This window comes from Uloborus diversus, chromosome 5, assembly GCF_026930045.1.
Source record: "Uloborus diversus isolate 005 chromosome 5, Udiv.v.3.1, whole genome shotgun sequence".
Taxonomy (NCBI): Eukaryota; Metazoa; Arthropoda; class Arachnida; order Araneae; family Uloboridae; genus Uloborus; species Uloborus diversus.
The window spans coordinates 108347998-108636355 of record NC_072735.1 but is presented as its reverse complement, the minus strand read 5'-3'; the positions used below and the strand labels follow the sequence as shown (position 1 = coordinate 108636355).

At 33.3% G+C, this 288358-nt stretch overlaps 3 protein-coding genes and 1 long non-coding RNA gene across 4 annotated transcripts in view; 2 read left to right on the top strand and 2 right to left on the bottom strand.

Annotated features, from left to right (window-relative positions):
• The first annotated feature begins 78483 nt into the window (after positions 1-78483).
• LOC129222750 (hypoxanthine-guanine phosphoribosyltransferase-like) lies at positions 78484-96042 on the top strand. Its single transcript, XM_054857280.1, has 8 exons — positions 78484-78803; positions 79577-79683; positions 83973-84159; positions 85719-85784; positions 89544-89644; positions 92449-92492; positions 92578-92654; positions 95904-96042. The coding sequence occupies exons 1-8, from the start codon at positions 78777-78779 to the stop codon at positions 95976-95978; spliced, it is 684 nt and encodes a 227-aa protein (XP_054713255.1). The 5' UTR covers positions 78484-78776; the 3' UTR covers positions 95979-96042.
• A 540-nt stretch (positions 96043-96582) lies between these two features.
• LOC129222748 (band 4.1-like protein 5) lies at positions 96583-210084 on the bottom strand. Its single transcript, XM_054857279.1, has 15 exons — positions 209840-210084; positions 141653-141757; positions 126725-126767; positions 124705-124783; positions 122706-122803; positions 120966-121086; positions 117730-117817; positions 112162-112320; positions 110129-110298; positions 108053-108187; positions 104089-104330; positions 102390-102617; positions 100520-100619; positions 100369-100432; positions 96583-96715 (listed from the first exon to the last, which is right to left on the bottom strand). Exons 1-15 carry the CDS (start codon positions 209984-209986, stop codon positions 96596-96598), a joined length of 1899 nt encoding a protein of 632 aa, XP_054713254.1. The 5' UTR covers positions 209987-210084; the 3' UTR covers positions 96583-96595.
• A 35920-nt stretch (positions 210085-246004) lies between these two features.
• Positions 246005-248964, top strand: LOC129221907 (atypical protein kinase C-like). The gene is given in 2 exon segments (XM_054856283.1): positions 246005-247197; positions 247199-248964. Coding segments are annotated over 2 exon segments (1833 nt in total). The 5' UTR covers positions 246005-246267; the 3' UTR covers positions 248102-248964.
• A 35382-nt stretch (positions 248965-284346) lies between these two features.
• Positions 284347-288358, bottom strand: part of LOC129222229 (uncharacterized) — a 7811-nt gene continuing 3799 nt past the window's right edge. Inside the window, exons 2-3 of the long non-coding RNA XR_008580573.1 lie at positions 285949-286002; positions 284347-284418 (exon numbers count right to left, since the gene is read on the bottom strand). This is a non-coding gene — a long non-coding RNA (uncharacterized LOC129222229). The remainder of the gene's footprint in view (positions 284419-285948; positions 286003-288358) is intronic.

Sequence of the window (288358 nt, the reverse complement as noted above, 5' to 3'; positions counted from 1 at the left end):
TAATTTACGCTGTTTTTATTTCTGCGGCATCTCCGTGGAACGCGTGAAACGGGGGGTCTACTGTTTTTTCTTCATTTATTTCAAACTCAAAACCGGTGAAAAGTAAAGCTGTCCTCTTTTACTTCGAGGTCTTCAACTCTATTTACACATAAGAAAGTTTGAAGCGTAAATTGGCAACACCTATTACATAAGGTTAATTATTTTTCCTTGAAGCAAGTTTTTTGGTGTGTTTTGAAAATTCACTTATAAGTACGTGGATAAGATATTGATACACACAAATGTATTTAATTAGTGTAACAAGGACGAACGCGTGACAGGAAAAACTTGAAAATGTGAAAACATAGAATTATGGACTTGAATTCAAACGAGTTTTTCATCTCAGTTGTGCTTCAATGAAAAGTATTTCTCGGCATAAATTTTCTCCGCATGCGTTAAAAGAGTTTTCTGTAGTTGCAACGACTTTATCGCATTCTTAAAAAATTGGTCTGCTAATAACTTTAAAATGCAGTTACTAAAATATGATTTATATGTACATATATATTTTTGGCAAACGCAACTGAATTATTTCATTTTTTATTCATATACGTTCAGTGTTATCTTTTTGTGCTGCGTTATAGCACTTGTTAAAATTTTTTAAATTCATTGTTTGATTTGGCTACTGATAAATCATGGCTTCGGAGAAGAAAGGAAAATCACAGAATACGACTCTTGAATTTTTCAACTCTTCGACTCCTGAAAGTCTTCTTACCTCTTTACCCCAAAATTAGCCAAATTCCGAGTCCACGACTCCGATTCCGCAGTCCTGGTTAAAACGCTTAGGAAATACATTTGTTTAGAAAAAGCACAAATTTGCCAATTACAGCAGACACGTGTTTCGGCGTTACAGGAAACGCCTTTTTCAATGCAAAAAATAATGAGCTTATGGATGAAAAGACATCCGACTCCTTTTTCAATGCAAAAAATAATGAGCTTATGGATGAAAAGACATCCGACTGTCGGATGTCTTTTCATCCATAAGCTCATTACTTTTTGCATTAAAAAGGCGTTACCTGTAACGCCGAAACACGTGTCTGCTGTAATTGGCAAATTTGTGTTTTTCTGACTTGTTTGTCTTACTTTACTGTTCAGCACAAAGGTATTTATTTATCACATTTGTTTATTTTTTATTTATTTATTTTGTATACGCATAATATGTTTGTTATCTTATACTAAAAGCTATTGATGACATCTTGAAAAATTATTTAAATTGATTGAAACTATTGAATATGTAGTCAAACATTTATTGTCGGAAATAACGTTATAGGCGCACTGAACAACACAGTTAAATACTTAAAATAAAATAAAAAGTGTTTGAGAGTTTAAAGAATTAATACCTGAATTCAAGTTCATCACTTTAGGGATCAGGAATTTAATATAAATACATATTTGCGTATGTATTTTGTTGTAGATAGTTAAAAGAAAAGAATATCCCGGTACGTTTTAAAAAATGTATATTTCATAAACTATTGCACTTAGCACAATAAATGATACATAAAAATAAAGATAAACTGTGAAAGTTTTTTTTACTCACAAATGTTCGATGTGTACGCCTTCGTGACACGACACACATTTATAACGTACAATTTGGAATGTTTCACTGTTAATTTTTCGTAATGCTACACATATGCGATCTTTCAGTTCTTGCAATGTTGGTTGGTTTGATTAGGTTTTTTTGGCGATAGGTTAGGTTTTGGGCTTGCAATGTTGAAAGCAATGGTGGTGTAAAAATACTGTCTTTGGCGACACCTCGTAAAAAATCACATGGGGTTAAGTTTAGGGATATGGCTGGCCAACGCATAAAGGGTAAAACATCATCATCTGTACGGCCAGTCCAGTGTTGTGGAACGTCAGTGGCTCAGCGAAGTGGGAGGGGGGACCTTCCCTAGAGGTCTTAACACCTTTAACATTGTTGCCAATCCTAATACAGTAGTTACACACGGACAGTTGTGATTTAAAAAAAAAAAAACAGAAGGAATTTCCGGCTGCGCTCACGTTTAAGTAGTTACGTACTTTAAAAAAAACTTCCACGGTTTATCTTTATTTTTATGTATCATTTATTGTGCTAAATGCAATAGTTTATGAAATATAAATTTTTAAAACCAGGATATTCGTTTTTGCTAACCCTGTATTTTTTCCTGCAATATGTATTGAGCAAGTACCTTTTTACTCCCCCCTCCCCGGAATACTTTGAAAGGACGGGCTTGACTGAATCGACAATAAAAATGAATTGCGCGTAGTGACTGAAAAAAAAGACCAAAACTCCTTCAAATCTAATCGGTAACTTTTTAAAATGAGCAGCAAGTTAAATACTTATGAAGGGAATCAACAAACTTTCAATTACCATAAGCTAAAACACTGATCAAAAGTCAGATAATATAAAATAAAGAATAATTATAAAATAAAGCAACTAAGAAAATACATAAAGCTACCCATTTGATTTTTCTTTTTCTTCGCCAAACGATATTTCTCACACTCCACGTTTCGCGCCAAGATACTATTAAACTATCATTCTATCTACGTACTATCAGTTGCAAAAGATTGACTTCTGCAGCATAACCAGTTATATTTCATAACTTTTGATGTGAATATTCTCTGAAAAATAAATGTGTATTTTATCCTGCCAAAACACATTCGTTTTCAGTGTCTGAAAATCTTTTAAATCAAAAATAGTAAAAAAGAAAATGTTACCTTAGTTTAGCGACATATAAGCTGAATATATTGTTCTATAGTACGTATTGGGGGGGGGGAGTTATGTAATTTTTACTTTTCATTAAAATATAAGACACTCAACGTATTTCTAGAATTGGTTCCTTACTTCTTCTTTTTTTCTCTCCTCTGCGAACTACCGTCAGCTTAATGATGCATTCTTCAAAAGAGATTTATTTCGTTCTGCGTTACGGAAATGCTGAATGCAAGGAAGCGTAATTTTAATAAAATACGAATTCTAGACAATTCACTTGTGAAATCTTGGAATAAGAATTCTTCAACCGCTAGAATAAGTGATGAGGATTCTTTTCTTTTTACCCCGGAAGACATTTAAGTGAAACGTGAAGTTATTTACGATGCTTTGTCCGAACATTTGTTTATATATCTAAACAATATATAGATGTTATATATAAATATATCTCTTGCTTACACATTTACACAAACACAAACATACATATCGCACCCCTGCAAGGAAAGTGCCACAACTAAAAAATTTGGGTTAAACGTACAAATTATTGATTTGAAATGTAAATTTAATGCTCTTTCTTGCCACAAAATTCGCACAAAGAAAGCAAGCATAACTGGTGCGTGGTGGTGTAAAAACAATATATTCAAGAGTGACATATCATTCAAATTTCATAATTAAGAACAAAATTTTTCTAACTTTAAGCATGCATTACTAATTTAGGCAACGAAAACTAAAAACTAAACATCACTTCAAAAGCATTTTTACGCGTATTGTAACATTTGAGTCTAAATGAACTGAAACTTTTATTTCGTAAAATATTGATTTTCTCCAATGCTGTCATTAACAATGATTTCCCCCCACAAAGGGGCAAAAGTCCCCCTTAGGAACATCTGAATGCAACCAAAAGAGAAGGTGCACAACTAGACCACACTAGGAGTCTACGTACCAAATTTCAACTTTCTAGGATATACCGTTCTTGAGTTATGCGACATACATACGCACATACATACATACGTACATACAGACGTCACGAGAAAACTCGTTGTTATTAACTCGGGAATCATCAAAATGGATATTTCGCGTGTCTATACGTTCATGGGCACTTATCCACGTGTGGTCAAGTCGGAAAAAAAACTCAACATTCATTCGGGGGTGAGTAGAATGGAAATTAAGGTCGATTTTTGAGTGAAATTTTTTTCTTGAATACAATACTTCCTTTTTTGTAAAGGGAAGTAAAAAATACGAAATTTAACTTTTTATGCACCCCTTACGTTCTTATAATTATATTTAGGGAAATAATCTGGGTTGAAACACTATCAACACAAAAAATTTCACATTTAGTACGACCAATATTTAACAAGATATGAAACGCAGCGTTTTGTGACTACCACTGTATACTCGTAGTCAATTAAATGTTTTGAGGGAAAATATAGCGGCTAATAAGGGTTTAATATTATATGTGCACGGGGCCGTAGCCAGACTTTTGTTTTGGGAAAAGTTTTATTTATCAACACAATTCACGTGAAATTTATATGATCAATTAAATTGAAAAAATAAATAAATAAAATAAAATAAAAGTATAACATTAATAAGTTTTTCGGGAAAAAAGGATATTAAAAAACATATTTTGGAATAATTCTGAAAAATTTCGGAGGGTCTTTAAGCCTTAAAAACACACCCCTTAAATACGGTCATGTTTGTGCATTTATATGTTTTTTTTTTTGGGGGGGGGGGAGCAAATTGTGTCTAACAAGGGTTTAAATTATATGTGTTCACAAAGTGTGATCTTTCAAATATTGCGAGCAATTGTAATGTGTTACGTATCATAGCATAACATTTAAATTTATTTTTCAATAGCAGTGGGAAAAATGTGCAAATGTTTGGATAGTCCTTAAGGAGCGGATATAGATAAATATTTTGTGTTTTTACTTCGACAAGTCATTTTTCTGAAAGGGCGCTGTATTGTGTGTTCCAATCTCATCTTCTGCGCGGTCCCTATTCAGTGGGCTAGAATTTTGAACTGGAATATCTCCTTAGGTTTGGGTCTCAAATGTTTCAAACTCTTCTGAATAATTCTTGTTCTGAGAGAACTAATCGCCAAAGTAATTTTTTAGTCACCCTGGTACACATATAAACATCGGGAGCATACAGCATGGTGTTGTTAGATTGGTAATTTTAAAACTTCTTCTGCAGTGTCCTTATATTAAGTAATTTGTTGTAACTAAAAATTTGATGAATATTTTTTGGGGTATGAGCAGTCTAAGGAGCAAGTGAAACATTGTTCAAACGTAAACATCTACTAATTCAATTTTCTCAATTAAAACTTTTTTGTCTTTAGCAGTTTTTTTTCTGCTTCTTTTTATTTTTAAAATGTTTCGTTTTGGATTACTGTAAAAATAAGTGTTTTATGTCAAAATAATTTAACGAAAAGTGTCCATTATGTCTAAAATTAGTATGGTAACATTAATTCCAACAATACCGCCATTAAAGGCTCGGTAGGAGGAGGGTGGCGTAAAATGTATCGATTAAGTACCACTTTTGAAAATGACAGGCTTGAATCCCAAGTTGCTAAACATGTTTTCTTTTACGTTAATGAGATTTTATTAAAGAATATGAAAAGTTATTCGAAAATAAAAAATGTTTTGTAAAGTTTGCCATGACCTAAATTTATCCTAATTAAAATCATCCAAAAGCACAAGGACAAAATTCCAAATTTGAAGCAATTTCCTTTTTTAAAGGTAGTTCTGATTAGTCAAGGATAAGTTCTGAACTCTTAATCACTTGAGAAGATTCCGACATCTGTTGACTATTTTGATAAATAATCCACCTTTCTCTTACATTTATGTTCAGGGTTAGGTGGGACAAAAATTAAAAGGCTTTTAAATTTTAAATTGTTTTTAAGTAACTGACGCGTTGAAATTCATTTTCTCTTGTTCGCATAACTTAAAATTTTCATGGTTTTAAAGAAATACGTGTCTCTTTATCACGAACTTTTATAATACAGCTCAATTTTTACGATTTTGTATTTTTCCATTAATGCACAGAACCATTTGAGTAAAACGGGAAAAAGGTGTATAGTCATTCGTGGTAACTTTAATTCAAAATTTCTGCATTTTCAACTCCTTCAATCATTATAAATAGGGGATATCCATAAATGATGCCACTTTTTTTTCAGACGCCCTCTGCCACAAAGTGTCTCGCTTCATCTTACTCCCCCCCCCTTCTCCCTTGACAAAAACTGTCAAAATTTCATGCGCCCTCCCCGAATATCCCTCAAAGCGTGACATCATTTATGAACACCCCTAAATGATTTTGTTTCTAGTAGAATAAAACTATAAAAGTGATTAAAAACTCCTTAGGGGCTATCCAATGTTCATAAATGAAGACATATACTCTTTTCAGCCTACTTTCCCAGTAAAAGTCAGAGAAAGAAGAAAAAAGCATGAAAGAAGGCTTAATGCATCTTAAAAATATCCCGAAAAACAAAAAAAAAGGTCAAAAATAAATAAAATAGTTAGATAAATATTGAAAAATTAAAAATTGGAAAGTAGGGTATTGAGATGGGGAAAAGTGTCTGGCGGTCTGTCTGTCTGTCCCCCCTAATAACTTTTGAGTGAATAATCCGATTCGAACAAACTTTTTTTTGTTCGAAAGATCTCGGCGAGGACACCTCATTCCCATATTTCACTTTTTGATTTAAACTATTTTTTGTTTAATTTTGAACAGTTCAAAAAAACTTAACATTAGCGCCTACGGGGAAATTCAAGGCAATTCCGAACTGTGAGGCGAATTTGCTTCAAACAAACTTTGTAGGAAAAAACTTTTGATGAAAAACTTGTATATAAATATCTTTTTGATTTGAACAATTTTCCGTTCAATTTTGAACAGTTCAAATCCTTTAACATTAGCGCCTACGGGGAAACTGAAAGTCAATGTAGATTCTGTACTTGAAGGCGGATTTACTTCAAACAAATTTTTTTGGAAATAGCTCTTGACGCCAGACTCCGATTCCGAGAATTTAGGGGCACCTGACTCCGACTCCTGTGCCCGATAATTAATCGGACTCCGACTCCCCGACTTCGACTCTGACTTCTTAGCTTTGGCAAAAATTTATATACGGAGGACTGATGACTGACTCCGATTCTTGGATATTCGACTCCGACTCCTTTATCCCAAAATGAGATTGACTCCGGCTCCGCAGATATGGTTTTAACTATGAAATAATTATTGTTGATATGACTTGTTTTTATTTTCACGCTAAGGTTTTAATTTAGGCATTCAATTTTCGGCGAATAAACTTTAAGTCATTCATGTTTCTACATAAAGATATGCGCGGACGATTTTTTTTTTTTTGACAATGAAAATTATTTCTTTAAGTTGACATTTTATTGTTTTTATTTATTTTGGTAATTGCATTAATTCATTAAAAAAATATTTTTGGCAACAGGGGAAAAAGAAACGATTTTTTTTTTCGATATGATGTATTTATTTTAATAAACTTGTTAATTTTAATTATTATTTTTTCGTTTTGAAAGCTGTTAAAGAATTTTTATTGGGAAAAAAGTGTATAAGCTGCTTTGTTTTTTTTAAGATGAGTGAGGAATATTTTATTTCTAGAAATCAGCTTAAAATATTTAAAAAATATTTTTGAAACAATTTGCGATTTTAGCTATTTTTGAGAATATTGATCAGGTACTAGAAAGTAGTATGGGTATATGGGAAAGTAGGCTCGTTTAGTTCTAGACGGAACTTCTTGTTAAGCATTTCTGAGAACCACGTCACATTTTTTTTCTAAGTCACGTAAGTTTTCATATGCATTATTTCACACTTGTTACTCCTTCATTACATTCTTGTGGTCCCTGGTTTTACTCCCCCTTGTTTCTTGTTACTATATGCCACAATTTCACAAATCTCCTCTCCCCTCAAAGAGTGAAATAATTTGTGGACAGCCCCTTATGAGTTGTATAGTTATGAAAAACTACTAAATATTAATTATGAAAACCTTTTAAGATGAATTATTGACTTGGTTCAAAGTAATCCAGCCTCTAAACGTATAAAAATTACTGATTTTTCTTTCATGGCATCTCAAGATGTCTATAGTTTATCATAATGCACAACATATTATAATATAGGTTACGAGATATGTCAATAACATGATATCAGCATTCATGAGTAACTCGCAAACAGAAACTTCAGAATCTGTTACACATAGAGACACACCAATGGGAGGTCCCAGGAGTTCATTGTGACCTCCCAAAAAATCCTTATTCGGCAAAATTCGTTGACGATTTGGCAAATTTGAAGACAATATTGCAACATTGAGATCATTTTTTATTTTTGAAAATTTTTGAAACTCTTTCTCATCAGATGTTATGTAAGTATGAGACGTGTGCATGCTCGTATTTTATCATTCCATAAAATTCGGATTTCGCTCTGTAAATTGAAAATTTTCCACCTTCCAAAAACTTTAGCTTGGGACGTGATAGGTTACATAAGTAACTGCAAACAATGTCATCAGTTCATTCTATAAAATAAAAAGTAGAAATATAATAAGTGCAGCAATGGTCTTCCACTTATTTTCACTAAAAAAATATGAAGTGGTTCAACGCTAACTTGCACGAAAATCAGTGGCGGCGCGAGAGCAAAAGTAGACGTCGGCGATACAGTTTTTCGAGGCCCTTTTAATCATAAAATATTCTCAGACAAATAATTGAATTCATGGAATTTAATTTTTGCACTAACTATTGGCACTTAGGGTTCTCAATTCACTTAACTGCTAGGACAAAAACATTTCGTGGGTAGTAGCGCAGTAAAGAAGTTTTTTTGGTGGTGGGGAGGAGGAGGCGGCATATTGACGGGGGAGGGGGGGGAATTACCTGATAGAAAGGGGGGTCCGGGGGTTCTCCCCCGAAAAAATTTGAAATTTATAGTTTAAAAACGCCATTTTACGCTTTCTTTGCTGATATTAAGGGAAAAAAGGTACGGGGGGTCTCGGTGGAAATTTCTAGAAATTGAAGCTTTAAAAACGCAATTATAGGCCATATTTATTGACTTTAGGGTCAGAGACTGTCCCAGATCGATTCTTAAAGAAAAAAAAAGTCAAAATCAATCTTCTGCAAATTCTCGAAATTAAAGTTTCAAAAAAGGAATTTTAGACAATTTTTGAAGATTTTACGGGAAGGAAAGGAACTCTTCCCTCGAAAAATTTTGAAAATTATATATATTTTCTGAAATATTTCCCGAATATTTTCTGAAATTCAAGCCTTAAAAATGCGATTGTAGGGCCATTTTTTGTAATATGTAATTGTAATTTTTGAAATTCAAAGCTAAAGAAACGCAATTTTAAGCGATTTTCGATGTTGTTGAGTATTCGGGGGCTTTAAGCTGGAAATATCGCGAAATGTTAGATCTGGAAACAAAATTTCAGTTGCTCCATAATGCTTTCGGTTTCGGTGTGTGTGTGTGGAGGGAGGGGGAGTTTGGAGGAGCAGCATTTTGAACATTTTCTTGCTTTTAGATGAACTTAGGAAACAAGAGAAAAAAGAAAAGAACTGAAAAGAAGAGCAAAAAGAAGGGGGGGGGGGAGAATAGAGTTAGCTGATCAATAAGCTGTTGCCATTGAATATTTTTAACTCAGGCCCCGACAGAATTGGGCCAAACATTTGCTGAGGCTGGGCTCTGTGCAGTCTCCCCTGCACACACTATTTTGATTACTTTTGCGTCTGTTGTATTTAATAAGAGCTTCAATCAAAGACATGGAATTATCTTAAAACTTCTGAGAATTTACTTCTGAGAATTTTGCGAGGCCCCTACCTGCGCGAGGCCGGCGGCATTTGCCGACGTCGCCGACGCCTAGCGCCGCCACTGTCGAAAATCCATTACTCCAAAGTACTTTAAAAACTGCAGTGAAGGAATTAAACCTGTTCCGAAGATTTGTAAGATGTTTTGTTAAACGGTACATTTTATTAACCAACAAATAACAATCCCAAGGTCGCAAACGAAAAACAAGATCAAAACCGACTTATTTTTCTGCGTTAACAAACATGTTTTCGAGTCTGTTGACCTAACCTGAGTGGCAAAAAACAAGATCCGAATTGTGTTTACCTGGAGTGTTTTTCACATGAGATATCGGAATGAATCATTCCATTCACTACAGTTTTCTAGTTTTTACGTCACGGAAAAGAGAACTGAAGTGAAATACTAAAAGACTGATTCAACAAGAGGTGTGTGTCAGCATTAACGACGCGGAATCGGCGATAACAATGCGTCGTGTTTTCTAAAAGCTCCGATTTTTCTGAATCTGCGCAACATGGTTTAACATTTTTTTCAAGAAAGTGTCCTTAATCTGAACCCCTAAAAATAATGATAGTGATAAAAAACACTTCATGAAGCTGACATCTCTAAATAAATCAAATATTCAAATCATTATCAATCTACTAAAAGCATTTAGAAGGAGTTTATGAGTTTTACTTTCTTCTTGAAAATAAATAACTCCTTTTAGGTAATTTTATAAGATTGGTCATTCTTTAAATACTTGTTTTATTTAAAGACTAGCAAATCGCCCGTCAAGGTATGAAGGGTGAAAATTGCTTCTACGTTTGAACGAAGCAATTGCCAGTTTGGTTATATTTTGATAGTTGAAATTTTAACCCTTACGCCAGTGGATTAAACCTAAACTTCAGTAGATAGCATTCATTGTTGACCACTTTTTCATTTCTTCATTCTCCTAAAATTACAAACTTACTAGTAAAACAGTTAAGTTACCGAATCCAGTTCAGCCTTGTCAGGATAAAACATTTCCCTGTATGTCAAACACTGCCAGAAAATATTATCTAATCATCATGCTATGGTGCTAAGGCCCCTACATATACGAGCCGACACATCAGCTTAAGATTAGCCATTTTGGATCGGAGCGCGTGTTTGAGTGGTTGTCTTTTTTGATGAGTTTTCGCGTTCGGTGATTATTCACTGTGAGCAATTATTAGCGGCACGTGGATTGTTAATTGAATAAAATATTATTTTTGAAAAATTTGGCGAAATCCAAAACTTTGCTGTGATAACCCTAGCAGTGCAACAATGAAAAATTTGATTAGAAATGGCTAAACTTAAGCTGATGCGTCGGCCTATCTATATAGCCATTTCTTTTCCTCAAAGACTTATTTAGTTATGTATAACTAAAAAATTGCCTGTCAAAGTATGACGGGTGAAAATTGCTTCTCCATTTGAACGAAGTCATTGCCTGTTTGGTGTTATTTTGATAGTTGAAATTTTAACCCCAACTCCAGTGGATTAACTTTAAATTCCAGTAGAAAGCGTTCATTGTTGACCGCTTTTTCGTTTCTTCATTCTCCTAAAATGAGTCTTACCAGTAAAATAGTTAAGTGACCAGATCCTGTTCAGCCCTGTCAAAATAAAGCATTTCCTTGCATGTCAAACATTACCAAAAAATATTATCAAATTGTCATGCCGTGGTGCGAGTTTCATTGTTGATGACGTCAGGAGCATTACTCGATCATTGGCTATATAGGAGGATGTCAGGTATAGGAACAGTTTTTTGAGGCTTTAGGGCACTCTACCTTAGTGTATGCAGAATACAAAAATAAAGATAAAATACCTCGAACAGCTTCTGTATTATGAGTAGATCATTGTTCATTTTAAATTTTCCTAAAAACGATTGTTGAAATTACAAAAAAAGAAAAATACAGTAATTGTTGCTGTCTCGTGTTTTCAGATGAATTAATATAATTTTTGAAAATAGTTGCCGAAGAAACTTATGGTTTCACTAAGTGTTTGTATTTGTTCAGTAAATTTAAATGTGTTTCAAAATATACATTAAAACTGCAAAAATAGATTGATCAGAGCTCAGATTCTTCAATCCGTATTTGAAATGTTTAGATTCAATTCATTCTTTAAAAAAAATTCCGAAGAAACAAAAAAACCTTTCACGTTCTGCTCATTTAATTTTTTCAGACTTTATTTTCGTCTGATCTATCTTCAGATTATGATTTAATTTATATTTTATTTTTTAAATAACAAGTATTGCACAACTGTATTTACAGATAACAATAATTTAGTTTTAACTGGTGTGGAAAAACTCAGCTCAATGGTTTCGATTTTTCTTTCAAATTCTAATAAAGTAATATCTCAATTTTATTCTACGTATCCCTAGAGTGTTATGCCTGTACAACCGGAAATATGAGGTTATTAAGCAGTTAGCTATTCTAATGTTGCTGCTATTATCGTTGGTTTTTACAGTATACAGGAGGGAAGGGGTTAATTGCCCCCCACCCCCACCCCCGTCTTTGAAAAATCAATGTATTTACATGTAAGTAAGTTTTTTTTTTTTTTTTTTTTTGTATTAGTTTGTAAAAAATAGAGTATATTCCCCTTGCCACCTCCACAGGAAAATTCAAAATGGCGGGTACTCAAGTTATTAAGTATTTCTACTGTTTCGTATTTGTATCAAAGTGAGACAAACGTTAATGTTTTTAAGTAAACCGAACGTAAAAGTTGCTAAACTCTTTTATTAAATGCAGCATTTTCTATAGGGTAACGAAACCAAAGCTACCATTGTTAATAGTTTCATTCGATAATAACAAATGACATTAATCCCCGAAAACGATGCAACTAACTTATGATCGACCAACAATCAATATAACGGTATTCATTTTTTAACAACTTGTCATATTGTTTTGTACGCAGCGGAACGAGAAAATAGCGTAGAAGAAATCTCTATGACATTAATTACAACTTCGATCTATGACATCATTTTATCTGTCATAAAATGTATGGAAAAAATAGAAAGCTATTTTGGTGAGATAAATGTTAGGTCTATTTGTAGAATACTTCTATTTATTTTTAGAAAGCAATTTTATTTCTTTCCCTTTTTACCTGCATATCTGTTAATCTTGAATAAGATGGAATGAATGAATTTTTTGATTGCAAGGTTTTTTTTTCTTTTTAAATGTTACAGTTTTTTTTAATGTAGAAAAAAAACCCTTTTACCATGAAGTACAATACTGTTTTACATAAAAAATTATGTTCAAACTAAAATGTTAAACATAGCGCTATCCATTTATCGATAGTTGGACTGGTGAATTTTATTGGTAGTTATTTTTACTATTGTTGATTACTATTTTGTATTTGAAACATAACAGTTTGAAACTTTCAAATTCTTAGAATCTTCCTCTTTATTTTATGAGTTATTTGTTTATTTTTGCACTTATAGCCAAAAATATCCGGACACTTTCAAAAATTGACCTTTATCGAAAATATTCTAACAAATTTTGTAAGTAGTAATTACTTTGATTTTTATGTATGCTTAATTTGTTGTTATCTGGTAAAATTTGGGGTTTATTCCATTAATTTTCGCTCAAAATTACCTTAGGTCTTGAAACTTTGACTTTGCCTGCTATGCAGCATTTTACATTATGCTTATGGGGTTGGTGAGAAATTTAAGAGCTACTGCCAACTTAACATTATTTTTGGTAACTTAATTTTGGCGTCCGTTTTGACGAGAAATCACGAAATGTCGCCAAGCTTGGCGACATTTCGAACATTAACATAAAAATAGTATTTCAATGCTAATAATAGATGGATAAACTTAAGCAACCTTTAGAAAATAATAGAGTATTCTTGAACAGAAAATATTAGTATGTTTCGGAATGGAAAATGCTAGAAGTTCATTAAACGCAAGATGAAGAAAAGCTGCTTTGTCAATGCGAAGCCATATACGCTGTGATTTTGACTGAGTGTTTTTCGCATTTGGATGTAAATACGTGTTACCGTTGAGTTTACGGTGTTTAATGATATTTGCCTAACTGCTATGGACATTTTAGCAATTGTTACCAAGTTTCTTGTACATATTTGTTAATAAATTTCCTGTGTTTTCACAAGAACTATGACATCGTTTCAAGAATTTCTTGTGTGCCGGCAGCCGGACTCGTAACAAAAAAAAAAAAAAAAGAGAAATACACGATGAATTGTCCTTTAACTTCTGTAAAATAAGGGTATGTTAGACTTCACACTTTCCAGTAAAAATTCAATCACCCATGTATTTAGGAGATTAAGAAGAAATTGAAAAAAAAAAAGAAGCATAAAAGTAATTTTCATCATCCACACTTACAAAAAAAAAAAAAAAAAAAAGAGGGGAGGGGGGGGGGACCCCAGAAAAAATCAGGAACGTTCCTAGAAAATAACGGGCAGCTAGTGCGTCTAATTCCCACCAGTAATATATATTGCAAAAAACGGGAAGCTTCCCCTTTAAAAGTCAGTAACTTTCCTGAAATTAGTCTGTAAGCTTTGTAAAAAATTCGGAAACTTTCCCAAGAAAAGTCAGTCATGTTTCTAGAACAAAGCAGCAACCTGCTTATAAAACTTTATAGTAATAGCTTGATACCTTTCTGGTTTATAAGGAAAGTTCCTAAAATAAATATTGCTGAAGCTCAGTCAGAATGGCAAGCAAGCACCGAAGAGTTCCTGCTGCAATGCCAAAGCTACAATCTTCACATACTGTATTTTACTCTCGCGAAGAGCTCAGTCGGTCTGAAAGGGTCATAACTGAGATCTGGCGTCAATATGGGGAGGTTTGCAGGACTGAAGTAGTCCTTTTGCCATGCTCTTTCGGGGAGAACTGAGTGAGGAGACCAACTGACTCTTCAGCGCGGATCCCTTGCGGAACACCATTATGAAGAACTTAAGTATATTTCTATACTGGTAGCTAAAAATATTTTTCATAATGATGAGATGCCTGCATTCGCGAAACTTGTAGCGATTCAGGAAAATGTTCGCACATATACTTGTTTTTCACAGGAAACCAGTGGAAATCCGTGAAATACTAGAAAGTTGTCCGGAAATAATCTGAATTTTCGGACTTTTCTTATAATATCCTGACCCCTGGTTTAGACGAAAATATTGAGATCTTTTTAGATGCATCCAATCTCTTTCAATTCGATTACAAGACCTCGTTCAAACTTTGGCATGTATCAGCATCACTTTAATAGTTGTTTGCTGAACTACAGTTCCCAAAATATTGGGTTTAGTCTTTAAAGAGAAATTAAATTTGAAGCGATTTTCATCGCAAAATTTCCTTTCCGTCAGCCTCTTGCTGTGACGTCACGGAACCGATTTGAAGGATTTCCTGTACGAGGTACTGCATGTACTCATATTGAGATAATTTATTTATCTGACTCCGAATCTCATTCATTTGCATATGCTCCGCTTATTTCAATACAAAATTTCATTACAATAACCTATCTTTTTTTTTAGATTGTTTTATTATAGTACAACAGAACCTTGTTTGTCCGACCTCCATTTTTTTTGAATCTCCGGTTAATCCGAATCAAATCTGTAGAGCTTCAATAAAGTTTTATGTTCAAAAAAATAATAATTTTGGATATGATAGTTGAACTATTATAAGGACGACAAACATGTGTTTTTTTTTTTTAAATCTTCGTTTGAAGTACAACTTCTACATAGATCGTGAAATAACAACCATCATGTTGCTCTTGGAGCGTCAGTCCGAGACCACTGCATCTGAATTGATTAAATAATCCTCACATAAATAATAGTCGATGATCGAGTAACCCGTGTGTTTCAACAATGAAACGCACGCCATGACATGATAATTTGATAATATGTGTCGTAATGTTTAACATGCAGGGAAAGGCTTTATCGTGACAAGGCTGAACTCGATCCGGTAACTTAACTGTTTTACTGGTAAGACTTTCATTTTAGGGAAACGAAAAAACCAAAACAATTAACACTAAGGCCCCTATATATATATAGCGGTCTATATAGCGGCTCTAATTAACACTATCTACTCATCACTGTACTAGAGTCAATGCCTGTTAACTGGCAACGATACCTTTGATGACGTAAGCGCAGATTTGCCAGTTTACCTTTAAAATTTCTCTTTAGTCCAGCCATGGCCCCACTGAATGCGCTGGCGCTTACCAGGCCTTGACAGTTTTTGACCTTCCTGTGTTAAACCGAGGCAACTATTTCTGCACTTAAAACTTCAAAACTTCATATTTGCCCATTCTGACCGCAAGGAGGCGCCACATGCCACGGTTGCATCAACCAATCAACGACAAGTTTCAAAGCTTGTTTATTTTAATTAATAAAAGAAACAGAAAACAAACATCAATATTTCGCAAGATGCTCAGAAATATACCGAATCAACCAATTCGGCTTAAGTATTCAGTGGGGCCATGGTCCAACTAAAATCTTTCTGTAACTTCGCAAAGGAAATTACTTTTTCGTTTCCAAAGGAGAGCAAAAATCGTCATTTTTGCCCTGGATCTATACGAAGTGATCCATTGGATGCTAGATTTGGGAAATATTGCTAATTAGTTGAATCATAATAACATAAGACACCTTTGAATCCGATTCACAAATGTGGTTGCAGCAGACTGTGAGTCTTATGGCTCCATATGAGTTTTGTAGCATTGTGAATGATTATTTTTATGATGAATTGCCGAGTGAGATGCACATAAGTAATATCTGTCTCATCTTATTAATGTTTTATCTCAAGTACAAGTACATAATGACATAATGATGACTATTGAAAAAAAAAAAAAAAATGTGATTCTGTGTTACCTGATATATTATAGTTAACTGGACATTGCCTTTTCTACATTAAAGTTTCAAGTGTGATGTCGGCTCAAGAAAAACTGACCGTCGATAGAAAATTATCTTTGAATTCCTCGCATCATTAGATAAAAAAAATCCTGATAGAGAGGGCTAATTTACCTTTATCCCGCATGTAAGAAATGTAGTAGTTTTGTATAGTTACAGCATTAGGTATTCAAAAGTTGCTACCTTATCCACTTGGTTAAGTATTTTTGAAGTGTTCATATAGAAGTAAAAACTTGCCAATCGACAATATTATCACTCAATGAGTATAATCTTCATTTTATTCCCCTAGCCAACAGTCTTTGAACTAATTAAATTCTATAGTTTAGTAAATAAAAAAAGTTTTAGCTAACGAAACTTGTTGTTGTATTTTGAAAAGTTGTTGCTGTTGCTACGTCTAATAAGTCTTAGAAACGAAAGTTTCCGACACTGAAGAAACAGCCTTAAGATTCGTTTAATTTAGTTGGCGATTTATTTCAGAAGAACCATTCACGGTTTTCATTTAGCTTCTTTTGTGTTTGGCGGAGAATTTTCTTTTTATTAGCTTAATTCAATCATTAGGCGAACTACTTTTTATTTTAACGCATTATTTAGTCTTATTTAATGGTTCGTTTTATCATAAGTCCATTAATAAACAAAATAATGCATGATATCGCCAAAAAAAAGTTATTTCATTGTAAGTTTAATCAAGTAAGACAACAGTAAATAAAATGAAAAATAATCGCCAAGATGAAAAATATGCCTTTTGAAACTGTACTTCTGCTACACTAATACCTGCCATACATTTACGATATATATTTTCTGTATAAATATATATGTAATATATTTATAATTTTGAAATTTGAAGATTTTCCGACTTCCTCTTAATAAAAATAAGAAATGTAAGCTTTTGATTTAATTGCTTGTACATTCAACCTTTTTATTTTAAAGAGGTAAATATTTTTACCTTTCTTGAAAAGTTAAGAGTTCATTATACCTTCCTTCAAAAGAAAGGTCATTTTCAGGGCCAAATATTTTATTATATGTTGAAGGTGAAGACGTGAAAAGCAATACTGTGTCAACTGACGCACTATGACAAAAATATACCGCCATATAATTTGCATCATTAATTATTATTAAAAGTATCATAGAAATGTAAAACTCGAAATAGAGGAGCAAACATAAACGATATTTTCTTGTTTTGCCAAGGCAGAAAATAAACAAGTTGCCAAGTAAAGTGACGCACCTATAATAAAAAGTCTTTTTGGCGGATTATTATTGATGGATTTTTTAATATCGGTTTGTTTGTTTTCAGGATTATTTTAGTCAACTTTTTATGTTATTTAATGAATTGGTTTTTACTTGGCGGATTTTAAAAGCTTAATTTAATTGCTTGGTGGATATTTTTTCATTGTAATGGAGAATTTAGTCTCATTTTATTGATTGTTTTGTTAAAAATTAAAAAAAAAAGTGTACATAGATTTGCCAAAGTAGTTTCTATGTAATTTAAGCTAAAAATTGAAGCAAAGAATAACATCAAAAATTCTCGCCAAGTTAAAAATTGCGTCAAAGAAAATCACTCTAAAATTTTCAATAATTTACATTTTTTTTTTTTTTTTTTTTTTGTAATTTTGAAAAATATCGCTTACTACGGATTTTTAATCCAACTTTGATTTTCTGTTTTGAAAAATCAAATACTTGGAGATTAAAAGAAGCGGTGATATGAAAAATTTAACATGTAACAGGATTTCCGTAAAACAATAATATGGCTGACGATCGGCCGATGCATGATGACGTCATTTTTCAGTTCACAGGCATGGACTCTATTGCGCTGATGATCTACTGGAGTTCAGGGGTAATCTACTGCTGGTGTTAGGGTTAAAATTTCAACTATCAAAATATCACCTAACAGGCAATGGCTTCGTTCAAATGTAGAAACAATCTGCAACCGTCATACCATGACGGACGATTTTCTAGTATTGTATAAATGATAAAGGTGCAGATTGTGCGAAACAACCTTATGCAGTTTTGTAACAAAGCTTTTTTTTTTTTCTTAAAAGGTGCGCCTGCTTGTTTAAGGATTTGGTTTGCTCATTTTCGATTCTCCCTAGATTATCTGTAATTTCGTTTTTCCGGATTGTCTGAGGTCCAAGTTATAGTCCGGATAAACGAGACTCTACTACAAATGAAAATGGTTTGTCAAGTTGTTATTTGTTGCTCGGATAAAACAACTATTCAAACTGTGAAATAATTTTTAAAAATCAAAACAATGAACAGCAGACACTTTCTGAACATTTGAACATGAAGTTTCTCATTCCCACTTGTTGCATTAATTTCAACATTTACCATAGAATACAAACGAGACCGTCTTCCGCCTACTTAAAACTTTCCATCAAAGATTTCACTCCACCCTTCCGAACAAAGAGCACATTGTAGAGCCGCTGAAATACCCTGCAGATTGAGAGCTTTCAGAGATGTTGGTTGCTATGGAAACTGATACTATGACGTCACGGCAGGAGCCCAGCTAATGCCTCGAACTATGAATAGAGAATCTTGTATTGAGGAAGCTGTCGCTGAGACATGAGAAGTATGGAGTCAAATCGAATTATGATTCCCCCAGCGGATTATTTCGGGATAAATTTCTAATTCTTTAGGATTTATTTAATGTCATCCTTGTTCTGACTGTGCTCTCTTATTCAAATGAATAAGATGCAATTTGTTTTTTCGAAATAACAGAGCAAACAATTTGGGAAGCATCGAGTTAATGCATCGGTGAATATTATTTATGCATTCGATCGTAAAAGCAATTACTGTGTCAAGCACACTTTTGCTTTAGAAATCTTAATTTTACATATTTTGTACCAACTTTTGGTTAATGTTAATATTGATTTCTGAAGTTTTGTTTCGCTGAAAGCAGCATTTTATTAATGTTGAATAATTTATACATTTAAACGTGCGTTTTATTTTACAGCAGCAATAATTGTTTAGTGAAGACAGCAAAAAAATACTAAAGATTTGTAAAACAAAAATATTCTTCTTTAAAATGTTCAAAAAATGAAATTAAAACAGTGGAAAGTTTTATCAAAAACGATGCTAATTTTTTTTCTATCACTTTAATTCTAAAAAGGTGCTTTCAGGTAACAATCGTTTTCAGCTTCTTTATTTCATGGTTTGAAATGTGTTTACTAGAGCCTGAATTTTGATGCCGTAAAAATTTCAAAAATATGCTCCAAAAATCGGGGAGGGGGGGGGGAGTTATAAAACATTTTAAAAATCACTTTCAAATTTAAAAAAAATGCTCTAATTATTGAACTAGAATGAAGAGAGAAAACTTAATCGCAATTGCAATAAATGTATTTAAAAAATTATATCTCTTTTCATTAAAATTTGAAGTGAATATAAGTATCAAATGCTAACAAAGAAAGAAAAAATATATTAATATTGTGAGACGTGATCTTTTCTTCTTAAACTTTATCGTATAGATTTACGTTTCTTAAATGATAAAAAATCATTTGCGCTGGTTTATTAAATACGTTTTAATATTTTCAATTATGAAATAATATTTCTGGTCTGAAAGAAAATTGTGAGAAGTTTTATTCGACATTTGCAGTTGTGATTGGAGCATTTTTGAAGAAAACTGACTTTTTTACTGTTAATTATTCTTTCATTTCAAATAGATAGATTCTTCTTAGTATTTAGAAGCCTTAATTCTTCTTTAAAACCTTTTTCAACTTAACTTATTCTGCGTTAAATTTTATTAAACATTTTTTTAAAAAGAGTAAAAACATGAATCGTAGAATTACTACGAGAATTTTATGTATTTCCTTGAAAAAAAATGACTGAAGTCCGAAAAAAAAAGTCATAAAATTCAAATAACAGTTCCCCAAATGCCCCAAAAAATGCTATAAAATCGAAAAAAAAAGTCAAAGTACGCAAATGTAGGTATAGATTGATAAACATAGAGATATAGATAAATATAGATGTTAATGGATATAGATAATTACAAAATAAGATAGATAAAAACAAGACTATATATCTTGCAAAAAAAAGTGCAGGAGCCCAATATTCTGCAGAACATATAATGACTCACAAATAGTCTGAAATCTGTCAAAAAAAATCTTCTTTACTAATAATAAAGCTGAAAGTCTCTGTGTCCGGATCTCTCCCTGTCTCTCAAGATCTCTGTGACGCGCATAGCGCCTAGACCGTTCGGTCGATTTTCATGAATTTGGCACAAAGATAGTTTGTAGCATGGAAGTGTGCATTTCGAAGCGATTTTTCGAAAATTCGATGTGGTTCTTTTTCTATTTCAATTTTAATCTCGTAGTCATTTTAAGAACAAAATTATCATAAGATGGACGAGTAAATTACTAAATTATCATAACGTGGAACCGTAACATGGGTACAAGCCAATTGGTGAGAAAATTCATCACACATTATTTGTAAATATACAGGGGAACCAAAAGATCTCATAATTTTTCTATTACTGGCAAAACCGTGCGGGAACCACTAGTAAATGAATAAAAGGTACGGAAAAGGACCCCCCCCCCCAAGAGGCAAACTCATTCCCTTTTCTGTTCTGGGACGCTTCATTTTATGTTACAGTGGACTGCTATATGCAGCTATTCAGTGAAAAAAATCATTAAATGAATAGTATTTGTTGGACACATTTGTACATGGAGGAATTAAAAAACAATGAATGTTTGATGTTAAAATGAAAAGTAGGTCAAAAAAAAAAAAAAAAAGGTTAAACATACTGTTTGTAAGGAAAGTATTTTTGAAGAAAAGCAGTACCGTAACGCCGCCGCCGTTCTGATCTTTCTTTTCTACTGTCCAACCACGGATTGTATGGAATTTTCAAACGTCCAGATAAGATGAATCTTTCTGAATGAGGGGGAAAAGTAAAACTTTGATGCCGGTATTCCCGCTTATTTGAATGAGACTGCTTCTGCAAAAGCTGGCATCGCTAAAAAATAATAGATTCGTCCATTTCCGGCTGTAAAACGGATGTTTGTCTTTCCATACTATCCGTGGTCAGACAGTATTCTGGTACTGCGCGAAAAATGGACATAGCTGGCGCAACTCAACACTAGCTGAACACTGTCTCGGTTGCCTGACTCAGCTGGCTGAACACTATTTGGGCATAGCTGACATAGCTACACAATGGCTGAACACTCTCTGAGAATAGCTGAACCAGTTCAATACTGTTTGAACATAGCTGACACATGTCAACACTAATGAGTTCTAGTGATAGAAAGTTATCAATGGGGTCCTTTCCAAAATTTAAAAAGTATTTTTACTGAAAGAGCATGCTTGAAAACATAGGATCCGACAATTCTTCAAATAATTTGTTTAAGTTTAATATTTTTAAAAAATTACTTTAATCGATGCGGTTTTATTGTTTACACTTCTGTCGATGACATCACAAATGATGAAATGCCATTCACTGTTGCTATTCACAGAGCAAAATATTTAATTTGCATCTTTACTCACGTGTATTAACAACAATATGGTTGATAGCAAGCGTAGAGCGCAATATTTAATTCGCTTCTTGATTATCATAACGTGGAAACGCGGTAGAAAGATGCGCCACAAAGTGCATTATTTGTGACGTCATCGGGACCATTGAAAAATCGGACACTTAAAAAAATTAATTAAAAAATAAGGGTGCATTCGGAAACGCGGATCGGTCGCCTCGGTGCAACCGCTGACGTCACTTAACCGCGTTCGGAAACACTGCGGTTGTTTTCTGGCGGTCGACTTGGTAGCAACCTGTGGCACCGCTGTCTGGAAGCGGTTAGCGAGATCACAAACGTCACAAAGTCTGTGTTGGCCAATCCGGTCGTGTTTCATGTTTTGATCGTAACACACGTGACTTGCCTATTATGAAAGTTACGCGTTGATTGGAGTGTCGTTTGCTGCTGAACTAGAACTACCGCGGTTTAACCACGAGCGTTCGGAAACACAGCTGTTCTACCGGAATTCCTAGAGAAATTCCAAATACGTCATAACCACACCGGACTAACCACGCGGTGTAACCGGTGGATCGTTTCCGAACGCAGCCTAACTGTTGAGATAATGAAAGTATTTTCTGGATCCATTCTATTTTTTTTTTTTTCTTATTCTATTAATTTCAGTGACTAAAAGTAGTAATTTTAACTGAAGTAAACACCCCATTGTGTGCCAAGTTACGCCACATGTGTGAACAGTTCTACAAGTAAAAAACGAGAAATATTATGCGTGAATAAACTGACTATTCAGAGCATTGATGTTCTGGTGGGCTCCAGAAACCCATTACCTACTTTGTAAAGATTCATATCATACAAAGAAATACAGGGGCTGAGCTCTAATACAAATTGAGCCCTGCATATAAATAGATAGATGTATTGAGATATAGGTGATAGACGGTTAAAACAATTTTCATACCGGCACCAAATTTATCTAAGCAGCCGCCAAAAGCGGCAATCTTGCCGTAAAAGGTGATTGGCATAAAAGCGAATTCCGCATCTAGCCGCTTGCGGTTAGTTCAAATATAATTTTATCTTACTTGAATAAATATACTTACCAAATCCTCAAAAATTGTTTGTTGTTTTGTATTTATTCGGCATGATATAAAAGCTACTTTTTATTTCCTGGCTAATACTTTATTATATACTCTTTGCATTAATAAAAGCATTAGTTTGTGATTTTTTTTTTCATTCTCGCTTGTTTGTGGTGTTCTGATTCACTTTACATTTGCCGATTTTTACAACGATTGTTTATAATTTTCATGATTTTTGTGTAAAAAAAAAATACATATACTGATAAACTACGCTTAAAATCTATCAATGGAAACCATTGCAAACTTTTTTTTCGTCAACAAAGAAAGGACTATTTTTTACATGTGTTAGTGTTGTTTATGGACGGATAAACAGTTTAGAAAATTGCAATTCTACAAGAATGAAACTGTTTTGCTTATATCATTGCTATTGGTGAAGAACTAAATAAGTGTACCATAATAATGAATAAATACTTTTGTGCTGAGAATTAAAATAATCAATTATACAAAGTTTTGGAGCACAAAAATTGCAAAATTATTGCAGACACGTGTTTTGGTGTTACAAGGAACATCTTTTTCAATGCAAAGAAGTATGAGCTAGTCATCAACTCCACCAGACCGTCAGAGAGAGACATAGGGATTTTTTAAAAAAATATTATTATTATTATTTTTAGAAGAGGGAAATATATTTTGCAGGAGTCAAAGATACATTTACAGTAAAGACAAAAGAATGATCAATTCTGTAAAAAACTAACTTTCGAAGAATCAAATAGAAAATTCCGAGAAGACAGAAAATGTGTAATTCAGTTTTTTCAACTTCATTTATACAGACGAACTGAGACCAAAGGCAATCCGGATAATTCGGGTAGTATAGTGATTAGTAAAGAAAGTCTTTAAATAAACAATGAAAAAAAGGTGCGGTAAAATTACGTAGAATTGTTTTCAAGACTTTAAAAATGTAAAAATTATTTTTCACACACTTTTTAACCAAAGAATTGGTTCACTCTCTTCCAGTTCAAACACGTGGTCCTTTTTGAATAATGCATGATTAGCTAACCGCTTTAGCTGCAGTGGTGTTTTTTAGATTACCATAATTTATTGTGCAATCTGTGCAGGAACTATACATTTGATCAAAATGAAAAGCGAATGTTAGGAGTACTTATAGTAACATTCTTCACATCATAATTTAAAATTGTCTTTGTGAACATAAAATTTTTTAAAAGGCTACAAAATGGATCCGGATAGTTCAGAGATCTGGATGATAAACGATGGCCTTATAAGATAGGTTCTGCTGTATTTTCGTTGCTTAACATTTCTTCTGCGTGACATTTTGTATAATAACAAAGTATTCAAATGTATTGCGCGAAAAATTCCAATTGTTTTTTCTTTTCAACAATGTTGATTTTTTTTTTTTTTTTTTGAAATATAAAACGCCTGAAAATATGCTTCACTAAATTTTTGAGAATTATTTCCAATTTTCAATGCGTGAAATACGTTTGGGGGGGGGGGACTTGTCTGTTTATTAGGATTATTATATGCCCTGGTAGGAAGTTCCCCGAGACGAATGATGAAAATAAAAATAATAATGAGGAAGTTCTCGTATCTGCCATGAACCGGACATAAATAGATAAAGTTAGCTATTTTTAAAGGACGAACGGGTTTAAAAGATCAATCAACCGGAGCAAATTGGGCAGACTGCTAACTTTCTAAGTTAAAGAACTAATAGTATACAAAGAACTTTTAACTTCTGTCAAACAATTAATTTAGTTCCAACAATCGATATTTTTAAGTTTCACATTACACATTTGTTTCAGTTGAAATTCAAACAGGATGGCGACAGATCAGGGAAATCAGGGAGATCAGGGAAAAGTCAGGGAACTTTATCACTCAGGGAAAAATCAGGGAAATGTCAGGGAATTTTGAAAAAATTAACGAAAAATCAGGGAAAATTGATCAAATGAAGAAAAAAAAATTGTTTCCTTGCAAAATGAAGTACTTTGATTCCCTACGAATTTTCCCCCAATTATTTGTTTTAAAAAAGTAAAATTAGTGAGGTGCGATTATACAGTGCCGAATATTTGTGCATCTTTTCTCCTCAAGGTCAAAGTATTCAATCTTAGGATGAGCTTCCTAAGATTGATTCTATGTCTGTAAAGATGTTTATTTTACCTAGCTTGAATTTCCCTTCATGCATTCTGTGCTATGTAAAATAGGCAACCCTACAGGCAAAGAGGAAGCCGTGATTAATGACTTGGCTCCCATGCTTTTACTCATTGTCTTGAAGTAATTAGCATACTGTTATATCACGATTTCAAGAAACGATCTTTGTTTTTTAAATTAATGCTGAAAAAATCTTTAAAGTTATCACTTGGCATTTTAAATTTAATTGCTAAAATTAATTTTGACTTAAAATCAATTTTTTTTTTTTTTTTGCCATGCTTATTATTCCCTGTTACTTCAGATTACTCGAAGGGTTTTTTCTTTCAGACTTTAAAGCTCCTTTATTTTAAAACCATATACATATACATTTTGAAATTAATATTTGGTTTTGTTTTTCAATGTTGTTTTTTACTAAAGTAATCTAAGATTTTTTTTTTTTGACAACTAATGAAATCATTTGAAATTGAGTTGTGTACATAAGTAAATATTTTTATTATTTTTAATAGTTAAAATACTGTATTCATTCATTAAAACCTAAGTTCTTGATTAGAGAATAGCTCAATATGACTGGTTGTTGGTAGATTTTAATTTGTTTTACATAAATATGTCTATTCTGCCGTGTGCAGGTAAAGGGCAGAAACTGCACAGTTTTTTTTTTTTTTTTTTTTTTTTGCATTTTGTCATCTATGGTACGTTGCCTTTATTGTACAAGCTCGCTTATTTAGTTTTCGCTGAAAAGAGGCGCGAAAAAAAGGTCTAATTCCAACACTTTCCTTTGTTAGTACTGAATCCATCACACATTTCTTCAAATATCTCGAAAACTAATTTCTACAGATACTGCCGTTTACCTGCACACGGTGCAGTATTTTTTACGTAAGTAAAACTACATTACTTCTATACTTTAACTATCACTTGTTACTCTTTCAGTTACAATTATACTGCTTGAAAGTTCAGTTCAAGATTATTTCCATATAAATTTTTTAGTTTTATTATTAGATATGTCTTTAAGAGTGGTTTTAATAGTTTCTTAGAATTCTTATATTAACCGGTTCCTGGAAATAAAATATTTGTTTTAGATTTCCTGTAATATTTCTCGGTCGATAATTTAATAATATTTTTTACCAAAAAAGGAGCATCTTTTCAAAATATGTTTTTAATTAACAGCTTAAACCGTTTTAAACACTGCATCTAATTTAATATGCAATGCTTTTTAGGTAGCGCAAAGAAAGGAAACCATTATCATTGATAACGTAAATCAGGGAAATTTGGTGAACTTAATCAGGGAAATCAGGGAAAAGTCAGGGAACTTTTTTTTCTTGTTCCTGTCGCCACCCTGTCAAATAACCCTTTTGACCATCCTAATTTTCTATTTTTTAAATGTATGTATTGATTTATAGTAAGAATCCAGAATTAAAACTTAATGTGTTCAATTATTGAGCTAATGATTGATGTTGAAAATAAAACTCTATGCACCAAATATATGCAAAAAGGGCTTAATTTGTATGGGATCTCACGGTTACTCATCTCCTTATACTACTTTTCAATTATGTGTCGTTTTTCACATTACTGAAATTTAAGCTATTTTCGTAAGAAAATTATTTTTGAAGACGATCGAGTTCCCATACATGTTTTATTTAAATTTCAGCCCTCCCAAGTTTACATGTATTTTATCGAGAAGTATTGAAACAATAACGAAGAATATCTAGTAGAATGTGATTAGTCGTACAATAAAATCTCGTCCGTGTTTGGTTAGAGGAGGGTCGATTTTGTTTAATACATAGACTCTCCTTCTGTGCAACAGGAAAATTGAGGTAACCAGAAAAAGTGTTCCAGTTACTCCGGTTTATGCAGATAGATGCCTGTAGTGCAATCTAACAAGAACTACCTATAGCCGGACACTTTTAATTACTAATGAAAATACATACATGCCATCGGTTGCACATTATATTCTGGAACAGCGTTTCTCAATAACATTATTAATGTTATTGATGTTATTAATATTATTAGCATTATTAATATTATTAATATTGTTTTTAACCTACGGACCAGCGTTTTATTATTATTATTATTTTTATTTATTTATTTTTTTTTAAATTTACTTTTGACTAAATATTGAAGATGTACGACATAGTTTATAAAAACACTTTTACTCTCCATTACTGATAATAAAACGTAAATGCAAGAATAAGCAATTATTGTAATTATTATATAAATGTACACTTTTGAAAAAAATCAATTAGATATGTAATAAAATAACTACAAAAACTTGTTTAAAAAAAAGAGAGACGATTCGAGTGAATTATTCGAGTGCGTTAGTTATCGAGTGCGAGCTTATTAAATCCGTGGGCCCGAAAGTCCTGTTGTCGGACGCTAGCAATCACTATGGATGCTGAGTTCCTGGAGACTTTCTCTCTACTTGAGAACTAAACCTAAATTGTTCAGGTGATGCTGCCATCTATCATGACCAATGTCGTACTCTTTTTCATACTTGTGTGAGTGGGGGGGGGGCTCCCATTGAAAAGATTCTCTTTTTTGTGCCTCAGTTCGTTCTCGCTAAGTGAAAGGGACTTGTGTCTTTTATAAAGCATCAATATCAAGGTCAACAACACACTCGAGTGTTGCCTACTTTCAAACGGAGAAGTTTGTGCTCTAGATCCTTAAAATTTGGCATTAACGTATAGAAAAAGAAATATCTAAAAAAAAAATTCCGCAGTTCAAATGATGTTCCAGTTCAAAAATTTCGTAGTTCAAGAAAAATATTCTTAACATGGGCAGGTAAAATTCTCTCAGATCTGATCAAGTTTCTCTATGGACAGGTTCCGATCGTCGGACCACCGGCTGAGAATCTTATGTTCTAAAATAACATTACTATTGATGAAAAAGCAACAGAAATTGTGATTTGGAAAACTTAATAATTGTCAATTACTGAAATCATTGCATAAGATAATATCGGCTGAATAAAGTTTAAAAAAAACTTACAATCGAGTTTTATTTCTTTTTTTTAAAGCAACGTGCGATGAAGTTTTGTATTTCTTTAATGAACGCATTCTGATAATTATGCTGTTTATTTTTGCCTTCTGTAAGTTACAAACTTAGTTCAGACACTTAAAAAAGTGCATTCTGAAATTGCGTGCAGGTAGTTACATTTGGATGAAAGGATTTCTCCGTTTACCTTAATGCACCAAAAAACTAGAAACGAGCGATTTGATTTAACGTTGATTCTATTAATAGTCTCATAAGTGGCTGAAACAAAGTGCTATTTAGAAATGGACATGTGCATCGTTTTGACGAAAATAGTACAAAACCTGTCCCGCGCTTTTGAAATTTTTAAATCAGTTACTCATAATTTTTTTATTTCTGATTTTTAAAATAAATTAGCTGTACCCGACGCGCGTTGCTACGCCAACAAAAAAAATACATCATTATACTGATTTTCATGACAATCGGTTGAACGGGGCAGAAGTTGCTACTCTGCAGTGCCACCTGGTGGCGAGTGGCTTCAATGAGTATATTATGCGCCTTCTCCGTGGAAAAATACATATTTATAGCAATTTTCATAATAGTCGGTCCAGGTATCAAGTGAACTCGTGACTATACTCAAATTTTGTACTCACGCAGTTTGCAAGATCAGTCAATCGCTAAAAATATCAAATAGAAAAAATTTAAATCCCACCGTTGCATGAAAAGCCATAAAACAATAAAGAAAGAATTTATTTCTATTCTATTCTATTCAAGAGTCACAACTGACTACAACTGTATTTATGTCGAGGACTGCATACTAAGTGCCTTGCCTCCATTATTTTATATACCGATAGATGGCAGCACCATCACCGGATCGAACAGTTAATGAGAATTTAGAACTAGTCCAAGAGCTAATAGCTACCTGGTGCTAACACCCCCAGAGGTATCGTTTCACTTGGAGGACATTGAGACCACGAGCATATTTAACGTCGCCCAGTCCCCTTTAATGACGACGGTGGGTCTTCGACCAGCGGGGATCGAACCCGAGGCCCTCCGGCCCCGAGTCCAATGCCTTACCGGTCAGGCTACCACGGCCCAAAGAATTTATTTGTTCAAACTCAAGAAAAATGGCAACAGCTAACTTCTTATCAATGAGATCTTTCACGCGAATTAATTTCTGCAGCTGATAATTTTATTCGCATTTATCCAATGGATTGTGACTTAAATTGGAATAAAAAAGGAATTATCGATCGGATTTTTTTCGAACTGGTCTATAAACATTCCCAGTATTAAAAATAACAAACGGTGAAAGTTTCAACCAAATTTGCCGGGTAGTTTTTGAGTTCATAGAAGACATACAGACAAACATTCATTTTTATATATATAGATTATCATTAATTACGCATAAATATTTTATTGCATCACTATTAATTTGTGTATAAACAATTTATCAATGGATTGTACACAAGTAATTTATGAAGGGTTTAAAAATATACTTTGACCACTCAGCCACACGAGTGTAATAGAGTGAACTAATAACAGAGAGGACAACTGAGTAGTTAAAAAGTGTCGTCATTTGCCTGCGGCCACAAGATCCCTACTTTCTAGGTCAGCTGTTTCCAGAAGACTTCATGAGAAAGTGTTGTATTCAATAAGCCCTGTCCCGCTCACTGCTACTCCCATGAGAGCCAGTTTTGAATGATCAGAGAGCATAGAGATCGGAGCATGGACCAATGGCCAAATATTCTCTTCACTGACGAGTCCTGGTGCAGCTTAGCCTCTTGTCGTACGTTCATATGGAGAGAAACGAACTCGCTACCCTGTCTCCATACCAGCGAAATAACACCATTATGGTGGCGGAGGTTTGATGGTCAAGTTAGGCATCAAGTTGGATGGTCTCGGTGGCAGGGATGTTCTCAAAGGGTACTCCTCCATGTCTTTGAAAAAGCCTCCGTGACAGCTGTGAGGTATAGGGATATAGTCTTGGAGCCCTATGTTTGCCTATTCAAGGGTACTGTTGGCCCTGAGTTCATTTTAATGACGATACCGCGAGGTTACATAGAGCGCTTCTGGTCGACAAATTTCTGGAAGGGAAAGGTATTCGCCGAGTGGATTGGCCAAGCAAAGACTTCAACTCGAAAGAGCATCTATGGGACCCTCTGGGATGGTTAATAGCGACTCGCAAACCACCTCCGCGAATCATCCATGACCTGAGAACAGCGTTGTTGAGCGAGTGGAACATTCTGCCCCAGGAACTCTTAAACTGCCTCATTTCAAGTATGGAATAACGCTCTATGGCTCTGTTAAAAGGAACCATACTCTTTAGTAACCCATTTTTCTAATCAATTTGTGCAACCGCTGTTTCATACCATCCGACTCCAACGAGTGTTGCTCATGATCATGCATGTGTATAAAACGGTAGATAGTTCTTTGTTTTATTGCATCGATGTATGTGAATACCAAATTTCATTAAAATCGGTCCAGTAGTTCTGGAGATAATTGACAAAATCTGGAAACCCTCTTAATTTTGCACACTAGTGTAGTAAAATCAATTTTTTCTTCCAAATTTTTTGCAACGACTTCTTTTTAATGTAACGTGAAATGCAAAAACATATAATTGAAATTTTGAAAGATTGAAGAAATTCTTTTATTTTCACTTAAGTTGAAAAAACTGAATATTTTATCCACTTTACTTCATTTGACCTTAAACATACACTGCTTTCTGGTAAATATTCAAGAAGTTGTTTTTTTTTTTTTTTAATTTAGATAAAGCTAAAGATTACTTTTTAGTGTATTATCCCGACTTACTGTATGTCTCTTAATGTCATTCGGTCCACTGGTTCTTTGAGAAGGAATATTTAACTCTACATCGATTTTCCTTGTAATTGTTTTACCGATAATCGAAACTGCATTACGAGATACAGTCGGGTAAAATGTTCAGCAAACAATAAGAGAGAAATTGTCATTGAAATGTATTTTGAATGTCCGATGGAAGTTGCTTCCAAGGACTTGAAACGGGATATTTTAATTAAATTCCGAATGTCCTCAAACAAAACTACCTAAAGTAATGAAAATCATTAATTTTTAGCCGAAACGTCACGTATTTAGGTCGGAAGAAAATGCAAGGAACGTTAGCATAAATGAAAGTATCTTAAGCATGATAAAACCGATAGGGAAAAAAAAGGATTGTTTCAAGGTTTTTCCCTTTGAGTAGTTAACATAAAATTGAAAGCACTTTTACATAAACACATTCCGAAAATAAAGGCAGTTAACTTGTACTAAATCTACCAAAAATACTGCATATGATTAAAAATAAAAATAGCATTAAGATGGTTTGAGTTATCCGTCATAATATTTATTTTAAGTAAGAGAGATAAATGATATAAATTGAAACACACAGCGAAACGTTAATATAAATGGAGGAAACGTTAGTAGTATGAATGGATTATCTTCAAAATCTATTATTGCTATTTTTTTAATATCTTGTACGTTGTTTTCTTAATTATTTTTTCCTAGCTTTAGATTCAAAAAGAAACAAATAGTGCGCCCTTTCCTTAGAGAAAGAATGGGGTCGTTTCCAAAATTTTAAAAGTATTTTTTTCTGAAAGAACATGCTTAAAAACATAGGATCTGGCCATTTTTTAAATAATTTATTTAAGTTTAATATTTTTAAAAAATTACTTCAATCGGTGAGCTTTCATTGTTTACACTTCTGTCGTGTGACATCACAAATGATGAAATACCATTCAATGTTGCCATTCACAGAACAAAATATTTAATTCGCATCTTTACTCACGTGCATTGTCAATGATAGGGTTGATAGCAAGCGTAGAGCGCAATTTTAATTCGCTGCTTGATTATCATAACGTGGAAACGAAATTAGATTAGAGTGTACACTAGAGCTACACTAGTGTGCAATATTAGAAAGATGCGACAAAGTGCATCATTTGTGACGTCATAAAGACCACGCTTTGTTTGAAAAATCGGACATTTTAAAAAATTAATTAAAAAAAACTGTTGGAAAAATGAAATTTTTTTTCTGGGTCCATGTTATTATTATTATTATTATTATTATTATTATTATTATATTTGCTCATTCTATCCATTTCAGTGACTAAAAGTAGTACTTTTGACTGAAGGAAACCATCCCATTGGTAACTGGAGGGTACAAGTTCAGTTATTGGCTAAGGACAAGCTGAGCCAAAGATCTCAAGTCACATGTATGTCATAATATGCGTTTCACGTGAAACTAGTAAAAGAAGTCTAATTTCATCCAATACATTACTTTAACAGATATCATGTGACTTTGAATCTTTGCTTCACGAATTGAAAACTCCACTCTCTCTACCTTTTATCCCTTCTCAATGGCCCTTCCACAGAAGGTCAGACATTTTGTACCGCTCGTAGTGACTCTACATTTTATTTCAAAAGTAATATTTGAAAAATGTTATGAACAAAATGTATCGCCCAAGAAATTTTAGAAAGTTATATCACAGCAGCATTTCTTAGAAGAAAAAAAAAAACTAGTGAAGAAAAAAAAGAAGAATATGGGGAGAAAAAGCAAATATTTATGAGTAAAAACCAGGACTTTGAAGTCGGAGTCGGGAGTCGAAGTCGGTCAATTTCTCTCCCACTCCACAGCTCTGTTTGAAAACGAATGACTGAATTTGAGGTAGGAACTAAAAAAAAAGTTTAGATTCTTGGGGAGAAAATAATGTTTTTAAAATTTCAAATCAGCATAAATAATTTAATAATTTGGATTCCTGTTCAAAAAGAAGTGAATCGATTTCGTCTCTTTTGGTGCTAAAAAATATTTTTGCGCATTTTCGTTATGCCATATAATTATTTGGAATTAAAAGCATAAAATTTATATTTTAACCACGTGCAACTCCAGTTATATGTTGCCAAAAGCTAATCTAATTTTAGAATCAAAAGTACAGAAATAGCTTTTTCCTTTTCGTGATCTACCCGTGAAGGATGCGTTGCCATGGAAATAAAATATGATTGATATGAAAATGGATATAAAAAGAAAATGGGTATAAAGAGGGAATTTCTTTTGGGTAATGTAAGTATGCCATATTTCTGTGCTAAGGATAAAAGATTTAAATTTATATTTCTTACAAGCAGAGATGTTTAAAACATAAAAGTTTGACCCAGATTTCATTTTCTTTCTCAATTTCAAAACATTATTTTTGAAGAGTTTTTTCTATTCTTTATTTTCCTTTTTATCATTATTATTTTTAGAGCTTTTTCTTCTTTTTCTTTCCATCATTGTTATTAAACTTATTGTATTCCAAATTACATATTTTGATAACGAGATATATGAGACAAAAAGACAAATGAAAAATGAATTTAAATAGTAATAATTTAATATACAGGTAATATTTTGTGTTTTTATGTTCTACTAGTGGCACCCGCACGACTTTGCCCGTAATAGAAAATTAAAAGGTCTTTTGGTTCGCCTGTATATTTACAAATAATGTATCGTGAATTTTGTAGCCAATTGGCTTGTGCTCATGTTACGGGTTCTACGTTATGATAGTTTCGTAATTTATTCGTCCATCCTATGATATTTTTGCTCGGGAAAATGTTCTTAAAATTAGAATGGAAAAAGAACCACATCGAATTTTCGAAAAATCGCTTCGAGGTGCACACCCCCATGCTTCAAACTAACTTTGTGATAAATTTCATGAAAATCGGCCGAACGGTCTCGGCGCTATACGCGTCACCGAGATCCTGACAGACAGAGATCCGGACAGAGAGAGATCCTGACAGACACAGAGAAAGAGAGATTCGGACAGAGAGACTTTCAGCTTTATTATTAGTAAAGAAGATAAAGAAAATGTAAATATTTAAGATCTTTTTTAAGCATAAAATGCTAATTTCTTTTGAACCTTTCTGTCTCTTTTTTAAGTGTACTATGATATAGAAAATTTGTTTTATCATTTGCATTAATAATGTTTTTTTTTTTGCCAATAAATTTAGAAATCATGAATTTTCAAAGTACAAATATCACATTTTAAATTCAATTCAGTCAGTCAGTCAATTTTAAGTATACGGCCTTTTTTTTATTCATTCCATTTTTATATTTCTTGACACAAATCTATCACAGAAACAAAACACTTACGGTACATTCAGACTCTTTAATTCAGCTGCTTTTTTTGAGAAAATTTCATTTGTAACGTTATCTGTTTTTTTCGGTTAAAATTTTTGAATCTCGCTTATGGACTTCAAGTATTTTTGAGCTGTTTAAAAAATAACTGCATACGAGGTAAAAAAAAAAAAAAAAGACCTTTTGTACACGAATTCTGCGCCTAAAGGTATTTCAAATAAAATTTATTCGATGTAAGATCCTGTTTAAATAAAATTTATAAAGGATTTCATTTACGTATTTATTAAAAGATTTATTAAGTTGACTTTTATTAAATTTTTTGAACTGTTAAAATAAAAAAAAATTTAGAAACAAAAAAAAAATGTAAGATAGGTATGAGTTGTACTGACTAAGATTTTAAGAGCAGAAAATTTTGATTTAATCGGATAATGCTCCTCAAAATTTATTGAGAAAGAAGTAGAAAGTTTTCAGATTACCAACACACACACACACTTCCCCTACCTCACACGCACAAAAAAATTAAAATTTTAGAAGTTATGTTCTTTTTAATGAATTAATTTATTGCTTACTTTTTTTTGTTTTTATTTTTTACGATGTCCATGAAAAAGGTTTAAAGATAAAAGTAGTTGTAGGGAAGAATGAATTTGAAAGGTTGGTGAAGTAGAATTTTAGAAATCTGTTAAACATTTATACAGAATATTTAGTTTCATTTTTCAGTAGCAGTAGCTTTTCTGACTTAAAATTAATTAATCTCGAAACTGTATATAACGAAAAAAGAAAAAACAAATGCCTGCATTTGTAACGACACATTGACAAAGAAAATAATTAATAGAAATCCAAAACTAATTTATGCGTATCATTCGCAGATTTTGCATGCCGAAAATTTAATTAAATCAAAGAATTTGATCCAAAAAAAGTTTATCTCTTACTGAAAGCAATCCAATTATTAGGTTGCTTTCAATTGCATGAAGAAGACTTCAACGAAAATTGCGAACTCGGTGCCATAGTTGTATTTCTGTTCTTTGCTCTTTTGAATTCGATATTTGAAACCATTTTGACTGAAATTCAACTACAAAAAGGCGAAATGTGATTCTTTCGAATCAGCTCTTGGAATCCAATTACATTGAAATAATTACTTATTGATCCTGAATTCCTAACGAAGGTAGTATTCTTGAAATCTATACAAAATAAGGCAATTATTAACTGAAACATACTGTAACGGATCCGGCGAGACTTCCAACTTTCTTGAAAGGATGACACAGTTCTTGATAAAAACACAGGAGCTTTATTTACACTATGTACAGGAGAAATCGTTAACAACTGCTAAATTAATCATCAGCAATTAAACAAATATCACTCAACACCGTAAACTCAACGGTTACACACGTATTTACTTCCAAATACTAAAACAACACAGCGAAATGCCTCGCAATAAACAGAGCTAATACACTCTCAGTACAAATTCTCAATCGAAACTAACTTTTTATCCAGCGTAACGGCTTATATACACACCGAAAAGAGAGCTCTCAAATATTCCACAACATTCGAAATGCTTCTCGAAATGCGTAGACCGTTATCTTATTCCATTCAAATTTTATCAAAAAAAAAAAAAAAAGAAATAGGGGGATCGTATACTTCAGTCGAATGTATAGGGGCTGTATATTCATTACGGGAAACTATTTACAGGTTACGTTACTAGAATAATTACTATTTACAGAATTTTTAACATTACTGGTTTCAACGTGCTTAAAAATGATATTATTTGTGTTAATGGACATCCGTGCACTTGGACCGTGTAATGTCGGAGGACTCCATGAATTCACAATTTTCTGCATTGAAAAGGGGGTTTCTCGAAATCTAGAAACACGTGTCCGTAATTTGTTAAACAAGGGAATTATAATTGAAACACACTGATCTCCATGTGATTAAAAATATTCTTTGTGTTATTGGACTTCGGTGTAATTGAACCAGTGGCGGTGAGTAAGAATTAAAAATGCGAGGGACCAAAAAAAAAAAAAATTAAATTGAATTTTGACATTTTGAATTCAAATTATGTTTTTCGCAATCACAAGTGTGTGTATGTAGGCGTGTGTGTTTGTGTGTGGGGGTACGTGTGTTTGTGTGTAGGGGTATGTGTATGTGTGTGTAGGCATGTGTGTTTGTCTGTGTGCTGGCATAAGTGTGTGGGTAGTTGTGTATATGAATGTGTGTGTGGGGGGGGTATGTGTATGTGTGTGTAGGCATATGTGTTTGTGTCAGTGTGCAGGCATGAATGTATGGGTAGTTGTGTGTATGTGTGTGTGCTTGCGTGTGTGTGTGTAGTTGTGTATGCATGCGCGTGTGTGTAGGACATGGATGCAACCTGGAGACGGCTTTCGCTATAGGAGCAGCATCGTGAGGAGCCGGTCGACGGTGACAGGGTGCGGAGGGTGGCGGTGGGAAAATAAAAAGATAGGACATCAAAACAGTCAAATGAGAACAATAAGCAATCGTGATTGCTCAAAAAAAGGAAGTTGAAGACTACTTTTGGCTATCCTTGGGTGACTTAAGAAGGAGAGGCTTCGGAAACTCTTCCCCGAAAATTTTTCGAAGCTGATGTATTAAAAGAAACATTAGGGCTGTCTTTTCTGATGTAAAGAAAACTTTCCGGAAAAAATCCCGAAACTCATGTCTTAAAAAGGCAAATTCTGGGCATTTTTAGTAAACTGGGGCAAGGCGTTATGGGGTTCTCTCTCAAACATTTTGCATAGTTGAATCGTTTTAAAAAAGATATTTCAGGATACCTTTGAATTACTTAATATGGAAAGAGTGTTTTGGAACTGATAAAGCCCTGAAGACTCAATTTTAGACCGTCTTTGGCGATTTCAATGGAAAATGTGGAGGACTTTCCGCAAAATCTTAATTGAAGTCTTAAAAACGCATTTTTACATAATTTTTCTGACGTTAGTGTGAAGCGGGTTCTCTTTCTAAAAAACAATTCGAATAAAAAATACGTTTTAATCTTATTTATTAAAATTTAGACCCTTTTTGAAACTACAAAAGGAGAAGCGTGTTTGCAGGTTCTCCCCCGGAAATTTTTTGAAACAGAAGTCTACAAATTGCAATTTTAAGCTATCGTTGGTGATGCTACTGTTCCGGTGATTTCCCCAGAGTTTTTTTTTTTTTTTTTCAAATTAAAATAGTTCAGTCGATCTTTGATGATGAAAAATGTGCGGGGGCTGTCGCCCCTAGTTGCTGTCACTGATTGAACAGTGTAATGTCGGATGACTTTGTATCCATACATTTACTTTTCTGCATCGAAATGGGGGTTCCTTAAAAGCTATAGGAACACGTGTCTCGTCTGTAATTTGTTGCTAATTTGCATTTAAAACTTCGTTTTCCTTATTACATCTAATGGCATATTTCAATAATTTTGAAGTTACTCTTGAATGCTGATTTGAAGTTGTTTTACGCTCGCCCTCTATATTTTGATATTCTACACAATATGATAAATTAAGAAAAACTCCGTATTTTTATTTCATGGCGTTCAGTAATTTCAATTCTCTGGCCCAAAAATTGAACTACTTTTATTAAAATGGTTTATTTAGTATTAATTTCTCACAGTGTTCAAGGTTACTCTGAGTGGCAAGATAACTTTGACCCAGCGTGATAATTCATTTTAAATGATTTTTTACTTAATTTCTTTTAACTTGGATAGCTATGCTATGGGAGATATTTTTTCAGTTTTAAGCCAATAGATACAATAAAATCATTTAAATATGAGTAGTAATTAAAAATAAAGAAAATGGGATTACATGCCTGATTACTTCGCCTCCTCCACCCCCCAAAGTCCTCACGCCTGTCAATACCTTGACTTACGGGTTTTGACGGACCCATTATTGTGTCCAATTGACTTTCGGGAACATTTCAACCTGCAAAATAACATTTTTTCATTCATTCTTTTATTTTTACTAATAACCGTTAAGAAACATAACTTACAATGCATCTCTTACAATGCATCAGCAGCAACATAATTTGCAAATGCAAAACAAAATTTTTAACAGCATAAGTTAAACTTTATATGAACAATCAACAACCAGATTTAAATACAAAACATAATTTTTAGAAGCAAAGTTTTGAGCACAATACAAATTTTTCACTACATACTGATGGAAAATGAATGAATGATTAATGCTCTTTAAACGCACAACTAGAACATTTAGAGAAAAAAATTCTGACTTTTGGAATGTCAAAATATGAAAGTGGTTGAAACAACATACATTCAGTAAGCATTTATAATGATATATTGACACAGTTTTGTAATACATACATTAAAAGATCATGAAGTCATAAAATAACACTTAAATTAAAAATTTTTAATTATTATTATTTTTTTTCAGGACAAACTCCTCGTTCGTCTTGAAGAACACGAACCAGAACAAGCCCAAACGCAAGATGAAGAAGTGAGTAAAAAAGTAATTCATGCACCTTCTACACTTCTCAGTAGCCGTAGACTTTCTATTCTAAATTTCTATGCCACTGCTCTGTCACAAGCTACCTGACATTTTAAAATGCAAAATTCAATCAACGAAGTACTATAATAGAGTGCTGATCCATTGAATTTATCTCGCGCAATAATTGAACTGGAAAAACTTCAGATTTTCATGAAAAATATGGAGCAAGAGTTGTTAAAATTTTGTCTTACGGGTAGTCCATAAATGTCACTTTTTTTCAAAATTTTTGTCTCCTCCCCCCTTTTGTCACAAAGTGTCACATCCCCCTTTGTCATATGTCACGCTACTTTTCATAAACAGAGCACTTAATCGTACTTAAACATGCATATAAGGAAACAGAAGTAACTTTAACTGTAAATTAAAATATGTACGCATTTTTAAAATAACTACTAAAAGTAATATTTTAATTTTATTACTATCAATATAAATAATTAATTTGTTCGATAAATGTCACACCAGTCAGTAAAATCAATGTTAAGTTAATTATACAAAACGTAGTAAAATTAATATTTACTATATTGTTTTTTTTTTTTTTTAATGGCAGCTTATGAACAGTTGCAACAAAAGACAAGTAGAAAAACAAAGAGCACAGAATACAAAAAAAACCCCTGAGTTCATTAATAATAAAGTGTTTGCTGTTTTTCATTACTTTTTGATTTTGTTCTTCAATTATAGCCATGTATACGTAATTAAGATAATTATTAAATGAAAAAACACTTTACTTTTCGTCAAGATGATCAATCTCGGAATAAATAGAATTTAAAAATTAGAATTATTCAATTTAAAAAAAAGAAACTGGTGGATTTGGAAATGAAAGGAGAAAACAAGCGATAGAAATACACAGAAAATTCAGCACCTTTGCGGTTGCTTCTTGTGACCATGAAGTGATTTTTTTTTTACTGACCAAAAATAATATAAAATTCAACGAAACCGTCATCGATTAAATGAGGTTCCGGATAAAAGGGTTTCGAATAATTTAGATTTTATTGTATAAACTTTTTTTTTTTTTTTGAATTCGACCTAACTTATAATGTTATTTTGGGCCCACTTTAAAGAATTCATTCGCACTCTGCACTCTATTAATGATTTCGTTGATTGAAATTTATATGACATGCAGCTGCCAGCATGCTTTGTTTGCTTATTAATGCTATTTTTCTATCAGCTCTCTTCCTCGTTTTTATTGCATACTTAAAAAAAAAACTTACCTATTTTAAAATGATTATTATCCAAGTTTTCAAAATGTCTACTGTCTAAGCACAGAAAAAAGTACAATTCGTTTCTAATGAAATTTTCCCGCGAAAAGCATCATTACAAGTTCAAAGCAAGGATTTTTATTCAATGAAATTAACCTTAAATAAAGCATTTCTACGAAAAGCATCATTAGAAGTTGTCAGAAAGTATTTTCATTAATGTGCAGTTAGTTTCAAATGAAAAGTTTTTACGAAAACCGTAATCAGAAGTTAACAACAAGGATTTTCATCATGGTCAGTTTGTTTCAAATGAAGCCTTCTTGTGAGAAGCATAGCTAGAAGTTGACAATAAGAATTTTCATTATCTGCAGTTAAACCAAAATGAAGCCTTCCTGCAAGAAACGTCTACAAAAGCTACAGTTGTGATTTTCATATAACATAAAGTTAGTCTCAAATAAAACCTTCCTGTAAAAAACATTATTAGAAGTTAACAAAAAGGATTTTCATAATTAACATTGCTAATTTTTCTCATTTGCCATTCAAATTATTAATTTAATCAATTACATTAAATTGTTAAACCTGTAGTTAAACTTACAAAACTGGAAATATAACAAATAATATATCTATATAGCAATAAAAGCAAAGTTGTTCTATAAAATAATATAACTATATAAATAATATAACAAATAATAATAATGGTTTAGGAAAGTATTTAGTTTGATGTCTGAAGGAAAGAATTCCTTCTCACGTGTTGAACAAGATATTTTTTGCGATACGCTTTCATTTTTTCTGAGTATAAATGTAAAGTTTTTTTTTTAAATATAACTTTCCACAAAAATGATTTATTCCCCATGTCACATTCAAGCCGAAAAATTAACTACGATAACCAAAAAAAAAAAAAAAACCTAACTCTAATAATTCACAACTTTTTCTTTCATTTTTTCTTTATCTATAACTATTGGTTGGAAGTTATAATACATTCCGTAACACAAAACTCCTTACAATGCTTTTTATCTTGATTACGAACAGAACGTATTTTATAAAGATAATAAAGATAAGATAAATGTTACGCCAAAGAACTGAAGTATTTACGACATTAACATGATAATGATACATGCTTAAGCAATCTGTAAGACAGAAGTTTAAAAGGAGAGTTTTTCCCATTCTACTTTTAAAATGTCCAATATTTTTTCCTACTAGAATCACTAGCAAAAAAGTCAAAAAAAAGAAAAAAAATCTTTTTTTAATAATTGCTGAACGCATGAAAAGTTATTGCATCGGTGCAAGACCCTTTTAAGTGAGTCTAAAAGTACATAACTATAATTTAAACTTTCTGGGAAAATATTAGGTTTTGAAATGCACCTTTTTACTTTCATCTATATCTAATATATAGAAGAAAGTATTGGATTCGTGCAAATCTTCGAATTTTGAAGTATTCGAACGTTTTGAGGTGTGCTGAGTCAATTTCGACCATTTTTGGAAAATGTCTGTCTGTCTGTGAGTGTGTCCGTGTGAGTGTGTGTGCGTTACGTATGTGTGTGACCAATTTTTTTGTGGCCACTCTACAGCAAAAACTACTGCATGAAATCAAACGAAATTTGGTACACATATGTGCCCCTATGCGAACATGTTCCCGTTGGTTTTTGGCATGAATTCTTCCAAGGGGGTAGAATAATGGGACGTTTCTTGAGTTATGCGTGCCTGCTATTCCCCAGGAAGTAACTGGCGGAACCAAACAAAATTTGGTCCTTATGTTGCCCCTAACAGGTAAAGGTGCTGATTCAATTTTGGTGACAATAGCTCAAACGGGGGTTGTGGTTGTGTCACGTATGTGTGTGACCAGTTTTTTTTTTTTTTTTGTGGTCATTCTACAGCAAAAACTACCGCATGAAATCAAACGAAATTTGGTACACATATATGCCCCTATGTGAACTTGTGCCCATTGGTTTTTAGCGCGAATTCCTCCAAAGGGGTTGAAGCAATGGGACGTTTCTTGAGTTATGCGTGCCTGCTATTTCCCAAGAAATGACTGGCGGAACCAAACAAAATTTGGTCCATGTGTTGCCCCTAACAGGTAAAGGTGCTGATTCAATTTTGGTGTCAATAGTTCCATGGGGGCTAATTTTTTTTGTGTGGATAAAAATAGCTTTATAAATGCAACAATAAGAAAAATAAATCGTAATAGGCTGTCGGCTGCGTATTTCGCGTGATTTTAATTGTTGGAAAATGACCAGAAAATCGCGATGATTTCAACTTTTTAACTGTTGCCATCTTGTGTTTGTAAACGAATAAATGGTTGTAGTAATTTTAAGCAAGGCTTTTAAAATAATTTTCATTCTTTGTTCTGCTTTTGAGATAAATCGGGAATGGGGATCGATGGTCGTCAAGTTTTGTCGTGTGTAATTTTGTTTTTGTTGGGAATATTGCTTCCTCGTCAAGCATGGCGAGGGATCAGAATCATAAGAAAGAGAAAGATATGGAAGAAAGTTTCGTGATGGCCACAACATACTAGTTTTATTCTTCTGCAACACCTCTCTACATATTTATCCATCTATGGCAAGACTCTGGAACACGCCAGTATTTGAGAACCTTTTTTTTTCTTCCCTTTTTTACTTTCTGATTTTCTGCTACATATTCAGGATATTTTTTGCGAGAAGCGTACCTTCTCAACAGGTTTTTTACATGTATAAATGCTTAGCTTTTAATTACTTTTTACAAAAAAAAAAAAATCGAAAATCAGCTGATTGCTACGTAATTGATTTACATTTTTTTCTGAGCATAAAGTAAGATTTATTTATTTATTTATTTATTTATTTATTTTTTTTGAGCGAACACAAATTGCTTATTATCCTCACTTGACCAAAGTTGATGTTGCTCTGTTTTTTTAGATTACCATAACAACGGTTTTTTTTAATATGTATTTAGAGAGAGAATTTTTCGTTGTCATTGTCATGAATTGACTGTGGTTTGATTTTTTTTTTTTTTTTCAGCGCTTAATTCGATTAGACTTTGCATAAAAAAGAAAAGGGGTTTTTTGTATAAAATCGCGTTTTTCAGGAAAAAAACACCAATAGAGATGAACTTAAACCTTAAAACTTCTTCTATAAATACAAAATTCCCAGTTTACTAATTCTTATCATTTAAGATGGATAAGAAATAAAAATATCTTACGTTATACGCTGTAAATAATCTTTATGATAGTGTTCTGATGGAATCGGCCATAAAATCTTCATCTTTATTACCGCATCCTGATCACCATTTCTCTATTCTTTTTGAATATGCCTCGTATTGCCTATTCTATTATAGAAAATCATCAGTCATTATTTAGCGCGTGCAACTTACTTGGCCATTTCTATAACATTTGTAGGAACAAGAAACCCAGCGAGTAGCGTTCTATCGCAATTCGTGATTTCGAGACACATTATTTGAATTTAAGAAGTCAAAATTCAAATAAAAGCTGATTGCTGTTTTTATAATTAAAAGTTTCTGCCAATGAAATTTCTAGAATTTTTTTAACTCGATTCTTTTGTTTTTGGATCCATCGTTAACGAAATTTTTTCTCCAAAATTATGTATGAAAACGCACTTTGTGGAAACTGCTTCGTAATGATTCAGATTGAACGATATTTTCAGAAAAAAATACCGATACTTTCAGAAAGTATTTTCGAATAACCGAAGTTTGTATTTATTTTCTTTGACTTTCTGAGGGAATGACCGACTCAGCGAAAACAATTTTTTTTTCTCCAGACAAATATTTTCTTTATATAAACTGGCTCATTCAACCAAAAAGCGACACCTGACATTATCACCTATTCTTTTACCTTAATAGCCCCATAATATAAAAAAGCTTCACTGACTCATCACAAGCATCAGTCACTGACAACTCGTATAAGCGAAAATGGCGAAAAAATTGCAAGCCATCTTCCAAAAAAAGCATTCCGTTACAGCCGATAACCTGATGAATGTAATTTGTGACTTCTGACCTTTAACAAATATTGAAGAGCGTATGCAGGCAGACGTTAAAACTTTAATCGATTCTGATTGATCGAAGTCGTGCGATATCAAGCGGCTGACGTCATGTAATAAAGACCTGAAAAACAATGATTGGGAAAAAGTGATGATTGAAAATACCTTAATGTATTTAATGAGCTTACATAATGTCAAAGAGTTAGCAATTCGAGTACCGTTCCTGAGGATTTTTTTTAACATTTACGTACTTTGAAGTACCAATGCTAGTTTTTTTTTTCTTTTCTTTTTCTAGGATTACACGAGCTGAAGTTATTTCCGTTTAGCTACGTCATAACTACACAAAAATACAGGACTAGGCGCCAGTGTGACGTTTTCTCCTTTGCCCTTATCCTCTGAGGTTCTGCCAACTTTTTCTGTGAAATAACTAAATTTAATAAATGAATTATGACAATGCAAAAGCTTTTCAATTGAAAAATTGCAAAAAATATTTTATACATGTGCTTCATTTTTTTAAAATAAAAAAAACACCTTTTTCAATACAGAAAAAAAAAAAGAGTTTTCGGCGTAAAGTTCTTTGAATATTGCAGTAAGCTGCAGGAATGCACTGCTGCCGTGGGAAGAGAAATCGCAGTATCTGCAAATTTCTTCATTTTCATTGATTTGCTTTTTTGCCAGCTATTGTACTTAAACTTTATTGTACAAGCTTGCTTATTTCGTTCGTACCGAAAATGAAGCCCGAAATAAATGCCAAATTCCAACATTTCTCAATTGTTATAGAATCCAAATAACAATTTAATCAAAAATTGGATGAACATCCCTATAATTGAATTATCTGTGGTAAAGTACTGCTGGTTAAGCCATTTAACAAACGAAAACAAAAGAAAAGAAAGAAGTAAAAACGAACAATCAGATAAACGAACGTGTGCTAAAATCATCGCGTTCTTTGAAATCGGTGGAAAAGAAAATCTCACAAGGAGAATAGGCGACGTTAGAATTCTAATACAATGATGGCACATAAATCCTCGAGACATTTTGATGTAGCAATTCAAATTTGACTTGTGCATTGTAAGAATCAATTTAGGTCACTGAAAAAGACTTATCTTTATATTTAGTTATGCACAGCGCAACTTGACAAGACTAACTTGATAGGGTGGTTAGCGTGATATGCACTGCAGGAAATAGCTGTAACCGTGATCCAATTATGCTTCTTTGCATTGTCTAGGCATGTCTGAGACTAGATTTTGGGCCCGTCAGCCCGGAAAATACGTCTCTCATACATTACAAGAAAAGATTATATTATAAGAAGATGATCTTCATTGTTCGTATTATGGTGTCTGAATTGAACTGTCGCCCATTCTTTTTAAAATTATCAGCGCTTGAACTATCAGAAATAACGTAATTTACAAATGCATTCATAAAGGGTGGCAATAATTTTGAGAAATGTTTGTATTGTACTGTAAAAGAACAAAATATTAGGAAATTCTAGAAAATACTGCTAGAAAACAAACGGTTCGAAATACGACATCTGCAACTAGGTTCCTATACCGTTTCGCTAATAAGAGTTTATGAGCTCAGCGCTGATACTGATTTTCACGCATGCGCTTTGAATTCTACCTGTTTTCAAAGTAATTTTTACTGCAGGTGGGACGTTACACAAACCATTGTGCAAGGTTCCTCCAACAGTTTGTTTTTTTTAAAAAAAGATACGACTTACCGTACACGCAAGTTACTTTTCTCAGATTTTGGAACTTTTCTTTTTTTTTTTTTTCAAAATTTTTGTAACTTTTCATAATTCCAAGCTAAGGAAACTTATTTTACACATCTAGAGATTTCTTAATTTAATTTTTGAGTAGTGTTCAGTTTATTTCGAAGTCTTTTTACACATTATTATTGTTTTTTATCTGGGCCAATGTTACCCTTGCCTTCGGGGTTACTTTGGCCAAAAGTGGTTTTTTTTATTTGCAATCATTGTAGAACTAAATAGAGCCAAAGAAGGATGTGTGCATATAGAGAAAAATATTTATTTCAAAGAAAAATACATTCTACATGAAGTTCGAGTCACCCGTATTTGTTTTAAGGTAAAATATTTTATTCATTTATTTTTAATGTGTGTGCATAATTAGTTATTGTTTCAGAAATTACCGACGGAAAACAGTCATATTTTCATCAGTTTTGGAGGATGAATAACTTTATTAAGATAACATAATTCGTAAAACAAGGGATCTTAAATTTTCGGTCACTTCCTAGACCTTTTGGTGCGTTCCATGCTCTCATCATTCGCTCCTTCTTCTCTCGTATGAACAGCCATCTTTAGAAACCTGAGCTCACATTCCTTTCTACAATAATAAAATTCCGTAAACTTTCCAACAAATTTAACAATATTTGTAAGAAGTAGATGCATCGGGGTAAACCTTTTTTTAAACCTCCTGCAACTTTTAATTCCTCTTCATCTTTCATAAAGAAAAGCATGTAACTGAGCCCTGATGAATTGAGTCTGCAATCTCTCTCTTTATCCGTTGCTGAGAATTCCAAGGTTTTTCTTGTGTTTTTCCAGTTTAGAGTCTTAATTTTAGCTTTTTTTTACTTTTCCAAATCTCTCTGGAGGAAGTTTTAAAGTTTTTGTGCTGGGCCAAAGTAGGTCGTAATTTTTAGGTTAAGAACTATGTTGTCACTGTTAAATTAAAAAAAAACTAAACAGAAATGAGAAATACAATTTTACTACGACATAGAGTATTAAATAGTGCTCATAAATAGGTACTTAAAAAACTCTTAGCTGATCAAGCAACGAACTTATATTTCCGTGGCAATTTAAAATCGGATTTCGAATACTGTTTAGTTTTCTTGTTGTTTTAATCTGCTTTCTTCATTAAAATATACAAGTTTGCTGTGAATATGCCTTTGTCAGGTGCAGAAAAACCAAGAGCGTGGCGTGAAAGAAAACGTGAGAGTGATGTGACAGTGCACAATGTTAAGAAAAAAAAAAGAAAAGATAAAAGTTTCACTTTTATCATGTGTCTTTACGGCGCACAATTTATTTTCTCCCTTTAGTTAGTAAGGCTCCTTTTTATGATTTTACTGTTGAAATTTTGTATTCTACTTCATTGCATACACATGTTGAAACTGTGTTTTAAAGGTGAAAAATTATTACGAATCATAATAATAGTTTCGGTTCACTGGAAAAAAACCGCTTTGAAAATTGAGTGTAGAAATTTCATATATTTTTTTAGCAACTAATAGTTTTCTTACAACTCATAAAAGTTCTATTTTTCTTTGAACTCATTATTTTGACAGATGAAAATTAGCAAGTGAAATAATATCCACTTGGGAAAACTCATGTGGCGCCGAACGAATTTCGAAGCCCTCGAAGCAATTTGTTTGCATAAATTTGGTTGCAGGTAAAGTATTTTTAACGTACTACAGCACCGAATTCAAACAGAACTGGCTAAAATTAATTTCTTCTACCGTGAATCAGTACCATAGACCCTCTTATGTCATTAACCGAAGTCCACTGTAATATATTATGTGAAAAAAAACTTTTCTTAAACTTTCAACCCAATAATCTTAATGCTCTTTCACACTTTCTCTTTTACGAATGACGAAAATGACACAAATGATATCAACGCTCCATTCTCGTAATAAGATATGGATTAAGGAGTATATTAATTTTGGAGCTGAGGGATCTTTTCTTGGAGAGATAACGCTTTCCATTTGTGTGATGCAAGGGAATTAGGAGAATCTATTAAATCTTCTGCACTCGTGGAAAGTATCTTGATCGAAAAGTTTGCAATAATGTAAGTGCATCATTGTTTAACAAGATTAATAATGTTCCCGATAGTTGAGGCAAACCTAATATAAGTTTACAGTGTCATAATGCTGTGATAAGGGCCTATGTAGCCTTCACGATGCTGCGACGTTAGGCTTGCCTCAAATTTCGTTTGATATAACTTTCAAGCAGTCATTATTTTAATATAATTTGGTTGCTATATTACTTTAATACAATCGACAATTATTCAAAAGTATTGTAAGGTTAAATCGTGCAAATAGCAGAGAACTGTATGCACGTGTTTCTTGATTACAGGGAATTCCTTTTCGAGTGCAAAAGAGTTGAGTTCATGCATGGAAAGAAATCCGACAAAAGCTTAAATGCAGCTCTGTAAATTTGTGCGGTTTGATGTTGTATTTTTTTTATTTTTCTGCACAAAGGTTCTTAAGATAATTCTTTTAAATTATTTTTCTAATACGTTCAACCAATAAGAAATAAAGGTCTTTATTTCTTATTGATTGTATTCTTCAAAAAAAAAAAGTGTTACAGAAGATATCATAACATGGTAATAGGAGCTGGAGGAAGGGGCTGTTTAAGAAATCTTGAAAATCTATATTTACAGGTTCATTTTCTTATATTAGAAATCTAATTTAATATGTCTTCAAATTTTTCACAATTTACTCTGCTATAAGCTCAATCGTAATAGTAAAAGATTTTTTAAGGATAAATATCTATATGTAGCCATCTTGAGCTACACTGCGCCGGATTTAGGGAAGAACAAGCCGGTGTCTGAGCGACAACTTCTACGGGACGTCAAATTAATCCTATTTCTCTCTTTTTTTTTCCTTTGAAAGTAGATATAAAACTTGAAGGAAGATGGGTTAGGGTCGCAGTTTCAAGTTTTTACTCCGATTCGAAAAAACTGTTGATCCGACGCTGGTGCCGCAAACCAAGATTAGCTAGTTAGCTCCAAATCTATTTATAAAGAGAAGCATTTTACCAGGGACACGCAATTCAAAAGCAGAACAACGCACGAAATATTGAAAAAATACAGTACTCTTAGCACACGAAGAATGGGAGATTCCTCATTGCAGCAAAACTCGAGATCAACTGCCGCTTTTCGATGTTTTTTTTTTTTTATTTTTTATTTTTTACTTTTCCCACTAGGTGATGTTCTGTAGAATCTTTTGCATGTGGGGGGGGGGGGGAGTGTGCTCAATATACTAAAATTCCAGGTGCAAAGCATGATTGTGATAAACACTACTTTGTAACTTTGTTACTATTATTGACTACTAAAAAAACATTGCTTCTAGTTTATTGTCTTGCCTTTGTAACTTGATTTTCATCGTAAACTAAACACAAAAATGCAAATATTTTCGGAATTTATGTGCCGTGATCCATACAGGATGTTTCTGACTGTCGTTTCGCATGACACTTCCGTTTCGTAGAATTCAGCAGTTTTAATCTGAAAAAATTGGATGATTCATCAAGACATAAAACAAAAATATGAATTGTCACTAATATCGATAAAGCATATTTCATAAAGCCAACACGAAGCAATTTTATTGCAGGTAAAGTATTTCAATGTAGTACAGCATGGAATTTTATCAGGGTTCTGTAAAACCAACTTCGTTTATAGCGTGCATCGGTACCGTAGAGCCTCTGATGTCATTATAGCCTAAGTTGTCTCACCGGAATAGCTCAAATTGTTTTCAAAGCACAAACAAATTCAAAGGAGAAGTCATAAATTGCTATATGCAATTCTGTAGTCGTTAATTTTCCAGTTTTGAAACGCCAATGAGGGATGATCAAATCCTGAGTCTTTACCAGTTTCACGTGAAAGGGGAATTAATTTTTACCCAGGAAAACAGAACGGAAACGAATTCACCCCTGGCTATATGAGTTTTGATCTTAATCCTCATTTAAAATGGCACCAACATCAAATTTCATTGTGCTGCTTTTGATCCCTTTACCCTTTTTGTTTCCGGGTGGGCATCTGATTAATGCTTTCTGAGTACTGGAACTCATATTTCTAAATTTCTTCGATTTGTTTAAGTTATTTGGATGTTTATGTATTTCTATAATTCCTCTGTTAACGCGAGAAAAGTAATGAAAAATTGTAGAACGTATTTAATTTTTTCTACAAAGAGCTGGTGTCCTGTTACAATAGAACACTCAGCAATAGCTGACTTTTGAGAATGTTTTTCATGGCAATGTCTCATGCTTTGGCATTTACACTTCTCGTTGTGGTACCAATTAATCCTTGACCACAATTTCATGGAATTTTTCACGAGGGTTCCTGGAGTCTTTTTCTGAGCGAAATGCCTTTCCAGTTTCTATGAAGGTGCGTGCGTTTGTCTTTATGTTATACTTATGTAGCAACTTTCCAATACAATTTTATTCTACATAAAATTTTATTTTGAGCTGCAATAACAAATGTTTCGTTTCAATCTGGCTATAAATGATTAGTTATGAAAAAATACTCCAATTTGGATGAGCTTAACCTTTTTGGAGAAGGGCAAAAGATTTTCAGTTGAAATTTATCTGCACTAATTAATTTAACCTATGTAATATTTCAATTGCGTTGCCCGGTTTCGTATAGATGGCAAAGCGCAAGGTCACAAACCGGGTTCGAACCCAGACTAGCGCATCGATGTTATAGGCAGTGATGTTCCCATCTTTTTTTTTTTTTTTTTCTTTGAGGGTATACTCCCAGTAGTCCATTAGGAACAATATGTGCATTATGTCATAATATGAAAATTTTTGAAGCTTGAGGGTACACGCTACATGTCTAAAAAATTGTTTGAGAGTATGCGGCGTATATGGAGCATACCGAATGGGAACACCACTGGTTATAGGTAGGAATTCACTTTTTATCGTGTACTAGTGATTCGGAATCCACTTTAAGCTGTTGCCTCTCCTTGAGCAACAGGTGGAGGCAACCGAACACAACATGATTGGTCTGTCTTGACAAATGCAGGCTCACAATCCGCGAGATGAGCCTTTTCTTGGGTTGCAACCAAAGAAGCTATTTAAATTATTAATATTTTGTGTGTTTATGTTACGTTGATGCATTTTCATAATGTGTTGTTTTCTCTCCTCCTCTAGTGCGCCATTTGTATCAGTGCCAAAGCCACCATGCAGACATTCCCGTGCGGCCATCGGGTGGTGTGCCGCAAGTGCTTCGTCAAGACCATCCAGATGGCCGTGTCTCAACGGCTCTTGCCGCTCCGATGTGTCATCTGCCGTGCCAAGATCCTGCGGCTGAAGCAGCTGACCCCGAGCAGCAAGAGCAACAACAGTCAACAGGATGGTGAGACGAGCACCTCTTCTTCCTCCGCTCAGGTGGGGATCCTTCCTCCACCGTACGCCAAACTTCCAGAGGTTGGCAGCAGCTACAGCAGACGACATTTCAGACGACCGTACTTCGGCGGACAGCCTCCCGCTGCCAACTCGTTCGCGAGATCGAATTACCGGAGGCCGCCGATCCTTCTACCCATTCCGGAAACGGAAGAACTGGATCTGGTGAACAGCATGCAGGAACAGGAACAAGTTTTGTGTCCGGATTTCGGGAACAGCATCGAGAAAGATGACCTGAAAGCGGAACTGAAAGCAAAAGATCCACTCGCCAAAGTTGACCACCATCAGTTGGTAAAGTGGCTGTCGAAATTTCGGCGGTTCCGGCCCCCCTCAATCCTGAAAGGCATTAGGAACAGATGGAAAAAATGAGTGATTTCATTTACCTTTAACTAGACGAAAAATTTGGCTGATCGTGCATTAAGTATTAACTTTTTTCCCTTTTACATTCCGAGGAGACAGTAATTATTCATTACATGAATCTTAATGCCGTAGTAATTTTTTTAAAGTTTAGAGAGCTTAAAAGTCGTGGAAGGCGATGCTACTGAAATTTTTTCACAAGTATTTTCTGAACTAAAGTGGGTTTACAATGAAGTATTTTCTTGAAATTTTACCGTAATATGTCCATTAAACGATGTCCAACTAAGTAACGATAGCAATAAAATATTGTTCTAACTGAACAGTGGAATTTTAATGACACTTTTTGTCACTCATTTTAAAATAGGAAGGAAATTTATGAGGGTAGAATGAAATTTTAAAAATTATGTAAGCAAAAATGCTTATTAACTGTATGCAGCGCTGTAAAATTGAAATCATTGGATTGCCCGAAAAAAAATTGTCGTCTTTATTAAGTTCAAAAAATTTTCTTTACTAAATACCATTCTTTTTCTTAAAACTAATTTCTCTAACATAAGTAATATGGACATTTTTAAAAGCAGCTTTGCATTATTTTCTGGGTTATGTTACAAAAACAAATCTGCGATTTAAATGACTTCTACTTTCTATTTTGTAAAACGATAATACGAAAAAAAGCAATATCAATTTTTCTGGCATCATGCAAAGTTTAATGTAGTCACATTATTTTTTAATTCAGATAATAGCTAGCCTAAGTGGCCTTAATGTTGCGTAGCAAATAAAATGTGATATCAACAAAATGAATGGTTCTAATTAGCTTTGCGACGAAAATTTGTTTTTGGTTAATTTTTTTAATAAAAATATTTTTTTTAAATAATGCTAAATCCTTCTTTGCTTTTAAGGTTATATTTTTTAATTAGAACTTGCATTTACGTTAACGCACACAAAATCATTCTTAGTGCAAGCGATTGAAAATTGGCGAAATACTCTGTTACACTAAAAGTCATTTTTCTTGAAATTACGTATTTTTAGCAAATTAAACTCCGCTTTTCAATTTCTTTAAAATTTTTAAGACTTTCTTTAATCAGCTTTAATTAACATTATCTATTATCCGTCTACAAAAGAAAAAAAATAAAAATAAAATAAAAAATCAGGTTTTTGTTGTTTTAAAATGAAAATAAAACGTTTGGCGATTTAACGTGAAATCTAGAGGTGAACTTAAACGAAATTCCATTTGGAATTCGGTTGGAGCGTTCAAAAAGCATACAGCAATGCAGACAACCGGTAAACACTTCTGTCCTTTTCAATCTTAATAACCTACTTCTGTTTCTACATTTTTTAAAAGATTAGGTAACATGAAACTAAATGGAAAATGAATATTACGCGTTAAGTTAAGAGGAAAATAATTAATGCTTCAATTATCAACAGTAGCACGATTAGCCAATAGAATGATCATTGGAAGCGTCCACAAGCAAAATCTCCGTTTATATACCAATCAACTAAGTAATTTCATCATCAACGAGCATGTCCATATAGTTTATGTTCTGTTACATAGTTGTCCCAAAGATTTCATCCTAAATTCAAATAAATCAGCAGATAGCCATGACTTCCAACCTCGATCATTGCTTTACTGGACTTGTCAATAATGAAGACATCTTTGTTGATACCTTTCTTTTCAAAAATCATTCATTTTCCTGAATTATTTGTTTCCTGAACTTTTAAGTAAATTCAGTAAATTGTTACTGTAGAAACACTCAATTTTCAACAATTGTCATCAAACAATTATTTAAATTTACTTTGGCTTCCTAAGATGCCGGCTTCCTTAAGATGCTTCACTTTTAAGTAAATTCAGTAAATTTTTATTGTAGAAACACTCAATTTTCAACAATTGTCATCAAACAATTATTTAAATTTACTTCGGCTTCCTAAGATGCCGGCTGCTCATATTTCAAATGACCTACCGACTGCTAACCGTTGAACCGTGGATGCTACAGCATAAATTTACGGAATTTATGTTTTATTTATGTACGGATGCTATTTTGTTCACTCCATAAACATGAGTTGTAAGAAATGTTTACTCTATTAAGTTTTTATGACTTTTAATTCAAGTGTTACATAACTATATTTCATATAAATGTTTAAAACTCACCTATGTTTCATTGTACCTGTATGGAATTCACATTTAAATTGAGTGTTTGAAAGATAAAATGATTATTCGTTGAAAAAGGAGATGTATTTGTAATGGACGCTTCTGAATATCACTACAAAACAATGGCGAACAAAATGCATTATGAAGTTGCAAAGCATGAATTTGTGGGACAAAACCATAATAATAGTAATTATGATTATCATTTTAATTATTCTTCGAATGTATTGAAGATAATTAGTTTATTTCATTTTCAGCTGATTTTGAACCTTAAATGCATCGTATTGCCATTTTGCAACATACCCAGCTTAAGTCTTCTAAAATAATATGAGAACGAATCGAAACTCTAAGATGCTGTTCAATTAATTTTAAACTTGTAAATGCACCGATCTAATGAAAACAAAATATTTTTTTTTTTTTCAAAATTCCCAAATATAGGCCTTTTTTTTAGTTTAGTGCGTTTGAAAATGCCTACTTCTTTTAATTCTATGACGTATAAGTTTGACTGCTACTTAAATAGTAAAGCATTTTTACAATTTTTATCAATGTTTTGGAACAATTGACGATAAATTATTTGTTGTTTTTTCAGCTAAAGCACGATATTGCTAATTGCTTCTTTAACCCTAAACCATACCTAAATTATTTAATTGTCATGATTTGAAGAGAAGTTTAAAGTCAAAGAACATATTTTAAAAATTATGCATTTTCAAGGGCATTATTTAATCATGCATTTTAAATCATGCACCCTTAAACAAAAATGATTTCTCAGGAAATCTTTATCCCACTTATCATCTCACGCTTAAGAACCTTATCCTTGTCCTGTATTCTAAACGGAAACTACGTTGAAAATTTGACGTGTCAAACAAAATGAGTAATAACACGGTTCTTCAAAAGTGAGAAAGAAGAAAGAGCTGAAGAGTTTTTTTTTCTACATTAAACCATCTTCGAAAAAGCACCAAAAAAGAAAAATGTTCTCTCCCTCTCTCTCTCTCTCTCTCTCTCTTTAATGCTCTGATTGTGCATTTCAACCGATTAGAAACTGAAATAAACAGTTTTAATTGCATTGTAAAAAAACAATGAATTAAGTGAAAGCATGTTTAGGATTTTATAATGTCCCTTTTTATGCTGTTTTTCCTAAATCTATAAGTTTCTATTCAATGAACAATTTGGTTTCTAAGTTAAATAGTTAAATAAATACTTTGTGCATAAAAAGTAAGAAATAACAAATTCCAATAGCACAAATTGCAGATTACTGCAAACACGTGTTTCGGCATTACAAGGAATGCCTTTTTAATGCAAAAAAATGAGCTTAGGATAAAAATGGATATCTTTCCATCCATAAGCTCATGTCTTTTGCATTTAAAAAGGCGCTCCTTGTAACGCCGAAACACTTACCTTCTGTAATCTGCACTTTGTGCTATTTGACGTTTTATTTCTTACAATTTAGTCCTCATTCACCAACATAACATTCATGTGACAAATTTAACGATACTTGAAAATTTTGAATCTGACTGCATTGTTTTTAGTCGAGTTGTCCCTTTCTTATACATTTGATTGTGTTTGCATATATTTTTTCAAACTTTACAAGAAACGTTTCACTACTATCCTCAACCAATGCATTTATTCAGCAAATGCAAGAAATTTCTTTATTACTTTTCCTAGCAGATTATTGCTCACAAATTCATGTTTCAAGTGCCTTGAATTTGAGGCACTGGTATTTGTTCTAAATCATGTATACTAATAACCGAAAGGATTTATGTCATGTGTCTTCTTCAAAGCCTTTGCAGATGTACGTTGCTGGCAATGTCATTATTGTCATACTGTTTCCTGTCCTCTTGAAGTATTTTGTAGACTTTGTACGAGATTGCTGTTGTTTAACAATGAGTTCGTTGCTTTCCTTACCGGTACAGGAGAAGGCGAAATTTAGAGAAAGGAAGTATTTCATGTTTATAAGAAAATGTTCTTCTAAATTCGATAGTAAATATTTAGAACATAAGAGTTAGCTCTTTACGAAATGTTTGTAAAATTTTGGAACTAGAAGAGTTTCATTGTAAATATTTAAAAAACAAAAACATTTTTTCACTCCATATTTGAAAATAGTTTAAAATGAAATCGTGATCCTCTTCTGGAATAAGCAACAAGGCCAGTCGGATCGAAAAGAAAGGCATTATAACTTTTTAATTAAAAATAAGTTTAAAAATTTTATAAGGAGTGCTCCACAAGAAACTTTTTCTGTATATGAGACCCAATAGGCTTATTTGTGCAACCTTTAGAGCAGGGATTAGTAAATAAAGGGAGCAAGTCCAATCATTCGCTTAGCAAAAGTTGAGACAAAGACGCCAAGTCTTGTGATTCAACAACGACGAATGATTAACATGCTTTTCTTGATTCTAGCATAAGAAACCTGATTTCTTCCAATGCTTTGCTTTGAAATATGTTACGTGACTTGGTATCTTTGCTTCAAAATCTATCATGTGACTTGGTATCTTTGCTTCACGAATGAAAGTCTTCACTCACTCCATTTTATCTCCTCCCAACGGTGCAACCAATCGAACAAAAATTTCAGTTGAATTTATGCGTCCGAGATTATGCTGGTTTTAAACAGCGCAGAGCTCACAGTTGTGGTTGCAGTGAGAAAGTTTCGAAACTTTCGTACGGCAACACCCACTTTTTCCTTGTGATAACTGATGAGCTTTGTGAAAAACCCTAAATGGCGTATGGTTTCGATGGTTAATAACCATAAAACTCACAGACAGCATTCTGCGATAGCAAAGCTCATTAGAATCCGATTAGTGTGCGATGAAAAATAACTTTGAGGTGCATTTTATGTATTCTATAGCAATAACTTTTTACTTGGGTGCGTCACTGTGTGAAAATTTATACACGAATCATGAATCTAGGAAAATGAAACATAAAATCACTTCGCAAAGAATGCTTATTTTATTTCTTTCTTTATAAACGATCTGAAAGGCCTTGTCTTTTACAGTAGAGAGCTAATAGCAAAGCAGGACGTAAAATGAAATTTCGTGAATTTTATTGTGTTTTAATTACTTTAAGTGAAGGGTGTTTAATCTTTTCATTACTACTTTTCTTAGTTTTATGAATTCCATTTAACTTAACAAAAAGAGGTTTTTCTTCTACCCTTCGGTTTCCTATTTTCTTCTTATTAATCCTTCGCCGTCTATTCATAGCCCTCTTCTCTGCTATAATGCGCACACAAAGGGTCAAGGTTGCAGAGTTTTGAATTTGACAGTTTTGAACAATAAATTGCTGATACATTTCGTTTTCGCAATGAAATGCAACGAAAATTCGTCTACCGTTATTGAAGATTTTCAAAAAGGTATTTCACACTCATTTTGCAGTTTTTATTTCCCCTAGAAAAATTCAGCTAAGAGTCAGCGATTCCGAAGAAGAAAATTAAAGTTAATTTACCAATTCTTACATTTATATTGTCCGTTTTTCACTAGAAGGCACTTAGCCCCGCCTCCTCTAACGCAAAGTTCCATTTTACGCGGGGGGTGATGGGTAAACATATCCACGCGCTTCTAAATGAGACAACTAGACAACCTTAACTTAGTAGTGCATCTGCAAAATAGTCTTAGTGTCTTTTACATCACTTGCTTCACTTGTCTATTGCTATTTTTGTTATTCTTACATTTTAAAACTGCTGCTCTTACAACAAAATGCTATGATCCGAATATACCTTCTGCCGAAAACAGCGAAAAAGAATCATCGAATACCGCGTGACGAAGGAGGAGTCAAGTGCCTTCTCGTGAAAAACGGACAATACCAACTAAACGAATACTTGAATTATTATATTAGTTATTTTGTTCCATTTACAACTGAAACATTTTCTTTTTCTGTTAGGTATAGAAGTTTTCTTTTAATGATGCATTATTTATGCTTCCTGGTAGTATGTATAACTAAATAAACATGTACTTTAAACCGCTGTTAATTCAAGAAAGTACGGTTTTTTTCCCTTACCTTTTCAGTTCCTCTGGGTAATGCAAAGAGAAATTTTAAAAGAAAAAGCGAAAAATTATGCAAAAACAAACGACATAGCATCCGTTTTAAGAAATGAATAAATACCTTTGCGCAATAAAGTACAGTCGAGCCCACTTATTAGAATATCGGTTAAAAGAATAATAAGCCCGCTTAATATAATACATTTTCAATGTACCAAACCAATGTAATGTGTTGTTTTGATCGCGGTTAATGGAATGTCCCGCTAATTAGAATATTTTTTCGTGGCAAAATGGCTATTTCATCAAGCGGACTCGTAGCAGTAAAAAAAAAAAAAAAGAACTTGCAATGAATGGGGTCGTTTCCGAAATTTTAAAAGTTCTGGAGTTTTCTGAAAGAGCATGCTTGGAAACATAGGGTCTAATCACTTTTTAAATAATTTGGCAAAGTTTAATATTTTTAACAATTATTTTAAACGTTGCAATTTCATTGTTTACGCTTCTGCACATGACATCACAAATGATGAAATGCCATTCAGTGATGCCATTAGCAGAGCGCAGCTTTAACTCACATGCGTTGGCAACGATATGGTTGATAAGAAGCGCAGAGCGTAATGTTTAATTCGCTTCTTCATTATCAATACGTGGAAACACAGTAGACAGATGCGCCAAAGTACATCATGTGTGACGTCATAAGAACCACGCCTTATTTTCAAAATCGGACATTAAAAAAAAATTTTTTTTTTTAAGCGTTGGGAAAATGAAAGTTTTTTCTCGCTCCATGTTTTTTTTTTTTTTTTGCTTATTCTTTCAGTGACTAAAAGTAGTACTTTTGACTGAAGGAAACAACCCTATTGCAGACATGGGTTTTTTTTGGATTATAAGGAACTCTTTTTGGTTAGTTTTTGTCAGATGATTTTATATTTATGCGTTAAAACTTTTCTGAAATGATAAAGGAACTCTTTGAAAGCCCGAAACAGGCGTCTACAATTTGTTGTGAAAATTGTGCATTTATTGCGTTGCTTTCCTTACTCTGTCATTTATTTTGCTTGCATGATTTTTTTATTTCAGCTGAAAGTAACTCTGGGTATATGATTAGTGCTCAATAATACATATACGTGTGCAAAATATAACAAACGATGAAACAAAATTCAAATATTTTGCTTTCATAAAGAAATTTAACGTCATAATATTATCATAAATCATAATTTGTGATTTATTTATTTTTTGTGCAGCGTGTAAAAAAAATTTTACACGTTACTCAACAAATTCGTAATATAAAAAATATTCCAGTTGAGAAAACAGTAAGAGCAGTTGTTAAGAGTAAAATTAAGACCCCCCCCCCCCCCATTCATTTTAAGCAACAATATTGATAGCAATAAAATTTCTTGTGCATAAATCTTGAAATTAAATCAGTTTCTTCAAGTAATATTCCTAGGGTTTTTCTTTTTTTTTTTTTTTTTCTTTTAGTGAATGGAGAAATTTTTTAAATCTTTATCTCTCAAGGTTGCGACAGGTATTGCTCAAGAGATAGAAGCTCACCTTCCAGAAGCAAAGTTACCTTATCTAAAATAAGGAGGAATTTATCCACCTGTCGTAATGAAGCGATAATCCTCTCTTGCAGATAACCAAACTTGCGATCTTGATACTTTTGAGAGAGTCTAAAGCAGAATTTTCTGAGACCGAAGTACTCCGCTTGTGATAAATGCATTAAAGTCAAGTTCAAAACCAAGATAAAATTTAAATCATTTACTTCGTTTCGTAGGGTGTCTCCGACATTTTTTACTCAAGGAGCACATTGTAAATTTTTGGAGGTGAGGGCGATTCAAAAAATCAAACATTATTTCAGCTCAAATGGTAGCGGTAGTCCCTCATCCACTCTACGATTTAAATAAAGCACTTATTGGTGGTTTTTTGAGGTTTTTCTGGGTTTAGTTTTCTCAGAAAATACTCAAAAGAAAAAATCGTAAAAAATGTATTGAAAATAACCTTTGTGCGACCCGGAAAATATCTGTTTATGGGCGTAAATTGGAATCCTTGGGGTAGTCTGACCAGTGTATCAACAGCTCTTTTTCTTAAAAAACAAAATAATAAATAAAGCTTTAAAATTCTTGTCTTTTAGACGAATCGGCTATTTGGTAGTAGTAACTTCCTTCAGTACTACACATCACCCCTCCCTCCCCCCTCCAAAAAAAAAGACCAAAAAATTCTGCATTTGTCCAGCAGTGGTTGGAGTGCTAATTCACGGGATAAGAGCACTATTTTTTGTTTACCTCCCCCCCCCCCCCAAATGAAAAAATAAATAAACTAAACCTAATGGGGAACCGTAAAAGCTCTTCCAAATTTTCAAACTTATTAAATAGCCATACCAATCAAAATGTTTTAAAGTTGATAAAATGCAAATGCGTCACTACATTTTGCAAAAATGATTTCTTTAATGCATAAATGGGAGGAGCTACCAAAATGATAGTAAACCAATGTTTGGTGCAACCTTTTTGGTGCTTTTTTAAAATTAATAAATGCAAATGCATCAACACAATTTGCAAAAATGATTTCTTTAATGCATAAATGGGAGGAACTGCCAAAATGATAGAAAACCCATGTTTGGTGCATCCGTAAGTATTTTCAACTCTTATAATATTTTTTTTCTTCATAGCCTTCATTTCGCTGACAACAGTACAATTAAAAATATATATGATGTGTTTCAAGTATTGTACGTAAAAAATTCAAAACTCATTAAAAATTCACGATTTTCTTTTTTTTCTCAAATTTCTTGATTTTAGTCTTTTAATTCCGTGTAATAAAACGTATAAGGAACTGGATCGCAAATTTACCAGAGAAAAAATTCCCGACTCATTCTTATTGAGATTATAATCCATTATCATTAGGCTTTTTATTTTAATCAAATCGACCAACTTTTTTTTATTAGTTTTCCTTAAATAGCAACCATTTTTTCGCTTCTAATCCATTATCGAAAAAAGGAAATACATTATTAAAGTTACTATCTCCATACACAGCATGAAAAGTCATAAAATTTGCTTGCTTTACGTTAGCATACTTCCATATCATTTGGGAGAGATTATGCGTTCAAAATGTGATGGAAATAGAAATAATCGAAATAAATGTTAATCGGAATGAAATTTCTGGTGGTGTTTCATCCTGACTTAAGAAATAAATGATTTAGACAGCGTTGAAGCTCCGGTTTTATTACATGCTTTATGACTTAGTAATGAAGTTAAATAAAAAGAAACAGAAAGGCGTGAGTTTATTGTATAAACCAGCGATATTTAAACTGCGGCCTACCGATCTTTTTCCATGTGACTCTCGAAGGGCAGTAAAAAAATAACAAAAACTGGGTCAAAAAAATATTTTTGTGCAGATATTTTATAGACCGGACAGAGAATGAACACTGTACCACAATTTCAATTTTAGAAATTTATAATATTTTTCAAAACTCTTGCATTTGGCACTTAGCAGTAAAAACATTTGAATATGGGATTATTTTTAAAAAGTGACAGAAGTTACCAAACGCAGCATTTTCAAGTTGTTTCCTTTTTGAAATGTTTGCAAGGAAATTAATACTGCCAGTTCATTTTATAAAAATTTTTGCAACCTAATTTTTATTGATTTTAATGTTGCGACCTACGTGAAATAGTTGTTATGTGTATTGGGTCTGAGAAACAAAAAAAAAAGATCAAAATCCGATGGCATAAAAAATGGTTCAACAAATTTTAATCCATGGGTAATAAAAGGTTTAATGGTAGTAAATAACTATGCCATGAAAATATATGAAAAAGAATTGTTATTGCTTTTCAATTATCGTCATTATTATACCAAAGATTATTTTGGAATTGCAGATTCCAAATTATGCAAGAGCAGTAAGATCGTTGAGCACTTTTAAAAATTTATTTAGCATTTTATTTATTTTAACTATTTTTTTAACAAATGGGTGAAGTACGTTTTTCCTCTTTTTAAGGAAAAAAAAGCCCATTTTTACTAAATCGGACTCGCATGCGACAAAACAATGAATCTTAATAAATAGCTATATTGCTAACCACTATACATGCTAGATTAGAAAAATTCTGATAGGGAATATTAAATTACCTACATGTGGCAAAGTGGTTTATTGCAGAGTATTTTTTGAAACATAAATTACTGGAATAACTTTATTAATGTGCGTACGATCTTTAAAAAGTAATGTTAGTACATTACTACCCTAAAACTGAAAAATACTATCATTTACGACTTACCCTAGGACACTGGTGAGGATTTCATTCAGTAATAAATATTTATTTCTAACATATTACATGCGGCTCGGAAAAATATCTCTAAGATAACATTTGTCGTAACAACAGTTTCTTTGATTAGGAACTGGTTTTGACTTTTGGTACAGTTTTGGTGCAGACTGGTAACTGGCCGATGACTGGTCACTCATGAATGTGTGGAATAAAAACCCTCGGTGCTTCTTAAGTCAAGTTGAAAACCAGTGTAATATTTTATATGTATATATGACTGTGAAAGACTGAAACTGGAGAATGTCAACATTCACCGGTGGTTCACCGGAAATATGCCCGTGAACTTTCGCACATGTCTTTGCTTTGTGAATGTTGGACATTCGCTGGTGAAAGTCGACATTTTCCAGGTTTCAGTCTTTTACAGTAACATGTGAACCGATTCGAATTAAGATGGAGAAAAAATGTTACACAAATGTATGATGCCGATAATATTTTTTAAACAATAATTCAGATATTATTAACTGAATCAGAAATTGCCTAATAACACGTTTATTAGAAATGATACCTTGTTTATTACTAATGATACTCTTGTTGCCATTTGCAATGAAATTTTTTCCCCAAGAAAATTGGCAATAAATTCACTTTGCCAACGATGTTAATTTAATTTTGTTGAACTCATGTAATTTTTTACTTTTCATTTCTTTAAGCACCTTTTTCCCCCCTTCTTTTTTTACTAATAATTTCCATGCATATAGTTTTGAAAAAACGTCGAAATTTATTTTTGCAGAATTTTATTTCAAACTTGAATACGTTTAGAGTATTTAAATAACTGAAGAATCAATGACTCATGTGCATGAATAATAAACGAAATATTTTATGAAACATACAATATTTACATTTCACAAAATTGTATAAAATACAATATCTCTTTTTTAGGAAATTCATTAATATTTTCCGTTTTTTACTTGTTATAGAAAAATTAGCAAAGCTGGGAAAAGTATTATTGTTGAAATCGTTAGATTTCAATTTAAACACATTTATTCAATTTATCTACTAAAATTTAGTTTTAAAGTAAACGGAAAAATATTTTAAAGGTGATTAATTAATATCAATTTTAAAGGTGATTAATTCATTTCTATTTTAAGGGTTATCAATTCATTTCTCCATATTTTTGTGAGTGTGGTTTTATTTTACATGTTTACGATAAGTGACTGCTTTACATAAATGGATATAGCGAACAAACTATGTGCATGAATGTTATATATGATGCTGTATTTCTGTAGATTTGTATGGTGTACATAATCTGATGAAATTAGTGTTAGTTTAGTACTACTAATAAAAAATGTAATGTTATATGTCTTGAGTTGTTTACTTGTTAAAATTGTTATTTTAATAACATTGTAATTAATAACAATGAAATCAATATTAATATTAACTACAATAATATTCACAACAACAATGATAATAGAAATAATAATACAAACAATGAAATCAATATGAATATTAGCAACAATAATATTCACAACAGCAATGACAATGAAAATAGTAATACAAACAATGAAACCAATATTAATATTAGCAATATTAATGTTAACAACATTAATACTAACAGTATTCAAGTTAAAATATTAATATTAGCAATAAAAATATTCACTAAAAAATGATAAAAATAATATTATTATTAACAATGAAACCAATAATAATATTAACAATGGTAATGTGAACAAGAATAATACTAACTGCATTAATGTTACAATGAATAATAATCACATTAACAGTAACAGTAAAATGGTAATAGTAATAACAATTACAATGATAATAAAAATAATAATAATATCTTATATAATTAAAAACTGAGCGTATGTACCTATGTATCTCGGTCCGAGTTTCTTCTCCCGAACGATAGTGAACTGACCACAGGGCCCGATCAAGCCAAACTGGTGCCCAGGTCCTGAGTAGAATTTGCAGCCCCTCCCCCATGAGAAAATTCGCACAATTTTAAAGTCAATGTTTCATACTAGAAAGTTTCTAGTAGAAACTACATTTTAAAGGAACATTACTACATTTAAAAAAGGAAACCTGGGATTTGAATACTAAACACTTGATATTTACCAAACTAATCACAGTTAAAAATGCCTCTTTAGGCAAAAAAGATTTAAAAAAACAATTTAAAACTGCAAAAAAAAAAAAAAAAAAAAAATCTTACTAATTCTGACAGCAAGCTTTAAAAAGGCTTCTTTCTGGCTTTAACAGTGTCGATCAAATAATCGAAATCTATGTTTGATGTCACAGAATTTTCAATGGTCAATAAGGAAAACACCTGTAACTTATCCTGAGAAATGCAGCTTCTCAAATGATTTTTGACTCTTTTCAAAATTGAAAAGGAACGTTCACTGGAACAGCTGCTGATAGGCTAGGTAAGAAGAAGCTGCAGGGGTGAATCCATATTCGGAAATGTATGTGTAATGTTTAGTGATCTTATCCTTTTAAAACATTCTCCAGGAGAAGGGTTACGTTTGCGAAAATTTGAAAATGTGTTAATTCTTCTGGAAAATGTTCATCTATGTCATCCGAGTATTTTTTTTTGAAATTCCAGAGCTAAGGAACAACGATTTCTTTACGCAAATTTTTTTTAACTTTATGAGTTTTTGAGTTGATTTTTAAAAAATTTTAAGCCCCTTCTTCCTTAGAGTTGAAAAAAAGTAAAAAAAACTTTTTTTTTAAAGAAAAAAAGGAAGTATGGGAATTTAAACTAGGCCATTTTGGTGCCCCTAAATTTGTGGTGCCCAGGTCCGCGGACCCGCCGGACCGTGCGTTAATCAGGCCCTGACTGACCATCGAACTATCGAACTGACCATCGAATTGGGTATTTAACATAATCCTCCAATAATAATTAGCGGAGATATCAATTAAAAACTATTAATTATGACACTTTGATTTGGACATAAAATTCCTATTTTTCGAAGGCTTTCCTCCATTCAAATAATTATTCAGTGCTTCATATCAACTTTCCGTAACAAAGCTTTTTATTAAAATTTATAGCGTAAAGAAAATCGTTGAGACGAAAGATCTATTTCCAGTTTTTTTCTCGACTAGGAACAAGTAAAATTCAAGTAAACTTTTGTTTTAAAGGCTTTTCCTGTAATCAAAGGCATTTAAAATGTTTCCTTTTTGGTTATTTTTCCTGAGCGAACACGCGTCACTTGACATAACTTTAATTTTTGAGGTGGACCGTGCAAAGCCAGGCGACGCAGCTAGTAATTATTTATTACCCGACTAATCATTGTTTGAAGTTTATACAAGTGACTGGTTTAATTTTAACCCAAACTCCAGTGAATTAACTCTAAACTCTAGTAGATAGCGTTCATTGTTGATTCCTTTTGGTTTCTTCATTCTCCTTAACAGTCTTACCAGTAAAACAGTTAAGTTAAAAGATCGAGTTCATCCTTGTCAAAATAAAGCATTTCCCTGCATGTTAAACATCACCAACACAAATTATAATGCCATAGCGGGAGTTTCATTGTTGAAGCATGCGGGTTACTCGATCATCGGCTATTATTTATATGACAATAAAAATAAAGAGTTTTGAAGTTTTGATGATTCTGTGATTGTGCTTCACAACGTTTGCACATAATGTACACTTCACGATATAAATTAATATCACTCACATGGCATGAATAGAGTGCGGAAATCTCGAAAAACTGTTATGTTTCTGTTTTTATAGCAAATATAACAAGGAAAATCATTGAATATTTAAATACTACGAATTATTGTACTGAAATGCTTCGCAATTCTTAGGATTGGAGATACCTCTTTATGTCACTTAAGCAATGCAAGTTACAAAAGTTTTTACTTTAGAATTCCCATGGATTAATTTATCATGAAATAAATTGCATTTTCTCAAGTTCATTTCAAAAATAATAAAATACCATACAATGTAGAGTAACTAATAATAACTAAAATATAGAATATATATTTTTCTCGCAACACGCGTAAAGGGTTTTAGGATGAGTGGTTCTCTGAAGCTATTTACAATGCAGTAGACCCTCGATTAACCGAATTGATCAGGACCGAATCACCTCCAGTCTATCGATATTAAGCATAAATATGTAGTAAAAATAAATACAAAATAAAACAATTTACTTTCAGATTATATCACTTTCGAATTTAACAGCTTTTTAAAAACTTGAATACTTTAGTGTTTCAAAAGCATATTAGTGAGTTGGGGATTAGGTAGGTGTAGAAATGCAAAGATAATTCGGTGTCTACGGCCAACGACTACCTATGGTAACAATTACGTTATATTGTTTATTTACCAACAATAAGTTAATAAATAAAATTTCGGATTTTTTTGCAATTCGGCTTCCCTTCTTATAAATTAGTCCCCCCCCCCCCTCCTTTTCTTTGAACTACTATGGTTTTAGTGTTTAGTCATACAGGTGTTATTGTTCTGTCCTTCTCAATTGCTTTTATTTATCTTTACGTTTCCATTTTTTGTTTTATTTTACAAATATTTAGCAATTTATTTTGCTGTTTCCCCAACATTTTTCAGGTTTTTCCTGTATTATGTTTGTTCTGCTTTTCACTAAATGTTGCAATTAAATCTTTACAATTTTTCCTATTGCTAGTTTATTCATTAGCGTTTTCATTTTGTTAGCAGAATTTATTATTATGGGATTTTTGATGAAATTCATTGCTTAACGATTTTTTATCGAAGGAAATCATGTAGTAAATTTTAACCTTCAGTTCCAGTTTGTCTTGTTAGTTTTGTTAGTTTGCTATTTAAACTGTCTGCTGTTCATTCTCGTTGCTTTTACCGGATGTCTTTTCATCCAAAAGCTTACTATTTGCATTGAAAAAGAGGTTTCCTGAGACCTCGAAACACGTGTATGCAGTAATCTGCTAATTTTGTGGGTCAAAACGTTGTTGATTACCATTTCAGTATCGGATGAATCGATTATTTCAGAAAGGGCATAAGTCCCATTTTTTTTTTTTTTTTTTTCAAAATTGAATTAGCTGTGGTTTTTCCATATTTGTATGTAGAGACATCGACTAGTGTAGCAGGGAAGTCAATCCTTGTACAACAAAGCACTTTATTTGGGGATCACATTTTTCATTTAGTGCAGGAAGGGCATAAGTCCCGGACTTATGCCCTTTCTGCTTTAAACGCGAAGGGAGAAATAGTAAGACGCAATGGCAAGATCATAGAAGAACTAGATGTTTTGGCATAATGAAGTAAAAACAAATAACTTCTTTGATCTAGCATAATTTCGGTAATGGTAGGTTCATCAGATCGAGGGCTTAGGGCGGATTCGAAATCACGGAATCGGAATGAAATTCGCTAATTTCTCAGGGTTTAATTAACATCACTCTAGGAACTGTGAAAAAACAGTATGTGACAGTATTCGAACTGAAAGTGCGACAATATGTAAATTACCTAGGTGGCGTAGTTGTTTTTCTACGTATGTAAGCACGAACTCTAGAGTTGGAAAGGTGCTCAATTGATTTAATGGTTTGTTGGTCAAATTTGACGCAGGGTCAAAATGTATAAGTTTGATTTATTTATCAGCTCAGTGAGCATATTCTTATTTTTGAATGTAACATAAACCAATAAATGGTTTTTTAACTTAATGTCTCTTGCTTTGCTACTCTGTTATCTACCAATGGTTATGGGCCCATTGCAACGCAATAATAGTTATCTTCAAGCAGAGACAAAAGTAGTAGATTGACGAGAGTAAAAACATCTACTTGGAACTTTTTATTGCCGTTTTGTCAAAAAAGGAAAATGGCTGACTTCGCTGGAGACACGGAAGACATCCGGATAAAGGTTGAGAAATTCAACGGATGTGAATACAGACGTTGGGCAGCTAAAATGAGGGCGGCACTTATGGGAGTTGGAAGCTGGCAAATTGTTACAGGAGATTCAGTGAAACCTGATGGAAAGGATCCGAAGGAAATGGCCAAGTTTCAGCGACTAGACGAGAAAGCGTATTCTCTGATCTACAGTTGTTTGGAAGAAAGATACCAAGAACTTATTGATGACACAGAAAGCTCACACGAAGCGTGGAAAGTTCTGAAGGACAATTTCGACGTGCAGTCCCGAGCAAGATTGGTGAGAAATTTAGACGAATTTTTTCGTATTAAGTTTAATTCCGAAAATGAAAATATTGGAATGTTTATTAGGAGGGTTAAACAATCTGCTACTCGTTGTAATGAAAGTAATCATAAAATAGATGATTTATACATATGCTTTCAATTAATAAGAGACTTGCCTGATGAATTTAATGGAATTGTTCAGAAATTGTATACTGTAGATGATAAAGATTTTACTGTTGAAAAAATCTCCGAAGCTTTGCTGCTAGAAAATAGTAGGTTAAATTTAATCGATTATGACAAGGGTAAAAATGAAAATTCTGTTTTTGTAACAAAATATGAGAACCGTAAAAATAGCGCACAAAAGTTAACTTTTGAGAAAAATAATTTAAAACGAGATAATGTTTTAAAAATAGGCCCATGTCATGAATGTGGTCTTTATGGACATTTAAAGCGAAATTGTTTTAAATTTAAATCTAAAAACAAATCGAACAAAAGTCTGAAACCGAATTTTAAAGGTTGCATTACTGAATCTAACGTAAATCTGAGTGTAATATCAAATGATAACAAATGTTCAGATTCTGATTGTAATGTAGGATTTGTAAAAGACTTGAAAACAGGTTTTGTCCTGGATTCTGGAGCCACAAATCACTTCGTAAACGATAAAACTCATTTAAATGACTTTCGTGAAATTAAAGAACAAAATATGTCTGTTGCAACTAGAAATTCTCATGCGCCGATTAAAGGCGTTGGTACGTTAAAATTTCATGTGAAATGTGATGGGGAATTTGTAGAAGTTAATTTGAGAGACGTGTTATATGCTCCAGATCTGAGGCGAAATTTATTTTCAGGACTTATGCTAGATAAGTATGGTTATAAAACTGTTTGTGGAAATGGTAAAGCTACCGTTTATTCTGCGGATCGTAGCAAGTGGTTTGAATTTAAATTAGGGGATCAATTCTATGAAATTGAACCAATTTGGCAAGAAAATAGTCTGAGAAACCCTACAGCAAACGTAACTTCTAGTGAGAAAATTGAACTTTGGCACAGACGTTTTGCACACTGTAATTATCATAAACTGAACCAGAAGAGTGGGGCCGTGAGGGATTTACCAGAGATACCAATTTATAAGAGTATCTGTGATGTATGTCAGGAAGCAAAATCTAAACGTTCATCTTTTAAAAAATCAAACACAGTGAAGGCTCAAAAGGTGTTAGAAAGAGTTCACACTGATGTATGGGGAAAGTCGCCTGTTAAAACAGAAAATGGGTATGTGTACTATCTTTCGATAATTGATGAATATTCAGGTCGTGTGTGGATCTATCCTTTAAAAGCAAAATCAGAGGTGTTTTCTAAGTTTAAGTTATTTATTTCATTAGCGGAAAAACAATCTGACTGTAAATTAAAATGCGTTCGTAGTGATAACGGACTTGAATTCTGTCATATTGAATTTGGGAAATTTCTTGAAGAAAGAGGGATTAGACATGAAAGAACTGTTATCATGACGCCAGAAATGAATCCATTTGCCGAAAGCTTTAATGGTTACGCAATGGATGCCGTTCGGGCAATGTTAATCGAATCTAAGTTACCAAAGAAATTTTGGCTTGAAGCGCTTTTTCATTACGTTCATGTAAGAAATCGAATTCCTGTAGGAAAAAGAGTCAAAAGTCCTATTGAATTATGGTATGGAAATGTACCTTCAGTCAAACATTTTAGAGTATTTGGTAGTTTGGCTTACGCTCACATTCCTAAGCAAAAAAGGGATAAATTATCACCTAAGGGAAAACCGGGTGTTATGGTTGGTTATGCCGTAAACACAAGGGGGTATCGAATTTATTTTCCTTCTAATGGTAAAGTTATCGAGACAATTCATGTTAACTTTGATGAGACTAAAATAGCAATGGACGCGATACTGGGCATAAAAAACTCTGTACCTTTAAAGAATGTTACTAATGTAAAAATAAAACTTAACGATTATGAATCGGATTGTTCAAGTGATAGTGAGAGTGAAAAAATTGAATTAAAACATTCACAATCAAAATTTAAGTCAGAAGATTTATCTAGTCGGGAACAAACTTCTGAAGAATCGGAAAGTGAAAGTACAGGTGATTCAGAAAATCGAAAAAGATCGAAATTGAAAAATCCAGTAAAGGGGAAATGGATCCGTTTCGAACAGCCTAGAAAAGATAATTCGCGAATAGATGTGTTTTACAAACTTGAAAATGATAATCATAAGTTCAATTGTATCAAAAATGTGAGGAAATTTTGTAAAACAAATAACATATTATTTGATAAAGAATTTTTTAATTTTAAGCCAACTGGAAATTTAGACGAAGTAGAGGTCAATTTAGTTTTTATTCCTAAAAATGTAATTGAAGCGAGAAACTGTCTAGAATCTGCAGATTGGGAACGTTCAATGCAGCATGAACTTGAAATTATGGAAAAACGTAAAGTTTACGACTTAGTACCACCACCAGATAAAAATGTAAAAATAATTGGTTGTAGGTGGGTGTACACTAAAAAGTTTAATTGTAAAGGTGAAACAAAGTCTTTCAAAAGTAGGTTGGTCGCACTTGGGTACTCACAGGGGTCTGAAACGTACGAAGAAGTATTCTCCCCAGTACTGGACATATCCCTTATACGTTTATTTTTCACAATATTTGTAGTAATTTTAAAATGGAAAGATGTCCAGCTAGATGTCAAAAGTGCGTACTTATATGCGGACTTAAAGCATGAAATTTATATGAAACAGCCCCCAGGCTTTGTAAATTCAAAACGACCAGATTGGGTTTGCAAACTTAATAAAGCTATTTATGGGTTACATCAATCTGGAAGGGCATGGTTTCAAACATTTGATGCAGTTATACTTTCTTTTGGATTTGTTAAATTAAATTGGTGTAATTGTGTTTACATGCTGAAGAGTAAAAATATATTGTTACTTGTTTATGTAGACGATATAATTATATTTGGTGAATGCAAATCAAATATAATCAATGTTGTAAATGTATTGAAACAAAAATTTGATTTAAATTACTTAGGTAAAACTTCTAAATTGTTAGGAATTGAATTCGAGCGGAATGATAAGTTAATCTTACATCAAAGAAGTTATATTAAAATTTTAAAAGAACGATTTAGTTGGATTAATAGAAGTTTTGTAAGTTTACCTATGGTAAAGGAATTTTTGTCGAAGGATCATCAGAATTTGGATGAACAAGTTGCATTAAATTTGCCTTATCGTAATTTGTTAGGGTGTTTGGCTTTTTTAGCGACTCGCACAAGGCCGGACATAATGTATGCTGTGAATGTACTTTCTCAATATCAACAGAATCCTTTAATGGATCATTGGAAAAGTTTAGTTAAGTTATTTAATTATGTCTTCGACACAGAATCGTTAGGATTAGATTTGGCTAGAGCTAGAAAATTTCGTTTAAGTTGTTATTCTGACGCAGCACATGCACAATGTTTAAATGATAGAAAATCAATCAGTGGTAACATAATATTTTTGGATAATGTACCAGTTAATTGGCGAACTGCTAAACAAAAATGTGTGGCTACTAGCTCGATGGAGTCGGAATACATTGCTCTAGTAGAAGCAGCTAAAGAAATATTGTGGTTTACGAGAATTTGCAGGGAACTTTCGAATTTGGACATTCAATTTGATGAATCGCTTTTATTTTGTGATAATACTGCTGCGATTGATTTTGCAAACTCTCCAATCGAAAACAAACGAACTCGTCATATTGACATTAAGTATCATTTCTTTAGAGATTTATTAAAGGAAAAATATTTTCAGTTGAAATTTGTATCAACAGATAAAAATTGTGCAGATTATTTTACGAAGCCGTTTACAAATCAAAGGCGTAAAAAATTCTTGACCATGTTGTATGGTGAACAGTTATAATTTGTGTTATGTTCTGTTATTTATTTTTTTAGTTTTCAGTCCGATGGGGCCGAATGACAGTATTCGAACTGAAAGTGCGACAATATGTAAATTACCTAGGTGGCGTAGTTGTTTTTCTACGTATGTAAGCACGAACTCTAGAGTTGGAAAGGTGCTCAATTGATTTAATGGTTTGTTGGTCAAATTTGACGCAGGGTCAAAATTATAAGTTTGATTTATTTATCAGCTCAGTGAGCATATTCTTATTTTTGAATGTAACATAAACCAATAAATGGTTTTTTAACTTAATGTCTCTTGCTTTGCTACTCTGTTATCTACCAGTATGTTTTCAGTGAGATATACGCTGGCCAAAATAAGAACACTGCAAGAGACTTTTTTCTAAAAATGACACTGAAGAAATTTAACAAAATTGCTGATGACTTTCTTCAGAGAGGACATTTGTTTGTCCTTTGCGGCCGGGATTTTAGGACAGTAAAATGAATGTTAAGCAAATATGACAGATTATTACAATGTGAAATCCAATCTCCTATATAAGCGAAATTCTGAAATTACATCAAGATTCACCGTCACACCTGTTGAAAACAATGAAATCTGTAATTGCTTAAACATGTGCCCTTCATTTTTTAAGAGCACTTTTGTCCCAAATTGAGATTTTGGAAAAATATTCTACTGGGTGACAAATGTTTTCAATTATCAACATTCATGATGTTTAAATATTCGATAGAACATCAAAGGAAACGTTTCAGACTAGCTATTTTATAGACGATTTTCAAGAGAATATTGCAAAAGTAACACTTGTCAGCTGAACTACCTTTGCCAATATTGAGTATAAAGGGAAAATTTTCATATTGTTGGAAGAAATAACAAATACTTTAGTATCAAGATTATTATTCAGTGCAATTTTGAACATAGTCATACTAATATGTGCATCGAACTTGGTACACAAAACTAGACAAGAGAAAGATAGGAAAAAAAAAAGATTTCCATGGAGGATGTATATTTGACGAAAATGAATATGAATATAGTTTTATACACATGTAAAACTTTTGTTTTTTATCTCAGTTTGTTAGTATTTGTATTTTCTTTTTTCTTTTTTTTTTTTTTTAACACCAGACTTTATTATTTCACTAAAACAAGACAAGAGAAAGAAGAAAATACACGATGTATTTTCTTAAGATAATGAATTTATGAATACGGACTTAACTAATTATTTTTGTCACTTTGTTATATTATTTTTAATTATCTTAAATCAGTTTAAAACAAATCTGTTTCACTTGATTTACATTTTTATCACTCTAAACTAATCTTTCGGGATATTTATTGCAGAAAGGGCATAAGTCTAAATTTAAAAAAAAAAATTAATTAATTTCAATGACAAAATGAAACGTAATTTAAGCTGAGGTAAAGACCTTATTTGTGGCTCGATTAGTCATAAAAAATTTCGCAGAATTTAGTTCATTTCTGAATACAATAATCACTTCGTATTGATTCCTGAAAAGGTGCACAGGTTGGACTTATTCCCTTTCTGAAATAATCGATTCATTTGTGGTTCGTATGTATTTCGAAATGTTCACCCTCAGAAAAGCTTTTCCGAATGAAAATTTTCAGTGCTTCACCTTATTTAAAGTTGAAGGAAAATAACAATAATAAATAAATAAATAAATAAAATAAAAAGTATACTTTTCTTATTTAATTTAAAATATTGAGCGTAACACACCTACTTAAGCTTTGTTACTATTTTTAGTTGCTGATAGCATTTATCACTCTGAAATGGCATTTATTTTTTACGGATGGAGCACGTGAAACGAGACTTAAATATGCTGATCAAATCTATTGAGCAGAATGGCATATCAATGTCTTGATTTATTTTCTAGCGATAACGAGGTATAGCTTTGTGTTTTCCTTTTAAGAGGTTTCATTGATAGTTATTATTCTAGACGTATTGCAATGAATATGAACTTATTCACGGCATTTTTTGATTTTATTCATGATTGAGAGTTTTCCTTTACATGAGCAAAAGTAATGTAATGCGCAAAATTGGACTGTAAAAGCTTGTAAAGAGAAAAATAATTAAAACAATTGCCATCATAGATTTGGTTACATTACTCTGCTAATCAGGACATATTTAGGCATTCCTAATGACTTAAACGTAAAAGTTTTTAATTCATTCATTTCTCCCTCGAAAAATTTCTGCAGAATGATTTCATGATAGTTTTCAACAACATGACATGTTAATGGAAAACAATAATTTTAAATCAAAATTAAAACATAGCAACTGCATCGAAATAAAAGGCATTTTTTATTCTGAATCATTGGGTGAGTGGGAAAGTTCTATCCACCTTTTAATATGCAAATCTGCGATGGAATTGACGTCACACATGACATTGTAATGATGCAAATCGTTGTTCAATCGAACGTGTGGATGCCTCACATATAAATGCGCCGTGTGATGATTACTCATAGAGCCGTGATGATTACTCATAGAGTTTTAATCATCTCCAAAATAAATAAATAAATAAATAAAATAAAATAAATAAATAAAAACGAAAGAAAGAAATCTCAAAGTGTAACAGTGGATTTGTTTTTTCTTTTCCTTTATTTATTTTTTTAATTCACAACGAAAATTCTTTTATCAAAACAGGGCCCAATTTCCCAATAGGCAGAGTAAGCAGTTTCCTGGGGTGGCAAAATTTTCAGGGGCGGCAAATTTTGCTTTAATCATGTTTTTTTTTTTAATTATTACTCTTGAAGTGCTAGCATTCTTCCATTTTCCACAGTGACATCCTTTTCTCATAGTTTAATAACGTTTACTTTCACTCATCTTATTATGAAGATGAAATATTTTTCAAGCATGGTAATAGATGCGTGTAGAACTATAAGTGTGAAGACGAAAAGCGGTGTCGATTGAAGAAAAGCAAGTGTCACAGTCTTTGACTAGAAGCTCGAACAAGATTGGAGTTTGATTAAGATTTTTAGTGCTATAGTTAAGTTTATTCAATTATGGTATCTTCAGTGTTGGACGTTTATTCTCTCTTCTACATTATTAATATTTAAAAACTTCTCAGTTTTTCGTATTAAGTGACGAGCGAAAAAGACTGATTTTAAATAAAGAAAACACGCTTAGTTAAAAACCGATGAACAAATAGGAGTCTTGAAAAAGTTTTTAAAAAGTGATACATATTTTCAAATGGGCAGTTTTAAAAGCAGAATCTTTGGACTTTTTGGAATGCAATCCAGTAAAAATTTACAAGTGGTAAAAATTTACCATGGAGCAGTGAGGAGTGGTAAGAAACGAAAAGTAAATGAACATAATACACTGCAAAAGCGATTCAGAAACGTTCCTGGAAAATAATGGGCAGCTGATGTGTCCAATTTCTGCCAGTAACATATCTTGCAAAAACCAGTGACGTTTTCCGCTAAAATTCAGTAACCATCCTGAAATTATCCAGAAAAATTCAGAAATCTTCCCGTTTAAAGCCAGTTGTGTCTCTGGAACGTTAGAAAAGCATGCATAATACAATAGCTTGGCACCTTCCTGATTTATCAAGAAAGTTGTAAAAGCAGTATTGTAAACATGGCGAAAGCTAAGCCAGAGTTGCACGCACACACACACAAGCAAGTATCAATAATTTTACTCACCTACAATTCTTGTAAAGCTACGCAGTCCATAGATTTATTTGCTCCCTTTGGAACCTTAATCAGTCTGGACGGGCCGTAATCGGATCGAAGCCGATACACTTTATAAATACGCTCGGTTAATCTTTAAACTGAGAGCTAAAAATATTTTTCACAACAGTGAGAAGTCTGCATTCGTGCAACTTGTAATAATTCAGGAAACGTTTTACAATGATACTTGATTTTTCCAGGAAGTAGATGAAAACCATTGAAATCCCCAAACGGTACACGGAAATACTCAGTAACATTTCGGATTTTTTTTACAGTAACAGATTAAATAATTTAAATCTTTGGTTCATTGATGAAAATAATTCTTAATTTGCCAAATGAGGCAGTGAGAAGCAAAGGAATGCAAGTGGCAAAATTAAAAATTTGGAGATAACCAGTACAAATGGTAGGTGAACCCCTTCTCTATCTTGGGGCAAGATATATTACTAGTAGCCCTGATAGGTTCCGGTATACAACTTGATTTAAAAAAAAAAATTCAATGAAAGCCTACCTAGGATCTCATCTGTAAACGCGTTTTACTCAAAACTTCAAAATATCCTTATCCACTTGCATCCCTTTGCTTCTCACTGCCTCAAATGATAAAATACGAGCGTGAACGAATATCATCCATTCATAACACCTAAACATCTAATCGGAAGGAACGTTAATCATCACTAAAAGACAATTTCAAAAAAATTAAAAATTAATTGCATTATTGCATCTTTGTCTCCAAAATTTCCAAATAAGGTTTTTTTTTTTTTTTTTTTGAGGTCATCGTGACCTTCCATCGGGACACCCCTGCATATAAAGTGCCATCATTTCTTCATAAGCTTAACAGTTTAAATTTCGGGAACACTATTTTTTGCGTTTTTTTAACCACGGACATTTTGCATCTTTCTTTTTTTTTTTTTTTGAGGGGGGGGGAGGCGGCAGATTTCAGATCTGCCTAGGGGTGGCGTGGAGCTAAATTCGGCTCAGTATCAAACCCACTTTTGTCGCTCCACAAATGAAAATTCGGACAGTAAGAGTAATTGTAAGCTTTGAAAAACTCGACGTTTCTTCCTATCAAAACTTGGTCTATGTAAGAAAGACGAGAGAAGGGGAGGGGGGTGGGTTACATATACCCAGGGTCGGATTTCGACTTTACGAAAACCTTAGCTATTTCTAGTATTCCTAATACCTTTGTTGCAGGGAAACAGGCCAGCAGTTTACTTCCCAAAATGTGTGTATTTTTCTCTTACATAGAAACCCTTGTTTTTTTCTCATTTTTTTAATGCTCATGCTCCCTTGTTTTTCTTTCCTCTTTTTTTTTTTGCAATTGATCTTGAAGAGGAATGGGTATCTCCAATTTCAGGAACTCCGGCGGGGAAAATTTTGAAAAATTGCATAAAATTCCGTATTTTGAGGCTTTATAAGGTGTAATTGGGACTACATATTTATCAGGAAAAAAATATGAAAAAATAATAAATAAATAATCATTCTTTCGGAAATTAAGATCAATCAAAATAAAAATCATGTGTTATTCGGCAGATCGTTGACATTAATCAAGAGAAAAAAAGAGCGAGGGAGGAGAAAAGGTAACGCATCATCATTTGCTCCCAACAGTTTTCAGTATAATTACTTTTTGCTCATCTTCCCAATTCGACAACAAACACAATAATGAATTAAATGTGAAAAAGTGAATAGTAAAAAATGCGTAAAATTCTTTAAAAGAATTGGTGTAGAGATTTAAAATGTAGGTAACGAAAGAATAACATCCTGACCATTCGGACAATTAATGGTTTTATACATTTGATGAAAAATAAAATTGAAGCACATTTCAAAGAGTTGCAAAGACTTATTTTGTTATTTTCAAGGTCTCTAAGGCAATTAAAATGGTTTCTGACACTCAACTTGAACTTTCCAGTCTCTGATATTAGAATACTTGATTATATAGTTTTACAGGATTGTTCTAGCTGTGTAAGAAACACCTGTTTAAAGTTTAAAATAGATGTAACTAAAGATTTTTTATTACATATTTTTTCCCTCAAATCACAAGTGCTGCAGAAAAAGAATAGATGTAGTAATATTTTTATTCGTAATAAGCAGATTAATAATGCAGTAGAAGTAACATAAAAGCAAGCAATAACAAAAGAACTTCTAAAATACTGAATTCGGGACTAAACAAATAGGATGATTAAATTAATATGAAATATATGAGTCACAAAAAATATTTCAAGCAATATTCTTCAGAAACGCGACAATCATCGTTTTTGGTGCAGAATATATCAACAGAAGCTGAATTTGGCGCATTTTGCTGGCCCCTTCGCATTTGTTAGAAATTTTAAATTTCAAGATTTATCACTACATTTTTTCCTAGTTTTCAAGTATTTAGAAATTAATATATTTTTTCAAGTACTTTTCACTTTTTTTTAGGAACAAATCATACATTTTTTCGGGATTTGGGTCCCCCAACAAACCGGGGTCCTAAGCTATAGCTTGTTTATCTTATAGGCAGGGGGGTGCACAGAAATTTTGGAGCCCGTTACAAATGACTACTTTCCCGAGCCTCCATATTGTTTAACCCTACATTTCACCCCTAGTTTTAAAAGTATTGGATCCCCTTCAGGCTCCGTGTCCGGGCCAACAGGTATCTCTTCTCCCCGTGCACGCCACTGCTTATAGATGAACCCAGCACTGCATATACCATTCACGAGGGGAGTTCACGACACAGACTGTGCAATTAAAATTTTTGGGGAGTTAATTTTGATCGCCTTTCTTGTGGGAGGGGGGGGGGTCTACAATTTTTTTTAAATCGAAATTTGTTACAGTAACTCTTATTTCTTAAAAAAATAATTTTCAATGGTAAATGTACAAAGTAAAGTGAAAAAGTAATTTGTAAATCCAGTTATTATTTCTTTATGATCCCACTTCTAATTTTTAAAATTTAAATTTTTCTTTGTTTTGGATTTTGCTGTCAAATTTAAAAACGCGCGCGCGCGCGGAAGAATAAAAAACATAATAAAGAAAAAAACCTTAAATCGATGGATAGAATTGCACATATTTGTTCAAAACATTTCTATTTTTCTTCTATTAATCAAGTATTCCTTATAATTATAGATGAAAAAAAAAGCGAAAGGGAAAATAGACGTGGAACAACTATGACTACTTCGCCAAGAAACTGTTACTATGGTAACAAACATAACTACACTGCCGTTCGATTTCAAGCAGTGCAGTCAAATTTCGCGCATTATGACAGAAACGTAAAGCGTTTGGGTAGGAGATTATTTAACCCATCCTGTATATACATGCGCGCCAGGTGTGCTTTACATCCACCGATAGTTCTTTCCTGTGTTCTGTGTGTCGAAATGATGAAATATTTCAAGTTCTTTTGACGCATTCAGAATGCTTACGTAGTTCTATCTTTACGTGGTAATTGGACCGTTTCTGGCTGACTTCCTCAGTAACATCAGTGTTTGCGTAAGTGTGTTGACGCGTTGCGTACTCGAAGCATTCGGCGGGCGTCTGTCATTTTTTGAGAGAAAAAGTTCACTCTTGTGATTTGAAATTTGTCATGGAACCTGCCTCCCCAGGAATCATTGTAAGCATTGGAAATTTCCACAATTACGTTTTAAATTAATCCTTGAAAACTTCTTTAAAAAAATAAATATCCAAAATGTGTTGTATTTTTCGCCTACTGTCATTTTGTGGATATTCTTGCTTGTCAAACTTCCACACATGATCGTTTCCAGTTCTATAGTTTTCTAACAAATGTCCAAAAACTTTTAACGATGTGAAAATTTGCCAGTTTTCTTGGTAAATGGAAAGTAGAGTCCTCCATTATTTATTTATTGATTAGGTAAAAATGTAGTGTTTGAAATTTTACTGTAATTTATGGTTTGTTGGAGTTGAAGGAAAAATTATCGTAATTTCCTTAAAGAAAAACATTAGTTAAAAAACAAAACAGTTGCTAATTATTCTATACTCATGTTTTGAGGTTATAAGGAAGCCCTTTCTCACTGCAGAGGACATGAGCCTAGAATTTGTAAAAACATCCCACAAAACTCTTTAAATTCTGCTCCATGATTTTTCATTTATAGTCTCATGTCACTTGCATTGAAAATAGCATTTCTTGTAATGGCACAACACAAGACAAGCGTGTAATAATTTATTTTCTTTTTAACTTTTTTTTGCCTCAGTTTATTTTTAAAGTTATTGTTTTATTTCTTGCCATTGTCATAATTATTTTACTTTATCTTCACTTGATCCCTCAAATTTTTATTATTTTGAAGAATAAATCAAAAAATTGTATGTTAAATATGTTTCAATGAATTTGATTGCTTGTTGTGAAAGTAATAACTTTCTGCTCCTTAGATCCCTGATGATTATACTGGTTATCATCCAGATTTTTTCTGTGTTCCTAGACATTATGAAGGTGCTTTAGAATGTGTTTTAGTGCCTGGTGGTGTCATTAAGGACAGGTATAATTTATGATCTTTTTAACTTTCAAAACTAATGCTTTTGATTTATTGCTGTTTCTTATTGTTAATCAACTGTTATACATTTTAGTGTTCCTGTGAAACTGACCTTCTTTCAAATATTTGGTATCAAGTTGTGGTTCATATAATACATTGCAAATGTCAATGCATTCATAAACCTCTCAACCTGCATTGACATCTCCGAGATGTCAATGATACAATGACGGATGAATAAGGTGACAATATGTCCCCTGTTCAGGTATCCTGTCTGGTTGTCCCCGCACATGTGTCCCGTTTTCTGAAGTGACAGATTGAAACTCCTGAATTTTTCAACCGAAAGTCACTGGGTGGATGTGTTTATGCATTTTCATGCCAATAAATTAAATCATTCACTGTTAATTAATGTATTTTATGTTTGTTGTCTGGGACTAAATAATGCACTCATAGAAAAGACAATTTCTTTTATGACTAATGTGCGAAAAGCATTTCTGAATCGTTGTTCGTAAAGCAATGTTGATTTTAAAAGGAAATTGTATGAAATTTGTTAAGAATCTCATTTTTGTGTCCGAATTTCATTTAAATTACATCAAAGAAACATCAATTCTCTTTTTGGTCATTTTTGTTTTTTCTTGATCATAAACTTTAAAAGAAAGAGCTTTTTTTTAAAATTTAAAATAGACCTTTACAGGTACCTGAAATTGTTAAATTATCCCCCTGCCCCTCCGTCCCACTTTTCAGTCCCAAACGCCACCTCTGTTACTTTAATATAAATACTGAAAATTAATGTTTCTTTCATTATTTATATATAAATACAGTAGACCCTCGTTTAACGCGGGGGGGTTACGTTCCATGGGAATGCCGAGCAAATCGAAACCGTGTAAATGAAGACCTAATACTAGTGTTAAAATAGGGGTTTGGTTCTGTAGATAACAAAATACTTCATTCTAGTGATGTCTAATTGTATAATAAGTTAAATGTGTACTTATAGCGACTTTTATGCACAACATGTATAAAGAAAACATAAATTAATTTCGTGTTCTGTTTATAAAGAGGCGCTGGCTATGATAGTCTTTTGGCAATCATTAAGAATTAGATCATTTCTATTTTCTAGGAATGGCTCAAAAGTTTCAATGAATATTTTTGGTTGTGCATCACCGACCACAGGTATCCTTATTGGTTTTGGCCTCCTTTGTCACTCCTAAAAGCTTCTTCCAGTGAGTTCTGAGCTGTGCGAGTTTAATAACTTTACTTCTGGATAGAGCTCTGGAACCGATCGCATAAAAAGTCTTGGGTGGACCAAGCTCTCTTATTAGCACACGCCAAATTGTAGTTGATTATGCTAAATCTGCAATTTTTAGGAGTTTGGGTTTTGAAAGAGGGGGAAATTTTCATGGGCACCCATATGCAAAGTTGCAAGGGGAGGCTCAAATATTTCCCCAGTGGTTTAGCTGAATATTTTCCCCGTGGAAACTGATTTCAGGACAGATTAGAGTCATTAAAATTTGATGTTTTTCATAACTAATTCATTAATGGCTGGAGAAGAAATGTTTTTACATTTTTGCAAAGAAAAAAGTACTAAAAGCAAGAAAGTTCTAATTTCAAAGGAGGCTCGAGCCCCCCCCCCCTTGCCCCCCTATATGGCGCCCTGGGAAATTTTATCTGCTTGCATCGCTGCATCTGCATAAAACCAAAACTCATCCGCATAAAATGAAATAAAGGTGTCAAATCTTAAACCTCATACAATCGAAACCGCGTAAAACGAGGGTCTACTATATGCATTATATGTAAAAGTTTAGGTACTTTAAATGGTATGGCATTAATTGTGGCTGATATCTACAAAAATTTATGAAATGTGATAATTTAATGTTTTGTAAATAAAATTTGAAGCTGATATTGGCTATTATATTGATTAAGATAAATAAATACCTTTTGTGCTGAACAGTAAAGTAAGACAAAACAGCGTTAGAAGAAGCACAAATTTGCAAATTACAGCAGACACGTGTTTCGGCATTACAGGGAACGCCTTTTTCAATGCAGAAAATAATGAGCTTATGGATGAAAAGACATCGGATGTCTTTTCATCCATAAGCTCATTATTTTCTGCATTGAAAAAGACGTTCCCAGTAACGCCCAAACACGTGTCTGCTGTAATTTGCAAATTTGTGCTTCGTCTAACGTTGTTTTGTCTTACTTTATTATATTGATTATTGACTATTATGTTCATACACTCTTTAAAACTGTTTACAAATATAAATGAGCATGTAAAAAATCTCAAAACATCACAGTATCATCACCAATGTAAAAATTTTATATGAAATTAAAACATGAAAAACTTACCTTATGTTATATTAATATAACTGATTATTGTAACATGTAATGTTGAAATATATTTTAGAAGTAATATTTTACTTTAAAATTTTATTGATTTTAATTGAGTTACTTTAGCCTTAGCCGCTTTATTCAATTTTCCTTTGTTAGCTACTTTTATAAAATTATATAATTCAGAAGTAAAAAATGCATTAGTGCACAACATAAAGCACCTTTCTTTTTTCTTATCAACCATTATTTTTTAAGGAGACATTGTTAATCTATTTTAATATTGTTATATTACTAATAATTTTATAAATGAAAAATAGGAAAACAGGGTTTGTACGGATCATGGAAATTCTGGAAAGTCATGGGGGGAAAAAACTAACAAATTTCAGATCTGGAAAAGTATGGAAAATTAATATTTTCAGTGTAAGTCATGGGAATTTATTTTAAGTCATGGAAAAATGTCTTGGACAGTAAAAAGTGACAGTAGCTAAAAGAGCATTAGAAATCGTGAATGATTTAACAGTATTGCTTGTAAATACTGGAAAATTGAATGATCCCAAAAACAAAGCCGAGTTTAGGAATCCTATTGCATCCGCTATCGTAACAGCTGCCCGCTGTTTTTTTGTTATGTAATTTTACTGCTGGGACATAACTAATTTTAAATTCACCGTTATTTTCGGCAGCTCTTATGTTATATTCCATAGTAGTGAACTTGCATGTTCTTGGTTTTGCCACCCCCACTCAAAAAGTGTAATTCAGTTGCATCCAAGTTTGTTTTTTTACCATTCTTTAAAAAAAAATTAAATTTATAAGAGTTTAGTTTACTTTGTTGAAGGCTTTAGAAAGTAATTACTTTAGACAGGCGATATAGCATAGAACTATTGGAATTCTAATAGTCAAATACCACACTCCAGTCTAATAGTCAAACAACCTGCCCAACGTACAGCTTGCAAAAATGATCCATGTGGCCAGCTGAAATATCTGGTTCAGAAAAATGAATTAACTGGCAAGTGTGAATTTACTTCAGTGAGCGAAAATACTGTCAAATTACATGGATGATTAGAAGCCCTGTTGACACCAGAGGGCAAAATTTTTATGAAGTAAATTTATAATTGGAAACTTTGTAATGTGTCATTCAAGCTTTGTCCCATTCACTACTATTCTGCCCTATTTATTAAATATTTATTAGACATTTAAACATCAGTGTATTGCTTCACTATATTTTTTCAATACTTCAATGAGCTAGTTGCATTTACGTAATTTTATTAATCCCCATTTGCGAAAATTGGCAAGTTTGACATTAAATAGTTCTATTCTCTTTGTATGACGAGTTCATGAAAATTTTTATGAAGTCATGGAAAAGTCACGGGTTTTTTTATCCAAATTGAGTATGAACCCTGGGAAAAGAATATTATATTACATTACATTAATGATATATTAATGTGTTACACATTATTTTAATAAATGAATAATATTGATATGATTAATTTTTATATTGCAAAACCTCAGTTCAAAATCAAAATATCATGGTATTTTCAGAATAAATATTGGATATATATCAGTGAACCCTGATATTATCAATTAAAAACTTTATTCCAGTTTGTAAGCTTCCTGCGGGCTGTAGGTTGTGTAGAATACTTATTTCTGAACAATGCTTAATACTCGATTAAAAAAACTATTTCTATCCATAGTATGCAAAGATAATAGTTTCTGTGGAATCAACACCACACAACCACATCTTTTTACTTTGGGGGGGAAAAAAAAAGTTCCTTTTAAAGCCAAAGCATGTTACTGCAATTCTTTGCAATTTTGTGCCATTTTAATTCTGTCTTGATATTATTTTTCACATAAATTGTTCTTGTGAATCACCTTGTAAAAGTATCCTATTTGTTTTTGTTAAGCTTAACTAAAAGGCTCACAAGCTTTAAAATATTGTAAACAAAATTTATATATATATATATTTTCTTTTCCTTCAGGATTGAGAGACTTGCTCAAGATATCGCAGAAGATATTGGAAAGGAGCCAATATTTGCCCTTTGTGTTCTCAAAGGAGGTTATAAATTTTTTACTGACCTTATTGACCAAGTGAAAAAATATAACCATTATGCTACTCGTAATACAATTCGTATAGCGGTGGATTTCATTCGTTTAAAGAGCTATAAGGTAATAGGCAGATAATCCCTTACATGACTTTATATTGAAAAAAAAATTGATATTTCTTTTCCCTTCTTTTTCTTTCATTCATTCATTCTTTTTTTTAAGTAGAAGATGTGACTTACAGTTAATAGCAGTAAGAACATTTTCATTTCTTAATAATTTTTATGTTTGTAACACCTTATACTGTAGAAAGATTTTATTTATTTATTTTTTTAATGTAAAGTGAGTTGTAGAATATATTATTATAAATTGACTGCATCAGTCTTTCAATTTATTATAAATTAACATTTAAGTATAAAATACTGAAGTCCACAATTCTGTAAAAGGTATTAAAATCTGTAGAAGATGAATAATTATCTAGTTTTTGTCAAAATACTATGAAAGCATAAAATGAGGTATTTATGATAATATTCAGTTCTGGAAGCTTTTATTCTTATAAACGGGGTATTTGTTTATCAGTTAACCTGATTAAGCGAGTCTGACAGTATAAGGTAAAAGGAAATGTAAATAATCTGGTTTTAGATCTTAGTGACAATTAAAAAGATTTTTTTGGTTTTCTCGTAAGAAAAAATTTTTCTACTATGAATTTCTATGCAAACAAAGGAATTTAGTATGTTATGTTATTCTATTAGAGAATTGAAAATAAAAATGTTCCGTTATTTCATAAGTTAGATCTCAAGTAAAACTGCAATAAAAATTGTTTCTTTCAAAAGCCGCCTGTTTCAAAATTAATCATTTTGCTACAGTTCAAACCCAAATGGTTTTTCTCTTTTAATTGAAGTGAATTAAGTCACCCTTGTGAAGTTATTAAATTGAATACCAGGTTATGAACTTTAATTTGACACAAAATTTTGAAAAAAAAAAAAACCCATTGAAAATAAGCATGTCAATATTTCCAATGTCTGCATGAACTTGAAATATTCAGCTTGAAGGATACTGTAAACTTATAAGCAAAATAAAATTAGAAATGTAATCTGTTTAAATTCAGCTTGCATCATAAATGCTTTTAATTGTTAGATGTATAGATTTAATACATTTTTGATCTTGTTTTAGAATATTTGTATTACCAAAAAACTCAAGGTGAAATAAAATTAATTTATTGTTTTGAATTTTTGAAAGCCAGTGGTTTATTGGCAGCATTTCCAAGTTGCAGATCTGGGTTCCATTCCCAGGTTGGGTTTTGTTGACTCCACCTTTTATCCCTTCAGTGGGTCGATAAAAGGAGTACCAAGTGTGCTAGGGAACTAAACCCTGAGGGTTCTGCGTGCGGCTGACCACCTAACTGGAAACATCTGCCTTGCACCCTTGGTAATGAAAACAGAGATGGCACATTAGGCTTTTGCTCTCATGGGCTGTTGTGCCCCTGAGTTTTTGAATAAAACCCTTACAATGCTTTTAGCTATTGATCAGTGTCTTAAATATCAAAAGCATTGGTTGTTAATGAATATAGAGAATGTAAAAAGTTATGAATTGTAATAAATTATTTTTATTTGCAATATTATGATTGCAAGTAACATTTTATTTTTCTACATGTATTTACAAAATTAATTTCTTTTGTTCAATAGGATGATGAAAGTGCAGGAGATGTCCAAGTGATTGGCATTGATGATTTAAGCGTATTAACTGGCAAAGTAAGGTTTCTTTTTAATGTGATTTTTTTCACATATAAAAAGCTACAGACAGCTTCCATGAAATTGTGTAGTTATTGCAGTGACATTTAATAGTTTCTTAGAGTTCTCTATTAGGATTAAATTCCATTGATTTTCATCATTCTATATATCCTGCTTTCTAAAAGTCTTTCACTGTATACGAAAATACCATGACTTTTTATCAATCTTTATAATAATGATTAACTTTAAATATTAAAATTTTTGCATTTACTGATATTTTTACATGCTATTCACCCTGATTTTTTGACTGACTATTTGGCATTTCTTCAAATCACTATTCATTACATCCCTACTTCCCACTAAAAAACAAGTATTGTATTGCACTAATGATCTGAAATTGCTCTTGTAGGAATAATTATAAATTGTAAGCACAAATTATTTGCCGAGTATTTTTCAGAATCTTGATTGGAAGCTTAGTTTTCATTTAATTAATCTTACTCTCTTTAAATAAAAAGTTGGAATAGTTGAAAGATTATGGAGAGTCTAATCTTGTTATATAAAAATATAATGAAGTGTCAAAATGAATTAAAATGCTATTTCTATCTTATATGCTAAATTAAAATCTATCTCATGTCCTGTAACATTAAAAGTTTTCATTCTGTTTTTTCATTCACTGATTTTTTCCCCCCTTCAAATGTATAAATTGCATGTAGTAAGGTGCAGTGACAGATAAATATCTAGTTTGGCCCAAGATACAAGCTGTATTCACAATCTCGGAGATTAAATGCAGATTTATATTTTTTGGTTTTTCGCTCTATATTTAGGATACTAACAGATTTTTTGTATGCAAGTTCTGATTCTTATTTAATTTCTATGTTTTTTAAACACATCAGTAACCAAACTAACCTTTTAGTTTAATACGGATTCCCTTAGATTGGGCATATGTATTACAGCTCCATATCAATTCTCAGGGTTTGCTGATATATATCATGATATATATCACGATGTATATCCAATATTAATTTTGAAAATTTCGTGATATTTTGATATTTTCAATATTTATTTTTTCAACTACCAAATTACCGTATTTTCAATATAAAAATTATTAATCATAGTAATTTTGTTTACTTTTTATTAAAAATAGCCAAAAAGTTATATAAGGTCAGTTGGGGCAAGTGCGACTTAGGTTAATAATCAGAAACCGGGAATATCTGCAAGGCTGCTTGCCATCTGGGTAGCTAGGCAAATGTTATTACTTTGCACTGCGTGCGTTAGATCGCGCTACTTGAATGGTAACTCTACTCCCTCCCTTGTTTCCTAAATTTTCTCATTCCCACTACAGTGCCATGTTGTTATGGTTTCGAGAAATCATTGTTTCTTCTGTTGTTGTTCTCAATTTTTCGTGCTTCCAAAACGTAAGTACAACTATTTTACGTCTACTTTTCGTATTTTTAAAGCTGAGATTTATTATTTTTTACTTTAAAATCAATTAATTTTAGGGCTGCACTTGTCCCAGAAAATTATACGACTGGGAAAGTGCGGCCCGAAAAAAAAGGGGCAAGTGCAGCCTCGCATTTCTTGGGGCTGCACCTTCCCATTAATCTGGCAATGTTCTTTTATGACAGATATAATTTGCTTGCAACAATTTAATGAAGCAATGTAATTTATTTTTAATTCCTGCATCTTTGTATAACTAACAATAAGTGTCACTAGTCTATATTGCTCCAATATAACTGCTTATATATACTGCTCCATAATATAAATTAAATTGTTAATTACTATATTAAGTGTGCTTATACAAAAAAATATGTTCAAGTTCGTCAAAGACAAGTTACCTTTTTCAGTTGTATAGTTACCTTTTGTATTATTAAGTTAATATTTTATAAGTTCGTTGATATTCAAGTTTTAAAGATTATTCCTTGATATGCAAGTTTTGTTTTTGTTTTTTTTAAGCTTATCAGCGTAATAAAAGTTATCTTTCATGTTCTTTATTTAATTTAAAGTAAAAACTTCATAATTTTGTTTAATAATCCATTGTTCCTTGAACGTTCTTCATTTTACATTGACAGGTTTCGTTAGGAAAAATGTAATAACTTCCCAATGAATAGGTGAAAATAAAAATAAAAAAAATCGTTTTTAATCAGGAAAAAATACTCTATTGATTGCATTTGCCCCTTATTTTCTCAAACTGTTTTTAAAAAAAATTCAGATAGGTGATGCTCTTGCCCCACTTTTTATTGAGAAAGTGCGGCCCTAGAGCACAAAAGTTTAAAACAATTTTTTTCAACTTTTTTACTTGCAATGATTTTAACAGGCTCATGTCTTGGGAAACGCCCTAAAACAGGTAACATACGAAATAAAAATTAAATTTTTTTTATCAAGTCTTGTAATGTCTAGGCCTTAATAAAGTCGAACTATACAATTTAAGGGTTGCACTTCCCCCAACTCACCTTACTATGTTTTTATGATGTATTAATACATGATTAATATAACAAAGTAATATAATATTCCTTTTTATTTTATGTGCATAAATATATTAGCAATGTAACAATTGTAATTCATATTAAAAGTGCCTAGTTAAATATTAAACATTGGTCTGAAAAAAAAAAAGAGATGTCTAATGACTGTGCACCGACTAATGCATATTTTTCATTTCTGAATCATACAACTGTGTAAAGAAGAAAAATGACTAAAACTGCTATTGCTAAATTAACTCCACTAAAAATTGGAAAAAAAATGTAAAATGAAATATTAGGTATAAGTAATGAAAAAAATCTTAATTTTCAGTCTACATATTGCAATAATAATATAAGAAAATAAAGTAATTTGAGGATGCATTTACTATTTTTGAAGACTTTATTTTGTGCTGATTGAAGATATCGGATATATATCAAAATATCGGATATTTTCGAAAATATCATGATATTTTCGAACCCTAGTGCAAAAGAATAGAATAGAGATTTTGACATAAGTTTTTCTAGTTGAGCATACCATGCATTTTCGTTTTCTCATTCAAAAATAAATAAAAGAAAACTTAGTAAAGTATTAAGGTAACATGTTGAACTATTTACTTTTCTTTGTTTTGAGATAAAAATTATTCAGAATTTAACTTTTGTTTAGTAAATAATCAAGCTGTGAATATAGTTATCTTATATAATTAAAAACTGAGCGTATGTACCTATGTTTGTCCGAGTTACTTCTCCCGAATGCCAATGAATTGACCATCGAACGAGGTATTGATGGATTCGCTATCCTCCCGTCTTTATGTTTGGCCATTTAACATAATCCTCTGATGATAATTAGTGGAGATATCAATTAAAAACCATTAATTATAAGACTTGGATTTCAACATAAAATCACTATTTTTTGAAGGCTTTCCTCCATTCAAATTATTATTCAGTGCTTCAACTTAACTTTTCGTAATACCACTTTTATTAAAATTAATAGCCAGAAGAGAATCGTTGAGATGAAAGATCTGTTGTCAGTTTTTTTCTAGAATATGAACAAGTAATATTCAAGTAAACTTTTGTTTTAAAGGTTTTTCCTGTAATCGGGGGATTTAAGATATTTCCTTTTTGGTTATTTTTCTGCAATCTGCTTCAAAATTTTACTGATTTATTTTTTTTTTTTTTTGTTCATGCCTGATTGTTGAACACATGTCACTTGAAATAACTTTTATTTTCGATGTAGACCATGCAAAGCTGGGGAACGCAGCTAGTCATGATATAATTTTTGATCATACTGATTTATTTTATTTTTTTAATAACTTTTCTTTCACAGAATGTGCTTATTGTTGAAGATGTGATTGATACTGGTCGTACTATTAAAGAGCTTTTACGATTGGTAAAGTCATACCATGTAAAATCTGCAAAAGTTGCCAGGTAATTTTATATTTTAAATGAAAAAGTAATGTTTAAAAATACTATTATCATCAACTGATCGTATAAAAACATAAGCTTGAATAAGTATATGCACTGAGCTCATCTCCTTTTCCCCCCATTATCAATGCAAAATATTGTTTAGAATTTAAATGAAAATTAGAAAACAAATAATATACAGTAGTTTTACAAATCATCATTCATCTTAAAAATGGAAAAGATAACTCTTTTGGGCCAGGATCAATGGAAGTTATAAGGTCACCTTAAAACTGTGAGTTTAGAAAGATCAAATACATTACAAACCACACTGTTCATTATTTCCCAAGAAATCATTTTCATCTTCTATGTTTGTTTACCAATGGATTTATCACACCTGTTAAAATTTTTCACATTCTCAATTTGGATAAAACATGGATGCATGAATAAAATTTCATTTATGTTCAACCTTTCAGTACTCTCTAAGCATCACATAGACACAAGACCCTTTTTACATTTGCTTATTATAGATTGAGTTGATGGCTTGTCCTGCTTTCTATTTTCCTGTCGAGTCAACACTATCGTGTAGAAATCATCAACACACTATCAGTTTCATTTTAGTACAATTGAGAGAAGGTTTGATTGAGCCCAATGGAGTCACAACAGATGCCACACATATTTCTTGTAAGGGCAAAAAACTCTTTTTTTTTTTTCTTTTTTTTTTATAGATAACGGTTTTATATTGAAAATGCTGTTTATGTTGTTTCAACTCTTATGTATTGAGCAATTTAAATTTATTGACTGCATAGATATGCACATGGTAATATGTACCCCAAATAGTTTCTGTCTTGTGTTTGGGTACGATTAAAGAGTTATGAATATTAAAAATCTTTATTTTTTGCATAGTTTATCTGTTTATATTTATAAATTTAAATCTAATTTTCAAATATAGTTTTATTAGCATCACAAAACTATATTTAGAGTCTGAGGCCCTGCATTACCAGTGCAGGCTTAGCTGTTGCTTTCAGATGCACTGAAAATCCACTACATCTAACTAAATTTTTAATTTTTAAAAGTACATGGTTAGTCCAAACTAAAAACTATGAGCTTATGGTATTATTGAATTTCATATGAAAAATTCATCTTATTACTGATATAATCAGGTTAAACTATATGTATACACACTGAGTGAAACCATTGTTGATAAACACTCAGTCTTACTTCTTCGTTCCCAGCTGTTAGTATAGGATGTGCAATTGCCCCAATGAGCAAATATATTCTTACCATAAATATGCATTGAAGATGAAAGCCACTGCATCATATGAGGCATTATTAAGAATTACCATGTCATGAAGAAAAAACAAGATGGAATTTTGTGTTAATGCTTTTATTAGAATGAAAATGAGAAACAAAATTCAAGGTTTTCCATTGGAAAAAGAAAAATACATATATATAGGACTGGCAGATTTGTCCTTGTTGTATGGAACCCATATGAGGCAATAAGAAACAATTAAGAGCTTCAATTAACACTCAGAGAAAGTTCAAATCCTAGGTAGGCTTTCATTAATTTTTGTTTCTTCTAAATCATACTGTATAGCAGAACCCATCAAAGCTACTAGTACCATCTCTTGCCCTAAAACAAAGGAGAGTTGTTTCTACCATTTGTACTGTTGAAAAGCAATAGCTTTGTGCAAGGTAAATTAGATATACATGGAACAACGTTTAAAAGCACAAAAAGGATAAAAAGTTTTTAAAAATGCAGACATGTTTCAGAGGCAATAGCCTCCTTCCTCAGTGCGGAATGAACAAATGGGTGAATTAAGGTCATGGGAGAGTTTAAATGTGTAACCGGAAAAACATTGACCAATCAGATATCAGAGAGTGCTGAGGCAAAATATGACGTATTCTAACATGTAAAATTGAATAAGATTGGAGAAAAATGTGGAACAGCCAAAGACTCATTGCAAAGATTATTTAAGTTTTTATGAATGTAAAAGGATTCCAGAAAATCTAATTCACCTACTGTTGTAGGTCTGCAAATGATCTTGGCCTCCGAAAAGAACAACCGCATTTAAACTCTCCCATGACCTTAATTCATCCATTTGTTCATTCCGCATTGAGGAAGGAGGCTATTGCCTCCGAAACATGTCTGCGTTTTTAAAAACTTTATCCTATTTGAGCTTTTAAACGTTGTTCCAAATTTTAAATTTTGGCACTTACATCCCTTTGCTTCATGCTGTTTCGGTCTGTTTATGTACTAGTACTTTCATGAAACAAAATAATATAATTTTTAAATTGAAATGTCTTTTTACTAACTTCAAAATTGGACTTCATTTAGGTTTATCAAAATAATATAAAAGTTTGACATATAGAATCCGTATCAGAATCTTGAAGAAAAGTATTACATTTGATGTTTTCAAAAATCAAACTTTCAAAATGCTACTTGATTGTCAGTTATTCTGTTCTAAAACATAAACAATAATAAATATTGTGTTTAAGACTTTTTAATTTCCATAAATAGTTTAAACTTGGTTTTAGTTTAAATAGACTTTAACTAAATAGTTAAAATAGATTTTAATAACTTTTTTGCTTCCTCTATTTCTCTATTCGCGCATTTATCATACATTCCGTGAAAAGATTTTTTGCATTTACCAAATTTTCTAAGGTGCCTTCATTATTGTAGTTTAAAGGTAACGTAGTGTGTGTGCTATGCACTACTTCTTTTTCATCCACTAAAATGTTTTATATATAATTATCCCGTAAATCAATATTTTGTCTGCACATGGTATAACGTGAATTATAAAGTCATTCTCTTCTGCTTTGCTTTCCAGCTTACTTGTGAAACGCACAAAGGGAAATTTTTATCGCCCTGATTGTAAGTTTTTTTCTTTTTCTAAGTAAAATTACACTGCACAGTAATTTTTAATGTTACAAACAATGTACTTTTCCTTTTCCTACAGATTGTGGATTTGAAGTTCCAGACAAATTTGTAGTCGGATATGCCATTGATTATAATGAGTACTTTAGAGATTTGGATGTAAGTATGATTCAAAGTGCAAAATTTTCTCTCTTTTTTTTTTCCTTTAACTATTATATTTCATTTGTAACGTAAGAAATAAAAAAAGAATTCTCTCAAAGAGTGGAATACAATAGAAAGTAAGGTATGCTATAAATTTGAAGTCATTGCTAGTAATGCAATGACTTCAAATAACTGTATACAGTTAAACCTCTCTTAACAGACACCTCTCAAATTCGGACAATTCTTAATTCCCCGATTCCAAGGCAAATAACATTATTAAGCCCCTGTCCTGCGGACACCCCTCTATTTCAAACAATGAAATTTGTCCCATTAGTGTCTGCGTCAAAGAGGTTTTACTGTATGTTCCTTAAAAAATACAGCTGAATCAAAATTTTTTGTATATAATAGCATTAAGCATACTCAATTAAAGAAATTTAACAAATAATTTCACATGTCGCTATACTAGAAAATTTCTTTTAAGTTCAGGTAGCACAACTTTTTAGGAGTAACAAGTGAATACTGTCAGAATTATATATTAAAAGAGGTTGCAACCACATGCTTTTTCAGGAGTAATGTTGTATGCTAATCTTTACTGTCATCACATCTCTTATACACTAACTACCAATAAGTATTTGGACACCTACGCAAATGTCGATATCTGCGGTCCTAAGGTATGTCACGGCCTCCGCCGGTATTTATCGTGTAGGAAACAGCATCGGCTTTAGTCGCATGCAAGATGCCTCGCAGTTCGGAGCTCTCTGATTTCGAGAAAGGTATAATTATCGGGTATCACAAATGTGGCCGATCCTTAAGGGAAATTATTCGCGATCTGAAGTACCCAAAATCGACAGTGGCCTATGTGATTAAGAAGTGGAAGGTGAGCGGTCATTATCGGAATGTGCCCCGAGTCTGCAGACCCAAGAAACAGGAAGATAGAGACCGACGAGTGCTGTCCAGAGAAATTCGGAAGAACCGCACCCAACTGATGGCCCTCATCCGCAAGGAGTTTCAACATTCATCCGGGAGTATTGTTTCATATAATACCATCCATAAGGAAGCACATCTGCTTGGTTTTCATGGTCGTGCTGCTGCCCGTAAGCCTTTGATCACAAAGTCTAACCGCGCTGCTCCGTTAATGTGGTGCAAAGCACATCGAAATCGGACCGTAGATCAGTGGAAACAATTTGTTTGGAGTGACGAATCAAGGTTCACCCTTTACCGTTCGGATGGCAGGGTCTGGGTCTGGCGTCTACCTGCAGAACATCTCCTGCCAGAATGCATTGTGCCAACAGTCAAGTTCGGCGGAGGTGGAATTGTGGTCTGGGGGGTGTTTCTCTTGGTATGGGCTGGAACCCTTGGTCCCCATTCATGGTAAGCTCAACTCCGATGTTTACTGCACTATTTTGGATGAGAATGTGCTTTCTACGTTGTGGCAGTTTTACGGGTTGGACCCCTGTTACTTTCAGGGCGACAATGCCAGTTGTCATGTTTCGACGTTAACCAAAGCTTGGTATGGTGCCAATGGAGTTCATCGAATGGACTGGCCTGCCCAGAGCCCAGATTTGAACCCTATCGAGAACCTCTGGGACGAGTTGCATCGCCGAATTCAGGGGTGCACTCCCCGTGCAAAATCGGTGAAGGAACTTCTATGCCTACTCCAAGCTGAGTGGAAGAAAATACCACTAGCTGTCATACAAAGACTTGTGGAAAGTATGCCCCGGAGGGTTCACGCTGTAATTGCCTCTCATGGTGGCTCTACCAACTATTGATTTTGAATAAAGTTAGTTTTTCTTTTCTATCACAGGTGTCCAAATACTTATTGGTAGTCAGTGTAGAACTTTAGAAATTTATTTCACATTCTATTTAAATCCCTGATCATAAAGTAACTATTTCAGGGACAGTTTGACATTAATGAATAATGTAAAAAGTTCCATTAATGCTTTAAAAATAGGCTGTTTGAAGTGTATGCTAGAATTCTGTATAATTTGCTCTCTATATTTATTATCTTATTAGTATATAAATGTTTCAAAAGAATAATACAAACTATTCCCTTTAAAAAAAAAAAAAAGTTTTGTTTCTTAAATTAATGTTTTGTTAGCTAATTTGATATTTTCAAGTTTTGAGTGTATGAAGAAAAGCCATACGTATACAGCTAATGATTAAAATGAAACACTTGATATTTTAATATGTTCTTATAATCAATCAACAAAACTAATAAACTTCAATTCCGATCAAGACTATTGTGCCATAAAATTTTCTTAGTTATATCTATTTTTGAATAAGTATATAATGTTTAAAATGGAAAAAAAAAAAAAGCTGTCAAATTTGATTTTACAAAAATTTTAAAGTGAAGAAAAAAAATCAAAATAAGTACACGGTGCTTGCTTTTTTATGCCTAAGTAATAATTTTATTTTTTTAGGGACTCGCTGCCCATAAAACATGTTACTTACAAATGAACTAACTAAAGAACATTTCTTCTATTTCGAAAAGCATGCTTTGAATTTTATTTACTATTTTTCTAAGGAAAATTCAGCTTTTTTTTTTTCATGTTTTATTTGTTATGTAATTTTGTTTCATATTTATAAATTTCATTTTGATGGCGAAGTTAGTGAAAATTAGTCTAGTTAAATTAGTTACATACTAGCCAACCTCTTTATCAAAAAATATAGAAGTTTTATGGGAAATTATTTTGCAGTCATTGAATTGAATCAGTTGCTTAACTAATAAAAAAACTTTAAAAGTACTATTTATATTTATTACCATAATAGCCAGTGCACAATCTTTTTTTCGCTTATCTGAAATAAATATTTATATGATGTATTGAAACAAATCCTTCATTAATACATCACTAACAACTTTTTAGATTATTTCTTCTGAAAAGTAAGTAAAAGTTAATTGATGCAGAGCTCACTGCCCTGTCATCATTGCTTCCAAACACAGATAACTTTGGGTTTTTGATACCACTGGAATTATGTAATAGATTCATTCCAAAGTATGAGGAGGGAAAGGCAGAAAGGTTAGCAGATCTGTGTTTTAGTTTAGGCAATTGTGTTTTATTTTCAAAGCGATTTTACATTGATTGAAAACAAAGCTTATATTGATAACTATTCCAGTATCATTCTCCAATTCTTCATATATGGACTACAAATATGATTGATATTTATTAATAAAATCTTAGATTTAAAACTAAAACTTAAAATTCATTCTTTATGATAGTTAATTATCATTGATGCTTTGAAGTGTCAAATATTTATTTTTTTTTCCAGCACGTCTGTATTGTAAATGAATATGGGAAGAAGAAATTCGGTTCTAGCTATCCAAATGGCAGCATCAGGCAGTAATTTGTTTCAATATGTGATCTAGGCTATGCTTGTGATTTGCTTTCATTAGATAGTAGTAGCAGTATTATGTTGAGAGTATTTATCAGTTTTATGTGTTCATCAATTGTATAAAGTGATTTTTTTTTGTATACATATTTACACAATTAAACTTCATATTTTTATTAAATTTGTGTCATTATTCTGGAAAAAATCTTGCTATTGGAAATTCATAAATTTATTTCATAATTAATATATATACACATCAAATATATGATTTATACAAAATATATGATTTATACAAGTTTAAATCTCCATGCGTATGAATAAATTAAGAGCTCAAATTTGTAACTTTCTAGATACATGTATACATTCATTAAATGCTTCTTGAATAAATAAATTTTAATTTTTTTTTCTTAAAATCTGTTAAAATATCATATCAATATTATCCACTTTCTGAGTCTGTAAAGTTAAAAAATAAAAATGCAAAAATATTCTCTTACTCATATCAATATTGACTACACATGAAAAGCTTTATAATTTTTGCTTTAAAAGTTCATTTTTACACAATACTCCACAAATAAGTTAAAAGAAAAACAATAACTAATATCACATTCATAGGAATATTTCTTCAACTGTGGTCACAATTCAGTTGTTAGCAAATAAATTTTATCAGTTGATGCAACTTGCCATGGTGATATATGATTTTCTTCTATAATGATCGATTTTGTTTTGAGTTGTAATGAAGGAGAAGAGGGTTTCTGAAATAAAGAAAAAAGTATTTTTGAATATTTAACTATAACTTTTTCAATACTGTACTTCAGTTTAGCTTTGACAAATCGGACATCCATAGCATCAGGACACAGGATATTTTATAATAAATTGGTCCACACATTGATTTGAGAGAAGTTGTACTAATTTACAAATCCTGCTTCACCAATCTTTCATTCATCTTGGAAGAATCGGTTTACCCCCAGTTTCAGACATTTAAAATTTCCTCCTCCTTCATACATATCAAAAGGTAAGATTTCAAAGGTAAGAAGAACTGGAAAATAGGGGGGAGGAAATTTCACATGTTGGTGAAACTGGGTTACACTGAAGAATCACATGATCATTAGTAATGATTTATTTGTGTAGTTTGAAGTTATGCAAATTATTTATTTATTCATAAAAGTTTGAAATGTAGTTCATAGCATAAAAGCACCATATAAAATGTTTACTTACTGTGGAGTCTTGACTTAGGCAAGGGAGGCATTCCAAGACTCCTTGCATAAGTCGAATTTTCATACTGGGACAAATGGTATGCAAATGACTTTTTGATAAACACACACTTTTATTTTAGATACTTGTAAACATCCTTCAAATTGTTTAAAACCATTCCTAAACAATACAATACATTACCGTTTTGTACATAAATGAACTAAATGTATAACGTATTTTTTTTTTTAAAAAAGCCATATTATCCAACATAAAATACTGTTAGGATGCACAAAATCTTTCTTTTATTTTAAGAAACTTTCTCTTCCATTCTCACTAGCTTCAGATGATGCAGCACTCTTAGGTGCCACTATATTTAATTAACTTTACATTTAGAGTGAAAACGATGAATGAGAAGTACGGAGTGGTGATTCATACGCACTCGCAAAGCAAGGTCTAAATGTGACTGGTATGGTGTGGGAATATCCACCTTCAGTGCTGCTAAAGAGATGAAATTTCATTCACGAAGCCAATACTTAGTAGCCAATTATAAAACTGATACTTGGACCCTGTGTTTCACTTCGAAAGTCTTGCATTGCATGCGGGGAGTTTGCCTAAATTAAATCTTGCAGCAGCGCAAGTCCACTGCACATGTAAAACTCAAATTTTGAAATTGGAAAAGTGTGAAATTGTTTTTTGGCTGAAAAAAGAAAGAAAAAACTACAGTCAACACTCTTTAGAATCTCATCCCATTACAGCAATCAATGCATGAAGTCCCATTTGTTTTCCATAGATGAGGTCTAAATTGAACAGCTTATTCCGACGTAGCATCCAAAATAAGGTTAAGCTGTTTTGTAATTCTCCAAAAAACTGAGTTAAACACAAGTATTAAATAAATTGATGTTTCCAAAAGCAAAATATTTACATTGGAATGACTTGTTTAATAACAAAAGATTTATGGAAATGATAACTACAAACAAACGATGGGTATTTTCTTTTTTGAAACAGATGAAGTAGAGCACCTCTTATAATTTCTAATTAGGAAGGGAAATATACAGGTTATCCGAAAAGTCTTTGACACATTAAAAAAATACCTAGAAAAGTAACAAACTGTCATATGAATAAGTACAAGAATACTTCACAGGATAAAATATTTATTTGTGTTCTTTTGTGTCAAATTGTGTGCATTGACGATCTGAAGGTATGAATTACCCAAGTAGTGCAAACTGTTCTACAGTTCCATGCTGGCTAGACTATGGGATGAACTTGAGTATCGTTTTGATTTGATTCGAGGAACAGACAATGCACACATTGAATTCTGGTAAAGAAAGGTATTGATTTCTGTTTAATACAATGATTAAATACCTCATATTAAGTTTGTTTTTCTTACTGTGACAGTGCAGCACCATCTTTGAGTTGTGCAGTTAATTTGAAAGTTTTTTTTTTTTATGTTGTCATTAAATAGTCATGAACCTGTGATGTTATTGTTAATCAAATTTGGCATATTCACACCACAACTTGCTGCTTTCTATGAATTTTTTAAATGTGTCAAGAACTTTTCAGACACCCTGTATTTTGAAACAATTTAAAACAAAGCAAAATTCTATGTCAGATTATTATAGAGAGTAAGAAATTATATCTCTTAACTATAATGTATTTTATCCTTATTTGTTTGATTATTGTGTGTAGTTTATGTGCAGTATTGATAACAAAATTAAAAGTATGTATGTTATTTTGTTAGTCTCTTTATTATTATTATTTTTAATGAAGCATATCTTTGTTAAAATTATCCCACTATTTTAAAGTTACTGAATAATGTGCAATATCTTTTATATTTATGTTTCAGTGACCTCATGTTATAAAGACCTCTTTTGTTTTAAATGATAGGGAATAGAGATGGTTGTAAGGAGTGATGAATGAAAATTATATAATGAACATAAATACATAGAACCGGTGAAAAAGCAATTTATAAGTGCAAGCCTCTCTGAGGGTATCATACATATAATATAAATATATTCTTAAACGAAAAATGAATGATAGACATTTATTCTGATGGAATACATAAAATATTTTTAATGCAAAAAATTCCTAATAAGTCGTCACTTTTTATAAACTTAACAGTAGCTTCTCAGTAAGAGTTCTTTTCAAAGTGAAATTGTAAAAAAAGATCAGAAAAATTTAGAGTTGAATAGAGGGCTGTCGAGAATAAAGACGGGCCTCTTATCAGTTTAGTCTCCAGACAAACTTTGGTCCCGTCTAAAACTTGTAAAACTTATACTACTCTGATTCCATCCCAGGGCCGTAGTTTCTGATTAGGCAAACATGGTCTCTCATCAGCCCTGATTCATTGTTGCAAAACCTGTTGCAATAGGTGCATTTTCTGTTTACCAAAAGGGAGAAAAGAGCAAAAGTTATATACAGGATGTCTAAAAAGTTCTTGACACATAAAAAAAATCATAGGAAAACAACAAACTGTCTTACAAATATGCGGTTTGTACAAGAATACTTTATAGGTTCATGAATTTTTTTTATAACGCCTTAAAAAAAAAAAAACCTTCCAAATTGCATTCAAGGTTGCGCTGTACCCTCATAGTAAGAAAAGTATAATGTGAGATGTTTAATCACTTTATTAATCAGAAAACAGAGTACCTTTCATTACTAGAGTTGAATGTGTACAGTTTGTTGCTTGAACCACATCTAAAATGATACTCATGTGGAGCAGTTAAGCCTACTTGGGTAATTCCCATTTTTAATGCTAGCATTGCAACACAATTTGATACAAATGAACATAACAAAATTCATGAATGAAGTATTATGGTCCAAACCATATATTCATCCAACACGTTGCAGCTTTTCTATAAATTTTTTAAATGTGTCAAAGACTTTTCGGACACCCTGTATTTTAAAATGATTTAAAAAGTCGAATTACAATATTTTTCAAAACTTTTTTAAAAGACTGAAGTAACCACTTATTCCTGTATAAATAAAATACAAAAGGTATTTAATTTAATATGGCTCAGAGGAAAGGATTTCTGGCTGAGTCCTCAAGCCAGCAACAATTTGTAAAACCAAAAAACTAGCTGTATGAAAGAAACAAATTTTCAAAAGAAAAATACTTCCCCTTTTGGTGCAAGTTTGTTGAAGTCAATGATTTCTATTTTCAAAGATCAAGGAAAAAAAATAGCATTGGATTTCATAAAAATGTCAAAACTATTACCTTTGAATCAACTTCTAAGAAGATGGGATGAGTTTTTGTTTTACTACAAGTATCACAGCATATTCTGAAATGAAACATTTAAGGATAAATTTCGTGCATTTGGAAAAGAAAATATTTCCAATATTGAAAAGAAAATTGATTTTAAACTTACCTTTCTTTCAAATCACAATCACTGGTTAATGCATGTGATCTTTCTGTTGTATTTTTAACAGCTTGTATATCTTCTAAATCTCCATTGAAAGATTTTTCACCTAAAATGTTTATTTACAACAGTTAGTGACCGTATATAATATAAAATCATTAAATAACATCCTTATGAACTATGAATGCTAGCAATTTTAATTTCAGCTCAGCTTAAAACAAATGGCAAAAACTGCATAGATTATGAAATACGTTTTAAAGATGAAGTGCAGTAAACTTCCAACTATCCAAGGTGTTATACACTTTCAAAGGAAAAAAAAACACTCTGGTTTCTTTCTATCCCCCCACCCCCCTTATGACATTAAACCCATAGATGTAGTATCAACTGGATATAACTAGAAACCGGTTCCATAGGCAACTGAGACGACATTTTCGACAGCAAACGTCTGAAAAGCAAATGCACTCTAACAACTTTTGCTGTTAGCCAATAGGATGCAAGCTTTGCTTGTGCCTGTTTAATTTAAGATTCGCACATTGAATGGTGGCCAATGCTTTCTGGTATGCAGTTGGGCATATAGTGATACTAAATCCATAATTAAACCTTCCGAGGTCACCGAAAACTGATTTTTAGGTTTACACTAGTTTCTGATTTTTAGATCAACTCTACTTAGGCACGTAAACGAGTGACCACACCAGTTTTGTTTCAAAAAATTCCCCTCCCATGTACGTTTTTGGTGTAACCCAGCTTGATCTCTTTCAGTTAATCTGTTTGCATGATTTGCTGGCGTATGTGTTGAATTTGTTTGCTGTGAGCAATACTTTTTTAACTTTTAAGTTTCTTTTTCATACATTATTATTGTTTTAACTATAGTTTAAATTTATTCTGCGCATAATCAGGAGTTTGTTGTGATTGCAAACAATTTTTTAACTTGTTTGCAGTCTTAAAAGGTGTTTTTTTAAATACAGGCAGATAACTTTCAATGAAAATAAGACACCGAGAAATGTCTTTTAATATTCTTTTAATTTACTTTTTTTTAAAGAATTTAAAGGCATTAATGTTTGAATATGATTTTGGGCATGTGGCTGGCACGTACATAGTGTAACCTGGAGGTCCAGTAATTGCGACTATGTTACAGAAAAAAAATAGGCAAACAGAAACCTTTTAAAAGTTCTACACTTTTGAAAATTAATATCAATCAAAACGAAAATTGCTTGTGATTCAACTAATTGTTGAGATTAATTGGCAATTTATAGACATTAATCCACAGAGAAGAGTGAAGGAGGGAATAGGAAAGATAATGCATTGTTACTTGCTTCAGTTAGTTATTTTTTTGATCAGATCCCTAACCAACCGACAAGCACTACACTGAATTAAATGTAATTGATAGTAAAATATGCATAAAATGCTTCAAAAGAAATGGTGTAGAGGTTTAGAAAATAGATAACGAGAGAGTAACATTCTGGCCATTCGGACCATTAATGGTTTATACTCTTGATTTCAATGAGTTTCAAAGACTTATTTAATTTAACTATTTTTAAGGACTCTAGAATAATTAAAACTATTTATGGCACTTCATTTGCACATTCTAGTCTCTGACATTTTAAAGCTTGATTTTATTTATTTTTTCAAATACTTTACATTTTTTATAGGAACGAGCATTTTTTCAGAATTTGAGAGCCTTCAACAAAGCGGGGACCCTAAGCTATAGGTAGTTCAGCTTACAAAAAAAAAAATCCAGCATTGGATAAACTGGAGAATAAACAACCCTGGGTAAAACAACTTGGTAAAACAACCCTGTCATATGATTAAATCTTTTAAATCTTTCACCACCAACCGTATTTTTCAAACCAAATTCGAATCAACATAATTGTCAACTTACTGTTTTTAGATTTCTCTTCATTGACATTTGACTTCAAAATATTGCATTTCATTTGATCTAAAGGTATGGGTTTGGCACCTCCGCTTCTAGGTAACATCTGATTGTTAGGAAGAATATTTATATCCTTTGTCGAAGAACTGCAGGTTCCACTTTTGGCTGGAAATCCTTTCCTTAACTTAGAAGGTGAAGAATCCAAGGCTTTTAGCTTACAAGCTAAAACTTCAGATTCTAGAACAGAAAAAAAAAGGGTATCAAAGAGTATTATATTTATTTTGCAATTGAAATGATTGTTAAGGAAACACAATATATACTAAATTACTCTATGTTCAAATAATATTGAAAGCATATTAAGTTAAGAACGATTGCAAGAAAGAAACTGTGAAAGATTCCATAAATTTAATTTTAAAATTATACACTGATGAGTAGAAAACTTTGAATATTAATTCTTGATATGAAAGATTAAACAGAATCACGTATTTCCAGAAGCTTCCTTAAAATACATTCGAGGGGGAAATCATAGGTGTCAAATTGTTTTGAACCTGCTTCATGCCTAAACATTTACTAAAGTATACAATTGTTTTGTACTGCAATGTCCAAAACAATCAGAAGCAAAATAATAATTTTACTTACTTTTTTTCTCTATTAGATTAGCAGAAAATATTTCAATTCTTTTTAACAATCAGACTTTATAACTTACTACTTTTTAAGAATCAGGCTTACACTTAGGGAGATCAGGAAGGGGCAATTGCCTATCCCCCCCCCCCATGGCTTTGAAAAATATATGTTTTTACACATTAGTGCACATGACTTTTGATGTTTTCCAATTAACTTAAAAATTGAGTATATACTCTTTGCCCCCCCCCCCCCCCTTCCCAAGGAAAAATTGGAAATTGCGGGCCTGCTTACTCAATTTTTATGAAGCGTGAAAACTTCATACAAAGCTACTTAATTTGTTACAACCACTGCTATAGTTGGAAGAAAACATTTGGGGAATAAAAAAAAATATTTACATTATGTTCTGGTTTTACACATACAAAACTTTTTCAAACCTATAACCATTATCTTACATAATCTGACCACACACATACTTTCTTGTCGTAAACTGGTTCAAAATCACTTTCATCACTTGAAGATACTACCTCACACACGTTTTATAGATAATTTTCTCAATTGAGGCTCAATTTGATTGAAATTTTCATACACCACACAAAAGAAAAATTGTACAAAAGCAGGTTTGGGTGTACATAATCATTAATAAACTTTAAAATGAAAAGTGGTTCCAAATTAGAACCATCTCCTTGATTTTTTTCTTTATGCAAGGGCGCTTATATAGGGGGACTAGAGTCCCCACCCCCCTTAGAAATTAGAACTTTCTTGCTTTTAGCACTTTTTTCTTTGCAAAGATGTAAAAATATTTCTTCTCCAGCCATTAATGAATAATTTATTAAAAATGTCAAATTTTAATGACTCTAATCTGTCCTGAAATTGGTTTTCATGGAGAAAATATCATGCTAAACCATGGTTAATATATCTGAGCCCCCCCCCCCTTACAATTTTGCATATGGGCGCCCATGTCTTTATGGTCACAGGGTTTTTTTTTACATAATCTCTCATGAAAAATATTAATGATGTTTTAAAGGAAGCTCAAACTTCAATACTTTATCTTAAAATTCTATTCTAGTATTATAGTAGCCACTACCTGACAGTGGTGGTGTATCAACTGGTTTTGCTACATCCAAAAAATCAGCAGCAAAATCATCTGTTTCTGGGGCAAGTGTGACATCTTTGGCAATTGACTTAATCAGCTCATTAATTTTGCCCCCCTTTTGGATCCCCTGCACTTGACTTGAGCTATCATGTGACCTGACAGAAGTCACTGCTGAGGATGTTGAAACAGAAGTAACTGGCTTTTGTTCAGCAACTGAATTTTGCTCAACAGATCTGAAATATAAATATAAAGAATAGTAATTTAGTATGGGCCATTCCAAGTATTCTGTGTTACATACAGGACATTTCACAACTAAATTTCAAATTTGTATTTGTTTCACTGCAAAAATAGAATTATGAGTTGAAATGTTGAAAATGTTATTTGTATTCTCACATTGAAAAAATAAATATTTCGAAATTTGGCTGTAAAATGTCCCATACATAATGCTAAATACTGTGGTATGACCCCTATACAACAATTATAATGGTATTAATAATGATCAAATTTGATGTACAAGTCATAATTATTTTGTTTTTAAAAACAGAACAAGAAAACATTTTACTCAGAGAAAAAAATATGCTTCAAGACTTCAAGCAAAAAAGTGTACTTTTAGTTTTGCAAGAAAATTAATGCTGGTGGAAAACAAAATTTCACAATAACAATGAAGCAAACTCTCAATGTCAAATATTAATGCAATTAATTGTAATTAACAATTATGTTTCATATTTTAACTTTCATAACTTTAGAGATACGAGGAGCTAGATCACCCTCCCCCCTCCCCCTTTTACTGTCTGCGAAGGTGCTGGGCCAACAAACAAAAATTCTTTTGATTTCAGGGTAAAGTCATTTGCCCTCTAAATATTGAATCTTAAGTCCTTATACTTATTTTTTCTTAAACCAATGTCTGTGGTTTACAAAGTATCCACATAACACTAAAGTATAAATTTTAAACAGAAATATGGTGCTAGAGATTCATAGATCTAAAATATGTATGGTTCAACAATTATGCGGGATTAGTACATGTTTTCTTCAAATAAGCATGTCATCGAACTGATTTCAGAGGCTGTCAATAAATTGTTCTTTTACTACCTGCAGATGGTTGAAAACTTACTTGCGCACTACTATTTTGCCCTGGGAAGGTAAAAGGCAGCATCTATAGACAGGGTTGGTACTCACTTTCAAAAGTAAAATGAAGGAGTTTTGAAGGAGTAAAATGAGGTTTTGAAGGAGTTCTAATGGGCTGTCATTAAATGATATCGCACTTTTTTTCAACATATTTAACTCCCTTCCCCCTTCACCTAATTCCTCCTCTTGTCCCATGTCATGTTTTTTTTTTATAAACATATTGTTACAATAACTGTGTGGTGTCACTTTTTCTCAACTTTTCTCTTCCCCCTGTCAAAATTTCATGAGCCCATCTCCTCCTCAAGGGATGACATCACTTGTGGATGACCATTTTTACTATATCATAACTTTGATTTACTAAACAATTGTTTTTTTAACATAATCACTTAATGAAGTACAGCTACTTATGTAGTTTTAATACTTAAATCATAATTATACAACCTGACTTTTGCTGCTGAGTGTGTGGTGGAAAAAAAAACAATAATCATAAAACTTGAAAAAATAGCCAAGTACCATTTAAGCATGTTTTACTTCACTTAAGAAATGTTTTAGTCTTTTAATAAAATTTTCACATTCAACTTTTATGACTTAACAATGATCAATTTTAAATCACATCTTTAAGAAAAAATAAATGCACGAAATTACTACATTAAAATTGCTCTTGTGACAAAGTTAGTTGTCAATCAAAATATTGGAAGTTACTGTCATAGAGAAAGATTATGAAGTCTTGAACTAAAAAAGAAGAAGTTTTGAAGGAGTTAAAACCAAAATGAAGGAGTTTGAAGGGCCCTTCAAAAACATTTCCTAAATGAAGGAGTATTGGAGGAGTTTTGAAGGAGCATACGAACACTTTATAGAAATGAGTCTTCAAAATATTTAAAGAAATTTTTTTTGAATTCGATTCTAACAATAGGGAAATGTTGGAATGCAACATTTTTTTCGTGCTTTATTTTCAGCGGAAACCAAATAAGGCAAGCTTGTACAGTAATGTTAATGTACAATCAATGACAAAAATGCAAAAAGAATAAAAGTGCAAAATAAAAATTTGCAGATTTTTCCTTTTGCAGAAGGACAGTATGCCTTTACTTTTTCATGGCATACTTTCCTTCCCAGAGCAGTATTACACAAATAATTAACTGTCAATGAAATTGTGCGTAAACAAAAGAAAAACTTAAATGCAAAACTAAGGCTAATATTTTTTTTACCACATGCGCTATTCATTGTAGATACATTTTCTTTAAGAGTGAACTTTGAAAATTCATGAAGTTTTTGAACTTAGTGCTAAAAGTTCTAAACTTTCAATCACACATGTGTTTTTAAATTGCCAACATAATTTGCAGCTGTGAACTTGATTTTATCTGTTCATTTACTTGGTTTTTGATTTTGCTAGACATTATTCAAAGGGCACTCACTATAGACTACAAGTAAAGTTTTTGACTTTATGATTTTTTTTTAAACGTTAAAATTGAAAATACTTGTTAGGGCTTAAAAGAAATGTTTTTTATTTCAATGCAAAAAATGCTAGTGGATGAAAAGACATTTGAAACAGCCAAAAGCTTTTCATTGATAAGCTTTTTTTTTTCTTTTTTCTTTCTTTATTTTTATCTGCAATTTTGTGTCTGCTACTCTTATTGCTGTTTGTGCAATTTTAACTATTTTCTCATAACTTTATTTATTTACTTAATTTTCCTTTTAATGTTTCTGTAAGGTAAGATTCATCTTTATGTTTTCCTCATTAACACTTGATTTTTTATGTGAATTCTCCGTTTGTAATCATTCACGATTAGAGGAAAATGCCCAATATAACAATAATTGATTTTTTTTTCATTAGCAGTTTTGTTTGAAATATATCTAAAGCACATTTTTGTCAGGGTTAAAGTTTAAAATTTAATCTTTCATAACCTCACCAATTTTTAAAACTCAGAAGAATTGTTCAGAAAAATTTATCATAAAACCATTTTCATAGTATTTTTAAATAAAAAAAATAAGTTCTATCTTTTGAAAGCACTAGTAATTGACCATAAACATGAAGAACTAGAAGTATTATTAACCTGGAAACTAATACTCGTAATGTAATCCTCAAAAGTTTCAAACCAATTTACATCTACAACCAGCATCTATTAAACTTGTGATGTCATTGAAATGATGTTGGTTACAGCTTTTATTTATATCCTCAAAATACAATGATAATATGTATATATGCCAATAACATAGCTTTTCTAAAAATTCTATTACAAACAGATAATCAAATTTGAAATAACGTTTTTATTATACTGCTACAAATTCTGTAAATAGTAGTTATTCTTATGATTAATTTGTTGTAATCTAGCTAAATTTGGCGTTTATTCCATTATTTTTCATCTAAAATTATCTTAGTTACCTGTAAATAGTTTTTTTGTAATGTACATACAACTCCCTAACATTTGACTGAAGTATATGGTCCCCGGATAACATTTGTGAATGGAATAAAAAGAAAATAGGAGAAGCATTTCGAATTTTGTGGAAACTTCTCTAGGATTCATAAATAGCTTCTGCATAGGATAAAGTTTTGAGTTATGCTTTTAGCTGTCTGAGATTCGTCTCTGTGTATTGTGAGGCATTTAGCTGTGTTTTTTTTTTTTTTTTTTTTTGCGTATTTGGATGTAAATACGTGGACCATCGTTGAGTATACAGTGTTAATTGATGCTTGCCTAATTGCTATGGTGAATTTAGCAGTTGTTAACGATGTTTCTTGTACATAGTTGTAGATAAATCTCCAGTGTTTTTCTCAAGAACTGTGTTGTCATTCAAAGAAAGTGTGAAGTTGCACCGAACGCGTAACAATACTTACATGATATTAGGTCTCAGGATCTCACTGTTCATATTTTGGTTTGGACGGCGGGAATATCTTTGACTTGGTCTTCGCTCAAACTGTACAGTTCTTCTGGCACGACTATGGTGGGTCACTTGAAATTCGGTTCGACCACTTGAAGGTAAGAAAGCGATTTTGATTTTATTATGTTTAACTTAACAATTAATAAAAAAGTTTCTTTCAATTACAAATTCATAAAATAGAAATAAAACTCAGAACCAGAATGCAAATATTTTTTCTCCTCTCGAGAGAAACATTTTCAAGGGCGGGGAGTGATTCAGTGGGATTGGTTTGTTTTACCCAATCCCACTGTTTTGCCCATTGGTTTGTTTTACCACTTCAGCAGGGAAAATATGTCTCAACTAAAGATGCAAAATTTTCAGGAATTTTGAAGTTGTGGGGAAATAGAAGTTTTTTCTGGGTTTGTTTCTCAGAAAAAAATTGGAAAAATTGATTTCGCAGTGTTCAATGTTTGGTTTGACAGTGTTGCATTACACTGTTAGTTGCTTAAAAGCCACTTCTGAATGGTACTTGAGTTCATTCCATACTCTAGCCAGCATGGACTGTAAGTTAAGTCTATTCAGTTAAGTCTATTCAGTAAGTTATCGCCCTATAGCCAGGGCTAAGGCAGAAATACATAAAATACACAGCCAGCTCAGTCAATTCCAGCCGAAGACTGCAGTTTCGTGCTTGTTAGCACTCTTCAGCCCGGAATACGAGTGACTGAGCTGGAGGTGGAAAACCTCTTAAGGAAGCCAAGAGTGCCAAACAAACTGGTAACTAATACAGAACAAGCACTGACCAGAGTAGTGACCGAAGCAATGGTTCGGTCACTCATCACAAATGAACACAAAATAATTGTGAACCTGTGAGTTACTATGATGCAAACCACATATTCATACGACAATTTGCTTTTCTATAAAGTTTTGAAATGTGTCAAGGACTTTTCAGACACCCAGTGGCTTTAAAAAATGTTCGTCTGATGTAATTGATTCGGGTTCTGTTGGGTAAGAAGTGCTGAAAATCACATATAAAGTATGAAATGGCTTTAAAAATTCATTTATTGAAATTCATAGCTCAAGGTATACTAGTTTCTACAAAAACAATATCTTATGCGAAATTTCTTGTTTCTAGGTCTTAACATTTTTCATAATTTGTTCCACAAACAACAGGAGAATTTTTTCTGTAGTTAACTAGAAATCCTAGCTTAGAAAAAATTTTACCATAGGGAAAATGAAAAAATACATGAAAAAATCATTACCTATCATTATAGATGATCATTCTATATTGAATAAAAAGGGAAAGAAAAAGAGTCTAAAAACATAACAAATTACAAATATACAGAATGTAGTTTAGTGCCTCAAACAAATTGGTTTTAAGATCAAATCACAAAAAAAAAAAAAAAGAAAAGAAAAAAAAACCATTAGAGTAGAATTGAACAAATACCTTTGTGCTTGAAGAGTAAGACTATGAAACAATGTATGAAGGCACAAACTAACAGGAAAAATGCACATACATGTTTCAGTGTAACAAGGAGCTCCTTTTTCAATGCAAAAAAAGTGAGCTTATGAATGGAAAGGCCATTTGTTGGATTTCTTAACACCCTAAAGCTCAAATCATTTTCACTGAAAAAGAGGTTCCTTGTAAGCCCGAAATATGCGCATGCAGTCTTCCTGCTAATTTGTGTCCAAATAGGTTGTTTTAAATTCTTTCACATTAGAGGAGATTTCAATGCACTTGGTGTTTAAGTATATTTTTCTTTTAATCTTTTTTTTTCAAAGTGATTTTTGTTCAGTGTTTTCACCTTTTTTTTCTTCTTACATTTATGTACTTCACACAAAAAATGTAAGACTTTTTTTTTAAAGAAAATAGTATAAATAAATTAATGCAACTGCCAACCTTTTTCATCAAAAGATAAAACAAAAACTTAAGTTAATATTAAACATATGTTTTAAAAAAATACAAAGCATGAAAATTTTTAATTAATTAATTTTTTTATTAACTTCCGAGAAACATTATCGAGAGGGAAAAAAAACACAGTTCACAGATTCTCACCTATATCTAAAACGAGAGCCCATACGTATAAAACCTTGTTTAGCAGATTGCTCAACAATGGGGCCTTTTAAACGGAAGAAGGCATGATGTTCTATGGCACATTTCCATAAATGTTTGCAAGCTCTGGGATTGTGAAGGCGAAATACAAACGTATGTTCTTGTTCCTTGCCCTAAAAGTATTAAAATATTAAATTACTTTAAATGATATAAATTTATGCATAACAAAATGAATTTGCACAAAACCTATTTAGACTTTTAATGGAAAATAATTAATGTGATGGTTTCTTTAATGTATGGACCTGTCCCTCCCCTCCCCTTTTCCCGAAACAGAATCCTGGCTATGCCATAACATTAACAGCACTGATAGTTTTTATGTTGCTTTTATTTGTGTGGAAAATGCAAATAAGACAGAGTTGTCGCACAGACAAAAGATCAATTCCTGCACCTTCACTGCGTAAAACACAAGCCTTTACCACGTTTTGCATGCCATTAATGTATTTACTCATGATTATCTAAAAGTCAACAAACATTAAAAACTTCAATAATTCATCAAATATTGTAATTAGAATGGTATAAATTGACGCACATAATTGTCCCTAAAAAATTAGGTTTTAATGAAATCTTTAAGAAAAATCTCCCAAAACAGTCAATATCATGAAATGCTTACTTTTCCCTATTCTTAGATTATTAGAAAGTCGCCCGTCATGGTGTGACGGGTGAAAGATGTTTCTACATTTGAACGAAGCAATTGCCTGTTTGATGATCTTTTGATAGTTGAAGTTTTAACCCTAACACCAGTGGATTAACACTAAACTCCAGTAGATAGCGTACATTTGCATCTCCAGAGCTTGAATACGCTACCTTGCTGTGATTTACAATACTACCGAAAAAGGTAAAACATTCCATTCCACATGCTTTCTTTGGGGTAAATTACAGGCTTCAGATAGTTTATACTGTAATGTAATTGCAGAAAAATAGAAAAGAAAGCTTCCTACAAACACTATGATAAATTACTGTCATTCACTAATCTTCAAAGCAAATTATAAGTAACAGCATTTGTTTACCCGTTTCATCCGCCATTAGACAGTGCAGCACCCCCCCCCCCCCCCCTAATTGGAGTTGTAAATTGTTTTGGTTCCTTTAATCTCCTAAAATGACAGTCTTACCAGTAAAACTGTTAAGTTGCCGGATCGAGTTCAGCCTTGTCGCAATAAAGCTTTTCCATGCATGTCAAACATTACCAAAACATATTATCAAATTATACCGTGGCGCGAGTTTCATTGTTGAAATACACAGATTACTTCCTCAACGGCTATTATTTAATGAGGATATTAGGCTGCATTTTGTGACCTGATATTTTGGGTAAAAGCATTGTTGACGAGGGATGGCCATCAAATTGACCAGCAGTTGTGAGGATTAACATACTGTTTAAGTGAACTGCAACATTTGACATTCCGGGCCCACCAGATTGACTGAGGAACTTTATAGCAGCATTTTTTCTTCTGCACCGACTCTATATTCTGCAGTTCACAGAAATGCCCTTCTCACTTTGCCACAACGCTAGAGGGGCATTCTCCCCCCTCCCCCTACACATACATAGCCCTTGGTTTTGTCATATTTTCTGGTTGCGCCATTGCACCTCTCAATAGCAAGATCACACATCCAGCAAATGTTATTTCATTCACAATTTTTTTCCCATAAAAAATACTACTGTAAATAATCAATAATAATACACTTCAAGTATGTACTGTACATTAATCGCAAGTTTTTTCATTAATAAGTTTTTTAAAAGTATTACCCATATCATTACAAGCATACATTATTAATTTTTACCCCTCTGAATAAACTATTCTAATTAATTTATTCGTGTACTTCAATCTTGATTCTGTATTTTGAACATAACCATGCTCTAAATGACACAACTGAAATATTAAGCAGATCATAGCTCGATAAATAACAAATATATTATCAGTTTATTAACAATAACGGTTTCTAAAAGGTATCAAAATTATAATAATGATTATGATACATACCTCATCATCATCTTCAATAACTACTAATGACAATTTCTTGTTTTTAAAATTTAGCTTTGTAATTTTTGGCCAAAAAAACAGACCTATTTTGGTATTACCCTCAAAGACTAGAATGCCTGTTGGAGTGAGCCCTAAGGAATACTCATTACCATCTTTACCCTGAAAAGTTCACAAAAAAAATTACTTTAATTTTAGAATTTATATAGTTTGAAAGAAATATATTATTTTTAATTAACTTTATGCGTTTGTTTTAAGACTAATGGGAAGTTGTTTTAAATATGTAATAAGAGTGCTTTCAAACAAAAAATAAATTTGGCACATATGTACTAATAAAAATACAAAAGCAACGTCACTATCAATACAGTAAAACCTGTCTACAACGATACTGTTGGGACTTTAAAAAAATATCGTAATAGACAGGTTATCGTTATAAACAGTTTGATAATTCATGCTGACATTTTGATGGGGCCAAAAAAATACATTGTTATAGACAGGTTATTGTTATAGACAGTATCCTTATGCACAGGTTTCACTGTAGTAGGTCTAAGTCCAGCTAGGCTGGTCATACCATAATCAGTTCATTGACACATGTTCATCACTCATAGAACTTTCTGAAGAGACAGTTTTAAAATGCGCTATAGCAAAGTCTGAAATTTGTGCCCTAAGTAAAGAGCAAAGCTGTCAACTTTACTCTTGAGTGAGACTTTTACTTTTTGACAATTTCTAATTTTCTTTTTTCATATAAAAATCAGCTTGAAAGTTATCTTGCTAATGTCAGAAAATTTTAGCAGTAATCTTTGAAATCACGATTTGTACACTGCCATTAAAAGATAAAGTTTTAAAGAATATGGGATTTCTTTTTCAAATGATGCTCTAGTATTACTTTTCAATCTGCTTTCCTGAAAATTTAACAGTATTTTTGAAAGAATGCAGAGAATACATTGATGAGTCATGAATTGGTAATTGTTTTTGCTCATTTTCAAAGTACAACACTTTATATTATCTAATGTAAATCATTCAATATTTTCCATAAAATCAACTCCCCTCCCCCCACTACCTTTTTTTTTTTTTTTTTGCTCCTGCTGCCTTTTTTTTTAAATTTGAAAATATAAAATTATCATGTTGAATCTGAGCATAAGACTCGATACTTTGGATTTTGAAGCATTTACACGAGCACTAATGCTGCTTCAAAATTTATTACAGCCTTTAAAAAATTTCAAGAAATGCTTAAAATCATTGATTTGAAGTTAGTACACATCACACTATATTAATATAAGTAAAAATGGCAGAAATTTATGATCCACAAAACAGTTTATAAGGACAGTTACTGTTCTTATAAACGTGTTCTCATAAAGTGGTCTTAATATAGTTAATTTTACGTTAAAGAAAAATGATGCTAGACCTACTGTCATAGAGAGTAATCAATTAATAACTTTAAATAATGTAGAATTTGATTACAAATTTGTTTCCAAAAACAAAATTTCCATGTTTAAGTTATCTTTATATGTCTTGCACTTCTCAACAAGTTTTGTAGTTTGCTTTCATACTCGAGTAGACAGAAAATGATAGCAATTCATAAGTTTTAATATGAAATAAATGCTATTTGTTCATACACTCTTTTAATATAGTATCCCCATTACATTAGCATATTTGATTCACTAAAGTTTTCCAAAGCACCACAACCATTTGTCCAATGACCTAGTAAATTGCAAGTTGCATCGAATGGGGGTAGTAGGTTTCTTTTTTTTTTTTTTCTTCTTGTATGGGATGTGACCAAGATGCCAAATTCAAGTTTTTGACCTGAGCAACCTTTCGGAACACTTTTGAAAATCGTCAAAACTGCTGAATTTTCAAACTTTCTTCAGATTTCCCCATTTTTACCATGAAGGAGCACGTTTTCGACAAACATCATTATGCATGCATTTAAACTAGATTAAATTCGCTATAATTTGACACCAGAATGGGCTTGTTAGCGCTAATAGTTTTCAAGATACAGCGTTTCAAAGTTTTGCAAATTCTCCAAACTTGGAAATTTTCAATCAATTTCCTTTTTTCATCATACATGCAGTTGATACAAAGAAACTGTGCGACTGGTTTTTTTAAGTACCCTCCATTTTTTAAAGTGGATGCTATCATGTCCTTAAACAGTGGAGTTGTGGAAGAGAAAGTAGTCAACTGTTACATGTCCAGGGATATTGGGAAGAAAGCAATGTTGAAGATTGTAAGGGAAAATTTCAAAGACGTCAAATTCGAGCGTAAATCAAAAGTTGTGTTTCTTTCCTCTACTATTAGTATTATTAATGTTGACAGTAGAGAAGTGACTATCGACCCACTTACACTATTTCACAGTATATGCGTTTTGAAGCACTCTGACGAAGAATTAAAGAACTTCTTCATGTACACAAGCTTTCACCATTCCCAATGTCTCTATTCATCAAGAAGGAATGAGGAAGGGAAATAAGTCCTCTTTCTGTGCAGCTTTCCAACCAGTTAATATTTATGAATCACAAGGGAAAACTAAATTTGTGGTTGTAGATGGTTGTCATCTCCTTTACACAGTGGTGTGGCCCAAGCAATCCTCGTTTGAGTTGATATCTGCCCATTATTTAAAATATCTCGAGGCATAGTACGGTCAGAACATAGCTGTGGTATTTGATGGTCACCCAACAGAACCTGGTCAAATAAGGACAAAGAGCTCTGAATGCTTTCACTGAGCTCAAACTTGTCTGAGGTTATATTTGAGAAAACAATTACTCCTGATGTTTCTCGGGAATTTTTTTATCCAATAATAAAAACAAATTAAGATTCATTTGACTGATGAAGGTGAAATCTGAAGCCAAAAACAGTAAGGTTTTTCAGGCTGAAGAAGATTGGGACAGGCTAATAATAACTACAGCTGTAAGAAAAGCCTCTGGTTTTCAGATTGTGGTTATTGCAGCAGAGGGCATAGACTTGTTGGTAATCTTTACTGGTCTCAGAGTTCCCACACAAGGTACCATGTACCTTAAGAAACGTTTAAGAGGCTACTCAATTACCTCAACAGCAGCAGACAATCAGCTTATTGCTTTCATTCATGCTTTCAGTGACTGTGATTACACCTCGTGTTTCTTCAGCAAAGGGAAACTCAAGTTGCTTGAAATACTGCAGAGACATGAAGAGCCCAAAGAAAAAGCTGCAGTTTTCTCTAATACAGTTGCTACATCTGATCAAGTAGTTGAAGCCATTGGGAAAATTATCATTGAGCTGTATGGTGGAGAAAGGTTCAGTCAAACCCTCAACGACCTGCACTACCAAGTCTTTACAAAGGCTGCAGCATAACCAACTTCAACCTCGCCATACTTCCTCCCACGCAACATGCAGCAAAGCAACATTCGCTTCATACATACCACCATATGCAGCAGTGGTTGAGTTACAAAAATAATCCACTAGAACGGGGATGGGTTACTAAGCTCAAGGCTTGGTTCAAAGATGATGTCAAGAGAAGTAGCCCACAAAAACATGCTGAAAAGGATTTTCTGCTGTTGTAAAAAGGGATGTAAAAATAAGTGCAGCTGCAGGAAGGCAGGTTTGAAGTGCTCAATAGTCTGCAGAAATTGCAATGGCCAGTCCTGCGAAAATCTGCCTAAAATTGCCATAGACATTAATGTCATTGCCCATTATGATTGGAACGAGCTTGACGACGAGATGGATAGGCTGCTTGACTCTCCAGCTAGCCAACTCACCAGAAATGCTATTGAACAAGTCAAGGAACCATATCAGGTATACTAAAACTTGTATTTCTGCTATGTATTAATTAATACTTTTTAATAATATTTGGGCCGCATTTATATTAGGACTTCTTGGCAGAGCATTGATAGTGTGGCAGGAAAAAAATCTGTTGTGATGACACTGATTTAAAAAAAAGGCTATTACATGCTAGTTCTGAGATTGTCATAAATTTTTTTGGGGTAATCCACAATTGGGTATTTTTATTCCTTTCAGGATGTCCAGGACGAGAGAAATGGCCCTGAAGGAGACCAATAGGCAAATTTACTTGGCCTGGTCAAAAAGGAGGACACACCTCTAGTCAGATCAATATCAGTTCTCTGGTTGTGAATAGTGACCTTTCCCCTCCTGATTAACCGTTCCCTTTCCCCCAACCCCTTAAAAATGTTAAACTGAATATATGTTTACTTAACTAACTCATATCAGACAGGTTATTGAAGTTATAAAGACAACTGCGTGCATGATAAAAAAAAAGAAATTGATTTTCAAATTTGGAGAACTAGCAAAACTTTGAAAAGCTGTATCTTGAAAACTATTAGGGCTAACAAGCCCATTTTGGTTTCAAATTGTAGCAAATTTAATCTAGTTTAAAAACGTACTACTTCGTGGTCAAAAGGGAGAAAATCCGGAAAAAGTACAAAAATTCAGCAGTTTTGGGGATTTCAAAAGTGTTCCGTGAGGTTGCAGAGGTCGAAAACTTGGATTTTGCATCTTGGTGACATCCTATACAAGAAAAAATAAAGAAACCTACAACCTTATTTGATGCAACTTAGGCCCCGTTTCCAGAACAAGGTTACTGGACTATATGGGCGTCCTTTAAGAGATACAAAAGCACACATGATAAATGTTTTAAATAGTTATGATAGGCAGAGGGGCCCCCAAAAATATATTGCAACAGCCCCCAAATCTATGAATCTGCCACTTCATTCACGCTGCGATGGCACTAAAGCCATATAATGTGAAGGCATTAATTAATGTGATATTTAATATCAATGTATTAGTGCCATAAAATAATTACTGATAATGTTATTAAACATTATCAACAATTTAACAACTAGCATAGCGTTAAATGCGTAACTAATTTAAAGTACAATTTCCCACTAAGTGCTTGTTTAGAAAACATTCCAAAAACTATATTAAAATTCCTATAAATCCCACTTCAAAAATAAGTAAAATTTTGTCTATCTGGCCTCCGTTTATCTAGATCTTTGGTTAATTCGGATCAAGTTCGTAGAGTTATAAAAAAGGTAAATGTTCACACAAATAATAATTTTAAATTATGATAGCTGAGCTATAAGTGTGCAAAACATTTATTTTGATTAAATATACAACACCTGTATCTATCGTACACTAAATAATAGCAATCTAACAAACATCATAGCATGCTTGGGAGTGTCAGTTCGACACCACAGCAGCTGAACTATAAATGATCAAATTTGTTTGATGGAATAATATGATGTAATTTTGCCACAAAGCGTTGCTTTTGCTGTAACAAAAGGTTCATCTGCTTATTTACGGAGTAGTTTTGCTTATTTTTCATACTATTTATACGGATTGCCTTTGAAATCCCGGTTAATCTATATAAACGGGATTCACTCAACAAAATTCCCATTTAGTTGAAATACCTTTGTGCTTGAGAAGTAAAAATAAGAAATAACAATGTATTATTGCACAAAATTGCAGAATACTGTAGACACGTGTTTCCTGGTTACAAGGAATCCCCTTTTCAATGCCCAAGTGATTTTTAAAATCGTTCATATTTTCATGTATAAGCTGAAAAAAGTCAAACTATTTTTTACTAACCAGAACTGTATGCAAATCTACACCATACATTTCTAACCACTTGACTTTATGTAAAAAATTCAGTTCAGCTTGAGCAGGATTTTGGCCCCTGTAAATGCATAAAAAAAATTAATTAGCAAATGAAATGGGGAAAGTGATAACTTGAAATTCCAAATAAAAAAAAATAACTACAATAATAAATAATAATAATCAATCAGTTTCTAAGTTTAGTTACACAAAATAAAGTTTCACAGGAACTTGCATGAAAACTGTTGAACTGCAACTCATTTGAAACAATATAATGCAAGCACTTGAAATTCAAGATAAAAAAACACGAAACAGTGAGAAATAAAGGGATGTAAAGGCCAAAATTAAAAATTTGAAGAAAACCATTGTAAGTGGGGGGAACCTTTCCTCCATTTTGGGGCAAGAGATAGTATGCTATTAACCCTGGGTGAGGTTGTGGTAGCCTGATCAGTAAAGTGTCGAACTTGCAACTGGAGAGTCCCGGGTTGAATGCCAGCCGATTGAACATCCTCCGTGTTCATTAAAGCTGACTCGGGAATGTTAAATATGCTCGTGATCACAAAAACTTCCAAGTTTATATTCCAAATGAACACCTTTTGAAGTTCTGGATCAAGGGTTGCTTGGCTCCTAGTGTGGATCAAAAAACGGCTTTCTTCAGGATCCTATCCCAGGTAGCACAAACCATCGGATTTACGTCGGAGAAAGGTTGAAAATGCATCGCAATGGTTGGAAATATGTTTTGGTTAGATATTGGTTTTTTTCATACGCTCATCCGATCATTCGAAGCATCGGAGGATGGTTTAAAACTAACCTATATCCGACTAAACGCATTCCCAACTTATTTCTAACCTTCAAACCTGTTTCACATTTACGCCCATTTATTGCAAGCTCGTTGCTGATTTGCGCGTTCTGCGAAGCGTGCGTAATGCGTCCCATAAGCCCCCCCCCTCCTGCCTCTGCAGTCTTGTTGAGACCCAGGATTTGAAAGGGGTGAGGTGCGCCGGGGGCATAGCCATTTTCTTTTTCATTCCAGGGTCACATACACATTCACACGTCGTGTCGTACTTGCTCACAGCGAGTATTCAATCCTTGCATGTACTCAAGTCTTCCAAAGTAAATTAATTCATTTTTCCAACTATTTTTCTTTCAAAAAATTTAAAACTAAGATAAAAGCTTTTTTTTTGTGTGTGTGTGTGTGTGATTATTAAATGCATTCTACTTTTATTCGTTTTTCAAGCTTGACAAATCATTGTAGCTGTGCAAGCCCAGATTTTTTCGTTTTAAACTGCTTGAATTTTTTCTACAAATTTGTTTTGGCAGGGGTTTTTAGGAAGTGGAAGGGGCTGTTTCTAGAGGTATTTTCCCTTTTGGGGGGGTCTCCCGATTTGGGAGGGGGGGGGGGGTCTCCGATGAATTGAAATTCTTAAAATTTTTGCGTATTCGAACTGATTTTTTTTTTTTTTTTTTTTTTGATAGATGCTTTAACTAGTTTTCTAGAGAATTTTCGTGAATGCTTAGAATTTGTTTCAGAATTTCGTGTTGTTCCTTAGTTCAACTTCGGTAATTTTAAACGTCCAATAATAAAAAATAGTTTGCTAATCATACAAATTACACGTGCAATTTACCATAGAAATAAAATTGTGTCTCTGAATGAACTTTTCTCTTTGACGGATAAAATACATTAAAATTCCTTCCCTAAAAATAAAATGAAAAAAAAAATCAATGAACATGAACTTTTTAATGAAATGGGAGAGTATAATAGTTCGGCAAAACAATAAAATAAGTACTTTTCATGATATTCAAGTTTAACCCACGTCATTTTAATTGTTGTGAAGATTTTCTAAGTGAATGTGTATGCGTATGTTTTATTTATTTTTTAATTCTTATTTCAGGTCAAAGCAAAATTGAACCTTCAAACAAGCTGGGTTATTTTTCACGGCAGAATTTTAAAGTCAATATTCTGTCTTAAGAATAATCTTGCTGGTAATTAATATTTCCTGAAAAAGAAAAAAAGAAACTAATGTATGCTTATGAAGATAATTTTCGAGCAATTATTCCGAAAAATAAAAGGTAAGAATTATCAATATCTTAAATTTTTGTTCATATTTTATTGAAACGTTTGTAAATGATAGGGAAATGATAAATTGTATGTCAAATTCAGCCACTTTATCATTTTATGTTAATATGACTGAAAATTATTTTTTACACTCGCTCTTCTAAGAGCACCTCGTAATACTTATTTTATTAATGAAATCCTACAGTTAAAGTAGATAACATTGGAAGATAGTTGGTTAGCGTTGAAATTCATAGTGGAATAACGTTAGAAAATGTAGATTAAGCATTGTTTTTTTACATCGAAATTACGTTTGGGAAATGTTAGTTTACTGTTGTGTTTTACATTGGAACAACATTAGAAAATGTTGGTTAAGCGTTGCTTTTTACATCGAAATTACGTTTCTAAATAGTTAGTTTACTGTTGTATTTTACATTGGAATGACATTGGTTGAACGTTGTATTTTACATCGAAATTACGTTTGTAAATGGTTAGTTTACAGTTATATTTTACATTAGAATAACGTTTGAAACTAACCAATAACCAACGGTTGGATAACCGTTTTCCGACGTACCGTTTTAAGGTATGTTCCGACGTAAGATGCCGACGCTGGTCCGATGTAATATGATAACGTTGGGCCAATGTTCGTGTGCTAGCTGGGTATTTGAGTGGTCGAACTACATGTTGTGGCAGGTACATGGGACCCTGGAGTGTAGTGTAGTGCAGTAGCCAAGAGTAAGTGCTGCTATAGAACACGATTTAGAAAACATTTAAATAAAAACTCACTGACAGTCCCACCATTTCAAGTGTTTTCAAGAGGGGACAAAGGGTAAATACTCACGGTAAATCATATTTTAAAAAAACAGCAAAAACCATGCCCACCTGCATAAATATACATCAATATGCTAGGCCAGGGGGCTTCAATTGATCCCCCTCCCCTTTCCCAATGACGGGTCTGCCTACCAAGGATCTGAGCTTTAAAAATGTTTTACTCAAAAGTATAAAACGTCAATTGAAACCCCTTGCTTTTCACTGCCCCATATTAGAATACATTAAAAAGCTGGTCAATTGATAAAAACTATCACAGTTCAACTAGCATGAGCAGTCATATTCGCTTAAATATGAATCTCATATTTATTAATAAAAATATTGAGGTCTCAGTAAAAAGCAAACATACTTGCATGTTTTGTACTGTTCCAGAATATCAGCTTCCATCTCTTCAGTTTGATTAGGTGCAAAGCGGAATTCTGACACAAAACCCAATGTATGCACAGTGTCATCGTAGTCACCACATTCCGCTAAAAATAGAACAGACCTATCTTATTTTTTGATACACAAATCATTTCAAATGTTTAAATTTTTAGTAGAGAGGAGTTCTGGTTCAATTTTCAAACAGGAAAATATTTATGTTAAAGAGTCTATTTAAGGAGACAAATACTTTTACTTAAATACTTTTTTAGGTCAATTTAAATCTGGCCGGTAAGAAGGTGGTTATAACACTCACCTTGGGATCAGAGGTTTTAAGTTATTTACGTTTTGGCGTTACATAGGTCATTTCAAAAACTTAGAAAATAATATTTAGAATATATCAATATACATTATTTGCACATTTGAATAAGTTTTTATAACAATCAATATTAAAGCTCAAATTATGAAATTTAACACATTTACTGTCATCCTCATATATATATATATATATATATATATATATTATCCAAAATCACTGATCGGGTAACGCTAACGTCACCAACAAAGAAACTCAAGATATAGCTTGTGTGATGGCGTTATTGCATTGTTGAAGAACCAAAAATTCAGTTAGTCATTTTATAATTTGATAATATTTTTTGGCAATGCTTGACACGCAGTGAAATGATTTGTTTTGACAAGGCTGCACTAGATCTGGTAACTTAACAATTTTATTGGTAAGACTGCAATTTTAGGAGAATGGAGAAACAAAATAGTGGTCAACAATTAACGCTATCTACTGGAGTTCAGGGTTAATCCACTGGAGTTAGGGTTAAAATTTCAGCTATCAAAATAGTATCACCAAACAGGCTATTGCTTCGTTAAAATGTAGAAGAGTAGAAGCAATTTTCACCCCTCATACCGAGACAGATGACTTTCTAATATTAAAATATCTCTCACAATCCAAAGAAAGTGTATTATTGTGCATTTTTGTTAGCTTCATGCTTTGCATAACAGCTGCATATTCAAGAACAATCTCGTACAGTAAATACTGGTTATCATTTAAAAGCTTTGAACAGAGATGGGAAGATGAAAAACTGTTTCAAAAATTAATTTGCCAAAGAACTATCATGTTTTCAAGGTTAACAGAGCCTTATAGCAGCCATACCATTTGTACAGGCGACTGAAATTCTTTTGAAGCAATGAGACAAATAATTAAAGATTCAAATATGATCAATTTTTTCATTATAAGTAATGTTGTTGTTTTTACCATTTTATGCTCCTACTTGCCTTAATGATTTATAATACCATTAAAGCAAACTATAGACGTTTAAAAAGTACGTTTTCATATAATATTGTCAAGTATGGGTTATACAGTGAAACCTGTGTATAACGATACTGTCTATAATGATAACCTGTCTATAACAATTTTTTTTTTTGGCCCCAGCAAAATGTCAGCATGAATAATCAAACTGTCTATAACAATAACCAGTCTATTACGATTTTTTTAGGTCCCAACAGTATTTTTGTAGACAGGTTTTACTGTATTTTCAAGTATTAAAATAAAATTGAAGCTTAAAAAGAAAGTTGCATGATTAACTACACAGCTCAAAAAAATTAGGGGAGTAAGCAAACAAATGGAAAACAGTGTTGTGAGCTCCCCTAATTCTTTTGAGCAGTGTATTTTGACAAATTTTAGTTAATCTTAGTTGAAAAATATTTTATAACTTACACTGAAGAGCTAATGCAGATAACTCTACAATAGTGTTATATGTACAAGGTAACTTTCCCGTTAAAATATCATGTTTTAACTGCAAGAAAAATAAGTACCTGCAAAATAAGTAACATAATTAATTCAAAAACATAGAATTGGGGTAAAAATGCATAAAAATTCAACAAACACAGTTCTGTATTGAAACGATGCGATAAATACTAACTTATAATAAATACTAAACTACGAAACAGATAAAACCTCTTGGATACTGATAGTTGGGAAAATATACGTAAAAAGAAATATATCATCAATTCTTTATGTTTTGAAGAAGAGAATATTTTAAATAGTTAAGCAGGAAAATTTGAAATGAATATGATGAATAATAAACAAAATTATTTTGTCTTCAAATTTAATACTATTTTAAAACAAAGTTCTATAAATTCCAATTAAAAAATTGAATTAACTGTTTTGTTGATTTGATATTATACTTTGTTTTCCAATACTGTAACAGTGGTGTACCAAGGGGTTGGTGGGAGGTGCTCGCTTTAAAGGCACAACAGCAAGAGGAGCGCAAGGCTGTCCGAAGAAATGACAGGCCCGGAGGGAAAGTTTCCTGGCCCCCCCCCCCCTCTTATGCACACAGAAAAATCAAGTTAGTTATAACATCAGCGTGAACGCATCATAATTGAATTTTTTGCATATTAATGAACAGAACAATCAGAGGGCTCTGCATAATACAAATTAAAACACAAGCAATGAATCTGTTTTTAATAGTTGTCAAACATTAGTACAACAAAAACTTTTCGAAAAATAGGAATGTTAAAATTCAAATATTTATCTGGTAAAATGTTATCCCTCTAGATAAAAAAACAAACAGTTAAAACTGAACCAGTTACTCATATTGATAAAACTAAGAGCACGAATAAATAATTGGCTGATTGTAAATAGAAAATGTATTTATCGAAGTAAATTCATCAAAATTAAGTTTCAATCTGGACTAATCCAATGATTATTTTAGAGTTTTTTGGTTTTACCTGTACCAACTTAATACCAGCTTTCATATATATATAGTTAAGAATAAAAATGTCATTCGTTTGCATCAAATATTTGTAAGTTTTAACGGAAATCCCACAAATGAGCAATAACATTGAAAATTGCTCAGAATTGCTTTTTTGGGGCTCTAATTTCAAAAAATTAATGGCCCTAATATAACAAAATATTATCTTAATTGCATTTTAAGACTTGAGTTTAAGAAAATATTCGTGCAAGGGTGCACATACCGAATTCCTTTAATATTACAAGCAATGGGTTTTTTTAACTAAAAAATTTAAGTGGAGTAGCCCCTGAATGTAAAACATTGCTTAAATTTTTTGTACCATAATTCTGAAAAGTTTACCAGGGAAATGCTCCAGATCCTCTTATCCATAAAATCTTCAAAGTTTGTCTAAAGCTACGTTTTTGAAACTTCAATTTTGAAAACATTCAGAAACATAGAGAATCATTGCGATGATTCTCTATTTTGTGTGCCTGTGACTGTGTATTTATGTCTATGATACACGAAATGAGAGGGCGCAGCAAGGCGCCCCTAACTTCGTGTGAATGTCGGCGTGTTTCGTAAAAATGAGGGAAGCCTTGCAGCGCATCCTCATTTCGTGGCGCCCGAGGCGATTGCCCCGCTCGCCCCCCTTCAGATAGCCCTGGAGGAGCGGCAATTGGTCCAGATTATTTTGGAAAAATATTATTTTTTTATGAAAAATACTTAAATGATTTTTTCGTAGAAAATTAGTAAGAATAGAGCAAGGGAAAATAAAACAATTCCTAATCCTCAAAAAGGAGGAATTTTGTATCTGTGGCGTATTCCCTGTTTCAATACTTTTGTTTTACAAACTGGTGGTGAACAAACTTTCTTTCTTCAAAAACGGACTTTTCCATAGAAAAAATAAAGCATCCAAAGAAACAAATTTCTAAATGAATGCTTTGTTTAATATGAATATGGTAAAAAAAAAAAAAAACTTACCTAGTTAATTCCTCTCTTAAATTAGTTGGTTCATAAGAATAAAATTTGGCTCCTAAATGACAAACAAATGGTAATGTACCTATAAAAAAAAATGACAGTTCTAAGAAACATTTAAAAATGTTCACAAGTTTGACATTTATTTACACTGAAAAAAAAAATATTATTTCAGAATCGGTAAATATATTAGAAAAATCTGGTTTTATCTGGAAAAGAAAAAAATTGTTAAGAGTTCGTGATACAACTTCAAACTTTCTTGAAATGACGACACAGTTCTTGAGAAAAGCACAGGAGACTTATTTACAGCTATGTACAGGAAATATAGTTGCAACTGCTAAATCAACCATAGCAATTAGGCAAATATCAAGTAACACAGTAAACTCAACGATAAAACACGTATTTACATCTGAACACGCGAAAACACAGTGGGGAGGCACAATAACAGAGCTAACAGCTCAGACGGTTTAAAAAAGCAAAACTAAAACTTTATCATGTGCGGAGGCTTTTTATAAATCCTAAGTTTCAACAAAATTCGAAATGCTTCTCATATTTTCTTTTTATTCCATTCAAAAATGTTATCCGGGAACCATATACTTCTGTCGAATGTGAGGGGGTTGTATGTACATTACAAGAAACTATTTACAGGTTACGTTACTAAGATAATTTTAGATGAAAAATAATGGAATAAACGCCAAATTTAGCTAGATTACAACAAATTAATCATAAGAATAATTACTAGTTACAGAATTTGTAACAAAATGATATTTCATTAAAAAATAAAAGAAAAACTTTATTTTTTCCTGTTTTGCTTTATAACTTCATTAATTTCCAACATGCTTTTAATTTTTCAGGTAATACATTTTTAGAACGATATGATATCATTCAAATAGACTGGCGACTGGTACCGAAAAACTGGAAACAACGATAACAGTCAATATGAAAATTTTACATGTTATATCGGCCATACCACATTATAATAGGTTACATGTCCCAAAATCAACTAAGAATGTCATCTTACAGTCAAGCATCTGATAATACATTAACTACAATGAGTTACACATTCCAAAAATCAACTGAGACCTTCATCTTACAGTCAAGCAAAGCATCTGATAATACAATCACTACAATCTACTTAAATAGTTATCAGCAGTGGCGTACACAGCATGAGGAGCAGGCCCGGATCTGCGTACTCACAGTGCAGGAAGGCCCACGGCCTTAGGGAGCCCAATTACCCAATAAATTGTGTGGGGGGGGGAACTAGTACTAAGACTTATTAACGTTGCAAATAATATACTGCTAGCCTGGGGAGGGGCTTCACAGATTGTGTGACAGGGGAGCCCAAAATTTATAGATCCGGGCCTGATGAGGGGAGGGGGGAGGCGAACTGAAGTCTAATGTATGCTGCTATCAGCATGATATAAACACTTTCTCAGCTAGGCTCGCTCCGGGACAAAGCAAAAACAAGATAGTACTACTCGAATCAGGCGTAGAATGTGGAATTTTGGTCCCATTACCTTACCCAGGGGCGTGCACAGAAATTTTGGAGCCTGTCATAAAATGGCTCCCCTCCATATTGTTTACCCCCTATATGTCACCCCTAGTTTTAAAAATATTGGGGCCCCTTCAGGTTCGAGCCCGGGTCAACAGGTGTCCCTTCTCCCCCGCTGTGCACGCCCCTGATCTCTTCACATAATAAAATTTTAAGATTATGAAAATTGATAGTTGAAAACTAACCAAGAAACGATATCGAAAATGTTCAATAACAAGAATATCAGCTTCTCAGCGGTGAAAGGGAGACTTAAATGTTGAAGAAAGGATGAAGAATGTTTTGAAGCGTTTATATCAAAATTTGAAACTGATAAAATCCATACATTCAATAAATGGCTTTATTATAATTCATAACAGCAAAGCAATTTACTTAAACAAAGTATCAAAATATTCTTAAAATAAAATTATCATACGAAAAGCTAAGCACAAATATTACAGCTATGTAAAGCAAAAGAAAATTTCAAATTTTTATTACCTTTAATTTGCTTCTTTATTTCTTTAGAAGGGTCAAGCCAATGCTGAAACAAAGTTGGAAAAAACATTGGTAACAGGATTAAATTTATATATATATATATATATATATATATATATATATATATATATATATATATGCAGTTGACATTTCTCAATAAATTAAACTAGGGAAAATAACTTTATACTTTCCTATCAGTAATAAAAGCATACATATTCTTCAAATTAATAACGAGACTAAAAATAAATTTTAAAAGCTTTAAACGACGACAAAATGAGGTTAAATTTTAAAGCTGGTCAAATTTGAGATTAAAAAAGTTAGATGACAGTTGAAATTTAAATTTGATGTTCATTTGAATATGAAGAAAACCCTTAAAATTTAATAATTGCGGTTTTAAACTACAATATTTATAACAAATTAAGATATTTCATATATCTCTAATGATGTAAATAATATTTAAGATTTTTTTTTCTTCTTTTTGGAATGGAATAAATATATATTTTCCTGTTCCAATTTGAACAATTTTTTTAAAAATCTCATCTTCTGATTACTTTTAATGTACTTAAAAATGGAAAGAATAATGTAATAACTGAAAGACAATAACTGCTAACAGTTCTCAATTATTTGTCTTAATTTCTGAAATAAAGACTGAACATCTGAGACTTGTTTCTTGGACCAAAGAAAAGAATAATGCATTAAAAAAGAAAATGAACCATAGTAAATCGTCATGATGATTTTTATTTTCAAAAAAAATATATATATATATATCTATAATGCTTTAAGTTAAAAGCAAAATTGACTTATTATAAAGGAATGCGAAGTTTATCTTCTTTGCTAATTCCCAGTCAGTTACAAAATGCTGAATTCACCAGGGTTGCTCACTTGCGGGGGGGGGGGGTCATGGTGCAAATTGCGCCATTGAAATTTTTACGGGGGTTTGAGGTGTGTTTTCTCATTTGTGTGTGGGGGGGGGGGTTCGTGATATTAAGGAGGGGGTGCGTGCGCCCTTGATCTTAGAAAGGATGGGCACCTTTGCAATTCGCTAATCCAGGGGTTGGCAACTTTTTTGGAGTTCAGAACTTTTTTTTTTTACAGATCCAGTATATTACTTTTTTAAAGAGCCAAATATTTACATGTATCGCTGATTTTGAGAAAAAATAATATAATAGCTAACTGATGCAAAATATGAATTGAATGTGAAACCAAAATATTTATTTTACGTGCTTTATACAGAACATTTAAGTCAACATCTTAAAGAAAATAAATCAACTTATACAAAAACTAAAAAGAAAATAGATAATATTTTACTTAAAACTAATTAAAATAAAACTAGGGTAGACCGACCAGTGAGTGAACACCACCCAGTGAATGAACAGCGTGTCATTAAAAAAAAATAACAATAATAAGCTTCCAATTTTTTTTTCTAAATAAATTCACTACAAAAGCGTTCTTTATTGATATTCTAAGCTATCTGACACCTGATTGGTTAATTTGGATATGCATTTTTTTCCTGAAAAAAAATTTGAAATTTTTACTGCCGTGAATCGTTCTTTTTCTCTTTCAAAATAATAAGGCTGGTTTCGTGCTATCAATTATTTTCATAAATATTATTTTTATTAATAAATTTTATTTTTCAACTCTACGAAAGAAAAATTATGTATACATATTTAGGCTATGGATTTAAATTGTTTCAGTCAATGCAGAATGCGTAGATTTTCACGTAGAGGGGTGTTCAGTCACTGGGTACGAAAATTGCGAAAAACACAGTGAATGAACCCAGCAAAATTTATTTTGATTTAAAAATAAATTTGAAGTTTCTTTGAGATATTTTCATTTTCGTACTTTTTTGTAATGCAGATAGTTTTGTGTGCTTATTTATTTATGTATTTCATTATATATTTTATAATTTATTTATTTTTGTTTTCGCAAACAATGCACTTTTTACTGAGTTTTATCTTTTATCTATCTATATCTCAATCTGTATATTACCCTACCTACCTATATATCTATTTTACCGCTCTCACTATCTATCTATCTGTTTGTCTGTCTGTCTAGATTTCTACCTATCTGCATGTACCTATCTACATCTATCTATCTATCTATATCTTTATCTCCCTTGATAGATAGGCAGGCAGATAGAGAGATAGAGAAATAGAAATATATATACAAAGAGAGATAATAGATAGGTAAATATGTATGTATGCTTGTATATTGATAGATAAATAGATAGAGGAAGATATAGACATAGATATATTAAAAGTAAGAGGTATGTAGATAAATATAGAGATAGAATAGGTAGGTAGATAGATAGATCGTTAGATTTATTGATATATAAATAGATAGGTAGTGGTTAATAGATAGATAGGTTAGGTAGATATATTGATAAGTATATATATATATATATATTGTATATATATAGACCGATAGATAAGTAGATAGATAGATAAGTATATATATATAGATAGACCGATAGATAAATAGACATAGATAGTTATATACGAGGGCGAGTCAAATGAAAGTGAGCCAATGCGAATATATGACAAAAGGAGTACTTTATTTAAAAGTAATCACCATGGGCATTTAAACATTTGTCCCATTGACTAACGAGTCGCGTGATTCCATTCTCATAAAACTCCTTGGGTTGCTGCTTCAAAAATTCTGAAACTGACTCCTTCACGGCATCGTCCGACACGAATCTGGTTCCCTTTAGGTGTTTTTTCAATTGCCCGAAAATGTGAAAGTCGCAAGGCGACAGGTCGGGGCTGTAGGGCGGATGATGCAGCGTTTCCCACTTGAACTTCGCCAGTTTTGTCTTAACCACATCAGCGACGTGGGGACGGGCATTGTCATGCAGCAAGATGACCCCATTCGTCAATCTTCCGGGTCGTTTGTTCTTGATAGAGACACGCAGGCGATCCAGCGTTTCGCAATATCGGGCACTATTGATAGTCTCTCTAGGTTTAGCAAATTCGATCAGTAATGGCCCTTGACGATCGAAAAAAAAAGTCAACAGCACCTTACCTGCGGAGATGACGGCCTTTGCTTTCTTTGGGGGTGGCGAATTCAAATGTTTCCACTGTAAGCTCTGCCGGCGTGTTTCAGGCTCGTAGTGGTGGCACCATGATTCGTCCCCTGTCACAATTGCAGTCAAGAAGTCGTTACTCTCATTGTGATACCGGATCAGATGAGTCAAGGCAGCGCCGAACCTCTCTGTCTTCTGGCGGTCGTTCAAAATCTTGGGCATCCATTCAGCACACAAGAGCCGATAACCGAGATGGTCATGAATTATGGTGTGAACCGAACCGTGACTGATGTTCACATGCTCTGCCAGTTCATCGATGCTTATCCTCCGTTCTTGTCTAATCAGCTCATCAACCTGTGCAATTGTGTTGGGGGTGATTGCACGGTGGCTTTGGCCCGGTCTTGGATCGTCTTTGCAACTTTCACGTCCTTCTTTGAACCGTTTGCACCAACGCTTCACAGTGGCCAATGAAATGCAATGTTCACCGTACACGGCAGCCATACGGCGACTAATTTCGTGTTGGGAAACACCTTCAGCAGTCAAAAACCTGACCACACCACGCTGTTCATCTCTTGGAGCGTCCATTATGTCACGAACCGATTTCAACCCGGATTATGGGAACATTAAAGAACTATTATCCTCACACTTACGTATCACTTTTGTAAATGAGGGTTGCCTGTGTGCTGCGCGCATGCGTCGCGGTTGATGGACTGAGCCATTATTGCGCAGGGTAGGTTGGCTCACTTTCATTTGACTCGCCCTCGTAGATAGATAGATAGATAGACAGATCTCAAAGAAACTTAGTTTCTTTTTGAATCAAAATTTATCATGTTCATTCACTGGACCAATTTGTGTTCATTTACTGGTTGGAGGTGTTCATTCACTGGGTCATTGTGCCATTTTTTCTTTAAACACCTAAAACAGTCGGAAGCGGTACCATTTAGGTTCCCGGGATTTTTTTTGAGATATTAACATAGATCAATTAAAATGTTTTAATTATCACGATCTGTATAGTATAGAATTTAAAATTACTAGGATTTTTTAAAAATGAAATTGTGCTTAGCTGTTCATTCACTGGTCGGTCTACACTAGTTATAAAAGTCTAAATTCGGTGGGCAAAAACACAAATTAAATATAAAAAATACTGGAAACGCATGTATGTATTATCAGGGAGAGTTTTGAAACTTTTTTCCACACTTTCATCATTAAGCTTAATTTTTAAATTTTTTTTTTTTTTTAATAATCATGTCTGAAAATAATTGTTTATTGAAGTAAGAGGCTGCCTAGAAATGACGTCACACTTTATTTCAACATATTTGACCTCCTTCTCCCCTATGCTACTAAGTGTCACACTTCATCTTACTCCCCATCCGTCGCTAGGAACATGAATATATTGTTATAAGAAATTCTTTTGTTTGAATCAAAATGTGTGATATCACACTTCCTTACCCCTTACCCCTTTCGTCCCCTCTTGTCACAAATCGTGACAATGTCATGACCCCCCCTCAATGTGTGACATAATTTGTGTAAGCCTGAAGTAAATCCGAGAATTGTCAATTGTTGTTGTTTTTCCTCGTCAAACAGTACATGCATCCGATCTTCAGCGTATTTTAACGTGTGTGAGATTATTAAAAATTTGTTTGAAAATGACCATAGAGCCGCTAATTTTTCAATACTCTTAAATTACTCAAGAGCCTGGCCAGTCATTTCAAAATTTTCTAAGAGAGTGGGGGGTCAAAAGACCCCCTTATAGTATAGGTTCAATGCCTATTACGTCGAAAACACAAAAACCACGCCCACATATGAGGCAGCGAGAGGCAAAGGGATGTAAGTGGCAAAATTAAAAATTTGGAGATAACTAGGACTCGACCGATGCATCGGCGCCGATAGTTCAACAATTTAGTCATCGGCATCGGCAGCCGATGCTAGTTTGCAAGGAAACATCGGCCCATCGGCCTTAAAAACATCGAAAAGCCGATGTAATTGGCCGATGTTTTTGACAAAAAAAAGGACCTTTGCTGTTTTACTTTTTAATACAAAGTAAAGGGAGTTATTGTTTTCATATAAAATTGTTTAATTAAATTTCAGTATGAATTTCCATTTTAGTCACCCCTGAAAGAGTTTTTCATACTGAATTCAGGTACCAAACAAGTTAATTATTGCGTTGTTTCTTGCAGCTGGATGTACGTATGTATCTCTTAGAAGTCATAACTCAAAAATGGTAAGCTGTAGAAGGATAAATTTCGCATGTGAGGTGTGCGTACGTTCCAGTTGTGCACTTCCCTTTTTGTTTTCGATCGGGTGTTCTGAAAAGCCTGTTACTCATTTTTTTAAGTTATTAATCACTTATTTGAATGCAAAACTAATATAGCGTCTCAGACTGACGATCATTTGGTGATATATTGCCGAATTGGAGACTATGGAAACAAATATGAAATGGACAAACCGGTTTTTGTGTCATTTTATTAGATTCTCGTAGAACCGACGGTAATTTTTAATTTTTCGATATTTGTAATATGAATCACAGTAATGCAGTCTTTTATGTATCGCTTCGGCGGAGTTACAAGTTTTGGGCCCGTCGAAATACATTTTGGGACCCTATTTCTCTATCACAGAAGTTGTAAAACATTTATCAGAAGCATTTTTGTAACTCCTACGGTGCCACTATGGTTATGGGGCCTCTCGCGCAATTTGCAACATTTGCTGTATTTTAAATCCGCCACTGCACGTCAAAACAAACTCGGGTGCAAGTTTTGAAAGGGTTTTTCTGCTGAATGTTTATAATTATTTTGAACTCTATTTTTTTACGACTATTTTTTGAATTTCCGGGAACACTGCGAGGCCTCTCCTCCCACTCCCTCAATTTTTGAAATTAAACTCTAGTTGTACTTCTGAGTTCTTTAAAACTAACACCATTCATAAAATTCGAGATTTTTTTTTCAAACTTTATCTATTGTTTAGAACGAATTTAGAGCATTAATGTAAGAAATTGATTAAAGACGTTTCGAATGGTGATATAATTCGGAAATCAATGGGACTTTTGAATTTTTTCTTCGGAAGTGCTGAATTAGATTCAGAAACTTTTCTGAGGCGTTGGTGGTAGCGGTTCTGTACAAAAAAAACGAGGCCAAGGTTGGGGCCGAAGTGTGAGTTACTCCGAAAACAGAGGGTGACCCCCCTAACCCTCCCTCGTCGTTTCAAGCATTTTTTAAATATTTAGCGATAATTTATTTCGGTCAAAAAATGTCATTTTGCGTATTTCTCATACTTGTTTCACCTATACTTCGTAATGCGCCATCTTTTTTGCATCTTTAATAGCGATCGATTATTTTTTCTGTTGTAAGTAAGTATTTTTATGTATTTATATAAAATCAATGAATAAGTTACTTTTGTTTTTTATGGAAAAGTTTCAAGGATTTTCTATTATGCAGTTTTTTAAATTTTAGAAAATTATTGCTAAATTGAAAAAAAATAATTTGAACTTGTTTGTAAAGCTTCATAAAAGATTAAACAATCAAATTGTTCAATATTATGTGTGCAAACATTAGATCAAGTAGTATATGTATTCAGTTATTAACTTGGTGTAAATATTGAGTTTGTTTATTGTAGCTGCGTTTTAAGAATCTCGCTCTTTTTATGGTTATTTCTTTTTTCAGCAAAATCTATGTCACTGTTATAGCTTTTATGAAAAATGCAAACTTTTCTATTCATAAATTTTAAATAAATATAAAAATATTCCTGTTTTGATTTAATATTGTAATTTATTTGTTAGCTTTTTTGTTTAGTTTGATGATTAAAAAATGTCTATGTGCAATCTTTCCACTTCAATTGCGTAATTTGTTGACAGTTTCATAGTTTTATTATTTATTTATTTTATTTATTTATTTTTTTTTTTTTTGAGTGATTAAACAACATAATTAAACGTTTTTTAACTATATTTAATGTACCTAAATCCATACATTATTACAATATTACTGAAATCTTAATTATATGTTCAATTTAAAAAAAAAGACAAATCAATTGGTTATCAAACAGTCTCTTTGTTTTTCTTCCTTTTTTATTTTTATTTTTGGCTGTTATTCTTTCTCTTTCATCATACGGCAGTCAAAAAAGGAGAAGCTTAACCCTATACAGATGATACGTAGTACGATCCAAAAGTTTGGGGACAAGCTGTATAAAACCTTACCCAGAATAGTTTACATTACCGAAGCACATTCACCTTCAAAAGATCAGCTTAAGGGGCTACGTACTTCTGCCAGTGTTCATATAACTTTTGGAAACACTCCTGGAAGCCATTTTTCGCTGTTTTCTATGATGCAGCTTTATCTTCTGACGGAAGAAAGCGGCGTCCATGGAAATGTTCTTTTGCTAGGAACAGGTAAAAGTCAAACGGAGCTAAGTTCGACGAAACGTTATGTTATTTGTTTGTCATACCAGAGTATTGACCAATAGAACCGTGCATCCTCAACATGAAAGTCGCCTTCTTACCCACGATGAAGTCAAAGCAGCAACGCAAGAGGCCTTACAGAAGGTTGCGAAAAATTTCTTCCAGGAGTGCTTGTAAAAGCTATACAAACGTTGGCAGAAGTGCATAGTTGTTCAAGCTGACTATTTTGTAGAAAGATGTGCTTCGATAATATGAACTATTCAGGGTGATAATGTGAACTATTCAGGGTAAGGTTTTATGCAACTTGTCCTCGAACTTTTAGATCATACTAGTACGTATGAGTTTTCAACTTACTATTTCATAACGTTTTTGAGTGACGCAAGTTTACGCGCATAAAGACATCACAAAAGAATTTGCAATAATTAACTGAGGAGGCGTTCAAAATGGATATTTTGCTCATCTATATGTTCTTAGGTACATATGCAGGTACAAATGTGCCAAAAAAACTTGTGAAGTATAAATTGGATGATCGTAAAATAAAATTTTATGTCGAAATCCGATTTTTTTTTTTTTGTGATTTACAATTCCTTATTCGTAGAAAGGAAATAAAGTGAAATGAATCAATGATCCTTTAAACCCCTGACAATCTTATCAATTTATTTCTGTTTGATTTTTTTTTTTTTTTTTTTTTTTTTTTGCCATCGGTCAACGGCATCGGCCATCGGCAATCGGCCATTTGGAGGAAAACAATCGGCCGTCGGCCATCGGCCCTCTTTGAACAATCGGCCAACAATCGGCATCGGCCCATCGGCCAAAAAGTGCCATCGGTCGAGTCCTAGAGATAACCAGTACAAATGGTAGGTGAACCTCTCCTCTCTGTCTTGGGGCAAGAGATGGTACTGGTAGCTCTGGTAGTTGCTGCTATACAGCATGATTTAGAAAAAAATTTCAATGAAAGCCTACCTAGGATGTTATCTTTAAAGATGTTTTACTCAAAACTTGAAAATGTTCACTTACATCCTTTTGCTTCTCACTGCCTCCTGTATGTATATACTACATAGATTACTCAAGTCCGGCAATGTCCCCGCCTCATCGCCCTAAATGATGGGACTTGTCACGAGCCACAAGTAGATTATGCCGATCCGCAGACTGCCTGTTAACTAACCCATATGTTGAGACCCCCCACCCCCACCCAAGCGGATGATGAATGCCTTTACGATTAGGAACTGATATGAAGTGCTTGATGCAGATGATGAATATTTACTTTAATCTCACTCAAGGAATCAGTGGCGCCGACTCCATGGGGCCTGAGGGGGCCCGAGCCCCCTCAAAAATATTTTTGAGGGGGCAGAGCCCCCCCCCCCAATAAATCAAGAAAATTATCAGTCATTTTATGCTTTCTAAACTCATAAATTTATCTTTTATTTTCCTTGTTTGAAGGTAGTTTACCTTGTAAAATACATTCAGTAATGAGTTAAAACAAATAATTATTATGGTAGTAAGCAGGTTAACTGAAAACGAGTGGTGTGAATAATGATGGTGTTACGGTTCTGCAAACACACTAAGAATTTGTCCCAGAGCGCGAACTTACGGGTCAAGTCTGTTGCTAGTGGGCAGCGCTGCGGCGTGCTCATCTATGCTGACATGGAAAAAATATATGAGACTTTGATTTTGTATATTAAATGGGAGGCGTGATAGTTTTGAATGCTTTTGGGAATTGTGTTTAAAAGGAAAACCTTCACAAAATGATGATCCTTTCGCTTCTTCGGAATCGACGTATACCAAAGAAGTATGAAAAGTAACAAAGCCAGCTCACTGCACACTTCCAAAATCACGAAGTACTACAAGGCAATACATTGAGGTTTGTGAAATGGTACAATCTTGCATTATTGGGCGGTTTACATCAACTGGACTCACATAGGTCATTACAGTTGAACAAGAGTGCTTGCTTTTATTAAACAAAAGTGAAACAAATTTTGAAAAATCAAGTGAGTGTTTCAAAAATGACCTAAACATTGAGAAACTGCGTTTACATTTGAATATGTCAGCCGATATCACTTATGAAAAAACAACTGGTCTTAAAAAACATGCGTTAATTAAATTACCTTTTTACAAAAATACTGTGCGTGTTTGTATTTATTGTTTCCTTTTTTCAAAGACAAAAAATATGTGTCAGGCTTGTCGAGTTTTCGGGGCTCTAATATTGATTAAATGACTTTAAAATGCTTTTAAAAAAACTTTGAAGCTCACTATATTTGATCTCAAATTTAGAAAATTTCCCGAGGCAAGACCCCCTCCCCCCCCCCCCGAGCTACACAATCAGGGGCGGATGGGGCCGCCGAGCATTTGCCCGGTGGGCTGCTTCTGTTTGGGCCGCATTGAATTTTACAATTGAATAGTACAAAAAGAAAAAAATAAACATAATTTTCTTTTCTTTTCCTTTTTTCTTCCCTTTAAAAAAAATACTATTTAATTATCTGAGAATATCATAATAATCCAGTACATTTCTCAACGACTTACAAAAAAGAAAGGGCAAGTTGGTTTGTGATCTGAAACTTCCGAAAATTTTGGGCTGCCGTTTCAGAAAATTGTGAGCTGACAACACATTCTAAAACTTATAAATTATTTTAATAAAAAAACTTTTAAAAATATATACAAAAATATTTTACGTTTCTGTATGTATATTTGAAGAGTTTTCACGGGGGGGGGGGGGGAGGCAAGCTTTGTCATAAAATTTTACTTGAGTCCACTATCACCCTTGAGTAATGGTTACAAAATTAGGAAAAAAAACACTGCCGAGCTCATGTTGAGAGTAATAAGATGTTTTTCTGCATGTCGGTAAATTCATCAGCCGATAAGATTTTTTTTTTGTATAACTGCCCAGGCCCTAACAGCTGCCTCTAGCTCGTATGGGACAATGAACACGTCAAGACAGGGCCTTCGCCAGGAGAGGCTTTCGAACCGAGACTGCCAATTTTAATTTAGTAAAGAAGGAAAAAAGAAAGAAAGAAAACGACTTATATACAAAAAGTATTTTTTCATCAAAATTTTAAATGAAAAATGCAGCCTTTGAATATGAAGCAGTTAAACCTTGGAATATTATTTAGGGACATTCACGGTTGTTCAGCATAATTTACCTAACTGAAGGCCAGTGAAATGTACGCTTCGAACATTTTTTTTTTTTTAACGAAAGGAAGTACTCAGCCCAAAGTACCATGACAAGCTTCAGCTTAATACAAAAAATGAATAGATAAATAATCAAGGCAATTTCATAGGAGCCACGAAACATGTTTTCAATAGAAAAAAATGAAATGCAGTAAAGGGGATATTCTAAATATTGTAATGATTAGTCACACCAGTAGCTCTAAGTGTTTGAATGTACAAAACGAAAGTAAACCCAAACTGTATCAAGAGTTTAAGGCATGATATTTAAAATAAATTTAAGGTGTGAAAGGAAGGAAGGGTGGTCCTTGAACCTTATCCCTTCATTTTACACCGCCAAGGAGACGCGTTTTAAAACTTTCGTTTTGAAAGTGCCGGGGAAGAGTTTCCAAATCGGAACCCCGTCCCTTCTCCTATCGTCTACCCTCATCAAAGATGACTTGAAATTCGTATTTAGGACTTCAAATTCAAAAAGCTTCCAGAAGAATGAATCCTTGGGGAAGCAGGATCACCCAAATCCTGCAGAAACGTCTCCACCCTATCCTTAAAGATCATCGAAAATTTTGTTTTTAGGACTTCCATTTAGAAAATTCTTAGAGGTTTCCGAACTTTTTTTTCCCTTATATTACAAAAGATAGTCGGAAATTTCGTTTTTAGGACTTCAATGCCGAAAAGATTTCGGGAAAGAGTCAACGAACCATTAATAACATGATCAGCGAATATCATCTGCATCTGCATTTTAGAATTCAAATTTCGAAAAATTATCAAGGGAACCCGAAGAGCTTTACCCACTAACATTGCCAAAAAAATGTCTAAAAACTGCGTTTTAAAAGCTAACTTTATTCTATTAACTATTCTCATTCTCTTGTCAATGATATTTCCAACGATCCATTTTTTCATGATATTTGGAAGCAATTTCTATAATTACCACTTTTGGTTTCTTCGTTGTCTCTCACTCTTTTTGTCTTCTGGCTTCTGATTGGTTGTCTCTCCCCCTTGCTCTGAGGCCGGGGTTGACATGCTGTTCGCTGATTGGCTGTTTGCTGTCTTGTGTCCTGAATTCCTATTGGTTGGCCCTCTTTGGTATAAATACCGGTGTCCACTTGGTTGTTGTCAGTTCTCTTGCGACTTTCTGTTGTGTTGGTGAGCTTTTCGCACTCATGAAGAGGCTCCATTGTAGCCTTGAAATAGCTATATGCTGTATTTTCTTCAAAATTTGTGCTTTATTTACGTTGGTTGTTTACTTTAATCATATTGTAGCACGAAACTTATATGATAAATTTTAAATTACCAAAGATCGCTTCAAGTGCAATTTTAAGACTACAATTTTAGAACCATTTCCATAGAGAAACTCCGGGAGGGAATATTATACTTATGATTAGGTTCAGATTGTCAGTACTAAGGTAATTGCTTGCCCTTAAACCAGGAGCTGAGCATATTCTCTATCTCTGTATTTCAGATAGTACAACTGAGATAATTGAACGACCACCCATTTTATACACGGAAAGTGTTTAAAACGTAGAAGGCACTTTTTTCTTTCAATTCTACGTTTACCACAATTTATCGGAACAAATTTCTTTTCTTCAAAGACTTCAATTTCAAAAACATCCCCCTCCCATAAAGAGTGTCAAATATCGTCTAAATTTGCGCTTTGGGAACTTCAGTTGCGAAATTTTGCTTCGAAAGAATTCCTGAACGCTTTCTTCTTCCTAGTGTTTCCAAAGAAGCTTACACATGCGTTTTTTAAGATTTAAATGCGAAAATTTTCGTGATGAATTCTTCAAATCCCCCTTCCTGCAAACATCGCCCAAAATCTCATAAAACAATGCCAATCTAACAATGCGTTTTTGGAGCTATAATTTCAAAAATTTTCCGGGGGAGTACCCCCGGACACCCCCCCTCGTCTGTACGAATATTAAACTTTTTTAGTCTGCAGGTCTTTGTATTACTAATTTTGTTTCTCAATATTCGTAAACGCTAACTCTGCTAATTTTAGTAATAAAATTCTAATGATGACTCTCTACTAATACTAGAAGCTGGATTCTCTATCGCTTTTACATTTGAAAAAAACAATGGAAGGGTAGAGGAACCTTTCTTCTAGGAACTCCAAAAAGAGGAACTCTTAAGGGGCCGGCTGGCCGTAAATGCCAGGGCCGGTTCGTGCTGTCCCATCCGCCTCTGTTCACAGTATTTTTTTTTTTTTAAGTCGACATCTCTAGGAGTGCCCTTCCATGCAAGTCAAGTGCCCTACCTTTTTCAATGCCTCGCTACGGCACTGCACGGCTCCCCGTAGAAAAAAAAAACAAAAAACTGTCTCTTTCTAAGACAAGTGACATGATTTAGTTGAACTAGAAAATTTGTATACCATTTTTTAGATTGTTTTACGGTAAAAACGCCATGTCATATTTGTCTGTTTAAATTAAACACCAGAAAATATGTAAATTGGCATTTTCAAGGTACAAAAATCTGACCTTTATTTGGGGGGGGGGGGGGAACCTCCATGGGATTGCATAACCACCTAAACCCCCAGTGATGTCTAGCCCCCTCAATAATTTTTGCAAGTCGGCGCCTCTGCAAGGAATAGTATAGTTTGGTTCTGATAAGATGGAATCTGATGAACGAATGATTAAACAATTCCGTTTGTGAAAATGGTTGTGAAGAAAGAAAACTGATTTTCCCCCCCAGGAGAAACAAGTTCATGTAGTTGGCATCGTTATATTGCACTTTTGGCAGTTAATATGGTTTGAGGCCACTCAGAACGTTCTAATGCGCTCAATCTTTTTTACCCGAGAGCCGCACCTCCGATTTAAAAGAATCTCGAGGCCGAAACACATAAAAAATTTAAATATGTTCAATTTTTTTTATAGATAACATGGGAAAATACCGAAAAGGACAGAGAATTGCTAATCGAGAATTGTTTTCATCATTACTGCATGCTTAAACTAATTTCTGACTACTTGGCTCAAAATTTACAGGACTCATTCTTAACAGCGAATGAAGCTGATAGGTTGTTTCGGAAAGTTACAGAACCTAGTTTTCAGTTCGTAATGTTGAAAATAACAGCGGGCGTCATAAATCAGCATCACGGATGTCATACAGGTTCCCCGCAGGTTAGGCATCACTGATTTCAATTTTCTTAAAATCTTTAGAATTGATCTCTTTCCCGTTTCTGGGCGTAATTAACCAAAAGAAAAAAAAAATACCCATCCGAAAATATAAAGAACACCCGAAAAAAAGCCCACCAGCCACCTGTAATAGAAACGTTTCAAGAAAGAAAAATCTTCAAGAGGATACAAAATTTCTTCGGCAGTAATGTACTGTGTTGGTAACCCAACGCTAAAATATAGCAATCTCTTCTCTTTTTCATCTTATCGTCAAACAAAATGAATTTCTTCAAAATCACATGTTTCGGAGGCAGACTATAACTTTTATATCCAATCAGTGATCTATTACGAATTTTATTCTGATTTTCTTTTGAAGGGGATATTTAAAATATTACCTTTTAAAGGTAATTAAAGCTAAGATTATTTTGAAAACATTCTAAACGAATAAATTGAAAACTAAAACATGCATTACCTCTATCACACTATACAGCATAACATCGATTATCCAAAATTCTTGTAACTGAAACCTCTTTTAACCGAAACCTCGTTTAACCTAAGTCGATTTTCTGCACGCTTATTTCATTTATTTATTTATTTACTTATTTTATTATTATTAATATTATTATTATTGTTGTTGGAAAAAGCATGACTTCAAGGTCACCGGAGGCCGTCATTTCTACTGCAAATATACACGCATTTCTATCACTTATGTTCTTTTTTCTCAAACCAACCAATAAATTTTTGAAGCACTAAATAACTCTATTTTTTTAAATACCATTAAATAGGAAAGCAATCGAATGTGAAAGTAAAGTATTGTTATGTTAAGTAATTATTTTTTAAACTATGTCTTTTGTTTAAATTTAAAGAACAAAAAATACAGTTGATTATTAGTAACAAAACAATAAAGATTCTATTTCACTATTTTATGTCTTGTTAAATGTACATCGCATTTTCCAAGTCGTGTGACATTTTGTACATCTAGTTCAATACTGCCATAAGTGCAAATCTTAATTTTAGGGCAGTTTTGCAGTGTTAACAAGTTGGACTTTCAAATGAAATACCATCACAAGTGTTTAAGTTTAATGTAGCCCTACATAAAATAATAAAATTCTTTTTTATGGTCTCTTATCTATTGGCCTAAATTTCTTAATTTATAGTTTTGTCACTGTTTTTATTTTAATTTTTTAGCCACTCTAACTGGCTTCTTCTCGATAGTTTGCAAAAAATAAATAAGTAAATGATAAATTGTATGTTACCAAGGTATTAAAGGCATCTGTGTAATGAAGACCAAAATAGTCTTTTTCAACAAGGTCAATGTGGTAAAATACTTGTTCGCACAGGTCAGCTCCAGTGGCTTTTTTCTGTGAAAGAAAAAACATGCAATTTTTTTAAAAATATATAACAATACATAATCGTTACAAAGGACCTCAAAAATATTAACTAATCATCAAACATACATATATTTTAAGGATTATATAACATGCCTTAGTTTTAAAGAACTTTTTTTTTTCAGAAAAATAACTTTTAATATTAACTTCGAATGCAAGATGTATTAATATATTTGAGGAAATAGCAATATCCTATAGCTAAAATATGGTACATATGCACACAATGTTAATGTAATAAAAAAAGGTACTCCGGAAGTGCTGACAACGGTGAAAACTTGGGACAATTACGTGTGCAATTTTTGAATCGTCAGGAAATATTTTATTGTGCAGGAAACACTTTTAAATGAAGAGCTTTTTCATTTATTATTATAAACTACTACTACTACAAAAAATATATTACAATTTTCATGTAATACGCGATGACTTAAAAATTAATATTACATTTAATGGGAAAAAGGGGGTAGCTACGGCCCTTTTCCTGAGCCTCTATCCCAAATTTGCCCCAGAGCTAAACTTAGACGTCTGGTTTTAAGTTTGATCTAAATGATATCCCTTTAGGGTCTACCAGTATACAGGGCCGTCAAGAGCCACGGCGGGTCCCTCGTCAGTCTGGTCGCCGGGCCCCCCTCCGCTTATAAAATTTATTCTACAACAATTCCGAACCAAACCCCTTCAAGAGCCGGGCCCCTTGTTTCTGACTAGGATGACATGGCATCTCGTCGGCCCTGCCAGTATGCAAGAACAAAAAACATCACTTGTGCAGAACAACAAAAAAAGAAAGAAAGAAATAAGTAAACATAAAAAAAAAAAAAAAATCAATATAAAAATTTCACAAAGAAAAATAAAGACTCCACACCCTATTTTGTTACTATTTTCAAAAAAAGGAAAGAAAGAAATATTTTTGACATAAATTACCAGCCCAAAATTTATTTACAATCAAACAACTTCATTAAAGTGTACATTACATACTTTATTGTTTAAAAAAATTATTAATTGATCTTTAAAATAATAGATGAGAACTACAAATGTGCAGATTCTAATAAAAATTTTAGTAAAAGTTAATTAATGTAAATTTTACTAAGTAATTTTATCAAATATTGCTCCATTTTTACTTTTTAAAGTTTTACTGTTATCAATTTCGAACAATTGAAAGTAAATAAAATTAGTAAATGTATAAACATGTAAATAAGTATACAAATAATTAGAATAGTGATGTAATTATTTCAGTGCAATAAATGACTCAGAAATCGTTTTTTTTTTTAAATTAATCGATGGGTAGAATAGTGCATAGTTCAAGACACAAGTTATCCAAAAAAAGTAAACCAACGTAGCCAATGTTCTTAGTTTTAGAAAAATGTAGTTTTTTTTTTTTTACCTTATCACAAAACCAAACGTTTTCCTTTGTCGTGAAAACTAAACAAACTACAAATAATTAATAAATAAGAGTTCATTTTATGGCAGGGATTCAATTTACTTCTCCAATCATATTGAAACCAGGTTTTTTTTTTTTTTTTTTTTTTTTTTTTTTCAAAGTTGTAGACTTCTCAAAATTGTCAAAATTATTTTTAGAGAAGCTGAACAAAATTTGCTCAGCACCAGTATGATGGGACTTCATTATAGCATTTGGAGAACTATTAAAGAAAATAATTGAGACTGATCCAATGTGACTCTAGGTACAACAAACCCCAACTCCCCCTACACTTTGTTTATTCGTCATTCAGTGGTAGTAATTATTTTATGTTTCTGCTTTTCATTTTATTCCAGTAGAAAGTAGGCTAAAAAGTTTTCGTTGGGAAAACACGATAAATACGCGAAATAATGCATTGTACCTTTGACAAAGGCGTAGCGAAAAACAAATAATTCACCCATCTGTTTCTCGAGAGAGAAAAAATACAAGTCCACACGATACATAAAATCAGTTTAGTATAATAAGAATCAACGATGCGGAAAACTGTTTTGGCATGTAGTTAGTTTTTCCGCAGCATACCTGCCGGAAGTAGAGGGACAAAATCTTTTTCAGGAACTATCTCAATGTATTACTTCTCTGAATAAAGCCCAATTTCTCTCTCTCTCTTTATTGAATAGAACTGAGTATTAAATCGCTTTATAAGTGTTTGTTCTCACAGAAGCGGATCACAATGAATAACTAGTTTAAACAAACATGCAATTTAATATGAAACAAAAAATTTGTCCAAAAAAAAAAAAGGATTACGGAAGAATTTATCGGTTTTATGAATCAATTGTTAATCAACAGCATGAGTTCGGGACTTAAAATTCAAGGCAAGTGACCGGATTATCGTACAAAACTGTCAACTGTCACCTCAAAAATCATTAGGGATAAGGAAGAATAAAAGTGCAAAAAAGAAGGCAGGACAGATTTGATATCACGCAATTGACTGCCTGATAAGTTACGGCTTTCGGCTTAACCGTCTAGCTAAAAAAATTTCTGAGTTGGTGGTTCGAGAAAAACAAAATAGGACAAAATTATGAAAATTATCTTATAAATATCGAACAAATATGACGCTCGTTTTAACGATCAATGAACTAAAAAAAAGGGGTTTTAATTTGATCGGGAGTGCACAAAATATTGAATAGTATTTAGTCGTAATTGAAAATAATGAAATAATTTCACAGAAGATATTCTTATGTTTTAAAAGAAATTAAGAAGCTCAAAAAAATTGAATATTAAGCATAATAAACACGCGGTTACTATTATTACTATTGTTATTATTTTATGCTACTATATTATTCACAGATTACACAGTATAGTATTAAAATAATATTTTAAGGATAAAATACATTTTAAAGAAAATAGTTTTTTGTTTCGGAAACAAAAAAAAGCGAAATTTTTGTTTTCAAATCGACTTTCTTACAAATTAGAAAAAAGTTGAAACAACAGAGAACGTTAGCCATGCCTATGACTAGCTTCTAAACTCAACTTATACTGATTACGAAGACTTTTATGCAGACATTAATTTTGAGGAGCATTTTTTTAAATACATCATAAACTCATATAAAACATAATTTTCACATAAAACATTTTTTCATCATGAAGAAAAAAAATAAGAATTTTGAATTGTATTTTCCTATTTTATTAATATCAGGTAACAAAATATTGTAGACAGGGCTGCCAAAGCTTGTGTTTCCCCCAAGATCTTGTATTCTAGGGATTTGGTTTGAAATTCTAGGGTATTGGACTAAAATAATGGAAAAGATACATTTAGTAAATATTTAAATGATAAAACATAATACTTTCACTAAAATATGCTTTTTTAGCTAGCAATCGAGAATGGACGGAATTAAAAATAAATAATTAATTAATTGAAAAGATCTTTCCCGCTATAGCCCTGGAAGTAATTTCTCTTTATGTCGAAAATCTTTCCATCCTAGCTGTCTTGTACTGTTTGCAATTCAATTAAACTATAGGGATTGGCCCTATGGCCTACGAAGGAGGTTAAACACACCCACCCGGTCACACCTATATTCATTGACCTGACTTGTCCGTGTAAAAACTTGAAATGTTTTACCTCTTTGGCAAATTTCTGAAATCACCGAAAGGTGGCGCATTCAAGCTCTAAAACTGCGAATCTGAGTACTTTTATGTGAACAAAACCGAAAATTGATTACTGAAATGCACTTATTTTCGCGAGCCGTAATTTTCGCGAAAATATTGAGATCAGTGATCTCGCGAGCTGAAAATTTCGCGAATTTCATCTGAACAGAACCGAAAGCTGAAGAAAAAATATTTCGCGATGCTTAAATTTTCGCGATAACGTCGGGTTTACGAAAATTATTGCGGCGTGAAAAGAAGTGCTTTACAGTATTATGCTTTTATGAGTACACTAGCTGTACCCGACGCGCGTTGCTACGCCAACAAAAAAAATACATCATTATACTGATTTTCATGACAATCGGTTGAACGGGGCAGAAGTTGCTACTCTGCAGTGCCACCTGGTGGCGAGTGGCTTCAATGAGCATATTATGCACCTTCTCCGTGGAAAAATACATATATATAGCAATTTTCATAATAATCGGTCCAGGTATCAAGTGAAGCCGTGACTATACTCAAATTTTGTACTCACGCAGTTTGCAAGATCAATCAATCGCTAAAAATATCAAATAGAAAAAGTTTTAAATCCCCCCGTTGCATGAAAAGCCATAAAACAATAAAGAAAGAATTTATTTGTTCAAACTCAAGAAAATTGGCAACAGCTAACTTCTTATCAATCAGATCTTTCACGCGAATTAATTTCTGCAGCCGATAATTTTATTCGTATTTATCTAATGGATTGTGACTTAAATTGGAATAAAAAAGGAACGATCGATCGGATTTTTTTCGAACTGATCTATAAACGTTCCCAGTACCAAAAAAAATAAACGGTGAAAGTTTCAACCAAATTTGCCGGGTAGTTTTTGAGTTCATGGATGACATACAGACAAACATTCATTTTTATGTATAGAGATTTAAAATATTTTACAAGGCTTAAATCTTTGCGATTCCGACGGGTTCGCGAAAATTAAAGCTTCGCAAAAATAAGTGCTGTTGTCGTGTCAAGACCATTAAAAAAACTTTATTTATTATTGATTTCTTTATTTTAATTTTATTTATTTATTTATTTTTAAATTTTAATTTTATTTATTTATTTATTTTTAAATTTAAATTTTATAATTTTTTACAGCAGCAGCAGACGATTTTTACACCATTTTGAAGAAATTAATTCTAAGTTCAAAGAAATAATTATTGAACAATCAATTTTAGTAGTTGTAGTGTTCTAAGAATAATAATATAATTGAAGAACTACAGTAGTAGTATTGAAAAGAAGTGAATAAATTTTAATTGCAGGGGCTTTCTTGCACAGATCTTAGAGACATTGTGAACAAAATCTAGCGAAAAATCTAGCCATGACTGTAAATTTAAAAAAAAACTTAGGTATTGATGAGTTAATCTTTTAAAAAGATATCCTACCCTATTTACCCGTAGAAAAGAATTTGACTAAATTTTGATAAGAACATTTACACATAATTTCATCAAATAATTCATCACTAATAAAATGTCAGCACTAATTATCGAAGTAAAGGAAAACATGTCACTTATCTTGGAGCATACCGATTAGGGGAAAATAAGATAAGAGAGTGATGAATAAACTTTACAACTGTTTTCGACAAATGTCAACGGAAAGGAATATTATCCTTCATCAAGAAGATTTAAAGCGGATCAAATTTCCTTCAGATGTTGTTAACAGAGTAGGAGCATTAACGTCATTGACTCTGCAGCTTTTGAGAGGAGAAAAAAGTCAAAAGAAACGTTCTTGATGGAATTTAAAAGTGGTACTGCAAGTAAAATAGAAGGTGCTTAAGCTGAAAGCAGTTATTAGTCACGAAAAGGGAACAGATTAGGGCGCCCCGATGGGAGGTCACAAGGGTCATTGTGACTTCCCAAAAATGTCCTCATTTTGCAAATTTTGACTGACGATTCGGCAAACAAAATTTCACTCGGCAAAACTGTCATCAATCGACGAAATTAACACCATTCGGCGAAATTTGGGGCAAAATCTGGAAAAATTATCATCATTCCTCAAAATTTGGAGTTCTTCAGAAGCTTACATTTCTACAATTAAAGGACTCCGTTTAACTTCGAAACGTGTGTATGCAATTAAAATTTTCAAGCAAGTGCGGTAAAACGTCGTTTCTCTACATTTCAAGCAGCTGTTATCTGCATGATAAGTTAAATAATTATCAAGATAATTAAAAAAGCTTATAAGGCTTTAACTAAAATGCTTATTAAATCACGCACAAAAAAGTTAAAGAAAGTTTCTGTTCCTCAAATCGAAGAAAGATGTTTAAAATTGTGCAAAAATAAAATGTTTTTTATTTTAGAAAGTCAATTAGAGTAGAAGACACAAGAAAGTTTACTCTATCTAAAGTATCACAGAAATAAAAAATAATAAATACAACAAAGAACTGTAATTTGCAAACGCGAAGAAACGATAGAAAAATGAAAAGAATAATTTTGCTACACTATCAAATCAATTAGCTGACAAAAAATTAAAGAATTAATGAAAATGATTCTCAAAAAGCTTTTTTTTAAAAACATAATAAAATAATTTGTGGAACAATGGCGCAGGCGCAATCCATAATTATTTTCAGTGGAGAGTTGGAAGAAGTACTGTTGTCCGGGTGAATGTATTACCTTACTAAGAAAGCAAATACAATTATTAATAAACGGAAACGGTAGGAAAATTTATTCTGGACATGACTGAGCACTGACTGCAAAGAGAAGAACGTTCATGCAGCAGTGAAACTCGGAGGCAAAAATGTGACGATATGAAATTGTATAGCGAGGAAAAAAGCGTGGGAAATCTGGCACTCGTTTGATGTAACAAACAAGAATATCTATTTGAATACTCTTAAAAGTGAACCATCAACAATAAAGTTCACCTACGCCATAAGGTCTCTCCCATTGAGACAAATGATGTTAAACACAAAACATCAAACCCATGGTGTGGTTACTAGCTATCAGGGTTTTTAAGAGTTGCTACCAGTGGTGGTTTCAACCATGGATAAAACCGGTTAAAACCGGTTTGGATAAAATCAGTTTTGTCCAGTTTTGGCCATTAAACGTGAATATAAGAAAAATAAAATTTAAAATCAAAATAAATGAGTACATAATTAAAAGAAATATGAAACATCAATCCTATAATCAGTCACTATTCATTATTTAAGTAAACAGTTTATTTTACACCCTATGCAAACAATAAATGAATGTTCCTAACGGTTAGTCAGATCATAATGTTTCAAATAGTGTAAATAGCACAATACATACTTGTTTCAAAGTTTTATGCGCTCAAAATGAATTTCAAATTTAGTCAAAGTAAATTACTTATGTTTTAATACATTGAATACATGTTACAAGTTTTGTGAAGAATAGCTATTAGTTTATATTGTAGGTTGTTTAGTATTCCTAATAAACGAGTGTCCCTTTATCTTCGTTGTGAATAATTTTTTATGTTAAAAAAAAGTTGCATTTAATCAATAAATCAGTTTTAAAAAATTTTTCAATGATGATAAATACCAAGGGCATATAGGGGGGCAAGGGAGGCTCAAGCCCCCCCCCCCTTTGAAATTAGAACTTCCTTGCTTTTAGTACTTTTTTCTTGGCAAAAATGTGAAAACATTTCTTATCCAACCGTTAATGAATAAGTTATTAAAAACATCAAATTTTAATAACTCTAATCTGCACTTAAATCAGTTTCCATGAGGAAAATATCCTGTTAAACAATGGGGAAAATATCTGAGCCCCCCCCCCCTTACGAGTTTGCATATGGGCGCCCTTGATAAATACACATCCTATTTCTTTAAATCATGCATTAAATTGTGCAATAATATGCATACAAACTGTGTGTATACACATATTGGTGTGCTTTTATACAATACAGTTTTACATCTTTTTTAAGTTCCAGGCTACATCAACAGAAATAGCTCTACAAAAGAGAAGGGAAAAATGACGTGCATTTTGTGCATGGAATCATGGGCGCCCATATGCAAAATGTTAAGGGGGGATCAGATATTTGACCCAAGGTTTAGCAGGATATTTTCCCCATAGAACACAATTTCAGTACAGGTTAGAGTTATTAAAATTTGATATTTTTAACAACTTATTCACTATAGGCTGGAAAATAAATTTTTTTTTTTTTTCATTTTTGCGAAGAAAAAAGGATTAAAAGTATGGAAGTTCTAATTTCAAAGGGGGGGGGGGGGCTTGAGCCCCCACTTGCCCCCTATATGGGCGCCCTTGTGGCAAAGGGTTTACCTCGAGAAGTTGGGACGAAATATCTCACACAAACTTGAAAAAATTGCTTAACTAAATGACGAATGCGCAAAAGTAGACCGTCAAATAGAGGTCTCACACAAAACTTTTTTGTTACTCTGCTCCAGCCCCTTAGTAATAATGAAATTTTGCTCCCTTGTTTCGCCCGATTTAAAAACATTTCCCGGCTCGTTTCGCTCACCAATCCTTGTTCGTCATCTGCAGTGGCTCAATTTTATTCCAGGATGTCCGGCCCCTTAAGATTTAGAGGGGTGAGATAAGGCGGAATGACTTTCCGTGATGTCCTGTATCCAACAGTATCAGTATTGACCTGGTAGACATTCACAGTTTGAAGAAGATTGGGTTACAGGGAGAGACACATACAGACAGACAGGCGCTCACAGGTTTAAATAGTATAGAGTTTCTGATTGATTTCTAAATGACTGTGATTTTAGACTTGCTCTTCAATTTGGGGAGTAATAAGATTATATATTTAGACGTATGTTGATTTTAAGTTCTGTTTCATTTCAAAATTTTCCAAATATCTGTAATAGTCCACATGTTATGAAAATTATATTAATTACTTTGTAAATGTGTTTTGAACCATCTCTGTCCACAGTCCTATATATGGGGGCTAGAATGCTACAACACTCCCCCTCCCAAATTAGTCGACTGACATTGCTTCACAAAAAATTGTTTCCACCCACTTGTCCTTTTTCAGTTTTTAACTTTGCATCAGTCAACAAACTCCCCTCCCTCCCCCTATCACCCACTGAAATATTTTTCTACATACGTTTTTGCTCTGCACAATTTACGTGAAATATTTGGCAATAATATTTAGTAAAATCCAACACTGTTTTCGGAGAAAAATATTTGGCACAAACCAAGAATAAAAGTAAAAACATAAACATTGTATAAAGTTGGAAAGGCTTCTAATAAGTTGAATTAAAAGTTTGATGAAAGACAAAAGAAATATGATTTTCAGAAACACGGAAATAACCTGCCAACTTTCCCTCAAAAACATATTCCAAAACAAAGAAATTAATAGAAGTCTCTGCTAAACATTTGACCCCATACATAGTTCCACCCACTATTCGCGAGTGATTGTTTATGGTTGAAACAATTGTTTTCCCATCCTTAGTGGGAAAACGAAAAACAAAAGGCTATTTATTTACGTTTGAAACAGGTTTTATACATTTATTTCTACGTTTGCGAACAAAAACTAAGGTTGCTTGGCAGCAAACTCTAGGATTAAAATTGTAAAAAAAATTACGTACATGTTAACAATAAATTTTTGGATTTGATGTACAATGTCGCTGTTTACGCTGCAAAAAAAAGCGCATTTACAGAAACTTGTAAATCTCCGTTTGACACTAATACTCGTGTAAAAAAAACCGCTGCGTGGTCTGCAACTATCCATTGGCAAAACAGTTACCCTGCATAAAAACTTGAACAAATAAGATTAAAAAATAATAATAAAAAATAAAAAGAAAAAATAATAATATTTAAATAAAATGTAAAAACGAAAACGAATCAAATCAAACGGATATACGTCTGTTTAATAAATTAAATAGCGAGTATAAAACAAATTCAAGGGTCATTCTCATAAAAACTTTTAAAACAGATCGAAATATGTAAGAGCTTTATGAAAAAAATATTGGTACTATAAAATGAAGATATTTTTTTGAATAGCATTATACCCTTAAGCCTCATTTAAATTGGATTCTAGTAGTTATGCCTAACGGATACTTTAGTTTATTCGCATACAAATATATTCTCAAACGAGGAAGTAACTTATAACTATTCAGTTTTCATGCATTATTTTACTTTGTTTTTCTATAAAAACAGATGTGAAGGAACAATGACGGATGCAAAAAACCTTATCTGGTACATCTGCTTTCATATAGATTCCGAGTAAAAATTTCCGACAAATTAACGACGCAAATATGCTACAATATTTTTCTGGGTTTCCAACTGTAAATTACTATTTTTGGCTAAAAAAAGTTAGTCCGTTGGGGTTCTGGAGAGGAAATTGCATGTAGTGAGGGAATGACTCTAACCGCCGGGGACAAACTTAAAACTAATTACGTTAATTAATTTTTAATGAAAAATTTAATTTTAAATGTCTTTTTTAACAATCACGTTTGCTAATTGTTTTCACTTGACGGTCCTTAACGTTGTGGTTCCTTTTTCAACCCTACCGTCCTCTGCAGGCGCGGCTCCTCCCGGTAGCCGCTTCTCCTGGTCGGTGGCGTCCATGTCCTACACACACGCACGCTCATACATACACACACTCACACACGCGACTTTACGCACATACACACACGCCAACGTGCATACACACAGGTCTACGCACACACACAAGCTTACACATACTCGTACACAACTGTACACACGTAACCGCCGAAGAGGAGGGACAGGAGCCGTTTCTAGAAACAAGTGAGTAAGTAGTAACCAATAAATAGGGTCCTGTTGCAACTCATGATTGCGAAAAACCTAATTTGAATTCAAGATTTCAGAATTCAAATTAATTATAAACTGAAACATTTTTTTTTTTCTTTTTTAGCCTACTTTCCCAGTAAAAGTCAGAAAAAGAAGAAAAAAGCATGAAAGAAGGCTTAATGCATCTTAAAAATATCGTGAAAAACAAAAAAAAGTCAAAAATAAATAAAATAATTAAATAAATATTGAAAAATTAAAAATTGGAAAGTAGGGTATTGAGATTGGGAAAAATGTCTGTCGGTCTGTCTGTCTGTCGGTCTGTCTGTCTGTCTGTCGGTCTGTCTGTCTGTCCCCCCTAATAACTTTTGAATGAATAGTCCGATTCGAACAAACTTTTTTTTTGTTCGAAAGATATCGGCGAGGACACCTCATTCCCATATTTCACTTTTTGATTTGAACTATTTTTTGTTCAATTTTGAGCACTTCAAAAAAACTTAACATTAGCGCCTACGGGGAAATTCAAAGCAATTCCGAACTGTGAGGCGAATTTGCTTCAAACAAACTTTGTAGGAAAAAGCTTTTGATAAAAAACTTGTATGTAAGATATCTTTTTGATTTGAACAATTTTCCGTTCAATTTTGAACAGTTCAAATCCCTTAACATTAGCGCCTACGGGGAAACTGAAAGTCAATGTAGATTCCGTACTTGAAGGCGGATTTACTTCAAACAAACTTTGTTGGAAATAGCTCTTGACGACCTACTCCCGACTCCGACTCCGAGAATTTAGGGGGACCTGACACCGACTCTGACTCCTGTTCCCGACAATTAATCGGACTCCGACTCCCCGACTTCGACGCTTTGGCAAACATTTATACACGGTGGACAAATGACTGACTCCGATTCTTGGATATTCGACTCCGACTCTTTTATCCCAAAATGAGATTGACTCCGACTCCGACTCCGCTGCTGTGGTTTTAACTGTGAAATAATTATTGTTGATATGATTTGTTTTTATTTTCACGCTAAAGTTTTAATTTAGGTATTTAGTTTTCGGTGAATAAACTCGAAAAATATGCGCAGACGATTTTTTTTTTTTTTTTTTTTTGACAATGAAAATTATTTCTTTAAGTTGACATTTTATTGTTTTTTTTTTTATTTTGGTAAGTGCATTAATTCGTTTAAAAAATTATTTTCGGCAACAGGGGAAAAAGAAACGATTTTTTTTTATATGATGTATTTATTTTAATGAACTTATTATTATTTTTTCGTTTTGAAAGCTGTTAAAAAAAATTTTTAATGGAAAGAAGTGTATTAGCTGCTTTGTTTAAAAGGTGCTGCTATTTTATTTGTTCGTTTTTTTGAAGAAAAGTAAGGAATATTTTATTCCTAGAAATCAGCTTAAAATATTAAAAAAAATATGTTTGAAAAAATTTGCGATTTTAGCTATTTTTGAGAATATTGATCAGGTACTAGAAAGTAGTATTTGTATACGGGAAAGTAGGCTCGTCTAGTTCTAGACGGAACTTCTTGTTAATTTATTATTATTATTATTTTTTTTTAATACCTTTACTCTTTAAAACTTTGAAATAAAAACAACAAAAATGTGAGCTGATTGTTTGTTTGCTTACAATTTTTGCATGTTTTTTACTATCAGTGGGGACAAGTGAAGAAACGACATTTGGTTACTTTAGAAGACTTACATTAAAGACATATAAAATAAAATATTGAAATTTTACTTTTAATTATCTTGTTGAACCTTAACCTGAAAAGCATTTAACGCACTAGAAATATGTATGAGTCCTAAAACATTCTTAAATTATAACAAGGATATGAAAATGACCGTTTCTGTGAGAATGACCCACAAATAAGCTTAATGACATATTTTATAAGTTGAAAACAGCAGGTTGCAGCTAATGGGTCAACTAAACGAACAGCTAAAAGACAAAAAAAAAAAAAAAAGTTGAATCATAGTATGACTTAGTAACTCATAAAAGAAGAACAAAACAACGTAAAGGCAAAATTCTTTCAGGTATTCAGTTTCCTGCAAAAAATGTGTGCCTTTTTTTTTTTTTTTTCATTTCATGCACAAAGGTACTCATTTTATTTTTTAGTAATTTAAGTTACTTTTCTTTCCGTTTTTGTATACTTTATTTAATTTTTATTTTTCAAAAATATGTATTCTAAGTCAAAAACAAACAAAAAATACAAGGGGTGCGCCCTTGCTCTTAGGTGGGCACGCCTGAGAGTGTAAATATCAAAAGAAAAAATTCGGATATGACTAGTACAAATGGTAGGGGAAGTAATCTGTTTTGGAAAAAGCGATGATACCCTGGTTGATGCTGCCATGCCAGGGGTGCCTACGAGAATGGGTCATGGCGCAGACTGTGCCATTGAAATTTTAAGCACCAGGTGGGCGGGATGAATTTCGAAGGGTTTTGATCTCATTTAGGGGGCTTTTGTTCTGTGGGTGATTCATAGCATTTGAGGGATACCACTATCGCCCTATGAAGAGGAGTAGGAACTCCTGGCTATACAGTATGATTTAGAAAAACTTTTCAATGACCTTACGTCTGAACTGTGCAGGCATTTTACTCAAAAGTTAAGAACATTCATTTGCCTGCACTTGTACACCCGTTTACTGCTCAGCAGGGTCGGCAATTAGGGAGTCAAGAGGAGGCGATCGCACCCCCAAATTTTTTGAGAGGAATGATAAAAAATGAGAAAATTCAATTTACATAAATCGCAAATAAATGTTCATGAAAAAATAATCTTGCTAGTACTCCGTTGATGAAACTCGACACATTTCCAGACATGAGCAAGTGTTTTCCGTTTTTTGAAGCCTTTACTGACCTTTTCAGAACAGAAAAAACTGATGAAGAATCACGGTAAATTTTAATTGAAGACGTAATTTCCTCATATAGGCTAAACATTTCATTCTTGTGTGCTCTGTAAGGATGGTTATGAGAGACCCGTGCAGTGGTGTAGCTGCATGATTTTCACATGAAAATGCCTTGGTGTTTTACGTTCATTGTTACGGTTATATTTTAAGTGTGTTTAATTAGTGTTCATCACTTCCTTCTGCTAGAAACACATTTAAACTACTCAATGCATAGTATGCTTTCATAGATACTTCTTAAAAATACATACTATTTTTGAAAAAAATATTTCACATCAACAAATATCTTTTCTGGGGGCACTTTATGCAATCTCGAAGTGACACAAGAGGGTCTTCAAGAGACAACACAAAATGGTCTTTTAAACCATAAAAACCCTTCTCGATAATTTCAAAGCGGTAATTTTGGAAAACGTCTCTATCAATAGTAAAGAAGCTAATGTCATTTAACATGTCTTCGTTTGAATTTTTATTCGCTTTATTTGTATTGAGGAGAGTTTTTGAACAATGCTTTCTGCAACCAGCTAACCTTAATTTTTAGACTATTCAAGCTTTAGTTCAAGCTTCAATTGAAACTATTGATAAATTTCGCGTAGATGTATAATTCAACCAAGAGAGCGTGAATCTTTTCAAAAAAATTCTTATTTCAAGACAATTTTTAAAAGGCGCAAAGAATATTCAAACGAATTTAGAAGAGGTGAACAAAATGCACATGATGATGTAAAGTCAAACATTGATTCAACACATTGTAAAAAAGAATAGATTCAGATTCTAATGAAATTAACACAAGGTTTGATGATAAATATTTTCCTGTATTGTTATCTCTATATTCCTGCACTGTTGTCTCTATATTATCTGGATTGGATACAAATTAAAATGTTTCAATTATGAGTAAAATTTTATAGCATGAGGCAAGAAGAATTGTTTAGAGACTAGACTATTCAATGGTGAAAAATAAAGACCATCACATTTTCTAAAGTTACCTGGGTGATTTTGAAGCGCAAGATGTGAAAAGTGTGTTTTCATACGTAACTTTGTTACTTCAATTATTTTTCAACTATTCCAGTTAGTTCCTTTAATAGAGAAAATTCATTTTGTATCTCAGGAGGTTAGAGAATTATTTTCGAAGCTTAATTGGGGGTTGGGGGGGACTTACTGAAAAAAGAGCATGACACTGGGCATTGCAGGATTAGGAACAAGATTTCCAGTTATTCTGTTTTTTAAAAATCAAGCATTAAAACTTTATTAAAAGATAAAAACTGTAGTATCAAAATACTTTGCATGATAACATTGTATTATCAAATAAATTACAAAATTTGTCATAAAAATTTAAATTGTTTTTGAACACTATATTTTCTGTTAGCCAATATGTGTTTTGTTTCATACTGAGGTATAATTCATATTTAAGAAACTCGACTCCCCCCCCCCCCAAATGAAATGCTGAAATGCCGCCCCTGCTGCTCAGAGCCTCTTATCATTCCGATTTAAATGACTGTACTTTGTCGGCTTTGTTAAAGACTTATTTCTCGCCCCTGAATGCAGTGCACGCTCAACTCACAAATTTCAAACCTGCTTCACGATTTACCCATTTAAAACTTCGCATTAGCTCACGGCCCATCGCGACGAATGATGGTGTCTAGACGAAGGGGAAAAAAGATGCGATTCCCATAAAAGGGTCAGTTTCGTGAGTCGATGAAGTAGCCCACACATTCTATGATCCAACGGGAAAGGAGTTGATTGTTGGGAACTTAAAACAGTGTCGCACAGAGAAGTAAAAAAGAAGAAAGAAAATATGATGAAACTCCAAATCATTTGCATGATATATATGTGTGCCGAAATCTCAACAATCTTTTTTCCGGATTTCAACTGCTAAATGGAGGTAGGCATGCAAGATGCTTCATCGAAAAGGTGCTTATGAAGAAATAATATTCAAGAGTTACACAACATTTTCAGAGAACAATGTCAACTTTTGCTAACCGAACCGCAAGTATGAATGCCAACTGCAAGTTCAAATTCTTCCCAGCTACTAAAATATGATTAAAGTGGAATCAACCAGCAACCACTCATAGGAGAAAACTGTTACGTTTTTTGAAGCTAAAACTGTTTAGGAATATAATGCGGTCGAGCGTTTAAGTTAACTTTAAAACCCCCTTTCAAGAACAACTTATTTGTGTTTTGAAATAAACTTATCAATTATAAATATAATATTTTTTCTTGAATCGAGATGGAAGCCAAGGAACATCCATAGTACCTCGGATGCTGTCAAACTATGGTAAAGTGTCCTAAAGCGAACACACTTCAGTGACCCGAAGTCAAGGTTAAGGTTAGATTTTTAAATTTTTTGTAGTGTGAAAGATGAGGTGATGGCATGCCATCTCTGTTCGACGCAATAGAATATAATAATAAAAATGAGAAATCTTATAATGCTATTTAATAAAAGTGGGAAGCATTTGAACATTTAGGAATTATTTTTTCTAATTCAAAAATGCATTAAATTGATCAAAATAGTTTATTTTACATCACATCTGTACAACTCTCCAGGTTTTTCTTCAGTTTCATGCCATTAAAAAGATGGATTGCGTGGTGCAGTTAAAAGCAGAGAAATCAAGCATTACAGTTACCATGAATGACTGTACGTCTGATCCAGTTCATCAAACCATAACTGTATACGTTGCTTAGCGAAGGGCTCCCCGATGGGAGGTCACGGTGACCTCCCAAAAATGCTCTTCTTCGGCTAATATTGTCTGACGATTCGGCAAAATGATCATCATGCGGCAGTTTCATTCGGCAAATTGAGAATTTCCGCCCTCCCAAAAATTTGAGTTCGGGGCGGACCTGATTGAACGATACTAAATAGCACAAAAGAAGAAAAAAAAACGTAAAGGATCTTATGCGGGAGGAAAACTGAAATATCTACAAGCAATAGTAAGCAAACAAGCCTCATCATAAGTAAAGGAAACTTGGTGTATATCACAATTTGTTATGAGGCCCAGAAAAAAATGACGTAGTACAGCGATTGATTGTCTTCTGATGGTGATGAACGCAATCACTCTTTCGACATAACTCACGAGGAAAGGAAGCACCTGCAAAAATAATGAAAGCAATTTCTAGAATAAGAGGAAAATCTTCAAAGTCAATAATGAGAAACGCATTTTCTTCTTCTGGCCACTCAAGGGCGCCCAGAACTTAAATTTTTGGGAGGTGTAGTTTCTCAATTTGTCGAATGGGGATGTTATTAAGAAACGTGCATTTCGAACCATGAATATTGAAAAGATTTTGTTCCGAGGTCGTATTTCTAACTATCTATGCTTTTAGCTGTATCTGCCAAAAAGGCTCAATGAGTCATCACTCCCGTTCTCCTTCCTGTCAATGCTCTACTCTCCCAAGTTGGAGCGATTTGAATGAAACTCGAACTGTAACTCTATATTTCGTTATTCAATTCATCATTGTTAAAGGAATACGAGAGTTTTTGCGGTTGAAGGAGAATAATAATTATTTAGGTCTGCTATAAGGATCCGGAGAAGTTAGATAAAGAAAGAGAATTTGAAAGTAATGGCAAATATGCGATGCAGTGGAAGTTTGGGGAAACGATTATTGTGGTTAGTAATTTGGGTAAAAAATGTAGGACAGTTATAACATTACGATTATTTATGAATTGAAAATATTCGGCAATAAGAGGGTTGGTATATGCCAGCGTTTCTTAATCTTTTTTGATCCGCGGACAGGCAAAAAATTTCAAAAAAAAAATCGGAGACCACAGTGATGTTTCTTCTCCTTTTTTTTCCCCACACACAAAAGAAAAAACAATCTCAAAATGCTTCTGATACCTTTTTTTTTCTCCTTCTAATACCATTTGTAAACTTATTTTCATTTGGAGGGGCAGCAAAATAAAATATCTAAATATTTAAAAATTCCCTCTTTGTAAAGGGCGTTCCAAAATTAACGCTAAATTTGAATTTGCCGCCCTTTTTGCAGTAAATTGTTGGTAACCCTGAAAAAAGAACAGTTTGACAGCAGAGACTGTAGGGTTAGTAAAAATGGATCGTTATACGATACACAACAAAGTATTTTCATTATTGAACAATATTTAAAAAATAATGAAAATTGAGGCTGCTCCAGCAGTAACTGTCACTGCCGCCCAATAGCGCGACACGGTAATGCAAGGGTGGTTGTGAGCTTGTTGACATAGACCTTGGACTTGAAATCACCCTATAAAAAGAAATCTAATGGTGTTAAATCGCACGATCTATGGGACCAATTCTGATCACCGAAACGAGAGAGTACACGACTAGGAAATATTTTATGCAGTAATTAAATTGTTTTACTGGCTGCATGGCATGTGGCACCGTCTTGTTCAAACCACATATTGGCAGTATAACGCTCCAGTTTTGGTGACCCTACACGGTCAGCTGTCAAATCGTTCTTTTTTCAGCGTTACCAACAATTTACTGCAAAAATGTCTACAAATTCAAATCTTGCTTTTCTTTTGAGAGATCCTTCACTTTACAGCATCACAAGATTTCTATCATTTATGATATTGCACATTGCATACAATATTACAACATGTAGGAGAAGTACTTTCAATAACTTCAAAAACAGCTTCCAAACAGTAACTTTAGAATTATTGAATGATGCAATGAGCTGTGTATATTATTGCCAACTTTTTTTATCGTTAAATAAAGAGTAGAAAACTTTATTTCATTACTACCTTGCCGTTGTGTTAAAAAACATTTAAGTGTCGCAAAGTCAATCGGCACACTTCAAAGTTACCTGAATGACTGTACTTCAAGTTCTGATGTTATCATGAAATATCTTAATTTATACAGCTCACGTAAAGCCGTTCGTAGCAGTGAAAGGTTTCTCTCAAAATCCTGACCGGAACAAAGGCTTAACGGTTGAGTCATGCGAAATCGAAAACCTACAAGTTTAACATTCTAATCAATGAAGAATCCAGTGGGAATGGCTTCTTTACAGTGTCAGGTTTGTCGAACGTAGAAAAGTATTGCGAAATAACTACAGCTATTCGCAACTCCAGAGTTCGAATACGCTACCTTGCGGTGATTAACAATACTAAAGAAAAAGGAAAAACATTCCGTTCCACGTGTTTTCTTTGGAAAAAATTACAGGCTTCAGAGAGTTTGTGGTATAATGTAATTTCAGAGGAATAGAAAAGAAAGTTTCTCACAAACACGATGAAATATTACTATCATTCATTAAGCTTCGAAGCAAGTTATAAGTTACGGCATCTGTTTGTTTTACTTTTTTCATCCGCCATTAGACAGCGGCTGCAGCGCCCCCTATAGTTTATTGGAGTTGCGAATAGACATGGCCATTATTTTTGTAATTAATTAAATAAATAATCACCCATTCATCCACAGATAAATATTAATTTCAACAGTAAACAATTCACTACTGGATAAAATTTTCAAGATTTTTCCGTACTACCGTGGAGTGCCGCTTATATGAATCACGTTTGTTTTAAATTGTTTTGATTCCATAAAGCGGCTGATTCAATACAGCGGCTAGTTAAATAAAGTTAAATTTTATTCTGATTTTGACGATTTGATTCATTAAAGCGGTTGATTCAATTAACCACGGATTCAATTAATCGGCGTCCACTGTACAAGCTAATGCTTTGATTTTCAATGAACTCCAGCGAAATGTTTATTAGAAATTCAGACCCTCCTGTAGGAGAAGGAGTTCTGGGGCGCTTGATACAACGAGGATATTAGTTCAATATTATAAAGATCTACATGATGTCACTTTGAGCTACACGAAAGACAATGTCACGTCAATCACTCGAATCTCGCCAAAAATCTAGATAAATGGTTCATTTACCGAGGTTCTCATTGCTTCGATCATTGTATGCAATGGGGTCGTTTCCGAAATTTTAAAAGTATTTTTTTCTGAAACAGCATGCTTAAAAACATAGGATTTGGCCAATTTTAAAGAATTTGACAAAGTTTACTATGTTTAAAAACTTCTTTAAATCGGTGCGCAGGCTCTATTCCATTTTTTACGATTCTGCACATGACATCACAAATGATGAACTGCCCTTCACTGTTGTCATTAACGCAGAGCGCAATATTTAATTCGATTCTTTACTCATACGGACGATATGGATATGGTTGATAGCAAGCGTAGAGAGCAATATTTAATTCGCTTCTGAATTATCATAACCTGGAAACGCAGCAGACAGCAAGCGTAAACATGCAGCGCGCAAGTGGCGTTGAGTCAAAGCACATCATTTGTGACGTCATAAAGACCACGCCTTGTTTGAAAAACCGGAAATTTAAAAAAATTAATTAAAAAATAACTTTTCGGGGAAAGTGAAAGTATTTTCTGGGTCCATGTTTTTTTTTTTTTTTTTTTTTTTTTTGCTCATTCTATCAACTTCAGTGATTAAAAGTAGTACTTTTGACTGAAGGAAACAACCCCATTATTTATTTCAAGAAATGTGTCTGTTCCTTTAAGTAATTATCGAGCAGTTCATTATGAGTTATTCTTCATGGGAGTGCGTTCGGCATTTTGACGTTGTGTTGTACATTATTGTGAAAATTACACTTTAAAGGAAAGAGATCTGTTTAATGCCAAATCTTTTAAAACGCAGGGTATATTATGTGGTAACAATCTTCTTAATGTGTATAATATATTAATTCAAAAAAAAAAAGAAAAAGAAGAAAACAGAAATTTCGCGTCTAGACAACAGTCAGAAATTAAAATAACGAAAAATAGATCTGGAATCGTTTCTATCCAGAGAAATAACAGTTTTATAAGCATTTCTATGTTGTATCGATTATTTTATATTCATTTTGTAGGGAGCGCTGTACTTAAATTTTATTCAACAAAAATACTAAATGATACAATCTCATAGACTGTCAGATTTATTATAATTATGCAGATCACGTCATTGGAAAAAGTTGAAAGTTTTTTTTTTTTCTTTTTTGGCAAAGAGGCAGTAGAATTCTGTTATCAGAGGACATCAGACACACGAGAGGCTCTACGAAGATGTGGCGTGACAAACAAATAATTCATTAAAAAGCAACTTCATAACTTTTATCTGGTTTCTTTTCTCTGTTTTTCACACATTCGGTGTTTCTCCTGCATGCTGTTGTAGAATTTTTGTAAGAAAGTTTTTAGTTTTCCTTTTTTTTTTTTCGTTCCAGTATGAATGGTCTCATCTCAACTGAATTTCTTCAACTTGAACGGATCTTATCGCACCACTGCTCTTTCTGAAGGTTGGAGAAAAAGAGAAAAGTTCTATGTTTAACTCTTTATTTATTGACGGGACCTCTCAATCCCGTCACTTTTCTCGTGTGGTACTACATTAATCTTAAACTAGATAGAGCTTGAAGTTCAGTTCAACGATGCAGTTTCGAGTTTTGCGTGGCAGCGCAAGGATACTTTCTCTTTAGAAGTTTTTTGAAGTCAAGGAACAAAGCCAAATTGGATGATAACCTTTTTTAAACATTCCAATACTCATCCACATAACAATTATGAATAAGCTCTTTACAGGTTCATCCACCATTTTAACAGTTTAATTTTGTCAAATAGTTAAAATTTTGAATTTTCTAAAATTAATTCTTTCTCTGGAGCCTCATCAAAAGAGTAACTAAGAAGAAAGGAGGAGTAGAGAGGAGGAGTTTGGAGCCTCACACATCAAGTTAAACAAAATGTTGCTCAATCCATTTGCAACGAATGAGATATTTTTACGCAATTTATTCGTGGAATTTTCAACTTCAGCTTTGAATTGCGATATATTTGAATGTAAGGAACCATCTTGTATCATTATATGAAGCATCAGCTTCGTTAAAAAAAATTGTACTTGAAAAATAATGATTTGTTTTGCACATAATGCAACACGTATAAATCATTACTTGTTTTTCAAATACAATGGAACCTCGATTTTACGTATTCCATCGGACCAGCGAAAAAAACACTCACCAAGAGGGAAAATGTAAAATGGAGGGTGGAGTTGAAATCTAAGCATATTGTTTAAAAATTGACACTTTTCACAATGAACTTGTGAACAAAATCTGTTATCTTTACTTGCTTTTTTTTTTTTTAGACACAATTTCATTTATAGCACGTTCCTTTCAAACAATTTACGCATTAAATTTTTTTAAGGTTTTAATATTTTGACAATTAAGACCACAAAAAAAAAAAAAAAACAATGTCGGAAAGAGATTGCCTGCAAACAGCTTAAAAAAAATAATTACTTTAAAAAAAAATTCAGAAAAAAATGTTTAAGTAAAAAACATCGATTTAGATCTGTTTTAAGAAAATTGGTATTAACCGTTTTCAATACGAATGCGGGATTAAAGTGTAATGTAGAATCGGGAATACTTTAACATTACCGGTATAGCAATTTTCACGTTACAACAGAAAATTACGTCGGAAGTGGGAAAGTGTGTTAAACGGACAATGTAAAATCGAGGTTCCACTGTACAAGAGAACTTTTTGAAAAGCTTATACAGTCGAAAACTAGCGCGAAAGGACCTCGATATTTGCTCGTTATAACGGGTTCGTGAAAAAATCATAAATATTCTTGCTCTGTTTGTTTTCTATCTGTACATCAAAAAGAAGTAGCTTAATATTTTCTTTGAACTGTCTTACTGTGTCTTTCTTGTGTTGTTGCCTTTTGAATATTCGTGGTCCGAAAAACATCCGACATTTGGACCCCCCCCCCCCTTCGAAAAACTTTGAACCCTTTCTGGACATCAAAAACCATTGACTACGTTGAGGGTAGTTCAGCTTCGAATTCTTCATCACGTTTGTTGTTGTACTCATCGCTTTTATTATTTTTTCATGTGCATTAGCTTGAGTTGGACAGTATCCTCGGAAGTAAGTGTGATGGCATTAATGTCAACAAAATATATTACATATTTTCAAAAGCTTCTCCACTCATAAATTAAAAAGAAGAAAGAAATATTTCTATATAATGCTTTCATAACTTGTACACACAGTTTACGATTCAGACTCATCACTAACTTTCGGTTGATTTCGATACGTTAAAGGAATTTTTTTTCCAAGAAAGGATAAGTTGATCGAAAAGTCAATAAAAATTGCATGAATTATAAAAATATTACTCGCTGTAAGCAAGATTTTCTCGTTAAAGGAGAGTAATGCTCTGTCTCATACACTTAAAATTATACCAGCCAAATATTTTTAATTTTCTCGGTAACTCCATGTCTCGTTAAATCAGGGTTCATTATAAGCGAGTTCGACTGTACTTCATATTATGATACATATTGGTTTCTTATAGTCAAATGTTATAAAAAACAAAAGCCAAAATTTAAAATTTCAGGAAAAAAAGTGCAAATACTATATGCGTAAAAATGTCTCAGTTGTGCAATGTACTAAAACGTCGAAGTTATGAGAATTTAATATATTCCTCTTATTTTACGACCGACGTTTAAAAATATGGGTTTTCAGAGTTTGAGATTGGCGAATTTCAGGCACATATTGAATCGCAAGGACTTTTCAAGCGAGTTGTGTTCAATTCGCTCGGTTTCTTCATTTCCAAATTTCAGCAGTGCGTGCGTGATTTTAAAATCGAGGATGTCCTGTATCACATAATCGAGAAAAACAATCACACGCATTACATGGCACATTTTTCCCGTCGAAAACGAGTTTTGAATGAAATTACAAAGTGTCAATGTCGCATGACCTTCATTCTGAAAAGGAAATTCTACAAGTGAGGGGATTTTAGCCGTTTAGAGAAAATTTCTATTGTCTGAAAAATTGTTCACCATTATTTGGCGGTTCGTCACTGATGTGTGAAATAAGGTCTATTTATCACATACTGTGTTTTTGTGCAATATTCAAAATGGGATTTCGTAAGTTTCTGGGAATTTTTCGTGAGCATTTCTCAGTAAAAAAAAAAAAAAAAAAAAGGTAAATAGGCTCAAGACTTTCGAATAGGCTCCAAATAAAAAATAAGCTAGTGCAAATTGGAATTTTGTTCACTTATGCAATTTATTTTTTAACACTAGTGTTTACCCACACAGATATTTGGTGTTGAATTGTTTTCCCCTCGTAGTCACAACAGGTTGAAGTAAACACCACGAAACGAAACTCTGTACTACGAGCAAGCTGAGATATGTGTGAAAATAAATTTCTTAACGTTTCTTATAAATTACGCACAATTTCTCTTTTCTAAGTAATCAAGATTTTTAATGTTCTCACCTTCCCCGTGGCTTTATGTTTCTCATTCTAATGTCTTTGTGGTTGGTATCTAGCGAGTCACTTCGTGAAAAAGGGAATCAAAAACTTTAAAAAAAATATTATCGTTTGCTTTTTTTCGCATTGATGTATAAAAAGTTTATTTTTATTGATTTTTTCTCCGTTTTTTCAAATATTGTTTTTTTTTTTTTAAATTAATTTGATTTATTTATTTTAGCACAAAACAGTTCTACTAACTTACTTTAGAGCAATCACAATACATTTTATTTATTCATATTGTCAGTTTTAATGTTCCTCAACCATGGCAAAAATAAAATGAAGATTATCCTGGTACACAAGATTAGTACCCGAAGACCCGAAGATTTCTACAAAGATTTCTACAAAGCAGAAGCCTTTCAACAGCACAAATAAGATTAAATAATGCTTTCCGCCAATAAAAAATAAGCTTGAGTGTTCTAATGAAACAAAGTCGGCTGGACATCTTCAAACATGTCTTGAAAATAGTGTGAAAGAATTTTCTAACTTTTCCATTGCACAATCAAAAATCGGAAACCAATTTTCGATAACTATCCTTACAATACAAGTTTATTGATCTGACATGCTGAAAGAACATTATAAGTAAACATTTATTTTCCTGTCTTAAATTATAAAAACGGAATTTTGATTTTATGCTTAAAAAATTAAGACGAAAATTTTCCAAATATTAAACTCTTTAAGCAATTAAATATCACCTTTATTTTAAAACAGAAAATAAATAAAACCATAAAATTTTATCAAAACGTTTTTAAAATGATTTTTATCAACCTAAGGAGGGAAAAAAAGTCAAAAACTCTTTCTGTACGTCGTAAACACCGCGGTTTTTTTCGTAGTTTTTTTTTTTTTTTTTTTTTTTTTTTTTTTTTCCCACCCGTGGCAATAACTTGCAAACCATGCTCATTTTGACTCGAGTTCTGGAGGGTTGATAAATTTAACAAAATAATTTCAAAGCTGAACTTAAGCAAGCATAGAATCGTAGATTTTGAACTTGAAACTTAATCAAGATTTTCGACGCTTTCCTAGATTCAAGTCATGAATTCAAAAAAAAGCTTTTCTTGCACACATTTCTTACTTCAACCGTTTTTTCTTGCTACAGATTTCAAAAAAAAAAAAAAAAAAAAAACAGCAGCAAAATTTCTTGTTTCAAATTTCAAAGTCCGTCAAACAAAACAAATCACTCTTCTACGGTCTAATAAATGTTCAATACGGATAATGAGTCAAATCCAATCGACATGCCAAAGCTGTCCGATGGCGAATCTAAATCGACGCATTACGCGGAGGAATGTTAACAACCCGTGGTATCCAATAAATAAACGGAAGCAAGCAACTCATTATTAGCACCTACCTACCTTGTCGAAACAAAGAACTGATAAATATTCTAACAGTCCATCTCATCAGAGATGGCCAGCTGTAACTCCATCCTTACATTTATTAGCGGGACGAAGTGATGCATTTCAATCGACACAGATAAATTTATGATAATCGTGAAAAGGATTTTGACCTCGAGTCAAGCGTTACAAAAAGCGGAAACAGCGGAGAGGTGTTATTTTTAAGGTGGACGTTCCAATAAGAATTTCAGTCTTGCAGAACGTCGGCTGCACATAAAAGAAAAATGGACCAGAAAATTCTCCCGAAAGAAAATATAGAAAGTGGATTTCAGAAGTTGTACAAAGGATTAGACCTCGTTAAAAGAGATTTATAGAGCATTACGGATGAGTAATCAGTTGGTAAGGGAAATCCTTCTTTTGATTGGAGGAGAAAATAATAAACTTCTCATGTATGCGAGCGTGCATTATGGTTGCTTTTCTTATTTAGATTTCCAAGAAATGTCGATCCGATTTCACCAACACAATAAATTGATTATTCTTCAAAAAGAGTAAAAGGAAAAGATCCTCGTTGAACAGGAATGAGAATCGAATTTTCACCACCTTCTGAAGCATGTGTTTAAAGCCAGCATACAATTATCCTTATCCCAACATAAAGAAGACTACTCAAAGAGAAACTATGTACGACGTCATTTTTAAATCTTGAAAGGAATTTCGCAAGAAAGGGGCGACATAAGCAGTAGAAAGAGCTTCACCACCCGTATTTAGAATCAGGGCTGATTTTGGGATACAGAGTCGGAGTGGGTCATTTTCCCTCTTAGTGCACAATTCTGCCAGTGCTTGCGGAGTTGGAGTAGGAGTCGGACTGATTTTAAGGGGAAAGAGTCGGAGTCGGTCATTTTCTATCAAAGTCCAATTCTGCCAGTGCTTAACGAGCCGGACTGATTTTAAGGAGAAAAAGTCGGAGTCGGGCATTTTCCATCTAAGTCTGACATTCTGCCAGTGCTTGCGGAGTCGGACTGCTTTTAAGAGAAAAGAGTCAGAGTCGGTCATTTTCCATCAAAGTCAGCACTTCTGCCAGTGCTTGTAGAGTCGGAATAGGAGTCGGAGTCTCAAATTCCCAGAGTCGGAGGCGGAATTTTCTCCTCCTGTTTAGGGATACAGTTTTTCAACATAATTAGGACTTTTTAGATCGCTACTAAAATGGTGGAATTTTCCCGTTGTCGGAACACATGTATGTTATTTTCCAATTTGTGAGAGTTTTCCCAAGATCTTTTTCGTTTAAGATCACAATTCAGTGCACTGAAATGAAGTTTCATCAGTGTTTCAGTCCAGGACAGCGTTTCTTAATTTCTATAAGATCAATAAAACACTTCTTAATGTTCGCTTTTTTCACGGAACCCCTAGTTAATGTTCAATAGTTTGAATGCAACATTAAAACCTGGCTTACTTGCTTTCAAATAAAAACGAAAAATATTCGAAATAATACTTATTGTTGTCAAAAAGAAACACATTTTTTAAAATTTTAATTAAATGTCATTATTTTAAAATCCTTATGAAAGGAAGTTACGAAAATACGAAGACAACTCAAGGCACGATACAGTATGAAACTTTCCTGCGGGGAAAAAAAAAGATGTGGAGACTAAAATGTTGTCTTGCTGCTCGGTTTACAGTCCGGATTCACAATATATTGCTAGGTTTTGTGCCAGTGGGTTAGCAGGGTTCTCTAAAATCATTTACAAAGAGAAGTAACAGAATGACTGTCTAGAAGAGGGGCACATGTGCTATGTTTAAAAACATGAAATTTGCCCTTCTTGATACCCATTCAATTTTCTTCACGTAGATTCCCCCCCCCCCCTCTCGCCTGGAAAAAACAATGTTAAGAACCCTTTATGTTGAACCCAAAAACATCTTCACCTAAATTAGGGTTTTATGAAAAATTTGGTGACGGCTAAGGTCATAAAGTTAGAAAATTTTCCCAAAATAAGTAATGCTAAAATTAAAAAAGGTATTTTTACATGACCGCAAATTGAGTGTTTTAACTTATAACAGTTATAATTTTTGAAGGAAGAGTGAATGACTTCAGCAAACCATGAATGGGTTTCTTTCACGGATACAAATTTTAGGAAATAGAAAATTTGAGAACTACAGAGATACAGGGGCGGTGCATAGAAATTTTGGGGTCCGTCATAAATGACTTTTACGGGCCCCTCTCCGTATTGTTTACACCTAGGTTTCATTAACTCAATTTAAAAATTTCGGACCCCCTTTAGTCTTGGGCCCGGGCCAACAGGTGTCCCTTCTCCCCCTCCCCGTTATGCACGCCCTTGCAGAGGTATAGTGGATGAATCGATGGAAACATTTGAAGAATTAGGCTGCAACACATTACTGAAAACACATTCTTCATTCTCATTTGGACTTCTTCACAAAAAACATTGGCGCCATAAGTGATGAACATAATGAACGAACTCCACCAGAACAATTCGTTTATGGAAAGAGGATATTAAGGAAAATAAAGCACAAGTAAACTAGCAGATTATAGTTGAACTTTGAAGAGGGATCTTGCAGAGGCAAAGTATGTCACAGCATGGCAAAACAAAAACTTTTAACAAGGTGAACATTACTTGATTTCCTTAGAGTAAATGTTGCTATTGTAAATTATCGCGTTACGTTTCACGAAATATCACATGTGATGGAAAAAAAGGTTTTCATATCCGAATTCAGTGTGAAAAATGCTACCAAAATTAGTTAATCAAAACTTAGGTACAGAAAAAAAAATGTAGACCAATGTTATCGCGAAATTGCCAAAACATAAGTTTTCACTTTATTATCGTTCCATTCAAATGACTTCCAGACACCACAAGTTGCAAAAACTCGCTGAAAATAATTTTGAAACAGAAAGTAAATCTAAAAATCCAAAAAGCAGAGAAATATCTTGAACTTGAATGCAAATGAAATAAAATAGCTTTTCACTCGATGGTTCAAGCTTTCAGCATAATTCCACATCCGACCAGCGTCGACATTCGAATGAATTCAAACAATGGGCCAACGCGGTTCAAACAGCTGCCTAAACAACAGGATATTCAAAGGCATATGATACGCAAGAGAGCGCGCAGACCTTGAATTTTGTAGTCAAACCGTCGTATTTTCTCTAAATGCTCATATTCCGTCCAAAAGCGTATGAATGGAAAAGAAAAGGGTATCATCAGCTGCCTTTTCTGAATGATAAGAATTTTTCTGGAATTTTCAAGATCTTCCGATCACGTTATAGAGATTCAGTCTCATTAAGAAATGCCAATCGATGACAGTGACAGAAACTACACAAAATGCTTCTTGTTTTTTTAGAAATACGGTTTAAAAAAAATTGTTTTGGTAGACCTTCTCTGAAAATTTCCAGAGGATATAGAGGTACTCTGAACTTTAAAAGTTTTGATGTGTCTTCCTGTATTCATTCGTTTTTCAAATGTCATTTCGAGCAGTTGAGAATAAATGTACCTAAAGCTAAATTAAAAAGTCGATTTATAATTCATTATGTGCAAATATGTTGATGTTCATTTCTTTCGTTTATCTTTTATCCATTTATTTCATTTCATTTATCTTTCAATATCGCTCTCTAATGATGCGTCATTTCAATCACCAACTTTCCCAAATTTAAAGCGAGGTTTTTTTTTTTTTTTCTTTCTTTTAGATTGAATTCCACGCAAGCAAATTCAACCATTTTAAAGAAAAAAAAAGGGGGAAGTACAATAAAAAATGTCATGATCCGAAACTGCAAGTACTTTGCTTTGAACATTTTGTTTGACTAGTACTGTTGAGCTTGCACGTGGCGACGGCTCAGCATTGAAACTTATGTGCCACGCAACTTATAAAGGGAGGGGGCACGCAAGGGGAGTCTACAACAATGTAGTTCTGCGTCATTCAGATTGCAAAGATGAACTAAAAAAACGTTAACAATCAAACTCTCTTTCATGTCTTCATCTTCTTCTCTGAAGAAAGCCATCCCGTTTAAAGTATTTTGACTTCTTGTGTTGGTATTTTATTTCACAAATATATATTAGTGTTTATCTGCTACGTTTTATTATTAAACCAAGTAACTCGAATGTTTTGTGGATGTTTCGCTTTTATAAAATAACTAGTTTGAATCTCTCTTAAAATATTTAAATATTAGCTACAAAGAAAATTCGACTCTACATAGTAGCTCAAAATGCTGTCGATCTTTTTTAATGTTCACTATTTTTGTAATTTTTGCATTGGTTTGTCAACACTGTAAATGATAAAAATGTATTTTATGTGTCATTCAAATGAGAAAGTTAAAATGTTTAAACAACATTAAAAAACAAAGTTTTGCTGAGTTAAAATAAGCTAAAGAGAAAGAATCGACAATAACCTAATTTGAAGAAATAATATTTGCTAATCTGTAATCAAGAGAGAGGCGTATGTAAGGAAAGTTTTACTGCACATTAATCTACAAATTTCAAACGCAAAAATGGAAATCCCAGAACAGCACCTAAACGTAATGACATCAAAAGGTCAAGTTCTAATTGGAGTTCGAGACATAAGTGTGTGGGCAAGAAAAATCTAATTTTAAAACTCTTTTAGGAGAAACAACGACATTTGAATGAATCTATCACTCCTGTGACACATATAGATCAGTAACGTCACGTACGTCTTCTACGTATTCAGAATTAGATCATTGCATTTTCCCCCCGACGTGAAACAAGTGGACAACATTTACATAAAAAAAGCTCATGAGAATTCAAAATAACTCTTTACTTCTATATCGCTTTTAAAAACATCTTGAAAAAGGGAACAATTGTAACAGTTTCGGCTTCCGAAAAGCAGAAATGGGTCAACACAACAAAACTGCACTAAGATAGCATTTAAAGCATCTTATAATAAGTTAGTAACTGACAATTACTTTTTTTTTTTTAGATACCAGAATGCGAATGTGATCCAGGTGTTTCAAATTGAACAAATAAGAATTGTTAACAGTGGATTTGAAGTAAGTAGTTAAAGTGATGATGAGGAATGCAGTATTAATCGGTGTTGACCTGGCAGAACTATATTCATAAGATTCCCTAATCACTCGGTCGTTTTTAGCAAATTTACCTGTAGCTTTCTTTAAATAATGTCTCGATTAAAATATTTGTGCCGGAGATCTTTTAATAGATCCCAGTTATATATTTTTTAAAAATTAATTTTGCCTAAGTAAGAATGAGAATTTAAGAAAGGGTTGCGTAAAGATTTTGCTTTTAACCCTCTGAGGACCATAAGCTTTGCGGTTGAGTACATACAGAAACTTTGTGTTCTTAAAACTATTAAATGGACATATAAGTAACATTTATGTCAAGTTTTGTGAAAATTGGTTTCAGTACATTTTGTGTAAATGTGTGAGAAAATGTGTCTATATGATCCAAAAGAGATACAAAACTACAACTTTTTTCCAAACTTTAATTAATTAACTATCCCACGCAGAAAGAATTCAATAATTAATCACAGTACCTACATTCGGTTATAAGTTTAAAAGTAATTCTCATATACATAATAGCCAATGATCGAGTAACCCGCGTATTTCACCAATGAAACTTGCGCCACGGCATGATAATTTGATAATATCTTTTGGTAATGTTTAACATGCAGGATTGAACTCGACAAGGCTGACCTCGATCCGGTAACTTAATTGTTTCACTGGTAAGACTATGTCATCTCAGGGGAATGAAGAAACGAAAAAATGGTCAACAATGAACGCTACCTACAGGAGTTTAGGGTTTACCACCGGATTTAGGGTTACAATTTCAACTATCAAAATACCACCAAACAGGCAATGGCTTCGTGCAAATGTAGAAGAGTAGAAGCAATTTTCACCAGTCATACCTTGACGGGCGACTTTCTAGTTTTGAAATAAAAGTAGAAGGACAGCAATATGAATTCGGATGTAATTTATTTGCGAAGTTTTCAAAAAAAAAAAATACAGTACTTTTTTCACCATTAATTTCTCTCTTTTTTTGGGGAGGGGGGATATTGAGATCCTGATGCCTTAATAATGTAGGGAAAACATAATTCATTAATTATTCGCATTGTATTTGAACTTAGGAGGCAATGACGCACATTCTTAAAAGGGTTAAAAGGAAAAAAGGCAACATTAAGTCGTTTTTAGTTCATTTATGGGCACTACATTTTTTTTTTCTTTAATACATCAAACTGAGATACTTTTCTAAGAAAATCATTTGTGGCAATAAAAAAAATATCTGTTTGGAATGCTAGACATTATGAAGATAACTAGTTGTTAAAATTTCAGTTTCAGAAAGAATTAGTTCTCGAGTCATTCAATGTTACGTTTCCACACATGAATACAACTCATGGTTAAAACAAAAGATGCCTGTACTTTTAGTTTTTTAAAGCTCCTTTTTCCTTTCTTAAAAGTTTACAAAAATTGAGTGTCCAGAATAATTGCACAAGTTTCTTCCCCCACTCTGTTCCTTATTACCATCTGAAAAAAATCCTAAAAAAATAGCATTCACTACATCACTAATGACTTTTTTCGGAAGCCCATACTAGAATGTCATCATTTACATTGCTGAGACCATCGTTCAAATGATAAGCAGGGTCACGGAAATAATGAATTAACTTTTAAAATGGAAAGTACTTCGTTCATGCTCTAGCGATTCTTACTAAACATTGAAATTTCCGGAAACCGGTGTGGATGCGAAAAGATGTGCGGTCGCATCATACGCATTAGGGGAGAGTGTTCTACCTTGGGACATTTGTTCATATTTTAATTTTTAACGTCAATTATTTGAATCAAATTTAAAATCTAAAAGTCACATTAAAACACCCCAACATACTTCTATGCAATATATTTTTTTTAAATATAGACAGTTTGAAAATAGAATATTGCCAGCCATTTAAAGTAAAAGTTCCAAGTTGTCCCAAGGTACAACATCCTATTGTACCATGGGACACATCCTGTTGTCGTTTGGGAAAGTCTTCATGATTCAGAAAACAGGCATATGCTTGAACCAATTTTGCACCAGAAAACAAAAATATATATTTTTTTCATGTTAGTGGATTAAATCGTGAATAATTAGTTATGAATTACAAATAATTAATTATGAATTACGAATAATTTGTTATGAACTACGAATAATTAATTATGAATAATGAATTATGAATTATTATCTAATAATAAATTTCTTTAAAAAGCTACATAAGATTAGAACATTGTTCAATGTTTCTAAACATATCTTAATTATTAAGAACCATGCATATGTTGTACCTTGGGAGGTATCCTAATGTACAAAATGTATGGCTGTTCCAAGGTACAATCACCACGTGGTTTGAGAAAAACCAAAATAGTGGTTAACCAGGATGCACTATCATTATTTTCTCATAAGCAAAATATTTAAAGTAGGGGAATGCGGGGCAAAGTGAAATGGTTAAGATGACGGAGCTTTTTCAAAATGATCAAATTAGAAATTTGTTTTGAAAATTCCAGTATACAAAGAAAGAACATTGTATTTTATTAAAAAAAAAACCTTGCATTGAAACATTATTTTTTATTTTTGGCGGTAAAATTGTGTATTCAGAAGAAAAAAAAATGGAAATTTCAATTTTTTTTCCATGGGGAAAAGTGAAAAATGATATATTTTTCGAATAAAATACTTTCTAATCCAATATGAAAAATATTTTTGAGCAAAATAATGAGCAAATAAAAGGAATATTTAAAACATGAAAAGATAGTGGAGCAACAAACTAATAAATTAATTAATTTATTAATTACTACACGAGGAAAAAATCAATGAGTGAAATCGTGAGTGAATAAGAAAATAAGTGAAAGATTGAATTAATAAGTGAATTTTTGAATGAATGAATGTAAATAAGTTAGTTAATAAATGAATACGTAAGTGATTTAGTAAATGATTGAACGAATAAACGAAATGAACTATTTCACTTTGCCCCATCCACTTTGCCCCGCATGCACTTGACTAATTGCGAACAATATTAAAAATACAAATAAGCTAATTAATAACTAAATAAATACTGCACAGAGTATTAGAAGGTCCTAATTAATATTTGAAATGTTAATAACAAGAACTTTATTATTTGATAATATCAAAATAATTTATGATTCGCAACAAAATATTAGAATTTGAGCATCAATTTTTGAAAATTGCTTGTATTATCATATGCTTTGATTTTCAGAGGTATTTTCTGCTTGACTGGAATAGACTGCATGTGTTACTACATAGTTAAAATATCACTAGATAGGTGGAGCAAAAAGCAAAGTACATATTGCATTATTTCACTTTGCCCCACATTCCCCTGCTACTGTTTTATAACAAAATAAAATTCAGTTGATTAAATTTACAAATACAAAGACAGAAACTGAAATAAAAATGAAGAAAATATTTACTTTAAATTGAAGAGGTTCCCAAACTTCAGACCTCCGCGGATCCCCTCCGTAAAAATTAAGAACTTCGGGAACTTAGCGTGGTGGGGTATAAACAATGTCATAAAAAGTGACAAATTACTGACATTCGTAATTTAGCAGAAATATTGCTTTGACTGCATATTATTAATTTCGAACGGGGATGCTCACGAGAGGGGGCGCGAACTGCGCTATTGAAATTTTTAGTTGAGTTAATTTGAGAGGGATTTTTTTTTTTTTGGGGGGGGGGGGCTTGTTCAAGGGAATGTTAAGTAATGGGTGCTACCATTTACCTTGGTGCAGTTGGGCACCCCTGATTTAGACTACAAATACAGACCAACAAACACAGCATGATAAATATTTGAGCGAAAAGTTGTGCTTGAGAACAAATCAGTCAAAAATAATATTGTGTAAAACCTTCAGCAAGCAATAAAATGTATGTGAGTTTATTACATAAAACATAGGTGACGTAGGTAAACATTTTATTTTCCCAAAAATTTATTTTAACATTTAATTTTTATTTTTACACTAAGCATTTATTTTTTTTTTCAACCACAAATCCGACAATTTATTGAATCATTTAATAAAAAAAACCGGAAGGGTCTAAGGTCATTCGTCAAAAATGAAACAGTCCATATTCAACCTCTGCGGCTGTTTTTTACGATGTTTTTTTATAAAAAAAAAAGCAATAAGAAAAGTTCAGTGGCACCACTAAAATTTTCTTTGGGGGGGGGGGGAGAAGTTGGTGCACTAAAAATTGCTTTTTTTCTTTTAATCCTTTTCGCACAAAAATTATAGAATTAACAATATTGACTTCGAAGAGAAGGGATTGCTTCAAGTCCTTTGGTTTTGCACTAAGTCCTTGCGGAATACAGAAGCCGAAGTAGTTGTAAGCGTTTTTAATAAAATCATCAGAGTGAACACCTCAACCAAACTCTTCATCAACGGCTCATCCGGACTCTGCTATTTTTCATTGATATTGTTGTATTAGAAACTTAACGAGTGTACCCCTGGAATGTAGATATTTTAAATTAAAAACACCAAAAAATTGCGAGACCCAATGTTATTCTTTGATTATACCACTCACTAATCTAGAAAATAAATATTTCCATTTCCTTGCCAGAAGTAAAAAATAATTTGAGCTGGAAACGAACCAAGGAAAAAGATCAACTGATTTGTTACTTATCTGCATTGCTTCCCCAATCGAATCTTTACAAAAATATTTTGCTAGAAAGAACATTTGTTCAGAGATTATCAGCGAAGGAGAGCGCTAAAATGAAACAGCCTTAATCGCTTAATGACTCCTCAACAAATTCAATTAACGTTGTCTGAAATTGTATTTACTCACGTAAAAATAGCTAACGAGACGATGTAAGATTGCACAAAACCATGTTCGACGCTAGCTCGCTCAATTCTACTTTTATACTTCTACACTTCTCTTTCAGAAGGGAAAAAAAAGCACTCCGTTTTACTCGTCTGATCATGAATGGCGGAGATTGATGGTTAATCATTTCGAACCTCAGAATGAATGATCAGTAAATTCAATTACAATGAGCGAAATAACAATCATAATAAAGCCTTCGAACTAAAAAAGCAACGTCCAGCACGAACTACTTCCGTGTCAGAATAAACGAATCTTCGAATATGGCAAGAAGCAAAACAAAAACTGTCCCGATCATTTGAATTGCAAACGCTGCCAAGAGGATTAAGGCAAAACAGATGATGGAACATCGGGAGTTAATAATATGTAAGACCACTTATAGCAGGGGAGCAGCCCATTCATCCGCCATTTTGGTTCTAGAAATGTGACAGATTTGCCATGTTGCAAATGTTGCTATTCCAGGGGCGCCCAGATGGGATGTCACTGTGATCTTCCGAAAATGTCTTTATTCGGCAAAATTTTGGAGTTCTATTCGGCAAAATTATCATCATTCGGCGAAATTCGGAGTTCCATTCGGCAAAATTTGGATTCTTATTCGGCAAAATTAAGAGTTCTATCCGGCAAATTGAGAATTTTAACTCGCCCAAAAATTTAAGTTCGGGGCGCCGGAGAGGTTGGACATTTCAGTAAAACCATTTTCTACTTAACAATTTGATCGTATTTTATTATTTAAAGTGTAAAAATAATGAAATACTAAGTAATTAATGCAAAATAAAGTAAGTAATTAACAATTAAAAACAAACTTCATAGAAATATGAAACATTAGTTTATCCAATTTCCATTACATCATCTTCAAGCAAATTCTTCACTTGTGGCATTTCGTGTTGCAAATTGTAAGCCTTCGGTTGCAAATTTGAAATCAGATGATCAGAAATGATTAATAAATTGTTATTTATGGAACTTGTGCCCATTAGTTTTTGGCGCGAATTCCTCCAAGGGAGTGGAGCAATAGAACAGTTCTTGAGTTATGCGTGCCTGCAATTCCATTCGAATTAACTGACGGAATCAAACAAAATTTGGTCCATATGTTGCCCCCAACAAGTACAGGTGCTGATTCAATTTTGGTGTCAATAGCTCAAACGGGGGCTGAACTATCGAGCGTTTTGTGTCGCCACTTGTGACTACTATATCTCAAGAAATAATGTACGGAATCAAACAAAATTTATCGACAAATAGCTCTTAGAGGGTACAAAAGTTGATTCTAGTTTGGCGTCAATAGCTGAAAAGGGGGTGGAGCATTCGAACGTTCTTTCTTTTTCATTGCGAGTGCTATATCTCATTAACTAATGCTACCTTCTGGATGAAGTTTGGAACAAATGTGAACCTACATGGGAAAACAGGCGTAGGTTCAATTTTGGCACCAATCGCTCCAAGGGAGGCTGTTTTTTTTTTTTGTGTGTGTGTGTGTGTGTGTGAATAAAAATATCAATAAATTTTATTAATGCAACAATTAGAAAGATGAATCGTAATAGACTGTTGTCTGCGTGTTTCGGTGATTTTAATTGCTCGGAAGTTATCGGAAATAATATCTCAATGATTTAAAATTTTTAACTGTTGCCATCTTACTTTTGTTAACAAATAAAGTATTTGTAATTAATTCCAGCAAGGCTTTTAAAATGATTGTCAATTTTCGCTATTTGGTTTGCTTTTGCGATCATTTGGAAGTTGGGATGGTCGTCAAATTTTTGCATGTGTAATTTTGTTTTTGTTGGGAATATTGCTTCCTCGTCAAGCATGGAAGGGATCAGAAAACAAAAGAAAGAAATAAGAGAAAGTTCCGTAATGGCCACAACATACTAGTTTCTTCTGTTGACTCTAAGAACTGTTGACTCTGAAAAGTACAACTTTTTGTAGTCCCCGAAATTGGCAAACAGAACCATGTTTCTTAGCATCTTTCATGCTTTTGTCCCACACTCTACAAAGGATAAAATGAAACTGATTCTCCGAAGGAATTAAATTGAAAGGGTTTTCAATAAAAAGTAAACAAAGAAAAATGTAAAATGATTACTTGGCTTTGTCAATTTCTTTTGAATATGCAGGTTTCGGCAAGAACTGACATTGGGTTATAAAAGCTGAAACTCTCTACAATGTGTGGGATTTAATAGTTTTGTTAACGTTTGTTAGCAATTTTCGTAATTCAAAAATATATTCCAAATATTTTGAAAATCATCTCCAAATTGTTCTGATTTTCTAAGATATGGTTTTTGGGGTTTTTGTGATTTATTAGAGGCGCATAAAGCACAGCACATCACAGAATTAAATTTGTTGAGTTTTTAAACATGTCAACTACTGTTTACTAAATTGTCTACTAACGAAGTAGCAAGTTAGTTCTTCGAATAAAAGGTACTATCTTCGGGTAATAATGCTAAAAACTAGTTAGTTTAGTTTGAATATGCTCTTAGTTTGCCAATACAACAGTAAAAATGCAATATTAAATGTTTTAATTTTCCGCCCAATGTCCAAAATTACTATAGAGCTTCCCCACTGCCACGACATGGAGGTCCAGAAGGGAATCCAAAGAGGGACATGAAAAATATTTTACATAGTTCTGTTCCTCTCTAAGGGTAAGGGACCTGAAAAAAATGTGTTTCGAAGGGTCCCCAAAACCACTAAACCTGCCATTGCCTAGGAACCGTGAGAAACCATGCGTTTCAAAAAAGGATCCAGTAATATTTATATTTAAGTTTCAGGCTTGTTTCCTGATTGCTGTTCAACTATTTTACTTTACAAGAAGATATTTCATTGATTCACATTTGAAACAAGTAAAAAATAAGAGAACTAGTGTTTTGTACAGAAAAGTTTTAAGGCGTGAAAATACTTTTTAGAGAAGTGAAATACACGAAAACAATAAAGACCATCACTGTAATCAACTTCAGAAAATAAAATTAAAAAAATTAACTTTCTAAGAATGGAATCAAGTATGGTAAGGAAAAAATGTCTTTTTTTTAAAAAAAAACCTTTAGAATGTTTGACATTTTGTATTTAAACAATTAACAAAACATTACAAGTGTAACAAGTTAACAATCCATTTTCATCCCCAATTTTCAATGATACTCAGTTTTCATTTAAAATACAACAAGTGAAAATACTCTTGACTAACGGGCTCATTCAACTCTGTTGTATTCGGATTCGATCGAATTCTATCTATCAGTAACGTAGCGAAAAATCTCCTTTTGGGTGAGGCTACACAAATTTTTGGTTGCGCTATTTGTAGATACGATAGATCGTATTCAGTTCGATCAAATTCTGTCAGAGTTGAATAGGCCCCTAAGTTTTTGAGCGTTATATCCGGTTTTCAAAGTGTAAAATACGTCTGTAGATGCTAGAGGCGTTGGAAATATCTCTGGTTATCCTCATTTAGAACATTGCTTTTGAATTTTTTTGTGTAACACCAAAGAATTTTTAAAATTAGCGCCTCTTCTTCGGGGAAGCAGAAAGAGCTTTTTTAATACGATACATTAAAGACATATGAATCCAAAGCACTATTGGGACCAAGATGTCGGTTACATCGGCCCATCTTTTATAGTGGCTGTAATAGAAGGCAGAAAGGTGGGCACCGGGCAATCTCGTTTGTCCAGTCGAGCAGTTTAAGGTCAGAGTGTTGAGAATGGACTGGTTCTTCAAAAGAAAAGAACATCGTTTCTCTTCAGCTGATACTTCTGAACATCTACCACTTCAGCTGGCGCATTTGAATTTTCGATGCTTTAGTTAACGCAGGAGAGGATCTTGAGTTTGAGTAGGCCACTGGAATGACCCGTTATTATTTATACCTGTTTTTCAATATCATAACCATTTGTGCTCAATTTCATTGTAATTTATCTTTTGTAATTGCTTCTCATGTCCCATGTCACTTTTTTTTTTAATCCAAAAACTTTGCCAAAAGACTCTGCAAGAGTTGTGAACAAGTGAGATGTGGTTTGAGAGCTGGACTTAGCATAACAAAATACTAAATGTATTCAAAGTATGGAAAAGAAAAATTTCTACACATAATAACAAAATGTTGTGAACAAACTTGTGTACACATTCGGCGATATCACCAAGTTGTTTTTTTTTTTTTTTAATCAAGTATTTGAGTTAAATGATTATTCTTCAGAAGCTTCATCTCAATGTCTTTAGACCGGAAAATCTGAGGAAAATTCAATTTTAAATTTTAATGAAAGTTGAAAAATGGGTGAATTCCGTTGTAACGGACGTTACATTCACACACAAAATCAATAATAAAAAGATTATGAGATACATATAAATGCTTACAAATAGGAGCAAGTTATTTTTTCTTGATAAAACCAAGACCGAAGATTATTTTGACCAGGTTTCAAAATTTATTTTTGTATTTAAGGTGCAAAAAATAAATAATATTTAACTGTAATGGACGTTACATAAAGTGGAACATCATTTGTGCTATGGCATGATAAGATTCAAAAGTCTGTGAATCTATGATGTAAATTTGTTCAAATTTCTTTTTATTTAACATCACAAAACATGCCTCTAATATATCAGAACCTTGGTATTAAAATTCAGTTAATCTCTTTTGTGATAAAAATTTTTAAAATCTCTGTAACGGACGTTACGGGCTGTAACGGATGTTACACTGTATGACATGGACATGTTGTATGCATGTACTGAATGATAAATTAATAGTTGAAAGGTGATACCTTAACTTCTTATAGATCATATAATAAAATCACGAAGTCATAGTCAATCATTTCATACAATAATTGTAAAAAGTTAAAACTATAACTTAATTATAATGTTTAAAAAAAAAACCTTCGACAAACACTTTTTCGCACAATGATATTTTTGTGACATTTACTTCACTAAAAAGAATGTTTACATTACATGAATTTAAAAACATAGTTGCATTTTATTCACATTAAATGAAAATTACCCTTGAGCTGAAACTAGCCTCACTGGAGTGCTGATTTTTCCGGAAAACTTTATTTACCTTGCACCATTCTGCATCTGTTTTTTCCTGCTCATTTGAAGTTCTTTTCAGACTAGTGTAAAAAAGTTCCAAGACTGTACCCTCAATTATTTCTTGGGCTTGGCCAGGATATATCTCACCATTAAAAATAACTGTTATAAATATAATTCTTATGATATAATTATTTTCGATGTTTGGTAGACAGTGGCAGATTTAGCAGGATCATTTGGGGGACGGGGGGGGGCATTCTCAAATTAGTTCAATTCTCACAGGTGTCCATCTTCCCAAGAGAGGCCCACAAGAGAGCCCAAACCAAAATAGATAATTAATACCCTTCCCCCCCAAAAAAATCAATGGCACAATCTGCACCATTGATCTACCCCTCACGCATGGCCCGAGTTACATCCGGTCAGAAGTTGGGTTGAATGAGCCTATAAATTAATATCATGAAAAAATGTCAGAACATTTTAAAAATAAAGATAAATTTTTCTGTTTCAAGGGAAAGGAAATAGTTCTGCCCTGACTGGGAGTTAAATTTATTTAAAGTAAAACACATCTGATAAGATTCACTATTTTTTTTTAAGTTTTCGTCATTTTTTTAAATCTATTTTTTCCTCTCCAAAAAAAATTCCAAAGCTCATAAGGTTTGGAGGGAGAGGGACATGGACCCCCTCTTAATCTGTCCCTGGTGGTCAGTAGTTTTGAGTTTCTCCATCTTTGAAGGGACTGAACAATCTCCTAACCTTCCAACTAGAGTCAATGTGACTAGATTCATAGATGGTACTAAGTTTCTTCAAGCCCTGTCACCAGAGTTTTTAAGCATTGACGCCAACATTACCAAAAAAAATAGTCTAAAATTGGGTCAGAATTTCAGTATAAAAACATTTTCAGGGAGAGAGAATTTTGAACGTTGTCCTTTTCCTACCACAAAGATGGTCCCTACAATTGCGTTTTTAGAGCTTCAATTCTAAAGATGTGATTGGGGAGAGCTCTCACACCTCCCTTTCCAAGGCATCATATTTAAAATTGTCTAAAATCTTGTTTTTGTTGTTTCAATATCAAGAAGTGCTTGAGGAAAAGATCACGAATCCATCCTCCTTGACACTACCAAAGATGGCCAACCATCATGGTTTAAAAGACTTCAGTTAAAAAAAAAAATTGCGGATAACAGCCTCCAGAATTCTCTTCCCCCGCCTAATATCATCAAAGATCATCGCAAGCTGTTCTCAGAAATAAAATTCTGCTGAATTTAGCTAAGGCTTAGAGCCCCTTAGCACCCTATTTATGAAAGAAAATTAAACCGCTTAATCAAATATTGAGTACGTCACTATTTATCTTCAAACTGTATTTACAATTTTAATCTTTGTAATGATCTTTCTCTCTGCTTATTTCATACATTTGATACGAAAACTGGTAAAAAGAGATGCCATCTTGATATTGCATATTTTCTTACATGGAAAAAAAAGTACAGTTGAGGATCTAAATGATTGTTAGGAATAGTTCTTGAGTCCACAAATGAATCATTTGGTTAACAATTTGAATAAAACCAAAACACTGGTATAAAAGTTCTTTTTTTCCTAATCTTTTTACTTGAAACACTTCTAATTACAACCCCTTTAATCACGATTTAAAAAGTTATACCTACTTCAATTCTATATATATATCGTTTTATGTTAATTTGTCATTAGCCATTCGCTCCCCGAAAATGATCGTCTATACCCCCCCCCCCCCCGCCCCATTCTCATGTGCCTTTTTCAGGACCCAGTCCAACCTTGGTTACATGTTGGCAACCATGGACTTTATGAATTGTTTGATGTGTTGAATACATTTTTGTAATTGCATTTAAAAATGTGTAACGGATGTTACATTCAAGTTGTAACGTCCGTTACATGCCTGTTTCTGCATGGTATATATATATATATATATATATATATATATATATATATATATATATATATATATATATATATATATATATATATATATATATATATATATATATATATAATGTGTGTATGTACTAAGAAACATTAACATAAACTGCATTTTAAACCTGGACAATTCAAACAATTTAAATTAAATTGAATCAAGCTTCACAACTCAGTTCAATTATATATATATATATATATATATATATATATATATATATATACTTCAGCCAAGATTTTTTTTAAAAAAATTAAATCACCATGCATTTAGGAGACCAGCAACAAATTTCAGAAACCAAAACGGATTTTTGAACTTCCTTCATCAGAAAGAGTTGGGAATACGCTGCAAATTTCAAAAGTTAGTTTACTTACTATGTACAGTAATTTTATTGATTTTCGCGAAAATTTCACTTATATTCACGAAGATATAGGCATTTCTTTCAAACATATCAATTTTGTTCACATGTTCTTGGCTCATAAAACGCAGAGCTTTCCGTCAAACCAAACTTTCAGAAAACTTGACAGAATACGAGAAAATCATTGTACTAAAGTTTGAAATAAAAATATGAGAAGTTAGAAAAAATATGAACATTTAAAGCATCTAACTTCTCACTGCGCATGCGCAAAAGATAATACTTTATAGCTTTTACAGGGGTCTGGCCAGAGGATATTTGGGTCCGTTAACGGACCCCCTTCACAAAAATCCGATCAACCAAAACGGACCCTTTCACAAAATCCCGATCAAACAAAACGGACCTTTCACAAAATCCCGATCAAACAAAACGGACCTTTCACAAAAATCCGATCAAACAAAACGGACCTTTCACAAAATCCCGATCAAACAAAACGGACCTTTCACAAAATCCCGATCAAACAAAACGGACCCTTCACAAAATTCTGATAAACAAGATCGGATCTGTCACAAATTGTTTATTGAAAGAGCAAATCTGAAAGCAAAATAACGCATATTTCTGTGTATAAACCGATAATTTTTGGAACCTTTTTTTTAAGTCAAAATAGAGGGATCAGCTTATACAAAATCGGCTAATTTTGAAAAAAAAAGAAAAAAAGAAAAAATCGGCACTCTTGCGATGCTCCGATGCTCCTGCAAGCGATAAATAATTGCTACTGCCAAATAAATATAATGGTTGTTTGTTTTATCACAGCTAATTAACAGCGGTGTTGTTGTAAACTTTTCTGAAAAGGCATTGGTAAGCACTTTTCTCCGTTCACAGGGCTCCCAACACATTTTAGCCATAGATCAGGGTAAAAGAGGACCACTTTGAATCAAAAAGGGGACCAAAGAGGACCAGTTAGGATTAAAAAGAGGACCTTGGGAGGACCATTCATAGTTAAAACCCAGGGTAGCACCAAAAAGCAAATTAGCTGCCTGGCAATAAATACGTGAAGATAATTCGTTAATTAACCAAAATAATGATTTTTAATGATAAATCCTTATCACCTTCTGCACATCTGAACTTCTTATCCATCGAATTATATTATTCACACAAACATTTAGATGGGGGGGGGGGGGGAAGTGACAAGCAAGCGGTGTGACTGACCATCTTACAGAGTAACTTTAATTGTAAAATAAATTTTCTACTACTTAACAGGTAAAAACTAGCCAGTTAAAAATAATCATCCAAGTGACCGATCAATCAGTGCATACCTAATAAAGACCTTTTAGATACAGTTATTACAGTAAACACCTTAGTACATAGTAGTTTACAAAATTTTTCACATAACCAGTTTAAAGAGAATTCATTTTGATATAAGGTATCGGAAGACAAGAATATATAGTTTGGAGGCCAGGAGGTCCCCCTCTCCCTCCACAGCCCTTGGTTTTTACACATATTTCCTGCCAAAATATGATAAGTTTATATACATATGAGAGTTTATGACCAAACACCAAAGCAGGAGGTAATTTCTGGCTACGCTACTAACTAAGTTCAAAAATATTAGAGGTTTGCAAATCATTTATTAGTATGCTAAGTATCCAAATCATTTCTTCATATGTATGTATTATTTGTTCGGGAACCAAAAAAATATTGTAACTCTCTTCAAGTACATATAAAAATTAGTGAGAAAGAAAATTGTTTTATTAAAGTCACCATACCCAATGTAAATTTAAGCCTGCTTTTACTGGATAACTTAATGTAATAAATAAATGTGTAAGTTTAGATTCATAGAGCTATATATTTTCAAATTGAAAATACTCATTATGAGTACTTAAAAAAATAAGGATATAAGTTTTTTAGTTTTTAAAAATAAAATTAAATAAAAAAATTTGAGGTAGCACATGTCAAAACAGCTTCTAATTTTAAAAAATATTAAAAAAATTACAAGATGCAAAAGGATTGAAATCTTGCACAAGAGAATCAAATTTTCGCGAAGTATGTTCACTGTTGGCATAATTTCCAAAAAAAAAAAAAAAATATTCTCTAAAACTAAACATGACTAAAATTGAACATAAAATATGCTAGTCTAGGACAGCATATGTGAAAATAACATTCGATTGCACAAAATATCAAAATATGTACAAGATGCAAAAAGATTGAAATCTCAAAGACAAGAAGCAATTCCTCGCGAAGTTCGAGTAAGTGTAATGCTGCTATGGTTCCAAAAATAAGAAAGTTTATTATCTATTAAAATTAAACAAAAAATAAGCTATTCTATGATGGCGTATGTCAAAATAACTTCCGATTGCTAAAAATATCATAACATTAACAAGATGCAAAAAGATCGCGAAGTGCGAGTAAGTTCAATGTTGCCATGGTTTCGAGAAAAAAAAGTAGTTTATTACCTATTAAAATTAAACAAAAAATAAGCTAATCTATGGTGGCGTATACCAAAATAACTTCCGATTGCCAAAAAATATCAAAATATTAACAAGATGCAAAAAGATTGAAATCTCAAACACGACAAGCAATTTTCCGCGAAGTGCGAGTAAGTTCAATGTTGCCATGGTTTTGAAAAAAAAAAAAGTAGTCTCTTATCTATTAAAATTAAACAAAAAATAAGCTAATCTATGGTGGAGTGTGTCAAAATAACTTCTGATTGCCAAAAATATCAAAATATTTACAAGATGCAAAGGGATTGAAATCTCAAAACCCAGCAAGCAATTTTCGGCGAAGTCCAAGAAAGTTTGATGTTATCATGGTTCCGGAAAAAAAAAGTTTATTCTCTATTGTAATTAAACATAAAATAAGCTAATCTAAGTTAATGAATGTTAAAGTAACTTCTGATTGTCAAAAACATCAAAATATTAACAAGATGCAATAAGATTGAACTCGCAAACACAGGAAGTAATTTTTCGCGATGCTACATATCGAACACAAGTTCAGAAAATTGCACTGATGAAACATTCTTGGTTTTTTTCAAGTGCGTACGAACTCGTGAAAAATATCGGTAGCAAAATGCTTTGATTTCATGTCATAACTGTTCCCCCAAACTTATCCATTTGCTAGATTTCCATGTTACAGCGGTGGGAGGAGGAGTAATGATGTCAATCTGAAGCGAAATAATACCAGAAAGTCAAGTTCAATAGAAAAACGGCGCTGCGGCAGCGTGTTCAGGCTTAACATAAGTCAGCATACAGTATCTTTTAATGTAATGAAAATTTTTAAAATTTGATTTTTTAGTAAGAACAATACAAAAGCGGACTAAACGGACCAAAATGTTAAAAAGGGGTCTAAAGCGGACTTTACCCTAAAAAACGGACTTTGGCGGGAAAAGCGGACCATTTGGGAGCCCTGCGTTCATGATTTAATAAACAATAATAATATATATCTGCAAAATGAACTTAGAACTGCAAAGGGATAGTAAGGGTGAGGAAAAAATATGATCGCTTCAGATAGGGTTACCAACTTCAAAACTATCACCACTTAGCGGGCTTGTCAATATTTGCGTTTTTTACGGTGCGGGTGCGATGTTCAATTGTTATTTTGGGAGAAAATTATATGGGTTTTGATTTTTCGATGCTAACAAGGATGATTAACTTCAAGTAAACTCTTTTTAATTACCGTTTTTTTTTTCTTTAGATGTCTACATTTTGAAAAATGCTATCTTTTAACATCCGATATGAGAATCATATTTTTTTGTTCTTTTTTCAAGCTAACTTCGCTTTTAGTACAGTAAAATTAGGCCAAAAAATGGCCAAACCCAAACATCCAAAAAAAAAGGTGAAACCTGTTGCAAATTACTTCTTACCCCTTCCAGCAAGAAGGGGTAAAAAAGTCCCAGCACTTTGCGCGTCGGGTTTTTTGGGGGAAGGGGGGGGACGAAAGAATCCTCTATTTAAATAAAAATAATTTCTATTACTTAAAAAAAAATCTCAAACCTCGCAGAAACCACTCTATAATAATAAAATAATAAACTCTCACAGAAAAAAATTCTAATTAACAGGGGTGCACAGGCGGGGGGAGGGGGGTGGGAATGGGGAGGGGGTTCATGGAGCAACTTTGCGTCATTGGAATTTTTAAGGCATTTTTTTTCAAGGGGTATTTCTTTCTTTTTTGAGGGCTTTTATTCTGGATGGATACTTCGTCACACTTAAGGGGTGCGCCATTGCTTTTTTTTTTGGGGGGGGGACCCTGAACTTACATTCTAAAATTAACTATTGCAGTGAAGTTCGCGAAAAAAGTTCCCCGATTTAAATTTTTCTGAAGTACAAAATGCCACACAATGATATAGTAATGTCAGAATGATAATTCTAAAAGATCTAAGCGAGCTCAGTAACCAAATTATTTGTGACTGGAGTTATTCAACTGTTTAGAGCGCTGGAAAACAATATTCCTGTGCAGCATAAAAAAAAGTCCAAATTGACCAAAGTTTCCTTACTTCTTCTTGATTAACAAACTTCAACTATTCTACAATCTTCTGCCATCACCGTAAGGGGGGACAAACCGAAATTGCCAATAGTGAGATGGGCAATGCTGCAATTCTGCACCCTCAAAATCGGTGGGGGGTTCTCATTTGCAAACACCGAGCTACCTCCCTTTTACGCAGCTGGTTATGTGAATTATGTTAAATATGCGGACATATACTTTCAATACTATCTCAAACTTTTGAGTACATTGTGCGATAAAAAAAAATTTGATCACATCAAACATCAGCTAAAACATCAGCTATTCAACGATCTAACTCAGTGACAAATTCAGGTGTCTAGAACCTGTAGTGATTCAACGATAGAACAAGTCTTGATGAGAGAAATGAGCAACACAACAATAGAATGCTAAATATTTACACTTTTTTGTCTCTCAGTTTGGAAATCACAATCCGTTTCTAAAGCCCCCAGAAGTCTCTTCCCTCTTAAGTTGGTAGTGGTATTGCTCGCTGATGATAAGGTGAGTTGCGATGAGACCTTTAACGTTCGGGTAGTAACTCAAAGGATATTGAAGGCAAACAATTTTGTGGCATTTCTTTGTAAAGGAGGTAAACAGTTATGTCTTTGCTTCTGTTACGAGAGTAGTTACTATCTGTAAAGATGGGCAAGCTCAAACCATCTTTTACACCGAATGGTATGAACAGTAAAAATGGAATAACAAATTGCTAAAAACTTCTGGTACGAGTTATGCGCTGATCCTCCACCAGTATTCGATGAATCTGGTTTCAGAAGGAAAGAAATCTTGTATCGTTAAAGTGCTGTTATCTGAAGCAAAAGTTTCATCCGCCATCAGAGAACGAACAGCTGTCGTCATATATAATGGCAGTGAGAAGCAAAGGGATGTAAGTGGACATTTTCAAGTTTTGAATGAAACGCGTTTAAAGATAAGATCCTAGGTAGGCTTTCATTGATTTTCTTTTCTAAATCATGCCTGTATAGAAGCAAGTACCAGGTCTACTAGTACCATATCTTGCCTCAAAATAGAGGAGTGGTACACCAACCATTTGTACTGGGTTATCTCCAAATTTTTAATTTTTCCACTTGCATCCCTTTGCTTCTCACTGTCGCATATGTAATAGATGGAAGATACCTGCTTGATCATATTTTTGGTAATTATCTGTAAGCTACAAGGAAATATGCCAGCAATGCAGTGTATAGGTAATTTGTAAGTATAGGAAAGCTAGTGTCATTTTTGATGGGTGCAAAGAAAGCACCACAGAAATATAATCTGCGTCCTATTACAACAGTCAAGCCTTCTGTTCTAGAAGACTTTCTGCGTTTCAAATCTTGTGCTTGCTGTGAGGAGTTCATTGGATATAGTGAATGTTTGAAAAGTCGAAAAGTGGACTGAAGTGCTCAATTATATGCACAAACTGTGTTGGACATAGCTGCAACAATAACGATTTTGTTAAGGATCTAGATTCCAAAAAACATCTTGATAAAGAAGATTTTTTTGTTACAAGCTTAGGAGAAATCATTTGAAAGCAAAAAAACAGTTCTGTGTAATTTTTTCTGGCCATTTAATCAAATGTGCACTATTAGAGGGGGTGGGGGGGAGGATAATATTTTAGTATATAATTTCGTTTTGGGAGGTGAGCTACTGTTCTTATGGGGTGGACAATCCTGATTTAATGCATTTTTGATTTGCATGAAATAATACTTCTACTTGAAAATAAAGGGGGGGGGGGGTGAGGATTTATTTTATTTGGCGGATTGGGGGGGGGGGGGGTGCTGCAGCTTTGAGAGGAGGTGCATCATCGATCTTGGAAAATGGACACACTCGATTTCTAACTTTAACTTAGCATAAAATAATGTTTCCATACGAAATGTATGGAGGGGGGTTCGGTGGTACTGCTTCGTTTTTACGGGGATAAGGAGGCTTTGTAGCATTGGTGGGTTATGTCATCCCTCTTGGGGGGTCAAACACCTTTAATTTCATGCTTTTAAATTTAGTAAAACATAATATTCTCACTTGAAATTCACTCTAAAAATTCTTGAAAATACCTAAAACAGCAATTTTTAGGTGCCCCCCATTCCAAAACCCGACGCACAATGGGGTGGGACTTTTTACCTGTTCTTATTGGGAGGGTAATAAACAATTTGTACCAGGTTTAGCTTTTTTTTTTTTTGGATGTTTGGGTCCGACCCCCTATTTTTACTGTACTATTTATTAGGATTCAAATAAATGAAAAGTCTCTTTTTTATTTCTGTTAGAACTCTCATTTCAAGTTTTTAAAGCAAAATTCCATTTTTCTGTTATGAGTCAAAAATTAAAATGCTGAATAGATGGTTTTTTTTTTGGGGGGGGGGGGTCAACTGTGTTCACAGATATTAATAATATGTTATCATAGGACTCTAAAATGCAATTTTTAAAATAATTTTATCAAAAATATTTCTTTTTACAAGCCGTTTTTATACTTTTGATGCCTTCACTTTGAGAATTGCGATCTCTTTGCATCCGCTATGGGAATCCGATTTTTCGAATTTTTTGATGATTATTACGCTTTGTTAAGAGGTAAACAATTGAAATATCTTCTTATTTTTGTTAAAATCACGGAATTTATAAGTTAGAAACGAAATTTCGTGCTTTTTAAGAGTGTCTTGGGTCAAAAAGTTGAATGCTGAACCCTATTCTGAATTTTGTTTTTATTTATTTATATTTTTGTTACAATTATTTTAAAATACTGTACAGAAATATATCTAGTATAATTTAACGCAATGCAGAATGGTAGATAAATATTGATACTTGAAAGAGCGATGCCCCCCCCCCCCCCCCGCCAAATATCAGAAAAAAAAATCCAGAATTTAATTTGTCGTCATAGAAGAAGAAAACACTCAACTTTAAGTTTAATTGATGCAGTTTGTGCCATCTTTTTTTTTTTTTTTTTTTTTTGCGAAATTTTTTGATTTTTCACAAAATTAAATTCATTTTTCACAAAATTATTTGATTTTTCACAAAAAACGGACCCTGTGAAAAAATCCTGGACAGACCCCTGTTTTAAAATTTCTCAGCCAAATAGATTTGGCTTGATACTGCCCCCCGTTGAGAAACCTAACCCTTTTGCATTAAAATTGGTATATATGATGTGTCACAATTTCACCCCATTCAAAGGTAGTTAGCTATTTTGAATTCTATGGCCGACAAACAAGGTAACTATCAGTAATTCTTTTTTACTGATAGTTAACTTGAAGTTGAACTGTTAAACGTTCACTTTCGTTACACTTATGATAAAAATAAAAATTTCTTGAAATTACTGACAGAATAAATTTCAGAATAATTATTCCACCTTATATTTGTTTCTGTAACTGTAACTTTTCTTTTTGATTAGAACGATTTTTTTTAAATGCTCATATGTCCACTCCGTTACCCGAAATGGTAAATATTTGATATTTCAAATTAATGGAGATCTCAAAAAAAAGGAGATGGAAAATTATTGAAATTGATAGCCGAAATTCAAAACTATCAGACATGATTTTGTCTGATTCTGATTCGGTTTGGCCCGAAACAAATCTAATTTTCATTCCACAGGTGGCTGGTAAACCAAAAAAAGGGGGGGTCAAAACAAGTTTGGAGGCTAGGGGGAGTGGCCCGTAAAGCTGTTAGGGGGGGTTGTAAAATTGGACTATATTACAATGGCTTTTAATCGGCTACTGATTAAAATAACTTCTAAAAATGTGTAATATGGCATTCAAAATCGGGACGGATGGCCACCCGTAGACTTTCCTCCACTATTTCAAACTTCATTCTTACGAAATAAGTTGAAAAAAGTCCGTTTATTTGGAGTTTTTAGCTTTTAATTTCGCAAAATAAATAAATTCATCCCATAAACAATGTTTTTCCAATCGATTATGAATTTTAACTCTGAAAACTGAGGGGACAAGGCCCCTTTACTTCTGGAAGTGAGAGTGCAGTTGCCACCCTTCCCCCTCCCCCCCCACCCCCCATAAGAGCCACCTATGTATCATTCTGAAGCATAATGAGAAATCTTCAACCATACACCACGACAAATCTAGGCTCTGTTGACACGCCACACTGCATGCTATCTCCGCCTCCAACTGTTTAAGCACAAACGCTTTTACAAAAACGCAAAGGAAATAGTGCAAGCAAACACAATTCTGCTAAATGCAAACACATCTGGATCCAACATTTCCACTAACATGTTTGTATTCATAGCGTGATCGGTGACAGGAACGCACACATGAAATGCATAAGGGGATAAAATCCCTGTTCCTTAAAGAAAATATTAGTTTAGTTCAGCGGTTCCCAACCTTTTTCTCTTTGCGAACCCCTTGGAACAGGCAAAAAAGTTCACGAACCCCCTGATGTTGAAATTAGTAACATGTAAGAAACAATAAAAAAACAGCATGTTTGCTTTCCATTTTTTGCAACATTTGATTGCAATAAACAAAAATATAATTGTAAAATATCATTAAGTGCAAACATTAATAAAAAGTTAAAACTACATCTACAAGAAAAATTATAAACAAGAAGTTTTATAAACCAACTATTTTTTTAAGCATACTTTAAATTGGGGAAAGAATCCTTAATGCGATATTTGTGGCTGTTTGACGGAACAAAGAAGCTGAAAGTTTGGTTCAATGTCTGACAGTTTGAGTCTTAAATCAGGCTCTGCATTCAATCTGCTTCGGTATTTATCTTTGAGATAAGTATAGGAGGAAAATCCTTTCTCGCACAGATATGTTGTACAAAATGGTAATAAAATTCGAATTGCTTTTTTGGACAAAACGGTATAGTCATTTCTTACACTGAGCCAGAAGTCAATTAACGAGAGCTCTTTAAAGGTAGTTTTCAATGAATTATCACAGGATAACTCGATGAGCATTTCCTTTTCAGGTAATGTCAGGGTGTTCTCTAAGCATGGATTTCGTTTCAAAAGGATTGCGTATCCAGTTGTTTGAGAGAGGGACGTTACGCCTATTAGGAAAATACTCGTCAAAAGTTAGTTCAAGATGTTGCAGATGTTCACATACATTTCTTTTAACGCTTTCATCAAGTTTCATTGAGTTTTCTGATAAAAAACTACTAAGAGAAGTGAAACAAGAAAACTCACCCATTTCCAGGCATTGGATCCAGAAATTCAATTTTTTTACCATAGCTTCAATTTTATCATATACAACGAATATACTAACAACTGCACCTTGCAAGGATAGATTTAATTCATTTAATTTTGAAAAGATATCAGCTAAATATGCAAGCCTTTGCATCCAAAGAGGATCGAATATGCAAGTGGACAAGTGAAATGGATGATCAACAAAAAATGCTTGGACTTCTGACTTCAATTCAAATAAGCGTGTCAAAATTTTGCCACGGGAAAGCCATCTAACTTCTGTGTGAAGAAGTAAAGTAACATGAAGGCTTCTCAATTCCTCACAAAGCGCGTGAAATAGACGGCAGTTTGTGGCACGTGATTTTATGAAATTTACAATTTTTACCGCATCATTCAAAGTAGCGGATAATTCTGCGGGAATACGCTTACATGCTAATGCTTGTCTATGAATGCAGCAATGAGTCCATTCAATTTTCTCGTTGATCTTCTTTACTCGCACCACAAAGTCAACAAATTTTCCTGTCATTGATTTTGCACCATCCGTGCACACACTTACACACAAAGACCAATCTATTCCATTTTCTTCAAAGTAACTGTTGACCAGTTCGAAAATTGCTTCTCCAGTTGTGTTGGTTTTCAAAGGTTTTGCAAATAGTACATCTTCTTTAATTGTATCGTTAAAAATATACCTAACATAGACAAGTAATATTGCAGCGTTTGCTACATCAGTCGACTCATCAAGCAGGATCGCAAAATTATTCTCTTTTATTCTATTCACAAGTTCTTTCTCCACATTACTTGCCAAATCAGTAATTCTGCGTGATACTGTGTTGCTTGGTAGCGGAACCAGGTCAATTTTTTTTTGCTGACTTTTCTCCCAGCATACACTTAGCAATATCTTTAGCACACGGTCCAATTAAATTTTCTGCAATTGTATGTGGCTGTCCAGATCTTGCAATTCTATAACTGACTCGATATGAAGCTTCAAGGGCCATTTTACTATCTTCGTTGGATTCTAACAGGAACGTAGAGACGCTACACTTTTTATTATATTCCAATTTTCTTTTAAAATATTCGATAGGTTTGTCCTTGTGTGTCGGATGCTTTGTTTCGAGGTGTCTTCTCAGAAGTGACGGTTTCAAACTGCTGTTCGCTAGAACTTCGTTGCAGAGAAGACAAAGCGGTCTAGGTTCAGACTTTTCTCCAGTAAAATAAAAGCCCATTTGTAAATAGTCACTGTCATATTTTCGCTTTTTTCCTTTTTTCTCCCCTAGTTCACTTTTCTGTTTAGTCGGGAGAGGCGGCAGTTCATTACAGCTATCTATTTCAATATCCTGTGTTGATTCGAAACAGGGGCGTAGCTAAGGGGGGGGTTTTGGGGACAAAACCCCCCCCGAAAAGTTAGTCTCAAAAAAAAAAGAGAAAAAGAAGAGAGAAGAGAAAGAAAAAAAAAGAAGAAAAGGAAAAAATTCCAAGCGTATACATATACATTATATATATTATATATATATATATATATATATATATATATATAATTATATATTATATATATATATATATATATATATATATATATATATATATATATATATATATATATATATATATATATATATATATATATATATAAGAAGTAACCCCCCCCGAAAGTCGGGTCTAGCTACGCCACTGATTCGAAAGTTACTGCTGATGTTGAGGGTTGATCGATTGACTGCTTGTCCATTTGTCGCTCAACCAAACTACCAGTTTTCAACCATCGATCCATAACAGCAGAAAGTTATTAAATCATAAAAATTACCAACACGATTATAACTTCACAAACAGAGTAGCAAGTTCACGTAGCAAAACCAATTGCAAACAAAATCACTTGTTTTCAAGCATCTCTAAAGTATCTCTAAATACGTCTGTTAACAACTATTTCCCCAGAACTATGAGCATGCTGATGTTATATATTTTTAAAAACGAACAGATGGGTAAAATCCAGTAATAAATTTTAAGTTTGGAGCCTTTTGCTGTCATGTCTGCTATTTGATGACTGAATTCGACGGAAATTCCCGAGTTATATTTCAACCAGATTGGAAATAATACCCCTATGATGCATTGTTTGAGAATTCTTTATTTTTTCCGACATATGTATATTATGTGTATTGTTTGATTGACTCCACGCGATGGCGCCTTTTTAAGGTCATCGTGATCCCCGCCACAGCTTAATACAACGTTTCTGCATGGCGCCTCGCAATAAAGAAGGAAGGATATCTCTTTTTGTTGTCTATCAAAAAAAAAAAAAAATGAGAAAATTTCTTTTTAACCAAGATTATAAAACCGCTGAAAGATTTTTTTTTTTTTTTTTGAGTTTAATACAAGAGTCTGGCGCGTTTTCAAATTAAAAAAAAATTTAGTAACTATGTGTGCAAATTGAATATTTTATAATTTTTTACCAAACTAGGAAAAATCCGCCATTGCAACGAAATTTTCGCGAACCCCCTTCCTGCACCTCGCGAACCACCGGTTGGGAACCTCTGGTTTAGTTCCAGTGTATTGAGTTCATTTATCAAGTTACTAGCGGTACTCACATAGCGCTGTCCGTGCTAAGAACGGAGACCCCTCAGTCCTCCCTCCCCACCAATTTTCGAATTCGTCTATTTTTGTACTATTTTCTACATTTCTATGCAGAAAATTAACTAAGAATTTCAGAAAACTCTTGAAAGATGCTTTTCAAGGCTTTTTTATTTATTTTTTTAATTTATTTTTATAAACCGCAGTTTTAAGTTCAAATGGATAAGTTATTTCATAATCGTCGATCACAATTGTGGCAGTGAGAAGCAAAGGGATAAGGGTTCGAAAATATCGAAAATATCCGATATTTTGATATATATCGGATACTTTGATATATATCCGATATTTTCATTCAGCACAAACTTAAGTTTCAAAATAGCAATTACATCCTCAAATTACTCTTTAATTATTATTATTACAATATATAGACTTAAAATTAAGGTTTTTTTCATTTATATCTAATATTTCATTTTAGATTTTTATTAATTTTAATAGAGTTAATTTAACATTAGCTGTTTTACTCATTTTTCTTCTGTTAGCTACTTTTACACAGTTATATCATTCTGAAATAAAAACAATATGCATTAGTTGGTGCACTGTCATAAGACATTTTCTTTTTTTCTGACCATAGTTTAATATTTAATCAGGCATTTTTAATATGAATTAAAATTGTTTCATTACTAATAATTGTATGAATATAAAATAAAAAAAAAGAATATTATATTACTTTGTTACATTAATGATGCATTAATACATCATAAAAATATAGTACATAACTTTTTAGTTATTTTTTATAACGAATGAACAATATTACTTTGATTAATATAATTTTTCTATAGAAAATACTGTAGTTGGAAAAAACAAATATCGAAAATATCAAAATATCATGATATTTTCAAAATATATTTCGATATTCGATATATATCGTGATATATATCATGATATATATCGGCGAACCCTGAAAGGGATGCAAGTGGACTTTCTTAAGTTTCGAGAAAAACGCATTTGAAGTTCAGATCCTACAGCCATGGAAAAAAAATATAAGGACCCGTTGAAAAATGAGTGTTATGCATGAAAATAACCATCAACTGCAAACAAAATCAAGCATAATTTGATACTTGTAAGTAGGAAACATTAGATACCAGTTAGTATGAAATTAAATTACAATATAGTTGTTAAAACACAAATCAACACAAATGTGTTAGGTGAAACATGTAAAAAAAATATAAGGACATTAAAAAATTTGTCCTGAAAAAGATTAATATTTGATAAAATCACTTTTTTTATTTTTTATTATTATTATTTTTTTTTTTTTCAATTACTCTTTAGCAATCGTCCAGTCGTTCAGTTAAAGGTTATTTTAAAATGTTTTTACACGCCAATTCAATGGATGACGTCTGTTCGTATCAATTTGAATATTGTATCCCACCCTCAGACATTTTGCTAGTTGAAATGCCCCACTGATTCTCTAATGGGGTTTAAATAAAGACTTCTTGCTGGACAGTCCAGAATTTTCACTGAATTGGCCTCAAACCATAAATGTGATCCGCAAGACACGTGGCAACTTGCATTGTCGTGGTGAAACAAATAATTACTACCGGTGATAAGGGATGCTATGGGTAATAAATTTTCAGCTAGTATATCAACATATGATTCTGAATTCAAGAGATCTCGAATGGACACAATTGGTGGTGCTCCATTAGCTGCAAAACCTGCCCACACTCGTCGTGTGGGAAAAAAAATCGTTTTGCAAATCATGCTAGTAATGGTGAAAATCATCTGTTCCGTGCAAATAAAAGTTTTGTGATCAGAAAATATGACATATTTCCATCGAGACCCAAAAGAATAGTGTTTCTTAGCGAATTTCAATCAAAGTTCTATTGAACCTTTGTAAATGGCAAATGTGATCGTAGTTTAGCATATGTAACATAGGAATTCTTTTGTAAAACATTACGCACTGTTCGGGTAGTGCAAGGTACATTCATTTAACTTTTAATTCGAGCAGAAATGTGGTTTTTTTTTTTTTTTTTTTTTTTAAGCAAGCTCCATGAACAATTGCTCGTTTCTGGCGCTGAGTAAGAGTGAGAAGCTTGCCTGTACGCTTTTTCTTGCCATACTCTTTTAGATTCTTCAAAAAATTATAAATTACTGTTTTAGATCTGTATACCCTCCTTGCTATTTCACGTCAACTCATTCTACATTTTTGTAAGCAATAATTTGTCACTTTTCACATTCAGAGAGTTGTGTGCTATTCGGCCTGATAAAAATCAAGATAAAGTGTACAATCCTACTGCGTAACAGTTTTGGATTATTGTAAATAATCACATGATACGACTAAATATGCACATTTTTGTTCCTAATCCTCAAAATAAATGTGTGTCCTTATAATTTTTTCCATGTGCCAAACTAGTAAAACCTTTAAAATTCATGCATTTTAATAATTTTCAAAAAATTTTTAGCAAAGTTTGTTTGAAAATGCTTTGTTTCATGTATTTTTATCGTAAAAATATTTGCATACTTTCCAACCAAGTGGTGCCAACAATTGGCGACTTTTTGCTTGTCTTTATAATTTTTTCCATGGCTGTATAGGTAGGCTTTCATTCAATTTTATTTCTAATTTATGCTGTATACTGTCGTGTGCAGGTAAAGGACGGTAACTGCAAATGCTTCACTTTTCATTGTTTTGCATTTTTGTCATCTCTTGTACATTATCCTTATTGTACAAGCTCGCTTATTTGGTTTCCTCTAAAAAAAAGGCGCGAAAAAGACGTCTAATTCCAACATTTCCCTATTGTTAGTATTTAGTCCAAAACGCGTTTCTTCAAATATCTCGAAAACTCATTTCCGCAGATACTACCATTTACCTGCATATGGCAGTATAGTAGAACCGCACCGACGCAGAAGAGAGGTTCTCCTACCATTAATTAAATTAAAATTCTCAAAATTTTTAATTTTGGCACTTGTATCCCTTTTTTTCTCACTGCCCCAATTGCCATCCCAAGTATCGTAACAACTAGTAAGTTATTTTCAGAATGAGAAAATACCCAAATTGAGATGAACAGTATTTGCATGAAATACTTGAATTACTTTAGATAATATTTCTGACGCACAAATTAAGCACTAAAAAGTCATCACCCAATTCAAAACCATGAGCTTTTTTAAAATTATAATTGCCTTAAAAAATATACAACTGCTCAAAGCTTCCCCCCCCCTACACACACAAGGGCGCCCATATAGGGGGCAAGGGGGGCTTAGTACTTCTTTCCTAGCAAAAATGTAAAGGCTTCTCCAGCCATTAATGAATAAGTTATAAAAAATGTCAAATTTTAATGACTCTAATCTGTCCTGAAATCTGCTTCCATGGCGAAAATATCCTGCTAAACCATGGTTAAAATATCTGAGCCCTCCCCCCCTACAATTTTGCATATGGGTGCCCATGCCCACACACACACTAAGTGCTTTAAGAAGTCTTTTCAGAATAAGATGAATTTTTTGTTACAAGTATTCAGCGCAGATCATTCACATAATTTAATTACACGTCCTCTTGCTGCCAAGTCGCTTACCCATTGGTTGACTTTTATTTGCATCCTTAAAAATTACTTCCGCGCTCAGAAGAATTTGTTGGTTCTGCTATGATCGCACAGACAGTAGATAAGTTCTCGCAGTTGGTGTCACATTAGCAAGTATATTGCAAGAGATAGATACAGTGCAATAGACTATTGCAAGAATGTTGCCGACGTATTCGCTATTAAACCACAACTTTCTAGTTGACTAATTAGATAAAATTCCTAGATAAAATTCTTAATCTTATAGCAACTGAACCATAAAAGAATCTTTGTTCATTATTTATTTTCTTACTTATATATATTTTTAATACGATTCAGTAAATTTTTGAAAACTGTTTTTTGCTAAAAGAACAATTCACCTTTATATGCAGTATTAAAAGTGTCCATTCATGCATTACATCATTAATCACAGCTTTCACAGTCACCGTCGCAAAATACAGTCACCTGGCGGTAAATCAGAGCTGTTTCCCGAGTTATTTTGATTCATTTTCACGTAGTTTTAATTGTATAGCAGTTTACTTCAAATTGTTTTCTGTGGAATTCAAGGGGATCCATGGCACGTGTCCCGAAGTTCTATGAATCAAACTGAACAAGAGAAAAAATAAAATACTGCATCAGGGGAGCCTCGAACTCCGAAGGGAGCAAGGAAAAATTTTCGATTTGTCGAATGGAACTCCAAATTTCGCCGAATGATGATAATTTTACCGAATATTCAGACAAAATTTTCCGAGCAAGGAAATTTTGGAAGGTCACAATGACCTCCCATCAGGGTGCCCCTGCACTTCATAATATATCTAGTATTGACACAAGGTGACTTAGGTGACTATTAATTGTCATTAAAAAAATCAAGAAAAAATGGATAGATAAAATGCGACTAAACTGGACAGTTGGTGTAAGAAAATGCAAGCACACCACAGTCCGCAAAACAAGTTAAAGTAACACGTCGAGCATGAGTTCATGCTATTTTAGAACAATTTTATGGCAAACATTTTAACCTAAGATACGATAACTCTTCCCCTGTGGTTGTTTTTAAATAAACCGTCAGTAATATTAAAAATTTATAGTAACGGCACCTGTAACAAACATGATTAAGACATCACTCTCAGGGTTACTGAATTTTCTGAGCCTTTTAATGTATTTAGACTTTTTTTTTCTCTCATAAAACTACATCTCATCCAACATTTGGCTACTTCTGGATCCTCTGAATTAGTTAATTCTATTTTTATTTGCTCAATTTCGAAAAAAGATCGAACCCCCAGTAAGATCTACAGCCTGATTAAATTCAAATGAACATGAAACACCAGCAGACCTCGTGGTAGCTGTTCATAACCTTCCATCACTGCCTTATAAATACCAAGTTGCACGCAAAAGTTACTCTGATAACACTAGATGGGTTCACCGTATTCATGGAGCGCAGCAACGTCAGTTTTACCCGCCTAAAATTTTTAATGTTTTATTTCGGAACTTACGACTGTCTGTTACTGGACCCTTGTCTATTACTGGTGCCGTTACCCTATATAGCTAAACGCATCTGGGCTAAAGATGCACCCAGGCAAACCGAATGCAGTAAACCGTCGTTTTACGCGGGGGTTACGTTCCACGGAAATGCCAAAGATATTCTTTGGAAATGCCGCGTAAAATCGAAACCGTGTAAATTGAGACCTAATACTAGTGTTAAAATAGGGGTTTGGTTCCGTAGATAACAAAATACATCATTCTAGTGCTGACTAATTGTATACTAAGTTTCATGTGTACTTATATCGACTTTTATGCACAGCATGAATAAAGAAAACATAAATTAATTTCGTATTCTGTTTATAAAGAGGAGCTGGCTATGATAGTCTTTTGGCAGTCATTAAGGATCTTTCTCTAATTCTTTGCAGAGCATTAACGCATTCATGATCTTTTGCGTCATTTCCATGATAGAATCTTCCTTCACTAACAAATCACAAAGATCATTTCTATTGTCTAGGAATGGCACAAAAATTTTCAATGTGAACGTTTTGGGTTGTGCGTCACCGACGTCGGTATTCTCGTTGGTTTTAGCCTCCTTTGTCACTCCTAAAAGCTCTACTTCCAGTGAGTTCTGAACTGTGCGAGTTTAATAACTTTACTTCTGGAAAGAGCTCTGGCACCAATCGCATAAAATGTCTCCAGTGGCCCAAGCTCCGTTATTAGCAGGCTAAAATGCAGTTGATTACGCGTAATCTGCAATCTTTAGGAGTTTGGATTTTGAAAGAGGGGAAAATTTTATCTGTTTGCATTGCCGCATCCGCATAAAACCGAAATTCATCCCCGTAAAATAAAATAAAGACGTCAAATCTTAAACCGCGTATAATCGAAACCGCGTAAAACGAGGGTCTACTGTATTCGGTTCGGCCGAATACTTGAATATTAGGCAACCGAGTGGCAAACAAATTCGACAATCGAGAAACAAACGCATTTTTTAATACAGAGAATGGAAGTTATGTAGTATCGTAGAACAAAATGAATTCAAATTGTTACTTACTAATAATGTGACATTCAAAGCAAGTTTCAAATATTAGAGAAAACACTCAAATATTAAATATCAGAAACTATCATCAATTTTTCAGTTACTAAGGAGACTAAAGTAGCAGAAAAACACTTAAATAAATTGTATTAAGCAACTTGGGTTTTTTATAAATGCAAGATTTTTTATTTGAAGCATAAAAATGTTGCCATGACTCTTAGTTATCAAATCATGTCAAGAAATAAATATTATCATATTGTGAAGAATTTCAGATAAACATATACCAAATTAGCACAAAAAATAATTTGTTTTTGCCTTAGGAATGATTTATTTTATTTTTTATTTATTACTAAATTAATAATTATACTTTTTTTTAGAGAACTATAGGATTTTAAATAGAAATGCATTTATACCATTTCACAAAGAACACAAAATAGATGACCATTTTCTGTTTTATATTAGCATAACAAAATTATATAATAATTAGTTTAAAAAAGTAAAACTAAATATTCCGAACTCGGCTCAATACTTCGCAAGAATTTTAATCGAATATTAGGTATTCAACAAAATATGGCATTCGGTCCATCTCTAATCTGCGCACTTTCAAAATGGACACTTTCCCGAATTTCTAGAGAAATATTAACTTATGTCACACAAAGGCCCACATTTTAAACTAAAAATTTGACCATGCATGCAATTAAGGGACCAGCAGCAACCAGCAAATTGATGAAGCAAAATCTTTTTTGATCTAATTACAAGCAACATAAAAAGCTGCTGTAATTTCAAATTAGTTTTATCTGCTGCGTACAACAATTCCATGGACTTTCGTAAAAGTGTTCATTAAAGTATTACTTGGGAAACAGTATTATCATCTATGTACAACTCTACAACTAGTCTATGGATTTTGATAAAAATATCACTTATACTCACAAAGATAAGAGCATTTCTTTCAAAAATACAAATTTCTTTGTGGTTTGCAAGACTTTGCTAACGAAAAGCAGAGTTTTTCAGTAAACTTGAAAAAACTGGACAGCATACAAGCGAAACAAAGAACGAAATTTGAAGTGCAGACATCGAAAATGTATTTATATATGAACATTTAAAGATGCAACTAACCATTGTGATGTCCATACTCATATCCATAAGATCTCAATTTAGAACCTTCGTAATTTCGTAGAAAAATTCCACTTGAATATCATCAACCATGTACCATGCCACCTCTCAAGGACGGATCCAAAAAGTCTCCAAGGAGGGGACGGTTGATTTTTAACTGACCTCTTACTGCTCATCTGATTTATACCTGCTTGCCGGGGGAGGTGTATGGGGGCACGATATTTTTATCTAAAACAACTAAAATGTAGAGATTTAGCCAGGGCGGACCCCAAAATAATTCATTGATTCATTTATTTAAAGAGGTATTCTAACATTGCATTTTAGAACTTCAATTTTGTAATAATTTCAGAGGAATGCTTCGAAACAACCTCCCCCTAACATCATCGGAAGTCATCTAAAATTGCGCTTTTTGATACTTCGGCTTCGAAAAGTTACCGGATGATAGTCACTGAACCCATTCTTTCCCCTAACATTTTCCGAGATTTCTACAATCCCGTATTTATGACTCAAATTTTGCAAAATGTCTGGGGGAAGGCTTTCAAACTTCCTTTCCTAACATCGCCAAAGATTGTCTAAAATTGCCTTTTTGAAACTTTAACTCCAAAAAGTTTTTGGAAGGGAGATTCGAATCCTATTCCTTTTCTTAACGTCATCAAAAAGGAGCTTACACTTGCATTTTAAAACTTAAATTCGAAAAAATTGCCGGTACAGGGTTCCTCAAGGGAGGGGCGATCGCCCCCATCGCTTCTCCCTTGTATCCGTTCTTGCCACCCCGCCCCCCTCAAATAACTCTTGGTTTTAACACATACTGTCAATAATATGGGAGTTTATTTTCATGTAATGACTTCTGATCCTCCCCTCTTTCCATAATGAATTCTGGCTATGCTAGAGTGCCGACCTAATAAACAGTATTTTAATGATACTCAGATAGCATATGGATGGCAAAGCCGTTTTAACCAAACAGCACCAAAACAACACTGAAGGACTGATTTGTGAGCACTCCCTTACGATTAGTCATCATCTCTGTCCAAGAAACACTGAAATACAACTCATAAAGACTTTTTAAATTTTTACGATACTAAGCAGAAATGTTTTTAAAGTTAAAACATATACTTGGCAACAAAGCTATGAAGGCTATAAAATTGCTATCTTTTGCGCATATACTGAAATTTTTTGTCTAAATTATCAAACTTTGTCAAATGTTCAATATTTTTATCTCAAATTTCAATGCTAGTTTATTTAAAATTAAGACACTTTTTTTCTCACAGTAGTTTTAATATAAGATTAATGATTCACATACTAGCTAATTACCTGCTTTTTACTAGTACTAATTAAATGGATTAACTGGAAACTTGTACATGATTAAACTGATTTTTACTGAAAGATGTTTTATGATTTGTGAATCTTATAACACGCAGACAAAGGGGGGGGGGGATTGCTATGTATATTTGCTCTGCCACAATCGTTTTTCCTTTCTCTTTTTGAGCAGTTATGAATTGCTAATTGTCCTCACCTGATCGAAGTTGGCAAGTTTGTCATTTTTGAGGTCCATCATTCGCTACGCAGGAGTGCTCCTCCTGGGCAGTGGTGTCCATGTCCCCCAGAGTTGACTTTATTTATATCAATCCGCATGACTTCACAATCCTCTTTACACAAAAAGCACACAACATCTAGCCTCCAACACTTGGCATTTATTTGATCATGTCTCTAATTCAAATTATGTTTTTCGCAATATGATTTTGATACGAACCATTTGTAGAAACAAGGAACCAACCAGTAGGGTCCTATGGCCCTTCCTGATTTCAAAAAGTTTAATTTGAATTCAAGACATCAATATTGAAGTCACAGGTGCTCACTCCCTCCTAAGAGCAAGGGTGCACCCTTTAAATATCATGAAGATGCCCCAAAAAAGTAAAAAATACCCCTCAAAACAATTCCCCTAAAATATCAATGGCACAGTCTGCGCTACACACTTCTCCTGTAGGTGGGCACTCGTTCCTTGAAAAATCTCTGATGCAGTGAAACATGTGTAAGTTGACCACTTGTGGTGCACTACTTTAGCGGTCAACTTAAACAGGTAGTCAACTCACAAAGGTTGATTTATATGATAAGGGATATTTCCATGCCTGAAAAAGTGGTCAACTTACAAGGGTGGTAAACTTTGCAGGTTTTACTGTAATACCTTGTCAGTATTCTACAACCCACAATATATCTTCGTACAACCCTCTAAGAAAAAGCTATGTCATCCTGTGCTCAATAACTCAGAGTTTCATAGCCAGTTCCATGAAATTGTTTTTGAGTGTTTTGCAAAAAATCAAGAGCATTTTTAATGCTAGTTTCTTCTGAAATAAAAAAAAGGATCAATAATGTAGCGTGATTTATTCAGTGTCAGATGTTAGAATTTCCCGAACCAGGACAAATCTTGAAATTGCTATCTTTACCCACCTTCCTTCAAATTTCAATGAAAAGAAAATAAAAACAGGGTGAATTTTGCAACACCTCAGAAGTTGCCACTCGAAGCAAGGGCCTTGGGTTGCTCCCCATAGATCCGGCACATTGTTTATTTTTAGTACCATATGGTATTTACATTGATTGTTAAGACATTTTTGCTGATATTTATAGAGATTTCACAGAAGTAAAACCAACCCAAACTGGAAAACTCTGAAAATTGCTACAGGCATCTAGAATAATGACAGAACAGAGCCACTGTCAAAAGGAATCTGAAAAAAACTTATTCCTCTTCCAAAATTCGTTTTTTTTTTTTTTTTGCTTTTCATATTCTGCAACTAAAGCAGAATATGGGGTACGTAAGATTTTTCAAACTCCTCCCCCCCACTCATACATAAGACTCCATTTCGTTTTCCAAAATAATAAAATGATGCTAGAAAAGTATCAGTTACACTAAAACTCCCAGTGTTAAGGAAATCAAAGATTTTTATTTTTCAAATATATTAAATAATGCAATACTAATTAAAAATAAAACATACCATGAATATTGCAATTCTTTAATTATATTTTGCACTGTTCATTCTTTGTAAAACAAGTAAAAAACAACTCATCCTAATACATTTTTTCACCTTCTAGAAGCACACAATGAAATATGATCTCTTCCAAACCACTTGAACACGCATGATTTCTAATATAAAATATCAACTTAGAAAATATCACCCAAGAATGGGTTTGACCCATCCCTCCCCCCAAAATAAGGGTATGTAGAGATTTTTGTCATCCCCCTCCCCCTCGGGAACCTTACATAATCAATGAATGGCACCTAATCATTTAAAATATGCATAGACCCTAAGAAAGTATTTTGAAGTACAGTGTCCGCCGCTTTTTAAAATGATTTGTTCTGAGGACATTTTGTTTTATAAACTGCTAATAATGTAAACTGGCATACCCACTCTTTAAAAATGTAAAAGGTTTTAAGATTTAAATACTTACACTCAGGGCCGATCCTAGGGTGTCGGCCGCCCGTGTGCAAAGACCTAATGTGCCGCCCCTCAAGTGTAATTTGCATATTTTGACTAATCTTTAACGTCTGTATAAATCTTTCTTTAAATTTCTATGCCAAGTTTGAATTTAAAAAGGGGAGGGGGGGAGCAGAAGAATGATCTTATAAAAAAGAAGAAATTTTTTATAATAAGAAACTTCTTAGGTACAATTTATATCTTTGAAGAAAGTAATAGATACTAAAATTTACTAGTCGTGAAAACGCATTTTATGGTCTTTCTTCGGTGACATCAGAGAAGAAACGGAGGAAGGGGAAGCGTGGGGGGAGGTGTCAGGGGTTCAGGGGTGGAGGATTGCTCCAAGAAAATTGTCGAAATTGGCGTATGAAAAATATTTTTAGTTAATCTTTAGTTGTGTTTGGTTGCAGGGACAAAGAGTCAAGTATATGGAGAAATTTTCGAAATTGACGTCAAATATCGCAGTTTTAGGAATTTTTTCGAGACTTTAGGTGAAAGTAATGTTGCAGTTCTTTCCTATAATTCTTTCAAAATTGAAATCAATTTGAAGCTATTTTTTAAGACCGTAGCTTAGGAAGGATCGGCGTTCTTCCCGAAAAATCTCCGAAACAGAAATTTTAAACCCGAAATTTTGGGTTACCTTTGTTGACGTTGCAAGAGGGAGGGAGATTCAATCGTCTCCCATCGAAAGATTTTGAAATATAATTTTAAAATGCAAATTTAGGCCGTCTTTGGTGACGGTAGGGGATCTGACGGCTATCCTCCGGTAATTTCTCGGCACTATTTTTTCAAGCACCCGTTTTTGACAAGATTTGAAAACAATAGGGAAACGTGAAAATATTCCGAACCAAAATATTCTTCGGAACTGAAATCCATTATAGGCTATTTTTGGGAAGGAAGGGTTTTGGAGCTCTTAAGCGGATATTTCTAAAATCGCAATTTTATATTATCTTTGGTGACGTTAACAAAACTGGGAAGCTTCTACGGCTCGGATATTTTTCAACATTAATATCTGAAAAATATAACTATAGACTTTTGTCCACCTCACCTCGACGATTGATGGATATGCCCTAGCACCGTAAAAAGTTACATATAAGCCTGGCAGTTCTCCTCCTGAATTCTTTAGAAAAATAAGTCCCAAAATCGGATTTTAAGCATTGTTTGATAACGATGGGACGAAGAGCGAGCGGGGGTTCAGTGTGCCCTCACGAACTGTGTTTTTGAAACTGAAGTCAATTTCAGGTTAGTTTAGGCGGGAAGCTGTAGCTCCACGGAACCGTCTAAAAACGAAATTTTCAGGTATAGTTATTGCGTTGGAGAAAAGGGGGATCCGGGGTCTTTCCCCAAAAGTTTTTGAAACTGATGTTTGAAAAACGCAATTTAGTTTGTTTTTCAATATGTTAAGTGAGAGGGGGTGGAATTAGGGGCTTCTCTAAAGATGCTAATTGAGACTGTCTTTGGTAGTAATGTTTGGGAATGGATTTTGGGGTCCTCCACCGCAAAAATTTCGAAAAATGCCAAGACAATTTTATATGACTTTTGATGATAGGAAGGGCTGTCGTCTGAAAACACGTTTTGGATTTCGGAGCCAACATTTTTAGGCTATGTTTGATTAAGGTAAGGTGGAAGAGATCAATCAGAGATTTAATTGGGTTTTTAAGATCGATGGTTCAACCAGCGAAATTTTCTGAAAGTAAAATCCTAGAAACGCCATTTTAAGCCTTCTTTAGTTTCGTCAAGGAGGTCATGGCATCCTTTTGGATCTTCGTTTTGGAGCTACATTTAAATTTGCTTCCCGGGGCAAGGGCCCTGTCCTCCTACCTGATCTGAAACCGGGCAGTTCATTCAAGATTTTAATCAGAAAAATTGTCTCATGGGAATCGCAATTTTCCACTTTCTCTCCACGCACCTCGATTGTTAAACACAGAGTTTGATACATAGTTTGTTGTTTGAAATGCTTGCGAGAGTATCTAATCAGCATAGCTTTTTTTTTTAAATAAATAAAATATGTCTTCATTGTTTAGGTTTATTAAAGCTTGGGGGGTAAACATTAGTGGCCGCCCTTGGTGCTCCTTTTAGACGGCACCATTTCATGCTTCAGAAGAGGGCATTTCCTCTCCCCTGTATCCATGCCTGATTACCGGTTCTGTCACAAAATTTGCAACCAAATGAAGCATGTTGTTAAGAGTAGAATTAATGGACAATGAACCAACACAATGTTCCCTAACATTCTATTTTTCTTAAACTATGTTATGCTGTCGGGAAATCGACACATACTTTGACAATTGAACATTTAAAAATCAGCATATTTCTTCTACTTATTATAAGTTATCTTGTGAGAAATTCTTGAGGAATTTTGCTTGATTATAAAAATTATATGAAGCGGCCTGCGGCCGCCCCTTGTTTTTGCCGCCCTTGTGCGGCGCACACTCTGCACACCTGCTAGGATCGGCCCTGCTTACACTAAAAAGAAATGAATTATTAAATTTATATTTTATTTTAAGTGAGTTGGCATTTTAGCTAAACAAGAGACATTTTTTATTTACACAAAGGTCTTCAAAAGTTGACAAATTTTTGTTTGTTAACAAAACTTGAAAGTAAAGATTCAACACCATTTAAAGTTCAAAAAGTTTTTTTAAGTTTCAAGATTACCCTACACTTTGTTCCAAAGTGCATAGTATGACATCAACGTGTTTCTAACGCCTATTGAAGAAGGCAAATTTGGCAATCTGATTCCCATAACTTCCAATGCCGGTTAATACTTTTCTTCGTGCGACATATAACTTTGGAATGAATTATTTTTGTTGCAATTTTTGACATTTTCAAACTGCATTTTTCAATTTTTAACACAAGCTCTCCAAAATCTTGATTTTATAAAATTGAAATAATGGTTTTAAAATATTTTGATACTATAACATTTCTGTTCTTCCACACTTGACTCTAAAAAGAAGCTAATTTTATAAGTCGCAGTTACTGTATCAACACATGGGTGTTAGATTTATGCAGAACATTAATATTGTTAGCAGGTTCCGTAAGAGTAAATAGACTTGAAAACGTTTCTATAAGATACATATTTTAAATATAATAGCAATATCCTTCAAAGGATTTTGTTGATACTTTCTTAAAAAATAAAAATTGCTTCATTTCAATCATTTATTTGTTTTTTTAATATTAGCAGAAGCTAATTTGTTCTTGTACAAAAAACAACATGTTATTTTCATCAGAAAAAAAAATTTAATGGAGTTTTTCAATAACCAAATAGATGTAATTAATGAATATTTGTAATGTCAAACGATAAAAGTTTCATTTGAAACCAGCATGTTTTTTAATAACAGGTTTCGTGTTAAGTTTTGATCATGATAGGACTTTTGAGCTCATAAGTGAGATAAATTTTGCTGTTTAATGGAAAAACTTTTAAGAATCAAACTTTACAGTATATACGTTCAGAAAGATTTTTACTTATTCAAACGTTTCGACACAATAAGAAAGTGAAAGGACTTACCGAAACTTCAACATTCAAAACAGAGCCGTCCAATAAGACAATTTTGCAAGGTATTACGTTTTTATTATATTTTGCACATTCATCCAATTCTGTCCTTCGAAAGCTTTGAGAACCTTTTCCGAATCGTTTGCTGAAAAATCGAAGCATTTTTCGTCCACAAGAACTGTAGGAAAGACAATTCAATTATTATACTTTATAACATCATGTATCTAAAAGTTAACACAACTTGCATCACACGACCTACATCGAAGACAGCTAATGAGCTTCTGCTACAAAATTTTACTTTTCAAAACTTCTGTGAGACGATTGGCATTAAAGTATATTCAGTCTTATTGCTCCGCTGAAGAGAAGAGTTACAGAATGCTGGTCTCTCCTCTTCAAGTAATGTATTTTGCAAAGCTCAATAAGCTAAAATCACGAGTGTTCTATTTATGTGCGCGTATGTGTTAATGGATGCATACAAATACATTACTACACGTTCAATAAGTCAACAATTAGGACCATTAACAGTTACTTTTGTTACTTATGGTCACACGGTTACATTCTTGCTTATATCAAAGCTTTTTCCTACTATCACGTGGTTTTTAGAAGAGAGTTCGTGTCCTATGTCAGATTAAGGGTGCATTCGAAAACAAGGATCGGTCGCCTCGGTGCCACCGCAAGCGTTCGGAAACGCTTGCGCTCGAACCGGTGACGTCACTTAACCACGTTCGGAAACGCTGCGGTCGTTTTCTGGCGGTCGACTTGGTAGCAACCTGTCGTACCGCAGTCTGGAAGCGATTAGCTAGGTCACATACGTCACAAAGTCTGTGTTGGCCAATCCGGTCGTGTTTCATGTTTTGATCGTAACGCACGTGACTTTCCCCCATCACGAAAGTTATGCTTTGATTGGAGCGTCGTTTGCTGCTGAACTAGAACTACCGCGGTGTAACCACGAGCGTTCGGAAACACAGCTGTTCTACCAGGCTTCCTAGAGAAATTCCAAATACATCATAACCACACCGGTCTAACCACGCGGTGTAACCGGTGGATCGTTTCCGAACGCAGCCCAAATGATTGACAGAGACAGAGGAGGCGGTTGGGACTAAAAAGGGGGGGGGGTGGCAAAAAAAACTAAAAACATAGGATTTTTATTGGCAGCAAAAAAAAAGAAAAAAAAAGAGAAAAAGTGCAAAATTTTATTAAGGCTGGTTATAAGAGCATATGAGTGGTAATTGATGCAAATCTAACAGCTTAACTCACGTTTCTCTTAAGATTTTGATGAATTATGAACTTTCCCCGAAGAAACACTTACTCATGAACTATACTTGCATTATTTACCCCAAAGTAATTTGAGATGTCACAAACACTCGGTAATAATTTCATTAAGCAAGTATGGCTTACTTAAGTAAAACAATTGATTTGCTAATAAAGTGAAACCTGTGTAAGTTGACCACTCGCGGTGCAGTACTTTGGTGGTCAACTTAGACAGGTGGTCAACTTATAAAGGGCGGTAAGGATCTTTTTTATTTTTTGTCATTTCTTGCACCATGTATTCATTTTTTGACGAATTCACCCTTACTCTTTCTGTTCAACTCACTTTCATTGTTTAACATTATGAAACACTAATTGAAAATACTATTCAAGTATTTTTGTCATTTTTTAAATTGTTTTCAACCATATTAGACACTGATTCTAGAAATTCCATGTGTGCCCCGCAAATTTTCTCTGACTTTCTCCCTTTTCAATTAATTTTCATATTTCATACTTTTTATTAATCTCAAGTTCAGTTAACTTTCTTTTTGAAGCCTTTTTATTTAAAACTTATAGCAAAGAGAGCAACAAGCTCGACTCTCCCAGTTAATAAAGGCAAAATTAAAATGTCCTATCTCTTAATCCCTTGCACCAGAAATATGTAACTTTACTCTTTAGCAGGCCCAGATCTGCATACCCGCAGTGCGGGGGCCACGTCCTTAAGGGGGGCTAACGGCCTTAGAAATTGAAAAAAACTAGCATTAAGACATGTTAACTTTACAAATAGACAGTGCTGGCTACTATAAGGAAAGGCCCTACATATTTTGTTGCAGGGGGCCCAAAATTTATAGATCCGGACATGCTCTTTAGCACAGTTCTAGTGTTGCCACAACATATTGCAACTGAAAGAAAAGACTTTGTACTTTTGTACTGACACCTATTTTCCTTGAACAGAGAGTAGGCTATCTTAAATAGAACAACGAATGAAAAACAGGTTTGGAGAATAAAGAGCAGTATAAGCTTTATGCTGCGGTTTTAAACAGATATACCAAGTAAAACAAATAATTATGATCGCAAAATTTTGACATTTCTGTTTTTTAAATAATTTTTAGTTTTGGTTTCGAATTAAAAAATACAATAAAAAACTGAACTATAAAAAGTGGGGCCCCTCCCCTTCCACTCCTCCCGTATTGCCTGCATTGATAACTGATACATGTTTTTCCTTGCCAGAAATTAAAGACTCTTATATTAAAGGCCCAAATTCCGAGATTCGTCAACTAAAATACTCCAAAATTCCGGGGTAATGCTGGATAAGTTTTACTTTTCATTGACACTGTTTTGCATGAAATGATGCTTGTTGCAGGAAAGAATGAAGGAAACTTCTTGGTTTCATTTTGCGCGTTTAGAGTGCGTTGGAATAAAAAATAGGTTCATGGGGGGAGGGGATGCCCTCCCCCCCATTCTTACTTTGAGTGACCAAAAATAGCTTAAAGCTGCATCTTTGGGACTTATATGTCGAAAAAATTGCCCCAGAGTCTCTAATTGTGCCCAAAAATGAAGCTTGTAACCCTTTGACAACGCCCTTTCCAGTGGTGGCCCTCTCTAATACCAGAATCTGGATCCGGGCTTGTTTATTTTCTCACGAGTAATACCACAAAACGTCGCTTATTATATGAATCATGCTCGAGCAGGGGCGGACTGGATCCTCCAAGAGGGCGCAATCAGTTTTGACCACCAGAGGACGCAAAAAAGGAGAAAAACGAAGGCGCAAATGAAGTGGAATAAATTTTAAAAAAAATTGAATTCTTAACATTGTGAATTCAAATTATGTTTTTCACAATCACAACAGTTTGTGTCTGTATACAGGCGCGCGTGTGTGTAGACGTGAATGTGTCTAGGCATGTGGACACGTGTGTGTATGTATGTGTGAGTACGTATGGGGTGTGCATGTGTAGGGCATAGACTTAACCACCCAGGTTTGGTCCCGCTAGCGGAGGCTGGTTGCTGGTGGACAGTGGAGTTCGCAAGCAATTTGTAATTATGGCGACGAAAAATTGTCTTCTTAATCAGGCGAAAAGAAAACGTGCTGGAACACAAGTTTGAGGAACTAAAAAAAAAAGAAAAATAAAACAAAAATGCACACGTTCCAGGGGCAAAAAAAAAAAAAAAAGAACACTGTAGGTACACAGGCTTGAGAGAACAAAAAAAAAAAAAAGAGGGTTCACAGGTTTAAGATGCAGTAAGAAACGAAGGCACACAGGTTCGAGAGAGCAAAAAAAAAAAAAAAAAAGTAAAAAAAAAAACGAAGGCGCATAGGTTGGAGGGCTCAAAAAAAGATAAATAAAAACAAAGGCACGCAGGTTTGAGGGCACAAAAAAAAAAAAAAAAAAAAAAAAAAAGAAAGAAAGAAAGAAAACGAAGACACTCCATGTTTGATTGCGGGGGAAAAAAAACACGAAGGAGCTGAGGTTTAAGCGTGCAAAACAACCGAGGGTGCATAGATTTTAAGAGCGCAAAAAAGACATAAACAAAGTCGCACAGGTTTGAGGGCGCAAAAGAAAAAAAAAGAAAGTTTGAGGACAAGAAAAAAAGGAAATAAAACAGAATGAAAAAAAAAGGTTCGAAGACGCACAAAAAAAATTATTTAAACAATTAAAATAAAAATAACAGAAGGCGCACAAGTTCGAGGGAGAGAAAAAAAAACAAACAAACAAAGTCGCACAGAGTCGAGGGTACACGGGCCATTCCCCCTGCGTTCGAGTGAAACTTTCTGCAATAAAGTAATAAAGCATAAACTTTGGACAACTGAACTTAATAAGTAAAAATTGGGAAGTTGGGACCTCCGTGGCTCTGTAGCTTTACACTCCAGGGTCCCCCGTACACACCACTATTTGTGGTTTGACCAGTTGAATGGGACCCTGAACACTGCTCTGATTTTTTATTTCAGACCAGAAGCCGATCAATCCCTGGTCCAGCACCCCCAGAGGCAGGGGTGCCCGTCCCCACCAAGTTCAATGGCACAAATTTTTTAAAAATATTTTTATTTATTTGTTTATTTTTTATTATTATTATTATTATTATTTTATTAGAAAAGTTCTGTGCTACGCCAATGACACACACATACACAAACTAAATAAATGAAATAAAATATAAACAAAATAAAATAAAATGACCAATTAATAAATTTTAAATTCCCCCTCTTCCACGTCCAAAGAAAATTTTCAATGGCGCAACTTGCGCCATAATAACTCCCTGTGGGCACCCTGCCAAGAGGTATCGTTTAACTTTGGAAGACTTTGTGACCACGAGACGAGACGCCTGATTTTAAATTTTGATTGTAAAAAGTGAACTAAAAAGCTTTCGGATGAGCATTCTAGTTCATTTCAACGGCAATTTTTTTTCAAAAACATCCGGGAATCTGACGGTTGATCAGAGATACAAAGCTAATTTTTTCGTGCTTTAAAGTGCAAATAAAAAGGAATTTGCAGAAATTCATTGGGAAATTGTTGGTGCTGCCATCTATTATTGGGTAGTTTTTTTATTTTTCAAGTTAAAATTCAAATTATTTTGAAGTTTTCCCTGTTCAACAGTTCAAATATACGCTGACGCTCATTGTCGAAACTCGTTAAAAAATCTGTGCAACAAAGGTTGTTTAAGCCATAAATTTTAAATAACAATTTCGCTGGAGTTTAAAGATTTTTTTTTTTAATTTGCTTTTTACGACACACAAAGTACTTAATGTTTGTATTAACAAATAGATAAACAGAAAAAAAATTGAATGAAATTTTTTAGGCATTAAGTACTAGACCAACAACGTATATTTTATAATTTTTACCTGCTTTTAGAATTTGTTGTTAAACAACATAATGGAACGGGGCAGATTGGAGGGTCGTTAGAAGACACACGTCAGAGCATAATTTTTGCTTCGTATAAAACTACAGTTAAAAATTAAATCATTACAAAAATGTTAATAGTGTCAATGCATTCCAAAATTGTGTTCAGTATTGTAAAACTTTTGTGATTACTGCTAAGAACTGAGCAAATTTATTCAACATCAAAATAAAACTCGGCAAAAACTAGTGTCGGATCGATTAGCACTTTGACCGAGTAGCCGAATTACTAAGGACACTTTTTACTCGGTGGAGTACTATGTTACCGAGTACCAAGTATCAGTCATGTCTAAAACAAAAACTACTTGCATACATGTGAAGGATTTCACTTATTGGAATTTCAATGGGGGTTTTGAGTAGGCATAGCTCAAAGCAGACGTCCCAGTTTCTCCGGGACAGTCCCGGTTTTCAGACAAAATCCCAATCTTCAGGCCAGTTTACTTCACGTCCCGGTGAAACATAAATTTGATGATAGATGACCAAAAAAGTTTAAAAATAATTATTTGTAAAGGGGTATTTAGGATAATTACTTTTTGATTTGCAACTTTAACATGTAAAACCAATATCGGATTATCTCGTGAAGAGTTTATAACAAGATTAAAACTAAAAAAAAAACTTTCGAAAAAGTTCTAGCCAATGAAAAATACATGTAAATTATTTTTCAAAAACTTTTGTTCCTCACTTAAAGGGTTTTTTCTTACTTAAGATGTTTATAAAATTACCATGTAAAAATAAAATGTTTCAATTTATCTGATTTTTTTTTATAGCATTGTTAAGGAACACAACACGCTATGAATAAATGACAGAACCTCTAAAACTCTAAAAACCATCCAAGGGTATGTAGTGTGTACCCTTTCAAATATTCTCGACAATGCTGGGGGGGGGGGGGTGTCAGTTGAGCAATAAGGGGGGAGGAGTAACTGACGTCTCTGAATTTTGAAAACAAAATTCAATTACGCATTTTTGCTTGTATTTTGATACTTTTTCTTCCCACAAAATGCATTTATTTCATACTCCTTTGCCCCCAACCCCATCTGGAGAACTTAGAAATGAAGGGCCTGGTGGAGGGGGGAGGGGGCATTCTGATGTTTTGGTTCTTGGTTGAACATTTTTGGCAAGACTATATAAATAAGCCTAGTCTTTAATAATCTTGTGAATTGACTTCAATTTGAAAGGATATAAATATTTTAAGTTAAAAAATTCGAAATACAGTAAAATTTTTAGAATGTGTGGGCGGGGGGGGGGGAATGCTATTAATCGAGATTAATTTTAATCTAATTTGTGATTCAACAAAACGTTAATTGTTATGAAATATAATTTGATCTAAAAAATGTAAACATACTTTATTTTTATTATTATTATTTTATTTATTTATTTATTTTGTTTGCAAACTGATGGTTGAAGTAATGACATTTTATTTATTTATTTATTTTTTCTATTTTGTATAAATATACACTTGAATATAATGTTGCAACATTTTTCATGTGTCGATACTTTTCTCATTCAGTATAGTATTTCTAATTAACCTTATAATTATTATAAAGAGTAAAAGTCTTGGATCAAATGGCTCAAAATAATTTAAAAATAAATTTTAGTTAAAGACCACAAGCTGCTACCTAATATTTTTAAATTTTCATTTCTAGTTGACGTAATGGAATTTTACTAACAATAATATGAAAAATGGCTCAATGAAATTGGATGAAGCTTTGAATTTATTTTGGGAAAATTAAGAAATTTGAGAAAAATAAATCATCTCTTAGAAATAAACTAGTAACTATTTCTAAAGCCGAAATTATAAGAGAGAATATATGATGGAGAAATTGGTAGTGCTAAAAACAATCATTATAATTATTAATCGGTTTTGCCGATTAATCGGATGATTATCAACAGCCGATTAATCGGTAATCGGCCGATTTTCTTATCGGCGCATCTCTAATTTTTACACGACGTGCCTTTTGCGTAGTAGAGTGCTCATAAAAACTTTTTATCCCCGAAATTCTTAGCATTTGCATGGATTAATAAAAATACTTTTATTTCTGACTCATGATTCTTTATTTTTGCTCATTGTTAGTCAAAAGTTGAAGTAAATATTTAACCCGTTGCCATAGGACAGAAAGAAATTCGGTCTTTTCACTTATCAAATATCTAAAAATGCTGCTTCCGATTTTATTTCTTCGAGGCTTAAATGAAAAGAATAATTTCTGACAAATTAATTTATGCATTTTAGCCTACTCTTAAGCAAGAACTGAAATAAATATGACACTCTTTGCTTAAGGACAATTCGCAACTCCAGAGCTCGAACATGCTACTTTGCGGTGATTAACTATACTAAAGAAAAAGGTAAAACATTCCATTCCACTTGTTTTCTTTGGGGTAAGTTACAAGCTTCATACAGTATGTGGTGCAATGTAATTTCAGAAGAATAGAAAAGAAAGTTTCCCTCAAACATGATGAAAAATTACTGTCATTCACTAAGCGTCAAAGCAAGTTATGAATTACGGCATTTCTTTGTTTTACCTTTTTCGTCCGCCGTTAAACAGTAGCTGCAGCGTCCCCTATAGTTTATTGGAATTGCGAATAAGAAACTCATTCCTTTTGATCATTTGGTGTCCTTTGGGCTATGGTAGAAACGACGAATGTATGGCAAAATCTTACTATATGAGGCAGTGAGAAGCAAAGGGATGTAAGTGACAAAATAAAAAATTTGGAGACAACCAGTGCTAATGGTAGGTGAACCTCTCCTCTACCTTGGAGCAAGAGATAGTACCAGTAGCTCTGATAGGGGTTGTTGTATAACATGATTTAGAAAAAAAGTTCTATGAAAGCCTACATAGGACTTGATCTTCAAACGCGATTTACTCAATTTTACGTGTCGAGATTTTCTTAACCGCTATATGAAATATAATTATATTTTATGAGTGGAGCAGTAGTAAATGATTGCACACTACAAATTTGTATTTGAATGCTTTTTTTTTTTTTTTTTTTTGAAAAATTAATGATTCTCTGCCTTTATTCATAAATGTGAAAATAATTATTTTTTATTGTTACTCGGTGTTAGTCGAGTATATGTCAACATTTGGCTGATTAGCACCAAGCGGTACGACAACGTGCTACTGAATCTGCTTCCTGAACAAAAAAACAAAATCTTCTTTAATATTGCAGTTTTACGACAATGCCACTCCGCATCATTTAAAACTATGAAAAATTAATTTAAAAAATTATTCCTTTTACTAGGTATTGGCGGAATACTCCGCCATTTATTAAGTGAAGAAAGGAAAAAAACCCCGTGCGTTTTGCTATGCTATGAGCTATGCGAATCTTTTGAAAAATTTCCCTCGGGCAATGAAGAACATTTTTCAGATCAAATCCAATGCTGTCGAACAACTTTTCCACCTGCCATCGTGCACTCATCCCTAATGATTCAATAACGATATGAAATTATGCCGATAATGAACGCTTATTTTCGAGGTAGTCGGTAAAGTGGTCTGTTAGTTACCCAGTTGCAAGTGCAGAAAGATTTTCGAGTTAACGCATCGATTGATTTTTCTTTCTTTCTTTTTTTTTGTGCGTGCGTGTGTGTGTGTGTGTGTGTGTGTGTGTGTGTTTGGAGGGAGGAGGACGGTATGTGTATATATATATATATGTGTGTGTGTGTGTGTGTGTGTGCGCGCGTCAATGATGATAAAAACAACGCGAAACTGTTTCATGTGATAATCGAAAAATAGTTTTGAAACACGTGAAATCCTCTAAACAAAATAAAATATGAATTTTCAGTGTTAAACTTTTAAGCACGCTCCAAGAACAAGAAGAACAGGGCTGTGGAGTTAGAGCCGGAGTCGGACTGATTTTGTCATAAAGGAGTCGGAGTCGGGAACGAAGGTGCAAAATAGCAAGAGTCGGAGTAACTCATTTTTCCACTTAGTCCATCACAACTCTGCCAGTGCTTGCCTAGTCGGAGTCGGACTAATTTTGTGGAAAAAGAGTCGGAGTCGAAGGCTCTCTCGAAAATGTTTGGTGTCGGAGTCAGCCATTTTCCCTTCAATTCCACAGCCCCGCCCAAGATAAAACAGAACGTAAAAATAAAAAAAAATTAGATACAGAAAGGAACACTTACCTTGATACATACTTCCAATTACAAAAATGTTCAAAATCAGATGCAGAGTTGAGATATTGAAAGTTTGAAGCAAAAATAAAAATGAGTCAAAAAAAAAAGACAAAATTTAACTTTTTATACGGGCCCTAGGTTTTCTAACTTATATTTAAAGAAATAATCTCCATTGAAAACTATTACTGACACAAAAAACTTAACATTTGTGCTACCAAAACTCAAGGAGATATTCCAGTTCAAAGTTTTAAGGGATCATACAGAAGATGAGATAGGAACTTTTCGCCCTTTCAGAAGAATAACGGGTCGTGAAAGTAAGAAAAACAAAGAATTAATATTTTTCATTGCTATTCAAAATAAATGCAAATTTTGTACCGTGATGCGCAAAAACAAATTACAAAAACTTTAACAATTTGAAAAATCACACTCTATGCTCACATATAATTTCAAACACTTGTTAACTGCTATATTTTATCACAAAATGTGTTCTTAACGGCGAGTGAAAAGTGGTGTAAGTCACAAAACGCTGCGTTTCATAACTCAGTGAATATTAGTCGTACTAATTTCAAAATCTGTATGTTGGAATTGTTTTTCAAGAGATATTATTTCCCTAAATATCAGTTTGGAGACCTAAGGTCCGTATAAAAAGTTAAATTTTGTATTTTTTGACTTATTCTTATTTTCACTTCAAACTTTCACTATCCTTTCAATAAACCTTCAACGAACGGTTGTGAAAATAAAGGTCTTGCAGGGCCTGAGTCGGTTACAAAGTCTTAGCTTACTATTTTTATTCTAGGCAGAAAAGAAAGGCGTTAAAAAAAAAAAATACACATTGTTTGAAGAAGAAATTATTTGTATGTATTCGCTCTCACATCCACATCGTTTCATCAATCGGTGGAATATCCTTGTTCAGTCGCTCGAGCAAGAAGTAGGTCAATCGTGAACGGGTTTCTTGCCCTGCTACGCTCATTATCCATGCACCTACAATCGCTTATTCCACATAGCATTAAGTTCGTCAGGGGAAAATCTAAATAGAAAATTTACTACTGACTACCAGGTGAGAACCATACTTTTTTTAATATATTTTTATGCTTATAAGTCTTTTTTGTTCATAAATCTTCTAAATCCATATGCTAATTTTCAGAAGATCCGCTTGTCTGAGTCTTTTTCCAATCAATGTCACATATAATGCACGACGGTAGAGCAACACAGAAGTCGTCTCAGAAGTCAACCGCTATCAGTTAGCTTGATCTCTATCAAAGGTGCCTGCACCCCTAAGAGCAAAGCGCACCCCCCCCCGTCCTAAATATCGTGAAGACTCCACAAAAGTAATAGCTCTCCCCCCCCCCCATTAGAAAAATACTCCTCACTCTCCTCCCAAAAATTTCAATGTCGCAGCCTGCGCCATGACCCCGCTCCCCTAGGTGGGCACTCCTGTCTCTATCATTGTGCTCTCTGCAGGGATAGTATTGATGTGACATAACGGATTGAAAGTTGAATTCGTGAAAAGTTAAGGTGAAAATTTTCGAGCTTCGCGGGGAATTTACGCATTTTTCGAGGTGTGCCGAATTAATATTGATAATTTTTGGAAAATGCCTGTCTATTTGTCAATCTGTCTCTTGTGAAGGCATATGTGTACTCTCATGTGAATTGCTGCTGATTAGTTTTTGACACTGATCTTTTCAGGAGAAGGAGGAATTGCAATTAAATGTTTGCTTTGATAAGTCTGAGTGCTGATTCTCAAGAAGATTTTCTATTCTATTCAGAGTCACAACTGACTTCAACTGTATTTATGTCGAGGACTGCATACAAAGTGCCTTGCCTCCATTATTTTATATACCGATAGATGGCAGCACCATCACCGGATCGAACAGTTAATGAGAATTTAGAACTAGTCCAAGAGCTAATAGCTACCTGGTGCTAGCACCCCCCAGAGGTATCGTTTCACTTGGAGGACATTGAGACCACGAGCATATTTAACGTCGCCCAGTCCCCTTTAATGACGACGGTGGGAGAAGATTTTCAGTAATTCATTCGAAAATTGGTCATTAGGTATACCTCAGAAAGTACAAGTGCTGATTCGGTTCTCGCGCCAATAGCTACAAGGGGAGCGAAGTAATTATATGTTTTTTTCTGGTTATTTGTGGCTGCTTTATCTCGAAAAGTAATGCAAGAATTTAGAAAAAATTTGGAATACACCTGTGAAGAAAAAGGTTGTCCTCAAAAAGTAATGAGGGGATTGACAAAAATGTTGTAAACATGAGAATGAACCTAAACGGAAGCGGGTGCTGATTCGAATACCAATTGTTCCAATATTTTAGAGGGTCCCTTTACACCCGGTCTCAGATAGGTTCGACTTTAACTAATACAGGCATTACGTTAAAACCGAATTGTTTGCATTCTTAAATGATTTTTGGTACTGGAAACGTACTTGCACATTTTAAGTATTGGTATTTGGTGCCAATCGAAAGAGCGAATTCTTCTGCCCATAATGGAGGTTTTTGGAACTTTTCAGCTAATTAGAACTTAAGTTCTAACCTGGGACGGATCCAGAAAGTATTCAAGGAGGGGGCGATTGACTTCAGATACTTACCCTTTTACAAATTTCCGAACCTCCACCTCCTAACATCATAAAAGATCGTCTCGTTTTTTTTTTTTTTCTTTTCCCCCCGGCGGTAAAGCAACACAGAAGTCGTCTCAGAAGGAATTACAACCGCTATCAGTTAGCGTGCTCTCTATCAGAGGTGCCTGCACCCCTAAGAGCAAAGCGCACCCCCCCCCCCCCGTCCTAAATATCGTGAAGACCCCACAAAAATAATAACTCTCCCCCTCCCCCTACTGTGAATCCCATCCTTTAACCTTAACGTTATTGGTGTCCTATAATTGCTTTTTTTTTTTTTTTTTTTTTTTTTTTTTTTTTTTTTTTTTTACTTCAATTTAAAAAACTTTTTTTAAATTCAAAAACTTTTTCAGGGAAGAGTCCCCGAAAACCATCTAATGTCATCTAAGATTGTCTAAAATTTGAGGTTTTGGGATTTCGAAAAACTTCCGGTACAAAGTTCCGATCCCTATCACTAAAGTGTTAAGAGATGTGCTTCAATTGCGTTTTTAAGACAACAATTAGACAACTTGGAGCACATGCACCAGCAACGATAATTTTTATTTTTTTTAAAGGGCAATTCGATGATCATTTATCCATTGTTTTGACTTTTTTGTATAACCAGCTTTTCTTTCATCTTTCTTTCATCGGCATATTGGATGTGGGACTTAATCAAGAAAGGTTGAAAAGTACTCTCCTTTTCATGTGATTGATGGCGATTTTTTCAGAGCAGAAAATCTGAAAAAAAATTCAATGGTTTAAAATCAGATTTTTTCCCATTTTCTGTTTGCTCCCAAATAAATATTTGTAATTGATTTCAGTACGTAAGTAAGGCTTTAAAAAGATTTTCAATTTCCTCTCTGAATTCGGCTTTCGTGATTAAATATTAGTTGCGATGTGGAGAGTTTTTTTTTTTTTTTTTGACGTAAAATGGAATAGTTCGAACTGGAGACTGTCTGGGGTTTTATTTCCGGAGCAAATTCTATTTCTTCGTTTCTTCTGACATCTAGTTCAATCGCTTCCATTTCTTAATCACAGACGTAGATGATTAACAACATATACTCACTAAGTATGTAATACAATTGGAATTTTAATTATTGCCATGAATGTGTGCTCAATGTAATACAATTTTATCTCTTGCTATTCTACTGATATCTTTGCAAATTAACTTCTAATAATTGCTTTAAGTGTACACCTATTTTCATGTTATTCTCGCAGTACAAAAATTTTGATTGAATTCAGTTCAAATATGCTTTTTATTTTCATTTTTGAGCGCCTAAAAATGAGTTTTATTGTTTTAATACATTACAGGGCCGTATAAAGGGGGGGGGGGGCTCTTAGGGTTCAACCCCCACCCGAAAAGTTTAGTTTGACATTTAAATGTTCGTTTATATTTAAAAATTTCCAAAATAATTGTTCCAAAACTCAAACGTCTTTCATATATATATTAATTGCAAAAACGCTCATAATAGATAACCAGACGACTTGAACATTAGCACAAATAGCGCAAAGCTCCGCATGAAAGTTTTAAAACCCTCCCCAAAATTATTTTCTAGTTACGGCCTTTATACATTATGATTATTAATAGTACATAGTATGTTTTATTTTATCGATCACACGGCGTCGTTGCGGGATTGTTTTTCTACAAAGTAAATTTCCCTTTCATATAAAATTAATTGCGAGTCAGGATTCATTACTCATTGGACGATTTGTGGAAAATTTACAATACTAATAAGCGGGGAAATTTTCTCCATCAAGATTTGGTGAAACCTTTAATTTTATTTTTTGAGCTTAGTAGCCCCTCATTTAAGAATTATCTATGACTCCTTTATTTTCATTCCAATTTGACAAGCGTATTTTATCTTGATGCTTTAGTATCAGAACAGCATTATGGTTAATGTTTTTGAAGCTTATCAATTCTCTTCACTGAATAAATATTTACTTTTATGAATTTTATCATATCATTGCTTTTAGTTTTCGTTCGAAGACATTATAATAAAAGGATAACTTCCCGCCTTAACAGCAAAAGAAGGAACTTGGTTTCCTCTGCTTCGCGTTATCATGATGAGCGCTGTCACTTAAATATTTTGACTCGACTTGACACTGGAGATAAACTCGAAGAGCGGCCCTGATATTGCTCATTGCATTCTTCCCGAATGATGAAGTCCGAAAGAAAAATGAATATTTAACCTAATAAAAAGAGTTTTAAAAACTACACAAAACATTAAAATATAAAATGAATGAATTTTACAACTGAGGTGTTTAGTATCATAACCCGCGCAATCCATCTATATATATAATTCTCTTACGTGCCGGCAAATGAAGGGGTGAATTTCTAAACCTCTGTTGGCAACACTTCGCCGATAAATCATGTAAACAAACTTCTACGTTGTTTTGAAATCTTGAATCACAGAATACTCAACGAACTTTTTTTTTTTTTTTGAGATGAGTTTGAGTCGGGCTGTGGCCCATTTCAACCTTAATCAGCAAAGAAAAGCTCAAAGAAGGCAGGAACTCTTTCTGCCAATAAAGAGCACCACAAAATTCGCATTCTTCACACATTGCTCCACAATCATGTTCATCGGCAATGTTGTTTTGAACGCGTAGGCGCTTTGAGCGTCGTCTATTCTCTGCTTCAGTACGACAGTTCAGTTCAAAATGAATAACCGAGAAAGAATTTACTTTATTCCTTTTATTCTCAGCTGAAAGGTTTCGCCAAATTTGTTTAGGGTTATAGTAGTTTTAGTATTGTGCAAGCAAAGTAGCCTTGGCGAGTTTTCGCGTTTTTAGTTAAACCATTTTTTGTTCGTGACGTGGCAAGGATTCAGAATAACAACAAGAAGGACAAACGTTTGAGAAAATATGTTTGGTGCTCTCTGAGCCTGTTTTTAGTCATGGCCAGCTCTATGTGGCATTATCAAGAACAAGATCTTTTGAAGCAGTGTCAGTTGTGGCTCCCAAACGGGACATTTTTAATTGTGTATATGAGGAAGTTTTCTCAGATTAGAATATATAAGAGTGTAAATATGTAAATATATAAGAGTGTAAATAATGTAAATACATCCCTCGGGGGAGCCTGTAACCCCTAGAGGGCGCGTCCCCAGGTGGCGGATAGGGGAATGCCTTCATTGGTTTTCCAATGGGTGGTAGAAGGGAAATAAAATACCTTCCGCGGACCAACAGGTAGAAGTGCAATCTCTCCAAAGCAATGACAGACACTTTTGTATCTATAATGGTAAAGTTGTGCACATTGCCAAGGCAGTCATCTTACATACAGCAAAGTTAAACTGTCGAAAATCTGGCTAAAGCAGACAAATTAACATTATGAACGTAATTTTCATATTGGTTAAATGGATGGTGACCTAAATGCAATTACCAACTTTAATTTTTACGGAAAATTTTAGCTAGGCTAATGTATTGGCATACAGCGAGCGAGCGAAGCGAGCATGGATCGCGAAGCGATCCACAGGGAACTGCGTAAGCAGTTCCGGGGGTTGGCGAGCGATAGCGAGCAGGGGGCGATAGCCCCCTAGTTTTTAAAAACTTTACAAGGAGGAACAAAAAAACATTTCACGCTCTTCTTCTTCTTCTTTTTCGGCACTACAGTCTAGGATTTCATGCTCTGCCCACGTAATTTTCCCACAAGCAATTGATTTTTGTTTGAGTAATTTTAGGTATAAACCTAATTTTGTTATCTTAGCTCATCTATACTATTAATATAAAACTGTAGAGTTTGTTTGTTTGAACGTGCTAATATCAGAAACTACTGGTTCGATTTGAAAAATTCTTTTTGTGTTGAATAGTCCGTTCATTGAGGAAGGCTATAGGCTATATAACATCATGCTGTGACTAATAGGAATGGAGCAGCAATACAAAATGTTATGAAAAAAAGGCGAATTTACATTGTAATATAAAATGCTTAGAACGTAGAATATGCGTAACCACGGTGGCTCGACCTGAAAGTGCGGGCTTGGCAATCCAGTGGTCGTAGGTTCGAGTCAGCTATGAGGGAAATCTCGAGGACTTTCTCTTTCAGAGAAAGTCCTAAACGATGTTAAAGTAATTAACATTAGACAAAGGTGTGTGTGTATATATATATATATATATATATATATCTATATATATATATATATATGTATACATACATATATACATATATACCTTTGTCTAATTAATTGATAAATTAACTCATAATATATGAGGCTGAAGAATTTGTTTGAACGCACTAATCTCAGAAACTACTGGTTCGAATCGAAAAATTCTTTTTGTGTTGAATAGTCCAGGGCTTCGCAACCGGTGTGCTGCGGCATACTGGTACGCCGCGACAAGGAACCCGGTGCGCCGCGGTGCTTTCGTAGTTATATAAAAAGAAAAAGCTTTGATGTATTTTATTTTAAAGTTACGACCGAATAGCGTTTGTATCGTTCTGTAACTTATCAAATCACTCTGTCGATCATGTGCAATAAGACATATCCAGCAAGGGGAGAGGCAAGATTTGCTGCCCAACCTCTTTTCAACTTCTTGTGATCCTATTACTTTCAGTTTTTGAAAACGGATTCTAATTTCCACGAAATCAACTAGTTATACAGAATTTTTCTAAATCTTTCGCAAAAGGGAGTATTGCCCCCTCCCCCAGGCAGGGATAGTACCCTTCCGCCCAGAAATGTTTATCCCAGCTTTAGTTTTTGTTTTCCTTTTTTCCAGTACCGATACTAATTTCATTGTATCGTAGTTTAGCAAAATAGAAGTTAAAAGAAAAGAAAAAAAAATCAAACTGCAAAAACAAAATCTAGAACGAATGAATATTTTCGGTTATTGCTGTATGAACACTTCTGAGAGTAAAGTGAAGACTTCAACTGTTTTTACTTTTACCTAGACTTGCCAGACGTCCCGGTTTGACCGGGACAGTTCCGGTTTTCAAACAAAATCCCGATGTACCGGCCGGTTCACTCACGTCCCGGAAGAAAAAATCTGATCACAAATTACCAAAAAGGTCTAAAAATAATTAATTTTGAAGGATTATTCAGGATAATTATTTTATCACTTGTAATATTGAGTTGTAAAATTAATACCAGATTAGCTATTGAGAATTTCTGCATCAAGATTAAAACCAAAAAAGACTTTCTAAAAAAAGTCCTATCAAATGAAAAATATATCTAAATATTGTTCAATTTTTTATTCCTCATTCAAAGTGTTTTCTCTAACTAAAATAAATTGTAAATATTTACATCTCGGAAGTGAAATGTTCAAATTTTTGCTATTTATGTCATTTCTTATCACCCCTGTTTTAGGTTCATAATTTGTTACCATTTATTCATAGCATTGAGAATAAACTGCCCTATAAAACGCTCCAAAAATCAGCCAGGGGCATGCACCCCTTTGAATACTAGCAACGCGGGGGGGGGGGGATTCCGGTGTCCCGGTTGAACATTTCAGAAATCTGCAAGCCTACTTTTGCCTGGTGCATACGTTGGCGCTAACGATTAAACATGTATTGCTTTTGAATTTTTTTTTTTTTTTTTTTTTTTTTGTTGATCTATAAAAAGCAAAAATCAGCAAAAAGAAGTATTTTTTTTCTTTTTTTTTTCAAACTTATGTTCGCTATTGGCTTTATTATTATTATTATTTATTCGACTTATTTTAGACACAAATTATTCACGCTCAATTCACTAGCAATGACATTCTGGCTTGTCTGCATACGCTCAGTGTGCGCAAAAACCTTTAATTACGAATGTGATATAAAAAAAATTATTGGTTAGAGAAGGCTCATCAGCTGCTAAATCTGCGACTGAATGTACTGATACAGATGGATCTCCAAGTAAAAAGGCTAATTCGCTGAGTAGGCTGACAGGGAAGGTTACCTGGCGTTCATTTTTTCGTGGATTGGAGATGTAAAATCACCAAGACCTGAATGTCTTACTTACAGGGAGAAACTTTCAAATGAAGCGATGGTCTGTAGCAAATTAAAATGTCATCTGTCTAATAAACATCCTTCTTACCTGGACAAAGACATCGGTTACTTCAAGCGATTGCAGGAAGAGAGCTCGAAACAAAGTTCTTTCATGAAAGGCAGCGCTAAAGTTTCTGAAAGGGCTCAGGTTAGCTATAATGTTGCACGGTCAATTGCCAAAACGAAAAATACACTCTCTGTCGGTGAAACGCTTATTTTACCAGCGTGCAAGGAAATTTTACGGGCCAAGATCCGGAGCAGAGAAGGAGGTGGTCCAAGTGCCATTTTCTGACGAAACTATCAGGAGACGAATTGATAGCATGTCGGATGACATAGAAGCAACATTGGTAGAGAAATTACGAGTAGCTTGAAAATTTGCATTTCAAGTTAATGAATTAACAGACATCGGAAGCTGTGCACAACTCACAGCCATTGTGCGCTTTGTTCATGAGGGACACATTAAAAACCATTATCTTTTCTGCAAAGAAGTTCCTCAACGAGCAAACGGTGATGAGATATTCCGCGTTATATATTAATATCTGAAAAGTAACAGGATCCAGTGGTAAAATTGCACAAGTGTTTGCACAAAGTTGCACAATGGAGCTGCTGCAATGACAGGACCTATCATAGAGTTCCTGTCGAATGTGAAAAATCGTAACCCAAGTGTTCAAACTATACACTGTTTCTCCATCGGGAAGCTCTCATGGCTTACCAGATGGGCTGAAGTCAGATTTGGCTGATGAAGTCGTGGAAAATCGAGAATTTCATAAAATCGAGGCCGCTTAATTATCGCCTTTTCTCTGTACTTTGTAAAGAAATGGGGACAGATCACCACTCCCTACTTCTTCATACAGAGATTTGCTGTCTTTCACGTGGTAAGGTACTATCAATTTTTGAATTGAGGGACGAGGTACGATAGTTTTTGATTTTAAAAAATAAAATTCAGTACGCCAGTTTGTTGCAAGACAAATATTGACTGGCAAAACTAGCGTACAGGGCTGACATTTTTGAACACCTTAACGAATCAAATCGGAAAAGGCAAGGACAAGGAGATAATTTGGTTACATGTATGGACAACCTCATGAATTTCTTTGCATGGAATCCTGATGGGTTCAAATCAAAAATTCAGCTGTGGAGAGAAGAAGTAGATCGTGGCTCATTGGACATGTTCAAAGGGACCATCAACATGGTATGTGAAGGAAATGGCATAGAAGAAAAGTCGCTGAATGTGGTGGCAGAACATTTAGTCATATTTCAGGACAAGTTTAAGCACTATTTAAAGAATATTAACTTAGAACAGTGTGACTGGATTCGCGATCCATTCTCTTCATCTGCGGATGCATCAGTTAAAGACCTTTCTTTGAAGGCGCGAGAAGAATTGATGGATCTCAAGAGCGACTGTACTCTTAAACTTAAGTTGAGCGAAGTGCCTCTGGACGAGTTTTGGTTGCTTTTTGAAAATGAGTATCCCGCCATCTCTTGTCCTGCTATTGATGTGCTGCTACCATTTTCAATTACATATCTTTGCGAACTTAGCTTCTCAGCCCTCACAGTTGTAAAAAAATAAAACAGCAAGATATCATCTCTAAAGAGCCTGGATCAAGAACTTCGTGTAGCTCTTTCCAGCATAGAGCCGAGCATCAAACTCCCCCCCCCCCCTCCCCATTCAAAAAAAAATATATAAAGATGCTCCAAAAGATGGAAACTAAAACCACGTTCATAAATCGCCTCAAAAATTTGAAACTGAGCATTCAGCGTCATGAGCCTCCCCCCTCCCCCCTCGCAACCGCCGTCATTGATGGTCACCAATACTCTTTAACCGTTATTGCTAGAATAATTGCTCGAATAATATTCGAGATGGCCGATGGCTAATCTCTTCTGCGCGTAGTAATAATCGGACACTTTAGCAAAGGTTTCTCCCCCTCCCAAATGGCGCCCCTAAAGCAAATGCCCCTCCCCCTTCCCTTCCTCAAAAAAAAAAGACCCTCTAAAAGGGTGAGACTAAAAGCGCGTTTAAAAATCAGATTGAAAAATAAAACAACAAATTTTACGTCATGACGCCCGCCCCCCCCCCCCCCCCCGCCCCCGAATTCACCGCTAAATTTGGATACTAATGCTTTTTAGCCATTATTATTAGAATAACGTGCTCGAATGATTTTCGAGATTGCAGATGACTGATCTCTACTACGTGTCTTAATGTTCAGAAACTTTAGTAAAGGGTACTCCCCCCCCCCCCCATTTTTCAGTGAATCTCTCCTCCTAAAATAAGGAAACCTCAGAAAAATGAGAGTAAGACCACGTTCAAGAACCGCCATGAAACTTTTCAACCTCGCATTCTGAGTCATGACTCCGCCCCCCCCCCCCTTCCCCGTCTTCGTCGCCATTTTTGAGCACTAATGCTCTTTATTTATCATAATTGAAATAACGTGCTCGAATGTTTTTCGAGATGGCCGATGACTCATCTCTACTACGTGTCTTAATATTCAGGTACTTTAGGAAGGGTACTTCCCTCTCAGAAAATGCACCCCCCCCCCATTTTGCAGCGCACCCCCTTCCCTTAACATATAAATAAACTCCAGAAAATGAGACTAAAACCACGTTCAAAAACCGCCATGAAACTTTTCAACTGCGCATGACCTCCCCCACCTCCTTCTTCGGCATCATTTTTGGGCCTTAATGTTCTTCAGCAATTATTGTTGGAATACCGTGCTCGAATTATTTTCGAGATGGCCAATGGCTGATCTCTATTACATTTTTTAATATTCAGATACTTTCGGAAAGGGCACTCCCCCCCCCCCCCCAGAAAATTGTGTCCCCCTCCTCCAATTTAGCAGCGCATCCCTCATTCTCCTAAAATGAGGAAACTTCAGAAAAATGAGAGTAAGACCACGTTCGAGAACCGCCATGAAACTTTTCAACTGCACATTCTGCGTCATGAACCCCCGCCCCTCCTCCTTCTGAGGTGGAAGTACCCCTTTCGAAAGTATCTAAATATTAAGATATGTAATAGAGAACAGCCATCGGCCATTTCGAAAATCATTCCAGCACCAGCACGTTATTTTAATAATAATGGCACAAGGGCATGGTGCCCCCAAATGCGGCAGTAAAGGGGGGGGGGGGGTTCTGACGCAGAATGCGCAGTTGAAAAGTTCTATGTCGATTTTCGAACGTGGTTTTTGTCTCATTCTTTTGGAGTTTCTTTATATTTTAGGGGGAGAGAGTGCTTCAAAATGGTGGGGTATTGTCTGAGGGGGAGTACCCCTTCCTAAAGTATCTGAATACTAAGAAATGTAATAAATATAAGTCATCAGCCATCTCGAAAATCATTCGAGCAATTTATTCACACAATAATGGTTAAAGGGCATTAGTGACCAAAAATGGCGGGGGGGGGGGGGTCATGATGCAGAATGTTCAGTTTTAAAATTTTTGTGGCGTTTTATGAACGTTGTTTTAGTCTCCAGCTTTTGGAGTTTCTTAAAATTGGGGGGGGGGGGGGGAGAAAGTGCTCTTTAACATTTAAGGGGGGATATCTTTTTGGGTGCAGGACCACTAGCAAAATCATCCGAAATCTGAGGCATGCAATAGGGATAATCCATCTGCCCATCTCCAAAATCATTCTACCATTTTTTTCTAAAATCCATAGCTAAATCTGTCGCGCCCTTAATAGTTTAAAATCTCCCCCTACCCCTCCTCCATTAAAAATTTTAAGATTGAAATGAACAACCAGACCCTCCCCCCCCCCCCTCTCGCTCCCAAAGCAGGAAAAACACGCCCATATACGTAATCTCATGACATAACTGCAACTAAAATACAAGTATGTAAACACATCAGTGAACTATCGTATCAGTGCCATATTTTGTTTTGCGCGGGAAATGCATAATTTTCAACAGGATAAGCCAAGTGTGCTGCGTTTCAATCACAAAATCTGCAGAAGTTCACCTGCAAAAATTTTGAAGAATTCTGCAGATATTTTAAAGATTTGAGGCTTACCTTAAAAAAAACTGCAGTTTCATGCATAAATCTGCAGTTTTTCTGCTGAAAACTTGCAATCTTTAACCACCCGCAACCCCGTCCGGTCCCTTACCCGCCCTGGCAGACCAAGCGATAAATGTTTGGCTATGTATGTACTTTCTCTCCATACAGAAATTTTTAATGTACCTTATGATCACTTTTTTTGTGCAGCCAGCTCTTAGTCTAATATAGGAGTGTGCTTCCTATATATTTATTCATTTGTTTTAAGAAAAACGATTTCGCAGTATAACACTTAGCAGCTGTAGGAGAGGGTGATCCAAAGCGGATAGGTCGCCCAAAGCGAGAAGACCTTCGTATGGCTCCCCATAGTGTGTAAACGGCGATGCATACATATGTCGTGTTTACATGAACACCCCCGAGTTTTAATCAGTCCCAGAGCGAAGCAGCAGTGAAGCGGCATGGCACAACCAGGCTTAAAATTTAAAAAATAATTTTTTTTTTTGAAAAAAAAGTGAAGTTCTGTAACTTGTGATTAGTCGAAGACTAGCTTACTTTTTTAACTGTCAATAATATTACGTTACTCTGACACCATCTACCTACAAACTACGATAGTCATTTCGCTTATTTATTTTTTTAATTTATGGTTATAATTATTGAAATTAAAAAAAAACGTGCCTTCGGTGTGCTGACTTAGATTTTCTATTTCAATAGGATAAGTATAACTTAAAAAAAGTTATTTTTTTAGGATGCCAATTAATTTGTCTATTAATTTAATCAGCATTTATTTATGTTTCATTTAAACAAATGTGCTGGCTTTAAATCATTTATAACTTCTTATTTGTTTGGCAAATGTACCAAATTACAATTAGTTAAACTTACCCGCTTTGGGACTCTCTGGTAGGGCAAAGCGGGATTTTCAAATGTTTGTAAAGTTTGATAATAATAAATAAATATTGGGATTGAAATAATACAAAAATCACTATTTATTTTGAAGAGCAAGAATTTTGCTAGGAAATAAAACCGAAATTGTTGTGATAAAAACTCAAAAACTAAAATTTTCGAGCGTTCTTCGAAAACGCTTTGGGCCACCTTCCCCTAATCTAGTCTAAGTTCTTCAAGAGAAGATATCAGACTTCATGGCAATAATTTTATCATTCCTGTCTTATATTAACAAAAAAGCGGTATGTTCAATACTCCTAGCAGCGAAGTGACGGCTCGTTTGGGGAGGTGCAGAGCTAAGTATTATTTTATTGTAGTTAAAGTTCAGCTGAAATCCGCATATTAATAATAGTGGTCCAGCACATCTTTTAATAGATGGATTATATTTCAAGATGTATGCTTATAACTATTACACTTGTTGATTTTATCCAATTTTCAGCAATTGAAAATCCAATAAAATTTTATCATGTACAGTGAAGTTGACAACCCTTGTAGGTTGATCACTTTTTTCAGGCACGGAATTAGCCCTTATCATATAAATCAACCTCTGTAAGTTAACCACCTATTTAAGTTGACCACTAAAGTAGTGCACCGCAAGTGGTCCACTTACACAGGTTTCACTGTATTACAATTTCAGAATTGAAACACATTCCTAAATGTTTATAAAGTGTATAAAATATCAGTTTTCTTTTTCAGGCAACACTGCAACTGAACTAATCAGCATTTTCATGAGAACCAATAAAATATCATTATGTTTAACTGTTGTGACTACACTAATTTTCATATCGTATTTTTTGATCATCTATCTAAAATCTGCTTCACCTAATTTCAAAATTTACTCAGAATCAAGTGTTGCTGGAAGGAGCGTTTACGATGTTCTAGTACATCCTCAAAGCTATCCCCTTGAATTCTTAAAAAATGATTTTATAAGTTCATCAAAATCGTATTCCAAAGATGAAGATGATTGGACTGAAGCAGTTGAAGGTTTTTCCTTCCACTCTGCCTTTTTATACAAAGAAAACCAAAGCTCGAATGAAGTTTCAATACGTATCATCGGATTTGGACCGGCGAAAGGATACAATAACACCAACATCTTTTGTTTGATGAGAAATAATGTGACAACATGGAAGGAGAAATTAAAAGTGACTTTTCTAAGTGGAAGTCAAAATATGTATACACCATATATTTTTACTTGTAAATTGCATAGAAAAGAAGAAGTTTTGCAAACGCAAATACTCACAAATCAAGTTGATCGTTCTTCTAATTGGTTAACGGTGCACGACAATCAAGACATTCTTCGACATGATGGAATAACAGTTTGTGTTCAGCCACTGCAAAATACGTTTTCAAGTCTGAACAACCTCGCCGAGTTCCTGGCTTTTTATGATGTCGTTGGTGCATCCGAGTTCATCTTTTACGATTGCTCAATGTCAGACGATGTGAAACGATATTTAAATTCCACGAGTCATTCTGGATTAAATATAACAGTTATTCCGTGGCATATTCCAAAAGAGCTTGAATCATCTGCGCAACAGTGTGGTCAAGTCGCAAGTATTCAACACTGCATTATTAGAAACCGCGGAAGAAGTCAATTTGTTTTATTCAGCAAAGTAAAAGAATTTCTAGTCCCCAGACAGCATTTTACTATGACTGAACTCATGGAAGATTTGAATTCCAAATCAAAGAAAAAAATTGGATGTTTCATGTTTCGAGAAGCTTTTTTCTGTGAGCAAAACAGTTCATCCAAAGAAAAAGCTTCCTTTAGTTTCTTAACAAGTGATGCAGTAAATAGAGAAGAGAAATTTTTCTCTGAAAAAAGGCCAAAAATTATAGTTCGACCAGAAGCTGTCACTGAAGCTTTTTATTTTATTCCAAAACTAGGAAGGAGTTGGAAATCAGGAAACGTGCCTTGGCAATTAGCTTATGTTCATCACTACAAACACTGTTCCCATCATAAGAAAGTTAAACTCATTGAAGACAGAACTGCTGAATCTTTCAAATACGACATGATCTTTTCAAAACCAATGAAAGTTTTTAAAAAACTATATCCATTATGATTTCAAAGCAAATAAAAAAATTCTTGAAGAATTTGAGGAAATCCTTTGTTAGTTACTGCTTGGTTTGTAAGAATATTACATTGAAAATTGTACTCTGGACACTGAACCATACAGACAGTACCAACAGAAAATAAGCTTGCGAAAGGATTTTTTTTTTTTTTTTTTTGGTTGTATGAGAGAAAGCGGTTTGGCTAGTGGAACGATCTAATTTTCAGCTAAGTGCACTTTGTTAAACACGTAATTTAATTTGGCGAAAAAGTTGCAAAACATAGAATCTTCACTGTTTTATCTTCGTTCGGACCGCCAATTTATGCCTTGCAGTTAACGGAGCGCGCACTCTAGCGTTTACCAACTCTATGACTTGGATCCGACCTGCGAGAAGAATATGCTTTGAAAATGATCACTTCTTTCCTTCGTCTTGATTTTCGCAGCGGCAAATTTCAATGTGTGAGTATTAAATGGTGGTGTTATTTCCGACTTACGGATCACATTTTTTAGAATGGTTATTAGAATATAGGTTTCTAACTTGATAAACTTAGAGGAAAATGCAGTTTGTTTATGTCTGTTAGTTTTCATTCATGCATAAGTTTCCTTCATTTTTATACCTTATTGATTGGATCCTGAGATTGTACTTCTCCTTTACGTTTCAGTAATAATAAAGTGTAAAAAATGTTTAATTCTAAAGGCTATTTTTTATAAGTTTGGTTTGCATTGAAAAGTATGAAATAAAATAATTAAAATGATTTCATGATTATATACAACACTCAAAAATTACATTTAATCTTAATAATATCGTTCGATGAAAATTTCATGTCATTTGGCAAGTGTTCTTGACATCGATCTCACAATACCAAAGGTAAACACACCAGTAGTGGCCAGTGCTTCAGTAGTGGCGACTTCAAGGTTAAAAAACGCACTAGTAGTAACCACAGTGAAGTATATTTTTAAACTGTGGGTCTACAATTTTAATTACGTCTTCTGAAACTCAATGAGCGCATTATAGCCTAATTCTTCCTTAATCGTCCCATATTCTAAAAATGCCAGATTTTCAATTTGTTCAATTTTTTTTATCCATTTTTTCCAAGCCTCAAATTTGATCCAGTAGTGACCGCTCCAAAACCTGAAAATTTCAGTAGTGGCCATTTGACATTCTCCCATCTGAAGAATTTACATTACTTATTTTAAATTCAAATAACTGATGAATAAAATTGGTACAATATGATAGTTACATTAAGTACCAATATATTAATCACATTATTATTGTTCATTTCTTTCTTCAAAGTAATATACATAAGTAACATTGAAGTGGCCACCACCGAGGCACTGGCCACTACTGGTGTGTTTGCCTTATTTTATTACTTTATTGTAAGAAATTAAAATAGTTTTACAATAGTGAAAATTTTCGATTTTTAGGTTTTAATATAAATTATATTTTTTATTATTAAATGTACCTAAAAATGCCAATGACGCACCTCGAATCGACCGGAACCTCGGACTTTTGGGACCACTTTTTGTGGTACTTTGTCAATATTTTCATTTAGTAACCAGCTTCAACCATTCTACTCACTTTTAATTTAAATTCCTGTTTCCGGTTCTACAACTTGTTCAAACATCAATATTCAAAAGTTAGCAATGTTAGTAAAGCAATGTTATCTAAAATTATAAACGTCGAGGAAACAAAATTGTAGGACCAAATAACGGACCCAATAATCTTCTCCAAATCTAAAAGATTACTTTTTAATTACTGTAGACGCGGGCTACTTTGGCCCAGATTTTTATTTTTTCTCATTCTTTTCTCAATAAATTTGTAACTATTCTTATTTCCAAGCTGTGAAAACTTGTTTTACACATCTAGAAAGTCTCTTGATTTAATTTTTGAATATGAATCAATTTATTTCCAAGTATTTTTACCCTTTATTAGTGTTTTTAATTTGGGCCAATGTTGCCCTTGCGTTTGAGGTACTTTGGCCCAAAGTGGTTTTTGTGTATTTAAAACCGATGTAGAACTAACTAGAGTCAAAGAAATGCATTTGTTAATACGAAAAACTATTTATTGGAATGAAAAATGCATTTTGAAGAAGTTTGAGTCACACATATTTGTTTTAATTATTATTATTTTTAAATATGTATCTGCCCCAAACATTTTGGTGCATTCCATGCTCTCAATATTCGCTCCTTCTGCTCTCGCATCAACAGCTATCTTTGGAAACATTACCTCATTCCATTCTACAATAATAAAATTCCATAAACTTTCCAACAAATTTAACGATATTTGTAATATGTAGTTGCAACTGGGTAAACCTTTTTCTAAGCCTCCTGCAACTTTTAATTTCTCTTCATCTTCCATAATGAATGCCATGTGACTGAACCCTGATGAATTGAATCTGTAATCTCTCGATTTATCCGTTGTTAAGAATTCCAGGTTTTTTTTCTAGTGTTTTTCCTGTTTAGAGTCTTAGTTTTAGCTATTCTTTACTTTTCCAAATCTCTCTGGATTTTTTCAAGTTTTTATGCTGGATCAAAGTAGGTCGTAATTTTTAGGTAAAGAGATATGTTGTCATTTTCAATTAAAAAAAAAAAAAAAAAAAAAACCCTCAACAGAAATGAGAAGTACAACTATACTACGGCATAGAGTATTAAATAGTGCTCAAAAATAGGTGCTTTAAAAACTCTTAGCTAATGTAGAACTGCTTCCTCATATAGAAGTTTGAAAGGTTATGAAGGCACATGTTAGCATAAGGAGTGCCGAAATGGGAAGATTGGGCCCCGGGAGCTTCGGGCGCCTCAGATTGGGCGCCGGGAGCTTTGGGAGACTCAGATTGGGCGCCGGGAACTTTGGGCGCCGAGCACTTTGGGCGCTGGGGGACATTTGGAACAATGTGCTCGGCTCCCAATGTTCCCGGCGCCCAATCTTCCTAGACCGAGAATAGGGGATTCGGGATTTCTCCATCGTAATTTTGCGAAATTGTTTATGTCCTAAGGAACCCGTTTTAATTTATTTCTGCTGTTTAAACAAAAGGGTGGGGCTGGGGGGGGGGCTCTTTTGGGATTTTTCAAAATTGAAGTCTTAGAGGCTCAATTTCAAGCTTTATTTGGCAAGACTGGGAAAGGGGGTTGATAGGGGACAGGAATGAAGATATTCCTCGAAATTTTTACGATCTTTTTTTAGAAAGATCCAAGGGGGGGGGGGGTTAAAAGTTCTTTAGGTGGCGCTTAGTCACCTATTTTCTACGCCAATTGACAGTAACAACAGTGAAGTAATTAATTTTAGTAAATGAATGATTAAATGTGTTTAAAAAAGGTTTTTTTTTTTTTTTTGTACTTTCAGGAAAGTATTGTGGCATATTTTTTCTAAAAATATTATTATCAGACACAATTAGAGGTAAACCAGACCCATGTGCACCGATAGAACCAAATATGGGGAGAGGGTTGGGGTTCACTTGCTTGCAAATCGCGAAAAAAAAAAATTTTTTTTCATCATTTTTTTTCCTCGTTTATTTTTAACTAGCTGCACTGCCCAGCTTTTTGCACGGTCTACCTCGAAAAAAAAAAGTTTTGTTAAGTGACGCGTGTTTAACAATCATGCTTCAATTAGAGAAAAAAAAATACTACAAAACTTCCCGTCAAAATACATTCGCAACTCCAACGAACTATAGGGGGCACTGCAGTCACTGTCTAATGGCCGACTTAAAAACTAAAACAAACGCATGTGGTAACGAAGAAAATGCTAAAAGTGTTGTGATTTTTGTTCGTATGCATGATATTTTTCGCTTTATTCTTTTTAAATTAATTTTCAAAGTCTTGTGGATATTCTGGCCCACGTAGAAAGAAATGAGAATTCAAGAAGCATTACTAAACGTCAAAGATTAATGCAAACTACGTAGTCCGTAGTTCTAAGCAGCTATTTCCACGATGTTGAATTCGATATTTATCAATTCTTGATAAAACTAAATAATAATTGTGGCCTGACAAGAACAACAATTAATGCTAGAAAATTCAATATGACATTACAAATTATTATCGAAAGAAGATGATACTTCTTTGCCTTGCTTGGCTAGCGCTTATTGTTTTGCATTTGTTGCTGAGTTATTTCTCTCGAATTCCCGAATCGGTTAATTTAAAATTTTTCTGTTTCGATTTTTCTAATTTCTGAGTTACGATTTAATTATGTCAAGTTATGCAAATCATCTACAGAATTCTTACGGATATGTGGTGGTAGTTTTCTTTTCAGTTGATTGACCATTATTTCTTTTTACTTATCGAATTCTGTAATCTTACTACCATTTTATTCCACTCATAATAAAAATTAAAAATGGTTTAACTAAAAACGCGAAATCTCGCCAAGACTACTTTACTCGCACAATACTAAAACTATAACCCTAAACAAATTTGGCGAAACCTTTCAACTGAGAATAAAAGGAATAAAGTAAATTCTTTCTCGGTGAAACATTTTTCATTTTGTTCTACGATAATATATTCAAGAAAATATTTTGCATACCGTCCATTCCAACTAAATGCTGCTGTAAAAAATGGTTAGTTAAATTAATTTAAGATTAAAAAAAACTCATATTCTTACAAATTCGTACAAAATAATAAAAATTTTTACCTTGTATAACGTTATCCAAGTTTTTTAATCCAGTTTTCGCTTTCACCCATTTTCATCAACTCATATTTTAGAAGGAAATAAGGAAAACTAACATTATTTTGAGAAGCTCGAGAATACTACTAAGGGACGAATTAATTTCTGTAGCTGAAAGCAAACTAAGACTCATCGATTGCGTTAATAAATACTCAGAATAAACTGTCTGTGTTTACGTCAACAGACACACGTGGAACGCAACGTGGCAATGTTTTAGTTTCATCGGCAGTTTTGTAAATCACCACAAGGTAGCGTATTCTAGCGCTGGAGTTCCGAATTCTCAAAGAAAGAAAACGGCAAATCAAAAGTTCCCGAAAAAACTAAACGCAACCCCCAGAAATACAACTAAAGTCCTTAAAAAAAAAAAAAGAAAAGAAAGAAGAAAAAAAAAAAGAAAGATAAGTCGCCAAATAATAATCAAAAGGGGAAAATTTTACCTCAAAACAAAAACAAAATTTTACTAAGCAACAGAGGAAAAAAAAAAGTGGCCTGTTTCAGCACGCTTCGCAGTGCTTTTTAATTTTTTTCTGGTGATTTTACAGCTTTTTTTTTTGAAAGTCGAAGGAAATGAGGGAACTCTTTGGGTGTTTTTCGCGGACTTTAGAATGAGACCTGAATCAAAAAGAAATAGGATAATTATTTTGGGTGGAAAGGACCATTTAATGCCATTTTCCGGCTTTAAAATTAGAATTCGAACGGTTCAGTCCTTTTTTGGCGTTTGAAAACCCCCCTACGTTCTTTCTCGGGTGCCCAAGTACCTTCCTGCCAAATTTGGTCGAGATCCGACGTAAACTGGATTTGTATAGAAAACATACACACATATACTACGTATATACACACATAATCTTTATTTTATTTACATAGATTTATTTATTTACTTTAAAGCGAATAAACCAAACCCAGTGGAACGACAGTCCATGAGGGCTCAGGACTAATGTACCAATCTCAGTTTTCCTGACTATGGGCTGTTGGGTGCAAGAGCACAGGGGCAGATTTACATTCTATTCAAGGGGGTGGCGGTTGAAAACCGTGAAACCCATCCCCCTGCCCCCGACCGACATGTAGAGGGGTAAGGAGTCAATGCCCTCGCCCCTTATCCTGTCTTTTAAATATTAATCGCCTCTAACGAATTTTCACCTCCTTGTAGTGTCAAATCGCTCTTTTGGGGCTGATCCCCACCAGAGGGTTGGAAATAACTGTTCTAAATTATAGTAATGTCTTTAATACCAGTATAGTGTAGTCCTGGAAGAAAAAGGTTAAAAAACACATATAAAAATGTAAAAATTATCAAAAATCGAAAAAAGCGGAAGAGGCGAGCTTAGGTTCAAATTAAAAAGTGGGTAACGCTGTCCATCCTCGACTACACTAACTTTCTAAAATTAATTTAAAGCAAATTTGTGAAATGTACTTGATTAAAATTAGTAGCGATTGCTAGTAATTCTTTCAATTCTATATCATTGGTTTCAGAAAATGACGGTCACGGAGGGGGCGGTCGTCCCCACCTTCGCCTAGTAAATCCGCCATTGCAAGAGCAGATATTCCGGTTAGGTGGTCAGCCTATAACGTGGGACCCCCAGTGTTTAGTTTCCAAGCACGCTTGGCACTCATTTTATCAACCAACTGAAGGGATGAATGGCTGAGTCGACAAAGCTCAACCCGGAATCGAACCCGGACCTGTGGCGTGAAAGCGCTAAGCGTTAGAGCCACTGGGCTTCTTTAAAGCGAATAGTGAGTTGTATTTTTATGTGCTCGGCGCCCAAAGCTCCCGGCACCCAAAGTGCTCGGCGCCCAAAGTTCCCGGCGCCCAAAATGCTCGGCGCCCAATCGACGGCGCCCAATCTTCCTAGACCGAGGAGTGCAGAACCACTAGTGTTGCTTCTTAAGCAGAGTTATACAACTGCTTCGTATACATAATTGAGTGCTTGGGAATGCTCTCTAGTGGAATCTGTCAAAATATGGTAAAAAAATTGCGCCGTGATGGTTGACAGAGGACGTTGTACCTTTTTATCCATTTGGGCCAAAGAAGGACCCCCTTAGGCCAAAGTAGCCCGCGTTTGTGGTACCGTAAAATGGTACAACTTCGTGCCAAGGGGGCAACAATGGGCCACTGTTGCCATGGTGATAATTTAGTGGCCTCTTTTTCGAACTTACTATGTAGCTCCAAAGAAAAAATTACCTAGTAGTGTAACCATTTAGGTAGTTAAAGACGCTTTATCCGAGTTTGCCATTATTTTTGTATACCTTAGATAACTTAGGCGTTTACTTCCATCTATAAGTTATTTTTTGCGCATCGGAAGTGTTCCTGATTCGGAACATCGCGTTTCCGAAGCATTATTCCGAGAGCGAATCGAGAGCTTACTCTACGAACGCACCAGAATTCCCGACGCTCTATTTTTGAGACGTCTGCGTTAGACAGAATTTCCCGGCGTCCAAAGTGCTCGGCATAGGCGGATTTAGGACTGAGTTCCTGGGGGGGGGGGGCAGGATTTTTTTTTTTTTTTTTTGAGCAATATTAGTTGCAATCAAGACTGGATTTATAATATAGACTTAATACGGTAGAAGACCGTTATAAAGCACACCTTGGGACCAGAGCTTTTGCGTTATATAGGTTTTGGCATTATATAGGTCATTTCACACATTTTGAAACTAATATTCGGAATATATATATATATATATATATATATATATATATATATATATATATATATATATATATATATATATATATATATATATATATATATATATATATATATATATATATATATATATATATATATATATATATATATATATATATATATATATATATACAGTAAAACCTGTAAAGTTGACCACCTGTCTATGTTGACCGCTTTTGTCAGGAACAGAATTAGTCCTATCTCATATAATGAAGGAAAACCTCTGTAACTTGACCACCTGTCTATCCTGACCACTAATGTTCGCCAAATTTGGTTTGGAGTATTGTAAAAAACCCTTTGTAAGTTGACCACTTGGTTTATTTTTTTAACTCTCTTCAGCAAATTATTTTATTTTATTATTTATTTATTTTTCATTATTATTATTTTTTTTTCATAGCTTTCCTAGAATGTTTTCAATGCTTTGATGACAGAACAGCATTTTAATAACTAAACAGCATAAAGTTTAATTCTGCTCTTTATTCTTCAAACTTGTTTTTCATTTGTTGTTCTATTTGAGATAGCTTTTTGTACTCTGTTCAATGAAAATAAGTGTCAGTAGAAAAGTTCTAAGTCTTTTCTTTCAGTTGCAATATGTTGTGGCAACACAGGAATTCTGCTAAAAAGAGCAGGCCCGGATCTATACATTTTGAGCCCCCTGCAACAAAATATGTAGTGCCTCTGCCCAGTGGCCAGCAGTGTCTATTTGTAAAGCAAATAAGCTTTAGTGCTAGTTTTTTTTTTCTTTTTTTTTTTTCAATTTTTAGGGCCGTTAGCCCCTTTAAGGACGCTGGCTCCTCGCACTGCAGGTACGCAGATCTGAGCCTGCTAATAAGTAATGAGTAAAGTTACATGTTTTTGGAGCAAGGGATTAAGAGATAGGACATTTTAATTTTGCCTTTATGAACTGGGAGAGTCGAGCTTGTTGCTGTTTTTGCTATAAGTTTTACATAAAAAGGCTGCAAAAAGAAAGTTAGTGGAACATGAGATTAATAAAAAGTACGAAATATTAAAAATAATTGAAAAGGAAGAAAGACAGAGAAAATTAGCTCACACATATGGAATTTCTAAAACTAGTGTCTAATATAGTTAAAAACAAGGGGAAAATAACAAAAGTATTTGAATAGTATTTTTAATTATTGTTTTACTTTCAATAATGTTAAACAATGAAAGTGGAGTTGAACAGAAAGAGTAAGGGTGAATTCCTCAAAGAAAATGAATACATGGTGCAAGAAATGACAATATATATATATATATATATATATATATATATATATATATATATATATATATATATATATATATATATATATATATATATATATATATATATATATAAGCACCAATATTACAATTTGTCATTCACAAGTAAATATGTTTCACAATCATAAGAAAGTGAATTATCCTGCATTTCTGCTAGCTTCATGGTTTGCATAACAGCTGCATATTTTCAAGAGCCATCTGATACTTTCTTTTTACTGTAAACACTTATTTTTATTTTAAAACTTTGAATTAAGATGGAAAGATGAAATACTGTTTTCAAATTTAATTTGCCTAACAATTTTTATGTTTTCAAGACAAAACAGAGGAAGGTTTTTTAATTTCAAAACCTATTGTTTAATTCTGAAAAGTAGTGCGGTTTTATAGAGAATTGCGTTATATAGGTTGGCGTTATAACGGTCTTCTACTGTATGGCACTAAGCTGTTTCAGCTTTTTGGTATGTTTTGTAGACCCGGACAACTTTTCTGTCAGTGGCAAAAAAGGCCAAAGTGCCCCCCCTCCTCCCCAGTATGTTTTATACATATGATTCATGATGGGAAATGGTGTCCCTTTTAAGCAGGGAATATATACCCAATTAGATATACCAAGTAGAATATGCCAATAGAATATACCCAACTTTAGAATGTCCCGGGGTTTCTCCCCCGTAGGAAGTTTTGCAAAATAGATATAAATTTCTGCATTTTGAAGCCTTCTGCAATTCGATGAATTGCACAAAGATCTCTGAAAAAAAATAGCAAAATACTCTTTTGCCAATTACGATAATACGTAATACAAATCAGTGGCAGCAGTCCTCAGAGAGAAAAAGCGAGGGAGAAGATAAGATAATGTTTTGTTATTTGTTTACACCGGGCTGTTTAAATTCAATTAGTTTTTTGGTCAAGCCTTTAACCCTCCCACAAATACAACAAGGAATTAAATACAAAATGATCAATAGTAAAAAATGCTTTAAAAAAATTGTGTACAGATTTAGAAAATAGATAACAGGAGAGTACCATGATGCCCATTTGGACAATGCGTAATTTATACACTTGATAAGAAATTAAATTGAAGCACCCTTTGCTTAGGAATTTCAAAGACTCATCTAATCCGTTTCAAGGATTTGAGAACAATTAAAATTATTTAATTACAAGCAGTGCAGAAAAGGAATAGAGGTGGTGTGTTTTTTTTCCCTGTGCTGAACAGATTAACAATATGCAGTAGAAGTAAGATAGAAGCAAGCAATATAAAAGAATTTCCAAAATACTGCACTGCATTTGGGATTAAATAAACAGCAAGATGTGAAACATGTGAATCACAAAAATTTATCTCAAGTACTATGTTACAAAAACGTGAGAACCATGATTTTTACATTTTTGATGCAGGATGAGGCAAGGAACTGAATGTTCATGAACATATTTCGGCATTTATTCCTCTACGGTCTATCCCGTCCCATTTGTTATAAATGTTTAAATTTATGGTTTGTATCCGTACTTTTCCAAAATTTTCAAGGTTTTCAAGCACTTTAAAATGAAATTTATTTTTTCAAGTCCTTCCCTTTTTTTTTTTTTTTTTTGATAAGGAACAAATCATGAAATTTTCTGGAGTTGGAGGCCTTTTACAAAGCGGGTGTCCTAAGCTACATAGCTTGTTTAGTTTATAGGAAAATCCGTTTTTTTTAAATCTTTGTTCCAGTTTCTAATTTGTTGAAATAATCCTTGATTATTTTAAGTATTGAAGCTGAATACATAGCTCGTTCATTCGATATTTTCACTTATATACTTGCCTAATAGCTTTCAGTTCAAAGTAGTCGTTTTCAACACATTTCAGCATCCCAGTGACCGCTTTACTACTTGTAATATATTGTATGGATTCCCCCCCCCCCCAGAAAAGGACAGTCACTATTCTCTTCATTTTCATTTCTGAGCTATTCAAAAAAGAAACGAGTTGCGACAAGACCCTACTCATTAGAGTTATTGTTTCTAGAAATGGCTCCCCCCCCAAGCATGTCCCTCCTCCTGGGTGGTTATGTGTGTATAGTTGTGTATGTGCAGGCTTAAGAGTGTGCACGTAGGCCTGTGTATGTGTGTAAAGGCGCTCACGCGTTGGCGAGTGTGAATGAGCATGCCTGTGAAGGACATGGACGCTACCACCCAGCAGAAGTGGATTCCGGGGGACAGTGCTCAGGAACAGAGCAGCCGTGCCGCCGCCGCGCCGGTGGGCGGTGGTGCTGCTGGTCCAAGCTGAAAAATAATCCCAACGACAAGGACTGTCAAATGAGAACAATAAGCAATCGTGATTGCTCAAAAAAAAATCATGATTTTTTTCTTTTAAGATTTTGGAAGGTTTATTGTTACTATGTATTAACTCCTCCCAAGACTGGGGGGGGGGCATTTCCCCCCTCCGCCACCCCCCATAAATCCGCCCATGGTGCTCGGCACCCAATCTTCCCATTTCGAACCCCGGGGGTGCGCGGACCACAGTTTGGGAAACTCTGCTATACTGCACTGTCCAGTCATCACCGCAACGGTGGTGGTCCAGTACGATCGAATAGATCTAAACTGCAAAAAAATATGTCCGTGTTTGATCATGTAAGATGTCTTGTTTTAAAAATTGCCACTCCCTGCCCAGGGTTCAACCGTTTAAACTAAACGGTACAACCACTTTTTCACGTCAAAACAAAATAGGAAACGCTGCTGTCCACGTAACTTTTTTTTTTTTTTTGTCTCGAATCGAGCTCGGCCATTGAATCCAGTTGCCTTTTTCTTCTTTGCTTTTTGTACAATGTAGTTGGCAACATTTGTTTCCCGACGTGCAACAGGATTTTTTTTTTGTTGGGTGTGCTTTGCTTGTGAAAGCTCGTACGAAAAGCTTGGTGGGCGGCTTCTTTTATTTTCTGAATAAATATAAATATACTGCTTCCTATGTTCTAAATAGAATATATCTAAGTAATGTGTAACTAGTTTGTCATCTCTAAAGGATTAACTCCCTTTCCCAAATGTTTGACATGTGCATATCCGTTGTTCGCTTGTGACATCGCAGTCGGATATAATTTAAAAAATTTACAGAAGTTAATAATAATTCTGAAAAATATTTACAGCTTGAAAAATGTCGGATTATTCCTTTTCTGATATAAGGATTCGAACGGTGTATGGTGGTGAAGTTATGATTACTTATATACCGCCAAACATTTCGCTTGATGACTTTTACAAAGAAATGAGAGACATTTGTAAGTTCAACAGTGATTCGAACTTCACCGTGAAATGGGTGGACGAAGAAGGAGATCCATGTGTTATTTCTTCGCAAGCCGAGTTAGATGAAGCTGTGAGGTTATACGAATTAAACAAGGACTCTGATTTAACGATTCATGTATTCCGTGGTATCCCACCCGTCCCTGGAATGTGTTGTCCAGGAGAAGACAGAAACATATACCGCCGAGGAGCAAGACGATGGCGTAAACTGTACAAAGTGAATGGTCATATTTTCCAACCAAAAAGATTCAACCGCCGAGCTTTTTGTGCCTTCTGTGCTGATCGGATTTGGGGTTTGGGGAGACAGGGCTTTAAATGTATTAAATGCAAGCTTATGATTCACAAGAAATGCCACAAACTTGTAAAAATTTCTTGTACTAATACTCCTGGTGAAATAAATTTACAGTTGGATTTCAGTGCCAATGCTGCTGGTTCGGTTAGTTCACGAGATCAGACCTTAGTAAATGGTGATATTAATAAGAGCGCACAGCAATCGAAATCTGGAACGCCGATTGTGAGAAAACGTCAATCTGAAATGCAAGAAATTATTGATCAAACTGAGCAAGTATATATTCAGGATATTGATCAAGCTACAAAAGATCTAGGACATACAGAATCATGGCAGTATACCTTGGATGACTTTGAGCTTTTACGTGTCATTGGCCGTGGCTCGTATGCAAAAGTTCTTATGGTAGAACTGAAGAAAACTGGCAGAATTTATGCAATGAAGGTAATAAAGAAAGAATTGGTCAGTGATGAAGAAGATATTGATTGGGTTCAGACAGAAAAAACACGTTTTTGAGACTGCTTCTAACTATCCATTTCTTGTTGGGCTGCATTCTTGTTTTCAAACACCAAGCCGTCTCTTTTTTGTTATTGAGTTTGTACGAGGAGGTGATCTTATGTTTCACATGCAAAGGCAAAGGCGTCTTCCGGAAGAACATGCAAGGTTTTATGCTGCAGAAATCTCTTTAGCCCTCAACTTTTTACATGAGAGGGGTGTAATATATCGTGATTTAAAACTAGATAATGTCTTATTAGATCAAGATGGGCACATCAAGCTTACAGATTACGGCATGTGCAAGGAAGGTATCCGTCCTGGAGAAACAACGGGTACTTTTTGTGGGACACCTAATTATATTGCTCCAGAAATCTTACGTGGTGAGGAATATGACTTTGCTGTTGATTGGTGGGCACTTGGGGTTTTGTTGTATGAAATGCTTGCAGGACGTTCACCCTTTGACATTGTTGGTGCTGCAGAGAATCCTGATCAAAATACCGAGGACTTCCTTTTTCAAGTTATTTTGGATAAAACCATTAGGATACCTAGATCAATATCCGTGAAAGCACAATCGGTCTTGAAAGGTTTACTCAACAAAAATCCGGCGGAGCGTCTTGGAACTGCGCGTGGTGGATCGACACAATCTGGTTTTGGGGATATAACTTCTCATCCCTTTTTTAAAAGCATTGATTGGCAGTTGTTAGAAAGCAAGCAAGTCTCACCTCCTTATACTCCTAAGATTGAGACTGATCGAGATCTGCAATTTTTTGATCCTCAGTTTACTAATGAGCCGACAGTTCTGACTCCAGACGATATGAAAGAAATTGAGAAAATTGACCAATCAGAATTCGAAGGATTTGAATACGTAAATCCTTTATTAAGTTTAATGTCAATGGAAGATTGTGTTTAGCTTAAGTACAAACTTCATTAAAATACCGGACTTAAGTCAATATATTGTATAGTATGTTTTTCCTCTGATGGGAACAGAGCCTAAATAATTTGCCAGTGAAGCTCTTTCAAAGAATTTATTTTTATATTGAACTGTACTGTTTAGATTAGTTGAGTTGAACTTTGAGTAAGAATTTTCAAACATATGTCTTAGTATTGGCAATATTTTGTGCAAATTTAGTTTTCGTGTACAGAAAATAATAGTAGTTGCCTTTGTACAAGTCCTGTATTAAGAACATGTTTTGAACTAATTTTATAATTTTATGCAAGTGTTTTAAGGTTATAATGTGTAGTGTAAAGAATATTATAAAGTTTTTTTTTGCAGCTAATTTTTTGCATTTATTTCATAAATTCCATGCTTGTGTTTTAAATATATTTCTGTTGTGGGGTTTTTTACTGCATATTATTATTTATATAAGTAGAAAGATTTAGTTGAATGTACATATTGTATGCATTATGTTTAGGAGGGGTTAATCTACTTCTTATCTTGTTTACTTTTGAAATGCAATTCTAACTCTGGATTACTGCATCGTTTCAATTTTTCCAAACAAAACTGGAAATAGCAGTCATTCCATATTTTGAACCCATTCTGTAGTCATTGTTATGCTAATTACTTTTTTTTTAATTGAAATGTTTATTAAGAAACTTCTTTTAAGCTCTTGTTAATTAAAAAATAACTACATTTGTTATCCCATAGGATTATTAACATAATTTGAAAAATGTATGTAGTTGAGAAAATTCAAATCATTTGAATTTTTATGCTGCATTTGAAATATGAAATAAGTATTATTTGTTAAAAATATGTTTAGCTAGGGATATTTTATGTGTATTAAATACATTCCATTTACTTTGTTAGTTTTATTTAATATTTACATTGATGTGACCAAAATTTACAAACTAAAAATCAGGATATATCACTGACACAGGGGAAAGGGGCGGTGCCGTTGCAACAGAAAGCCCTAGCACTGAAATATGACGTTTTTACTCAATCGAGGCGACTTGATTATGTTGGTGCTTATTATTGCAGGGGTCTGTCCAGGATTTTTCACAGGGTCCGTTTTTTGTGAAAAATCAAATAATTTTGTGAAAAATGAATTAATTTTGTGAAAAATCAAAAAATTTCGCAAAAAAAAATTTTTTTTTTTTGTTAAAACAAAATTTTAAAATTTAGAGATGGCAAAAACTGCATCAATTAAACTTAAAGTTGAGTGTTTTCCTCTTCTACGTCGAGAAAATCATTCTGGGTTTTTTTTCTGATATTTGTTGGGGGGGGGGGGCATCGCTCTTTCAAGTATCAATATTTATCTACCATTCTACATTTCAATATTTATCTACCATTCTACATTATGTTAAATTATACTAGATATATTTCTGTACAGTACTTAAAATAATTGTAACAAAAATATAACTAAATAAAATAAAATTCAGAATAGGGTTCAGCATTCAACTCTTAAAAAGCACAGAATTTCGTTTAAAACTTATAAATTCCGTGATTTTAACAAAAATAAAAAGATATTTCAATTGTTTACCTCTTAACAAAGCGTAATAGTCATTAAAAATTCGAAAAATCGGATTCCCATAGCGGATGCAAAGAGATCGCAATTCTCAAAGTGAAGGCATCAAAAATATAAAAACAGCTTGTAAAAGAAATATTTTTGATAAAAATTTTTTAAAATTGCATTTTAGAGTCCTATGATAAACATATCATTAATATCTGTGGACACAGTTGACCCAAAAAATAAAATAAAATAAACCATCTATTTAGCATTTTAATTTTTGACTCATAACAGAAAATGGAATTTTGCTTTAAAAACTTGAAATGAGAGTTCTAACAGAAATAAAGAGACTTTTCATTTATTTGAATCCTAATAAAGCGAAGTTAGCTTGAAAAAAGAACAAAAAATGATTCTCATATCGGATGTTAAAAGATTGCATTTTTCAAAATGTAGACATCTAAAGAAAAAAAAACGGTAACTAAAAGAGTTTATTTAAAGTTAATCATCCTTGTTAGCATTGAAAAATCAAAACCCATATAATTTTCTCCCAAAATAACAATTAAACATCGCACCGCACCGTAAAAACGCAAATATTGACAAGCCGACAAAATGATGAGAATATTTTCTAATCAAGTCATTATAAAGGTTCAACGCCAGACGCTAAGTGGTGATAATTTTGAAGTTGGTAACACTATCTGAAGCAATCATATTTTTTCCTTACCCTTACTATCCCTTTGCAGTTCTAAGTTCATTTCGTAGATATTATTATTGTTTATTAAATCATGAGAGGAGAAAAGTGCTTACCAATGACTTTTCAGAAAAGTTTACAAAAACACCGCTGCTAATTAGCTGTGATAAAACAAACAACCATTATATTTATTTGGCAGTAGCAATTATTTATCGCGTGCAAGAGCATTCCAAGAGTGTCTATTTTTTTTTTTTTTTCAAAATTAGCCAATTTTGTATAAGCTGATCCCTCTAATTTGACTTAAAAAAAGGTTCCAAAAATTATCGGTTTATACACAGAAATATGCGTTATTTTGCTTTCAGATTTGCTCTTTCAATAAACAATTTGACAGATCCGATCTTGTTTATCGGAATTTTGTGAAGGGTCCGTTTTGTTTGATCGGGATTTTGTGAAAGGTCCGTTTTGTTTGACCGGGATTTTGTGCAAGTCCGTTTTGGTTGATCGGATTTTTGTGAAGGGTCCGTTAACGGACCCAAATATCCTCTGGCCAGACCCCTGTATTGGCATGTTTTGATTAAACTTTTCATTGAGAAAGAAGTTGATTTTATTGAATTGAAAGAAGACTATTTATCACTGAAACTCTGCAATATCATTTTTTTAACTTATTTATTTATGATGGAAAGATTTTAAGGCAACTACAGATACAAAAGAACTGGATTAAGGATATAATAAGCAAGTGGAAAAAGATGCAAAAAAATAACACAATAAAAAAGCAACAGTAGCAAAAGTCTATGAATCCAAAAGGTCCTTGACCTCCCAGTATCAATCCACAAGAGAGTGTTTGGAATGAGCAAGACAAATGATGAGATGGTCAGCATTCATGATCTGTCAGGGTTGGCAAAAACCCGGGTTTTTTTTAAAAAAGCCCATGGACCCAGGGTTTTTTGGGTTTTTTTAAATAAAACCCAAAAAAACCCAACTAAAGTTGGGTTTTTTAAAAGAAATGTGTTTTTTTTTTGTCTTTTTTTAGGGGAAATGTGGGGTACTTGTAGCATATTGTAGCATAAGTATATGGACAAAGTGCAAAAATTTTCTTTGGGTAAAAAGCTGGAAAACTAGTTAAAATTCAGAGTTTTCTGAAAAAAAGTATAAAAGACGAAAAATCCCAAGAATGTTAAAGTTTCAGATTTTTTTATTTTCATTATTACCAACAGATAAGGCAAAGTTACTTCTCGAGTGATAAAATCTATTGTTCGTTTTTAATTACATTTTTTTTTTTGCATTTTACTTTATAGTATTTCATTTTGTTATGCAAAACTACTGTAGAACCTCAATTGGTTTTTAAATCCCTTTTTACTGAATTCCAGCTTAATCAAGACATTTCTTTGAATTTTATGTTGCCTGTTTTTCTATTTCTGTGTACAGGGTAAGAAATATTAACCTTTTTTGTAAAATAATGAAAATATTGTACCTGTTCTGTTTTCTGTCGACCGTTTGAAAAATCTGTTTATTTCTAAAAAAATTACCTTGTGTTTATTCGAGATTTGTGACATGTTGGTTAGCAGAAAATAATTTACATGAAAGCCTTTTAACTAGATTAGTTTCCTCTTTACAATCTACAAATATTGAGAAAATCAGACGTGACAGAACATGGTCAAGATAATTCGAGTTATGTATTGACCAATTAAAGAAAAAAGTTAAATACATTTATTTAAAATCTTTGAAGTATATTTTTAATGCCATTAAGAGTTAAGAAATACTATTAAAGCTCAAAATTCATTTTTTTTGTTCATTGTCTGTGGTGAAGAACAAATAAAAAAGAAGTTTAAATTGTGAAAGTATTTAAATTAATTTTTAAAAAACTTCTCACAAAATTTTAAAAAACCCAAAAGTGGGCTAAATAATGGGTTTTTTAAATGGGTTTTTTCACAAAAAAACCATTGGGTCCAACCCAATTGGGTCCAATTCGGCCAACCCTGTGATCTGTCCCAGATCACAAAGACTGCAAGAAAATACTTTAAAGTTTTCTATACATATTAATATATGGATATTCATAATAATGTTTAGAGGAATGTTTGTTTATATAGCAGATAAGTAGAAGTTAGGGGCAGATTTCCCAGAGTTTTTCATCTTAATTTTTTCTAATAAGTTAGTAAGTTAGGTGGGATCCTTACATATACAGTACTTCTTCGTTTATCCAGATTAACTTGGACCAAATGCAATCTGACTAAACAAAAATCCAGACATTCTGGATAGTAAGCAAAAACATTCTTAACTGAGCAGACATATTTTATTAAAGCAAAAAACGATGTTTTCTAACAAAACTACATAGTATTGATTCTCGCAAATACTTTTTGTTGAGCTGTAGGTGTCTCAGTCTGCCGCTCCAAAGTACGCCATATTGTTTCATAAATCTGTACTTTATTGTACGTTCTATGCAGGAGTTGTATGTTCAATCAAAACAAAAGTTGAATGCTTGGCGTATTTATAGTTCCATTCTTGCAATCATAATTTAAAATTATTTCAAAGTACACATATGTTTTTTAACTCTACAAATTTGATCCGGATAAACTGGAGCTGGATAAACAAGGTTCTAACTGAAAAAAGAAACACAATAACAGAGAATCGGTAATATTACTCAAAGTCGAATCTTCTGGAAATTTAACATCCCCTCCCCTTCCCACTGTGTTCCTCATTGAGACCAATAAACAGAAATGATTAATATGACACACTGTTGTGTTTTCCTGAAAATGCAGATAAGAATGAAGCAAGATTGAAATGAAAACCCCTCCCTTTATGAAATCCTAGGCACGGGCCTGGCTCCAAGGCACTTTTATCATTAAATGGGATAAAAGGAAGTCTTGTGATGCACACATCGGCTTGTTTTTCATACAAATGGTGTGAACTCCGTCGAATGTCAAAAAATTCACCTAAAGTTGAAAGAAGGGCAGGAGCTGAGCTCCCGTGCAAAGTGAGCCTTACAATTAAAAGAACTACTCAAGTAAAGCATTAAATTTAGCTATTTTATTACTGACTGTAAAGTTATATATCATTAACTTTATGTTGAAAATTGTGGCCCTTGCAATCAGTAGTCAACTTTAGAGTTAATACTATTTTAAACATACAGGACCAAAAACAGACTGATTTTCCTATCTTATTCAGTACTTTCAAAAAAACAAAAAAAAAATGCATTTAAATTTGTACGTTTATGAAAATCTGCTTTTAAAAATAGAAACAAATTTAACTCATAAAATAGAATGTTAAACCGATATATATGAACATTGTAAGAATAACTGCTTTTTTTTTCAATTTTCTCAGCAGAAATGTGATAAGTAATGTTGAAAGAGAAATTTGCTTTTTAACTAAACATAATTTTAAAATCTAGGAAAAACTCTCAAAAGTTTCATGATTATCTTTGGCTAAAAAATGCTAATGAAGCAAGTCAACCCTAAAACTTTTAAACATGTCTTTATGCACTATCCTGTGTACTAGTTTAACTGGTAAAAATAAAATATCAATGTTCAAAAAGAACAAAGTCGTAAATGTCATACCATGGCTTGCCTTAAACTTCAACTCTTTTCTTTGGAAGGTTTATTAAAAGAATTAAAAAGCAAGAACAATTCACTAGTTTTATTTAATTTCTATATTTTGGTCATGTTTGAAAATTTATACACAAGAAAAGAGAAAAAAATCCTATTCATTATCGTCCATTAAAGTTCCATTTGTCCCTAATTTTTACTTTCTTCTATATCTAATTTATAGAAGAAAGTATTGGATTCATGCAAATTTTCAAATTTTGACGGATTTGAAGGTTTTGAGGAGTGCCGAGTTCATTTTGACCATTTTTGGAAAATGTCTGTGTGTATGTGTCACACGTGTGTGACCAGTTTTTGTGGCTACTCTACAGCAAAAACTACCGCATGAAATCGAACGAAATTTGGTACACATATGTGCCCCTATGTGAACTTGTGTCCATTGGTTTCTGGCACGAATTCCTCCAAAGGGAGAGGGGGGTGGAGCAATGGGTTATTTTTTGAGTTATGCTTGCCTGCTATTCCCCAGGAAGTAACTGGCGGAATCAAACAAAGTTTGGTACATATGTTGCTCCTACAGGTACAGGTGCTGATTCAATTTTGGTGTCAATAGCTCAAATGGGGGGTTGAGCTATAGAACTCTTTTTTGTCAATTGTGACTGCTGTATCTCAAGCAATAATTAACAAAATCAAACAAAAATTTATCGACAAGTAGCCCTTAGAGAGTATAAGAGCTGATTCTATTTTGGCATCAATAGCTGAAAAGGGGGTGGCGCAATCGAATGTTCTTTGTTTTCCATTGTGAGTGCCATATCTCAAGAAATAATGCTACGTTCTGGATGAAATTTGGAATAAATCCATATGTAAACAGGCATTGGTTCAATTTTTGCGCCAATCGCTCCTTGGGGACTGATTTTTTTTGTGTGAATAAAAATAGTTTTATAATTGCAACAATAAGAAAGATTAATCAGTATAAACTGTCGTCTGCGTAATTCGTGTGATTTTAATTGTTGGAAAACAAGAAAATCGCGATGATTTAAACTTTTTAACTGTTGCCATCTTGTGTTTGTTAACAAATAAATGTTTGTAATCATTTTAAGCAAGGCTTTTAAAATGATTATTAATTTTCATTCTTTGCATTGCTTTTGAGATAAATCTGGAATTGAGATGGTCGTTAAGTTTTGGCGTGTGTAATTTTGTTTTGCTGAGAATATAGCTACCTCGTCAAGCATGGGGAGGAATTATAATTAAGTGAAAGATAAAAAGAAGATGGTTTCATGATGGCCACAACATACTAGTTATATTGGGCTTTAGTGAAAAAAAAACGAATAGGGTTAATTTGCCACCCAAGCAATGGCACCAACTTGTTCCCCTAGATTCGGCACTGCCTAGAAGTAATTCTCATTACCATGGTATGGAGGGTTTTTTTCTTTCTCTCCTCACTAAGTAGTACTTTCACATTCATTGAACTGTTAAGCAGAACCGAATTAGACTTTCTTACAAGTATATACAGGCCAACTTTGGATTCTGTTAGGAAAAACTTTCATTTTGTCCATAAATGTTCAGTAACAAACAGTAAATTTCATGCTGTTATCAAGTTTATTATAAATGAAATAAAAATTGAATATTTTAAAATGTTCTGCAGGATTCATCAACAGCTTTGGGAATTACTTGAACCCAGGAGAACTTAATCAGGGTAAACCCGAGTAACCCTAGCCACTTAAATCTTTAATTTTTGAGTGTGCAACTTAACAGATATGAATCTGAACTTCAGTAGCGAAATGTTTACAAGTTTTCTTCCAAGAACACCCGCCATTAGCCGGTGTTTTTTCATTCATCGAGAAATCGCATTCATTTTTAGCAGGCCAAATGCAAAAAAGAAAACAAAACTCTTTTGTGTTAAATTTGAACAATTAACTTGCAAGGCTCACTCCTATTATGTTTGTGATAAATACAATTAAAATTTAATATGGGTACGTATAAATTACTTTTCTTTATTTTGTTCATTTAAAACTAGTGGTACCCACACGGCTTTGCCCGTAATAGAAAGATTAAAAAGTCTTTTGGTTCGCCTGTATATTTACAAATAATGTATGGTGAATTTTCTCGCCAATCGGCTTGTACCCATGTTTCTTGTTCCACGTTATGATAATTTTGTAATTTACTCATCCATCTTATTTTTTTTTTCTTAAAATTGGAATGGAAAAAGAACCACATCGAATTTTTGAAAAATCCCTTCGAGATACACACCCTTATGCTACAAACTAACTTTGTGCCAAATTTCATGAAATCGGGTGAACGGTCTAGGCGCTATGCGTGTCACAGAGATCCTGACAGACAGAGAGACTCAGCTTTATTATTAGTAAAGATGTAGTAATTCTTACTTAGAAATTTGTTGCAGTAATCAAGTTTCTTAAATTATTTACTAGTAAAAAATATCTATTTTTTTTACAAATAAAATGAAGTTTTGTTAAAATTTACATGCATTGATTGTATTAACACTAGAGAAACGGAAGCGGTCATTTTGACCACAAACAGTTTTCGAATGACGTAAACTCGTGACATTTGAGAAAAGCGCACTTTTGCGCGTGGATTTTTAAAAATTCATTAAAAATCAATCACAGTGTTTTAAAATTCGGTGATGGTGAATTTTTTAGTTTTGAGGGTCAATTAACAATATCCAATAGTCAAAATATGAACATTTAATAGGTTGCAACTTCCCTATTCTTTAAGTAGCACATTTGTGTAGCATATGTTGGTCAGGTTCAGTTCTTTGAACCATTACGAAGTGCAAAACATGTTGGTTCCGTGCTTCTTTTGTCCCTGCTATCAGAGGGGGAGGGGGGGGAGCAAAATTGAGGAAGGTGTGAATTTGAAAGGTATGTGACTGGACATGTGAAATAATATTAGTTCTAAAAGGGAGTTCATTTAAAACAGGTGGATACTGAAAACTTGTGTTGGAATTTATTTGCGCACCAAAACATGTGCTTTGCTTGAAGAAAAGGTGTTTATTTCCTTTGATGTTCTTGAAGTGCCTTGTCACATAATTATCTTCATGATGTTGTAAAGAGTCGTTGGTAAAAAAACTGAACAGAAAATGAATTCCTACAACTGTTGCTACCTGAAAGGTTTTCTGGTTTTGATGAACAGTCCGACTTATCTGAAGAAAAGTACATTCCTAATGATGAAAAAAATATACTTTAATCGAATTATTGCAAATATTTTTCGGAACCTAAACCTCATGAGAAGACGAAAACAATGTCAAGAGAAATAATGCAGAAATAAAACTACAAACATTTGTTCTGATTGCAAAAAGACAGCTTGTGGCTCATGTACTGGCAAAGTGATAAAAATGAGCTTTGTAAATATTGTAAAAGGGAGTAATTTAGGTATATTGTGATATTTATGCTGTATGAAACCAATCACATGCCTGGTTGAAAATACTTGTTAGTTATTACATGTTTGAAAAATTTCCTCTATTTTGTTCAAATTTAATCTTTCTCAATATCAATTATGTAATGTATTTCACTTAATCAAGCACAAAATTAAGGAAAAAAACTTTCTGAGACGGGTTTACAGTTTTTATTATGATTAAATATTTTAATTAATTTATGACACATAACAAAACTTTTTTATGTTTAAAAATCTCAAAAAGAAATAATTTTTTATCTTTTGAGCATGGCGGTCAAAATGGCCGCTGCTAGCCTTTCTAGGTATTCGGAAAACGCAGTCCTTCTAGTGTTAAGCAAAATTTGATGGGGTCATACAGGTATCCAATGCAACCTTTTATGTGCTGTTTAGCATGCAAGTTCTACCAGACTATTGATATGACACAGTAATATTATATATTTTAAAAGTAGAAGTAATACTGTTACTGCAGAAATGCTTCGTGACCCCATTCGGGTTGTTCACTAATGGTCTAAAATGTCTAAAGAAATTTTAAACGTTTGTTTAATAGAATATTCAATTACAATTTTGACATAATGATAAAAAGAAAAGATAATTTAAAGAATGTATAATTAATTAAAAGATACAGGCCATTTAATAGATTAATGGAGGTCTAGATTCTATCCAATATACTTTCATAAAGTTCTTGCCAATACTTAGTTTCAAATAATCATTAAAAACCCCAATAGTAAGGCCTTGTAAAAATGTTTAACCCCTTAACAATTGGATAATTTTCAAGAAAGTGGTCATAAAAATTTCTATTTTTTTTATTTAAGAAAATGATATAAAAATAAGTGTATGAACAACATGTGCATTCATTTTTTCATTTTCAATATTTTTTAGATTGAAATTTTTAAAAAATTTAAATTTTTTATGAGAAGTCAACAAGCAAGCAGCAAAAATGTAAGAAATACTTCTTTTATACATTAAAAAATAATTTTATTAACATTTTGTGTAATATAAGTAAAGATAAGTAAATTTTTCTTGTGTGGTAAATTTCAAAGCTTGAGATCAAGAGGCCAACGTCACAATCTAATAAGTTAGAACCAAATTTCCTTTCTTCATTTCTGCAATTATATTTAAAATCTGCAATTACATTTTAAATGGACTGGTGCTGCCATCTAGTGTATAAAGAGAAAAAAAATGTATTCCGGGTAAAATAAATGAATTGGTTTTAATAGTTCCGTCGCATTAATATTGCACATCCCAGTACGGCGCTATCACGGGAGCGAGAAATGGAGGTGGAAACCCCAGCACGGCATAGACACGGGAGCGAGCGGGAAGGGGTTAAACATTCCATAAAACCAAGGACTGAAGCAAGGCCGTATCCAGAAATTTTTTTCGGGAGGGGCCCGGATTAGCACATTGCCCTAACACACACACACATAGTATATATAGACACACCAAACGCAAAAAAATGTTAACATAGAAGACTTTTTGTCTCGATTTTTAATGATTCCACTGCTTGGACTGTTATTTTATTTTAATTTCTTATTATTTTTCTTATTCACCTTGTAGTAGTAAGGACAACAGGAGAGTGTCCCTTTAAGTCGGATGTAGAACATCCATAATTTCAGGGGGTCCGAGGGTTTCTCCCAAGAAAATTTTTGAAAAAAAAAAATCTGTATTTTGAGGCCTTATATTAGGTAATTGAAACAACGAAAATATGAAAACAAATAGGCAAACAAAGTTTTTTAAAAGTTATACATTCTTTTGCCAATCAGGATCAAACAAAATAAAAATTGCTTGCTCGACAAATCATGGAAATTAATGGACAGAGAGGAAAAACGAGAGAGGAGAAAAGAGAAGCACCCCTTCATCTGCTCATATCGGCTTTTAGTGAAGTTTGTTTTTGATTACTCCCCCTACCCCCACTTTTTTTCTTTAAATGCCCTACAGTATGAAAATTGTACAAAATAGTTTAAAAGAAATAGTGTAGACCAAGGACTTAGCCAAGGGGTGGGTCCATGGGGTCCGGACCCCCCCCCCCCCCCTTCCCGAAAGACCCCTCTCCTTTTTTCTCAGTTGTTGCATCTCGCATCAACAAAATTTTTCCGAAAGATAATGATTTTATAAAATGCAGCATTCTCTCCCCTTAAATATTCCCAGTAATCAGCAATTTTCTCAGCGCTTGAGTCAATTCAGAACACAAGAACCTCGTGCAACAACTGCAGGTTCCCAATTTTCGTCTGCTTTTTGCTGTGTCACCTACTCCGTCCGAAACGGGGAAATGTCCCTTTCGACTTTCAAACCAGCTGGGTCCTGTGACCTTGAAATTCAGCCCCTCTCCTTTATCCATCAAATTGCCATTGGCAAAGTAAAAACAAGCATTTATTGCCACTTTCGCCGTATCCCACAGTCTCATTGGCGTGGTTTTCTTTATTTCTTTCTCTTTTCTTTTTGGATTTTGGTGGATTTCGTAGACGCATGTTGTACGAAAGACAGCCAGAGTGAGGTGCGTTCCTGGTGAATCAGTTATTGAATTCCGATTCTTTTCTGTTTTAACATGCAGTTTTTATCTACCTCATACTTATAGGAAACATATCTTGAACAAAATTTTGTATGCAAAAGAAAATTAAGTTTACCCAAACTAGGTAAGTCGCAGTGCTCCCTTTTAAAGTTTTCTTGATAATACGAGCAATTTTACGTGTTAATGTGTTTTTCCATTTAAAAACTAATTTTAGATTCTAAGCCAGCAGTGAAAAAAGAAATTCTACACATTTCGTGTGTTTGAGGATGAGAAAAAAATTATTGATTTTTTTTTTTTTCATTTTAACTCTATATTTTTGGCATGGTTCATTTCAGATTCATTTTATATTTTGATAAAAATTTTATTTGAACTTTTAGATTACTTTTAACATCTCTCTCCTTTCTGAGTAACAAATTACGTAGATTTTTTACTGATGTTTCCCCCCCCCCCCAATATTTAAGCATGATCATGGAACATATTAAATACCCCAAAAAAATTCGTGTTTGAAGGTAAAATAAATAAAATAAATGAATAAATAAAACTTGAAGTTGGTGTAACAAACTTTTTACGGTATCAAAATTTTATACAAAAATTAAATTGAAAATTACTTGAATATTTTACTGTGATCAGTTTATGAAATTACAAGTTCGGCCATATTAACGCATGTAATAAGTAATTTATTAGAAATTATTGCTTTTAAATCTTACTGAATTGTGATTCTATGATCCCAAAAGAAAAACAGTTAGTTTTTAATTGACGAAAAAAAATCTTATTCAATGTTTTTCCGTAAAACATATTTGTATTTGCATCATTGGAATACATTTTCTGATTGTTATTCACTGGCTTTGTACTAAGGAGTTATTTAATTAGCATCTATGCATCCATCTTTAGTAAATTGTGAAGGTAGCATTAAACGTAACAGAAAACAGGCATGTGCATTTAACTATAAATTACTAGGTGAAAATTACCGCTATTTACTGCGTTACAAGCAAAGAAACAAAAAAGGTGAATATGAGGTAAATGTTTTTGCTTTTTTCTTTTATATATTGCCTTTTTTTTTTAAACACTTACTTTCTTCAAGCTAAAGATATTTACTATTTCTTGCAATAGAGTGTTTTGCTAACATCGTATTAAAGAAAAAAAAATCATTATCTGCGTCGTAAAATATGATATGTATTGTTGTTAAAATTAACAACATGTTGTTAAAATAAAATTACACAGATGCTTAATTTAATTCATTAGGTATACATTCCATCAATCGGCATGTAAAAGAGCCCTTAGGTCGTTTTACTGTGAATACTCTTGACAAAATTAAATTCCTTTTGCAGTTTCGCATCGAAGAGAGCTCAGGTGTCTCCATCTGGTGGAAACTGGGCATCAAATTTTCCTGTGACATTCACATCCGCGCCTTAATGGTGTCATATGAATGACTGGATGCCATATCGTTGGTTCGCACCTTGTTCCGCAAAAGGCTAAAGCCTCTAACACAGCCCCGTTAGAAAGAAAAAAATAATGATAAAAATGGCAATACGCCTTTTCTGATATTTAAAATTTTTTCGAACAGCTTTCACCTTTTGAGGAATAGCGACTTCACTTGAGAACACCATTTATTTCTTGCTTCTCTTTTTTTCAGCTCTATGAAATCACTGTGTCAGTTGGCTGAAGAAAGAAAATATATATATATATATAAAATGGTTGCAACAAAGGAAGCTTCCGTCCCTCAAAGAGTTAATAGTTTGTTCAAGCTTTTAATTGATGATTAGGAATGATAATTAGAAAACGGATAAGATTGGAAATATCATTCTAATTCGTGTTATCAAAAGAATATTATAAATGTAAATAAATAAAAACTAATTCAAGCTTTTTAAATGAAACCTTGTTAATATTTTCGTTGAGAGAGTTGTGGGATTTTGCCTGAAATGTTGTTCAAATCGGACAGGGTTACGTTACGTAACATTCATATAGTTATACATTCGACTCCATAGATATAGATTTATTTATCCTCATATAAATAATGCCGATGATCGAGTAACCCGCGTGTTTCAACAATGAATTCGCACCACATTTTATTAAATTATCGCATTCATTTTCCAAGTAATTTCTAGAACAGTTTTCGTTTTCCGTTTTTCTTTTATTGTGCCGTTTTTATTAATGGAAAATGTATCACTTATTTTCAGGAGGACTGAGGTTCCCCCATATTTGGAAACTTTGTATGTGATTACTTTCAGTTTAATGTTAATTTACAAACTGACAATAATTAATTTACCACTTAACAAACTTTTTAAAACTAATTTTAACTAATGACTCTATTAATTTCAATTATTTAATTAATTTTAGTTAATTATCATATTTTAATGATCAGTTTTAATTGGATTTATCTTAGTCTTGTGTAATTATCAGCTACTAATTCTGTTTTAGCATACCTCCTCTTTTGAAGTTCGTGCAACCTTGGACCCCCCCCTTAACAAAGTTCTAGCTACGTGCCTGTGTAGACATGCAGAAAATAAGAACGGAAGAGTAATATTCCGGCCATTTGGACAATTCATACTTTATTTTCTTGATAAGATACAAAATTGAAGAACTTTTGAAGGAATTTCAAAAACTTAAATAATTTTCAAAGACTCTCGAATAGTTGTAATTATTTGAAGCTCTTATAACTTTGTAAGACACACCTGTTTTAAGTTAATAAATGCAACGAAATATTTCTCGAAACAAACTTTTTTTTCAATCACAAGTAGTGCAGAAAATGAAAAAGAGTAGAGTAAGTGGTATTTTTTCCCCCTCATATTTAAGGTATTAACAGTATGCAGTAAAAGTAAGAAAAAAAAAAACAAGCAATAACAAAAGAACTTCCATGATACTGAATTCGGCATTAAATAAATGCAAGACGTGAAACATATCAGTCACAAAAATGATGTTTAAATTTATGCTACAAAAAAGCGAGAATCGTGATTTTTGCATTTTTTACTCAGGATGTATCAAGAAGCAGAATTTGGCACATATTGGTAACAAGATACTCGCCTAGTCGGAAACTAGGGGCCAAGCCTTTGGGGAGTCCCCGGCTCGAAATCAGTACAGTGTAAGTTTTATAAGAGTTTTAGGGGCAGGAGGGCAGGGTCGTGTACAGAGGGGAGAAGGGGCACCTGTTGGTCCAGGCCCAAGATTAAATGGGGCCCCAATATCTTTAAACCTAGGGTTGAAAATATAGGTAAACAATATGGAGAGGGCCCAAAAAAGGCATTTGTGACAGCCCCAAAATTTCTGTGCACGCCCCTGGAGGAGGAAGTGCACAGAAGTCAGTTCGGTAGACTTGAAAACTGACAAAGGGCCTGCCTTGACCTTGGACTGCCCTGAATTGAATTGGGAAAGAGAGCAAGAAGTCCTAATTAAAGGTCTAAATTTCAAGTGTGCCTTGCGGCTAATGAGAAATAGAATTGCTTTTTCTGTATTTCTGCAAAATATTATAAATCTTGAATAGTAGCAAAATTAAGAATAAAAAAAAACTTTGTTATTCTCCTTTTCTTACATTAGGAATTTAAAAAAAAAAAACACCTTCTTCTGTTTTACGGTACAAACCATTTCGGGTTTCGGGGGGGGGGGCATCAGCCCCCCCCCCTCTGGATACGGCCCTGGACTGAAGTGAATTTTTAAAACACGTAAGCAGGCACTATCATACTGAAAATCTGGATGTGCATTCATACATGAGGTCCTATTGTAAGCTTACTAATAGATAAGTACAATAATGGTTTGTTTGCACATATTGTTGTAGTAGGTAAATTGAGGGTAAAAATGCTTACTACCTGTTTTAGTAGTTTTTTAATATGTAATATAGTTTTTCATAGTTAGGGAAAGCTAGCTTTTTTTCAACAATTTTACAGGTTCTTTGGCCAAAAAGAGGTTGAGAAACACTTGGTTATTTTTTAGTTTTGTAATATGTATGCACATTGGTGCCTTAGCACAATTGTTAATCCATCCCAGAACTAATTAGTTTATGCTTGTGCAACGCAACAATTTACTGATTGTCAAAAATTGTTGAGCATTTACAAAACTCCACAAAAAATACTCTTCAATAAAGGTACAGAAATGTGGACAGCATACTAGTAATACAAAAGTAAACTTTTTTAAAAATACGCTTTTGAAAATGTAAATAAACCAAGCTGCTGAATATTAAATTTTTCTTAAATGGACATCCTTTAGAAAATTATTGATACTATAACAACATCATGCATAGAAAAAGGGTCTGAATATACAAATCAAAGAATTGTATTAAGACTTGTGAATAAAAAAATTTATTTTTTTCTAAAATACTCATATCACATAGTATTTATAAAATATAAAAAAAATAACAGTATTAACAAATGTGTCAAAATTACAATTATAGGAAAATACAACTGATTATTAAATATAGTCTATTTTTACAGTTGATTTCTTTTAATAAGGCACCGGTTAATGTAAAATCACAACTGAAACAAATTTTCTAAGTTTGGTCTGCTATTCAATTAGGTTAGAAATCTCACACATAAAGGGTGTCCCAAAATTAACGCAAGATTTGAATTTGCCACCATTTTTGCAATAAATTGTGGGCAATCTTGAAAAAAGGACAATTTGGCAGCTGAGGGTCTAGGGTTATTACAAATGGAGCATTTTCGATTCTATAATGCATTTTCATTATCGAACAATTATTTGAAAAATAATGAAAGTTTGGGCAGGTCAAGCAGTTTACTGTTATTGGCGCTCGATATCGCAATTAGGTAATGCGCAGGTGGTTGTGGGATTGCTGACATAGACGTTTGACTTCAAATAACCCCATAGGGAGAAGTCTAATGATGTAAAATCACACGATCTAGGGTACAATTCATATCACCGAAACAAGAGAGTACACGAACAGGAAATTCCTCATGCAGTGATTGAATTGTTTCGCTGGCTGTATAACAGCATAACACTCCATTTTTACTAACCCTAAACTCCCAGCTGTCAAATTGTTCTTTTTCCGTGGCTGCCAACAATTCACAGCAAAAATTGTGGCAAATTCAAATCTTGCGTTAATTTTGGGACACCCTTTATTACGTACATATAAAAACATCCAGCCAAAACAAATAAAAATTTTTGATTTGACTACTTCAAATTTCCATGAATGAATACTGTAGTTTCCTTTTTTAGAAATTGTTTAGCATTTTGTGTGATTATATCGAGTTGCCATGCATTGAAAAGGATCTGTGTTGAATAGATTTGAATAGAAAATAAAGCCTGTGCCAGGGGGCACAATGGCAAATGATCTTTCTGATTTGTTAGCAAAGGAAGATCTGGTCATGAAAATAACGTGAGTGAACATGGAAACGTTAATGCCCCACAAAAAACTACAGAGAAAATAAATAACCAGCTCTCATTTATAAACACTAACTTAAATGTTTTCTTTATGCACATTGTGCATATGTATTGGAATAAGTACACATTAAACTTATCATATATATTTGTCTGTCACTAAAATGAAGTAATTTTTTCCTCTATGGAACCTAAACCCTATTTTAACACTCATAGTGAGTCTTAATTTACGTGGTTTTGATTTACTCAGCATTTCCTGGAAAGGGAACCTCCATGTAAAACGAGGGTCTACTGTACTTACTTTCTTAGGCCTTAAAAGTCTTAATGGCATTGAAAAAACATATTTCAAGAATTTTAAATAAACATATTTTGTTTTTTACCATAACTGATTAAGAAATAATTCAAAATATCTTGACTAAGTTAATGTCAGATAAATAAATACCTTTGTGCTGAACAGTAAAATGCTGTAACTGGCAATTGTGCTTTTATTAACGTTGTTTTTCTTATTTTAAGTAATGTCAGGTCTGATTTCTCAAGATTTGTATATTGTTTAGTGATGCACAAGCCAAAAAACTTTCATGTGAATTATTTTCTGCAAACTAACACGTCACAAATCTCAAATAAACAAGGGAGATATTTTTAGGAATTAATAGGATTTACAAACAGTCAGACAGAAAACAGAATAGGATGAACAGCAATTTTATTACCTTACAAGAATGGTTAATATTTTTTACTCTGTACAAAAAAAATAGAAAAATAGGTAACATAAAATTTTTTAAAAAATGTCTTGATTAAACTGGAATTTAGTAACTAAGGATTTAAACTTTCCAGGTTCTACTGTAGTATTGCATGACAAAATGAAAAGTAATGAAAAGTAATAAAGTAAAATGCAAAAAAGTAATTAAAAAATAAGAATAGATTTTATTACTTGAGAAGTAACTAAGTCTAAACTGTTGGTAATCAGTTTATGCCTAGGCCTAGATCTGAAATTTCATCATCTTTCATACTTTTTTCAGAAAATGCAGAATTTTAACTAGTTTTCCAGCTTTTTACACCCTAAGACAATTTCAAAGCTTGCACTTGCTTGCACTACCATAGGCTTTTCCCTTAAAAAGGATCTACTTATGAAATTTTAAGATGCATTAAAGAAATTGGGGCGTGCCCACACTTTTGGGAAGTAATATACATCATTCAAGGAAACTTGTTACAAAGATGGGAAAATTACTAAAATGCTTTAAAAATGTTTAAAAAAAAAAGCTTTCCACAAAAATATTACTGCAAATGCATGCACATGCATGAACTGAAATATTCAGGAATGAGTCAACAACGTCATGAAATAGAACAAAGATTTACTTCAAAAAAAGATTTGTAGGTAGATAACTATCTGGCTTACTCATTTTTTAAAAATTAAAAAATATATAAGAAATATTTCTTTACTCTAAATGCTATTTCAGTTGGTCATTAGCTCAGACAAAAGCTAAAAGTGTCATATGCTCTTTTAGACAATTTTAACTTTGCAGTTGATTGAAAAGATAAATAAAAAGTTAGGAGCAAACTTAAATCTATTAGAACAATTTACCTTTTGGAAAATGCATGAGAAACTAACAAATACAGTTGGCTCTTTGTTTAACGACTTTCAAGGGACCACAAAATATCATCCTTAAATAGAAAGCGTCCTTAAATAGAATGCTTTTAACACTATAATGAACCATCTGGGACTGTGAAAAGTCATTGTTAAATAGAGGGTCGTTAAACAGAGAGCCAACTGTATTCCTACTCAGAATTCTTTAAAAAAATATACAAAAGAACTCGATGAGAGGAGACGGGGGGAGGGGGGGATTTTTCTGACTTACAATGATGAAGATGATATGGATTTGTCAAAATGGTAGCATACAAAAGAAAGTATTAATTATATAATAATTTTAATGAAGACACTAAACCATTACTTAACACTTATTTTCCACACACATTCATATTTGAGAATGAATCAAAATATGAAGAATTTTTAAACATTTAAAAAACACCAAAGCAAGAAACAGTTTTGTTGTACAGAAATCTTAGTTAATTTAAGATTTAAACAATGAGTAAATTTATTTGAAAAATAATATAGTCCTTGTTGTAAAATCATATTTTAAATGTTGGCAAATCAGCAAACAATACACATCTCATAATACTCTTATTACAATTGCACACTTATATTGGGTCAGTTGAAAGGCAATTTTGTTTTCTCCTTTTCTTCATAGGGTGATAATTTAATAAGAAGTGCCCCCATCATACTTGAGAATCAAACTTAAGTTTCAAATAATTAAAACATTAGCACAGTTAAACAGATCAGTGCAAGATGCTTACAACAGCTACTTTCTTTCAAGAATGAGGATAATATACTATATAATATAGCATGACCGACACAACAGAACATAAAACTTCTAGCAATAATTCATGATTAACATTTTCATTATAATATATAACAAAATAAGCAATTTTTTAAACGTCATCTTTTTATATGCTGAGAAAAGCAAATTAAACGCTTTCGCACCAAGCCACTGGACTAATCTTTGGTAAATTTGGCTCATTATGTAAAAATATATATGTACATATATACGTAATATTAATAAACACTTAATCATCACCATTATTCATCTCTGTAGTAAACCTAGTTATATCATTTGTACATGATGTGACTTCTCTGAAAGACTGATTGCTTCTGGAAAAACGCTCTTTCAGAGCAATGTAACTTTCTTTGAGATAATTTCGTTTTTGTTTCTGCACAGAAACCTTACCGCTTTCAGATGTGGCATCAGTACTTCTGGAATCTTTGCTGGATAGTCTGGTAGTTGTAGCAATTGGCATGGATTGAACAGTTAAGTTAGACACTGCTTTGTTTTGTGATACAACAGCTGAAGAAGAACATGCACTTAAAGTAGATTCAACAGACAAAGCAGACACATCTGAGCGTTCTAAATTGTTTAAAGATGGAGGAAATTCAATGGCAAAATTATTTTGAACAGAAGATATAGCTTCATTCTGAATGGAGTTTTCAATTCTGTGTCTTAAGTGGTTAGTAACTTGAGGAGTAAATGATGTGTGCTCAACTTTTTTAATTGACAAACGCAGTTTTCCCAAAATCCAGTCTTTTGGAATTTTCGGATCTGTAAAATCTATTTTTGACATTTTTTCCAATATGACAGGAACTTTACATGGAGCTATAATAACTGGTATAGCAATGCGCTGCATATGCTCTATATTAAAAGGGGGGAAAAAGCATCATTTAAGGCACAATGTAACATTGTTCAATACATAACGAAAAAATACATTACAAAAAATGAAAAATACACAAAAATACCCATTTCAATTCATTTTAAAGGATACAATGCTCTAGTACTCACAATAAGAAAATTAAGGTGTATGAATTTTTAATTTATTACTTTTCATCACAGTTCATAAATCATTCGTACATACAGTCAAATCGCGATAACTTGAAGTCTGATAACTCGAATACAGTGAAGCACCGTTTATACGTTTCTGAAGGGACTGTATGAAAAAAGCGTACAAATGAAAAAAAACGTATAGCAGGATACATTAATATGTATTTAACTCTGCAGGGACAAAATTAAAAAACGTATAAATGATAAAAACGTATAAAAGAGAAACGTATAAATGGTGCTTCACTGTATTACTATAACTCGAAGTTTTTATCAAGTCCTGGATGACTGGAAATTTTGAAAGAACGACAAAAAAATAAAAAAAGAAACAAACAAGCGACTATGAGAGAAAAATCAATTCACTTTCACTTGCAATTCCTGCACAATAGGCCTCTAGAGCAAGAAGAGCACATGTTGAGCCAATGTGCAATAAAGCAGATACATGTGCGGAAATGAGTTAGCTTGTTTTCTTTTGTTGTACTGTACTGTTTACACTTTGACATGTTGCTGGACAATGAATTTGCTTTTAAGCTGTCAAGTTGTCAACTGATTGTACCTTGATTCAAAGGCTGACCTTAGTTAAAATGCATTCCCCTTCATTCTTTAGTTTCATAATTTGCTGATAAGTTCCTGAGAGGGAGTTTTCTTTACTATTAAAGATGTCTAAGCAAGTACTCTGTCAATGATATTAAAAGAAACTTCTAAAGCGGTAGACTGTATGAATTCAAATTTGAAAAGAATGAAGATGTGCAACTTTCCTGAAGTAGAATCAGCTCTTTTCAAGTGGTTCCAGCAGTATCAAAATCAGGGGTGCCCACAGGGGGGGGGGGATTTCTTTTTTTGCAAAAGGAAATTTTTGGAGGAAAGAAAAATATTTAAATTTATTCAACGAGAAATAGTAAGATACTTGAATAATGTTTCATTTGACATACACCTTCCAAAATTTAGTAGCCGTGTTTCTTTTTCAAAGATGACCACCTTAGAGATGGAAGTATATGTTGCGAAAAAGGTTCCGACGGTTTGATTTCAATTTAATTTATCATGATTTCTTCTGAAACGGGTATAATTCTGTACACGATGAATGCATCTAACAGCGATGAAAAAGAGGGGGTCAAAAATAGATAAATAAAATATTTTTAATATCTTTTTCGTTTTTGTAAGAATTTTGATCCAACATGCTCCGGCCTTTCGTGAAATCATTAAAAACGAGAAAAATCAATACGAACTAAGTTTTAAAATAATTTTTTTTAGCTCTTGACTGGCCAATATTAATATACTTTCTTTACAAACAAGTTTGAGGTTTTTAAAGAATTTTTCATTTCATTTCACTTTTATGTTTTGTATCCTTATAAAATGAGTTTTTTAAATTTATCATTATATGATCTTTACCAAACTTTCAAAAATGTTGGACTCCGCTGATGGAAGTAGAGGAGTTTGATCTTATGTTAACTATTTTTCATAAACCATTTTTACTTTCTTCTATACCTATAACATAGAAAGAAGTTTTCTATCCATGAAAATTCTCGAATTTTGAATGCTCAATAGAAGAATAAGTTTGATCATTTCCGGAAAATATCTATATGTGTTTTTGTGTGATTGATTTTTGGCAGCTATGCGTATTTAGGACTTAAAACCCAAAAAAAAAAAACTTTTTGAAGAACGCGCCCTCACCATCATTACAGACTCTTAAATTTTGTGTTTAGAACTCAATTTCAAAACAAATTTCACGGCAAAATGTTAATTCCTTTCTTTAATTATTCTCCAAATTCATCTGCAATTGAGTTTCTGGAAGTTCAATTTCTAAAAACTGCCTGTGAAAGGCCCCTGAACCTCTCATTCCACTTATATTATCAAAGATCGTATAAAACAGCCTTTTAAAAGTTACAAGTTCGAAAAACTTCCCAAAGAGACCTCTCTCCTCTCTTCCCTCTCCCGCAGTTCTCGCAAACATCATTAAAAATAGTTTTAAGTGTCGTTTTCAGGGCTTTAATTCTGAAACATGTCTGGGGGAGTGCTTCCGAGAACTCTTCTCGCAAGCATCATAAAAGGTCGGCTAAAACTGCCTTTTTGTAACTTCAATTTTGAAAAACTGCCGGCCCCTAACAATACTAAAAGATGGCGTACAAGCGTCTTTTTAGCACTTAAATTTCAGGGAATCCCCTCCCCTTAACATAGTTGAAGACAATCTACAATTGAGTTTTTGGAGTTCCAATTTCGAAAAATTGCTGCGGGAGGGCAAAAGAACTTCTCTACATAATGTTATTAAAGATCGTCTTCAACTTAGTTTTTAGATCTACAATTTCAAAAGAGTTCCAGGGGAGAGCGACTGAATTCCCTTCTCCCTATCATTACCAAAGATCGTCTGAAACTGAAATTGAAGTTTTGATTTTGAAAAATTGCTTCAGGAAGCCACCAAACCTCTCCCCCCCCCCCCCTGCTAACATTACTGAAGACTGCCAATAGCTAAGCCTTAGAACGACAATTTCAATAAAATTCTATGCGAGAGCTTCCGAACCCCTCCCCCCCCTCTCCTAACATCATTGCTGGTCGGTAAAAATTGTGATTTTGGAGCTTCAATTTTGAAAAAAAAAGATTGCCACCTAACGTTGCTAAAGATGGCCTACGATCGAGTTTTTAACACTTCAATTTCAAAATTTTGCCTAAGATCTCGTTTTTAACATTTTAATTTCAAAAATTTTCTAGGAAGAACTCCTGAACCAACTTTTACCTAACATAACTGAAGCCAATCTACAAATGCATTTTTGTAGGTCTCAATTTGGAAGTAGGAGGGTCACCACGTCTCTCCTGTGCCGAAGATTACCAAATATCGTATATATAATTTCAAAACATTACGGGGGAGAACAGCCGAATCTCCCCCCTCTAACGTTACCAAACTTTGTCTAAAACTGCGTTATTGGAGTTTCAATTCCGAAAAATTACTGCGGGCGGGACACGAAAACCTTTCGTTTCTATAACATTACTAACGTTTGTTTAAAACTATTTTTAAAGCTACAATTTTGAAAAAGATCTGGGGAAGAGCCACTGAGCCACCCTTTTCCTGACATAATCGAAGCAATCTGCAATTGCGTTTTTAGATTTTCATTTTCAAAAAAAATGCCACTTGAGGGGCATCAAGCCTCTCCTCTCCCTAACATTACCAGACATCGTCTTGATTTTAAAATTAAGAAAATTTCCTGGGGGAAAAACTCCAGGAACCAATATTTCTGAGTCAATATTATACTTACGATAGGGGTCGTATTGCTTAGATTGAGTAATGATTCCCGCGTAAATCAAAAGCTGAATCCTCTCCCTCTCTCTCTCTCTGCATATTTTAAAATATATTAAAAAAAGGTGGGATGAGTTGCTTGCTAAAACTCATACCCTTCCCTCTCAGTTCTGTTTTTATTTTTGCAATGGCCCTGAAAAATTTACTATCTTAACTGAGACTTATACATAAATTACAAATTTTGCTGGCACATGCAGTAAATAGAACAAATCTGGTAGCTGTAACACTCTAATTTGAAGTTCCAAGCAAACGGCTTTAAACTTATTTCAGTATTAGCAACGATTATTCGCAAGATCGTAAATTTATAATGAAAAACTATTGCTTGAAGGGGAATGTGGGACAAAGTGAAATAGTGGGGCAAAGTGAAAAGGTGAAATATTCACTCTGCGTTTAGCACAACCTATCTCGTATAGTTGCACATGTAGTCTATTCCAGTCAGGAGAAAAATACTGCCGAAGATTAAAGCATAAGATAATACAAGAAATTTTCAAAAATTCATACTCTTATTGTAATATTTGTTGTAAGTCAAAAATTACATTTGATATTACAAAATTTTTAAGTTCCTGTCATTAACATTTCAAATATTAGTTGTGACCTTCTAATATGCCGTGCAATATTTTTTTAGTCAACATTAAGCTTATTTGTACTTTAAATAGTTTGCTTAAGTAGTCGAGTACATGTGGGGCAAAGTGAATGGGGCAAAGTGAAATAGCTTAATTACTTACTCAACCATTTACTAAAATACTTACGTATTAATTCATTTGCATTATTTCATTTAATAATTCACTTATATACTTATTCATTCGTTCACTTATTTTCTTAATCATTCACTCTTTTACTCACTCATATTTTTCTTCGTGTATTAATTACATAATTTATTTAATTATTCGTTTATTGTTCTATTTTGCTTTCATTTATTCATTCCAAATTTTATTTACAGATTCATTTGGCCAAAAATATTTTTTATAATCAAATAAAAAATATTTCATTTTCCACTTTGCCCCATGAAAAAAAACCTGAAAATTTTCCACTTTTTTTAAGGCTCCAAATTAATGCAAAAAACAAAAAATAATGTTTCAATGAAAGTTTTATTATAAAATACAATACTCTCTCTTTTTGCACTGTAATTTTCAAAACAAATTTCCAAATTTTTTAATTTTGAAAAAGCTTAGTTATCTTAGCCATTTCACTTCACCCGCAAGAGCAGGGGCAGACTGGGTCGCTTGAGAGGGTGCCAACCCTGGGGGGGGGGGGGGGAAGGTGCAAAAAAAGGAAAAGTGCAAAAAGGGAAAAAAAGGTGCAAAAGGGGGGGTGCAAAAGGGAAAAACGTGCAAAAGGGGGGGGGGGAAGGGACAAAAAAGAAAAGAAAAGAAAGAAACTAAGTAAGAAAGGGGAAATTCAACAACTAAAAAAAATGTCAAACTTGAGGGCGCAATGGTGCATAGGCGGGATGGGCCCGCAAGCCAGTCCGCTTCTAAGCAAGAGAGTTGGGAAAATTTTTGGGGAGGGGGGGGGGGAGATTTTGCGTCATTGAGCTTGGAGGGAATGTGCACCCCTGATCGAAATCAAAACTATGCTTTTGATTTTTTTCTCTAAATATTTTTGATGAAACTGCGCATATTGTGCTAAAAAACTTTTTAGTTATGTAATTTTGTATGTTATATGCACATATTAATTAAAATATTCGATGGTTTTTAATATTGAAATGTCAAAAACCGAAACTAGTGGTAAGTCGAACTTCCGATAAGTCGAAGTTTTTCGTCGGTCTCTTTTCGGATTCGAGTTATTGTGAATTGACTGTAATTAGTAAAGAGCAGAGGCCACTGCTTGCCAACACCCAAGAACCAAGTCAGATTGTTTCATGATTGGAGCTCGCTTTATATGCAGATTGGCTGGGCTACGATTAAGTGGTGGAAAGATAAAAGTTATCAAATAAAGTTCTTGCGGATAATTTTACATTTTTATGTAACTGTTAATGTAATTTAATGGCTTTTTTATTTATTTTAGTGACCATACTAAATTTAACAGAACTCTTCATTGCTTATTTTATTTATCTGGCGAAATTTTCCCATTTTAATAGAACATTCGGAATAGTAATCTGCAGCACCAAGCCTTTTCAAAAATTGTCATGACTACACTACAGTAATTGTGATATTTTAGCCTATTCATTACCACAATCCCAAAAATTATTGATACTCAGTCAAAATTAAGAGGGCTCTTCATTCCCATTGAGAAAGAATAAATTGACTTGGACCAGCATAGCTGGACCCGAAGCCTGTTGCTGATGCTCATTTGTATATTTGTAAATGTGCTTGAAAATATTTGCGGTTCAAAACTGAAAAATTTAGAATATCCAGTGACCCGTTTATTAAACTTACCAACACCTAAAGTAGCGGCAAAATTTGCTTGAAATTGACAGGCGCTAGAAGAAGCTTTGGTAAATGCAGGAGATAAAATGACTAACATTCGGTGACATCTATAAACAACAAAAGTCAACAAATTAGTAAATTGTAGAAAAAATTCAGAAAATTTAGAGTCACAAGTTAAGTGAATATACATATGAAATAGTAAAACAACTGATAAAATATATTTTTCTAAATAAAACAATCTATGTATAAATATACTATCAGAAAAATATAAATTGCTGCCATTCTATGGAAGTCTAATGGAATACTTAGGCATTGTATATAATGCAAGACGTTTTTAAGTAAAATATGAAAAATGAGAATTATAACGAACTTTCCTCAGGCATTGCACATAAGACCTATACTTTTTGTATGCCCAATTATTTACTTTTATAATAATTATATAATTTTTAAATTGCCTATTTTTTTTTTATAGGCAATCTATAGAATGACAAATATTACGTAGGCAAAGCATAAAAAAAGTCCTGATAATGCCAATATATATATGATACATATTCATTGAAAGAATAGTTTTGTTCAGAATAACAAACACAATTATTATTCTAAAGAAATAATGAAAGTTCTAATAAAATAAAACTTTATTTTAAAGAATACGTAACAAAAATTAAAAGTTGTGCAAAACCAAATTTATACCTCTCTTAAGGAAACAAAATTTCCATAGAAAATTGTTTTTAAATTAACCTACTTACCTAGTAAGGTTAAATGACATTTTAATTCAAGAGGAGTACTATGCTAAACTTAAGATAATTTAAGAATCAGAGATGCATTTTATAATTTGCTGGTTATTTAGGACTCTACAGCATGCCTAGGAAACACGAGCAATATGAATTATTTCATACTGTGTTGATTGGTTTTAAGTATTATATACAATGCCTCGGCATTTCATAGAATGCCGGCTTTCAAACTTTGGAGGTAAAGGATCTGGAAATGCCTATTAGAAATTTCGGACAAGCAAAAAGAAACTTAAATGTTATTTTAGCCCATGCACACCCAGGGATGTGCCAACCAAAACGCTTTTGGAGCAATTTTGGGAGCAGGAAAATGGTGAGTTTGGAGCCACTTGGAGCAATAAAACGGTGAATTTGGAGCAGTAAAATTGCAAATTTGGAGCAGCCTGGATCAGTAAAGTTGCAAATTTGGGGCAGCATTCAGCAGTGAAAATTTAAATTTTGCATCAATTTAAAGCAACTATGTATATTTCACACACAGAAAACGTGTGGCATGATAAAATAATAAAAAAAGAGATTAAGGATGCAAAAACACCATAACTACAAATACAAATTGAAGCTGTCTTAATTAATATTATTATTTTTATTTATTTGTCTAATATTTTTCACAAAAGACAAGTCCTGTCCTGCTCTAATTTTTTCTTTCACTTCTTTTTATTTAAATTTAGTTCACACATTTACTTTGCTTAATACATCACTGCTTTAGTGCACATTTAAGTTAGAGTGATTTTGTTGCTTTTATGTAACATAGTCAAAAAGGCTTTTGAAAAACGGACAAAAAAATGGTTGAATTTAAAAACTTTACTTCAACAAGTTACAAGTGTGTTTTAAAGAGCTAATAGATTTTCTTTTTTTTTTTTTTTTTTTTTTTTGTATGTTTAAGTTATTCACTTATATTTGACCTTATTATTATTATTATTAATATTATTTGGCATATATGTTTATATACTGAACTACTTGATTAACAAATCTGAAGATCAAGCTAAGGCAACATTAAAACCTCTTTTTTTAACTGTTTGATATTTATTCACAAAATTAATAATGAAATTACAGTGAAAAAATAACGATTTTGAGAAGTGATGTCACAGAAAAGGAATTTTTAAATACACATGAAAAAAATATGAAAAATGCGAAAATATAAATAAATAAATACAAATTTTAAGACAGACTAAGAATATGGAAAAAATGCCTGAATCTGAGAAACTTGAAATGCCTGCATATTCATTACCCGAGCATTAGAATTCCCAGATTTTTTCTATCTTAAGTGTCTCCAACCAAAACTAGAGATCAATTTTCTGTCCTAAAATCTTAAGAAACCCAAGATTAAAAACTGGTGAACCATATTAATTTTTACAGACTGCATTCACTTAAATCAATTTGGATGCAATTGGATTGACATTTTCAAGTGGTCGTGGCAAGAAGACAAATTTACCTCATATACTGAAAACAAAGAATAAAGGTTGAAAATAATGATCAGTGCAAAATTTTTCTAGTCAAAGGAACAGAATCACATAAAAAATTAAAACAATAGAGTTTTTCAAAAGCAGATGCTATCGGATTTTGAAATGAGCAAGAAATCGGGACTAAGTCAAAAAATCCTAAAAACAAGCTTTAAATGCATAAACGTGATGATATTCTGCCAAAACTGACAAATATGCTAAAGGAACTGCAACATTAAATGCAAAAGTGCCGTTTTGGCACAAGTTTGTCTGATTTTAGTGCAGAAAAGTCCATTTGGCAGTTTTTTGGAGCAGTTTGGCTCAATGGGAAGTTTCCAAAATTTTAAAAGTATTTTTTTTCTGAAAGAGCATGCTTAAAAACATAGGATCTGACCAGTTTTTAAGCACTTTTATTATACTTGGCCTGATAGTCACAGAGAAATCTGAGGCCTGGTTTTGTTTATATCTCTGCAACTAGACCAAATCATTTCATTAAATGATTTGCTTAATCTTAAGTTACGAAGGTTAAAGTAGAATTTAAAATTCTAAAATAAAATTATTATTTCAGTTAGGATGGAAAACAGCAAATTTCATGCTATTTCCCTATTAAATGTTTAAATATGAAACCCTCATTGTTACAAAATTTTGTTGCCTTGCTACGGTAACGTTAATAGCAATCATAAAGAACATTTTGAGTCAAGGATTCTCTGAAGCAAGTATGAAATTAGCAAGCATAAATCCTAGAGAGGAAAAAGGATTAAATTTTAGTGCCAACTGTTTAAAGTTTTAGACACATATATAGGTTTTTTCCCTTTTTGTACCGATCATTTATATGAAAAAATAAGGTGAAGTTTCGTGAGGGTAAAATTATTCTATTTCTGAAATACATGTACACTAAAAAGAATGAAACAACAGAATTTTTTTTTAAATACCAAGCACTTTTCATAATGCATTCAAAAGGACAAAATAACTTTTCTGGGTCAGAAAGGACAATTTACAGGGTGGCGACAGGAACTGGAAAAAAAAGTTCATTGACTTTTCCCTGATTTCCTTGATTAAGTTCACCAAATTTCCCTGATTTACGTTATCAATGATAATGCTTTCCTTTCTTTGCCGTACCTGAAAAACATTGTATATTAAATAAAGTGCAGTGTTTAAAATGGTTTAAGCAGTTAATTAAAAATATATTTTGAAAAGACGCTCCTTTTTTTTTTGGTAAAAATAGTGTATTAAATCATCGACAGAGAAATATTGTAGGAAATCTAAAACAAATAGTTTACTTTCAGGAACCAGTTAACATAAGAATTCTAAGAAATTATTAAAATCACTCTTAAAGAAACATCTAATCATGATAAAACTAAAACATTTAAATGGAAATAATCTTGAACTGAATTTTCAAGCAGTATAATTGTTGCTTCAAGAATAACAAGTGATAGTTAAAGTATAGAGGCAATGTAGTTTTACTTACGTAAATAATACTGCCGTGTGCAGGTAAACAGCAGTATCTGCAGAAATTAGTTTTCGAGATATTTGAAGAAATGTGTGGTGGATTCAATACGAACAATAGGAAAATGTTGGAATTAGACGTTTTTTTCGCGCCTCTTTTTCAGTGGAAACCAAATAAGCGAGTATCTATACATATAATAAAACAAGATGTTTGTGTGTGTGTGTGTTTGTGACGCGCATCCTGGGAAAACGGTAAGGCCTAGAAAGATAAAATTTGTTACACAGGTGCAGTTTTTGCTGAAAATGTGCACCTTGGGCTTCGATTTTTGATATTTTAATTAGAAAAAAAGTTATTTAATGTTTTATGTTATTTTTAGCACTTTTTAGTACTTTTGACCTCACAGATCCCGAACCAATCGCGCCAGACGGATATTTTTTGTACTATTGTGTAGGAAATTTAATTTTAAATATGATGAATGAAAAAATTTTGAAGATAGAGCAATTTTTGTATTTTTTATAGATTTTTGAAAAAACCTTTATTTTACATTTTTTTCTGGGTTTAGTTTTTTTCGAAACCCATCCTGTGACAAGTATTGAACCCTCAATTCTAAAATTTTAGTTGGTAATAGTAAAAACATTCCGCCCCCTTCAGAAAAAAAAGTTTTGAAAAATACGCAATAGTTTTTTTTTTTACAATTTTTTTATTGGCAGAACACAACGCGAGCTGTTCGCTTGCCGGCTGAGTTCCGAGCTTACCTCATCACGTGATCCAACTGAAATCGTTTGCCTTCTCTTCACCTTTTTTTTTGCAAGGGCTATTTTGATTAAATAAATAAAGCCCGCAATTTTTTGCATGATCTTCGTTTCTGTTACGAATTGGCGGTTAGGTTAGGTAGATACAGAGATGGATAGAGGTTGAGTGGACAAAAAATGTTTTTGTTTTCGAATTAATACTTATATAAATAAAAAAAGATTGCACTGTCAGGAGGTAGATATGCGCAGATCGTATAGATCGATACATAGACAAATATAGAGTTCGATATAGCAGATGGACAGCAAGAAAGAGGCATGCCCGTCATTTAAGGAATTTCAACGGGGTGTCAGTGCCCCCCCCCCCCACACACACACCATGACTGTGAAAAAACAATGCTTTCACGTAAAAGTGGAAGTGCTTTTTGTTATTTTTCAACAAAGTTTGCATGAAGAGTACGTCGTTTGTGTCTCCCCCTCCTTTAAAAATATTCCAAACGACGGAACTGGAGATAGATCTAGAAAATATTTTATTCAAACTACTAATGATATACATAGATATAGATTGATCGATACCGCTACGAAATTTGTTTAAGCAGCCGCCAAAGGCGGCAACATCGGTGTAAAAAGGCGAATGATAATATTGAGAAAAAAGAGAAAAACAATGATTAATACCGTCAATAAATTGTCTAAGCAGCCGCCGAAGGCGGCAACTCTGGCGTAAAAAGGCGAATGGCGTAAAAAGGCGGACCAGCTGGTCGCCGCAGGCGGCTGGTGTACAATAAAGATAATGTGCAATAAATGACAAAAATGCAAAAAAAAAAAAAAAAGAAAAATGTGCAGTTACTGCCCTTTACTTGCACATGGCAGAATAGACATATTTATGTAAAACAAATTGAAATCTTTCAACAACCAGTCATATAGAGCTATTCTCTAATCAAAAACTTAGGTTTTAATGAATGAATACATCGTTTTAACTATTAAAAAAGTTTTCAAAAATAAAAAAACTTAGATTACTCTTATTAACAAACAACATTGAAATTCAAAAACAATTATAAATTTCAAAATGTATATGGTTTTAAAATAAGAGTTTTAAAGTCTGAAAAAAAAACCCTTCATGTAATCTGAAGTGACAGCAAATAATACCATAGCCAAAAAAAAAATCAGTCAAAATTCCATTTTAGCAATTAAATTAAAAACGCCAAGTGCTAACTTTTAAGATTTTTTTCAGTAGTAATTTAAAAAACAAAGATTTTTTCTTGAAATCGTGATAACAGTATGCTAATTACTTCAAGGCAATGAGTAAAGGCAAGGGAGCAAAGTCATTAATGACGACTTCCTCTTTGCCTGTAGGGTTGTTTTATTTTATGTAGCTTGGAAAGCTTGGAAGGAAAATTCAAGCAAGGTAAAATAAAGAACTTTACAGATACAGAAGCAATCTTAGGAAGCTCATCCTAAGATTGAATACTTTGACCTTGAGGAAAAAAGATAATTCATGGGGAATCAAAATACTTCATTTTGCAAGGGAATTTTTTTTTCTTCATTTGATCAATATCCCTGAATTTGTTATTTTTTCAAAATTCTCTGATATTTCTATGAGTGATAAAGTTTCCTGACTTTTCCCTGATCTCCCTGATCGGTCGCCACCCTGATTTAAGAATTCCTGTAGTTTTCGAAAATTTCAAGAAAATAACACCACAAACGAAGAAAAGTGCGGTTCTAGTCATTTCAAACCAAACTTTCCCAATAAAAAAAATATATGCATGTTTCAACATTCAAAGTTATGATTGAAAGCTAGATAATGATAATAAATTTTCTTCATAACTTGAGTCGCACTTGTCTTCGTTTGTGGTGTAATTCCCTTGGAATTTTCGAAAACTACAGAAATACTTAAATTATCCTTTCTGACCCAGAAAAGTTATTTTGTCCTTTTGAATGCATTATGAAAACTGCTTGATATTTTTTTAAAAATTCTGTTATAAAATAATTTGTTTAAGTTTAATATTTTTAAAAAATTACTTAAATCAGTGCGCTTTCATTGTTTACGCTTTTTTCCAATGACGTCGCAAATGATGAAATGCCATTCACAGAGCAAAATATTTAATTCGCATCTTTACTCACGTGTATTGGCAACGATATGGTTGATAGCAAGCGTAGAGCGCAATTTTAATTCGCTTCTTGATTATCATAACGTGGAAACGATGTGCCTTAAAGCATCATTTGTGACGTCATCAAGACCACGCCTTGTTTGAAAAATTGGACATTTAAAAAAAATAATTAAAAAATAACTGTTGGGAAAATGAAAGTATTTTCTGGGTCCTTGTTTTTTTTTTTTTTTATTCTATCGATTTCAGTGGCAAAAAGTACTACTTTTGACTGAAGGAAACAACCCCATTGGCACATCCCTGCATGCCATGCACATAGTAGTGGTTGTGCATAACTTCTGAAAACAGTAGTCTTTGACATGACAGACAAAAGAAAAAAACTGCAAATCTACACCATAATTTTATTTAAACTATTCAGCTTTAGATGACCATGTGAGAGAAGTGATCAATATCTTTTGTAGTTTTCATAGAACTGACAACTCAGCCAAACCTTAAGAGGGGAAAAGAGAAAATGGACAAGGAGGACAAGGCATAAGGGTTTCAAAACTGGGCTGCAAAAGAAGCAGGAGAAAGGATAGACCATAACTACTCAGCTGTGTTAAATGCACGAATTACCAAGGCTTTAATGCAAAAAAAAAAGGAAAACATGCAATAATTTGCAATTTTTTTTTGTATTAAAATGTTGGTAATTCATTCATTTATTTTTCAAGCACCAAGGTTTTCATTTGTTACTCAGCTGTAGTTGATCGGTCATTGCAAGCTTCTCCCATGAGTGAGAATTTATATTAAACCCTTTAGCTTCACAAGGAACATATATTCTAACAGTGATTTCTTTCAGACCTTTTGCTACAGCACACATTTTAAGAATTAGGAGGGGGTCAAGGGTATATTTAAATGAGCAGAAAGGGATCAATTCTCTCTCTCTGAAATAAACCCCAAACTACCTATTAAAAGTGTAGTAAACGTGATATTCGTGCAGAAATAGGAAAAGCGGGTTCATGAGCACTCCCCAAGAAACTTTTTGAAATTGTTTTTCTTAAATTGCAATATTAGATTATCTTTGGTGTTGTTGGATGGATGGTAGAGTCGGGGACCCAAACACAGAAATATTTTGGATTTGAAATCTTGAAAACACAGTTGTGGGCCATCTTTGGCAGTCATAAGGAAAAGGGTGGGGTTCAAGGACACCCTGCCGGAAATTTAAAAAATTGAAGCTCCAAAAACAAAATTTTAGATGATCTATAATGATCTGTGTGGTGGAGAGTGTCAGGATGCAACCCTAGATATGTTTTAGAATTGAGTTCCTAAAGCCCGTATTGCTGGCCCCCTTTAATAAAGCTGGGGGGAAATGATGGGGTTCTGGAACATTGCCCTCAAAAATTTTTGAATTTGAAGACATACGAACACCAGTTTAGGCCATATTTGAAAGAATTTGAAGGAGGGATGGGGTTTAAACATACTGCCTATGCAATTTTTTGAAACTGAAACACTGAAAATCATAGCCCCCTCATTGATTCAGGAGCCTTTTTGCCAAATTGTGCAACCATTCCCTTTCATTTCTTTTGCTGAAAATCCAATTTTAGACAATCGTTAGTTATATTAAGGGGAGGGGAATTCTGGGGCTCCTCCTCAGAATTTTTTCAAAATTGAAGAAACTAAAAGTGGAATTGTAGGACATCTTTCGTAAAGTTAGAAGAAGGATGAGGTTTGGTTATTTTTCCTCACAAAATTTTCAAAATTGAAGTGTTAAAACCATGATTGTAAGTAATTTTTGATAATCTGAGAAAAGAAATGAGATTCAAAACTTTCTAAAGGAGATTTTTCGACATTAAAATCAGAAGTTGTCCACAAAATAATAGTTTTTGTTGGTTCTTATATTTAATTATGTTACCAAAAAAATAGCTAACAACAGGCACGTGTGGTGGAGCAAGCGAGTGACCAATTGTAAATTTACCTTTCTTTGATTAACTCAACCAAAGCTACTTGTTCCAGGAGACCGCTAACAAGATCACGACAAGGGAGAAAAACTTTCATGTTACAGGTTCCTTCTAAATACCTTACCAGGGACATAACAAATTCTAGATCTTCATCAGCATGACAAATGTAAGCATCATATGTACTGTATTCTGCAAGTAATAGAAAAGAAGCAGTAAGTGGAACAGCACACACATTCACAAAAGAATTTTCAGCATTACTAGTTAAAGAGACTCTTGCCGTAAAAAAAAAAAAATGTCCATGTTTAAATGCTTTAATAATAATATGCTCAGTAGAATCAAACCTGTTTTTGTGCAGTCTTTTTTTTTTTTTTAGCTATTTAGCAGTAATTTTTGCTGCAAAAACTATTTTTGCAGCTACTCATGAAGTTTTGAACAATTTTTTTTATGTTGTCCCAATCCATCGCACAAAAACAAATTTGAGTGTACCAGAGCTGCCAAGGTGGGATCTTAGTCAGTTTGATCACCGGGCATTTTCCTCTCATTAAACTTAAAACTACTCAATTTCTGAGTTGGCCCCTCAGTTTCTGACTAGGATAACATGGCCTCTCATGGCCCTACTTGGTGCTACTACCTAATATTGTAATCACTAGAGTTATGGTATGCAATTATTTCCTGCTTAATCTATATAAATAAAACAGAAAACATATATATATGTGTGTGTCTCTATACATATCCACAGCTTACGTCGGATCTCGAACAAATTTGGCAGGGAGGTACTTGCGCACCCAAGAAGGAACATAAGGGATTTTTCAAATGCCAAAAAAGTACTGAACTGTTCAAATTCAAATTTTAGGGCCCGACGCAGTTAGTTTTACAATAAAACCGAGTTTTGTTATTGTGAATGTACACTTGCTCACTTTTAAGTGCAAATATTGTTGATAACATATTGCTTTATGAAAAGAAGTAAGTTACATTTGAATGATGTTTTACAGTATGGCAGAGAAAAATGATTTACACTTTTCCCGAAAGCATTAACTATTAGTGCATTAAAGAAAGATTTAGAATGTAGTCTGAATAATCCTTTCGCACTAATTTTACATGTTTGAATTTTAATAATATTAGTATTACGTGCGACTATGTAACTATAAAGTGAACTGGCAAGTTCTTTTATATGAGTTTGCTTTTTTAAGCAAAGAAGATTTTGTCTAATTTTCTCTTTTTTTTACCATTATCATTTTTAAGGGTTCAGGAAAAGATGTCAACAAAAACTCAAAAAAAAAAAAAAAGTTTAGAAATTTTAACGTCACAAAATATTTACCTCCATTACATGCATAATTTGTACTCAAAAAATGTCTATCACTTGGCCTTAATTCAGTGGGAATACAAGATGCTAGAGTTAGAGAGAGAAAAAAAAGGAGTCTTAGTAACTAATAAAAGGTATAAAGGCTGATGCCAAATCAAAATGCAAAACCATACATATGGAAAGAATTTAAAAGCTATATAAATAGGATAAATTATAGAATCAAATAAAAAAGGGTGGAGGGGTAAAAGCTGTAGTAAATAATAACTGCAGCAACATACATCATTATAGAACAAAATAAAATTCTATGCATATACAGCAGTGGAACAGGAGAGATATTGTTTCAGAACAGTACATTTCAATTGGCCAAACCAAAATAAATTTTTTGAAATGGATTTGAATTTGGCATTACCTCTCATATCTGCATCCGTGGGACTAACAGTTCCATTTTCAGGGTTTAAACAAGCAGGAGCACAAGATGTTACTGGAAAAACTGATAACATGAGGAATTAGGAAGTATGCAATTGTAACATTTGATTAATTGTAGAAAATTTAACGAGGACATATTAGTGGGTAATTTAATGTAAACATTTTTGCAGAGTGACATTCAAACCATTCTTAACTAAAGCAGTCAAAATATACTTAGGACACATGCTCACATTTTGCAGCTGATGTTAAGTAATTATTATTCATTGTACGAAAAAATAAGTCCTAAGTATTAAATCATTTTTAGCAATTAAATATTTCTACTGATAAATGAAATCCAAGGGAAACCCTTGAGTTAACCAATAAAAATTAAAAAAATTAATAAAAAAAAAAATTGGCCTACAAAAATATAGGTAAAAAATTACCTAAACCATGCTGAAGCCATTGTGTACACAGAATGAATAATTCATGTTATACAGAAAGTAACGACTTTCAATTCATATTAAAAATTTTAGTGTGTAAGAGCTTTTCTTCTTGAAACTTGAAAATTCATACTAAAAGTTGCTCAAAAATTGGAGAAAAAATGCTTCGAGGTCAATCAGGGCAGGAGATACAATAACTAACGAAAATTTCATACTACTATAAACCTTTTCACCTGACTAGCAAGTAGATAAAACCTACACAAATTCTCTGCTGTATTTGTAAATAGCTTTAAGTCTAAGCATGTAATTACTTTGATAACAATAGCGTGGGGTTTGTTGGAAATGTCGGATCTTTGTGCTTGACACAAGAATTGGATAAAACCCTGTATCAGTATTTTTATAATTTGTTTTCATTCAATGGTAAATTTTTCATATCAATGTGCCATGCTTCACCTACAAAGGCTGCTTTCATCATTAGTGAATTTGCTAGTTTACCATCTGTGACGGGATGATAGTGGACTCAAGTAAAATTTTCTGAAGACATTGAAATTTTCAGACTACGAGGAAGCTCGGTATGATTGATTCTCTCAAAGTGAGTGGTCTTATTGATGCTACCAAGTGTTTGGCAGTACTTTGCAAAGGTTATTGCTTTTGAGAAACCAACTTAGCATTTTTCTTGGTCAATGAAGTCGCTGGTCAACTAGAACGCTTACCCAGGATCTTCAGAGAATGATCCCCATTCTGTCTTTAAAATGCCAGTAAAAAATGCATATATCAACAATTCTCAATCTTACCATCGTGGCAGGAGTACTGAATACTTCTCTTAGACAACAGTGTTCACCCGGGGGCACAAAACTAAGACATTGAAATTTTTAAGGAGTGTTGATTTTGAGGGATTTTGATTTGTTTTGGGGATGAGCATCTTGCCTTAACATTTTTAAAGCCTCTGAAGATTTTTTAAACAAATGCTGACAAAATCTAATGTTCAGCATTGGTCCTGAAAATCCATGTTAGAATTTTTATGTTATGACATTGTCATCTCCAATCAGTTTTTGAATGAAGGTAAATATTTACTACAAAGCATGCACATATGTTGAAAACTTAGAGAATGCATAGCTGTAATAAAGTAGAAAAAAAGAAAAATACACTGCAATAAAATTTCTTACCTACAGGAACTTGAATAGGATTTCGCATTTTTAAATATTTGTCTGCATCATTCTCTGTAAATAAGACAGGGTAAAATTTAGCATCTCGATGAAGTATACAACATAAGGGGATATCACACGAGAGAAATTGCAGGACATCTCAACCACAATAGCAACCGTAACGCTATCCGGAACTGGTTTTTCTACTCACTTCCACAAACGATCACTCCAAAATTCTCGTGTGCTATGGAAATTCGCAGTTGCTCGTATAGGGGTGAACTTTTTTCTCCGCTAGAAAAAAATTGCCTTTAATTCTGGGCAAGTTACGAAGGAACCAATCAGGGCGCTGGGATTTCGTGACGTCAGGCAGTGTCACTGTAAAATACATTTGCAATCGTGGCGACAGAAATGTGGGGATTCCTTTTATTGTTGTATTTATTTTACGTTTCAAAAATTTTTAGTTACACTTTAAAAAATGGATGAGCGACATTTAATCTTTGGTTTTGCATCTGATTTTGAATTTAAATTGCTACTTATATGTTAGTTAACATCAGTGCGAATTTTTTGCATTTCTTAATCTATATTGGTGTTTTTCGTTTCATTGGGTTTTTGAAAATTGTTTTGCACAAATGTTACAATGGGGTCGTTTCCAAAATTTTAAACATATTTTTTTCTGAAAGAGCATGCTTAAAAACATAGGATCTGACCATTTTTTAAATAATTTGTTTTTGTTTAATATTTTTAAAAAAATACTTAAATCTTTGCGCTTTCATTGTTTACATTTCTGTCGTGTGACGTCACGAATAATGAAATGCCATTTGTGTTGACATTCACAGAGTAAAATATTTAATTCGAATCTTTACTCACGTGTATTTCTGACGTCATCAAGACCACGCCTTGTTTGAAAAATCGGACATTTAAAAAAATTAATTAAAAAATAACGGTTGGGAAAATGAAAGTATTTTTGGGTCCAAGTTTTTTTTTTTTTTTTTTTGCTTATTCTATCAATTTCAGTGACAAAAGTGCTAATTTTGACTGGAGGAAACCAGCCCATTCTTGAAAAAGTTACGTGAAAATTCCTTTTTTAAAAAATCATAGCATTGAAGCTGTACTTTTCTTTTTTAATTCAAACTGATGGGTACATACAGTATGTACCATTTGAAAATACTTAAAATGTAGGAGAATGTGAGGCAAAGTGAAATATTTACTCTACTTTTAGCTCCACCTATTTAGTAATATTTTGACTGTGTAGTAACACATGTACTCTATTCCAGTCAAGAAAAATAATCCCTCTGAAAATCAAAGAATATGATAGTACAAAGAATTTTTTAAAAATGATACACACATTGTAATATTTTGTTGAGATGTCAAAAATTATGTTTGGCATTATTAAAGATAAAGTTATTTTTATTAACATTTGAAATATTGATTGAGACGTACTAATATTCAATGCAGTGTTAATTTGCTCAGTATTAAGCTTATTTGTATTATAAATGCTTGTATAGCTTGTATAAATGTGCATCATCGTTTCATTACATTTTTTCAAAGCGTCACTTTATTTTTAAATGTCTGGAACTATTTTAATAAACTTGGCCACAGATTTTCCTGTGTGCAATATGTATCTAGTGGCGTTATATTTGTGTAGGTTAAAGTGTTAGCACATCTCCAATATATTTATGAACTCAAAGTTTAAAAAAATAATTATAAAAGGCCTATTGATCAGAGTTTGCTGGGTTTTTTTTTTTTTTTTAATTTTTCATGTTTGTTTTTAGCTATGAATTCAGGCATAATTTGTTAGAATTAAAATTTTTTCTTACCTGTCAATAAGTGACTAATAATTCCTATCTAAAATTAAGACTTAATTTAGTAGTTATGGGAAAAAATAAGCCTAGAGAAGTCATATATTCTGTATGTCTTCTTTAAATGTAACAAGAGTATCACTTTAAATCAAACATTCAATTAATAGTAACAAAAGTTTTCTGAAATTTTCACCATAAGTTCTACAAATTAATGTTAAAACTCAAATATGAATTTTGCAGGAGGAGCTTTGGAGACTGCATGAAATAATAATTGATGCTCTAGCTCTAAAATCATTGCCTTGATCATTTCCTTTTTTTTTTTTTTTTTTGCCATCTTTTCAGAAACCCACATACAATTAAAGCTGCAAGAGCTGCATTAAGTATTTGATTACTAATTTCATCCATAAGTGTCAAATTAAAGCGACACAGTGTGATAACCAAATGCAGAATTGAAAAAAGCGATGAACAAGAGCAAGCACATGGATGTAAACTAAAAAATGGTAGCCCCCGTTGTGAACAAATCGAGCAACCGTCCGCGCAACCGGCAGCAACCCTGTAGGCAACTTCCCTTTCCGAAAAACCAGTTCCAGATAGCGTTGACGGTTCCTATTGCGGTTGCGATGTCCCGTAAT

Excerpts from the sequence above, each read along its gene's own strand:
- LOC129222748 (XM_054857279.1), bottom strand. The coding sequence starts at position 209,986 with ATGCTTCGATTTTTCAGCAAACGATTCGGAAAAGGTTCTCAAAGCTTT. Across the intron at positions 117,818-120,965 it reads GAACAGTACAAAACATGCAA|GGGCCAAAATCCTGCTCAAG; the intron begins GTATGTTTGCTT and ends ATGCATTTACAG. Across the intron at positions 100,433-100,519 it reads GATTGTGATTTGAAAGAAAG|AATATGCTGTGATACTTGTA; the intron begins GTAAGTTTAAAA and ends GTTTCATTTCAG.
- LOC129222750 (XM_054857280.1), top strand. The coding sequence starts at position 78,777 with ATGGAACCTGCCTCCCCAGGAATCATT. Across the intron at positions 89,645-92,448 it reads AAATCTGCAAAAGTTGCCAG|CTTACTTGTGAAACGCACAA; the intron begins GTAATTTTATAT and ends TTTGCTTTCCAG. Across the intron at positions 92,493-92,577 it reads AAATTTTTATCGCCCTGATT|ATTGTGGATTTGAAGTTCCA; the intron begins GTAAGTTTTTTT and ends CTTTTCCTACAG.